This window comes from Girardinichthys multiradiatus, chromosome 2, assembly GCF_021462225.1.
Source record: "Girardinichthys multiradiatus isolate DD_20200921_A chromosome 2, DD_fGirMul_XY1, whole genome shotgun sequence".
Taxonomy (NCBI): domain Eukaryota; kingdom Metazoa; phylum Chordata; class Actinopteri; order Cyprinodontiformes; family Goodeidae; genus Girardinichthys; species Girardinichthys multiradiatus.
In genome coordinates, this window is record NC_061795.1 from 23,613,163 (window position 1) to 23,901,520 (window position 288,358).

Sequence of the window (288,358 nt, forward strand, 5' to 3'; positions counted from 1 at the left end):
TAGGGAAACTTTATTTAATTTTTACTTAAAAACGATAACCACTTCTTTAAATTCTTTGAATTTTGAATATGTTCTTCATTATAGAATAAAAATGACAAATACAAAGAAAGGTATAACAAATAATAGTAAGATTTCACATTTGGTCAAGCCATCGTTGTATTTTATGTAACATTTTTGGTCACGTTACAACGAGACAACACAACAATGCGTGTGACATCATCAGCGCTCATTAACGTACCGTTATTGAACGTAAGCGACGTCACATATTGGATTTATCAGTAGAGCTGCACAAACAAGCGACCATAGAGCCGTGTTGGACTCTGGGTATCTGACTGTCGGGCGCTTTGGTCTCCAAATGCCGCGCCGATTTAACAACAGGTGTGGACGGAGACGGCTTGTTATGTGACTGGGTGAAGCAGCTTGGCTTGTAGCGGTAGCTTCAACTAGGCGTTAGCTAGAATGCTCACGTCCCCGCGGGGCTAATAGCAGGAGCTGCTGTTAGCTAACGGAAACGGTATGTCCGCTGACCCAACGGCTGCCAGCTGGAGTAGAAGCTGCTGCTTCTTTTGCCATACTTACCACCCATACATTTAGTGACTGGCCAAATATCTTGTTAGGTTATTGGTTTAGTTAATTTGAGACACTGAAAACTCACTTTCTACGCCGTTTTTGTTGTTACTGCGTGGAATAATACAATTATTCCAGAATGGGAATGTGCCTGCCGTGCCTTGGTGGAGCAGCGGATGACGTTGTTGTCACGCCGGATCCTGTAAGTTAATGTAACTTGTTACATTTCTGTTTCGACATGTCGCTAAATAAGCCAGAATGACGTATAGAACAACCAAAACACCACCGGTTTAATTTAATTGCCCTCTGGACAACAGTGACATGTTATCAGGGCTTCGTATGGGTGTCACTTCAGAGACAGCCAACTCACAGTTTTCTGTGTCCTAAACAGGAGACAAGGAGACGACAACTGGCCGAAGCCGCCGAGAAGAGACAAAAAGAGGTCGGTAATGAGTGGATGTCCCGTCCTAAAAATCACATTATGAGTCACATCATAAATAACATACTCACATGTTGTATTTTGCTAAGGTAATATACATTTCATCAGCCTAGTGGCCTAATATCCATCACGTAAATATCAACAAGCAGTTCTAGAACAACACAAAGTAGTGCATAAGTCTAAGGGTGGCTTGCATTTTTTTTTTTTTTTTTATAACTAAAGATCTGAAAAGTGTGGCTTTGTAGAACAACATTTAAGGTGGCCAGTGTTTTGGGGTATTCAAACTTTGATTTAAGTTTGGGCTATTGTAAAATGATTCATCTATTGTAGCCCTGGCTGCAGGTTTAGGGTTGTTGTCCTGCTGGAAGGTGAACCTCTACCCCATTTTCAATAAGTCTAAAAAAAACTAGTTTTCTTCAGCCCCATCGGGCTTCCTATCAACTCTAACCAAGTGCCTCAGCCCTGCTGATTAAAAGAACCTCCCCTCCACACAGCATGATGCTGCCACCACCGTGTTTTAGTCACCACCCCCACATAGTGCTTTGCTTGTAGGGAAAAAATGTACATTCTGGCCTCATATTAATGGATTAAAAAGTGCTCAATGAGATGTTCAATGCTCTGTGTATTTTTTTCCATAACTTATAACCTATGCCCGACTTTATTCATAACCAGCCTGTGGTGTTCCATGGTGCTGTGTGGCCTTCACATAACTGTATAATACTAAGATTATATTACACAAAAACAGACTCTATGAAATAGGTGACTTCTGAAGAAAACTAGTTGGGGTGTATTTTGTTGATGGGCAATGAATTAAGGAAGGCTGTAAGGAAATGCTTTTCAGATTTTTATTTCTAACACTAAAATGTTGAATACCATCTGTCCTTTTTTCTTCCACTTCAAACATGCATTCTACTTTGTGTTGATCCATCACATAAAATCCCAATCAAACATGTTGGAGTTTAACCTGTGAAAAGTTCAAGAAGCACGAGTCCTTCTGCAAGCCCCCATGCTTTCGTGTTGTCTTCATTTTGACATTACTAAAAGTGTCCATAAGTGTAAACTATACTGATGATGAACACATTCACCCTCATAGAAAATCTCACAATATGAAACAGCCCCACTAGTTCATCATGAAGAATAAAATGCCTCCTCTCACTAACTAGACATTTACGCACAAGCCACACTACGACTTTCACAGATGATCCTAAGTACAACAAATGTTCTCTCCAACATAACCCAAAATGTTTAATTTTCAGCCATGCTATACGTGTCCCTAATGAGCTTTTACTTGATTATAAACATTTGAGCATTTCATAACTTGTATTTAAGGGAGGATTACTGTGCACTTTGGTGAGCATCTTTTTATTGTGCAGAAAAGACACTTGCATACGAGTAAGAGCCATGCTAAAGTTAAGTCAAGGTAAGTACATTCAGATCACAATGGAAGCCAAAAGATTTTAACTGCTACAACTTTCTGCTCTTAGTCGCTGTTGATGTTTTCACCTTTAGAGACTGCTGCGAGAAGAAGCACAGAGCTCTAACCCACAGATAGTTTGCAGCACACCACGACTGAAAGGAGCTGCGATGCCTTATTTGGCAGTTGAATGCGTGCACACTAGTTTTGACTGGGTCGTGCCTTTTGTTCTAAAAGGTTGCCGTTAAAATAAGACATCTTTATGAAGACACAGATGCAAGCATGTTCACACAGTCTTTCTAACATTAAAGGAAATAACAAATTGACAATGCCGGGTCCAACTGAGGGTGTGATGCTTTCTCTCTTTTTTTCCCTTTCTGGTTTTCAGACGGCGTACAGGGGTGTCAAAAATCCAGAAGCAGTTGAAAGGAAAAGGAAGAAACAAGAAGAAATTGAGAAACAGGCAATAACCACCTCTGTGTCTGGAGGAGGTGGACTAAAGGTTAGCTTAGTGTTAGCTTTATTCTTCTTCCTGCTCTGTGTTATAAGCATTTAGCTTTCAGTAATACTGGAGGGTATTAGTACTTTACAATACATGTGCACACTCGAGTGTATGGTAAATTGTCTCATTTAAAATGGCTATAATTACAGTCAGTCAGTCAGTCATTTTCTACCGCTTATTCCATAGTGGGTCGCGGGGGAGCTGGTGCCTATCTCCAGCAGTCTATGGGCGAGTGGCGGGGTACACCCTGGACAGGTCACCAGTCCATCGCAGGGCAACACACAAACAACCATGCACACACTCATTCATACACCTAAGGGCAATTTAGAGAGACCAATTAACCTAACAGACATGTCTTTGGACTGTGGGAGGAAGCCGGAGTACCCGGTGAGAACCCACGCATGCACGGGGAGAACATGCAAACTCCATGCAGAAAGACCCCTGGTTGGGAATTGAACCCAGGACCTTCTTGCTGCAAGGCAACAGTGCTACCAACTGCGCCACTGTGCAGCCGCTATAATTACATGTATCTCAAAATGAACTGAAATCTCAGTACAGTTACAACAGTGTGACCACAGTAATGTAATTACATATGCAGAGGTCTTATAGATCTCTTTAGATGTGTTACCAGCTCTATTGGTTGATCTTTTTTTTCTTGTTGTGGTCTGCAGTGGCAGGTTGGATGAAAATCCTGATGGAGAAGTTGGACCTCCTATGTCCAAATCCACATGAAGTCTGCCTGCTGGGTTACTTGGAAAAAAAAGTTGGAACGACTTCCGGGTTAAACTCCTTTTGCTTGTTTTTGTTGTTATTAACAACACATGTGACTGTCATCACATTTCATGCAGAAGTTGTTTCAGAGAAACAAAGCTTCCCCTGCCAAGATATATAAGACAGTTTTGGACATTTGGGCTGGTCACGGATAACAGAATTAAACGTACGCTTTTATTAGTAACGTAACGATGTATGTGAGAAACAGGGATGTCCATGCGACAAATGTCTTTTGAAGAAAAATAATCGTCAGTTTCGTAGATAAAGACTCTGTTACTATTTGGTGATTTTCGTCAATGATCAAAGTTCCCTTCCTCAATACTCAAGAAGGTTTAGAGCTCAGCTTCTTGGTAACTTAAAAAGTTATGCAAATGTAACAGATTGTTGAACTTAACTGGCTTTGCTTGTCAACCTGGGCATGTTGCACTGAATAAGCCAATGACGAATATTGAGCTTCAACAATGAAATGTGGAAATATGTTGGTTTTCTTTTCTTTTTTTTTTATTTTCATTTCTGTACTGGATTGTGTGAGATGCAGGGTTTTCAAACCCGCTCTACTGATGACATAATTTAGTTTCCACTTAGTTTTTTCCACTAACCACTCTTTCAGCCTCTATTTGGTAATATATTTTGATGTTAAACAGCCCTGAATCTTTTTCAAACCAGGCTGGACATGCCCTCATTACTCTTCTGCTTGTGACCTACAGCACTTAATAGATTAGTCATAGTTCTGCTTTATTGCACTGGTTGAGTTTGTAAAACACTAATATGATTTAAAAAGATTTTTTTTCCATTTTATTGTATGATTTACCACAACTAATAATTTATTAGTAACTTATTTTCTCTACTGTTTGTCACAGCTTTTCGAAACTGCAGCTATGCTTTCTTACTCTCACATGGGGTGCTTGATGACAATCTAGTGAAGAAGATTCTTTGAAGTGCTTAACTGAGATCTTTTCTTACAGCTGTCTGATCCTTAAAAGCTTCTGGTGCTCTTGCCATTTTGTAGGACAAAGAATATAGCCAATGGTACTTGCTACAGTTAATAAAGCACATTTCTGTTGTGTGTTTGGACTTGTATGCTGAATTATAGTTTCACATCACAGCAAATAATGACAGCCGCAGGCTTTGTGTCTGTAGGTGATCACTTGAATATTGACAGATGTTCTACCATTAAATGTTTTTAGTTATAGGTCCAATTGAAGGATTTTGGTTTTGATTTGGAAATGAAACGAGGATACATGTCAAAATAAGCCTTTATTTAAATTTTACTTCTAAAAATCAGTTTCTCTTCTTAGAAACTTGGTAGTTTATATTCTCTCATCCTAGTACAAAACCAGTCTAATAATATTCTATAAAAAGTCAAACATATCAATAAGCTCAGCTTTGATACCGGGATTGTGTCTGTTGCATGACTCCAAACCAAAAGTCACAGATTGTTCTCTTGTTAACTCTCTGCCCTACCTCTAGAGGTCAGTAACAGTAAACAAAGAGAAATGTAGCTTCATCAGTCCGACATCACTGAGGTTCAGTTGTACATTGGATTGTGTTGACATAGAGAGGATGGCACAATTTAGACACGAAAGGCTTTCAAACTGCACTGCATGGAGTGTATGGTATTGATATATCTAAAGTGTTTGCTATTATCTTTGGGTAATAGAATGTTTTATTATTCTAATATATTTGTTAAAATTAGCTTGATTATCAAATTGTGGGATTCCAAAACAGTGACACTGGTGGAAAATCTGCTGCTGCCTTACCCGTAAAAAAAAAAAACCATTTCACACAGGTGCTGAAAAAGCCAGTTTTGCTCTATTTCGGTTGAAAAGTATGCATTCTTGCATGCTGAGTTTTGCAGAGGAAGTTCTTTTCCCACTGGAAGAATTCATTCTGTTGCTTCAAGTATAACTAATATTTAAAAATCAAATGTCAGGGACATCTACAACTTCCCTGCAAACAGTTAAACCCACTACACTGTAAATATCAACAGAATTATTAAAGAAGTTCACAAAAATAGTAAGAAAATATCCTAAACTAAATAAAATGACATAAAACACAAAATTAAAATGCAAATATAAGACCCATCATTTGTTTTTACCTCCCTAAATAAATCCTCACCATTTTACAAGTCAGTTTTCTCTGTGTTTTCTCCATATCTTTAATATTTATAAAAACAAATATATTGTATAGCTAAGCCCCATTATTTTTGTTGGGTTAAAAGGAAGCACGCATACACCGTGTCCATTCATGACCAGAACTATTTTGCCTTCACTTCTTGCTGCGATAGTGGGCCGCCACCACCAGGTAGCTGTCAGGGGCGAGGTCTTTGATGTTGGGGGACTTGGGGCTGATGGGGGATATCTTTCCCTCCACTCTGGAAATCTGGAGCATGCGGCAGGGGTCGTGCTTCAGTAGGTAGCTCTCAAAGGTCTCCCAGCCTCCACCCACCCGCACCATCACATGCTTGTTGTGCAGCATCTGCAACAGGAAATTGGATCTGTGTTAACAAATCACTTGATGCAGAAACATTTACTTAACAATTTGACAATTTTACCTGCATTCTTGATGTAACGTTTTTAATATAAACAACTGGTAAAATGCGAAAAGTTGATCCAAATCGATCTTATATAGTCTCTTCTTTTGCTCGCATCTTTTTTATATCACTTTACCCACCTACTTCTTTCTCTTCTGGCACAAATGTCTTCTGTGACAGATGTATGGACCGAAATTAAGCTCAATAACCCATGACAAGACTATAGTACAGAGGTTCTCAAAGTTTATCTTCAAAGGTCCAAATCTGATGAAAGGTACGTAGTAACTAGCGATGAGCTACTGAGTTCTTATTCAATTTGCTTACAACCAACAAGCATCATAAATTGCACTTATTGTCAGCAGTTGTTGGTGACTCTTTTTCGCTCTGATTTTTCAAAGTAAAGCATAATGCGTGCTCCAATTTTATGAGATTTTAACTTAAACTTGATCAACTTCATTACCTTTCATGCATTAACAAATAAAGTGTCATTTAAAACAAAATAAAAAAAAATAAGCTTACATACCCTAAACGAAGTGCAACAAGATGCTGTATCATAAAAAAGGTAAAACCAAGTTACCTCGAGGTGGTTATAAAAAGTTGCAATGTAGAGTGAAAAAAGCTATGGCCCTATGAAATGTGATTTCTTTCAAAATTTTGCACTTTCATTTATTAGATGCTCCACAATATCTGTCTCCCTGTGTTCTACCTATCTCACTTAGCAATAATGACATTTAGCATCACAAATCAATATGTTGCAAGACAGGCTCTCTTCTAATGTACTTGCACTGTGAATGTCAGAGGAAACGCTGAAACAGATTGTTGGACAACCCCAGTTTTCTAAGATCAAATGCACACATTTTCATATTCTATGTTATTCCACATATTTAAATGCCCGATTGAGGGTTTCCCTGTATTTCCCACCCTGTGGGCTGTCAGGATTGATTTGCTGTTTGTTTTGGGTCTGGACCGGAGGCTGGGCTTTGGGAAAGGCTTTTGTGGTACGTAGCCTCATGATTCACAGCAGCACAATAGAAAGTGTTCTAACACCAAGACAGTTCACTTCTCAAATACATGTTTTCCTGCTAGCACATTTTGTTAAGATTTGATTCAGTAGCGTCATTAAGGAAGAGTTTACACTGAAGTGAATGCTTGTTTGCAGGTTTAACAATAAAAAAAACTGTACATACTTTAATGCTTAAATCCACATAATATCCCTCATACAGGTCATTTCTCTAAATTTTTTGCTCATAAACTTGAATTCCTCCTCTCAATAGATGTATGCCCAAAACACTGCTCAATCCACAGGACAACAGAGCCATCAAAACCACATTTTTGTTTTACTTAACCTAAGGTATGCTCCTCTATCTAATGTCATTATGCACTAAGGAGCAAGAGGAAATGACACCAATACAGTGAAGTCAAGAGATGAAGTATGGTACTTCATGTTTCATTTTATGCATTATATCACATTGAAAGTGATGTAATCACCCTGTTTGAACTTCTGTTTTTAAGCAATTTTTTCTTGTTACATTTTCATTTGTGTTAACTTACTTACTAGTCTCTGGCTTGCAAAGACAGACCTGCTGTCTTTCCTTCAGTTTATCTTTTTTAAACAGATCATTTGACTCATGCTGGAAATGACAGATCACAAAAACTAAGCAATGAACGACTAGTTAAAACCAACACCAGATGCTGTGATGCCAGTTTTTCATGAAATGTCTGCATTTTAAAATCAAATATTTGTGGTTAGAAAACAGCTTCTTCTTTGGTTAGTACAGCTTCCTTTCACAGTTAAATGTTGCCCTTCGTCGCAGATGACTTGGGAAAGTGTTAATACCCCTAGAACGTTTTACGTTTTGTCTCATTGCAACCACAGATTTCAATGTATTTTATTGGGACGTTATTTGATAGACCAAAGTGAAGTAGCACACAATTATGAAGTGGGAAAAAAAGGACAAATTGATTTAAACATTCTTGACAGATACAAATGAGAAAATATAGCATGCGTTTGTTTTCTGTCCCTGTTATTTTGATTCCCCTAAATGAAATCCAGAGCAACAAACTTTAAGAAGCCAACTAATTAGTGAAGTCTAAAGACAAATTGTGTTGGTCCCATTGAAGATGTAATGTGACAAATCATATAATGACAAACTAATATGCTATATTTCTTCTAATATATTTTTTTAAGTCTGAGAAAATCACTTTTTATCTAAATTGGTCATCAATATCTGTAGAAATACATTTAGCAGCTGCTTCTAATGCTTCAATAGGCCATTTTCCAATAGGGCAAGATTAAAAATGGTTTTTAATGCAACTGCAACCCACATTTTTAAATATAGGAGGCTACAAGAAACGTTGATCTCTTTGTGATGATTGAAAATCACTGTGATCTGTAAGAGTTTAACACCATTAAACACATTAAACACCATGTTTTAGCAAACTACGGTGCATTTTGGACCTTAGTGAAACTATCAGCACAGTTAGACTGTTAGTATGGCTGTAAATATCCAGGCTGTTTCTTAACCCAAACAGTCTTAAAAGTGTGTTTGCCTCATAAGTCTAGAAAGTGATTTTTTTCCTGCAATATTTGCTTCATTTGATGACACCTGTCACATCAGGGCACATTTCCAAGGTCTGCTTCCATGGCAACATCACACAATATAGTAAAAATAAGAAATAAAAATAAAGCTGCTGTATTGGATGATCAAACACTTGCATTCCCGAGGGTCCGTGCTCATAAAACATGTCTGCTTCAGAGTGAAGGCTCACTGTCACTTTTTCCTCATCAGCACACCATTACACCTCAGCAGGAACAAGCTTGTTTTCTAAGGGCGGTTTTTCCAGAGCACAGTAAATAAACCTGTTTCATTAAAAAAAATCAAAGTGCCTTATTAGTCTTGAAAGATTCTGACACGGACCAAAATAAATAGTTTGTTAAAATGGATAAACTACCCAAGGACCTCTTCACCTTAGTGTGGTCAGATATGAGGCTTCTTGCCCTCCAGCAGCATAATATACAACATTTATAAGCCTCTCATAAGAATCAAATCATGAGGGCAGCAGTGGGGCAGTACTTCCAATCACCAACACTGAGCCTGAGGCTTTGTTACAGTGTGTTGAATGGAGCTGTGTGTAGTAGAGAGGTTTCAATCATGCTTCTCTGGGACATGATGCCTGCCTCAGACGAGTACCTCATCAGGAATCCATAGGAGAGTGGTGACCTGGAGCCAAGCCGGGACAGCACCTATTAGAAACACTCTGATGTTTCTCCACCATCTCGTACTGAAACAACAAGCAGCTCATTTATTCCATGAACGGGGAAGGTTATCCTCTTAGGATACAGAAATAAAAGGACTTCTGATTCTACTGGTTGGACAAAAGCGACAGTTGGCATAATGTTGGCATACAACTAGTATAGGCAAATCTCTAATGAGTGCAGTGTAGTTGGGAACTAATAGACACAAATGATGGCTGCTGTCAAGGATTAATTATACACAAACAGCTTGCTATACCCCAACTACTTACAGACGCTGACTGGCCTTACTGTAGTCACGTCCTTTCCAGAAGAAGCAGCTGCTTTGCAGGGAGACCATGTAAGGAATTTTAATCAAAGCATCTTCACCATAAAGAGAGCTGGCTAAGTGACAGAGCATCAGTCGTTTAATGCTTGTTTCGCTTGACATTATAAAAATGCCTGTTCTTTATGTATTGGGATCTTCTGTTTTTGTTAGAGATTTCGCTTGGACAAACAGATGATCTCAACCCTTTTCAGTTCATTTATGGTGTCAGTGATAGAGATAAAACAAGACCTGACTTCGCAGAGTACATGTTGTGTACTAGATTGATCTGGACCAACACTTTCAGCCTCTCGCTATTTGTCCTTGGTTGCTCAGCAACACATTGGAGACTACGCCATTAGGTCTGCTTGGAGTCAGTCATTATGTACATTCACACCATGTTATTTTGGCTGCAATGTTTTCATGTTAGCAATTACACTAATTGTCTCCACTAATAATTTTATCACCAAAACCTTGCAGGAAATTAGATTTGATTGGGTTGCAGTTTAATGGGCTGACAGCAGAGGGTATCCAAGAGTAAACTCTAATTTTGCGCCTGCAGATCTCTAACATACCACAGGCATGAATCACATTGTTGGATGTGTGAATCTTGGATGTGGGTTGCCAAGTAACCAGAATCCCAGGAGGACAGATTCTCTTTCTCAGATCGGTTAGCCTTGCTTTATCTTTCTCAAATACCAGTCATCCCTCTGCTCAAGGACAGCAGACAGCATTTACTGCGCTGAAAGCTTATTGTGTTTCTCAGATCGAATCAAGGTTTTTGGTTAATAACAAATAAATGAACAGTCTGGCAGTTAAAGTATGTGGTGATATGGAGTGTTTATTTTTCCACGCACCTAGAGTGGTTGGCTCAGACAAAAGGGATGACTTTCATCCATTCCTTCTGTCTGTTGTCCAGAAAACAGCTTGCTGCTGTTTTCTGAAAAGCACTGTACTGTGTTGATTATTTTTTAACCATTTGTAATGCAAACAAGTAAATAACTGCATGACATAAAATAAGGTGATTTTAAAAACCTAAAAGAAAACATTTACAGTGTGTAATATTGAGAAAGGATTTAAGAATTCCTGGGAAATTCTACCATATACCAGAAACCACTGTTGGATCCGACTGATCTTCAAGCCTCAGGCTGCACTACGTGAAGGACCATTGTGCTATTGTAATCAGTACAACCACATGGAGCACCTTAGACAACCATTTTTTCTTAATACATCCAGAAATGCTGCTGAGCTGGTTTTACACAAAGTTAGAGCTATTTATCAGCTGTGCAGAAAGACCACCAAATATTCTGTTTCTGCAGAGAAAGGCAGAAGATTTGTATTCTGTGGGCTGATTAGTTTCAACTTGCTTGGGATCAACACTCCAAAGTGCAAAAGTCAAGAAGAAACACGCAAACTTTGAGCAGTGAAAGACATATAAGCATGTGTAATCATCATCAATATCTATGGTACAGGTCTGGGGTCTGTAACCTGACGCTCCAGAGCCACAGGTGGCTCTTTGGACCTTCCACAATGGCTCTTAATAACTTTGACTAAAAATGATAAAGAACTAACTAATGTTTTTAAATACTAATATAACTAATGCAGGTTTTAGCAGGTTCAGTTTTTTCTATGAATAATTGCATTGAATTTCTCTAACAGAATGACTCTATAAGTACCAGTAATATTTTAGATCTGTTTTTCTTGTCATTATGTTGGATACTGTGTGCTTTTTTTATTTTCATAATTTTCCACAAATATCAACAACCCATTGTAGAACATGTATCCATCCACTTTTAAAAAAAGTTTTATGGTTTTCTTAATAAAATGGTGGTTCTTTAAAAATGACAACTAATTTCTTATATAAGATATTTATCAAAAGTTATATGTTTTTTTTTCAAAAGGTGATGTAGCTCTAAACGAGTTTAAACTACCTGGACTGAGGGCAAAAATGGCTCTCTGGATTGTAGACCCCTGGTATAGGTGCATGACTTGCATAAACAGTGCCAGTCACACTCACTTATCATAGGAATTAGTTTCTCATTGATTTTCCACTTCCTGAGTGGAAGTTAACTTAAATTCATTTTAAAATTAGAATAAGGTTAATTTAAAGTGGTTGATTTCTTGGCACAGATCCGTTTTTTAAGCATAATCCACGTGTTCTTATGTGTGTCTCATCCTTGCCATGTTGAAACACCCAACTGCATCTGACCTTCAACCATCTGAAACACCAGTGTCACTGTCAGCAGAGGGGACAAGGCAAGAATATTTATAGAACACCATTCATTCACAAGGCAATTCAAAATCAATAAAAATAAGAAAACTCTGTAAGTTTTATAAAGCATTATTCATTAAAATGCAAATTTAGTCTAAAGTCTAACGCTTCAATCACCCATCAGTAATTGGGTAAACAGTTCATTAGTGAGACTCTGATCAAAAGCGGCAGTAAACAAAACGTTTTCGGTCCTGAGTGAAAGAAACCAGTAGTTTCTGCATATCTGAGGTTTTCAGTGAGTTTGTTCCACAACTGAGGAGCACAGAAACTAAAGGCTACCTCTCCTTGTTTCATTCTGGTCCCAGGAACACTGAATAAGCAGCTTTCTGATGACCTGAGGGGTCTACATAGTTCATACTTAATAGGCTAATCCTAATTCTCAATTTATTTTAGCCCAAACCCATTTAGTGCTTTATAGACCAATAGCAAAATGGGCACATGAACTTAGTGACTGTGGTAGGCTGTATTTGTAGGGTGACAAAGATATATGAAGTTGTGTCATCCGCATATATTTACATATAGACATAAATACATGCTAAGAGGTGGAATAATCTGAGTTTGGGATCATATACTGTAGGTGCTAAGAAGAGGTCCCTGTAACTAACTTAAAAGGTGAAACCCTGCTCCAAAATCAACAACTGGAGAAATTGAGCAAATGTAGGAACTGCTTTACTATTTTTTAAAAGTGGGGAGCAAACCTGTGTCTCTGCTCCCTAATTATTTGATCCAAAGCAATCTGATCACTCACTGCTGTTAATTTCTCATTATAGTTTATCCAACTACTATGTTCAAACTTTGCTACACTTAAGTCCCTCCACAGTCAGTCAATCATTTTCTACCGCTTATTCCATAGTGGGTTGCGGGGAAGCTGGTGCCTATCTCCAGCAGTCTATGGGTAAGAGGCAAGGTACACCCTGGACAGGTCGCCAGTCCATCGCAGGGCAACACACAAACAACCATGCACACACTCATTCATACATCTAATGGTAATTTAGAGTGACCAATTAACCTAACAGGCATGTCTTTGGACTGTGGGAGGAAGCCGGAGTACCTGGTGAGAACCCACGCATGGACAGGGAGAACATGCAAACTCCATGCAGAAAGACCCCCGACCGGGAATCAAACCCAGGACCTTCTTGCTGCAAGGCAACAGTGCTATCAACCGCACCACCGTGCAACCCCCCCTCCACAGTCTGATATTAAAAAAGTCACTTGATCTCAAAATAATCTCTTTAGTCAGACAGTTTTTCAGACAAGAACAAGAAAGGTAAAATAAAACTTTTTTAGTGCTATAACAGTGCTGCATCACTTAATCCCAGCAAATCAGACAAATATTGTCAAAAACTGCTCAACATTGCACTATCTGAGGGGAGGCAGGAGGCGGTTCCAACCTGTGACTGGTCTGCAACTGGAGTCATGCAATCTGTTGCTCCTCAACTCCTGAACACTCGTAGAAACAGTATTCCATTGACTTAAAAAACATCTAACTGTAAACTCTAAATATGCTTTAAAATTAGCATTTAGCTGCAGCACAAACTGTCAAAGAAAATAAAGGTTTGAACTCGAGAGCCGGCGGATTAAAGGAAAGTGTCCTTGCCCTTTAAGCCACAGAGGTACTATATTAAGTAATTTGTGCAGTTATTAGGGTTAGACACACTGATACCGGTGCTGTGTCCTGGCTGTTCGACAAGAGTGTCACATGCATCATCATCGTGTGTGCACACCAAACAGAGAAAATGAATATTTATTTTACCTGATGAGATTTTTATTTTTGAGCTGGGTGAATTGCATGGTGATGAAGGGCAGTGGGAACGGTCGCAGGGGTAAAAATTTGATTCCCTATTATATAGCATAACCTGACACTTATGGTGACCCTGGTACATTGCAGAAAGTCGATGGACCAATGAAGATGGAGGACTACCTCCAACTTCATCTCACATCAACAGCTTCATGATTGAATTTTGGACACACTTGGGTGACCCAGTAGGACAAAAAACATACATCAAAGCGGTTTTCTGAACTATTTATAGCAGGCTAACATTAAAATCCAACTTCTTTACATTTTCATTGTAATATTAATGCATTGTTTTTTTCTGATACCTTTCGAGTTTGTTTCATATTATTCAGGCATTTGTTTAGCTCACCCGTATAAAGAGCATCTTCTCTCCAACACGATATCGACCCTGCGAATGTCTCTCCACACAGAACTTATTTGCACACCTGCAAGGTGGATCATCAGCGATATGTCTCACCTGTAACACATATAACAACGCCTTTACGTGTTATTACCTTCTGATATGAAGTGCAGAACTGACCCCTGTGTGACTTACAGCATCATCCAAGAGCTTGCCTGCGCTCTTCTTGGAGGAAGTCGCTTTGGTCGGAGTTGGATTCAGAGTTGGTGTTGGGGAAGGAGACGGGGAGGGGGATAAAGAAGGGGATGGGGGGTGGGGCGGAGTTGGAGATACAGGTGATGGGGGAGGTAGAGGTGCCCTTTCTTCTTGTTCAATTTCTTTCTCCAGTTTTATAAGGCCTGGAGGCTCCACGTTGTAACTGTAGATGAAAAGGGGAATTGTATGAAACAATACAGTAAAATAATTATTGAAGGCCTAAAATAAAAATAAAAACTAATATGTGGAAATATGAAAAAAGCTGGAACAGACCGTGATGCTATCCGGCCCAACTCTAATAGACAGAGGCACACCTCTCGTGGCTGCTTATGAAGAACTACAGGAAGAGATGAAGGCTTATCACTGAGTTTTACAGTAAGATGCTATAATGCATCAGAAAACAAGGTAATGAGTGAACATAAGTTGCTTTGTGATGGTGAAGTGAATTACACACAAAAAACAAGCTGATGAACTCCATGCATTCAAAGGCCCCTCCACTGCTTCAATCTCGTCCCTACAAATTACATGGAAATGGGTGACTCTGCCTGTATGTTTGAGCTGTTCCTTTTAACCTCATCAAATGACAAACCAAGCAGGAGGTGCGCAGACAGAAAGGCATGATAGATGTGACTCATCCAACCATGCAATGCAGACAGAAGATTCACTGTACGAGAGCAAACCTGGGTGTTGATACCTCTACTGCTGAACTCATACGTTTATCCAAAGAAAGAAGGACAAAGAGAGAAAGAATTTCATCAGCTCTTAGTGTTTTTGGAAATATTTCCACAACTTTTAATCACAGTTGCTACAGTAGAAGGGGATTGTAACTCAGTGTGAATCTCTTATACTATGGAAGCAAATCGTTACCATATTTCAAATGAAAAAGCATTTTCAGAAATGCTTTTTCATTTTAAGAATGTGGCTGCATTGTTTGACTCATAAATGAAATTAGAAATCAATAATCCTATTTGCATTTTAATTTTCTTCTTCAAGACTGCTCATTCATTCACTTAATTAAAATGAAAAATACATTTGAGATTTATTTTTCAAAATATGCCCCAGCAAATAGATACCAGAATTCAATTTGAAATGTAAAATTTGAAAATGAAAAAGCATTTCCAGAAATGCTTTTTCATTTTAAGAATGTGGCTGCGTTATTTGACCCATAAATAAAATTAGTAATCAATCATCCTATTTGCATTTTCTTCTTCATGACTGCACATTTTATGCCATAATCAAAAAGAAAACAAAGCAGACATTGCTTTTTCGTTTTCGTGGTCTGTCCGCAAAGTACTGCCCAGAACTCGAAAACGAAAAAGCATTCCGACCTGCGGGCGCAGAAGAGTGACGTCAGCAGCCGTTCTTCCTCAGCTCCCTGCTGACCGAGCTACCCAGCTTGTTCGGTAGGGGGCGCTGTGCACGTCTGCATCGACGCTGCCACCGGAACTGCCACAGCCTGCGAGGATGCCAGACCGGCCGTAACACTTGCTGTTGCGGTTGCCGCTGTTTTTGTGGAAGCTAATGCTGATTATCGGCAAATTGGTTGTCAGTATTGGTAATAGTGTCTGTGGAGCTAGTGATGCTAATGCTGATTATCCTGTTACCTTTAAATAATGATTTCATTATTGATTATTATTTAATAAACAGTTTTAGACCCATAACATAAGGTGATTGTATTTACTTGACATGGAAAATAAATAGCACTATGTGTATGTGTGACGTGTTGAAAGGATGACGAAGATTTATTGCACAAACAGCCGATTTATTATAAAGCATGAGCGGCTATTCTGAATTGTCACTCACAGAAAATTATAAATAAATGCTTAAAAACACGCTGGATGTCCCAAGCCATAAGGCTGCCATAAGGATGCCACAGCCTGCCACCGGAACTACCAGTTCTGCCTGGCACTGCCACAAATTGAGCTCGGCCCTGATGCAATTCAATCAATTTCTCGGCACGTTTGCAATGTAATGCAATGCAGACGTGCACAGCGCCCCCTACTGAACAAGATGGGTAGCTCGGTCAGCAGGGAGCTGAGGAAGAGCGGCTGCTGACGTCACTCTGCTGCGCCCGCCGCTCGGAATGCTTTTTCGTTTTCGAGTTCTGGGCAGTACTTTGCGGGCAGACCACGAAAACGAAAAAGCAATGTCTGCTTTGTTTTCTTTTTGATTATGGCATAAAATGTGCAGTCATGAAGAAGAAAATGCAAATGCAAATAGGATGATTGATTACTAATTTTATTTATGGGTCAAACAATGCAGCCACATTCTTAAAATGAAAAAGCATTTCTGAAAATGCTTTTCCATTTGAAATATGGTAACGATTTGCTTCCATATTATACTGTAAGCTGCTTCTAGAAATTACATTTTCTGCACAATCAACATTGATAAATCAGCCTCCAGCTATAAAATGCAAAAATGTAGTGAATGACCCTGTAACATTCTTTGTACTTTATTGTAAGGACATTTCAGCTCCGACATGTCTTTGAAGCAAAGCATATTTTAGTAAAATAACATGCAAGGAATTTTTGAAAAAGAGACAAGTAAAACAGCATGAGTGACAAAATATTCTAAGCTAGAGAAAAGACTTGATTTGTTGTACTTTAAAGTTTTAAACTCAGATATTCTCCAATCATTCTGCGCACTATTGTACCTGCACAGTTATGCACTGAAAAGAGCCAGAAACCTGAGTCCATGATCCTGGCAGTGCTAGAGCTGGCTCTTTTGTAAGGGCAGAAAGATTGTCCTACATTCAGATTTGGTAGCAGTCTGATACGACTGGGAAAAAAAACAGTCAAACTCACCTAAACCCTCAGACTCAAAGAGACAAGTTTCACCCACTCCGACTTCACGGCACCAGGCCAGGAAGTTGGCTGTGTTGTCCCGTGCAAAGAAGGAACCGGAGGGAGCACTCTGTCGACATGGTATCCTTCGATGAGGGATTTTCTTCTGAGGGCACATAGATAAAACACAAAAATAACTTCTGAGTAATTTCCTGACATGGTACTGGGGCACTCATTAGAGCACTACAGGTCCTTCTCAAAATATTAGCAGATTGTGATAAAGTTCATTATTTTCCATAATGTAATGATGAAAATTTAACATTCATATATTTTAGATTAATTGCACACTAACTGAAATATTCCCAGAGTGCTGTATCAAGGCACCTCAGTGGGAAGTCTGTGGGAAGGAAAAAGTGTGGCAGAAAATGCTGCACAACGAGAAGAGGTGACCGGACCCTAAGAAAGATTGTGGAGAAGGGCCGATTCCAGACCTTGGGGGACCTGCGGAAGCAGTGGACTGAGTCTGGGGTAGAAACATCCAGAGCCACCGTGCACAGGCGTGTGCAGGAAATGGGCTACAGGTGCCGCATTCCCCAAGTCAAGCCACTTTTGAACCAGAAACAGCGGAAGAAGCGCGTGACCTGGGCTACAGAGAAGCAGCACAGGACTGTTGCTCAGTGGTCCAAAGTACTTTTTTCGGATGAAAGCAAATTCTGCATGTCATTCGGAAATCAAGGTGCCAGAGTCTGGAGGAAGACTGGGGAGAAGGAAATGCCAAAATGCCAGAAGTCCAGTGTCAAGTACCCACAGTCAGTGATGGTCAGCTGCTGGTGTTGGTCCACTGTGTTTTATCAAGGGCAGGGTCAATGCAGCTAGCTATCAGGAGATTTTGGAGCACTTCATGCTTCCATCTGCTGAAAAGCTTTATGGAGATGAAGATTTCATTTTTCAGCATGACCTGGCACCTGCTCACAGTACCAAAACCACTGGTAAATGGTTTACTGACCATGGTATCACTGTGCTCAATTGGCCTGCCAACTCTCCTGACCTGAACCCCATAGAGAATCTGTGGGATATTGTGAAGAAAACGTTGAGAGACTCAAGACCCAACACTCTGGATGAGCTAAAGGCTGCTATCGAAGCAACCTGGGCCTCCATAAGACCTCAACAGTGCCACAGGCTGATTGCCTCCATGCCACGCCGCATTGAAGCAGTCATTTCTGCCAAAGGATTCCCAACCAAGTATTGAGTGCATAACTGTACATGATTATTTGAAGGTTGACGTTTTTTGTATTAAAAACACTTTTCTTTTTTTGGTTGGATGAAATATGCTAATTTTGTGAGATAGGAATTGTGGGTTTTCATGAGCTGTATGCCACAATCATCCGTATTAAGACAATAAAAGACCTGAAATATTTCAGTTAGTGTGCAATGAATCTAAAATATATGAATGTTAAATTTTCATCATGACATTATGGAAAATAACGAACTTTATCACAATATGCTAATATTTTGAGAAGGACCTGTAGTTTGTAACTTTGTGTTTAACAGTTACTGAGTTTCCACCCAACCAAGAATCTCAGAGAATTTAAATGGTTTGTTCACCAGAGGGCAACTTTGTTTAATAAAAACATACACTCAATGGCCACTTTATTAGGTGCCCTTTTCCAGTACCAGGTTGGACCCTCTTTTTCTATAAGAACTGCTGTAATTGTTCTTAGCATAGATTCAATAAAGTGTCCATACTGACATAATAGCATCACACAGTTGCTGCAGATGTCAACTGCTCATCCATGACGTAAATCTCCTGTTCCACCACATCCCAGTGGTGTTCTATTGGAAAGAGATCAGGTGACTGTGGAGGCATCAGATCTCCGTTAACTCATTGTGATGTTCAAGAAACCAGTTTGAGCTGTGCAACAAGGTGCATTATCCTGCTAGATGTAGCAGTCAGATCAAGGGTACACTGTATACATAAAGGGGTGGATAAGGTCAGCAAGAATACTCAGGTAGGCTGTGGAATTTAAAAAAGGCTGAACTGGTCCGAAAGAGTCCAAAATGTACCAGGAAGATATCTCTTTCACCATCAGCAGCCTGAACCATTGATACAAGGCATCGTGGATCTATGATTTTATGTTGTTTAGACCAAATTCTGACTCTACCATCTGTGTGTTGCAGCTAAAATCGAGACCCTTCAGACCAGGTAATGTTGCAATGCGTTAGTGTCCAACTTTGGTGAGCCTGTACAAACTCTAGCCCCCAGTTTTTTGTTTTAGCTACCAGGACTGGTCTTTTGCTGCTGTAGCTCATTTTCTTCAAGGTTCAACATATTTTACATCAGAGCTGGTATTCCACATTCCTTGGTTGTAATGAGTGGGTATTTTAGCTAAACTGTTACCTTTCTATAATCTCCAACCAGTCTGACCATTCTTCGGTGATCTCTAACACAGCTGCTGCTTGCTGGATATTTCCTCTTTTTCACATAATTCCCAGTAAAACTCTTTGTAAATCCAAGAGATGATTATACATGACTATCCCAGTAGATCAGCAATCTCTGAAATACTAACACCAATTGATCTAGCGCCAACAACCATACCTCTTTAAAAGTCACCTAAATGCCCTTTGTCCCAATTCTGATTTTCGATTTAAACTTCAGAAAGTTGTCTTCACCACTTCTAGATGCCTAACTGCATTGAGTTAAATTAATGGCACTGATACACAGCTACTGTATCCCATCTAATAGGGAAGTCCCAATCTAATTGCAAGTACTGGAAAAACCTTATCCGTAAATCTTGTCCACACACTATTAACTACAATCACAATGAAATACGTTACAAGTAGGAAGAGAACCAAGTCATATCAAAACAGAGAGGAGATGTGTGACCATTAGCTCAGCATTTCAACAAACTGCCCTGCATTACAAAACATGTCAGCAGGACCAGGACTGGAGTTTGAAGAAGACGGAAGCTGTATATGTCGAGTCGGACACATCTCTAGCAACATAAGGCTGCAAATCCTGTTCGGGGAAAATGTGTTGCTGACAAAGCAACGCCTGGAACAGCATTGGTGAGTTAGTTGGGAGGGACTCACTAATAGCACTAATGCAAATCATGTACTGCTATCAACATTTTTAAACAATGATAGCATTCATTTTATTGATGCATGGAACTGGAAGTCTGTTTTGCCAAATGTCTGTGCTTGCATGTCTCAGTTTTGTATCATGGAGAAAGAAATCCCTGACTGGGTCATTCCTGCTAGGTTTATCACACGTAACGTCAGATCACCTCTTACAATCTCAAATGTCGAGAAAGGCTTGCTTTGTTTATTTTGTATGACAGTTGCTGATGGTAGCCTGAAAAATATTCTTACTGGCAGCTGTGTTTAAACAAACATTCAAGGATCTGTCGTTGTTTTATGTCTGCAACATGGTTAGCATCCTTGGATGAAATAATGGTATTCTTTTCCTTGAAAATACTCTCTTGGCCTATCAAACATGCAAAACCGCATTCAAAATATTCTGATGAAAAATTCAGACCATAGTGAAAAGATTCAGCTTTTAAAGAATTTCTCCCATCTGAGCAGAACGACCAACTTGTTTTGTATTATCCAACAGACCAAATGTACAAGCCCAAGATCTTTAATTTAGACTTTATTTTCCCAGATTTATCTGCAAATAATTTGTGTTTTAAGCAAGCTGAGAACCAAGCATTTGTTTTGCCAACATGTGGCCTAGTTCAGTGTTTTGATTGAGATGAAATAGACAGCAAAGTCTACTCCATCTGCAGAAGCTCTGGTTTAAGAGCCTTTTCCTTACAGATCAATATGGAAGATGACTGCTCAGAAAACTGGAGCTACTTTACCAGACCTTCTATGATTTAGGATCAAATGACATACTTATGGGCTTCAGCCCCCACACGGTCTGTTCAGGGAGATTTATGCGCTTTCCTGTGGTTTTATAAAGGATATGTGTGTCTGTGCTTTGAGAAAGGTGCAGTGAGCTCATGCAGGAAATATGCTAGCTTTTGTGGGTATTTTTCATTTCATTCTAGGCTCTCTTTCAGACCTTTTTTTTCTAAGATCATTTGTGTTGTATTGCTTCACATAGCTGTGAAAAAAAAGGTTAGCCAATGGCAATTAATATGCCGATCAAAATTAAATGTATATTCTTATTGGCACCTTTGTGTGTTTGATTGCACATAGGGTAATAAGCCAATTGAAAACATTATCTCTATACAGATGGGAACATAAAGGATAGAAAACTACATCAAAAGAGCACAGAAACTTTAATGCATATTTTTATAGGAATTTGTTCACATTTTAAGACTCATGTTGACTTTGTTGCTCATACTGGAGTTAACTGAGATTATATTACTCCTGTCTTATCTGTCTGTTGAACATGCAGATGCAGAGTGATTAGAACACTGCATTTCTCCAACATTTGCCAAAATATACGAAGTTGTGATTTCTACACCTTGAGATCTGTTCCCCCAAACGGGTAAACGATGCACTATAGACATATCACCCTCTGCACCTTCACAATGTGTTTCCTATTTAACCCATACAATGCCTTCTGTAACAGATTTAGACACTATGTACAGCAATTTTTTATTTCTCTCTACTACAATGATAAGCACATCAATGCTAATGGGGCAACAAGTCTATTTTATTACCAGCATCATGTATCAAAAATGTTGGGAGACACGTACAGTTGTGGTAAGAAGAACATTATTTTATGCCTTTCAGGACGCACCCAAACAGGGAAATAAATGCAGCTTCTGGCATAATTCTGGCTGGCATTTTAATCACATTTCTTGACAGAACTGCTTGGTTTCCTGAACTCTGCTTTCCGAACAAACTCCACCCATTTTCAAAAACTGAAGCTTGGTTTTAGCCGGGTTTATTCATTCCAAAGGCAGTTTTGATTTCTATTTCGAATCATTGTCCTGCTGTAAAACCCAATTGTTTCTAAGTTTCACCCAGCCGATCCAAACTGTTGCCCTCAGATTAAAATGTGTTTTTTATGATGTTCAGGAATAACTCAGGTTGCAAGCTTGCTGGAAACTCCTAGAACACCAGTATCATTGTCCAAACTGTCCAAAGTGAAGCAGGTTTTGCATTGCCAAAGAGTGAGAGGGTGCCTACCAAGAAAGAAGTACATGCTCCAAAATCAACATCTTTAATACTGACAGAAATTTGAAGCTGGTCACATGGATAAGCCAAATGCCCTTGAAATAAAGCTTTATGGACACAAGACAAAGACTGAGCCATACAAGCAGTCTGTTGAATTCCAAATGATGCTTTCAAACTAAGCAAAACTCTACTAGCTGTGAAACATGGTGGTGGTAGCAACATGCTGTGGGTCTGTTTCACTGCTAGTGGTACTGGGTGCATCGCACAAAGTAGGTGGATAACGAGGAAAGAAAGTACCTCCGGCTCATCAAATATTACCTCACATCAACAGCTAGATGTTTGAAAGTTGGACACAATTGGGTTGTTCCAATAGGACAATGATATCACACATTCAGTGCATGGTTTTTATTGTTGGTGTTTTGTTTTTGTGGGGTTTTTTTTATTCAGTGACCTTGAGAGCTATGAAAGGCATTTTATTATTAATTAAACATTAGGCTTTTGGAATGGCCTCAACCATGACCCTGAAAATGAATGAAATATGTTCAAAAGCCTTGGTGAGTGCCCTTCACAGAAGAGGAATTCTCAAATACCCATAATTGTTTTTTTATATTTTAATAGCTATGAAACGTGTGTGGTTTCTCTGGGACTCCCTAAAGGACTTTTGTCCAAAAAGTAGTGGATATGTATGCAAAATATAAAAAAAAACATTAATGAGAACTAGTTCATGCTATGAGTTAGAATTTTGTTTAAAAGGTTAAGTGAACTTTGAGTATGAGTGAATTCAGTTTTAGTTGTGTGAAATGAAGTTGAACTAGTTTGTGTTAAGTGTGAACTAGGACACCACTGTTACATTAAGCTTATATTTAGGGAAAAAGAGGCAAGAAAGATCAATCCTAAACTGGTAAGATATTTATGTCTCATATTTTTATTTGTGGAAGCCCCAGCCTCTCGAGGCTGTTGGTTTTCTCTAGCCAATCATGTTACTAATCTGTTGGCAATTAGGTTGATGAGTGGTGAGAGATTCCACCAGCTGTTACACATCTTTACCAGTCTTCATTGGCCTCTTTCTGAACTTTCTGAAAAGTGCGGCAGCAAATTTGAAGGAGCTTTACCATTTTTTTCCCCAACATTTCATGTTGCATTTGCCCTTTTTTCAATAGCAAATAGCGTCATTCAGGTTAGATTCAGGTTAACATATAGAAGAATAGAATCCATAACATCTAATTTTTTGCTTCCTAGCTGCAGGCTGTCACAGCGGCTCCATCACTTCACATGAGCTAATAATGCATAAACTCTACGGGAGTTTAGCCCTTTTGGTCATTTGGAAAGCTTCAAGTGACATAAAACAAAAATATTCAGGAGCAACAAATGCAGAAAGCATGCTGTTCTGTTGTTAGACTGTGACATTTACTTTGAGCTATCTTTTAATGTGGGCAAAGAGCAACATATCCTCGTTGCATGAGCTGAAAATCTGAGACATCCCTGCTGTTTCTTTTTTCCTCTCAACAATCAATGTGCTCCTTTATTTTCAGTAGCGTCCCTGCCGTCCCTCAGTCATTGACCTCAAGTATTTCCTCACATCTGTGCTGCTGCTGTCCTCACACTGAGATCAGGATGCCCCAGCGCAAACATCAACAATCTCACTGAAGAAGCAACAAAAGATCCTTTGCTTTCTTTTCCCTTCATGACAAAACATGAGAGAATCAGTGTTTTGCTCAGTTGTCATTATATTAGTCCGCATATCATATCTATATATTACATCTTTTTGAGTACAAGACATTCAATTTACCTAATAAAACATATTCTGTCCTAAGTGAAGCAAAGGAAAAATATAACTACAAAATTAGTCTTATGAAATTGACATTTGGAAGGAAAAGGCGGGGTAATTTACGGATACCTACTTGCAAGGTTTATGAAACCCTCTCTCTAGACTCAAAAACATTCAGCAGAGTTCCCTTAATTTTCCCAGGGTCTGTGGGGCCCCACTAGTTAACATGTCCCTGCTTGGCTTATTTTTTTTTGCCCCCATTCCACCCAATCTGAAACTGTAACACCCATCCCCCACTTTCACTCTTTGTATATTTTTTTAAATTGTGGAGCTCATGGCAAAGTTGGAATACATATGCTATGCCGGTCTCACTGAATCACAGTGCCTTGCAAAAGTATTTACGTTCTTGAACTTTTTCACATTTTCATACCATACAACCACACATTTTAATGTATTTTATTGGGGATTTTATGCAATAGACCACCACAAAATAGTGCCTAATGGAGACATGATTTTCCTTCTTTTTTTTAAGTCTGAAAAAGTGTGGCGGGCATTTGTATTCAACACCCAAGTCAAACCAGCTTTTGCTTCAAATTACATGACCAAGTCATATGGGGTATGTCTCCATCAGCTTTGCACATCTAGAAACAGACATTTGGCCCATTCTTTTCAGCAAAATAGCTCAAGCTCAGTCAGACTGGATGGAGATAATATGAACTTTCAAATCTTGACACAGATCAGATTTTCATCTACATTTAGGTCTGGGTTTTGACAGGGCCGTTTCAACACATGAATTTGCATTGATCTAAATGATTCCCTTACAGATCTGGCTGCATGGTTACGGTTGTTGTCATGCTTGAAGGTGAAACTCTGATCCAGGATGCCATCGCCACACCATGATGCTGCTGGCTTGTGGCAAACTATAAACAGAACTTCTTAAAAACATTTGTTGATGCTATTTTTTTTACAAAGGCTAAATTTGTTTAATGCACGACTGATAGCTGTCCTGTTGACAAATTTTCGCATCTGAGATGTGGTTCCCTGCAGCTCTCCCAGAGTAACCAGGGGCCTCTTGGCTGCTTTTCTAATTAATGCACTCCTTGCCAGCACTGTCAGTTTATACAGAGATTTAATTACCCTCAAGTGAACAATTTCATAATTAGGTGACTTTCGAGGGCAATTGGTTGAATTTGCATTTTTAGGGGGACTACTAGAGTAAAGGGATCTGAATACACATGCACACCACACCTGTCAGATGTTTATTTTTAAAACAAAATTGAAAACCATGCAACATTTTCCTTCCACTTCATAATTATGCTCTATTTTGTGGTGGTTTGCGGTAGTAACAGGACCAAATGTAAAAAAGTTCAGGGAGTATGAACAGTTCTGCAAGATAATGTAGTCTTTGATTATTGTTGTAGGTGTTTCTTCTTGCTGCTCTATACTATTCATTCATGTGGTAATTTTTGTGTCTTCCCTCAGTTTCCACTGTCTGAACAAGAGGTCCATGATGCTGACCGTAATGAATCTGATTGTTTTTCAAAAAGGAGAAAGTAGCATTACCTTTACAAAACAATATTAATCATAGGTTTAAGGGGAGCTGCTAAAAGACTCAAGAGCAAAGAGACCTTTGCTCAATCAGATCAAATCAGTGAACCCTTTTATGGTTTTCTTTCACTCAGGAACAATTCTCTGCAAAATCATTCACAATAAAAGTATGCCTGGGAACACTTTCAGCCACAATTTAACTTCCAAATGAGTGTTTTCACTGTAATCTGTCTCACGCCATCTAACTGTGATCCTCCAATTTCTCTGTACCTTGCTGTTGCCAGGCTCATGCAGGTCTCCATTACTCTGCCTGAACTTCTCCTGCAGCGTCTCAGCCAGCTGGCACAACAGGAAACCATTGTCTAACCGACCCATGAAGCTCTCAGCGGTGATTTCCAGACCTGAGCGGGGGGACACATAAAGACAAGCAGACAGTCCAACACCATAAATCCATCAAAATTGTGCTCATTTAAAATATGCGCTGCATAAAAGAAATAAAATTCAATCTCCTGTTCATTCCTGAACCTGATGTAATGCTTTCAACTCTCCAAAACTGCTTTAATGATCAAGCCTCGCTGTTGCTGCTGGGTTTTGTAAAACCTCTCGGGAGGTCAGAGTTTAGAATTTAGGGGATTTCCTGGTCGATCAACAATGGATGTCGCAGAGGAAGACTTGTGAAAGGGGGCCATCCGCTTGGCCATAACTAAGCTTTATTATCCTGCACAGTTGCACGTACATTTTGGTGATCAACATGTGGGGTAAACTTGACTGACTTCCAGAGGACCATACTTTTGTGGTTAGGTCATCGTGAAATAGGAGGTGGTGGCAGGGGTTGATGTGGGGGGGTTGATGGGTTTGTCTGTGGAAAGAAACTGGAGAGATTTCTTTTTTAATCCCATTTCTGTTTCTTATAAGAGGAGGAGTTTGGGGTTCCATGTTTAATGAGTTCCAAATGTTGCAACTGAGCCCAGAAAAAGAGACATTGAAATCTTGAGACATTTTCTGCAAGTTGCTGTCCAATGCTCAAACCTGCTCCTCAGCCCCTTGCTGTGTGAGCAACATTGCATCCACAGAGCCCAGATAAAAGTGTTTACACTCCAATACATCATCATATTTATCCCAAACTTGTTTAACCCAAAACTAAATACAATTACCAATGTAGTTAAACAATGAAAATATATTGTTGCTTTGCTTCTGATACCAACATATCTGCTGGGTTTGCCACCTCCAGGTCTCTGGTTCAGCTGGTTCTAGAGTAAACACAGAGATACCAGGCTAAATTCCTAAATTGCTTCCCACAAGCCAGAATCTGTTAAAGGAATCCATCCTGCTTGCAGTAAACGTTTGAAATGACTGTTTAAACTTCAGGAGGAAGTCCCCTGGAGAAACACCCAGTTATTAAACATAGTTACACATAGTTCAAACATAAACATTGCTTCAGTAGCTCTGAATATTATCTATACAGTTCTGGTTAAACAAACAAACAGGAATTAATGTCATATTCATTTTGGAGTTGAGATCAGATCCATTTGGACCCAGTTCTGATGTGTTTTTGTAATCAGTGTCCATGTTTCAACCAGCCTGCTGTTGACTTGAGGTGAAGTTGACAAATTTTGTAGGTAGTCCAGGATCTACATTAATCCATTGGCTTTTTCCATGTACCAGTACTTGCAGTGAACTGGCCCCTTAGCAACATGCTACCACCACCATGGTTGGTGTCTGACAGTCTTTTTAGGTTTGAAAGTCTCACCTTGATTCTTTTAAACATACCTCTTGTCATAGTGGCCAAATGCATTAATCTGTGTTTTGTCTGACTGTAGAACTTTTTTCCAGATTGTCATCAGCAGGTTTCGGTTATACTTGAAGGTGTTGATTTTGGAACAGGCAGTACTTTCTTGGTTGGTACCCTCTAAGTCCATGGTAATGTAAACTGGCCTCATTGTGGATAGTGACACTGGTGTTTCAGCATGTTTGAGCCCTGGTGGTCCCTGGGTTGTGCCTTACCAGCGAGATAGATTTCCCATCCCATGCTCAAACTTGAACATAATTGGCTGTTCTAACAGAAAAAGGATCCCAAATACATTTGAAAATGTGCTGAAATTGATCAGCCAGATTAACATTAAGCTTCTTGAATAACCCCAACATCAACCCTATTGAAAATATCTGGACTATGCTTTCTAGATGCAAGTTGAATCCTGTGGGATTTTTTTCCACTGTTGTGGTGGTGACTACTAGTAGCAATACAAATAGTACAGGAAAATGTTAAGAAATACAGGTACTACAGGTACTACTGGTTTAATTGAATACAAACTGCCAAAACTGCTTATAAATATTTTGTTCCTACAATGTTTAAAATGCTTCACATGTTCCAAGTCCATACTAAATGTTTACCTCCAGCTTTCCAAGTGTGAATTTCACCTTCAACAATTATTTTAGTTGTATTTCTGAGTGGGAACCTCTGAGTATAAAAAGAAAGCTGCATTAATTAAAATGTAAGCCCTTAGTTCTTCTTTTAATGCAAAGACAGATTCAAATGCATACATTCATGCAGATGAGGAGTGTAGACTGGGACCATATGTACTCTATTCAGTGTCCATTGTCACCATATGCCTGCTTGGGATGAGGGATTGCTACGAAGTCAAGATTTCTTCCAATCTGCTAGTTCAGGGGATGGAAACCCCAGCCCTCAATGCCTAAACTCCTTCATACTTTAGATGTTTTCCTGCTTTAACATCTTGACTAAAATAACCACATCATTGATAGACCTCTGCAGAACATGGTGACAGACAAAAGGGGTAATTAAATGATCTGAATTAGGCGTTGGAGCGGGGACACATCCAAAACCTGGAAGATAAGCCAGCTCTGCATTTGATAAACAATTTCTCAGAAATTGTTATTTTACAATCAGCTTAATCTGGTTGTATTGTATTTTAGTCAGTCAGTCAGTCATTTTCTCTGCTTATTCCAAAGTGGGTCACGGGGGAGCTGGTGCCTATCTCCAGCAGTCTATGGGTGAAAGGCAGGGTACACCCTGGACAGGTCGCCAGTCCATCACAGGGCAACACACATACAACCAAGCACACACTCATTCATACACCTAAGGGCAATTTAGAGTGACCAATTAACCTAACAGGCATGTTTTTGGACTGTGGGAGGAAGCCGGAGTACCCGGTGAGAACCCACGTATTGTATTTTAATTCTATTGAAATGGACTCTGGTTCAATCCCTTAGGTTTACAAGTTTTGTGTATTCTGTTTATTTTTATGTTTTGTATTCTGTTTTCTTTCATGTTCTGTCATTATCCTAGTTTTTCCCTCGTGTTTGGTTTACAGTCTGGTTTATAGTCTTTGTTTTGAGTTTTACAATTAGTAGATTATTTTGTGTTTGATTGTATTATGGCTTTCTTGTTGCCTGTGTTGTCCCTTGAAGTTATTTTGTTATTTCTAGTCATTCTCTCTCATTACCTCAGTCCATGCTCCCCTTCAACTGCTCCACATTTATTTAAATAGTCTCACCTGTTCCTCGTACCAGCTATCTCCTGCTGTTTTGTAAGTCCAGTGTTCTTTAATAAATACATCATTAAACTATGATTGTGCCTGCGTCCTGCCTGTGTCTAGGTCGCCACACAAAAATGTGACTGTTAGTTTGAAAAGATAATCTGACTGGATTGGACAGTAAATAACTGGATGTAATGTAGAGTTGCTTGTTATATGAAGTACTTCTAGGCTGTGTGTTCTGGCCTAGAGTTATACATATATGAACTGAACTGATACAATTTTTAAACTAAGCTATCATTTCAATGTCTCCCACAAAAAACTGGTGATCTCTATTATTAAAACAATTAGAAAAATGTACATTTCAAAAAGACAGAGCGATAAAATATAAAAATGTGACATCTTAAAATATACTAGTACACATTCTATTGGGTTATGTTGCTCTAATCCCATTCAGATCAAATTAGGGCACTTTATGTATTCAACTTCATCTGCAATGTTTAAAAACCTAAACAACACAGAACCCCTGTAATGCCTTTTCATTACCAGTGGCTCTGCATTATTTAAGAAAGCCTAATGATGTCCATTATTCTTTTAAGGTAATATATTGAATACTGAATCAGGGAAAATGTGTTTGTAATGAGGCTTAGATTGATTCCAGCTCCCTGCAGAAGTGTTTACATCAGCACTACCATTTACATTATGTTAAAGACAAGACGAGGAGCGTTGCAGGATTTTTTTGCAGCACAATTGCATTCAGAGGTCAGTGTTTTAAATGAATTAGCAAAACAGCAATATATGTTCAGAGTGAATTAACGTTTGCGTCTAAATAAAATTCATAACTATGCATGACATTAAATGCAAAAAATATGTAGATATTATCAAGCTAATAATTCTGACTGGATTCACAACACGCTGATGCTAAATTTAAAACCATTTTCATTTATTGAAATTTCCTATGCATCTTGCAGTATCCATATGGTTTTCAGTAGTACACTCTATATTAAAATGAGTATTAATGATGTTTGAGGCTTACCAAGAATATTACTGAGCCACAGGGCGAGGTCTTCCTTCATGGGCAGCAGGCAGGCTTCATGTCGACTGGAGAGCCACTGGTGGTACTGCTGCATGTCAGTCAGCCCAGGACCGCAGGGATGCTTTGGGCTCAGCGAGCTGCACATCGTTCCTTACTGATGGCCTGAAGTAAACGATAAGGACCAAAAATGTTTAACTGAAAAGTTACATCAAGTCAAAAAGTCAAAACAGAAAAAAACTATATCTTTAGGAGACGTTTATTTTGAAATGTCAGTTGAATGCAGTTTGAGGTTAATTTGGCAAACCTTTCTGTAATTGTACTGTATTTGCACAGCACCCTCCAACCTTATTGGCACCCTGTTAAGATGTGTAAACAAATGCACCATCTATTGTAGTAATATCATATAAAAAAAAGAAAAGTACAACCTTCCCAACATAACCATTCCTAGAAAATTACCCTATGATGAATGAAGCATTTTTATTTATATACTTTACATTTTTTAAGTGATCAAAGTTTGTAGGAACTTTGATTAGTCAACAATGACTTAGGGTATAAACATACCATCACACAGAGGCCTATTTCTCTAAGCCATGTTTTAAAATGGGAAAGACATAAGAACATGTCATTAAAGAAAGCTGGAGGTGTGTTTTCTAAATCAGGAATAGGCTGCAAGAAAACAGCTTTCATATGCTTGTGCACATTTTTAATCAATAATTAAAAAACTATTGATTGAAAATAAATAGTATGGAACGGTGACAAACAGGTCTTGAAAACATCCCAAGTTTTTCTGAGAGCCACGCAAAGTGTGGAGGATGGGTAAAAAAATCTCTCAAACTCTCTCAATAGAGAACTGTAGTAAAGATTTTAGCGTACTGGGAGATTGTAATAAAATATGAATATATTTGAAGGCTTTTTCCACATTTTCATCAAGTGTGCCAGTATTTGAGGAGGGCGCAGTATGCCCGAAATTTTAAAAGCATTATTTTCAGCTTAGAATTTTAGGTGCAATATACTCTTTTACAGAAACCCTTCTGTATGTGAAATGTTGACAAAAGAAATGAATGCCTTGTGGCTAAATGCTTACCAGACAAGACATTGATATCTATTAAGACCTACATTGTTAAAGGACTAAAAACGTTGTTGGGTCTTAAGATCACAATATCCCACTAAATGCTAAACATATTCACAATTTCACTTTTTACCTTTTTTGAGTTGAACAACAACCAGAAATATGCTTTTGCTGAACTTCACAGTAAAGTTTAAAACTTTAATTTTTTTAAAAAGAATGTCATTCCTTAATTGTGTTTGTCATTTTTTGGCCCTTGTAACATGGTTAGTGTACGACTTTTCAGTTAAAACCAGACACTGTAACTTCCATAACCTGATCAGTCCAAAGATGGTGCCACATCTGTAGAAATCCACCATGTGTTGCAGCGATATCCTGTCCCAGACAATATCAGTATGTGGGCCCCATTTTGCTAAAACTTAATGGGTACCGAGTGGGCCTGGGCTAGAAATGGGGTTCTTTTATTGAACCTACCTGGGTTGACTAAGCAAAGCTACACTGGCAGTTTTCCACCCTATGCAGGTCTTAGTTAGGTCTTGAAAGGGTATTAAGAAAAATAATTAAAATTCAACAACAAATCTTGGACCCATATAGGTCCCACTTCTTACCCCAGAATTGTCTTACATCAAACATATATAAGCAATGAACTAACTGTCATTAATTTCCCCTGGAAAATCCAATCTGGAGCCAGTTTTTAAGCCAATTTTCTACCCATCTGGGCCCCATCAGTAAATGGTGGCAGGGTTTCTGTATGAAAGGATAATTTTGAAAACACTACTAATGTGGCCAAATTATGACTGCCCAAACATTCACTTTGGTTCAGCTTTCAGATGCCTCTGGATACAGTGTACTCCACAATTATTGACCACACTAATAAAGAGGTGTGCAAAAAGCCTCAAAAAAAATGCTTGTTATGAAGACTAACATGGATTTTTCCTAAACAGATTTTCTAATGCATTTGCACCTCTCGTCCACATGGAAACAGCAAAACCCAGTTTGTGGTGTATACGTGTAAACAAGATTTTCTGATAATATTAAAAATCATGAAATACAGGTCAACTTTCAACATGCCCATTCTAACTTTGTGTGCTAGGAAGCAGAGCAGCAGTGGAGTCACTGTTATAAGTTATTTCACGTCTGTCTCGCTTTCCGCTGACTCTGTTTCCTTTGAACTTTAAAAGTCCACTGAAAAAGTAAACAACCAAGTGGACAAAGTAAACCATGTCAACAAAAACATGAGCTAGAATTATTTCGGGCTAATCTTTCATCTAGCAATCCTCCAGACATGCTCAGGACCTTCTTCTTTTGAAATTTTATGTCATTATGTCTAGGTTATGGCCATCTGCTGTGCAGGGTACGTATTACAGTGTATTTGATTGGAATCCCACAGATCACATCAATAAACATGGGGTCTTGAGATCCCCTTCAGAAAGTAGGATTTTGCGATAAATCTGAAAAACGATATAAATCGATACTTACAAACAGATAAAAGCAATGGTTTCACTGTAGAGGATTTAATTTGGCCTATGCTGTTATTATATCTGTTCTTTTGACTTGATAGTATACTCCACTCATGGCAAGTCTTTTCCACTGTTATTTTGTGGGTCTGAAGCTGAAAAGGTTCCACACCATTACTACAGACCATTTAGACACAGATTGTGTTTTTCAGAAACAGAAAGCTGTCACTCTTTTCTCCAGTTCTCTAACATTTAGCTTTTGAGATGCTTCTTCTTCTCCTCCTTCCTCCTTACTGTACTCAGTGCAAAATAAACTTTGCAAAAGTTCCAGTTATTTTTTAAATTTTTACTATGACTAGATATGGGCAGATTTCTGCGAGTTATTGTTCTCTTGTAGCAGTTTCGAGTCTTAAGTAGATCAACATACATCCGCCTTACTTGAATACCATGTTCTTTTGTCTTTCCCATTTTTAGAAGTGGCTAAGAAAAATAAGCTGCGGTTTCAAGTTTATATTCCAGGCAAACAAGTTGTGGAACCTAATTAAAGGTTCCACAATACTCTGAAACAATTAAAAAAAGGACAGATGAAATGTATAAAAACGCTTTATTAAAATGTATTTCAAAATAAAATTTAGGAATGCCAATAACTGCGGCACCTGTGATTTTGCTAACAATAATTATTCCTTAACCTAAAATTTATCTTCTGCATTTTGTTTTTGTATTAAGTGCCAAATAATCGAGGTGTGCACAGTATTTTATTTCCATTCAGCCCTTCCCATATGGTTCGATTACACCAGTGTTTTGTTGTTTTATTAATACGCACAGTTATTACTTTATTCTATTCTTTACAAAAAATACATAATGGTGTTCCATCTATAGTAAATGATTTGAGGTGTGGTTGAAACAATTAACATTCTGACTTTTAAGAAGTCTCACAGTGTCAAATTACAGCTGCTAATCAGGCAAATATTTCTAAAAGGAAGAAAGGAAGTTATGACAAACCCATACTGACTACTTTTATTCTCAAGGTTGAATCCCGGTGTGGATTACACTGACCTGAATGCATTAGACAGTAACATTCCTGTCGCCTTCTTCATCAGACAACAGATACTTTATACCAGCTGGGCTCACACAAAAGCAGTTTTAGTAACCAAACAAAGAGCTCTTTCAGTATTCCCTGACATCAATAATGGAGTCTATTACATCGTCTGTCTCAATCCAATACAGTCAACACGGCAGCAAAGTTTCCATGGATTGATAGCATTCAGCATTGGTAATAAGGTCGATATTTAAAAAGCACTTTCTTCCATTTAAAGTTGATGTCAATGATAAATAAGACATTTCTCACATCTGTTTCTAGTAGCTAATTCACTGTGTGGACTATAATGGCAAAATCATTCAGTTTTCAGTCAGCTGTCTCCTTAAATGGAGCTGCCTCCAAAGAGTGGGCAACTGTCAAAGCAAATAACTCCCAGATGTAAGCAGAGAAAGAAACCACAAAGTTTAGGCAATGATTGTCTGTCTGAAGTAAACTGAACAATATTGTGATTCAGACAGATGGGAGACAACCTCCCACTCCACTCCACATCCAACATTAGATATATTTAGTTCCAGTTTTCAGTTGTTATTTTTTTCGGACTCTGCTGATTAAGTTAAAGGAAGCTTCAATAAAGGTTTTATTTTTATAATGAAATCCAGCGGGTCTATTTCAAAGGTTTTCCCTCAGGTTTCTATCCAAACTGGAACATCTCACATGCCTGCATGGCAAGCAAAAAGCAACCGCATATCTGATGCAAATTACAAAAAGAATTAATTTAAACAAGGAAGCATAAATGCCATAAACAAATAGTTCATAATGTGTAATGGCAGAAATTTTCAGCCGACTGCAGAGGGAGGATAACACAAGATGGAAGTGTGAAACATTTTAAGGTTATTCTGCAGCTTGCTGTAACAAAATCACACTGCGATAAAAAATGTAGACATCAAAATATTGGAGTCTGAGGAAGGCCATATTATCTCAACAAGAACGACACCTTCTAACGGGGTGCACACACCAAACTCTGGGTCTCAGCACTCACACAGGTGCGACATTCCCAAGTGGGGTGTGTGGTCGGCTGATGCAACAAGTGAACAAGAGTAACTTCATGCCAGTTTATTCACATGTGCTGGATGTAAATGTGCATTATTTTACTTTTCTTTTTAATTACAGTTTGCTGTAGCATGAGAAATACTGATATAAAAAACATTTTCTTAGTTTTTTCTGATGAACTGTGAAATTATCTAATGACTTTCCTCTGGTCACTAACTCTGGCTCTGTGTTTAGGGTCAGTCTCCAGCAGGGAATCGAACCTCTGTCCCAGTCTAAAGTCTTTTGAGGCCTCTAACAGGTCCATCTTCCCATCAGCTCTTAACAAATTCCCTGTCCCTGCTGACGAAGAGCTACCTCACAGCATGATGTTGCCACCACCATGTTGCCACCAGCTTTGCACCCCAGCAACAAAGTTACAGTTTGGGCTCATCTACAAGACATGTAGGAAACGCTGGAATTCTGAAAAAAAAAAACTTTGTTCTTGTCAATCTTCCAAAAAAACAACAGATTTGTGAAGTGCACAACAATAGCTAGCTATCGACAAACTCTCCCACATAAGCTGTAGATCTCTGCAGCTCCTCCAAAGTTACCATGATTAATGCTCTCCTTGCAGTCAGTAAGGAAGACAGCCATGTCTTGGTTGGATTGCAATGTGCTAAACTCTTACCATTTTCAGATGACGGATTGAATAGTTCTCTGATTTCAAAGCTCTTAATATAACCAACCCTTTGCTGAAGGTTCTCCACAACTTCATTCCTGACCAGTCTGCTCTCTTCCTCGCTCCTAATGATGTTGTTTGTTCACCAATGTTCTGAAACAGGCCTTTTTTAGGTTTTTATTTTTTGAAAAGATTTTGAAAACTATGCATCATTTTCCTTTCACTTGACAGTTACACTTTACTTTGTGTTGGTCGCTCACATAAAATCCCAATAGAGTACATTGAAGTTTGTGGTTGAAGTGTGAAAAAAGTGCAATGGGTATGTATACTTTTGCAAGGCACTATAAAGGCACTATACATTTGTAATTAGTTTGAGCTAAGACTCAATGTTTTGTAAAGTACTGCGATATTTATAAGAAGAAGATAAGTAAACATGATTCTCAAGTGAACATTGTTAGACATACTCCATGCCTCTCACCACACTTTAACTTGGCCTGTTTGACCTCAGGCCCAAAAAACACCACTCTGCTACAAGACATGTTTCATCTGCTGAACTTGCAAATGTCATTTTCAAAATTCAGGTTAGTCTTATGCTTGACGTGCCAGAAGACGTTCAAATGAACACATAAAAATTTGCATTTTTTCATTCTGGGAGGCCCCCCGAACTAAGTCATCAAAACACATCGCTGTTGTTGCAGATTGCTCCAGGAAAACCGTGTGGACAGGAATTCTGACTGCGTATTACATTAATTAGGAAACACAAAAGTGTCTCTGTGCTGTTAGCTCACACTGGCTTCCACTTCTTCATCCTCTACAACAGTAAACATATTCAAATGCGGAATTATTCACTTAAATAAGGAAATTCTGCAAAGTTTGCATGGGAAATAAGTTATATGCTTACAAAGTCCAGATTATTACAGCTGTTGCAGCTACTCATACAAGGCAAACTCTCCTGCAGAAAATGTGAACAAAAACAGTGACTTATATGAACATAAACAAAACACACGCTGCTCTTATTTAAAATCGACTTTCTGTTAGGTTGCAATGCTTTCTTGCAGATTAAACAATTTTCATGCCTCAATAGTATCTTCATTATAAGTTTTCAAAATTCACCTGTAAGCAAAATGCATTAAAAATACAGCCTTACATTCAGTTAAATTACAAGTGAAAACGTTGACGTTGCTTCTGGTCTTTTTGGCATCCTGCATTAATTATTTTACAAATTCAATTGCTACATAGCTTTTTAAAGTTGTCTCCGTCTTTACAACCGTCACAAATAAAAAGAGCCACAAGAGTCAATTAGCCAGTCTGGAAATAAGATCAAGGGTGAACGCCTAATGACTTATGTCTGAAATTCAGCTGAACGCTCAGCAATTAAAAGGCTGCCGCCGAAAATAGAAAATGTCATATTCTGAGCAACCCAACATGCTTCTCATTGCATGAGAAGTAAAATAAAAGAAAACAATCTCCCAGTTAATCATCAGAAAATATTTAACCAAGATTTAACGTTTTAACTATAAAGTATTATTATTCATAACAAGTTTAGCAATGATTAAAAACTAATTCAAAGGAAGAATCGATCTGACATAAGACCTGAAAAGTCAAAGGCTCACCCTTCAGCTCACTCGCCCTGTGAGCTGCTGAAGCCCAGTTTTCATGCTTGTCTCCAAAACACAGGCAATGTGACCCGGGGAGGTCTGTCTTGCAGCGCATTGCATGAAGATCTGACAGACAAACACAAATACTCACAGCACGCTGCTCTTGCTGCTGCTCCTGCTGCTGTTGATGATGATGATGAAGATGATGGGAGGGAGGTCTGATCCAGCTGGCCGCGCTTCCCCCTGCTGTTGCCTCCATGTCAAAGTCTGACTACAATTTTTTTCTCCAATGCTATTTGGTACAAACGTGTTGGAATGAACGTCTAGGGTTTGTTCTCATGTGTGAATAGTACAACATTTCAGTGTGAATTATTATTATTATCATTTTATTATTATTACTACTAAATAGGCTGATGTTGTTAAGGCAACTGAATTTTTCAGGATTGCATAACCAGTTTTTAGAGTGATTTATGCAGCTATAAACGCCAGTATAAAACGACGGGAGATCCGTATTTGTGGAACCTTATGGTGCGTTCGTGTTGCCACGGAAATCTTGAGTGACGTCACACCCGGGTTCAGCGCGGTCTATTTGCAAGTCGGAAAACCAGGAGGATCTGTCAGTTGTTCTGTTGCACATTACTAGCAAATATAAGACGATAACAATGTATTTCCTCGTTTTATTTGTTAAAATAGTGAACGAAGATGTTCATAAATAGGCTACACTTGTTCTCAGCATGGATTTTCTAATAAATAGTGCAGACCTAATACTTTCATAACATTTTATGCACGGCAGCCATTTTGGATTTTGAACTCTGGGCTGCTCAGCCACCTCAAACATTCCCAGTCACAATAACGATCCTCTACCGCGTTGCTCAGAAAATCCAAGTTCCAACTACAAATTGAACACACCACAGTTACAAGTTAGACAACCAGCCGGATTTGCAACCTGTTGTAATACTAACTATTGGACAAAAACATTATTTCTCCCTGTTTTAAGTGTTCAAACACAAACGAATATGTTCACAAATCCCGGTTAAACAATTCTATGAGTGCTGCTGCTTTAATAAGAACTGTCGGAAATAGTAGTCGATAGTTTATACCTGCAAAGTAGCCTATGTTTTATGGTGCGTTCTCGGATTTTCGGAATTCCTGTGATTGTTTATATATCATTAAACCAGAGGCATCCGGCACAACGTTACATACGCAGGAACATTCATCACGTTTTATGTGTGCTGCAGCATATTAAATACTGAACTAGGAGGAGATTGGCAACCCGACTTTCCTGGCAGGAGTTTCCACTTATGAGAATGTTTTTTTTTTTTTTTAAATCAAACTTCCAAATAAAAATAGAAGACACCATAGATACAAGTGGGAAACCAGACGGATTTGCTAACTGTTGTGGAGTTTGCTTCTAAAATTTAAGACAAAAATAATGTAGCTAAGTCTCTCGATTTCAACTGTTCAACACTAAAGGAAAATGTTCATTAAAAGATTAGCTACATTTCATTTTCATTGTATTACAGAATACCTTCTGTCTTGTCTTCATGTGTCTTGTAATGTATATGTTGTTTCTTTCTAAAATTATGTAATTCTTATGAATTGGTCAGATGTTTTTTATGTCTGCACCCAGGTGGCACTGAGAGCTCAAGGGGAACACACCATCACTCTTCATACGAATCGTATTTTGGCGTCCACCCGTGTCTTTTATTTTGAAAGGCTAAACGTCAGCAGTCCACTACGCATGCGCACTTGGAAAGGCGACACAAATACAAACGGAAGACCGGGTGTCTGAAAGAAAGTGAAGATACGCGAGGTGACAACAGCAAAAACCTGATGTTAATTGTCTTATTCTCGTTTTATGGTTGCACTGTAGCTGTTGGAGAGACCTGTGTTTGTTAAAATGTGGTTTCTTTTTGTTCACGCTAAGTCTGTTTAACATGATAAACCGTTTACTTTATGTTGGTTCTGGGTAACTTTTAGCTAACTCACTTACTTTCTTCGATTGAACCAAGTCTCTGGGAGTTAAGGAACAGTTTGGGTTGAATACCTAAGTTGTGTTTTGTCCCCATCAGTGTCGATGACCCGGTCTGTGAATGAGGACAGCGCCACATGGAGGCCGTGCTGAGAAACGTGGCCTGTACCGTGGAGCTGCTGGCCGTGGCTGCCCACAGCAGTGTGGTGAGTCAGTGGGATGAACAGACTGTGTCCAGGGCTTTTCGCTGGGCCACGTACTGCGAGCACATCTACATAAGGTTCCATAGTAACCCGGTCATAAGAGGGGTCCTGGAGAAGCAGCTGCAGCTCACCAATCACAGTTTGAAGGAAGCTCTTCCTGAATACAATGAAGTGTCGTTCTGGGATCTGGGTCGCTGCCAGAACCTGCTGCTCCTCTGGATGCTGAACAACTCTGCTCTGCCCATCTCCATCATGAAGATGCTCTTTGAAACAAGGGTTTCTGTTAACAATATTAACAGCGACTACGAAGATGTCAGAGGCCTCTGCAGCCAGCTCATTCAGTGCAGATCTGCCTGTAAAGTCCTGCATCATCTCCTGGGTCTCCCTACTGTTGGTGCTGAGGCTCAGGTTCAGGGAGAGATGCTGATGGAGAGGTTGGAGTTCGTGTTGAGCCAAAACGATGATTCCCGTTGGGCGGAAGATTTTCTGAGCTCTGTCCTTCAGGAATTTGAGGGTGCAGCACAGCATTTGTGTCCAGTCATCGCTGCAGCTCTGCAGACAACGACAGACTCAGCTGCACAAACTGCTTCTCAGAATTTTCTCCTAGACTGGTTGCAGAGTCAACACGGCGTGCTGCAGCACATGTGCTCTGCGCTGCCCTCTAAGCTTCTTGCAGACTTGGCAAAAAAACACCAGAAATTTAGAGGTGCTTTCTGCAAGTTGCTAAAAAAGTGGGCCTCGGAGATGGAGTACAGGATAAACGAAGGTGAATGGATTCATACTGCAACAAACTCTATAGTGTCCTTCCAGAAAATGACTGAGCACTTTTTGACCCTGTTTGAGGCCTGTCCCTCTATTAGGACGGAAACAGAGGATGAGCTGCAGGCCCTGAAGATTTCTGATGGAGACTTTGATGTTAGAGGTCTGAGTGTGTGGGGGGACCTCTTGTTGGCTTTGAGCAACGAGGCTCATTCTTCTGGTTTCTTTATCTAGACAATCTCACCAAAATCTTGGCGAGTTATTGTTTACACAATAATGTGTGTACCAGATCTCGTTTAGTACTAAATAAAATAAACTGTAACACTGATGGAATGTTGTTAATAACTAAAAACAGAAAAAACACGTTTTTGATCATATGGATGGTCCAATCATAACGTTTGCACTTGTTCATTACTATTATATTCATATACATTCAATATGTTATGTTACTGAGTATAGTTTTAAACAAAGAACATTTTATAAAGTGAAATTCAACAATCATAGTTTTTATCAGCTATGCATTTAGTCCAGGAATCTTATCAGGATTAGTGTAGAAATATTTCAAAAACTGTTCCTTTCAAAAGTCTAAACATTGCTGTTAAAAAGCCAGGTTTTTGTGACACAAATAAACAAGACCATGATGAATCATTTTCAGACTTTTTCCTTAATTTGACATCATGCACAGTAGCAACAGAAAAGGCAGAAATTCTGTTTGGAGGCAAATGTAAAAAATAAGCCTTAAACTAATACACTTACAAGCACATTTTCTTACTCTGTGATTAAGAGCAACACTGGAAGATGTGAAGGACTTTCTAGCAAGCACTGGTTGTGATCTACGTGCGACAGTCTGCTGGATTCTCCATGTCTGGACTGTGGAGTAGGGTGGAAGTAAAAAAAAAAATGGACGGGAACTGTTTAAAACCTCCCAAAACCTTATGGTAGAACATATTAATGAAACCAAGCTTTCTTGAACATCGATGTCGTGATTTGAGAAGGTGTGTTAGTCACAAAAACAACATCAAGCATCACCAGAAAAATACCATACCGGTAGCGCCTGTATTGTAATAAAATACAATCAACAAACTTGGAGAACATTCGAAGGGTAAAATTCAGTTTAGAATTTTAGTTTATAATTAATTTAATATAGTTACATGTTTTTTTTTGTCACAAGATCCTGTGGTTTTAACAGGTGTGTATACTTTTGAAAGCTCAAGTACCTCAGTTCGACCGGTAGGGGGAGTTTCAAGACAAAATTACTGTACCTCTTATGGATGACCGCAGTAGGACTAATAGGTCACATTTGAGGTACAGAAAATCTAAAGGGTTTCCCTTATGAGGTTCTGAAAAGATTTTCACTATTTTACATTTGGGTAAATATTTTTTCAGGTGCTGTGCAAAAGTTTTCAACCACACTACATGTATTTATCTTTCAACCAAAGAGCCTGATCCTTCTTTTCAAAGTGGTCCTGATCAGCCTGAGCTGGTTTTGTAAGCCTCCTTGTTCACACACACTTTCTCAGCTCTTCCCACAATCTTTCTATGGATGTGACATCCCTGCTTTATGAAGGTCAACCCAAAACATTGACTTCTTAAGCCACTTTGTAACCACTTGGTGGTATGCTTAGGGTCATTGTCCAGTTCGGAAGACCTGTTGGGGTTCAAGTTTTAAATTTCTGGCTGATGTAATCAGATGTTGCTTCAATATCTCCACACAAAGTTCTTTGCTCATGATGCCATTTATTTTGTGAAGCGCACCAGTCCCTCCAGCAGCAAAACACAAACTACATTGATGCTGACACCCCCATACATCTCGGTCTGTGTTCTCAAGTGTGTAAGCTTTCCCCTTTTTCTGTTTTTGTTTTTCTCTACTGTATAGTCTACTCTTATGTTTTGATCTTTATAGTTTTTACATTTGTGAGTACCTGCAGGCTCACATCCACTTTGCTGCTGATACACCTGAGTTTCCCCACTGTGGAACAATAAAGGGTCAGTCAGTCAGCCATTTTCTACCGCTTATTCCATAGTGGGTCGCGGGGTAGCTGGTGCCTATCTCCAGCAGTCTATGGGCGAGAGGCGGGGTACAACCTGGACAGGTCGCCAGTCCATCACAGGGCAACACACAAACAACCACGCACACACTCATTCATTCATACACCTAAGGGCAATTTAGAGTGACCAATTAACCTAACAGGCATGTCTTTGGACTGTGGGAGGAAGCCGGAGTACCCGGTGAGAACCCACGCATGCACGGGGAGAACATGCAAACTCCATGCAGAAAGACCCCCGGCTGGGAATCGAACCCAGGACCTTCTTGCTACAAGGCAACAGTGCTACCAACTGTGCCACCGTGCAGCCACAATAAAGACAATAAAGGGTATTTTCTTCTATTCTAAAACTAGTAATCCCAATAAAAAAAACTATTTTTAGGGTTTTCAAAAGTCATCACATAGACTTTATCTTTAACATGGCAGGATGACAAATTGTTGTCACTGCAGTATCCTTTTCTGAAGTAAACACTACACCATGCAATATTGCTTATTCCTATTTGGTTAAAGAAATGTGAATAAACACTTTCCAACTTGGTAGTAACAAAATGCGTAAAGACCTACTGTTTTGTTTTTGTTTTTTGGTTTGATGTAGATGTGACACTAATTCATCCCTTGAGTTGTAGGTAAAATTAAAGTTTAGAGTTTAGGTCAAATCATATTTATGTTAGAACAGCCTGGACCTAAATCTTATAGAGAATCTGGAACATGATTAAAAATCAGTTGTTTATTGTGCCCTCCTTTCAAACTGAATGAGCTCATGTTTTGCAAGAAGAATGGACAGAAAAAGATTAGTCTTTTACCCTGAAAGACTTACAGCAAAAAGTCATTGTACACAATAATGACCCGGAGAGGCAGAATTTTTAGATTTTATAATAGATTATTTTTAATATTTGATATGGAGATGTAGATTTGTTTAATAATGTATAGTTTTAAAGAGCAGAAAGTAATAAAATACAATCAGCAAAGCATTCTAACACTGAATTTATTTAACTCCTTCCTAACTTCTCTCCTGAAATTATTTTTTCTTTCTCTCACACCATCTGTCAACAATCCCTCCAGCTCCTGCACCATTGCATTTTGATCAGCTTTATGCCAGTCATGTGACTGGACTAGTAATTTGAAACAAGGGTAAATCTCAGACCTCACCTGCATGTCAAAGCAGCTCTGTGGACGAGGGATCAATTAGTGAGATTCTGGCCTCTCCCTCAGTCAGACGGTCCACAGTAGGAGGTATGTGACAGGTCTCTGTCAGACGGCGGATTAGAGCTGAGGAGGAAACACCAACACGCCACGGCTCGTTTAACACGCCGCAAAGGCAATTCACGTTGAGACAGACAAGGGTCAGTGGGTAAGGGCGGCTCGTACACAACCAATTTATTCTAGGCAATGAAAACATACGCGTCAGGCTGGAGGAAATCCAACAATGACTGAGGAATCTGATTGATCTATATAGAGCAAATACAAAGAATTAGAATCTAATTTGGAAACAACTTTCCAATTTATTTTTGCATTTAATGAGAATGTAGCTTGTAAAATCCTCCTTAAGTGTTTTTTTTTTAGATTTTGTAATTCTCACTTTTATTCACAGCCTTACACATAACTGACAGAAGGTGTGAGCAGCCATGGTGATGACTCACATGTGTTACTGACTGACTTCACGAAGCCTGCAAGATGATAAGGTTTGAAAATGTTCTGCCAATGACAGTCAATCTGTGCTGAAAGCTGGAACCCTATTTTCATTTTGTTTCCATGAACCAAAATGCCCACTTGTCTGAAGACAAGTAAGAACAAATGTGCTCCCAGCTGCAGTGTTCAGTATTACAGGAAAGCTGGGTACTTTTACTGCATCGTCCTGCATTTCCCCCAGTATCCCTCCTTTAGTTTGCATTCTGTGATATTGTTCTCTGTCAGCGTGGGGTGGCAAACTGCAGTAAGACGTGCTGAGAGGGGGCACTGCTGTTCTGCTGCGTCTACAGGGTCACGGAGGATAACATTCATTATAACTCAGATCCAGCCACCATCTGGTGGTGTGAATAGGGGGTGGGTTGCTGAAAGGGTAGAGCCCTCTCTCGGCACGTGCCTAAGCCTCTCCAGCTTGGGCCCTTGTGTAATTGTGAGGGTGGGCAGAGTGGATCCCTGGTCACACCTGTGTCCCACTCAGAGCATGCACCAGACAGAGATGAATGCTCCACAGTGGTTTGTGGGGAAAATATATCTCTTGTAGAAAAGGTTTTGCATTTTAAGTTCAGTTTTGTTGCCAGTAATTTGCCAAGAATATGATGGAATAAAAGTGAAAAAGATAACCAAGCAGCCTTCAATATCTAAGTTGAAAAACGTCAAATGAAAATGCATCGCTTCATTACTTATATCCCATATTTTGTTTAAGTGTTTTAAACTGTGTAAAAAATTGTCCTTTGCCTTTGATTTTTGTTCCTGAGAATTTACAACATAACTGTACAGTTTCTGCTAACTGAGGTGTAAGGTAAATCATAGCATGAGAAATCCAATCTTGAATTAAAATCAACAGTTTTTGTTTTTCATAAAATGAAAAAATATTCAGACTGAATAAAAAAAACACCAGATTCTAAACATAACTATGAATATAATTATCTGCAGTTTCCATCATCATTATAAAAAAAACAAACAACTGGATGTAGTTACATTTCTCCTCTGGTTCAGATACACTTGAAACTTTTGCACATTTTTGCAAGCTACAACCACAGACTTTATTGTATTTTATTGGATCAATACAGAGTAGTGTATAACTGTGAAGTGGAAAAAAAGGCATGTGTGGTTTTCAAATTTTTCTTACAAACAAAAAGTGCAAACGGAGTCCACCTGTGTGTAATTCACCTCAGTGTCAATCCAGCTGTTCTGTTAGGGCCTCCAAGGTTTGTTGCAGAACACTAGCGAGCAATGAGCATCATGAAGACCAAGGAACGCAGCAGGCAGGTCAGGGATAAAGTTGTGGAGAAGTTTAAAGCATGGTTAGGTTAGAAAACAATATGCACAGCTTTGAATATCTCTCAGTGGACTGTTCAATACTTCATCTAAAAATGGAAAGAGTATGGTTCACCTGCAATCCTAGCAAGACATGATTGTCCACCTAAACAGACCAGCTGGGCAATAACAGCTTTAATTACAGAAACAGCCAAGGGGGCCATGGTAACTGGAGGAGCTGAAGAGATCCAGAGCTCAGTTTGGAAAATCTGTTGACAAAACTGTTAGTGGTGCCTTCAATAAATTCAGCATTTATGGATAAGTACCAAGAAGAAAGCTAATGTGAAAGCCATAAGATGGGACAGGGTAGCTGGTCAGAGCCAATGGGAAGATATACTTGGCAGAGGCTGCAAAAAACTTGAAAAAGGGACAGAAGTTCAACTTCCAGCTGGTCAACAACCCTAAACGTAGAGCCAGAACTACAGTGGAACAGCTTGGATGAAAGTACATTAATTTATTAAAATGGCCCAGTCAAATCCCAGACTAAAATACAATGGAGAATTTGTGGCAAGCTTGAAAATCTTTACAAACTTTTTTAAAAAGAAGAATGGACAGATAAAATCACATAAAACCCCAATAAAATACATTAATTTGGTGGTTGTAATGTGACTAGCTAGAGTTGATGAATGTTTAAGAGGGATTGAAATCATTGCAGATAAATGTGTTTAGCCCTTGCTTGTATTGGGAGCAGAACAGGAAGGAAATGTTCTGCAGTGAGCAACATTTGCATATAACAGAAGGAGGATTTTTTTGTTTGTGTCCATGCTGGCTGAATATCTTTAAGAAAATCTCATGCTGGAAACAAAATGTACACAATACCCAGGAACATAAATATACACACTTGTGTTATATGGGTGGAATGTAAAACCGATCTTGCCTTGCCTTTTGACCAGTAAAGCAATTAACAAGAGAGGAGAATAGTGTGTGTGTGTGAATTTATTTGCCCCTAGGTGGAGGATTGTGTTGCAGGGGGTTGTCATAAAATAGTAATTACTTCAACGCTGCGTTGAAACGTGAGGTTGTAATTACTTGTTCTTTCAGTGTATGATGGAGCAGAATTTTCCATTGGAAATTAAGAGCTATTGAAGCAGCAAGGAGCGAATGTTGAAGACATTTGCAGGAGGGATCAGGAGGATAATTGCATGCAGACAGACTCTCAGGGGAAGGGTGCAAGCCTGTCATCAAACACTCATTCTGGCCAAGGCCTCATCCCATTACAGTCCCCAAGGAGCAAGACTGCACCTGCCCCACCGACTGATAACTCCTCAGCCCTCCTTTACGCACCCACATATTACACAACCAGGCAGGGATGAGAGTGACTAAGCTTGGGATACGGCAAAAATAAAGCATCTGTGTTGCAGGCAGGAGAAGTGATGAGAGAGTTTTACCTTCAAATGCTGACAGGTTTCTTTGCAGCCTACAACTGGCATGTCACAGGTTTAACAGCCATGACCACGCCGGCTGGTTAGGCATGAGAAAACATGTTCCACACGAGCGGCGACACAATTGTGTTTTCTGTCAAATTAACGTACACTGAAAGGCATGCAGTGCAACGGCGAGCGTTACTGGCTTCCCTTCTCGCCCCGGCAGATAATCAGAAGAGAAACTGGGATTTGTTGTAATTGCTGCCAAGCTTCAACTGGGGGGTGATTCAGACGTGGAGCTGCTTCCTGTAATGGAGCCATCAGTCAACACAGCAGAAGGTTTCCACGTTCAGACTGTCCATGTGCAGAAAATCAGTCTGAACCTCCCATCCACATACAGCTCAGTTTAACAGAGGAGTTTATGTCATGCTGAATATTTATATTTATGCACTGCAAACAGACAATGAAAAGCCAGCATGTTTAATGGGTAAGTTGAATGATAACACCTTTCATAAAGACCTGGTGAGAGTGGATTCAAAAACTGTTTTTATATCTAGTGTCAGATTCACATAACTCATCCCCACCCACAAAATGCATAAGAAGAGCCAAACATTTTAATACATCTACATTTTAAGGCCATGATGTTCTTAAGATAAAGGTAAAAGAGACATTTGTGAATGAATCTTAATATTTAACATGATTTAGTCCCTCATCAAGTCAATCACCAGATAAATTTGCTGGGCATGCATTAGAAGATGTGCATTTATATGCCTTTATTTTTCCTTGTTGACTTCCCATGCGTGAGAGTGGTTGATGTTGACAGAGTTGCATCAGAAAAACTGTTTACCCCCTTACAGATTTATGCTGTTTGTCATTCTTGTCAAATGTTTCAAATCATCAAACCAATTTTAATATCAAATCTAAAAACTGCACTTTGTGAAATATGTAGAGGGCAAATATTTCATTACATTGCTGTGCAAAGACTCTCATTTCAGAGTGAAGTGGAGATGGCAGCTCATAGATTGGTTTCATCCTTAATTTTATTGTTTTTATCTTAAAGGACACATCATCTGTAAGAAGGAATAGGAACGGCTTCCAAATCCTTTGGAGTTACTAGTGTAATGCTTAACGTGTTGCTATTAATAAGTGATTTAAAACATTCAAACAGGTCTGTGAATTAGTCACATTCTTTGTCTCCCATGCCATCACAGACTATTTACTGCAGATTGTAAAACAAGGAAAGTGTGTAAAGAATTAAGGAACCTGGTTACTTTGAAAAACGACTGTAGTTTTATTGGCTTTATTTTTATGTCCTAGCCTTATATTTTTTTGGGATTTTTCAAATAGAATTGACAGCTGTCCCACCATGACAGCAATTTAATATTCCCGTCTTTTAATTTTGACAACAAATTGTTCCTCCTTGGTATTTGTACAGTGGTAATATAATCCTCTGTTTACAATTTGTGTTTTGGTTTAGAAAAAAGTTACATTTATTTGACTACCCTGATGTGTACAAAATACTTTGTATCTTTTACAGCTGAAGCCAAAGATTTAGGTTTAAAAAGCCTCTTAACCTTTTTTCTAACTGTCTGAAATAAATCAGATTAAACTTCTCAAGTTAGCATTACAGGAATTATTTTATATTTGCTAATTCCCTGAATAAAGAGCGGCTTTTTAGAGATTAGTTTAACTTTTGGCAAGTTCGGAGGTTTACATATCTTTCCTTAGTATTTGGTAGAATTGCCTGCTGGATCAAATATCTTAGGTATCCTTCCAAAAGCTTCTCACAATAGTTTGCCTGTATTCTGGCCCATTCCCCCAGACAGAACTGGTGTAACTGAGTCAGGTCAGTCACCTTTTTTAGCTCTGTCCCAAAACCTTTCCATGGGACTGAGATCAGGGCTTTTTGATGGCCTCTCCAGTATGTTATTGTGCTTAGGGTCATTGTCCAAATAGAAAACCTATTTAGAACTAAGCTTCTGGCTGATGTCTTGAGATGCTTCAACTTTTTCACATCAGGTTTCTTCCTCATGATGCCATTAAAATTGTGAAGTGCCACAGTCCCCCCTGCGTCAAAGAAAGTCTCATTATAATGCTGCCACTGCCGTACTTTAGAGTTGGAATGATCTTCCTAGGCTTCTTCTGGCTTTGCTAAAAAACATAGTAATCTTAGATCTCGTCAAATGTGTGCAAACGTCGAAATTTGAACAAAGTACTAATATATTTGCTAAAAAAAGGTTCATAATCCTGTCATTTTGCAAATTGTAATATTTTAATATTCATCACTGACATAAAACAGGAAAAGTTATGTCAGATTTAAAGCCAGTGACACAAAAAGGTTAAGTGTGTTTTTTTGCAGCCCATGTAGATACTGTATATGGCCTTAGCCATCTGTAAATTCAAATTTGTAGTAGAGGCATTAACTTTGTATATAATGCTAACAGATTCTGCTGTAGAGAGTATTGGTTGTCCGTTATTCGTGCTTAATATAGAAGCCAATCAATAGGCAAATGTGATCCATGTTGTTCAATAGCTCACGTTGAGCTTATGTGCAGGTAGGAGACCCAGGGCAAGATTTTATTCTATTTCTAACAATAATTCTTATCACTGTCTGGTGTTTTTTTTCCAGAAGGACTTGAGCTGTGGCTGAGGATCACACCAACATGACACCTTGGGAGCTGCTGTTTCACTGCACACCAAAGCCAGAATTTGGTGCAGAGATAATACTCTTTATTCTAGAGATGTTAAGCCCACTTGCTTTAAAAAATTACTGCTCCTGCAAGGCTACTGAGTCCAGTAATATGTCCTGGCCTCCAGAGACATCTGATATTGATTTACTAATGAGAAACATAGAAAAGGCAGGAGACACTTACACAAGGTTAATTAGTGAAACAGATTGTCTTCAAACTGTGCAGAATACAGTAAATCACCAAAACACATCACTAAATATCACTTTTATGTTATTTGTTTTATAAAATATGAGTATTTTTATAACACTTTTTTAGATTCCAACATACATCTTCATTAAACACAACAATAGAGGCCAATAAAATCACATTTTTTTGTTTACATAAACTCCAGGCACAAAGCCATAGTAGCATCTTTTGGTCATCTTAAACATTCTTAAATATTCATATATTTTTAACATCTCTTGCAGGTTTCGTTAAGCAAAAAAAAATAAAGAAGTGTCTTAACAGCAAATTAAGTTAAGTGGAAGAGCCATCTAATAGTTCATGTGGTCCACCCAATTGTCACAACATCAATGTGTCACTAAAAGTACATGTGGTGGCCACAACAACAACCAAGGAACATCAAGAGATCACAAACAAGTCAGCTGTTTGCATGTAGCACTGCATTTCTCATGTGTCAAAATGCGACATCATCATCTGCATAAAGAGCAATAAAGCTGGCTTCTCCAGACAATGAACACTTGCTAAAACGCACACCTTTTTGTTGATCATCACGTGACTCCAAAGGAAGTACAGTTACATACGGCAAGCTTGTGTTACTTTACAGAACACAATGTGATGGTTGGTACACAGAATTTATTGCATTGCACACCAAACATCAAGAAACATCTTTTTCTGAGCAGTTGCCTTTTTATTTGTCTCTCATCACAGCCTGATTATGAGAACACATCTCATTATTCATAATGGCATCAGACACCCACCTAAAGCAAAGCAGTTGGCTAAACGAGGACTATTTGTGACTGAAGCATCTGAAACATTGATCTGAGCAAATTCATGCAACAAACACACACTAAAACTGTACGATTCAGCTTCACTCACACTTATTTTTGTCTTATAATATATTGTAGGCCTCACTGGAGAAGATGAAGACCTTTTTTGCAAGCAGACATCTCCCTGAGGAGGTACTGTCCATGAAAAATATGGCCTTTTTATATATTTAATGTTAACACAGATCAATGACCCAAAATCCACAATAGTCTCACAGAAACAGTATACAGATATATATGTATATATATATATATATATATATATTTTTTTTTTTATATATATATATATATATATATATATATACAGTACATAAAACACATTTGAACATATATAGAACTTTAGAACACATAGTTTCAGTGCAATCAGAGTAGTATTTAAGAGAAAGATCCTATGTGATGGTCGTCTGGCTCATGTTGTTCAAGTAGATCAATGAGGTTTGGGTGCCTAGCAAACACCTGCAGCTTGCTTCGCAACTGCTTTCCATATGTTCAGTGAAGCCCTACGATATGCACGTATGAAAAAACAATAATCTAATGAAGATTTTTCTCATTTGCATTAAACTATTTCTTTACTTTTCATCTCAAACTACTTGAACACACAAAATGGGTTTAGATATCTGATACAATGCTTGTTTGTGCAATCAGTGATGGCGTGCCTGTTTTTTAGGCAGGCCCACAATAGCTGTATGGTTTAAGAGTAGCCACGCTGAGAGTACATCTTTCCTGCTGGCTCCTGAACATATTCCTCCGTCTTGTCCCAGTCCTGCACCCAGCCTCCGTTGAGCTGTGCTGTTGCCCCATAGCTCTTAGCCGGGCCGCCCATCGCGCCGTAGGTCTGCGTAATGTCGCCCGTCTCCTCGGCCAGCTCGTCCTCGTCCACGAAGCCGCACTTCTCCTCACTGGTTTCCTCAGGGTCGGCCCATGGCTGCTTTTCCCCAGATGCAAAGATCCCATAAAACACCACACCTCCGTAATGCACAAGGGAGGCGATGAGGAAGACGTACTGCCACTCTTCACGGGTCTGGAGCCATAAAGAGATGGATATACACCGAATTTTTGTAAGGGTCATGACAGCATCCCATATCTTGAGTTGGTAATATTTGCTCAGTCTGCCTTGCAAAAGTTCTCCAAATCTGTCAGAATGATTCATTTGGTTCTGGTCAGCCATTTCAGAACTTTAATTTTACTCTCATTAACTGGTACTATTGTAAAGTAAGATCGAGTCATTCTTCTGTTGATTTGGATTTATACTTGGGCTCTCTGTGATGCTGAAAAATAAAATCTATCTATATTTATCTCAAGCTTTATAGCAGACAGCTAATGGTCGTTGGTCAAAACTGATAGATATTTGGAAGTGTTTATAGTATTTATAATTTTATCCACCTTTAAAATGTCATATCTATTTAAGTAAAACTAAGCCCAAAGCATGATGCTGCCACTACCATCTTTCAATATGGATATGGTGTTCTTTTGTTGATGCTCAGAGTTGTTTTTGTGCCAAATAAGGTCAATGCAACTGTAGCACAAAGGTTCAAGTTTGTTACAACCCTACCCCTTATTCTAGATCTATGGAGAATGCAGGAGATTGCCGTCACATGTAGAACAGAACCAGTAAAAAAAATTCTTCCATCTCCTTTATTGTTGCTGTTATCCTCTTTGCAGCCTCCCTGCACAGTTTCTGCCTCTTCTTTTATTTCAGTTTTGAAGAACTGTCCAATTTTTTAAATTGTCTCTGTTGTGCCATATTGCTGATTGGTTTTACCGTGCAGTGGTATCAATATAATGCTCTTCTAACTTTTGCTATTGTACAGTAAGTTATTTTGTAACATCTTAGCACACTATGGCTTTAGCTAAAGGATGTAAATGAGCAAAGTTCAGGAAGTCCTACTGGGGATGGCTGAGCTTTATATCAATTTGATTAGATTCACTGTATTTTATGTTCGGTGTAAAGAAGACTGAATACTGAAACTGAATCAAATACTACTTTAACAAAGTTTTAGTTTAAGAGTGTTCACACTGATGCAGCAAGGGTATAGCGGCTTTTCATTTAGGATATTTGTTTTCCTATAACACATTTGTTTGAATTATACAGGTTATATGTCACAGTATATGTTGAAAAGGTTTTGAGATAATTTAGAAATCTCTCATTCATTTAATCACAAAAATCTTGCATTTAATAGAGGTGTGAACGCTTTTGAGAGCAAAATATATCTAGATAGTTATATGTCTTGCTAGCCAAGAAATAATATTAACATTAAACATTATATCACCAGATTATACTTCTTTAAATACTAATGGTAACATGTTAGTAGAGTGGCGCCCTTTACTCATAGTAAATGTTGACTTTAATATTTCTATTTTCCTATTTGGATGAAGATCAGGATACTTTATTGCTTCTTTGTTTGAGGGGTACAGGTACAATTTAAACAATTTCTGCAACTTGTTCTAAATCTATCCAAACTCTTCATAATGGTTTTATAACCAGTTCCAGGTTGATCAGCGTCACAGTTTTTTCTGAGGCCGTACATTCTCCCTTTTCTTCATAGTTTTGTGATAAACACTTCAATAAATATATCATCTCAACTACAAAAACATTGTCTTCAATTATGCCATTAAAAGAACAGTTGATTCCAATTTTTTTTTTTGCTTCCTTTGTAACTATTTATAAATATAAGATTATTCTTGTTCATTAATAGATTCTGGAGTATGATCAAGGTCAGAAGATTATTCTAGCCTGAGAAAAAGGTCATGCTTGAGAATGAAATAAATTAGGGGCTTTTTTTATGCAGAGAATCTTTGTGATATTTTTATTAAGATTATCAATAAAATTGTGATTATTACTGTTTTCGAAACAGCCACATTTAAAGGGGACATATAATGCTTTTAAATCCTTCCTTTTCACATTTAAATCATTCAGTTGTGGTCTATATAAAGTGGAACTGCAATGCTTTGGTCTGAACTCCTTGTTATTGTAGCTCCACAGGCTCCTCTTTTACCTCTTCTAAGGTGCGTCTGAGAGCAACTCACTTTGGTGCGGTCTCTTTAAATGCTATTGAGACACAATTCACACCCTGCCTCCTCAAGGTCAAAGAGCAACGCCAGTTTGGCCATTTTTGTAATTTGATAACAATTATCTAGCTCGCTGGGGGGGAAGGAGCCTGAGCTTGTGCGGGAGGTTGAGAGATATCGACTAGAAATAGTCGGGCTCGCCTCCACGCACAGCGTGGGCTGTGGAACCCATCTCCTTGAGAGGGGTTGGACTCTGTTCTACTCTGGAGTGGCCCACGGGGAGAGGCAGCGGGCTGGTGTGGGTTTGCTTGTTGCCCCCCAGCACAGCCGTCTCGTGTTGGGGTTTACCCCAGTGGATGAGAGGGTCGTATCCCTGCGCCTTCGGGTTGGGGAGAGGTCTCTGACTATCATTTCAGCCTACGGGCCGAGTGGCAGTGCAGAGTACCCGGCCTTCTTGGCGTCCCTGTCGGAGGTGCTGGATAGTGCCCCTCCCGGGGACTACATTATTCTGCTGGGGGACTTCAACGCCCATGTGGGGAACGACAGTGACACCTGGAGAGGCGTGATTGGGAGGAATGGCCTCCCCGATCTCAATCCGAGTGGTGTTTTGTTATTGGACTTCTGTGCTAGTCACGGATTGTCCATAACGAACACCCTGTTCAAACATAAGGGTGTCCATCAGTGCACTTGGCACCAGGACACCCTAGGCAGGAGGTCGATGATCGACTTTGTTGTCGTATCATCAGACCTTCGGCCGCATGTTTTGGACACTCGGGTGAAGAGAGGGGCTGAGCTGTCCACTGATCATCACCTGGTGGTGAGTTGGATCCGCTGGAGGAGGAGAAAGCCAGACAGACTTGGCAGGCCCAAGCGCATAGTGAGGGTCTGCTGGGAATGCCTGGTGGAGCCCTCGGCCAGGGATGTATTCAACTCCCACCTCCGGGAGAGCTTCGACCGGATCCCGGGGGATGTTGGAGACATAGACTCAGAGTGGACCATGTTCTCCGCATCTATTGTCGATGCTGCTGCCCGTAGCTGTGGCCGTAAGGTCTGCGGTGCCTGTCGCGGCGGCAATCCCAGAACCCGGTGGTGGACACCGGCAGTAAGGGATGCTGTTAAGCTGAAGAAGGAGTCCTATCGGCTGTGGTTGGCTTGTGGGACTCCTGAGGCGGCTGACGGGTACCGTGAGGCCAAGCGTGCTGCGGCCTGGGCTGTGGCAGAGGCAAAAACTCGGGCCTGGGAAGAGTTCGGTGAGGCCATGGAGAAGGACTACCGGTTGGCCTCGAAGCGATTCTGGCAAACCGTCCGTCGCCTCAGGAGGGGGAAGCAGTGCTTCGCCAACACTGTTTATAGAGGGGGTGGGAGACTGCTGACCTCGACTGAGGAAATTATCGGGTGGTGGAAGGAGTACTTCGAGGATCTCCTCAATCCTGCCATCACGCATTCCGTGGTGGAAACAGAGGCTGGGGACTCGGGGTTGGACTCTTTCATCACCCAGGCTGAAGTCACTGAGGTGGTTAACAAGCTCCGCGGTGGCAAGGCTTCGGGGGTGGATGAGATCCGCCCTGAGTACCTCAAGTCTCTGGATGTTGTAGGGCTGTCATGGTTGACACGTCTCTTCAACATTGCGTGGCGGTCGGGGACAGTGCCTCTGGACTGGCAGACTGGGGTGGTGGTCCCTCTTCATAAGAAGGGGGACCGGAGGGTGTGTTCCAACTACAGGGGAATCACACTCCTCAGCCTCCCTGGTAAGGCCTACGCCAGGGTATTGGAGAGGAGAGTCCGACCGATAGTCGAACCTCGGCTTCAGGAGGAGCAGTGTGGTTTTCGTCCCGGCCGTGGAACACTGGACCAGCTCTATACCCTCTACAGGGTGCTCGAGGGTTCATGGGAGTTTGCCCAACCGGTTCACATGTGTTTTGTGGACCTGGAGAAGGCATTCGACTGTGTCCCTCGTGATGCCCTGTGGGGGGTGCTCCAGGAGTATGGAATCGGGGGCCCTTTACTAGGGGCCATCCGGTCCCTGTACGAGCGGAGCAGGAGTTTGGTCCGCATTGCCGGCACTAAGTCGGACCTGTTCCCAGTGCATGTTGGACTCCGGCAGGGCTGCCCTTTGTCACCGGTCCTGTTCATAACTTTTATGGACAGGATTTCTAGACGCAGCCAAGGGTCGGAGGGGGTCGGGTTTGGGGACCAGTGGATTTCGTCTCTTCTTTTTGCAGATGACGTGGTCCTGCTGGCCCCCTCTAGCCAAGACCTACAGCATGCGCCGTGGTGGTTCGCAGCCGAGTGTGAAGCGGCTGGGATGAGGATCAGCCCCTCCAAGTCTGAAGCCATGGTACTCGACCGGAAAAGGGTGGCTTGTCCTCTTCAGGTTGGAGGGGAGTTCCTGACTCAAGTGGAGGAGTTTAAGTATCTCGGGGTCTTGTTCACGAGTGAGGGAAGAATGGAGCGGGAGATCGACAGACGGATCGGTGCGGCTGCCACAGTAATGGGGGCGCTGTGCCGGTCCGTTGTGGTGAAGAGAGAGCTGAGCCGAAAAGCAAAGCTCTCAATTTACTGGTCGGTCTACGTTCCTACCCTCACCTATGGCCATGAACTTTGGGTGATGACCGAAAGAACAAGATACCGGATACAAGCGGCTGAAATGAGCTTCCTCCGTAGGGTGGCCGGGCACTCCCTTAGAGATAGGGTGAGGAGCTCGGCCATCTGGGAGGGGCTCGGAGTAGAGCCGCTGCTCCTCCACATCGAGAGGAGCCAGTTGAGGTGGCTCGGGCATCTATACCGGATGCCTCCTGGACGCCTTCCTCGGGAGGTGTTCCAGGCACGTCCCACCGGGAGGAGGCCCAGGGGACGGCCCAGGACACGCTGGAGGGACTATGTCTCTCGGCTGGCCTGGGAACGCCTTGGGCTCCCCCTGGAGGAACTGGAGGAGGTGTCTGGAGAGAGGGACGTCTGGGCGTCTCTGTTGAGTCTGCTGCCCCCGCGACCCGGTCCCGGATAAGCGGAAGACGACGAGTACGAGTACGAGTACGAGTATCTAGCTCCACAGAAACAAGACAAAAATGGCAAAACAATGCAAAACTGTTTATATAACAATACTGTTCAAAACACGCAGTACGGTTCTGTCCTCGAGCTAAAAGCAGCAGACAGTACTAACATGAGCAGAAGGCACGATGCTACTGCTATTAAAACAACGGGCAGGACGTCATATCAACACACAATAAATTTATGTCTAAAATAAGGTTTGTTGTCATTTTAGCGTTATTTCCACCTCACTGCTTTGCTACGTCTGTTGTTTCCATAGACAGAAGGAACTGACCCCTTAATCAGTTGAAATCTTTCTACAAATCCTTATTGATACTGGTAGAGGTTGCTGAAGAACTCATCCTTGAAGTAGGCAAAAGGAATTTCACCACTGATGTGGGAAGATTTCCATGAAAAATAACATTTAACCTGGCACTTTGAAGAGGTTTTATGCTGGAGGATGGTGTAATGAATTGTGTAGGTTAATACACTCAACAACTGAATCGAACTTATCTTCTTGTAGCGTAGGCATGCTTGAGCTTGGACTACAAAATCGCAGCGAGAAATTAATATGGCGGATATGCGAAACTGATCAGCCGGAACACCCCAGCCCATGACCTCGTTTAGCTGTTAGGCAGCAAATACTGTGACGTAACAGTTGGAAAAAACGTAACAGATGATAGAGGAAACTGAACGGAGTAAAAATTACAACCCAAACAGAATATAAAGAAATCTCCACAACACCTGGAGAGACTAAATTAAGCCTTTCTGTACTCCTACAGACTCCAAGTGCACAAAAAATGTATTTAAAGACTAAAATAGTGAATTTTGCATGACATGTCGCCTTTAATACATTATCATAAAGAACATGGTATTTTAAATGTAAGATGTCAAAACTTTGTCTCAGAAGTGTTATTTGTGATTGCTTTAAAATATCCCATTAACCCTTCTTTTCCTGTTTGTACATCTCATTGTCCTTAAAAATAATACGTAATCAATCTTTGGAGCTAAAAAATAAATCCCACTGTTTGTTTTCGGAGGCTTAAAAGATCATTTTATATTATATAAGCATTCCTATGAGAAAGACTCACCTTGTGCTTTGTCATTGCTCCTACAATGAGTGGGCAGACCATGCCTGACAGGGTTCCCACACCATTAGAAATGCCCATGAGGATGCTGGCATAGCGAGGAGCGATGTCTAGATGGTTCACATTAAACCCTGCAAAGACAGTAACAAGTTTGACCTTTGTGGGCTTAAATACATTTCAGAAATAATCTGAAAAAAAAACAAAACAGTTATTTAATGTTTTACCTGATATTGCAAATCCACTAAAGCCCACTGCCAGCACCAGGAAGGAGATGGCCACCCCTTTACTGTGAGAGTATCCAACCACTAATAGGAGAGTTGCCTCCATACCAAACCCTGAAAGAAACAGGACAACAGTTCACTGAGTAGAAAGACTCTAATAACATTAAAATGGAAAGACAGGAGTCGGAGTAAAGTCTCACCTCCACAGTTCATTATTTTACGAACAGTAGTGGTGGACATGATGTTGTGGGTTCGCAGATAGTCCGCTAACTGGCCTCCTAAAGGCACAATGATGGTCATGACCAGGTGAGGGAGAGCCGACAGCGCTCCAACCTGAAAACCAATCAAGTAATTTTATGAGGCAGATGTGACAGCCAGAAAAAAAACATCATAACTGTGTCAGAACAAATACGCTTCTGCATTTCAATCTCTGACTCGCAGATGCAACAATTCACCCGAGTAATGGTGGATTCTCACTCTGATCCTAAATTACACTTGACAGGGTAACATGAGTCCTGATTTACCCTCTCAATGAAGGGCAAAGATCAGGGTGCCTTGAGATTACCTGGACTCGATTGTCTGGATTGTGTTTTTTCATCTAGGAATGAAACAAAGTACAAAACTGCAACCATATTTTAGAGCAAGTAGTCGCAAAACAGCCTATTTAAATGATTTATTTTGTTTACTTTCAAGATGAGTCACATGTTCTAAAACTAATAATAAAATTTGCTGTCCCTTGAAAATAACTCAATGCACAGATCATTAATGTCTTAACAGTTGACAACAAAAGTGAGTACACCCCTAAGTAAAAAAAGGCAAAATGTGCCCAATTAGCCATTTCCGCTCCCTGTTGTCATTAGTGTTACAAGGTCTCAGGTGTGAATGGGGAGCATTTGTGTTAAATCTGGTGTTATCGCTCTCACACTCATACTGGAGGTTCAACATGGTTCCTCATGGCAAATAACTCTCTGAAGATCTGAAAACAAATGTTGCTCTACATATAGATGGCCAAGGCTATAAGAAAGTTGCCAACAACCTAAAACTGAGCTGCAGCACAGTAGCCAAGACCATACAGCGGTTCGACAGGACAGGTTCCTCTCCGAACAGGCAGCAGCATGGTTGACCAAAGAAGTAGAGTGCATGTGCTCAGCACCATATCCAGAGGTAGTCTTTTGAAAACAGACGTATGGGTGCTCCCAGCATTGCTGCAGAGGTCAAAGGGATGGGGGGTCAGCCTTTCAGTGCTCAGACCATACACCGCACCCTGCATCAAACTGGCCTGCAAGGCTGTTGTCCCAGAAGGAGAAATCTTCTTAGGATGATGCACGAGAAAGCTCACAAACAGTTTTCTGAAAACAGGCAGACTAAGGACTTGGATTACTGGAGCCATGTCTAGTGGTTTGATAAGACCAAGATATTCTTATTAGGATCAGTGGTGTCAAGTGTGTGTGACCAACTAGTAAAGTGAGGCATTTTAAGTGGGAAGAAAATCAGATGAGAAAGAATTGTGGGGAATGTAGTATAGATTACATGCAATGTCTCCATTTTGGCCCTATCCTTGTTTAATAAATAATGTGGAATCTGCTATGTTTGTGCACACTTCGGCCTAAATTTAGACAGTCACAGAACCTAGTACAGACCAGATCATATTTCCTTAAATGTGAAACCCCAACATGTAGCTTTTTCCATTATACTGTCTCATGCACTTTCTTCAACTGTTCACAACCAAAGACTAAGGAGATAGAAGGTCTTCCTGAGAAAGGAAACACAAAGACAAGTCCCTATAAATACTCAATAACAATAACAAAAAGAGGAATTAAACTAAATTAGGAATAATTATGTTTTATGGCTTATACTGAACACACGTGCTCCCAATGAGGCCTGGGGGCTAGGCCGACCACCTGCATGCACCAATCACTTCCTCAAAACCCTTATTACTTTTAGAAGAGCTTTCATCGATGTCAAACACATCGGCTAACTTCAGTCCATGCTGGGATCTAATGAGCCTCGGGGTCATTTAGCAAGCCAAACCTTAGACTGCAGTTCAGTATGAAAATATGTAAAGGATGTAGTCAGTGTACAGTTATTGAGTCTTCATCAAAACCCTGCATTCATTTGCACTTCAATTGTTACACATTCTGTCATGAGATGGAGGCTTTTTCTGTCCTCTGACGGTCCAGCCGGTCAAGGCAGATGGCCTAAGCTTCCCGGGTCTGGTTCTGCTGGTGGTCTCTTTTTATTCTGTTGCCATTTAATTCATAATTTTCATATAAATGTTTGTGAGATATTTTTAAAATTACAATATTTTTGCCCTGGCAATAAATATCAACAGTAGCTTATAGAGATATGAGGGCAGTCATTTAGGTAAGTTCCTAATTTCTCAGAATAAAGGCAAGCTTCTGTTTGTAAGAACCACACTTGTTTTATCAGGCCTAACTATATAAAAGGGAGTTCTTGTTTACCTTGCTGATCTCAAAACCAAAAACTTCTTCAAAATATGCAGGCTGGCTGATGAGGAGCAGGTAAAAAGTCCAGCTTCTGCAGAAATTGGCCACAATGATTGCATAGACAGGCATAGAGGTGAAGAACTTCCTCCAGGGGGTCTTAAATTTCTGCAGAATCAGAACAAACATACATTCAGTTGGAAATGGCCCACACAGAGATGGTGGTTCCAAATGAAGCATTATGAACCGGGTCAGAACTCACTTCTGTTGCACCCATAAACTGGGCACTTTCACCAATGCTCTCCTCAATGTATCGACGCTCCTCTTCGGTGATGGTCGGGTGCTCTGCCGGGCTTTCATATGACACCAGAATCCAGAACATGTACCAAAATATTCCAAAGCAACCTGAACAGGACACAAGACGTTTATATAATTTGCAAACAAAGAAGAGTTGAAAGGGATTTTGCAAAACACAATTTAATGACATCTGATTTTGTCAGGCATTTTAAGTCAAGACATTTTAAACCCATTTAAACATTATTTCAGGAGATTTTTGTCTTTTTTTTTTTTCCCCAGATGTTGCAAAGCCTTAGTAAAACGTTGCAGTAACAGTGATGCTCACCGTACACGTAGAAGACTGAGGACCATCCTGTGTACTGCACCAGGATCCCAGCCAAAGGCATGGCCACCACTGCACCAGCATACGATCCTGAACAAGGCACACTGTCATGAATAAGTAGACTTTGATCCTGCCTGTACAATGTTGTCCATCTGTGTAGGTTGTACACACAACCTAAACATCTTGTGTAATTCTGAACTTGCATTTCAGTCTCTGAGATGATGTCCTGATACAACCTGTTCAACACCAAGGATCCAGATTTGGTTTCAAACAGAAGACAAACAATAAGTGCTTATGTTTTGTACCGCAAAAGGAGAGAGTTGCCAGTCGACTCCTTTCCAGCGGTGGGGCCCATTTACTCCATATCCCATGGCAGGCTGGATAAGTCACTCCCTGCAAAGGGATGAAACAGAAGTCGGATCAGTTTTTTTATGCATCAGTTACAGTGCATTTCAAAGGTTTTCATACCTCTATAACCTTTACACATTTTGTCAAGTTTCAACTGTAACTTCGAATTTTGTAAATTAGGATTATTTGTGACAGACCAACACACTGTAGTGCATGACTGTGAAGTGAAAGGAAGTTATAGAATCTTTTAAAAATACTTAACAAATTGAAATCTTAATTAAAAGTGTGGTGTGCATATGTGTTTGGATCCCTCTTGAGTCAATACTTTGTAGAACCACCTTTTGTTGAAATTACAGCTGCAGCTCTTTTGAGGTACTTTGTGCATCTGAAGACTGACATTTTTGCTCAGGCTCAGTCATATTGGATAGATCACTTTCTCAAATGATTCAGGTTTTGACTTTGACTAGGCCATTCTAACACTTTAATTAGCTTTCATGTAAACCTTTTAATTTTAGCTCTGACTGTATGTTTAGGGTTGTTGTCCTGCTGGAAGGTGTCCAAATCTTTCTGCAGCTTCTAACAGGCTTTCTTTAAAGGATTACTCAGTATTTAGCTCCATCCCTCATCCCATCAACTCTAACCTGCTTCCCTGTCCCTGGTGAAGAAAATCATCCCTACAGCATGATATCGCCACCCCCGTGTTTTATAGAGGGTATGGCGTGTTTATGATGATTTTGCAGTGTTAGTTTTCCTCTATACATTGCTTTTTGCGCATAACCCGATAAGTTCTAAATTTTGGTCTCATCCACATTATTCCACCTAACTGCTGTTGCACCTACATGGCTTGTGGTAAACTACAAACATCTACTTCAACATTATGTGCTCTTTGGTGTTGTACTATCACATACTAAAATGCTGACTAAAAACATTAAAGTTTGTTGTTGTAACGTGACAAAAGGTGAAAAAGTTCAAATTGTATCAATATTTTAGCAAGGCACCGCAGCTAGACTTTTTTGGGCATGTTTTTACACCTTCACTCAATTACTCCCTGAGTGATGCTGTCTCTTCCTATTTTGTGAAAGCCTTACAGAGCAAACTGAAATTAATAACAAACACACTGACATGCATTGGTGCCGACCTTTTTAATAAGGACTAATAGCCCGGTGCAAATTCAAGCCGACTACGCATTTCATGAAAAAAAAAAAATAAACTGAATTGCTCCCATTAAATCTTCATTAAACACTAAGTGGCATACAATCAACTATTGATAGATACAAATTGCTGTGGCTTGCAGTGGGAGACACCCTGAAATGCTAATACCTAATTTGTCGTAATAAGTTGTGGTGTTGAACACAGGCAGTTCGCTATCCCTCAGTGGTCATGAGCAGCAATTGAAATGACAGCATGCAGCTCAACATAATGACAAAAGAGGCTGACCTTCATTGATAGCAGCATATCTCTCTCCCCTGAAATGAAGCCCCTTCTTGAGCTGAGTGAGTCGCCTGCATCAAGTGGTTTTTATCTCTTTTGTTCAGTGTGTTTCCAGCTGTTTCAGTATGGAACACATGAGCCCTGCTATTAAGGGTTTTAATGCTGTTTGTTGATCAATCTATGTACAGTACAATGAATGGAGCTCCATCATAATAGAATCCATTTTAAAGACAAATCCAAACAGAAGGCAATAGGTTTCCAGGTGCATGGAGTGTTTGTGTATAATGTGGCTAAACGCAGAATGTCAGGACAGTTTTATCATGGGGTCACGTAAAGCTTTCATCCTGATAATGAGGCAACAGTTCGTGGAGCTTTAAAGGTCAAAAGGAGATGTGCAAACTGTGTATCAATACCTCCACCAAGCCTTGCAGTATCCTTAAACAAATCACACATCCGTAGTGTGTACGGGCGGCAGAGGGAAGGAACATATTCAGGATGGATGTCAGCACAATGGCAGCACCGAAAACCCTGGACAAAAACAACATAACTAGTTAAAAAACAAAATAAAACCATCATACAGTCTGAACATGTATCAGTTCAACAGCAGTGCATTAGGAACAATGAAATATTCAATTCTGTTGCCACCACACTAAAGAAATAGTGACAGCAAACAGTCCTAACTGCATAATACACACATGTTCACACACATTAGAGGGTTATTCAGTTTCCAAGGAAGATGTGTTTGCAACAGAAGGCATCAGTGTGCTCAGATGAATTGGTATGATCCCTAAACATTTGCATTTTGTTTAGATTTTGCTCATGAAGTCACACAGTGTTGTTCCAATATTTAAATCTAATAGATTCAGTTAATTGCACTTAATTATTAACCTATCAGCATTTTGAGCTCCTGATACATTTTTTAAAAACTATTTTCTTATCTTTTTAGTCACTGATCTCTGTTGCAGATTTGTTCAATTCTTTCAGCTAATAGCTGACTAACCGGTCGTCAGTGAAATAATAATGTGGGCTCCACACCCACTGAAATCATACTACAATCATTGCCTAGAAGCAGATTTCACACAAGGCTTTGGCTGGTGCGGTTGCCATGCATCACAACATAAAGGATTAGACACGGTCATCCCATGGGAGCTCATTAACATGAGGAGGCACGCCTGCTGGGCATGGGGCAAATCCCCAGTTCATCTGCTGGTTTTCTCCAAGTCCAACATTCAAATCAGCGAGGACCATCACATCTTTGTTTTTGGTATATTTTTTAAGTATTAGCCATTAAAATCTGAACTGAAGTTCATGACTGAAGTTGTTGGTCCAGCCATCAGTAGGCTAATTCTCATTTGTTGTGTGATGTTTAGCAGAGAACAGCAAGGCTAAAATGATTTGTTTTATAACTGAATACATCAACTCAGCAAAAATTAGGAACTGCTATAATACATGTGGCTGGAAAGTTTCTCAGTTGGAGCAAGAATTTAAGTTTGTATCCAGCTTCAACCAGTAGCGACAGCGCTAATGCTACAGTCAAATAAGCTAGCAAGCTCAACTTCTTAATGCTTAAATGGCTGTTATCGATTAACAGCACATCCAAACTGTGGTTGTCATTGAAAAGGTTTACATGCTTCCTTGTTAGACTGGATAAAAATATCTGGCTTTAATTTGTTTAGAGACAGCGCTTATTCTAAGGACAACCTGCCAACAAACTAAGTTTATTAATCCAGAGGCAGCTGCTACCAATCAGCAGCATATATTAGCTGTGATTTTTAGAGAAAAGGTTTATTACATCTTGTTAGAGAACATTTGAAAGCTTGTATTGAGCTCTGACTAGTTTAGCAACTATGCTAATGCTAATGCCAATATCAAACAAACTTGCTAACAAGCCAAACTTCTTTTTTTTTAAAGATTTTTTTTGCAGCACTAGTGGCCTTTATTTTTTTCATATTTTTTGACAGTAAGTAGACAGGAAACGGGGGCAAAGAGAGGGAAAGAAATGTACTGAGGTCTGAAGCTTCAGTAAATGTGCCGCGCGCTAATATAACGAGAATACAATCATAATATTACGGGAATAAAGTCGTAATATTACGAGAATAAAGTCATAGGCGAATGTAACGAGAATAAAATGGTAATATTACAAAAACAAGGTCATAATATTATGAGAATAAAGTCGTGAGCTAATATAGCGAGAATAAAATTGTAATGTTACGAGAATAAGGTCATTCATTACGAGAAATAAAGTACCGACAGCTCCTCTTCTGCAAAACAAGCAATTTCTTCCAAGTCTTACAAGAAACACTTGTGGTTCTTTCTTTGAAACAGACACAATCATTTACACAATTGTTTCAAAGTTCTGATACTGATAAATGTTTGATGCTAATGTGCTAAATGATTAAGAATGCCCGTATTTCTGAAACCGATGCCAAAGTATAACTTTACAAGATGGTCAACATTCCTCATTTTAAAGCATGGGAGACTGCACTTTTTTATAAGCGTTCTCATAATAATTATGACTTTATTCTTGTGATTTCAAAAAACAAAAATTATCTGGCAAGCCTGGCTCTAATACCCCATTGTATTTAACAATTACGCTAATACTAAAGTCAAACTTGCTAGCAAGCTAAACTTTTAAACCCTGAGGAAGACATTTTCAATGAATGATAAATGTTAGGAAAAAGGTTTTAATTCCTTCTTCTAAGAACAACAGTAGAACATTTGTAATCCACTTCAGCTTTAGTGCTAATGCTGAAGTCAAATTTGCAAGCTAGCTGTAGGCCTACTTCCTCTCCAATAAGCGACACATTTTAGCAGTGACAATCAGGAACAAGGTTAAGATGCCACTTCATTAGATTCTATTTTAAAAGATTATTGCTATTTCAGGAATGTTTCATGCCTTTATCACAAATGTTGCCAATATTTTTCTTAAAGTTTAGAACAAAACTTCATAATTAGCTGTATTGTAAATAATTTAGTTGAGTAACACATTTTATAGTTTGCTTGGAATTTAATTTATTTAGGTACCATTTATTTATTAAATTTACATATATTCTGCGCAGAAATATTTATTGAAATCTCCCCCCCCAAATACTTGTGCAACTTGTTAATTTGTTAGGTTAAATGCATACATTTCCTTTTTTAGTGCACATTTAAAATGAAAGCTGCCACTTGTAAGAAACTGTTGCCTGATTGTGAAAATCATGCGTGCTTTCTCTACCTGTTTGCAGCCAGTCTGGAACAAATATAGCCTCCTGGAATCTGAGTTACTATGTAGCCCCAAAAGAAAGAGCCATGGATCATTCCCACTGTCTCTGGGTCCCAGTTGAATTGTGCTTTCTTGAAAAATAAAGACAAAAATATAGAAAATTTTCAGAATTCGTTTTGTATATTTTAAAACTTTTATTTTAGAAGATTGAAAAAGACAAAAAATAGACCAAACGGGATGAAAACAAAAAACGTCAAAACAAACATTTCTCTAATTCGTCTTTTTCTGCATATATACCTGTAACCACACAAAAAAAAAAAAAAGGCATAACTAAAATAAAATAATCGGTCTACAGGCTGTGACCCCCATAACCTATCAGACAAGAAGCTGGGTGGAGGGGGTCCTTGGTGTGGAGGAGGGCGGGGTTTGCACCTCTTTGATGATGATCTTGCCGTTCTGATGAATCGTGCTGTTGTTCACCATGCTCACGATGGCCACACCCAAGTTACAGCGGATACCGAAGGAGATGCAGAAGCCGAGCCCGCTCAGCATGGCGATGATGTATCTGCGCGGAAGCCCGAAGCAGGTGCAGTCACACAGGGGAGCCTTGCGCTCCTGGTCCCCCCTGGGTCTCCCATCCTCCGTCAGCTCGATGGCCTCACCTGTTTGCTGCTTCTTCTCGAGCCTCCTGCACCACAATGAGATTATATCACAGCATGAACTTGTTTCAGGTTTCACATGCTGTATGCATGCAGGCGTTTAATCATACACAAGATAAAGGCAATTTATTTTATTACTAGATGATCGGTATTTGGTATTTAAAACCAGTTGTGTTCTCTTATGGAGAAAACGGAAATTAAAACCTACAACTATCTTTAATGCTTTTTAATTCTCGGCTTTCCGTCGAAGAAAGCAAGCTTCCCCTTAAATTGTTTACGTTAAATCAAAATGTTCTTTTCATGCTGTAAGGAAAAAAAAACATACCTTCATACCGCAATGCAGCAGCATTATCATCACCTTGGTTTGGAGATCATATGAACCTTTTTTTATTTTTAATTACTACCTAGTACTTGTTGTAATTCTGCTTTTACTCACATTGAATTCCTTAACAGAAAATCTGAGATGTAATTTCGGACCCGATTAAATGTCAAGGCCTCATTCGGTAAACTGGGCCTTTTCCCCAGGAATGAGTCACGTTTCTGCGCTGCAGCTTTACATTCAACAACTGGATCTTGTTTAGACATGAAAAACGAAGAGATGAGATCTGCGCAGGGAACAAAATGTTTTATTCAAATTTTAAAAGAAAGAAAAACAAAGTAGCCCCGCAAAAACTGCTTTTTTTGTTTTTATTCGAAGGCACAAAATATTTCGATCAGTTTTTAAAAAGAAAAAATGTATGCTACATAAATATGTAAGCATCTAAAACAATCTGTTCTCCCGGCTTTCCTGAGGAACATGGAGATATCTTAATGTTTGTAATGATGTTCATCGATCTGAAACTATTACAGGCGGGTCCGTGGGTACTACAGAAATCTCCAGGACCTGGTGTCACGACTCGTTCTGTTTCATTAATTATTAAAAACACCCCCAGCTGCTGGTGGAGGGCGACCATCCTCCTGGGAAATAATCTGATCCTTAAATATTCGGGCCACACGACTCTTCTGTCACTGTTCCACGGTGATCCACCCAATTACGAAGATTTAGGAACGATTTGGACTTATGTGGGGATCATTTTGGGGAGTTTTTTTTTTTTTTTAAAGACCATCAGAAATGATGTGAAATAAAATCAAATCACTTATTTCTCTTACCTGTACAGTTTCCCCAGGGCCTTTCCTGCAATCTGTTTAACCCCCTCTTTGATGGGGAATGCCTTCTCCTTCCCTGGTTCCATTTCCAAGTTGTCTTTTCAAAATTAAATCCTAAAACACTATAATAAAATGGAGTGCAGCATAAAAGAGCATATTGTTAAGATGTTATTCCAAATATTGCGCTTCTTTCTTCGTGTGTAGAAAACGCCTCGATGTCCTGAAAAAAGGAGCTGTGAAAAAAATGGAGAAACAGGAGGAACAACGTACGCTCAGCCAGAAAGAGAGGGATTCACAATCATCAAACAGCAGTCAGATAAATCCTCTTGCGCCTTGCGCGATTTTAATCCGTGAGGTGCCATTTTAAAAGATACTGTCAGCGATTAAAAACAAGAACAAGATTATTGTCTCAGATGTGATGAGGGGATGATTTCCGGTCCTATCTGAGGTGAAGATCTCCAGCGTGGCAGCAGCCGGAGGAGCTCTCGGCATCACTGAGGAGCACGAAGCGCGTCTACCTGTCAGCAGCTCCTCCCTCCTCCGCTCCCAGGCTCCGCTCCTCTAATTCAATTATACAAATTCAAACCCTGTCAGCGGGAACAAGCGGCGGCTGATCGACCGCTGTCCTTTATTCATATCTAACTGAAGTGGAAGTGATTTTAGGAGGATGAGCACTAAATGAGTCCACTTTCACCTGCATGGTGCCAGTTAGCTCAATCTGTGAATTTACAAATATTTAAAATAGAAATGAAATACATTTCTGTGTGGTCAATTAGTCCTTTGTTGTTAGATAAATTCCTGACAATGCATCTTATTTGCCTTTCTGTCAATGCCAGACATCTTTTGGTGGAAGCAGTGTGATGGTATGGGGCGATCTGAATGCAGATGGATATCTAGATGGGATTCTGGAACCAGCTGCAATCCCAAACTGAACCCTGTCCTCCAGGATGACTCAGCTTCAGAGATCAAGGTTTATTACACAGGTGTTTGTGAAAGAGTCAACACCACCACACTCTCTGACTTGTGACAAATGCTGGTTGAGGAATGGCACCAACCCACAGCAGTGTGTGACCTATCGGATGAACAGCATAACAAGGAGTCTGGCTGCTGACATAAGTGTTCTTAATTTTTATGCGAAGTATAAATGAATGTATTTGTAGATTTGTACATCGACTGGCTAATGGTGTTAAGCCTGGTATCGCATTTGAAGCCCCCTACTCAGAGCTAAACTACAGGCCACTTTCAAAATTTTTAAAGAAAAGTGAACAGTATTCGACTATCTCGGTTTCAATATCCACAACAACTGGACTGGTAGAACGTGAACGGGATTATTCTACAATAAACAGATTCTTAACACAATTGAAGATGTATGACCTTTATTCTATTTGTGAAAACAAAAGTATATATATATATATGTTGCAAATGCACCTTTTTATTATATAGGTGTATATTGTACATTGTAAATTTTAAATTGTAAATTTGTATATTCTGTAATGCAAAAACAGAACAAAAGAGCAAAGTGTACCAAATTCCTTGTTTGTATGTACGAACTTGGCAATAAAGCTGATTCTGATAAAAAAAAAAAAGTCCAAACTTCAAAGTTGCGTCTATTCCTCCGTTTTAGCAAGCAGCAACCAAAGATCAATCCCCCATTTCTTTCTGCTGCTTCTCCTGTAAAAACCATAAGCCTGCCCCAGTGCATGCTTGTCCTATCCCTGTTCCTACAAATTATTAATAAAAGTAGTAGTAGATAAACCCAAAAGATAACCTAACCCTAAAACAAAATATAAAAAATCTATAGTAGTAAAATATGAATGCTGCAACAAGTGAACAACTGAATTTATTAAGCAGTAGTGGCATTACATTATGACTCTAACAACATCAATTCTACCTTGCATGTTTTACACAGTACACTTGTCAGTTTGTTTGCCTCTTAAATACATTTACATGTTATGTTGACAGATTGTATTTTATCATTTAAATGTGCTATTTTGGAAATGACAGAGTGAGTTTAAGAGCTAACTTGTTCTCAATAAACCAAAACAAGGTGTGATCTATACTGTACGAGTGGCTCTTGGGGGCCCTCTGTTGCCCTAAGGGCTCTATGCAGTGGCTTAGTTTAATTGTGCCTCAGGCTGGCTCTGCCCATGAAACACCCTCAGAGAAATGAGAGTATATCCAAAAGCTGGACCACATACAGACATTATGTGTAATTTTTGGGAGAAGGGGTTGGATAATAATTATTATAAATAAATATAATTATAAATAATTTACAGCTAATTTTCTACAATTAATGATTTATGAAATTTAACTAATTTTACAAATGGCTTACCATACATATCAAGCAACGAATAATTGACTATTACCTTATTGTCTATAAATCCACATAATTTGGTAATCCCTCACAGCCCTCAGAGTTGGACAAGAGTTCTCCCCTTGTCTTTGTTACATTGACCTCTGTACACCAATCCAAACAGCCCTGCCAGCATTAGGTGGTGTAAAAACACACCCAATAGTGTGAACCAACACTGAATATGTATCGTTTTTTTTTCGCTAACCATCTGTTCTGAAGGTCTGTAGAGGTGGTTCCCAAAACCGGAGTGGGTTCCCCACTGCTGAGGGTCCTAAGTTCTCCGTGAATCACTTAAAAATATGTTCAGCTGCTGAAAGCCTTTTGTTATGACTGCAATAGGAGATAAAACCATATTAAACAGTTAATATAAAAGATCTGTTTGTATTGTCATTATGTCAAGTCCAAAAAGTCAAGAATTTGAAGAAGGTTGAACTGTTTATTTGGAAGGTTTATTTGTGTTGTCTCATATAAATGGATATACGAGACAGGAAAAAACAAAAACATGAACATTTAACATTAAAAATACAGTAAACAAGTTTATTTTATGCCTGAAGCATAATCAAAAACATATTCTGACTATAATATAAACAGCAGAAATCACATATGAGAAAAATCAGGTAGAAAAGTGAAGTCATAGGAAAAACGGGATGAAATGTTTTAAGGCATAGGGGACGCTAGTCAGCAGAGCACAGGGCATAGATAAGGCAATCTGGAACAGTGAGGTGAACTTGCACCTCCGACAGACCTAGATATCTAATAAGTCAGCTACTTTCTATATGATTCAAGTCCTTCAATAACAGAAATGTTCTGTATTATTTTATTTAGGCAACAACAAATGATTTGAAATGTCCATATAGTTTCTAAACCAAAGCTACATCCTTAAATAAAAGATCTAAACATCAAAGTCAAATCAAACAAATATCTCATGTTACTGCTTCCAAAAACACTGATCATAAAGGCATAGTGTCATAATAATGATTAGTTGGACATGTTCATGTCTTGGTAGTTGCGTTACTTTAAGTGCAAAACGTGTCTTTTATTTTGAGGAAAGTTGAAGCACAGAGACGGCTGCAGGCGTCAGCTGATGGGCTTTGTGTAACGAAGCAAACACAGGCTTTCATTTGCAATGATGTGGTAAACACGAAAAACATTAAAACAATTAAAAAGAGAGAGAGCATTCTTCACCTCTCATCCCTGTTTACAGAGTCAGTGTGCAACAGCTGCTGCGAACACGGCTCAACAACTGACCACTGCAGGATTAAATCCGTCCTTAGTCACAGTCGAAACAGCAGCACTGATTTCGCTTCAGGTAAAAAGCTACTTCACATCTCAGGTTTTGGCCTGGGGAAAATAACGAGGTGAAATTAAGAGATATAAGCCTGATAAATTTAACATAATTTGCTGAAAGGTTGTCCCATAAGTGCAGTGACATTAAAGCAGAGGACTGATCAAAGCTTAGGTATATTTGTGCTACTGTAAAAGGTTAAACATAAGCTGATATAACACAAAGTACTACAAAAATCCTCACGTGGTAAAAACAAAAAACAAATCCAAAGATAAGCGTGCGATATTAAGGTGAATCTTGGTGGCACTTTAAATATATAGCCTTACATGAAAACAATAGTGAGCTGTCTCATAAAGACAAAGTGCGGCTTCTTGTCTGAATACAGTAAAGCTTGGATATCTTCAGTTCTACATTAATGAAGACAAATATGAGATAGATGTTTAAATGTAAGGGTCTCAAAGTGTCGGCATGCACAGATTTGATCTTTAAAACAGGTGAATCCACAGTCAGCAGGTGAGTAGAAGAGGGATGGTTGAGAAGTGTGTAAAGTTCCCTGTGGGTTTGCTATTAAATAACACTAAATTCAGCAAAGTGACGTTTTGGTTTTAGAATACACAAGCATGGAAATCTGTTTTGGCGACTTCGACAGACTGACGAGCCTCTACCAACGCTAGAGGACCTCTGACAGCAACTCGTGTTTGGGTAAGGTCGGATAGATCATCGGCGTACAGGTGCACTCCTTGTTGCCTTGTTGGCTGAGCTGCATTTTCAGCTTCTCGACTTCATAGTTGTGAAGATACTCCTGGACCAGGAAGCGCTCCCTCTTTACTCGAGCCTTCACATCAGTGGGAACGTCCGGAATCAGCCAGGCCACAAAGTACTTGACCAGGAAAACAACGTGCTGTGAAGGAAGAAAATGCAACCTTTAAACTATGGTTCTTTTTGCACATGCACACAAGCCTTTACATTATCTGGACCCCGCATTCATGAAGGCACATGTCTGAGGAAAAAAACAGACAGTATATTTTGTGGACTTTGATCTGGCATCCAGGTGAAAAGAAATCCTTTTAATGTTAACCTATATATAATGCTATATTTTCTTAATGTGGAAATTCCAGACTTTTCCAGAGTTCTCAGTCCTTTATGACCATTTCAAAATATAAAATGAAAACAAAAATTTTTGGGATTGCACATTTTTGACAAGTAAAGATTTATATGGCACCTTTCCAAATAATGAAAAAAAATAAATAATACAAATCACAAAATGCTTCACATTAAAAACCAATAGACCGAAGCAATGGCATTTTTAGGAAAAAAATCAAAGGATGTGGTTTTATTGCAAAAAGCTGGTTCTGATGTGTTAATGTTTTCACTGCGACCACAGCTATAAAAAACCGTTTATCAGGTACATTTAAAATGTCTAGCACGGAACGGTGGAGAAAGTGGGGCCTGCTTTCTTTACCTCCATAATAATGATGAAAGCTAGCTTGGCAGCCAAAATGTGCCAAAACTGCATAGTGTGGGAGTACTCCTTGTCGTGCCCCGGGGGGTAGCGATAATCACGGTACCTGCAAAGAAATGAATATGAATCAGACGTTAGATCTTTATTCTGATAACCATTAATGCTTTGCTTGAAATTCAAAAACAGAGAATGAAACCATGTTGTTAACTAGCAACGTTACCACACAGTTTAACACTGACTGCTCCCGGAAAATTTCAATATTATTGCTCAATCAGTTACAAACACAGTGAACATATGAACTTTAAACAAAACATGCTGCATTAGGATGAATTAAGAACTTTAAAAAGCCCTGTTTAGACAAATTCACTTTGGTCCTCAGTACTAAAAATATTCTGAATCTGATAAAGTTGCCTTCCCACAGCATGATGCTTCCTTCCCCATGTTTCATAGTAGGGATAGTTATTTTGATTCTTCATCTCCTTCACACATAGCGTTTTGTATACAGACGCAATCAATAAATTAAAATATTATTGAAAACTTAACTATTTCAATAGCTCAACTCACAAAGTGAAACACAAATAGATTAACTACACACAGAATTATGTTTTCAAGCTGTTATTTCTGTTAATCATGATGATTTTCCATTTACAGCTTATTCTTTCCGTCCTTCTGTTTTAGGATGATGGACGGATCAGCGCTCTATGACATTGTTTTATAACTTCACTCTGCTTTAAACTTCTCTACAACTTTATCTGTGAGCTGTCTGGTGTGTTTCTTGGTCTTGATGATGCCGTTTACTCACTAATGTTTGCTAACAAACCTTGTAGTGCGTCACATAACCGCTGTATTCACACTAATATTAAATCACACATAGGGGGGGATTTATTTAGGGGTACCAGAGTAAAGGGGACTAAACACAAACTCATGCCGTGGTTTTCAAAATTGTATTTGTTAAACATAATGAAAGCTATGTGTCATTCTCCTTTCACTTGTATCACATAAAATAGCAGAAAAATGCAAAATAATCTATTATTCTAAATATTGTAGAAAGGATCTTGCTACTTAGTGATTACTCTGGGACTGTGTTGGTGACCCACCTGAACTTTAACTTCTAATTAAACCAAAAAATTATTGGCACATAATGTCAATGTCACAACCTTTGATCCTGCCAACATGCTCTATCTAGAGTCTGCTTGCTTCTTACCTGCAGGTTGTGATGGAGCTGTTGAACCACACAGGGTTTTCTCCCTCCTCAGGCATGCTGTTATTCGGGAACTGAGAGATGTTAAACACAGACAGGCTGTTGTTTATGTAGCCTTTCATGTTCATCTCTCCCTCCGGCTGGTAAGCATACATGTACACCAGCCGAGGCATCATGTCAGAGGTGAAGGCCACAATGAATGCCTACAAACAAGAAAATCATTTGTATTAATTGGTTTAGTAAAAAAAAAAAAAATCAACCCAACGGGCCGGACCACAAGTTCTGCTAAGTGCTCACATTTGTGACAACAGAGAGTACGGCCATCCCATTGAGAATTTCCTCCCAGGCCCCAATGCTGTGGGCCTTGGCTGCCACAGGACGTCTGAACTGTGTGGTGAGCTTCCAGGCATCCACTCGGATTTCAATTATGTTGTTGAAAAGAGCCAAGAGCGGCGCCAAGGGGAAGGAAGCCACGAAGAGTGTGATGAAACCAAATTGGATCACTGTGAGACGGAGAAGGAGAGATGCTGGTGAGAAACAGAACAATGGAACAGCACCATCTAGAGGATTTATGTCTTTAAACACTTCTACGGTAACTTGTCTCATTAAAATTGATACCTTTTGAAAACTAAGGTTAAAATTAGAGATTATCATCACCGGAAAAATATTAAACAGTTTAATCAATTTTATAGCCATTTCGTCTACAACAACACTGTCCTCTTGATACCCCAGCTGTCCATCAGTGCATGCTGAGTTGATTCCTACCCATTTCCAGGTACTCGTAGAAGAGGCCTAGCTGACCAAAGCTCTGCAGGTCATGGTCCTGCTCCCAGCGACTGTATAGGCTCTCTGGATGACTCCGTGCCTTCCTGCTGCCCCACCAGTTCATCACCCATCTAAAAAAGGACACAAGAGGGCGACAGGGAGCTTTCAGGAAACCTCTGGCAGGAGTAACTGAAGCTGACTTTAACAGAGAAACAATCATACATGGAAACACATAGATGCTCCCTCTAGTTTTGAGTGTGGCACTTCCATAACTACCATTTTACATCATGGGATTCAGCTCATCTCTGATGGAGTATTACACTCCTGAGTTGGATGTCCTCTATGTGTTTCTCTAAGACTGGAATCAATATCAAATAATCACGGCAGCCATTAGCTAACATTCAATAATGAATATTTTTATTTAATTTGTCCAATATGCTTATTTTCCATCTGTTAATTATTTTCAACCTGACAGAGTTTTGACTGTTGGTATGAGCATGACACCTCTGTGCACTACAGCTGAAATGATCAGACAAAAAGCAGCTTCTATCTTCTCTGTGCATTTAGGGGCTTTGCTCCATCAAAGCATCCACAAACCATGACACCAGCTAATCCTCATAGAATCCAACTACTTGTTGATCAAGCATTATAACTTGTGGAATAACTGATTCCATATAGGCTGAAAGTGTATGGTAAACGTGAAAATAAACTGAACCTAACTGAAAATCTTTGAACTTACCAAGTCTGATTTCAGTGTCTTCAAATTATTTAAAGATATTAAGTTTATTGTTATTATAGTGGTTTAGCATCAAAGAGGAAATGTTGGTATTTCAAGATACTGATCTGTGTTCAGTTTATAATCTATGGTTAGCTTAGCAGATAGTATTAGCTACCATTAACATACCATTAGTGTCATTGCAGCCAATGCTGGCATATTGGCAAATGTTAACATATAACCTAAATTTAATACAAATTTGTTTTGTCTTAGCTGACAAGCTATTGTTGCATTTTTGCTAAGGATAGTAGCGTAGTAGCTGTTAGCATTGCAGATAGTCAATTTCCAGGCTGTTAGCAAATGTTAGTATATTTGGTAATGTAAGGATAATTCCTAACTTCAATAAAGGACATAATGTACAGGGGTTGGACAATGAAACTGAAACACCTGTCATTTTAGTGTGGGAGGTTTCATGGCTAAATTGGACCAGCTTGGTAGCCAGTCTTCATTGATTGCACATTGCACCAGTAAGAGCAGAGTGTGAAGGTTCAATTAGCAGGGTAAGAGCACAGTTTTGCTCAAAATATTGAAATGCGCACAACATTATGGGTGACATACCAGAGTTCAAAAGAGGACAGATTGTTGGTGCACGTCTTGCTGGCGCATCTGTGACCAAGACAGCAAGTCTTTGTGATGTATCAAGAGCTACGGTATCCAGGGTAATGTCAGCATACCACCAAGAAGGACGAACCACATCCAACAGGATTAACTGTGGACGCAAGAGGAAGCTGTCTGAAAGGGATGTTCGGGTGCTAACCGGGATTGTATCCAAAAAACATAAAACCACAGCTGCCCAAATCACGGCAGAATTAAATGTGCACCTCAACTCTCCTGTTTCCACCAGAACTGTCCGTCGGGAGCTCCACAGGGTCAATATACACGGCCGGGCTGCTATAGCCAAACCTTTGGTCACTCATGCCAATGCCAAACGTCGTTTTCAGTGTTGCAAGGAGCGCAAATCTTGGGCTGTGGACAATGTGAAACATGTATTGTTCTCTGATGAGTCCACCTTTACTGTTTTCCCCACATCCAGGAGAGTTACGGTGTGGAGAAGCCCCAAAGAAGCGTACCACCCAGACTGTTGCATGCCCAGAGTGAAGCATGGGGGTGGATCAGTGATGGTTTGGGCTGCCATATCATGGCATTCCCTTGGCCCAATACTTGTGCTAGATGGGCGTGTCACTGCCAAGGACTACTGAACCATTCTTGAGGACCATGTGCATCCAGTGGTTCAAACATTGTATCCTGAAAGCGGTGCCGTGTATCAGGATGACAATGCACCAATACACACAGCAAGACTGGTGAAAGATTGGTTTGATGAACATGAAAGTGAAGTTGAACATCTCCCATGGCCTGCACAGTCACCAGATCTAAATATTATTGAGCCACTTTGGGGTGTTTTGGAGGAGCGAGTCAGGAAACGTTTTCCTCCACCAGTATCACGTAGTGACCTGGCCACTATCCTGCAAGAAGAATGGCTTAAAATCCCTCTGACCACTGTGCAGGACTTGTATATGTGATTCTCAAGACGAATTGACGCTGTATTGGCCGCAAAAGGAGGCCCTACACCATACTAATAAATTATTGTGGTCTAAAACCAGGTGTTTCAGTTTCATTGTCCAACCTCTGTATGTTCTCTATAGCAACATGCTAATGCTAGTTATGCAAGAATTTACCAAATTAAATTAATTGTTCATGGTTTGTTGACAGCTAAAATAAGTTCCAGATTACCGATGCGATTTAAAACTGAAAGTAGATGCATTTTGGGACCAACTTACCAACAAACATGCTACGCACCAAGTGGCAGGCGCCATCAAAATTTCTTTAGGAATATTTGTAGTTAGAAAACGTCGTTGTAGTGTACAGATGGAAATATGTTTTAACATAACACAAGTTAAACTGAATCTGAGGTCCCTTTAAAACAGACATACTCACCATTACTTTTCAGCTTGCTTGTAATAAAACAGTCACCTTTAATCAACCATAGAGGAGGTTCATAATTTTTTTTCTCCACAAAAATGATCTTCGGCCCCAATTTTGTCATGAAGGCTATAGCCTATTTATTAGTTGGGTAAGGCTCCTATTCTTCTTTTAAAGACTGTTCTCAATATGTAGAGCTACAGCATAAAGTTTCTGTACTCACGGCAGTAGAGCTTCCTGAATGTTGCCCCACACCTGTTTCCCAGTCATCACTATTACCAGCTGTGTTGTTAACTCAATCAGACAGCCGCCGGGGTCACACTGCAAACACACAGAAGAAAGGCATGATGGGAGATTAACATACTTGAACAAAGATACAGACCAAAGATAAATCGGCAGAGCAAATCAAGTGCAGCGTATTGTAAAAATTACCTCTTCGTTTCTAAGGCTGCTCCCAAACATGTAAGCATATTTTCCAGGATAGCCCACAAACTTCCCCTTAAAGAAAGCCACGTAGAAGCATGAGGAATAGTAGTTGACAAACTGAAAGAGGAACATCTTCATTGTCAACCTGTTCTCATACTCCAGGTGGGTCTTTGGGATTTCTGTAAATAACAAAATATAAAGTTTTAAATAGATTTTTTTACAATGAACTTTGAATAAGTGATGAAGCTCTGGCCCTCACCCATGTCAGTAATCCAAACAGCCACTTTCTCATACATGAGATTGAGGATCATGATGATGACAAAGTTGATGCAAGAGGCTGTGACGGAGGTGGCCAGCTGGGGTGTGATGTAGGGGCCGACCACCTCCAGGTGATTGGTGGGGCTGTCCTTCATGATGCTAGCGAAGGCCGCATACACCGCCAAGCGGTACGCTATGACCCCAATGATGCAGGCAATGATCAATGAGATCTTCAGGACAGAAAACACAGCGACAATATGACAGACAACACTGAACAGAAACACAGTGAAAACATCAAAATGCATCAGAAAAGTGCAAGGACAAATCTATTCGAGGAGGGAGGTTAGTTTTAATCAAAACCCTGGATGTTAGGAAGGACAGTCATGCAATATAGTGTGCATACACGCCCCATAACTAGAGATGCACTGATTAAACTTTTGTGGCCAGATTCCAATCTCCTGCAAAGCTCTGACATGCTGGTTCATGTTTAAGCCAATTCTGATTTCCTCAAATATAAAAAGACATAATACCAGCATTGTTTATATTAGGAGCAGAGATAACATCACAATTTTAACATCAATTATGATGTTAAAATTGTCTGTATCATGATATATTAGCAACCAGCATGGCTAGCTTTACCAAATACAATCTTTGAGTGTATATTCCCCATAGCTAGTAGATCTTTATTTTACTCATGAGATTTCCAAAAGCCTACCAACTGCTCCAAATCCAGCACGTTTACAGACAGAGGTTCAAAACGTAAAAGGATTAAACACAGCAAACTTTGTTCTCCATTCAGCTTTCCAGTTATATGCTGGAAGTCTTGCTCTCTCTAGCAGCCTGATTGATCCACAGACATGTGTCAACATGTCAGTTTCCTTTCTAGAAACGTCCTGCATCTGTGTTTCCACTGATTTCATTTTAAACATCTCATAGATACTGAAAAGGGTGAAATTTTAGTCTTATTCCCTCATTGTCCAGACCAAAGAGTGTTGCTGTTCTAATGCAACTCAGTGGCCTTTTTCATGAGCTCACTGATCAGAATAAATAACTGATTTGTATAGTTCCTACCTGGCCAGTCAGGACTGATCAAGCTGAAAATCAGCTGATCTCAGTCACCACTCCAATTCCTTGTGCATCTCTAGGCTTTTATTTTTCTCCACATTTCCGGTCCTTACATTTCAAGCATACTGTGTAAAGAATCTGGTCACCTTCTTTTTGCAGTAAAATTGACCTGACAAAAGGAGATTCTGGGATACTCCCCTTGTTGCCCAATTAGCTTATTTAATAAAAAAGATCATGTCTGGCATCAAAGTAGATAGGCATGAAAAGTAGAGTGCATCCCCAGGCTTAACTGATCCAACTCAGTCTATTTGTTTTTGTCACACCAGTTTAGAAACATGAGGAAATAAGGGTAAAACAAATTCGGATGAGTATGCTTGAAACTATTCAGTTTAATCTGTCAGAACTGACAAAATGGCATAATATTGTTCCGTTTCATTTAGACTGGTTACCAAGCATTACCGCCGGTTGGAACAAGTATATTTTAAAGCCTTCTTTTTGTTAAACGTCCTGGAGAAAAGGTATGAAGGGGAAGACAGCCGAGATAGATAAGAGAAGGAGGATGGCAGATGGAGGAATTGTAAATCTGGTAAGAAGATAATATGCTCACCCACAACAGGACGGTAGCTCCAGACAGACATGAGCGTGCACACTTGCTTGTTACGGGTAAGTAAGGCTCCATTTCCTAAATCAGAAGCAAGCAAAGCATTGGCGTCAGTCATTTCTGTTATATTCTGAAACGAAATCTCTGAAAGGCCAATGTCTCCGAGTTCACATGTGAGGCAGAACCTTGTTACTCAATCAGAACTCTTATCGTTGTCTGTTTATCTTTGCCTTGTGGTGTCTATATGACCATAAAAACTCATCAGGCAATAGATAGTGACTAAACATGGTAGAGGGAAACTCAAGCCTTGGAGCCTTTCAAGGAATAGTTGTCATTTACCCGCACAACTTATACAACAACACCTCATCCTCACCAAACAGGTAGTCTGACGCAGTGCATCACCCTTACCCAGAAGATCACAGAGGCCCAGCACAGAAAAAACCTCCCTGCTAGATATGTAGCAGTTCTTTCAGGGACCCCCTCTTGTTCCTGAAGGTGCAGTAATGAAAGTTCACAGCAGTCTTTTTTTTTAACCTTTTTACCATTATGTGTTTGCGACAGTTTATGCATTACTGTTCATACACAGTTTTATGTGAACATTCTATCCTCTCCAGACTTAAACTTTCACATGCATTTTTAACCTCCTTTTTACAGCATGAATTATGATTTGATGGATGGATGGATGGATGGATGGATAAAGAGAAGGAATGATGAAGGAGAATAGTAGAAGGAGGTGAATAGTAGATGGAAGTATGAACAGATTAATGGGGCATATACAACAAAGTAACAGGGAATTGAGATCAAGTCTAGATGTACGAGTGTTTTTCAACATTCCTTTTCTCTTTTTCCACACTTAACCAGACTTGGAGATATTGAAATCAAATTCCAGACATTTCCAGGATGTGTAAATAGTCTCTCCACAAAGCACCCTAGAAGTCGACGTGAATTCGTGCAAACACCAATAAGTACAGCAGGTAATTTAATCAGGTCAAATCTGTCAGTAAATCTTGTGTATGTTTGTCACCAGTAACATTAGTATTTCATTAGTGCAAAAACACCTTGGTGATGGGGTTCTCCTTGCTCTTTGTACACTTGGATTCATACTCTGGCCGAAGCTGCAGCTGCTGCTGCTCTTCCTCAAAGTCAACCAGATCCCAATCGTACTCGAGACGGGCCTGGCGCCTCTTCCAGAACTCCAGAAACAGCGTCACTGCAGGGGCACATGATCCATCACACCACATACCTTATATCAGAATCATTCCTCTGATCACAGAATTAAAAGCTTCTGTTCTGAAGAACTTGTTACAGAATGTTCTTATTCTCCAGAACTATGGCATGATTTCTGACTTTTAGCCTTTAACCATCGACAAAGAGACTGAAAGCAAAACTACAAGAAGCTGGGGAACTATTTATTTAACTGGTAAATAGCAAGTAACTAGACAATCCACTAGGTGGTGCACTGTGCTTAGAATTAGAAAATGTTGAGCACAGATTTGTTTACATACCCCAAATTCCCATGAAAATGGCAAAAAACACTGTCGCCACATTGTCAAATAGGTGTGATTGCTGCAAGAAAAACAAATTTATGATGTAATCAACAATCGACAAACCGCTTTATTGACTGATTAGCCATGGCTATTCTTTAAATGCCATTTTGTGGGTAGAAGATGAGTCACTATGGGCCAACATTACTCACCCACGAGGAGTTGCATGTTATACTGAGTTTCCAGAAACCACATTTCTTGTCACAAAGGGGACACATGACAATTTTGCCTCCAATTTCTTCACTGCAGATTTCTTTACTATTTAAGAAAGCATCTTGATTAGCATAGTAGGAATTGAAGCACCAGGAACCTGGGCTGTAGTCTCTGTGGAACGTACCTCCACTCGTTGTCGTCATAGGTGAGGAACCCGTAAGTGAAACAAATTGTTCCAACAACTGCAGCGAACAACAGCATCTCGGTATAGAAACCAAGCCAAGCAAAATAAATGCCAATCTTCTCTCCATAATAATTCCTTTTAGAAAAAATAAAAAGAGCAACAGTTATGCTTTTAATACTGACACCTGTTTGGTATTGACTGACGGGCAGCAGCACCGACTTTGAGGGATTTACCTAATACGGTTAATGGGTTGCTCCTTGAAAAAGCAGAAGAATTTTGCCCAGTGTTTGTAGAGGTCGTATCTTTCACTTTCACAGTTGCCATCTTTGGATCTTATCCAGTATCTGGACTGCAGCCATAAAGAAGACATTTTATTTTTTGTTTTTCCTCACCACTGAAGAATATGTTGCAGCTTCCAGGACGATGTTATTGTGTCAAGGCAGCAAGTTTGTATTCCAAAGATGACTACTTGTTTTATGTTACTATAACAAAGTATTTAAGTTACACTAAAAGAAGCTCACATCATGAAGAGGGAAGGCAGAAGTGTAGGAGCCATTGTTCAATAACCTCTTAATCCCCTTCTTGTCTCCACATTCCTCACTGACATACAAGCAACGAGACAGGATATAGTAGACCTGGAGGGATGGGAGAAATAGGACCACTGTGTTAAAGAAAAATAAAACTATTAGTTTCTCCACAAACATAATTTGTTACAAAGAAAACCTAAAATGTTGCTGCACTGTAGCTGAAACAGTTTTAAATATTCAAAGATTTCGGACTCAAGTTCACAAACGAGATAAGGCTGGCCATGCTTACTATCCTGTTGCGAGTGGAGGGAGAGAAGAACGTGTCTTGGTTGCCGATAAGGAAAAAGTCAGATTTGCTCTTGCTAAACGGAGCGGTGAAATAATCTGGCTCAGGATGCATGATCTCCTTAGGCAGACGAAAAGGCGTGGAGAGCCAGTTCATGGGCAATTCCCGGTCGTCCGGCATGTCATTGACTTTGAATGGAACCTTGATCTTCAGCACGTCTGCATAGGTGGCCAGTACCTCCCACGGAGCGTGGATCTTCACAAAGTATGTCTTTCCATCATCAGACTCCTGATAATGAACACAATAAGTGTAGGTTTTAATAAATACACAGTTATTGGCTGCCCTGGTAAACATTTAAAAATACTTATCAATTAATCTGTGATTACATTTTATTTTATTAAATGCAACCTTTAGTTTGTACTTTTATGCCATGGGGAAAGACAAATCAACCAAAAAACACACACACACACAAAAAATCTAAATCACACTAAAAAAAACAAAATTCTTTATAATTAATTTAGAATCAATAATTAGTGTTAACTGACATCCTTTGTGAACAAATGAGATGTGGTATAGGTTGGTTTAATCTGTCCAACGAACCTTCTTTCAAAACTTTGTTGGCTTTTTTTAGATGTTTTGTTTCAGAAAAGTCCAATCCAGCTTTTCTATTAAGGCTTTTGAGTGGCTTGCATATTGCAGTGAACCCAGGTGCTTTGATGCAATCTTCTCTTTATGATAGACTTTTGATACAGGTGGGTTTTTTCTGTTTTTGCACCTTAAGGATGGCTTATTTCACCTCCACTGAGAGCTCTTTTGACCGCATGTTGTCTGTTCAAAATCTTCCAAAATGCAAGCAGAAAACCTCAAATCAAATCCAGGCCCTTTATGTGCCTAATTAATAATCACATAATGAAGGAGTTGCCCACACCTCCCAATGAAATAGCTTTTGAGTCAATTGTCCAACATATTTGGTCATTTTTTAAAGAGGGTGGTCCATGTTAAGCAGCTGAAACGTCTAAACTCTTCATCCTGTTTGAATATGAATACCCTCAAATGAAAGCTGAGAGTCAGCATATTATGTCTTTGTCCATTATATAACTATAATTGGAATGTTTCAGTAAACAGTAAAAAAACTAAACTTGTGTCATTGTGCAAATATACACTGCTCAAAAAAATAAAGGGAACACTCAAATAACACATCCTAGATCTGAATGAATGAAATATTCTCATTGAATACTTTGTTCTGTACAAAGTTGAATGTGCTGACAACAAAATCACACAAAAATCATCAATGGAAATCAAATTTATTAACCAATGGAGGCCTGGATTTGGAGTCACACACAAAATTAAAGTGGAAAAACCCACTACAGGCTGATCCAACTTTGATGTAATGTCCTTAAAACAAGTCAAAATGAGGCTCAGTATTGTGTGTGACCTCCACGTGTCTGTATGACCTCCCTACAACGCCTGGGCATGCTCCTGATGAAACAGCGGATGGTCTCCTGAGGGATCTCCTCCCAGACCTGGACTAAAGCATCCGCCAACTCCTGGACAGTCTGTGGTACAACATGACGTTGGTGGATGGAGCGAGACATGATGTCCCAGATGTGCTCAATTGGATTCAGGTCTGGTTAACAGGCGGGCCAGTCCATAGCTTCAATGTCTTCATCTTGCAGGAACTGCTGACACACTCCAGCCACATGAGGTCTAGCATTGTCCTGCATTAGGAGGAACCCAGGGCCAACCACACCAGCATATGGTCTCACAAGGGGTCTGAGGATCTCATCTTATTACCTAATGACAGTCAGGCTACCTCTGGTGAGCACATGGAGGGCCGCAATGACACCCCACACCATTACTGACCCACTGCCAAACCGGTCATACTGAAGGATGTTGCAGGCAGCAGATCACTCTCCACGGTGTCTCCAGACTCTTTCACGTCTGTCACATGTGCTCAGTGTGAACTTGCTTTCATCTGTGAAGAGCACAGGGCGCCAGTGGTGAATTTGCCAATCCTTGTGTTCTCTGGCAAATGCCAAGCGTCCTGCACGGTGTTGGGCTGTGAGCACAACCTCCATTTGTGGACGTTGGGCCCTCATACCATCCTCATGGAGTCGGTTTCTAACCGTTTGTGCAGACACATGCACATTTGTGGCCTGCTGGAGGTCATTTTGCAGGGCTCTGGCAGTGCTCCTCCTGTTCCTCCTTGCACAAAGGCAGAGGTAGCGGTCCTGCTGCTGGGTTGTTGGCCTCCTCCACGTCTCTTGGTGTACTGGCCTGTCTCCTGGTAGCGCCTCCAGGCTCTGGACACTACGCTGACAGACACAGCAAACCTTCTTGCCACAGCCCGCATTGATGTGCCATCCTGGATGAGCTGCACTACCTGAGCCACTTGTGTGGGTTGTAGAGTCCGACTCATGCTACCACGAGTGTGAAAGCACCACCAACATTCAAAAGTATCTAAAACATCAGCCAGAAAGCATAGGTACTGAGAAGTGGTCTGTGGTCCCCACCTCCAGAACCACTCCTTTATTGAGTGTGTCTTGCTAATCACCAAAGATTTCTACCTGTTGTCTATTTCATTTGAACAACAGCTGTGAAATTGATTGTCAATCAGTGTTGCTTCCTAAGTGGACAGTTTGATTTCACAGAAGTTTGATTTACTTGGAGTTATATTGTGTTGTTTAAGTGTTCCCTTTATTTTTTTGAGCAGTGAATATGGGCCTAACTGTATGTATTGCAGAATGTATAAAAAATAAAAGATATCTGGAAATTACTACGAAAAAAATTGTTATTCATCTAAACCAAATAAAAGAGAGCTTTTCTGCAACAACCTACTTGCCATACCTCCAATGGTAGGTATGTCAAGAATCAAACAATGGATATCTGATAAAGAATGGTCAATCCCACTGTGAAGGATCTGTGAGGCTGTGGGCCTCCTAGAACGTTTGGGAGAAAAACACGCTAGCATCCGAAACCTTACAAAATTCCAGGACATTGTAGATTAAATCTGCTAAATGTTTAAATCTGTCCTAGATTGTCCGCACCAAGGTCCTCTTACCGACTTATCTTCTGTTTCCAGCTCCAGGCCTGCTTTTTTGAGGTTGGCTTCATAAATTCTCCTTCTCTCCTTCAGCAGAAGAAAGGTAAAACACAAAGAATCTGAATGTTATGAAAAGCACAGACAAAAATAAGTACCACACGGAAATTAAATTGTGAGAGGTCATCATGAAAACGCAAGGTGAGTCAGACTGAAAATATTTACTTTCAGTTTAAATTCTGCTCTACGGCACAACAAATGTAAGATTATATGAATGTGAAATATGTTCATCCGAGGATACTGTAAAAAGTAGAAAAATAAGTGTTTTGATAACAAGTGTGGATTGACAAAAACTGCTTGTTCTGTAGAGTTAAAAGTATCAGTCATGGCAGCAAGAACAGACATAAGTTCAGTTATTAAAAATACTATATGGCCTTTTGTTTTTTAGAATACAGTGGCCTAATACGGAAAAAAACCTTCTTGTTAGGCAGGAGATTTAGTGCCATACTATACAACATTTGTGGCTAGTCAACAGGAAGTGTCCTCCTGTTGGACTTTCCTCACCCTGTGGAAAAAAATTATCCAGTTCCTGTTAGGGCCAGCAGTTACACGGCTGACTCACCAACTGAGAGTGTGGGCATAGTGTGTGATGGTGACACATTGCTGTGAAGGCTAACAACTCCCTATGAGAAAGACAGACTCTCTCAGCACTCAGGGGTGATAAAACTACAACACATTTTGGAGGCCATGCAGCCAAAATGATCTTGCAACAACAACAAGATGACAGATAAAAGCAGAGAACCAAAGCTTTTCTATCTTTATCAGTTCTGTGGTATGTAGGGTATGATACTGGCGCACAACCCTGAGGATATCATGTGTAAAGGGATTCTTTCTAAGACCAGAAAATAACATCAACTTTTGATCTTTGAGTTTAGCCTTCAAAAGATCTAGTTCTGTTAAGGATGTGTCATGTAAAGTTAAACCAAGCGAAAAACAACAATGAACAAATGCAGATAACATGCAGTGCAGTAAATTTAAGTTCTTACCTGTTTTTTTTCACAATCTTTATCGTCAACGTAGGAGAGGACGAAATCTATTCTCCGCACTCCGTCTCGGAAGAACACAGAGTCTTTGCTGAGCTTCTGTTTGCCAATCTACCACGAGATAACACAGAAATGCTGACACTTAAAACACAGAAACAGAGCTACAGTTACAGTCTCAAGAAGCATTTGGGCAATTTCACAACAGAAGACAGTCAAACCGTGCGTCCAGCTAGAAAATGAATATAATTTCACTCCAAACACAAACGGCATGCTGACAAGAGGGCAGGGGGTGCTTCCTGCTCGCTTTAATTGTTTTTGCAGAAACTGATAAGAAAGTGCTTTTAAGGAAATCTGAGGGCAAAAGCCAGGGGGAAAATAATTGAAAGCTTTTATTAAAGTTAACATCTGATGAATCACAAAACTCCATCAGTTAATGCTTTTCTTTATAAATCCTAGATTTAATATTGAGTAATATTAGTAGTTTTCAACAGTGTGTGTGCATAAGCCGGTGCTAGCCCTGGAGAGGCTAATAGGCCGAAAAAAAACATTGACTACACGGGAATGCAGTAAGAGAGGACACGTTTTGATGTCTTTGCTGTTTCAGCTGTCCAGAAAGCTAAAAATAGTTGCACACATCATTTCTTCCTCAACTCCACTGCTGCAGCTACCTACACGAGTGCATACAGTACACAGAACCCATCTGGCTCAGCCGCAGCTACCATCCCACACAGTCCTGGCTCTCTGTACTGTGATCCTGATGGGAGTTTGTTCAATCTATCGGCCTGATGCTGAAGGAAAGAAGAGAGGAAAAGGAAATGCACTTTACCTCCATGGCCTTCTCGCTTTTTGCTTGTAAAGCATCAGCGAAAAAAACCTGCCTCACAGAGAGAAACTGCCTCTCCCCAAGGGAAAGAGCTAGGCCCTGAAAGCACCGTCCTTCCCTGTCTTACTGCACTGATCTTCGTCCTGATGACTTCCAACCAGCCCAACAGCCTTCCTCCTGCTCCTCACTTGCACGGTCATCCAGTAAAGGATGAGCGAAGAGAGCAGGAGGTGGGGTAGGAAAGATGTCGAAGTGCAGCTGCCAGCTAGCTAATTTAATAAGATCTCTGCATCAAGAAAGAGATGGGGGGGGGGGGGGGGGGGGGTTCACAGTACCAAAGTGTCTTTCAGTGTTTAACCCTTTCTCTCTCCTAGACATGGCGATTGACTGAGCTTTTACTGTGACTAATTATATGTGCTCTCTTTCAGACTCTAACCTTGAAAACTGGTTCAGAGTTGATCTGTTCTTTCTTTCTAGATGAAACAACTAAAGGAGCTACATCCATTAACATGAACTTTTCCTTCCCATAGAAAGTACTCCTGGATCGGTGCTTCTTTGTTCTCTTTGTGTCTCTGCTCTGTTCTCTCAAACCCCCAGTCGGTCGTGGCAGATGGCCGCTCACACTGAGCCTGGTTCTGCTGGAGGTTTCTTCCTGTTAAAAGGGAGTTTTTCCTCTCCACTGTCGCTACATGCATGCTCAGTATGAGGGATTGCTGCAAAGTCAACGCCAGTGACTGTCCACTGTCTCTACATGCTCACCCAGGAGGAGGGAATGCTGCAAGTCACTGACTGGATGCAATCTGCTGGGTTTCCTTAGATAGAAAAACTTTTTATCCAGTTTGAATAAATAACTGAATCTAACTGCACTGTTCAATGGTTAGGAATAATTGGAATGTATGTACCTGACTTTTGTGAAGTGCCTTGAGACGACATGTGTTGTGAATTGGCGCTATATAAATAAACGGAACTGAATTGAATTAAAGTATATCCTTATCATTGTTATTGAGATTTTCTGTTTCTGGATTAATTATTGAAATAGTTTTGACAGGGCATGCCTTTTAAAAACCTAATGCCGTTATCCCTGAGCATATTTGCAGATTGAAAACTAGCTTTTTAAGTTGTTCTTGAAGTAATGGCTTCTTCCTAGCCGAGTGGCCCTTCATACCATATTGCTACAGGACTTGATTCAGTGAAGATAATGACACTCTATTACCGGCCTGAGCCAGCATCTTCACAAGGTCTTTTCCTTTGGTTCTGGGGTTGATACAAACATTTTGCACCAAAACATATTCAAGGATGTCTCCTTCCTTTATGATGGCTGGCCATTCCCATACTGTTTAGATTAGCACATACATTTATGGAACAGATAACAGTGACTCTTTCAGACACTGGGAAACTGTGCCCTAACATGAATCAGATATGTGAAGGTCCAGAATTTTCTATCTAATATCTTGGCTGATTTCTTTCGACAGTCCCATAACGTCACGCAAGGAAGCAGTGTCTTTGAGGTATGCCTTATAATACATCCACACGTGTCTTTATTTAACTCAAATAATGTGAATTAACCCATCAGAAGCTTATGCAGCCATGATATATTCGCCTGTTCTTTGGCAGATTGTTTATATCTAAGTTTATGAAAAGAAAGGACTTAAGAAGTTATCTCTGTTTTTTTTTTCTGTAATACAGCACATAGACATTATTTTGGTACTCCTAATTGACCTGAAAACAGGAATTATTTGTCTGATACACTGTCAGACAGTGAGAAAAAATGGTTGCATGTCATTTTATACAAGGTATGAAAATATCTGGTTTCAGTTAGGGCTGGAGTTTTGCATGTGTTGTTCTGGGGCACACAAATATTGTTGCAACAGACTTGACATCCTTCTGAGGTGTTGTTCTTGCTATAATAAAAATGTCCTGTCTTGTTTTGTCATGTGACTAAATTTTTTAATTGTCCATCTTGAGCAATGTAAACTGCACGGTTTGATGAGGAATTACAAATACCTAGTAGGTGGTGTATATTTTTTTTCTCTCACTGACATCAACCCACATATCAACTAAAATAAAGAGTACACATAGAAAAAAAGAAAATGCTGCAAACAGAATAACAGGATTGGTGCTTTAAGTGCCTCCCCTCATCATCCTTAACAACACAGTGTCTGCTGTCGATCACTTCCGACCTGAGATGGTCCTCGCACAGATAATGTTCAGAAGAAGGCCCAGCAAAGACTGTACTTCCTGCTGCAACTCAAGAAGTACAACCTTCCACAGGAGCACAGGTTCATCATGGCTGACCTTCCTTCCATCCAGGACTTGTACAAGTCTAGGGTCAGAAAAGGGGCAGCTAACATCTCTGCAGACCCCACACATCCTGGACACAAACTGTTTAGACGTTTACCTTCAGGTTGGTGCTACAAAGCGTGCAAAAACCAACCGACACAGACACGATTTCTTTCCCTAGTCTTTCTGACCAACACTTAAAAACCGGTGTCCAGATTGATACCATGCATATTTGCACTGATTCAATCATGTGTTATTCTTTTGTAAAAACACTGTATATCTACACAGGGCATTAAAAAAGCATTTATTTTTATTTCCCTTCTTATATTTTTTGAATTAAAATGTCTTCATTAAGAACAAAGTGGAACCAAAGTCAGATTCCTTGTTTGCACAAACATGGCGAATAAAGGTGATTCTGATTTGGATTCAAAAGACAACTTTCTTTCAGTTCTAAGGCAGCAGTAAATGTACATTCTTTGCTCCTGCTGTTTCCATTGCAGCAGACAGAGCCTGGTACAAGATTCTCTGGTAGGCTTGAGTAAACATACCATCATTTCACTGCACACCAATTCAAAATTTGAAATAAAGATGTATATCATAATCTAATCGCTTTTATTTATAACAGAAAAGCAACAAAAGTCATATGCCCAAACGGATAAAACAGATGAACCTTGAGGTATTCCATTCAGCCTTTCTGTTAGCTCCTGAAATCCTTGCTCTCTCTCTCCCACCTTTCGCAGCCTAATTGAACTAAAAACATGTCGCCACATTTAGTAAAATATTGTTTCCTGTAACATAACTTCTTAGATCTCGGTGCTTTCTCTGACTTTGCTTTAATGACCTCGGTGATACTGAAAATTGCTAACTTTAGGTCTTCTTCATACAGTTACAACCAGAACCGCCAGTGCAACGTGTACTCGTCTGGAATGGTGCGTTAGAAAAAGATTGGATTTTATTTTATTTCTGATCAGCTGATTATGAATCAGGGCTGATAAAGCTGAAAATTGTCAGATTCCAGTAACCAGGTAATTTCTTGGTGGACCTATGATCAGTTTATCTACAACATATATTTATTATTACTATTAAGATTTTGATGCATAGATTTAGGTGTGCATATTGAACAAATACCTACACAGTTTAATAGTTATTTTCCAGTAAACCTGCTCATATTAAATCTATATTCATACATTTAAATAAAGCTCTTTGTGATTCTGAGTTTTGTTTAAAGAGCAAGACTGGAAGTATAACAACCAGAAATTAGCTGGTTTCTATGCCATGTTTGTGTTATCTTCATGATCAGGAATATTTCCCAACAGCTGAATTTGTCTTTCTTGTAAACAAGCCATCTTACCAGCAGTGTGCAGGAACCTGTAGGGAAGGGGTATTGCTGCAAGACTCTAGGCTTTATTCAGCCAGCACTCTTTCTGGCATATCATTAAAAACAAGAACTAGCATAGCAGAACGTGTTTGCAGTCTTGAGACCAAGGTATACCTTGATTTCAAAAACCAGGCCACGTCTACAGCACATCCAAGGTCTCGACCGTTGCAGAGCTTTGCAATTGCAAGTTACATATACATTGTAACCACATGTCATTACCTCCTGACCCATGTTGGACCATGCTGACCATGGCAGCAGGGTGGGGGCTTTTTTTAACTGGAAAGCTGCTTGAGAAACTCTCTAATTTACTGTAATTACACATCAGCCATATGGAATCAGAACATCTGCTGGTGGTCCACTACTGCTTAGTGGTCTGCACCAGATTTCTATACATTTACTAACTACTACATAGCCTTTATACTCTAAAACATATTAGTGTAAAAAATACCAATTTGTAATTAATTATAACAAGGAACTGTCTTCAGCAACGATCTAAATGTAAATAAAGTTTCTGATGCGTAAGTAAATGTGGCTATGCAAGGTTTTGTACTGTATGCATTCCTAAAATGCAGTCTAAACATAAAGATGATGTTAAGCATCCCATAAAACATTACCTTTTCCTACAGACTAGATAAAAAATTAGAAGAGAAAAGATGACAAGGTGCAGAAGCCCATTAAAAAACATTGCAGAGATTATAAGCTTGGTTAAACAGTAGCCTTTAGCTGTAGGGAGCAAATCTAGAACAGCCTTTAAGTTAAAAAAAGACACTGTTCATTAAGATGCGCATGTACTTTTTAAACAAAACCACATTTGAGCTTTTAAAAATAAGCCAGGGGAGCAGTATATGTTTAGCTACATTTAACTCCTATCATGAGCACAAGGCAGAGCCTAGATTATACCTTGTACAGTATACTCACACACAAACACAAACACAGATGTAACAATCTGCATGTTTATCTACACTGTGCCTTTTAATTATGCTTTAACACATCTTGGCTGTTGCTTTCTCTGCAGTGAAGCAAAAAACTATCACAGGTGAGAAAAAAAACAGGTCAAAAGCCATTTTCCATTCTCACTGAGGTGACGGTCCAATCAGTGCATGTTTCCATTGCTCTCAGAAACAAACATGCTTGCTTACAAGCCAGGCTCTTCTCTCTACCAAGAAAAATGTACCAACTACCACTGATATCTAAGTGAGATAATTTCCCTCTCTGCATCAATAAAATCCATTTCTATCTAACTGTACTTCTTGAATATCTAATGCCTGTGGCGAAACCCAACACCGAGCAGACACTCCGGCAGGCACACAGGCAGAAATATGCACAGAGCTTCATAGCATCACAAGCCTGTTTTACCATGCCATACCCTGGAACGATACTTCAGGAAAAGCGCCCGTTTTCTCCAAAGCTGTGGGGGAACCGAGCAGACAATGAGAGAGGGTCTCACAACATGGAAAAGAAATAAATAGTCAACCTCAAACCACTACAGCAATAGCAAAAACATTTACAGAGGGGATCAATGGTGCAATGAATCAAACATGGCACAGCTATCCCACTGATTAGGCAAAGCACACTTCATAACACACGGGCCGGTCCTGGTCAGTTTGGCTCCGATTTGACATAAGAAGATGCACAAAAACACACCAACACAACAGCTTGCATTTGCACGGCTGACTCGAGTCTTACCCCAGTCAAAGCATTGATTTGCTCTAAGGTTTGAGACCTGGCCAGTGGACAGTCACTGCAGTCGGACGGGGCCAGGGAGGCCAGGCTGTTGTTGAGAGACTCACAGGACTCTACACGCACATCAGGCATTAGAGGAGACTTTCATACCGTGTGAAAGAGGAAGAACACAGGAGCATTAGAGTTTCGTCCAATCAGGTTTGGGTGATGGGAATAAACTAGGAAAAAACTGATACTATCTGATGTTTTCTTCCCAAACAAAAACATTTTGTCGTAGGAGGTGGGCACAAAAAAGTGTAAATAAGGAAGTCGGGCCTGGCGGTGGGACAGGGGTAAAACATGGCGGTCACAGGTTCGACTCCCAGCCCTTTGCTGCTCTTTGATGCTCTTCCCCCTCTCTCCAACCCTTTCTTAGCAGCTTACTGTCAAAAAATTTAAAAAATAAAGCCCACTAGTGCCGCCAAAAAAAAGGAAGGAAGGAAGTCTAAAACAAAGTTCACAATTAATTCTCACGCCCATCTCACAAGAGGAAAGCTGAGGGTGAAGATACCATACTAGAAAAGAGAAATTTAACATGCACCAACTTTAATGCTGGCATGGAACAGAATTTTTTACCTTTTGAACTTGAACCTTACAACCACAAACTTTGGTATTTTATTGGGATTTTATGTGACAGACCAACAGAAACTACAGTATAGATCTAAAATAGAAGGAACATGATAATGATTTAAGGTTGGTCTCATCTGGTCAGAGCACATTCTTCCATGTATTTGCTGTGCTGCATACATGGATTGTGGCCAACTGTAAATAAGGCTTCATACAGATTTCTTTCAACAATAGTTTTCTTTTTACCACTTTTTCATAAACGCCATTTATGTGTAGTGCAGTACTATTAGTTGTTCTCTGAACAGATTCTCCCACTGAAGCTGTGGATCTCTGCAGCTCCTCCAGAGTTACCATTGACTGCTTGGCTGGTTCTGATTAATGCTCTCCTTGCCTAAACCGGTCAGTTTAGGTCAACGGCCACGTCTGGGTAGGTCAGAGGTTGTGCCATTCTTTTAGATGATGGATAGAGTGCAGCTTTGTGAGATGTTAAAAGCTTGAGATCCAGTTTATAACCAAACCCTGCTTTAAACTTCTCTACAGCTTTCTCCCTGACTGTGTTCATTGGTCTTCATGATGATGTTTGTTCACTAATGTTCTCTGAGGCCTTCAAAGAACAGTTGGATTTATAATGGGATTAACTTACACTCTGGTTGACTGATTACTAATGAGGAGACTTTTTTTAAGGCAATTAGTTGCATTGGACTTTAATCAGGGAGGGGGTCTGAATACATGTGCAAACCACACCTTTAGGATTTTTGTGAAACATTTTGAAAACCATGCATCTTTTTCCTTCCACTTCACATTTATGAACTATTTTGTGTTGGTCCCGAAGAACATATTAAAGGTTTGTGGCTGTAATGTGACAAAATGCTCTTTCGCAAAAGTTTTATATTTTAAACAGATTGTAAAAAAAAAAGCAACAAAAAAAAATCAAAAAGTAATTTGTAGAAATGACAACATAAAGCAGATGAACGAGCTATTCAGCTTATCAAAAAGCTGGTGTTTACCTCTGATTGTCCCTGCTGGAGGGATCCTGTGCTGGATGAGGCATGGTGGTGATAGCCATTCACATCATCTGCAAGACAAAAAGCAAACAAACACAATATGAGATGAAGTAACCACAGTCAGCTGGAGACGGCAGGATTACAACCATGTGAACAGCTGCCTGAGGTAAAGAGGAGAGCACTGACAAGCAGTCAGCGTTGCGGTCTATATTTGTACAGCATGTTGTGGCAGCGGTCTCTCTGGGTGCATGGGGTGGCTTAATTAGATCACCCTGTAAGAATAAGCACAGGCATGGTGTCGTGATTCAGCGGCTACAGGAGTGACTTCAGGAAACAAGAATGGGAAGTCTGGGAAGCAAAACCTCCTTTAGCAGACGCTCATGTGATGAAACTGGGTAATGTTTCCAACTGTGTTCGCCTTTTAGCTTCCTCTTATTGCCCGTCGAATGAAAGTCAAACTGTGCAGATCAGATTCTGAGAAAGGATATACATAAACAAATGGTGGGGCAGACAGAATGGCAGTAAAGCAGCAGGAGCTGTACATTGCCTGAAAAAGACAAAGCAAAAGCTTTCAACATTCCTAATTATTGGCCTCTGATGTTATATTTAGTCTTCACTCAAGATTAAAAAAAAGCATTACGAGTTTTTGTCTGTATCATATACAAAGAAATAGTGCCCTTGTTGCTAACACCATAACAACACAATCCGCTTTTGTTATAAAGCACAGAATTACTGATGTTTAATCTTAACTCTGTGTTTTACTGCAGATATTAAGACGTATGTAAATCAAGCTATTGAACGCTTGGAGTACTTTTGTAGGTATTGACTCTAGACAGTACAACATTTTCTACTTACTCTAAATAGAATACAGGTTTAAACTGGATTGTAAAGTAATATTCTGTACAAAACCATAGGACAAAAAATCCCCAGTGCAACAATTATTGGCTTAACCCATACTCAAGTTATCTTTGATGAACCTGAACCTGTGGTTGAACCTGTGGCAAGTGTGATGATACAGAAAAAAATAAATCTGCAGGGGGCAAACACTTTTTCACAGCTCTGTACACTATTCTGCTTTATTACCACTTTAAAGCACTGATAAATTATTTTATCTATATTTTAGCATAGATTTATGAACCAAAACAACAATAAATAAAAGTTATGGATGTAACTGTAATGTTATATTATTTAAAAAGGCAGCACAAACATTAATTTTCCGTTCATTTCAATTCAGTTTGATTTATATAGCACCAATTCACAACACAAGTGATCTTGAGGCACTTTACAAAGTCAATTTGATAAAATCATCCAGATTTCAAGTCGGGTACATACATTTCAATGAATCCTAACGATCAAGCAGTGCAGGCAGATTCAGATTGTTGAAACTAGATCTTTTTTTTTGCTTTAAATCTGTGTGTATATACACACACACACACACACACACACAACTGCTATAGTGTGAAGCAGGGGAGTCTGTCATACAACCCCTTGACTACAGTCAGGGTGAAGCAACTTGGAGAAATTTTATAAACCTAGATAAATTGGAAAAAGCCAAAATGGCAGCAGAAGGAAAGTAAATAAAAACATACCACACATTTTCTTTGTAGCGTTTAAGCTCAATGCTTATCCTAATATATCCTAATTATAAGCAAAAAAAACCCAACAAAACAAAACAGAAACACACACAAAACTGGATTTAAATCCATCAAGGAAGTAAAGACTGTCCAAAGAGAAGGTGTGGTGTTGGTGGAGTCCACATAGCTGTTCATACGCTTACCAGCAAGTCCCACTGAGGCCTAATCTATCTACCGTCAAACCTTAAGCAGTCTCTCACAGTGCTAAGACATATACCATGGAGCAATCATGATAATGATGTTTAATTAATAGCTTCCTGTTTTCACCTTAAAACAGACTTAATCGTGTCTTTGACTAGAGTGCATTTCATTCACAGCACAGGAGAACAGCTCTCAAACAGTTGAGCATATGTTGTGACAGTGTGGTGCTTTATTGGACCCAATATGAGGCAGTCAGCTATGCCAGCAGTCCTCCCCACCAGGAAGCGTCTACAGTTAAGGCTTTGTTCAGAAATGAGCAGCTGATCACAGTGGAAACGCTTCAATACTGCTGCTGTGCTGTCTCTTTATTTTTTAGCCAGAGAAAATCAGGAGAGTCACAGTGGACTGAATATAACTAATTACTACAGTCACTTTATCAGCTCAGCGATAATAAGAACAAAGCCTACTGCTTTCAGAAAACAGCACAGAGAAAAGCTACAAGCTTTTCAAGTTACCAACGGTGATCCAAAAAAATTCTGTTTTTTGACTTCCTTTAATTTGGATGTAAGCTGTTTTTGGGTTGATTTTGGAACCTTACAAAATTTGCATGAAGGGTGTGGTTACCTGTCGTGATGTTCTAATACATCTCCTCTATGAGGGCATCAGAGACATTTCACCTTGCTGATGTAAAGACAAGAAATATTGCATACTACTCTGAATTAAGCAGACTAAATCCAGACAGGTGATCTGTGTCAAAAGTATGTTCCAACTTTTCATGTTTTGTAATGCTACAACCGTGTTTTATTGAGATTTTATGTGTCAGGCCAACACAAAGTGGTGCATAACTATGAAGTAGGTGAAAATAAAATCCACTAAAGGCCTGCATTTGTATTCACTCCCCCTACGTCAGTACAGTTGTAGCTGCAAGCTTTTGGGGTTGTCTCTTTACCAGCTTTGCACACCTTGACTTTAAAATACAGTATTTATCCGTTCTTCCTCAAACAGGTTTTCTTCCCTGTATTTAGCTCAGCAGAACAGAACAAAATTTGTCATTTTACATAGGGAAATAAAACTGCTATTGCACATATCAGTGTGTAACAGTATTAATATATTGCAGTTTATTTGTTTTTCCTTTATCTTCCCATCAACTCTGACCTACTTCCATGTCCCTGCTGAAGAAAAGCCTCCCCACAGCATGATGCTGCCACCACAGGTGATGTGCACTGTTAGTTTCCCACTACACATATTGGTGGAGTGCGCTACTAACGGATTGCTAAATGCATCGTTGCTTCTCCACTATTATGCACTACTTTGTGTTGGTCTTTAACAAAAACTTCAATGGGATCTGCATGCTTTTGCCAGTCATTGTGCACACCAGATTCCTTGTGATGTTGGTTGCTTGAGAGCTCAGAGTGATTTATCTTTCATTCAGCACATTTGTTTAAGCCATAAATTGTGAAAGCAGAAAACCCCACTGTGTGACCAGTTAGTTTAAAATCCACATTCAGCTGGGTACAGAGCGGGATTTGGGGTTTTGCTGTGCCTGTCTGGTTGGTTACTGAGTGTTTCCACCAGACAGGCGAGTTGCTAAAGCCTGGCTTCTTGTAAATCACTCACTGCTGCCTCCATGGGAAGAAAGCAAAACCATGAACAGGGCAGGGCGTTAAAGTGGGTGAAAGTGGGTGAAAGTGGGTGGGAAAAGTTTTTCATTTTACCACTAAAATCAGCAATAAATTCTAAAATGATTTTTAAAAAAAAACTTAATTAATGCTTCTTTGAAAATAGGTTGACAACATAAAAATAGTAAATTATGTGTAGAAGACAAAAAATAGTAAATAATAACACTACCAAAAATGAGGTTATGGTTTAGGTTTGTTAATACTTTTCATTTATTATAATATAAAGGTTGTTCATAATGTGTCTCTTTAGTTTAACATATCTAAATCTAAAGAACTGACGCAGTCCGAGACGTTCATTAGATCCATTTTACAAGTATTTCTGGCTCTTACCGCTGAAAGATTCAGTCGGGCTCATCTCAATTAAACTGTCCCCTCCTCCTTTCCCCGTTATTCGATGCATTTTCGGATTTTTCCGGGGTTAAAGTATCCCACTCCGGTTAGTTTCTGTCCTTCAGTCCGGGCCGCTGTGTCCGGGGCGCGTCCCTTCCCCAGCTAGCCAAGTAGCTGACTCGACAGACTCCGGTTCTGGCCGCCCTCTCTCATCCACTGACCGCTTACTGCCGAATCTACCCGGCCCACAGGGAGCTCCGCCAGGCGAGGGGAGGGTCTCCACCCCACAGGCCAATAGACATCACCTCACAGGCCCACAAACACGTTGGCAGCACGTGGAAGCAAACCCACTAAACTAAACCTCAATTAGACTTAATTAGATTTTAAAAAGAAGCGAATATTAGAGGATTTTCCTCTATAAACCTTGAAATGAATGAAATATAACCGAGTTTAATTGATGTTTGGCGTTAAACCTCTGTATGACGCTACCAGGAAGCTGTTCACTTCAGTGTTTGTGCAATGACTGAATTAAAAAAGGCTTAGATGTCAGTTACAGAAAATCAAGCAAGCAGAGCCGGTCCAAGGCAAATGCAGACTACAGTGCTTTGCAGAAGCTTTGATGCCACTAGACTTATTTGCACACATTTTGTCCTTTTAGAATCACAAACTTACATTTTTATAGTTGGGATTTTAGGTTATTAGATCAGAAGTGTCCAAAGTGTGGCCCATGGGCCATATTTTGTGTGGCCAGCATCCACAATGGTACATATTTAGCCCACTAGTACAGGATAGACACTTGAATATTCTAGAATTCCTTTGCCACTCATGCTGGGCCCTTAAACCAATATATCTTCTTAAACTGGTAAATGTGAGGTACAGCACAACATGTTTATGCTTTACTGAAAATCTTTTGCTTTAATTAATTAATTATGACCCAAACAAATGACAGGGTTTTACGTATAAGCTGACTTGTGTTTGGGACACACTGTATGATTCGATTTTTTACCCAATTTTCCCAGATTCCCAGTGTGGTAAAGTCTGTGTCAGTCTGGAGTAGTTGTGGTCAGTTGGCAGGGTGAATTGGCACAAAAACCTATTAGTGTGAGAAGGCATGGATATAGGAGTCTGCAAGAGTATGAGAGGAACCGACCTCAGTCTCAGTCAAACAAGCATGTTTGAATTTTTTAAAAGGCGGATCTGGACATGGTCAGTTAGTGAGGGCCAATCGTCCCCCTAACTGTATAAGTGTTTTACTGACAGCCAACAAAATAGAGAGGCTGGGACACAACATCAAGTCAACCTTTTTTTTTTTTTACTTTATTCGTAACTCTACAGCCTTATGAACATAAACGCAAAACAGCACAGTGCATAATACAAACTATTACCTAAATTATTACAATCATGTAGTGATAAAAATCAAACAACAGACAGTTAAATACAGGTAAATAAAAATACAGCAAATAACAAGGAGCCTTATTAATATAAAGTAAATAATTAATAATATAAGTAAATAATTAAGTTTCACAATACATTATTTTTTTTGTGCATTTTTCATAAATTTTGTAGAATCTGTGTGGCCCATTGGTGCTTTTAATGTGGGAAATAAATGAAACATAGTTTTCAAAGATGTTCCACATAATCTAAAATAAGCGTTGTGCGAAACTATGTTCAGTCAGTGTAATTATTTTTCTGTTTCCAAACACAAATGTAAAGATCATGGTTATTTGGGTTACTTTGTTTTTTGTTTACCCCGTTTGCTCTGTGAGAACTAAGATAATTCATTTGTTTAATTTGTTTAACAAAAATGTCCACTGATCTTCCTGGAAATAAAACAGGAACAAAGTTACCTTGTGCCACTTTAAACATTTTCATATCAACGATCTTACAAATGTTATCTAGCAATGGGAGCAACAACATTGCTCATTGTGTGGAAAAGTCATGTACAAGAATAGTTGCATATGTGTAAACTGAAACAATGTATAATAAGGAAGCCTTTATTTAGACATGGTACCTCCTCTAGCAGGCAGGATCCTTAGTTTAGTGGTTTGTTTAGAGCAGGATAATGCATGGTGCCTCTTTTTAAACAACTGCACTGCTAAAGCTTTGTTCCTCACATCAAGATCAGGAAACGTTCTCTTACAGCTCATCATTGCCCCTCCCTGCCTCTTCTCCACTCTGGTCAAATTTAGCAGCCCTGTCAGCCTTCAAGTGGTTTGCAGAGTCCTGTGCGGGGGTGTAATTATGTCTGTTGGGTGTGGCTGGCTGCAGAAATACAGCAGCTTATTTATTCAACCACACCGCTTTTTTCCTCCAGCCTCTGTCGGTTCTCCTCCTTGGGATGCGGGTCTGCTTGGGTGAGCACTGCCCTCCAAGGGCAAGAGGCCAATGTTAAAATCATCTTTAATAACAAGGCACACAGGACCACCCGTTCATGTAGCCTTACTTTTTATTAACACCCAAATGAGATGGTTGGGAATGGACACAGACAGTGTGTGAAAATGGAGAAACTGGGTGAAAATGTTCCAAATTCTAGAATGTTTTTAGCTAAATTTAATGTTTCTCTAAAACTAAGAATCAGACTTTAACAGAGACTGGCAGGCAATGCAAAATCCAAGCAGAACCAAAGCAGATTCAAATCAGAAATGAGCAAAGAATAACACAAGTGTAGAATAAAAGCATGTGACAAACGTGATTACAGCAATAACTAAACCAAGACAATAATCCAGATACAGAAAAACGTGAATCAAGGATCATATACGGACACTACTGACAAACACTACCCCAAGCTGAACTAAGTTCAAACTGAAAGAAAAAAGCTGAAACATAAAAAGGAAATGGTTTTACAAAATAAAACAGGAAGTTGACCTGGAACTGGAAAACTAAACCTGAACACTAAACTCACAGCCTGACCTGTGAAATATTTTTGGTGGAGTCAAGATGAGTAGATTTACTTTCTTTTGGCCCACACTTGTTTCCAGGATGACAGTATTTAATTAAAGCTATATCAAAATAAGCAAATGTTACAAAGCAGTGTTTACAGACACTGCCCGTCTAATCTGAGCTTGAGCTGTTTTGCAGAGTAGAATGGACACAATCTTAGTATGAAGATGATAGCATCCTTCTACTTCTACTTCAGTTACTAATGTGACAAATTTGAAACATTTCAGAATTCTTCAAGGCAGAAATGCTTCTTGAAATGGTTAACCCTTATATATCTGTTTTAATTTCTGAATCTATGTTATACTACTTAATTCATTATTTTTGGGCATTTCCCATATATGTGGACATTGGTCTGAGGCACACAGTTTAAGGCTTTTAATTTTTGGTAAATGAAGCAGTCACTAAGGAACGTTAGATATGGTGATTGACTTTTCTAGATGAAATCACAGATGTCCTGATATTTTAAGTGCTTCTAATTATAAGTGAGATCATATTTGCATATTGACATATCTAACATACATGTTTGCTCACCCTCTCTTCTTCTGACTGTAATGTTAAACACATAGACCCCCCTCAATCTTTAAACTGTAGGACTCAGGAAGCGTTTGGCTTGTCATTTCCACGAGTAAAAGTGTGTATAACAGTCAAAACATTAAACATTTAGCTGGAATGACAGACCACACTTTTATGTTGACTGTCTGGAAAGACATTTTTTTTTTCGACATTTTTTTTTTCTCACAGTGTGACATTAAATAAGACTAAGACTAAAACTAAACTTTTCATGTTTTAGGTCAGTGAGGATTAACCCAAATAATTTTTATTTGCTAAATGCCATAATAATGTGAGGGATTGTTTTTTAGAAAATCTTAAAGTACTTTCCTTCATGTCAGATTTACATACACTAAGACTGCTAAACATTTAAACAATTTGGCTGCGCAAGCTTCTGATAGGTTAATTCACAACATTTGAGTCAAGTCGGGACCCACAGAAAGAAATTACATTTGATCAAGGCCTACAAAACTCAGTTTCACCAGTCCAGTCAGAAAGAATACATCACAATTCCAGCAAACATATATATATATATATATATATATATATATATAAACACACACACACACAAACATTGGAGCCCAGTTATACAGTGTCAAAGGCAAGTCTACTAAATGCCAAAGAAACATACATAAACTTTTAAATTGAAGAGAGTGTGAAAAAAATCTAAAATACATTTTGTTCTCATTATTCTGGCATTTAGCAAAATTAAATTAAATTTTGTAACCCTGACTGACCTAAAACGGGTAAGGTTTAGTCACAGGGAGCATAAAAGTGGTTAGGTGCCTTTTTTTTAAATCAAGTTTATGCAAATGTTTGGTTTCAACTTTATATATTTACATCCACTAAGTCACCATGATTCAGGCTCGATGAGGAGTTCAGAAATGATGCAGCTAAGAAATTCAAGGATTTTTATCCGCTTTTCAACATTTTTAATAAATTGTTGTCTCTTGAAAAATGTCAGGGTGACTGAGGAGTGTAGGATGATTCAATTAGAGCTCCGTCAGAGGCCTGGCAGACGGCTGGACGTCATCGTGTTTGCTGCCATCTAGCGGCGGATAAGCGACACAGAGGATGGGTGGCAACGAAGAAATGAATGTCATTCCTTTCTGTCTCACCTGACAAATCACATCCAGAGTCTCGTTTTGGCTTTGCCAACAGTACAAAACAGTGGACGGTGGTTTCCTTGTCGATTTGACTCGCTTTGTTCGTATGCACCGAGCTGACACTGCTACAAAAGGTGGCGGCAGTTAGGAGAAAAATGCTCTGACACCAGCAACAGGTAGAGTCGCTTCTAACATACCGTTGCTACTCAAACGAATGCGCATTTCTTTCAGTTGCAATCTAGGAATTTGCGACTGTTTGTTGGAGATTGTTTTTTTTTTTTTTTTATCATTCAGTTGGAGATAAAAGAGAGCTGACCGGGACTGGAGGAGTCAGGGGGGAAGAAAACGGTTGTTATCCAGGAGGTCTCCGCTGATTTCCCTAATCATGCCGGGCCACAAGAGGCAGGTGGGTGATCACATTAATAATCATGCCGATACATGATGAAGCTGTTCAGGAGCCAGATCTTTGTTTTGTTGCCGAATGTTTGCTCCTTAAAGACAATTCCTATTCTGCTCATTAACATAGCACTCAGACAGACTCATGTGCTGTCAAACCACATCCACATGACATAAACCCGGTAAAAAAGACGTGATTGCATGTGACAGTGTTCCTCTGACGCCTGTTTGAATGTTTTTGCACTGTCAACTGGTAACAGTGAGCTCAGATTGTGCCGCTGCCCTTCTGATTTGAACGAGATACAGGTTTAAATGTATGGGAATAACATGGATTGCCACACTGACAAGAATGTATCACAAATACCTGCTGTCTAGTCAGACTGGAGTTAGGCTGTGCAGTGGAAGTGCCCCGTGGTGAGTCAGGTTCATGGTTTCTCCCTGAATTGTGGCATTCCTTTGACACACCTCCAGGTTATAGTTAGACTGGATTCTTTAACAGGTGATGACCTCACCACTGTTTATAAAGATTTGAATCAAGCGCAATCAGACTCATGAAAGTTATTGTCTGGTAATATGAAACTATCCTTTCTAACCCCGCTGTGAAGGCTATATACAGTAAATGCAGTTAGTATGTTGTTTATACCTGTGCAACTAAATCTCTGCTTCTTCTATTATTTTGTTATAAAGCCCAGTATCGAGTTACTGGAATTTATGGGAGTGGTAAAGGAAAATGGCAATGAACAAGCATCACTTCCTCCTATGGTGAGATGAACTGATGTACCAATTCTAAGAACCCCCGAAACATATTCCAGATTATTCACAGATAGGATTGACCTGCATCTTTTTTTGCACACACAGTTCACTCCGCTCTCATACGACTACGTCCTGGTCGCCAAAACAATTGATGACCAGGAGAGGCAGGCCTTCAAGAAACAAACTGAATACATAGAAGAGCTGAAAAAGAAGAACTTCAAAGTGACAGTGGGTCTTACATAATGACCAAAAGCACGTGCATGTCTTCCTCTGTGGCAAAGGTGACCCAGATTAATTTCACTCAATCTCCTCCTGTTAGAAAATCATCGATGATCATCTCGTCTTCTATGGGATCCAAGGACCTAAAGACATATTTCAGAAGTACAGGTATCTGCTTAAGGTATCTGATGCCTGCAACTGGAGCTCATATCAAAACTCTGTCCCTCTTAGCACAAGGTAAGGACAACAACCCTAGCTATGTTTGGCATTCAAAACAACCTTTGATGATATTTTAAACATTGTTCATTTTTACTCCCCATTATACATGTTGCAGTTCAAGTCAGATGTTTACATACCTTCACCATGTGCATGGATTTTATTAATTTGGGGCTTTTAATGATCTGTTATTTTTCGATGGTGGACTAATTATACTACATGGAAGTTCAGAGCATTTTACTAGCAAGAACTGGGTGCAGAAGTTTGAATTTTAAAATGAAAACATACAAACAGGCTCAAATATATGCACACACTCCAACTCCTGTTTGATTAAACGTTAGCAATTTGTTGAGAAACTAACCACTTTGTGTAGCCACCAACAAGCGTCTGGTTGAATCATTGACCATTCTTCTTGTCAGAAATAATTAAGTTAATTTTGTTTGTTTTTACCAGACACAGACTCCAGTTTTAAGCATTGCCAATGAATTTTCTGTAGGGTTTAAATCAGGCAATTCTTGGAGCTTAATGTTATCCTAAGCTATCCATTCTAAAACAAATTCTGATGTGTTTTTTGTGATCTATGTACTGTTTGAGCCCTGAAATTTGCCTCATCTTCAACAACGTTTTTGCCAGTATACCTGCATCTTTATTATTTGATTCACGTTATGCAATGCAACTGAACCACTAGCAGCCCTCAGCATTATGCTGCCACCACCATGCTTGACAGCTGGTAACATTTTCTTTGATTTGAATTATATTTTGACTCCTCCAAATGTACCTCATGGCTTTATTTTGGTCTCATCTCACCAACTTTTCCTCATAAGGCCTTTAGCTTGTCTGTGTGCAGCTGAAAATTATGGTCATCCTAGAAAGGGTCAATGTTGGAGCAGGGGCTTCTGTCTCACCATTCATACTGTGGTTAAACTTGGTGGTTCTTTGACTGTTTCTGAACATCCTGAACAACCAGTTCCCTTTTATCTGATGGAGACAGTTTAAATCAGATGATGGAAAATTTGACACAGTTTAGTGTTCCAACATGAAATTAATTCCAAACCACTTCCAATTTTTCAAATGTTATTCTCATAGCCCCAGATCCAACTTCAACATTACTGAATATTTAAGGACTATTCTTTAAAGCTGTGCCAGTAAACCAGTCAATTGATCATTTAAAAGTCACATTTTTTAAGGATCTGTTGAATGAATGACATTCTCACCCTCATTTGATTCAACACTGACTGTACAAGTGATACGTATCCTATTATTGCAGGATAAGGGTCGTCCACTTCATACTAAATCACACACCTATCCACTCAGGAGGTGAGTAAGAGCTATTGACAATCCAGACTTTTAAAAAGTCCTTGTAATCAGCTCCTTATTTTTCATATTTTTCTGCTTTGCTGGTAACTTTACAGAGAATTTGCGGGATCTCATGAAGGCAAAGGTTTTTGAGGCGAAGTTCTGTTTACATGAGGTAAAGTTCCAACTTCACATCATTGTTGACCAGCAAGAGCTTAGATTTAAGGTCTACAAAATATAATTACAAGACAGTTGCCAGGCTTGGTTGTAGAGAAAACAATTGTGTCCTTAAGATGACGTCCATTGTGCTTGCTTAAATGTTTTTCCTTTCTTAAATGTCTCTAAGATCATGAGGTGAAACTTGGCTGTGGCTTTCTTAACAAAACATTGTTGCTAAAAGATATTTGCACAGGTATGCCATGCAATTCCTGTTAATGCAATGAGTCATCCAGCGCTGGTAGTACGCAGGCATGTGTTTGAGCATACAGTGTTATTATGTGACTGGGAAAACATTAGCATGTTTGCCCTTCTGTTTTCTGGACAAACACATGCAGGGCAAATTAAATACCTATATGTTCAAGATTTGCAGCAGCAATCCTTTTGGACGCTCGTTGGATACTTTTAACTGAAATGGCAAAATCTGTTAAAATATTTTGAAAAGTCGCACCATATCAGATTCTTACACTGCAAGCCTCATTTTCTAGTGCAACAGCATGCAGTGTGGAAGCAGTTTGTTCAAAGCTTTTTTTCATATTGATGATTTCCTTTGATTTTGTGCCTCCGCTTTCAGAAAAAGAGACAGAAAGAGCTGAAGGAGAGCTGGGCACGATGGACAGCCTGTCTCCAAGGGCAACCCATAACTGCTGTCAGGTTTGGACTGCAACACAACAGCCTCTTTATTATTCTGCTTTTTATGCGGTTGATTAAATGGCTGCAGGGTTGTTTTAGAAATAAGAAAGCAGCCAAGATGCCACCAACACCGTGTAGCTTGTGGAACTCTGCCTGCTTAAATTCAAATGCATACAGAAAACAAAATGTCACGATAAATCATTCTACAAGAAGAAAAAGGAATGAGCAGCAATGATTTCTTTATGACACAAGTATAGACGTTTTGTAAAACAGATAATGCAACACATTATTCATCCCTGGTAAGTCTGACTCGCAAAACAGAACATTTCTAATTGGTTGTCTAGTTTTGCTATTTTATGTTTTAGTTTAGCTGATATTTTCCAGATTACCTATCTTGTCTTTAAACAACAAAAGATCCTTTCATATTATATTTTAGTTTATGCATCTTTAAGTTTTGAAGCTTCTCCAAGGTATTGGTAGTGAAAAGAATAGTACAGACTTTCTGATATGGGGTTCTGTTGAGATGTTATAAACAGGAGAAGAAAAGGGTAACGTCACCAGTCGGTCTAACATTAAATCACCCTGATATAAGGGTCTCTTCTCATTAAAGGTAGTGAGGTTACCCACTAGTCTGCCCAAGGTACTGCCTCTACTAGAGAGTGGGATCAAAACATTTTGCAACAATAACTTCCTCTAACAACTGAGACAAAGTAATTTTTGGATTTTCCTGCAAGATCAGGCATTGTGTCAAAAAGATCAGGCATTGTGTCAAACAGCAAAAGTGATAATGCATTTTAAGAAGAACACAGGTTAACAATGTTGGGTTTGTTGGCAGAAACAAGCACATTTTAACCCCACTGAGAGTCTCAGTTCTCAAAAACCAGGGAAACAACAGGAAGTTTGTTCAACTCCAAGCACTAAAAAGACACAAACAAGCCAATTATCAGTCAAGATTTACCCAGAAAAAGAACAATAAACCCAACATTTGTGTTACTGCCAAAACCTATAACCTGAACTGTACCATAAACTCCCCTCAAACAACAGAACTCTCTAATCTTTCCACCATTGAGTTGAGCCACCATGTGAAAGAAGCTCATTTAAATCGGTTGTAACCAAGATCTCATTCTTTTTGTCAAGATCAATATCTCATAACCATAGATGAAGATTGACCAAGCCCTAATCCATCTATTGATCCCTCTTTCTGCCCAGCCATCAATCACGAACATCAAACCAAGATACTTAAACTCGTTCATTTGAGGCAGAGATTCAGTCACAATCCACAGCAGTGGACAGCAGCATGGAATGTTAATGTCGTGTTGAGAACAAACATTAGAATACATTAAACTAGATATTTCAATGTTTTTTGAGTTTTCTGGGTTTTCACAAAACTTACACTCCCTAGATAAGAATGGGATTGAGTGATCAACATACAATGTTATTTTTTATGGAAGAAGATCACTGAAACACATCAAACCAGCCATTTCAGTACTTTTTGATTGTTATGAGCACTCCTAGACTTCAACCTCCCCAGATACCAAGCTGAGTGTTTTCAAGACATGTTCTAACAACTTACAAGCCTTAAAGAGCAAATCATACTCAATACAGTGTAATACAATACAGAAGCTCTTGAGGATAATCAAGTTGTTTTTTGGAAAATATGATATGGGCCTTTGTGTTCATTTTGGTCAAGGATGCTTTTTGACTTGGAACTCCTCCATGGATGCCATTTTTACCCAGTCTATTTCTTGTTGTCAAATCACTGACTGTATCATAGGCAAGTGAGGCTCGCAGTGCTTTAGATGTTGTTTTGGTTCTTCTGTGACCTCCTCAATGAGTTGCTCTTGGTTAGCTGCCTACTCCTGGGAAGGCTCACTGCCATTCCATGTTTTCTCTGTTTGTGAATTGTGGCTCTCACTGTGTTTGCTGTAGTCACAGTGTTAGAAATTACTTTGTAATCCTTTCCAGACTGATCAATGAGTTTCTTTATCTGTGTTTACATTTCTTTAGATCGAGGCATGATATTTAGCTTTTTGAGTTGCTTTAGCCCACCTCTTGTGGTTAGAGAAGTTCTGTTTAAATTATTTCTTGAATCTACAGTGAGGCTAGTGAAATTTGACTCAACTTTCCAATGAAATGTAATTAATTGCATTACATTTGGTTAAAGGAGGGTTAGTTTTTAAGTTCTATAGCTCAGGGTTTGATGTGTTACTTTTTGAGTTTTTCATATTAACTTCAAACATCATTATCTGATATTAAAATTTCTTTGATAACTTAAAACATTTAAGTGTTACAAAAACAAGGTAAGGAGGCAAATACTTTTCCACAGCGCTATATAAGTTATAACAGCATACAAAATCATTTTAAAATATACGTTTACATGCAGTGTTAGTTTATTTCTATTTTTCAGTGTACATAAATATAGCATTAGCCTTTCTCTGACTCTCGTGTTTTTTTCTCTTGGTTTGTGTGTTTTTTCAGGAACTACTTTGGGGAGAAGGTGGCTTTGTACTTCCTGTGGTTGGGATGGTACACATTTCTACTCATCCCACCAGCTCTCATAGGGATCTTAGTCTTTCTCTATGGCCTCAGCTACTTCAACAGTTCGCCCCTCATGTAAGCTTTCCAGCATTTTCTTTCTGTAAGTGTTGTGACAGACTATGTCCTCTGTCATTACCCCCCATTAATGACTGACCTTTCTGTCTTGTAGACAAGAGGTTTGTGAGTCTAACAGAGTCATGTGTCCACTTTGTGACACGGGTTGCAAAGTGTGGAAGCTTTCAGAAACCTGCTCATATGCCAAGGTTTGTAAGGGTGTTCAATACTAAATAGCTCAGTGGTTAATAACTGCTGGAGGGTCTCACCTCTGATCTTCTCTGTTCACAGCTGAGCCTGCTGTTCGACAATAATGGCACGGTGCTCTTCGCTATGTTCATGGCAATATGGAGTGAGTTTGTCAACAGATAAAACACACATATTTAAGACAAATGATTACCTTTAAGCCACATAGTGATTAAAATCGTGCACATTTGTTTGCTGAAAAACAGCAGAAGATTTCTGTTACAATACTATTGTCTATTTACATAAAGATTTTGGCTGTACAGGACACCTTGCACAATTGCACGTTCTTCTGCCTTGGATCTATTTTGTTTAGCTGGCAGTTTTTATGATAACGAGAAGTTCGCTGCCAAAAAAATATCAAACCTACTCCTCTTGGCTACTTACCTCTGAAACAGGCGCCATCTGTCTGTGGGAGTGGTTAAGCAGGCAGTAATGTATAAAAACATAGAACATATAATACTCTTCTTAAAAAAGCTGGCTGGGAAACTTTGTAAAACCTAAAACTGAGTGTCTGATATAAATTCAAAGGTATGAATTAGATTTTCCAAACTAAATCATAACTTTTTTTTTAACATGTCCTGTTCTGCTGATTAGCACTCAGAAATGTTGTGTGAGTGCTAAAAAGAAGGCCAACAGATTTATTTTAACAAGTGGAGCAATACGGCTAACGCTATAATGCTCCGCTTGTGAAAGTACAGTAAATCTATATATATTTAACTTTATTAGAAACTGCTTTGGGATTATTTTAATTGCAATGGAGATGGAAATGAAAAGGAAAAAAAAAGAAACAAGAAAGAGACAGGTGGGGCAAAAAGGTAAAAGGGAGAGAAGGAGAAAAGAATACAAGATAGAAAGAAGAATGAAGAGATTACAAGATAACACCCTAGAAGTCTGATTCTACACCTACAGAAACATATATAACAACAGCAATGTTACCAAAAGGTGCACGGTACTAATGAATGCAAAATGTATTTAGTGGTAACTGCGGCTCAATATAGAACATCTGTGTATGCGTTAACACCTTAATTCAAAGACCTGTGGGTTTATGTGTGAGAACGCTTGTGTATACAAGGTTTCTCCATAAAAATATGCAATAGCGAGTGCAAGGAGCCGCAGACTTGCCTCCCTGGACCCGAGACAGACACGGAGGAGATCTGAGCCACAGATATCCAAAGGCTGACCACCGCCAGGACTACTGCAACTCCCTGCGACCCCAACCCCCCGCCCGGACCCAAGCCCCCAACGACCCCGTCACCATTAGGAGTGGGGGACATGAACAAAAAAAGGTCCTACCTAGTCCAAATGATCTCGCCAACCAGAGCCTCCCCAGAACAAAGCAGTCCCAACCCCCCAATGAATTCCGATCTCAACCCCATGAGCCCCCAATGAATTTCCCCACAGGGCCACCCCCAACCCGAGCACAGATATAGAACACATGCCCCCAAACCCAAACACCATAAGTCCCCTCCCCACAGGGGTACAACCCCACAGACAACCTCCCAATGAAGACACATTTACACAGCGCAAGCTGCACACCAAGCCCTGCTCCAAGTACCCCTGCTGCCCCCTGCCCCCCACCACACAGTGAACCGCAACAGCAAGGCAAGGGCCCCGCTCAACGCCACCCCAGCCTCCGCCCACAAGTGCAACAGAGCCAACAACACCCAGCACCGTACTCACAATGAACTCCCCGACCCCGCACCAAGACGGGACAGACTCATTCGGCAAGAGGTCCCGGGCTGATGGCACACACCCGAGGCCGATGGCCCTCACCTTGCCCCCACAAACACACCACATTGCCGCAACTGTGGCCCAGGGAGAAACACCTATGAGGTCAGCTCCACCGTCATCGCTCAGCCAATCCGAATGCCAGTGACCACACATCCCAGAAGAGGACTCGACCCCCTCACCCCACACTAAATCATAACGTTAGTGCGGGTCAAACGTTTGCATTCACGATCTTGGGCATGCATGTATTGCTGATTTTGGGCTCCTAACAATTTATTTGAACACTGGTGTTCTATTGCAGAATTATCATACATTATACAAGATTCAATACATTTTAAAAATAACAATTCAATGTACAATTGAATTTACTTTGACTTTTCTCATATACACACAGTGTCAAAATTATACATACAGACTCAAATATAGTGGTTCTCAAAAGTGTACACAGTCCTATAAAAGTGCCAAGTTATTGTGATGTAAAAATGGAAATCATTTCAAAACTTTTTCCACATGAAGTATGACATGCATTTCGTACAACTGCATTGAAAAAAAATTGTCAGAGAAAGATATCAGAAATAAAACATAGAATAACTTATTATAGATGTGCGCACCCTTAAACTAGGACTTTGTCAAACCTTTTTTTGATTCAGTTTCGGCATTCAGTATTTCTCAGGTCACACCTGACATCAATTGTACAGAATCTGCTGAACTAGAATTGAAGTTCAGCTGTCCTAGTAGCAGTTTTTCTTTTATTTGCTCATTTGCATTCTTTAGCTAAAGCTACAGTGTGCATATATGTTATAAGTATCAAAATGGTCAGATTTTATAAAGGTATCAATCAGGAGAAATGTACAAATAAATTTCACAGCACACATTTTCACAATTAACGCCGTCACAGATGACCTGATAAAATATGGGGCAACAGGGACATTACAAAAACTGGACAGTTCTCCATAATTGATTAGAAATAAGACCAAAAATGGTCACAGAAACTGCTTTCAGAAACACTCAAGGAGCTGCAGGAGTTTCCTAAAAGTACTGGTTGTGTTCTGCACATGACAAGAATCCCTTGTACTCGTACTCGTCGTCTTCCGCTTATCCGGCATCGGGTCGCGGGGGCAGCAGACTCAGCAGAGACACCCAGATGTCCCTCTCCCAGGGCGCTCCCAGGCAGGCCGAGAGACATAGTCCCTCTAGCGTCTCCTGGGCCTCCTCCCGGTGGGACGTGCCTGGAACACCTCCCGAGGAAGGCGTCCAGGAGGCATCCGGTATAGATGCCCGAGCCACCTCAACTGGCTCCTCTTGATGTGGAGGAGCAGTGGCTCTACTCCGAGGCTCCTCACCCTATCTCTAAGGGAGTGCCCGGCCACCCTACGGAGGAAGCTCATTTCAGCCGCTTGTATCCGGGATCTCGTTCTTTCGGTCATGACCCAAAGTTCATAGCCATAGGTGAGGGTTGGAACGTAGACCGACCGGTAAATCGAGAGCTTCGATTTTCGGCTCAGCTCTCTCTTCACCACAACGGACCGGCACAGTGCCCCCATTACTGCGGCAGCCGCACCGATCCGTCTGTCGGTCACCCGCTCCATTCTTCCCTCACTCGTGAACAAGACCCCGAGATACTTGAACTCCTCCACCTGAGGCAGGGACTCCCCTCCAACCTGAAGAGGACAAGCCACCCTTTTCCGGTCGTGTACCATGGTATCTGACTTGGTGGAGCTGATCTTCATCCCAGCCGCTTCACACTCGGCTGCGAACCGCCACAGCGCATGCTGTAGGTCTTGGCTAGAGGGGGCCAGCAGGACCACGTCATCTGCAAAAAGAAGAGACAAAATCCACTGGTCCCCAAACCAGACCCCCTCCGGCCCTTGGCTGCGTCTAGAAATCCTGTCCATAAAAGTTATGAACATGGCCGGTGACAAAGGGCAGCCCTGCTGGAGTCCAACATGCACCGGGAACAGGTCCGACTTAGTGCTGGCAATGCAGACCCAACTCCTGCTCTGCTCGTACAGGGACCGGATGGCCTCTAATAAAGGGCCCCCGATTCCATACTCCTGGAGCACCCCCCACAGGGCATCACGAAGGACACAGTTGAATGCCTTCTCCAAGTCCACAAAACACATGTGAACCAGTTGGACAAAGCCCCATGAACCCTCGAGTACCCTGTAGAGGGTATAGACCTGGTCCATGGTTCCATGGCTGGGACCAAAACCACAGTGCTCCACCTGAAGCCGAGGTTCGACTATCGGCCGGACTCTCCTCTCCAATACCCTAGCGTAGGCCTTACCAGGGAGGCTGAGGAGTGTGATCCCCCTGTAGTTGGAACACACCACCCCAGTCTGCCAGTCCAGAGGCACTGTCCCCGACCACCACGCAATGTTGGAGAGGTGTGTCAACCATGACAGCCCCACAACATTCAGAGATTTGAGGTACTCAGGGCAGATCTCATCCACCCCCGAAGCCTTGCCACCGCGGAGCTTTTTAACCACCTCGGTGACTTCGGCCTGGGTGATGAAAGAGTCCAACCCCGAGTCCCGAGCATCTGTTTTGTAGAATACAAACTATCTATGTGTGTAACTGGAATGTGCAAGGTCCTTAGGGAGTGAAGCATAGAAAGTGCAAGGTCATAAATTGGTGAATGACAAGGGAGGAAAGGATAGAGAGAGGGCAAGGTCGTAAATGGATGGAGGACAGGGAAAGCCGGAGACAAGACAAGACAAGCTTGCTAGGAGAAAATAACCAGAAGCACTCTTTATTTGGACCTAAGGAACTGTTATGTTATACATCAGTGACATGATATATGTATATGTTGAACACACCCTTGAAGACTGAATAAAAGGAGCTGGAAGCAGAGAGAGGGCAGAGTTGTTGCTTGTAAGTTTTGGCTGGAGCATCTTTCTCTCACTGTGCGCAGAGGCAAACATAAGCTGATTGTACTTTGTGTTTATTTCACTCTTTTGAAACCTGTGCCCAAATCAACGGACCCGGGGAAGCAGAGACGGCTTCGACAGTTTCCACCAGGGAATGCATGATGGCAGGATTGAGGAGATCCTCGAAGTACTCCTTCCACCGACTGATAATGTCCTCAGTCGAGGTCAGCAGCCTCCCACCCCCACTATAAACAGTGTTGGCGAAGCACTGCTTCCCCCTCCTGAGGCGCCGGATGGTTTGCCAGAATCGCTTCGAGGCCAACCGGTAGTCCTTCTCCATGGCCTCACTGAACTCCTCCCAGGCCCGAGTTTTTGCCTCTGCCACAGCCTGGGGCGCAGCACGCTTGGCCTCACGGTACTCGTCAGCCGCCTCAGGAGTCCCACAAGCCAACCACAGCCGATAGGACTCCTTCTTCAGCTTGACAGCATCCCTTACTGCCGGTATCCACCACCGGGTTCTGGGATTGCCACTGCGACAGGCACCGCAGACCTTACAGCCGCAGCTAGGGCCAGCATCATCGACAATAGATGCGGAGAACATGGTCCACTCGGACTCTATGTCTCCAACATCCCCCAGAAACTGGTCAAAGCTCTCCCGGAAGTGGGAGTTGAGTACATCCCTGGTCGAGGGCTCCGCCAGGCATTCCCAGCAGACCCTCACTATGCGTTGGGCCTGCCAAGTCTGTCTGGCTTTCTCCTCCTCCAGCGGATCCAACTCACCACCAGGTGGTGATCAGTGGACAGCTCAGCCCCTCTCTTCACCCGAGTGTCCAAAACATGCAGCCGAAGGTCTGACGATACGACAATAAAGTCGATCATTGACCTCCTGCCTAGGGTGTCCTGGTGCTTGTGCACTGATGGAAACCCTTATGTTTGAAAATGGTGTTCATTATGGACAATCCATGACTAGCACAGAAGTCCAATAACAAAACGCCACTCGGATTCAGATTGGGGAGGCCATTCCTCCCGATCACGCCTCTCCAGGTGTCACTGTCGTTTCCCACGTGGGCGTTGAAGTCCCCCAGCAGAATAATGGAGTCCCCGGGAGGGGCACTATCCAGCATCCCAGACAGGGACACCAAGAAGGCCGGGTACTCCGCACTACCGCTTGGCCCGTAGGCCGAGACGACAGTCAGAGACCTATCCCCAACCCGAAGGCGCAGGGATGTGACCCTCTCATAAACCCCAACACGAGACGGCTGAGCTGGGGGGCAACAAGCAAACCCACACCAGCCCGCCGCCTCTCCCCGTGAGCCACTACAGAGTAGAAGAGAGTCCAACCCCTCTCAAGGAGATGGGTTCCAGGTTCCAGAGCCCACGCTGTGCGTGGAGGTGAGCCGGACTATTTCTAGTCGATATCTCTCAACCTCCCACACAAGCTCAAGCTCCTTCCCCCCCAGCGAGGTGACATTCCATGTCCCTAGAGCCAGCCTAAGCATCTGGGGATTGGGCCGCCGAGGTCTCCACCTTCGTCCGCCACCCAATCGTCTTTGCACCAGTCCCTCAGGGTTCCGCCTGCAGGTGGTGGGCCCACTAGGGGATGGCCTCACGTCTCTCGTTCGGGCTTGGCCCGGCCAGGTCCCGCGAGGAGCAACCCGACCCCAGGCCTGGCTCCAGGGTGGGACCCCGGCTCCGCCGTACCAGGTGACGTCATGTGCCTCGATATATTAGTCCTCATGAAGGATTCTTGAACCGCTCTTTGTCTGACCCGTCACCTAGACCCTGTTTGCCATGGGAGACCCTACCAGGGGCATTTAAGCCCCAGACAACATAGCCTCTAGGATCATTTGAGCACTCAAACCCCTCCACCACGGTAAGGTGGCGGTTCAAGGAGGGGACAATCCCTTGTATTCTCCATATTTGTGAACCAAGAAGTAGGGTTGAAAGACAGACACCTATCCCTCCAAAAAATTAGATGGCTAAAATCTGACAAATTAACCCTAGTGGGATAATGTGTTATGGTCTGGCGAAACCAAACTGGAAGTTTTGGTACAAAAACAACATTACAAACACACCATACCTACAGTAAAACATGGGTTGGCAGCATCGTGCTTTGGGATTACTTTTTGTCAATGGAAGGTGGATGAAGAATAACATTTTATTATGGGTGTGTATACTTTTGAGAGTCACTGAATATTAAGAAATCCCCAGTAATACTTTGATAATTGATTGTTAGCATGTTGCACCTCAACTGCATGTTTGCATTTTTCTTCTGGCTGGATATTTTACTACTGTTTGGCAGAATAGGTAGAATTAATTTAAATTAGTTTGACTTTTACCACAGACCCGGTCTTTAAGCATAGTGCTGTCAAAAAAATAATTTTCAGTGTGGTTGAGGACAGCTCAATGTCAATAAATTTGTTTTGTCCGGCATGGCGCTGGTGGTGTAAGGATTAAGCGTGCGACCATGTGCAGAGGCTATGGTCCTCGATGCAGCTGTCCCGGGTTCAAGTCCTGGACCCGGCAACCTATGCCGAATGTCTCCCCCTCTCTAGGCCCTCTTTCCAGTCTACCCACTGTCGGAAAAATGAAAAAATAAAGGCTTCTATTGCCGCAAAATAAAAATAAATTAAAAAAAATGCATTAAACTTGTTTTGTCCACATCAAAACCAGTTTTGATCTGTGTTTGGGGTCATTGACGTGTTGGAGCACTCAATTGTGTCTGTTTCTCAACCATCTGAGCCAAATTGTCTCCCACAGATGAAAGAAAATGTGCTGCAATTATAAGAAACAGTCCAGAAAACACCAAAGCTTAAGCCTGCCATGAACCAAAACTGTTAGAATTCCAGTGTCACCTTCCTCCATAAAGTTTCAAGTCAGCAATAGGCTGGGAGGATGCTGACCAAACAAGGATCACCTGCTCCAAAATCAACAAGCTTTTCTGAAATTTACAGCTGCCGACATTGACCAGCTAAGCGCCTTCTGGGGTAAACCGTTATGGTCAATACAATAATAAACAGATAAATCTATATGGCTGCAAAGATAAGATGTATGTTTGGTAGAGTCAGTGTGAAGCTTTCAAATCAAAGAACAATGTATCAGCTGTCAAGTATGGCGGTGGCAGCATCATGCTGTGTTGCTGTTTTGCCACTGTCAGCGGTACTGGTGCGTTGCACGAAGTGGATTTTGAGTTTCACTTGCTGAGATTCTCACTTTTGACCTCTTATTTTGCTAATTTGCACTCTGTGTTCTGTTTACTTGCTGTTTTTTGTCACTCCTGTTACTGAATTTCTTTACTTTTTGTCCTTGTGTTTGAGTCTTTCCCATGTTGAGTTGTTTTCTGTTACGGAGTTTGGTTTTCTGGTTTCTATCCTTCTGTTAGTTTCTTCTCAGCTGTTCTCTCTCCTTATATTCCCTCAGCTGTCTCTGTTCTTACTGATCTGTGAATTTATTTCAGTTTTAGATTATGCTGCTGTTTTTAAAATATTTTTAGCATCCACCCTGTTATGTGCGTGATTGCCTGTTTTTTTGTAAACAAATCAAAAATGACAACATGGTTGAAACCTTTAAACACAGTTGAGTGCTCCAACAGGTCAGTAATCCCAAAAACATCCCAAATGGTTTCGAAATGGATAAGGCAACATTAAGATTTCAGAAAGTTCTGTCTTGATCTGTAGACTATATTCTGTACCAGATTGACAACGGGTTTAAATGGACCTTTACCAATTCTGTGTGGGTAGACTTTAGTGCCGATGTATGTGCCTGTATGTTTTGACTGTGTGTAGATTGGAGAAAATCCTCAATAAACTTGATACCAATTTTTTTTTTTACAATTTATTGAAAATGTGTGTAATATCATCATTCACCGTGAAAAAAGAACAACACCAATTTTACATTTGTATATTGTTTTACACATTTTTTTTCAACATGGGTATGAGGTTTGTATAAGTGTAAAAGCATATCACAAAGATTTAAATATCTTTCCAAATTTAGTCTGCAAACTCCCACAAATTCCTATAAACATCTACAAATTTACAAACATGTTTCCAAAACATTCGTGCTTGATTTAAATAAAATTATTTTACTAGCCCAATTTGAATTTGGTAGCAATTTCCTGTAATTTTATTACATAATAAACTGCAAAAAACAAGCAAATATCTATAACTTAAATTCACTCTTCAGTGTTGAAAACACAAAAAAATCTATTTTTATAATAATCAGGTGTTTACGGAGAAGACTTTTTTTCCACAGCAACACTGTTTTTGGAGTTCTGGAAGAGACATCGGGCAACGTTTGTGTACGAATGGAAAGTGTACGATTGGTCTGAATCAGAGGTACGGTCAGTTCTGATTACTGTATTTCTCTCAGGCAGTGCTAGAGATTATTGGATGTCTTGTCTGTCTAATTTATGACTTTAATTATATTGTAGGAGGAACTAATCCTGGAAATCGTGAACAATGCTGACTGTGAACCGAAGGAGTACAAGCATTCTTACCTTCACAACACTCTGGTTTTGATCTGTGTCACAGTTATGGTAAGAAACCTCCGCAAAATGCATTATTTGCAGATGATTGACTAAAAAATAAGAGGGCTAAATATATTTTACTTGTCAGAAATTAACCCAGAGATATTAAGATTAACAATAAATGGTGCAGAAGTATATACTGGTCCTTCTCAAAATATTAGCATATTGTGATAAAGTTCATTATTTTCCATAATGTCATGATGAAAATTTAACATTCATATATTTTAGATTCATTGCACACTAACTGAAATATTTCAGGTCTTTTATTGTCTTAATACGGATGATTTTGGCATACAGCTCATGAAAACCCAAAATTCCTATCTCACAAAATTAGCATATCATTAAAAGGGTCTCTAAACAAGCTATGAACCTAATCATCTGAATCAACGAGTTAACTCTAAACACCTGCAAAAGATTCCTGAGGCCTTTAAAACTCCCAGCCTGGTTCATCACTCAAAACCCCAATCATGGGTAAGACTGCCGACCTGACTGCTGTCCAGAAGGCCACTATTGACACCCTCAAGCAAGAGGGTAAGACACAGAAAGAAATTTCTGAACGAATAGGCTGTTCCCAGAGTGCTGTATCAAGGCACCTCAGTGGGAAGTCTGTGGGAAGGAAAAAGTGTGGCAGAAAACGCTGCACAACGAGAAGAGGTGACCGGACCCTGAGGAAGATTGTGGAGAAGGGCCGATTCCAGACCTTGGGGGACCTGCGGAAGCAGTGGACTGAGTGTGGAGTAGAAACATCCAGAGCCACCGTGCACAGGCGTGTGCAGGAAATGGGCTACAGGTGCCGCATTCCCCAGGTCAAGCCACTTTTGAACCAGAAACAGCGGCAGAAGCGCCTGACCTGGGCTACAGAGAAGCAGCACTGGACTGTTGCTCAGTGGTCCAAAGTACTTTTTTCGGATGAAAGCAAATTCTGCATGTCATTCGGAAATCAAGGTGCCAGAGTCTGGAGGAAGACTGGGGAGAAGGAAATGCCAAAATGCCAGAAGTCCAGTGTCAAGTACCCACAGTCAGTGATGGTCTGGGGTGCTGTGTCAGCTGCTGGTGTTGGTCCACTGTGTTTTATCAAGGGCAGGGTCAATGCAGCTAGCTATCAGGAGATTTTGGAGCACTTCATGCTTCCATCTGCTGAAAAGCTTTATGGAGATGAAGATTTCATTTTTCAGCACAACCTGGCACCTGCTCACAGTGCCAAAACCACTGGTAAATGGTTTACTGACCATGGTATCACTGTGCTCAATTGGCCTGCCAACTCTCCTGACCTGAACCCCATAGAGAATCTGTGGGATATTGTGAAGAGAACGTTGAGAGACTCAAGACCCAACACTCTGGATGAGCTAAAGGCCGCTATCGAAGCATCCTGGGCCTCCATAAGACCTCAGCAGTGCCACAGGCTGATTGCCTCCATGCCACGCCGCATTGAAGCAGTCATTTCTGCCAAAGGATTCCCGACCAAGTATTGAGTGCATAACTGTACATGATTATTTGAAGGTTGACGTTTTTTGTATTAAAAACACTTTTCTTTTATTGGTCGGATGAAATATGCTAATTTTGTGAGATAGGAATTTTGGGTTTTCATGAGCTGTATGCCAAAATAATCCGTATTAAGACAATAAAAGACCTGAAATATTTCAGTTAGTGTGCAATGAATCTAAAATATATGAATGTTAAATTTTCATCATGACATTATGGAAAATAATGAACTTTATCACAATATGCTAATATTTTGAGAAGTACCTGTATTTATTGGCAGCAGTAACACATTTCTTTTTCTTTTTTCACAGATATTTGTGATTATTGGCTTGACGCATGTCTTGGTGGTGTTTAGAGTTATAATAGCAGGGTTTCTGGCTAAAAAGCATTTCCAAAGCAACAGCTCCCACATCGGAGCAATGTTAGCAGGCGGTCTGCTCCATTTCCTCATCATCACCATCATGACACGGGTACTAGGACCTCTAAATGTAGATTTCAGGTTTATTTTAGCAATATTCTCTGTGATCCTGATGACTTGTTTCTCTTTGCAGGTCAACAGGATTGTAGCTATGAAGCTTTGTGAAATAGGTATTTTTGCTCCACATGTTCCTGTTGTCACTAATATCTCGTACCAGCTGAAGCAGGAAGATACACATGAAAGAGAATAGACTCTGTTCTGATCAATGTTGTATAAAAAAATGTAGGCAACATTGTCGGCTTAAAAAATTTAGGCCGGGCCTTAGAACTGTCTTACTGCAAAACTAAAACCTGCTTAACATGCAAGTTTCCTCAATGCCTACAAATACTTTGATTGCTACACAGACAGAAATAATCAAAAATGAGATTAAAAAAAGTTTACAAGGTACTTCAACATTTTTACACGTGTTCTGTACTCATTTGTAAAAAACGTTTTGTCCTTAGACTTTGGATTGGTAGTGCTATACTGAGTGGAGGGAAACAAATTGAAAACAATTTTATTATTATATCATCCATGGCTGCAACTAATTATTTTGCCAATTGATTAATCTGTTGAGTATTTTTTCAGTTAAGCGATTCATATTCGGATAGCAAAAGGTGCTTAATAGGAGATTTTTTTATAAAATCTGAACCAGGTGTAGCTAAAACTATGCTACTTGAGGAGTTCTGGACTCCATTTGATGATTATTTGATTACTCAATTAGTTAATGATTATTTCAATAATTGATTAATCCAATTAATTGTTTCAGCCCTAATTGCATTTAAATTATTCCCAGAAGGTAAAGGAGTGGATAGAAACAGAAAAAGAAGGAAACCGTGTAAGAAGAATCATGAAAATGCTGGACACTGCACTACTTGAAATGCTGTTTCTCAAATCCTCTGAATAAAATTTAAAGTTTGGACCTATGTAAACCTAGCAGAGCTTTAAAACTTAAACTTTCTTCTGTTTAACAGAGAAAACAAGGTCATTTGCTGCCAGAGAGAGGAGTTTCACTTTGAAGATGTTCACCTTCCAGTTCTTTACCTACTTCTGCTCCCTCTTCTATGTGGCATTTATTCTTGGCAGGTAAAACCTTGAGAATTTACTCTTGACATATGAAACCTACTTGTTTTCCCTGATTGGCTCAGGCTTACAGAACAAGCAACTGAATGTTTTTCTTGCACCGATGACAGGATAAATGGCCATCCGGGTAAATATGTACGAATTGCAGGGGAATGGAGACTGGAAGAAGTAAGCAATTACAGATCCATATCTTTTTTTATCATGGTATAGCTAAAGGACAATTGTCATCCTTTTTACTTGAATAACATGACTGTATGTTCCTAAAAGCTTCAATGTGTTTGTTTTAGTGTCACCCGAGTGGATGTCTTACAGACTTGTTCATTCAAATGACTATTATAATGGTTGCGAAGCAAACCATCAGCAATGTGTTTGAGTACATTGGCCCGTAAGTAATATTTACTTTAATTACTTGGCATCATTTTGTTTTGTGTCATATTATGTTTTCTCATTTTATGTGTCATCCTACTGTTTCTTTTTTATGAAGTCCATGCTGTCAGCTTTTTTCAATCACTTTGTACCTCTGACTCTGCCATACCTCCTGTAGCCTCAGTTTCTTAGATCATTTTGAACCTATGTCCATCTGTCAGGTTTCAGAGAAAGTCAGAAAGCTGAGGGCTTTCCTCTCAGATTGTTGAAGGAGGTGTTTTGTGCTCTAGGTCTCTGGATTTAAAATGTTGCTACCTCTGTCTCTTTAAGTGGTGCTCTAGCTGGTTTTTAAACATGCCTTGATCCAGCCACTTGGTAAGATGAGCAATTTGGATCCTACTTTGGGCCGATTGCTAAATTCCCCTTCTTTTCTAAACTTTTAGAAAAGGTGGCTTTTAATCACCTACTTACCTGCAGCTTTGTAATATTCATGAGAAGTTTCAGTACGGCTTTAAGGCTTGTCACAGCACTGAAATGGCACTTCGCATGGTGTGCAATGATTTACTTTTAACTGCTGATTCTCGTTTTCAGCTGTTTCAATTCTTCTCGATCTTACTGCTGCCTCTGACACAGTAGATCGTTACATTTTTATATTAAGGCTGGAGCAGTCTGTTGGTATTAAAGTCACAGCCACAGAATGATTTAAGTCATATATACCTAATAGAAGTTTCTTTGTCCAGTTGTTCCTCTTAAATATGGGGTACCTCAAGGCTCTAAATTAGGTCCTATTTTATTCTGTCTGTACCTGCTCACTCTGAGGTCCGCTTTCCAGAAATACAATATGTCATTCCATTTTTATGCGGATGACGTTCACTTCTATGTCCCATTAAAATCCAGCTGATTCCAGTGAGCGGAGAGGTTGCTCACATGTGTGGCAGATTTGAGGGCATGGATGGAGCTGAACTTTCTTTATTTACATGACAAAAAGACAGAGGTAATTTTATTTGATAAATCTGACCTGCAGACAGGAGGCAGCAGTGCTGTTGGGTCACTGGACTCTTCTAGCTGTGTGTCTGATAGGAATCTTGGGGTGATTCTTAACTCAGATTTTAAATTCAATAAACAGGTCAGTGCAGCGGTCTAGTCTAACCTTTCATCATCTGAGGCTTATTAGTTAAGTCAAAGATTATCTTCCTCATTATACCATTGAGAGGGTTATTTATATTGCTATTACTTCTAGACTGGACTACTGCAACTCCCTTTATAGTGGAATTGACCAGTCTCTTCTTTGACGTCTTCAGCTGGTTCAAAATTCAGCTGCCCATCTGCTAATAGGGGCGAGACCACATGATAAGGCTTGTTTCGTTTAGACTTATTTTTAAGATTTGACTTTTAGTTTTCAAATGTCTAAATGGTCTGCTACCTCCTGTCTTGAAGGGCTTATGAATCCACACATCCCCAGTAGATCTCTAAGATATCAAGACCAAAAGCCCTTAGTTGTGTCCAGGACTCGACTGGTGACCAGTTGAGACAAAGCTTTTTCAGCCACAGCTCACAGGCTCTGGAACAGTCTCCCTCTTTCTGTCAGGTCTGCTGGAACTTTAAAAGATTTTAAGTTTCTTTTTAAAGCAGTTTTTTAACCTAGCTTTTAATCCCAAGGAGCACAATCCTTAGGCCCATCCTTGTTTCTTCGTATATTCACGTGTACAGCTCATTGGTTACCTTTTGGTTTGTAAAGTGCCTAATAAATAAATAGTGATAATAATAACAGTTTATCTTATTATACTGTATCATATTGTATGATATCATATCATAGCACATGATATTCTGTGTTGTGTCATTTGGCATCATATTATATCATATATCGTATCAACTCAAACCATATAACACTGTTTAGTATTATCTTCCTCTTTTAACTCATAGAGTGGGTCGTGTCCCTATTCCTATCATTCTTCTCTGTCAAACATGGAGCCTGCTTATCCTCCTGCCATGGTCCTTCTTAGTGTGCTACATAGTGTATTATAATTTTTACATTGTATTGTATTGCTCCTTGTTTTATCGTGTTTTATCACATTCTTTCTACATGTATCAGCTTGTGTGGTAATGTATCACATTGTATCAAATTGTACTGATCATATCAAATGTGTAAAATGCTGGTTTAGGCTAATTAAAGCTGTCTTTTTATTTTCATTAGCTGGTTCTACAGGTTCATGGGAAAGAGGAAAAGATCTCCTAAACTACAGAGGAAATGCGCCAACTGCTACCTGAAAGATGAATCTGAGGTCAAAGATGGAGATGAGCTGTGCGAGAACTGCAAACTTAGAGACTGGCACAAAAACTTTCAACTCAGTGATGTGGATTCTTTCAGCCTGTTCAATGAGTTTTTGGAGATGGGTATGAACTTTGTGCTCGGTAGACACAGAAAGCACAAATATTGGACTTGTTTTGGTTAAAATTATTTTTCTGTGCTCTCTCTTTAGTGATCCAGTTTAGCTTTACCACCATATTTGTGGCAGCATTTCCACTTGCTCCCCTGTTTGCACTCATCAATAATGTGATTGAGATCCGCTTGGATGCAATTAAGATGGTCACTCTGCAGCGCAGAATGGTTCCCAAAAAAACCAATAATATCGGTAATGATGATCTGTGGATCATTTTATTTTATTGTGGATTCATGCGTGTTGACAGTTCTTTCCTTTCTCCTCAGGTGTCTGGATAGACATACTGGAGGCTATTGGTGTTTTAGCTGTCATTGCAAATGGGCTTGTAATTGGGGTTTCATCGGATTTTATCCCTCGACTTGTGTATCGTTACGTCTACAGCCCATGTGTCAACGACACTGCAACAAATATAGAGTGAGACTTTATCCTCTTTTTTTAAAATGGTTATATTTCGCAATGGACCATAAAACATTCACTTTAGCTAACTTTTTGTGCTTTAGCTGCATGGTTGGTTACATAAACAACACCTTGTCCAATGCATCAATGAGTGATAGCAGGGTAATGTTTGAGCCAGACCAAATGATCACTCCTGATGGCTTCAATGCGACTTCATGCAGGTTTGTTCTCCTTTAATTTTGTATGTTTTTAATAAACAGAGAAATTCACATAATATCAAGAAAGACATTTTATGTTATGTATCTCTTCACAGCTACAAAGACTACAGAAACAGTGACTTTAATGTTACCCCACAGTTTTGGCTGATTTTAGCTGTGCGCTTTGCTTTTGTTATCCTCTTTGAGGTAAGTCTTAACAAAAAAACATTGTTTACATGCTGGCTGAGCTCAAAGGTTTTTCTTTCTTTCATTCAACACAATAACAAAATCTGAATATCAAGCTGGAAAAAAAGCGCATTCTGTGTGGCTACAGATGGAAAAAGATATGGCATTCCTAACTTTATTTACTTTTCTTGCAGCATGTTCTTGTCATATGTAAATTCATTGCAGCCTGGTTTGTACCAGCGGCTCCAATGCAAGTGAAGAATGAAAGACTCTTTGACAAACTTAAAAGACTTAAAGAGGAACTTAGGTGAGTCTCAAAGAAATGTTTCTATTTTTCTCTCTGAATTTCTATCTCCCGGAAGACATCATCTTTCCATTTCTTGTGTTTGGTGCTTATTCAAATTACGCTCCTTGTACATATAGAATAGAATAGAATAGAATAGAATAGAATAGAATAGAAATGTTTTATTGTCATAGAACTCAACAGCCATGCTGCAACTACAACAAATTATGAGGGCTACATCAAGGTGCTGTTAGGTTCTTATATAAATAGAAACACAAAACAACAATAAAACAATATTAAACAATACAAATAAAAATAGTAAGTAGGTGTATGTGTGCATTCAGGGCGGTGATGGCGTGTGGGCGTATTCTGTTTGTCCTGGTTCTAATGGATCTATAGCGCCTCTCGGGGCACAGTGGGTACTGATGCTCTCTATGGAGGATCGGTAGATGGTTATCAGCAGCTTCTGGTTGAGATTATTCTTCCTGAGCAGTCTCGGGAAATGTAAATGCCGCTGTGCCTTTTTGACAACAACCATGGTGTTAGCAAACCAGGACAGGTCAACAGAGATTGTGGTGCCCAGGAATGTGAAGGTGCGGGCTGATGTTGTCATCCTGTTTAGCTTTCAGTGTTGGGTAACTGAAAAAGAGGAAGAAAGGCTGCTAGCACAAAAATAAAGCGAGTTTTTTAACAAAACAAAACAAAAACGACAATTTTAGACCAAACTTTTTTAAAGTCATTCAAAATCTGCATTAAGGTGTGATGACATAGACTTCTGTCTTCAGTCATACGTGGCAGAAGAGAACTGAAAGGGACTTCCAACCAAGTGTTCAATAGCTACAATCGTTTCCCTCAGAGTTTTTTCAAAGCAGGTACTCTCTGTGAGAAAATCTAAATCTTGTCAAACTCTAAAATAAAGTGCCAGGCATGTCCCAAAAAAAGCAGTACACACACAGATTGTTTTTATATGTGCCTCGGAAGAGAAATACCGTAAAACCTTTTAACAAAAATCCGAAAATATTACGGTACTTTGTCTGAAGGATTTACAATCTCTGTCTTCTCAGATAGCGATGCTAGAGGTCAGATTTTTTAAATTACAGTTAAAGATAACAGAAAGGGATGAACTGTAGAGGAGCTTTAACTGGGATGACTGAAGTATTCAAACAATCAGAAATGACTAGCGTCCTACCACCGCATAACTCCACCTAATTAATTCAAGGTAATATCAGCAAAAACAAAACATACCTGAAGACATAACTGGTGTGTGCAAGCAAAATTGAACATGCTTTTAAAATTATTTTACAAAAAGAGTGTGGTGCAGAGCAGCTGTTTCACATGTATTCTGTTTGTGTCAAACTGCAAAATGAAATTCTTCTGTCTTTCTTTAAATAACTAACTAATTATTACCCAAAATTTGTGGAGTGAATAACGAATAGTCAGCCTGTCATCAGATTCTCCCACCTGAGTGTTGGATCTCTGAAGCTCCTCCAGAGTTACCATCAGCCTCTTGGATACTTCTCTGATTAATGCTCTTCTGTACTGTATGCCAGGCGCATCTTGATACTGTCAATTCAATCTATGGAAATTTGATTTTAAAACATGACATTTGTCACTTCCTTAATGGTGGCATAGCAGTCAAACTCTGTGTTTTTGATATGAGGGATTGGGGTTCAAATCCCGGTTGTGTCAGGAAGGGCATCCAGTGTAAAAACTTTGCCAAGTCTTTGTGCATGTTAATGGCAACCCCTGAATAAGTGAGCAGCCAAAAGGCACTTACTTTTACATTTGTTACTGAGTTTTGATAACTGAAAGTTCTGACTGTTTCCTACATTTCATCCAGTTAACATTCAAAATTTACCTCATTAAATATTATCTGTTATCACTTATATTATCATTCAGCAGCAGAGGAAGAGCATTTAACTTTAGCAATTTTTCTGTTATGTATTTTTCATTATTCTGTGTAATAAAGCTAGATGAAGGTAACTAAGATGTTTAAACACCGCTTAAAACATGAAACATTTACAGTCAAATGTAATAATATTCTGATTCAAAGTGTACCGTTGAAAGTTTTCCATTCTCTTTAAATGTTATCTTATAACTTCAAAAATCATTTTCTGTAGGTCTTTTAGGCCTGAAAGCGTTTGGATTCCTTGATGGGACATTATTGTGAAAACTGTGAAAACATAACCCCAGTATGGCCTTGTGCATCTACATCTAAAACATGGAAGGTTTGATGCATGTCTCATCTTAACTCATCGTCCTGAGGAGATGAAACAGAGTCGCCCCACTCTGCTGATGATTGACACATCCTGTTTATGCATGTACTGAAAAACTCTACAGAAAGACAGTTTTCTTTTTTTTGGGCCCACATAGATAAGGTCAGAGACTTACGCTCATTTTTTGCATGATTCTCATACTGATTCTGGAGTTGTAATGATTTATTCTAACCGGTTTTTACCAGGGTGGAATGGTGATAACATTCAACTTCAGAAACTGTTAAAAACAAGGATTTTCTCCTGTCGACACTGGTTTAAAATTATAGTTAAAGGCACAAACATATTCATATATTCACCAGCTATTGTTTTTTCCTTCCCAGTTTTATATTGTATAATCATTTCATATTTGACTTCATTAAGTAAAAAGAATGGTTTATATAAATCATTAAAAGTCCCTAAATTGCTAACATTTATGCCCATGGTGAATGCATGTAAGCCTCTGAGCGGAACAGTGTGTGTACTGTAACTGATGTTACTGACCTTGCCTTTTATAACTTTATATTATTGGCTAAGAGCTTAGTGTTGGGTCTGTGATTGTGAGCCATGTGTGTGTTCTACAGAAAGCCTAAAGATTGTTTATAGTACTACACTGCACATAGACTGCTGATTGTGTTATCATGATGCCTTACACTGTAAAACAAACTAATGCTTGTTGCTTTTTTCAGATAAAATTTTGTTTATGTAAATGAGAATGTTTTGCATTATTATATTTTATATTATTGAATAAAATAAGAAACTTGCATGTGTATGAGACATCTTTTAAATATATATTTTGAAATATTTTTTTGTTTTTAACAAGAATAATAATAATTAATAATTTTATTATGCTTCTCAATTAATAGCGTTTTTGCTAAGTATGTTGTCATAAACTGATGATTAGAATAGTAAATAACTGAATAAATAGGTAAGGTTACTTATGTGAGGCACTAAAACCATGACTGTAAACATTTGCTTTAGTTAAGGTGTTTAGTGATCGAAGATGTATTCAGATCCAATGTAAAAATACTCTTCTTCTGACATATATTTGTTAAATGTTTTTTTAAATAGTATGATTAAAGCTTGTCATAATACAAGAATTTAGTGAAAGTATCAGTGTAAAATAGAAGGAAATAAATTCTATAAGTCCTGATAAATGGCGGATTCGGGACATTGGTTTGCCGGAAGTCCATGACCTTGTTTAGCTGTTCTGCAGCAATACTGTGACATAAGAGTTCAAAAAATGGAATAGAAAATAGAGAAAACTGAACGGATTGAAAAATATGACTCAAAGTTTATATAAAGATATCTACACAGCACCTGGAGAGACTAAATTAAACTTTTCTGCGCTCCTACAAACTCCCAAGTACACAACAAAAAGTATTTGGGGCTAAAAAAGTGGATTTTGCATGATATGTCCTCTTTAAACAATAAAAACACAAGACTTTTTTTTGAAAAGATGTCGGAATCATTTTATGCCTAGTTTAGGTCTATTACTAACATGGAACCTAGTTTTGCAAAGTTAAACCCATAAAACATAAATACTTTTATTTTGATCCCCCAGTGGGCCCACCACCTGCAGGGGGAACCGTGAGGGACCGGTGCAAAGAGGATTGGGTGGCGGACGAAGGTGGAGACCTCAGCGGCCCGATCCCCGGATGCTTAGGCTGGCTCTAGGGACGTGGAATGTCACCTCGCTGGGGGGGAAGGAGCCTGAGCTTGTGCGGGAGGTCGAGAGATATCGACTAGAAATGGTCGGGCTCGCCTCCACGCACAGCGTGGGCTCTGGAACCCATCTCCTTGAGAGGCGTTGGACTCTCTTCTACTCTAGAGTGGCCCACGGGGAGAGGCGGCGGGCTGGTGTGGGTTTGCTTGTTGCCCCCCAGCTCAGCCGTCTCGTGTTGGGGTTTACCCCAGTGGATGAGAGGGTCGTATCCCTGCACCTTCGGGTTGGGGAGAGATCTCTGACTATCATTTCAGCCTACGGGCCGAGTGGTAGTGCAGAGTACCCGGCCTTCTTGGTGTCCCTGTCGGGGGTGCTGGATAGTGCCCCTCCCGGGGACTCCATTATTCTGCTGGGGGACTTCAACGCCCACGTGGGGAACGACAGTGACACCTGGAGAGGCGTGATCGGGAGGAATGGCCTCTCCGATCTGAATCCGAGTGGTGTTTTGTTATTGGACTTCTGTGCTAGTCACAGATTGTCCATAACGAACACCATGTTCAAACATAAGGGTGTCGATCAGTGCATTTGGCACCAGGACACCCTAGGCAGGAGGTTGATGATCAACTTTTTTGTCGTATCATCAGACCTTTGGCCGCATGTTTTGGACACTCGGGTGAAGAGAGGAGCTGAGCTATCCATTGATCCCCACCTGGCGGTGAGTTGGATCCGCTGGAGGAGGAGAAAGCCGGACAGACTTGGCTGGCCCAAGCGCATAGTGAGGGTCTGCTGGGAATGCCTGGCGGAGCCCTCGGCCAGGGATGTATTCAACTCCCACCTCCGGGAGAGCTTCGACCAGATCCCGGGGGATGTTGGAGACTTAGAGTCCGAGTGGACCATGTTCTCTGCATCTATTGTCGATGCTGCTGCCCGTAGATGCGGCCGTAAGGTCTGCGGTGCCTGTCGTGGCGGCAATCCCAGAACCCGGTGGTGGACACCAGCAGTAAGGGTGCAGTCAAGCTGAAGAAGGAGTCCTATCGGCTGTGGTTGGCTTGTGGGACTCCTGAGGCAGCTGACGGGTACCGTGAGGCCAAGCGTGCTGCGGCACGGGCGGTTGCAGAGGCAAAAACTCGGACCTGGGAGGAGTTCGGTGAGGCCATGGAGAAGGACTACCGGTTGGCCTCAAAGCGATTCTGGCAAACCGTCCGACGCCTCAGGAGGGGGAAGCAGTGCTTCGCCAACACTGTTTATAGTGGGGGTGGGAGACTGCTGACCTCGACTGAGGACATTATCGGGCGGTGGAAGGAGTACTTCGAGGATCTCCTCAATACTGCTATCACACATTCCCTGGTGGAAACAGAGGCTGGGGACTCAGGGTTGGACTCTTTCATCACCCAGGCTGAAGTCACCGAGGTGGTTAAAAAGCTCCGCGGTGGCAAGGCTTCGGGGGTGGATGAGATCCGCCCTGAGTACCTCAAGTCTCTGGATGTTGTAGGGCTGTCATGGTTGACACGCCTCTTCAACATTGCTTGGTGGTCGGGGACAGTGCCTCTGGACTGGCAGACTGGGGTGGTGGTCCCCCTTCATAAGAAGGGGGACCGGAGGGTGTGTTCCAACTACAGGGGGATCACACTCCTCAGCTTACCTGGTAAGGCCTACGCCAGGGTATTGGAGAGGAGAGTCCGACCGATAGTCGAACCTCGGCTTCAGGAGGAGCAGTGTGGTTTTTGTCCCGGCCGTGGAACACTGGACCAGCTCTATACCCTCTACATGGTGCTTGAGGGTTCATGGGAGTTTGCCCAACCGGTTCACATGTGTTTTGTGGACCTGGAGAAAGCATTCGACTGTGTCCCTCGTGATGCCCTGTGGGGGGTGCTCCAGGAGTATGGAATCGGGGGCCCTTTATTAGGGGCCATCCGGTCCCTGTACGAGCGGAGCAGGAGTTTGGTCCGCATTTCCGGCACTAAGTCGGACCTGTTCCCAGTACATGTTGGACTCTGGCAGGGCTGCCCTCGGGGTCTTGTTCACGAGTGAGGGAAGAATGGAGCGGGAGACCGACAGACGGATCGGTGCGGCTGCCACATTAATGGGGACACTGTGCCGGTCCGTTGTGGTGAAGAGAGAGCTGAGCCGAAAAGCAAAGCTCTCAATTTACCGGTCGGTCTACGTTCCTACCCTCACCTATGGCCATGAACTTTGGGTCATGACCGAAAGAACAAGATCCCGGATACAAGCGGCTGAAATGAGCTTCCTCCGTAGGGTGACCGGGCACTCCCTTAGAGATAGGGTGAGGAGCTCGGCCATCCGGTAGGGGCTCGGAGTAGAGCCGCTGCTCCTCCACATCGAGAGGAGCCAGTTGAGGTGGCTCGGGCATCTATACCGGATGCCTCCTGGACGCCTTCCTCGGGAGGTGTTCCAGGCACGTCCCACTGGGAGGAGGCCCAGGGGACGGCCCAGGACACGCTGGAGGGACTATGTCTCTCGGCTGGCCTGGGAACGCCTTGGGCTCCCCCTGGAGGAACTGGAGGAGGTGTCTGGAGAGAGGGACGTCTGGGCGTCTCTGCTGAGTCTGCTGCCCCCGCGACCCGGTCCCGGATAAGCGGACGACGAGTACGAGTACTTTTATTTTGAAGAGCATGTCTACGCTTTAATTTTAAAATCACTTTTAAATCAATTGGTTTACTTCTTTTAGTACTGTGGTATGGAATATCCTTTTGACAATCCAACATAAGTCTTATTTTCTGGGCAGGTGATTCCTGTTTGAAAGGATCTGATCTTTTTAAACTGATCTGATCTGACCGAGACTCAGATCTTACTTGGTCATTTTGTATGAATGTAATAATTCAAATTACGTCTTAAAAGCTTGGTGTTCCGGAGTCAGTTGCATCACTTTCTTACCCTCATTTGCTTCTACGCTGATTGTACAAGTAATACTTGTCCCTTACGGCAGGATAATGAGGGACCATTTCATTTTAAATCGTACGCCTATCCACTCAGGAGGTGAATGAAAGTGGCTGATAATCCAGCCCGTTACAATCATCTTAAGTAGCTCTTGTTTTAATGTTGTTCAGGTTTTACAGAGGGCTTATTTGACAGAGAAAACAGTTGCTTCCTTATGCTAACATTTATTCACATTGAGGACTTCCTTTGATTTCATACCATCACTTTCAGAAAAATACACTCATCCCACCAGCTCTTATAGGGATTGTAGTCTTTCTCTAGTCTTTCTCAGCTACTTCAACAATTTGCCCCTCATGAAAGCTTTCCAATTTTCTTTCCCAAAGTGTTGTGACAGACCATTTTCCTCTGTAATTACCCCTCCATAATGATTCACCTTACCGTCTTATAGACGAGAGGCTTGTGAGTCTAAGTGTCCACTTTGTGACAAGGGTTGCAAAGTATGGAAGCTTTTAGAAACCTGCTCATATGCCAAGGTTTATCAGGGTGTTCACTACTAAATAGCTCAGTTGTTAATAACTGCTGGAGGGTCTCAGTGCTGATCTCTGTTCACAGCTGAGCCTGCTGTTCGACTATAATGGCACGATGCTCTTTGCTATCTTCATGGCAATATGGAGTGAGTTAGTCAACAGATAAAACACCCACATTCAAGACAAATTATTACCTTTAAGCCACACTGATTAAAATCATGCACATTTGTTTGCTGAAAATCAGACTGCAAAGACTGCTGTGTTTGCTGAAACATTGTTGGGCTGCACAGGACAAATTCTACAGTTTGGGGTTTTAGCTGCCTCTAAAAGAGGAACATAGGTGAATTTCAAAGACGTGGAGCTTTCAACATGAACTACAAAGCAGGGTTCCACTTGACATGTAAAAAAATCTATTTGTTCTTCTTTAATTGATTTTCTGTTCTAAAACTATTGTTTTCTGCAGGTCTTTTGAAGTGTGACACCATTTGGACTCCTTGATGGGACGCATATAGCCCTGGTCAGAAGTTGAAAAACACTGATAATGGGCATGAATGTCACATTATTTTGGGGGGGTTTAATGATTTATCTGAACATTTCTTTGTCTTTAGGCTGAACTGTTCTTATGGTACAAGTTCAATGAATTTTAAAACCAAGTATTGGGTTTAAGAACACTAAAAACAGTCCCGCAACAGTCCTTATTAAAATAATTTGCTAAGGATCAGATAGATCTTTTTTTTTGTTGTCATTTATTTCAACCATTTATAATGTTGACATTTCTTCTCACACATTTAGGCTGAACTATAAACGCACCTGCCCCTGCCCCTTTATATGACTCAAATTATAAATGAATGATTGGCCTCATATTTGATGGATTTTATCTTTGTATGAAACTTTGTAGCCCTCTTTGAAGGGTAGATTAGGTAATATCCTGTAACTTAAGCAAAATCAACCAGAACCCAAAACGCAGCCAAACAAGAGGGTGGTTGACCAAAAGTTTTATTACAAAAATAATAGGGTAGAAAGGGCTCCACAGGGTGTGGTCAAACTGGTAGGTCAGGAATGGAGGGTCCACAGGGGGCCGGAAACCACCCGGGGAGGGTGGGGGGAATGGACAACGGGAGGTCTTGGGGCTCCGGGGACAAACAGACGACAGCGACAAAATCCACCAACCAGATGCTGAGTCGTGAAACGATCCGGGGTAAGGCACGGGAGAGTCTCAGGCAATGAAAGTCCAGTAATCAGAAGACTGAGTCAGAGAAAGGCAGGTTTCAGCAATGGGAGGTCAGAACTCTTCCAAACAGCAAAAGGACTTGGCAAAAATCTGTGGTCAATAAACAGGCAGGATCAGAAAACTCCTTTGGAACATGAAACAAAGCTTGAAAGCTGTGACTGGGGCAACAGATGATCTCGCACTGAGCTGGTGACGAGCAACTGTTTAAATAGGGAGCAGCCCAGTGCAGGTGAAAGTAATGAGTAATCAGCACAGTCAAGGTAGAACTGAAGGGCTGGAATCATGACAATATCCCATGTTGCTGAGAACTGTTTCCATTTCTCCAAATCGCTCTATTTACTGTATCTCCTCACTGTCTTTTCTCCACTTGTTCTACATAACACCTGTTTTTATCACTGTTCTTGCACTTTTTCCCTTGCCTTGCTTCCTCTACCCGGGATTCCATTCAATTTAGATCCAGTTAAAATGTATCAAAAGAATAGTTTAAAATTATAAAGGTACAAGAGCAGAGGGTTGCACCTGCATGGATCAATATCACCCTTAAATTGTAGCTGGGGGTCTTTCTGAATGGGGTTTACAAGTCCTCCTGTTGCATGTGTGGGTTCTCTCTGGGTTCTCAGTAGTGATGTTCGATACCACGGATTTCCTATCCCATTTGATACCGAGTAAAATTCAGGCTGGTATCGCCGTTACCAATCTAATACCGATACTTTGTGCAAATACACCTAATGTGCCTGGTAAATCTAAGAAAGGTATAGCTGTTTCATAATATTGGGTGACCTTAAATTGATTAAATAATCAAAAGCCGCAATTATTGCACAAGTTTGTCAGTACCTACATTTTAAAACACTGATTTAACAGTTAAAGCAAACTGATTGTAAATCACAATACATACATTTTATAGATCAAATGTTATTTTTATCCATTTTTTCTTATATATATTTTTTAAAGTTCACCACAACAGTTTTTTTTTTTTTGCATTTGCTCTGTATAATTTAATGACACCTCGTTTATGTAATCCACTTTAAAGAATCAATTTTTTAGGAAACCTTAAAAATCAAAACTTTTTTGCCTTTGAGAGGATCTCAGTGATACACATATTATTACTCCACGCATGAAGCATGAACTTATTTTTTTCTTTATTTCATAAACATAATAATTTATTGGAACAACAACAGTTCCACATTTTCTCTCTCTGTACCTGGATAGTGTCTGCTTGCCTGCAGCACCAAAGGTCTCCACCAGAGACGTCTGTCTTGCCTCCTCTGTCCATCTCATCATAAAAGTTGTCTTTCACATGGTTTGTTGTGTTGCCACAACTCCTCACCGGGTTTCCACAAACATCACAAACTGCGGCTGTTTGTGAAGCTGAAATAGCTCCACACATGACTCCATTTACACTCTGCATTTGTGTCTGAGTGACTGACTGACTGAACAGCAGTGGTAGCCTACAATGCTTCACATTACACACCCAGGCAGAAGGAAAGAAATAGTTCCCACTGACCGGATAATTTCGACAAGATCTCAATAGTTTAGTTTTTTCCACTGTGTTCCTGTAATTTTACACATTACCTAAAATGGCAGAAGTATCAAAAGGATCGATATTTTGATATGAATACTGATTTTAGAGCACAAAGATCTGGTATCGGAGGTATCGATATTTCAGCATCACATTGCTAGTTCTCAGGGTTCCTCAGATTGTACAAAAACAAGTTAGGTTAATTGGCAACTCTAAAGGCTATTCTAAATTTCTCTGATGCTGGTAATTGTTTGTCTTCTTTGTTTTTGTGTTGCCCTGTTGTACACCTCAGACAGGTTGCCATAGGAAATTGCCAGGTTGCCTGCCTCTCGCCCAGTGAGGGCTGGAGATACATCACCCCCAACCCCCAAGACTCTGATGATGTCTCGTTGGTTATATCATGTGACTTTGCTGATACCCTCCAAGACAATGCATTGACTGTCTTGTTCTATTTTTTATTGTATATCTATTTCTGTGAATAAAAAAATAACATAAAAAGATAAAAATACTATATTGGCACCATTAACTTCGCCATTTATTTTCAAAGCCCTAGTGAAGTGCTATCATCCTGTCCCAAATTACCTGTTGCCTCACTAGACCCGAATTCACCCAGAAGTTTAACATTTAATCTAAGACTATATAATTTATCAGTTCAGCCTTTTCACGTCATCTAGTGTCATTTTGTTTTTGGAGGACTTCATTTGGATAAGTTTAAATCTAAAAAAGGATGAAATATTGTTGACAACGGTAACAATTGAGCTGACGTAAAGACAGTGCAGTGTGAACCAGTACAACAGGTACAAAGCTAAACCGGAAATGCACCTGTGCGCCGTCAAAATGTCTGTCTGGCTTTGCTGTTATATTATGGTTGTACTCGCTGGAAGCGGCAGGGGCAGCTCTGTGACTTTAGCTGCTCAGCATTCTCTGGCTGTTTGCACATCTACCGCAGGTGGAAACCGGTGTGACCGTCACGTGACCGGAGGGAGCCAATCACGAGTGGAGCTTCAGGTTCTTCCAGGTGCAGTTGATGAACCAGAAGCCGGACGTCTGCGCAGCCACTTCTGTGACGGAAAAACTACATAGTAATACACTGATCATTTCTCCTATTATTGGGAGCGACGTTGGAGGCTTATTTTCCAACCTGAGGAAGGAGGAGGGGGAAAGTTTGGCTCATGGCTCTGCTTTTAGCTGCTTTATTAATATTGTCTAGCGAGATATGGAACAAGGCCACCGTCATCGGTAAGGATGTTCAAAACTGTTTACCTTATTGAACCTTTTATCTGCTTCTTTGAATTGAATCTCTTAAAACGAACCTGCGCGTGGATATTTACGTGATGCTGGTAGTACAGGGTCAGTGTACATGTGGTCATAGTGTTCAGGGTCATATTTGTCCCGGAGTCACATGCTGTTGCCTGGGAGCAGGGCTAGATCCGGACTCTGGACCCGGATGGTCAGAAACCATTAAAACATGCTAAATGAACCAGGAAGGGGGATGTTTTATGTTGGAAGATTATTTATTTTAATTAGAGTCAAAATAAGCCCATAATGTGACTAAACGTTACCTCTGACACAGGACATATCTTTTCCCCACTGTTGGTTTTGGTCAATCCTAAAAGTGTTTTATTTTGCCAAGAGTGTTTGCAAACCGTTTGCACAGACAACCGATATTATTAATCTCATCGTGGGCCTGAATGCCATATTCATGTTAGGTTTTTAATTAATTTTTATCGTTCCAGTAATATCCAACAAATAGCCTTCCCTTTGTAAAGCATTTTAAAAACAAGAATTGGGTTTAGAACTATTATTTTAATAGTAGATTTACTCTAGTTCTCAACAAAGTTAACAAATTATACATTAAAGCTCAAATTAAGCGTTATTCACACATTTTCAAAGGGTTAAAGTCTTTGGGAATGCCATCCCAGAGGTTTAATGCTCACCTTGTTTGGGATTATCGTCCTGTATCCTGTAATCCACAGAGTTACAACAGGAGAGCAGCTCATTTAAGGTAAAGTTGAAGAATTTGAAGTTAATCCTCCACCTTCATTTTGTTCAATGCACTGATTCTACTGACAGCACAATATACCCTCAGCATGAGGCTGCCACCACTATGCCTGACAGTTGGTACACTGTTTTTAGGTTTGAAAGTTTCATGTTGGCTCCTCCTAACCTGCTTCTTGTCATGGTCATCCCAAGAGATTAACCTTTTGTCTTCTCTGACCACGAGACATCTCTCAAGAAGGAGAAAATGTCCAATAAATAGCATAGTTAGCAAAGATTGGGAAAATACATTCTTCACCACATCAGCATCTAATCATCGTCACACACATTCTACTGAGTCACAACCATTCTTGTTCAAAGTTTTTTCTCAACAGGCCCTCAGAGGCTTCATGTATTCCAGCTCATCTCTCTCTCTGTACCCTCTACTGTCTTCCTGATTTCAATAAAATGTATTCAGGGTTCAAAAGGTGTGGTATCCAACATCATGTTATATGCTTGTCTGATTTTGTTTACTGAGAGAAAGGTTCTTGAGGAGACCAGAGGGCCTGCATGCCAATGATTTTACCTGCAGGCTTAACCAGAGAGTTGATCTGAGATTTAGATTTAGTTGTTAAATTTCCAAACCAGCTGGCTGTACTGAATGGAATGATGGATTCTGTTGTTGCCGTTTTAAAGACTAGCAGGATGTCTTTATAGATATCAAACAGTTTGAGTCTCCTGATGGCGCTGAAACCTTTAAAATGTGTATTTTCCAACTAACGTTACTGTCTATGTGAACACATAAATGATCCAGCCTGTCTGATGTTTTAACCATGTATGACCCCAGGGGTCAAAACTGCAAATTGTGGTTGACTTCAAGGTTGTGTATTTTAGACCTTAGCCTTCTGTCTAGGTTGGCACCTTCTCAGTTCTCAGAAATTTAAAATTCACTCGACTTTAGACGGTAACTCTTGTGTTTCAGGATCTTCCAGTAAATTCAATTCAATTTAAGTCAAAAATACTTTATTGATCCCCGAGGGGAAATTAGAATTCCAGTACAACCCATCCAAACATTCATCATGACACAAGACAAGGGGGAGACGGGTCACCGAGGCTTTGCTGCCCACTCACAGGCGCTGCCCTTGCTAGATAGGAAAGAAGCCACATTAGGAAAGTAGAGGGAAAAAATCATATTTCACACTTTATCCTTAGCAGGATACAGTTTGAGATTGCAAAAAACCTCAGCACAAAGAAGCAACAAATTTACAAAACAACATCATGCCGGGAACGGTGAAGGCGGTGTGAGGGGGTGCATATGTTTATCTTGAGCATGTGTGTGTGTGCGAGTGAGTGTGTGCAAGTAAGTCCACAAAGGCCATTGGTACGTTGGAATGTTCATCAACCGGCCACAAAGTTCTGAGCAGGTCCACAGATGTCCTCAGGGAAGGGAGGGGGCAGAGGGAGCAGAGCGTCATGTTGGACATAACTTCCAGGAGAAGTTGAAGATAGCCGGCCATCAAGGCCGTGCAGGGGAGCCAGATTCAGAAAAACAATAATTATTTGGGTTAGGCTGACTCTTAATTTTCCGTCAGCCTTGAGAGTCTCGCTGGTGCTTCTCAAAGGCGAATCCAAACAGCCAAGTTCCTGGTCTTTCGCCAGATCCGAGCAAACAACTTTCTCCAAGATTCATCCCATTTCACCCCTGAGTCCAGGAACCGCAACCTGCCTGCGATCCTGTGTAAGGATCACATCCAGTCTGCGATTCAGCTCACGTAACATCTCAGTCTGAGTGTTGATCGCTCTGAAGATCCCATCATACATGCCAGGCAGCCTTAAAATGGCCAGAACAGCTGCTGACACTCTCCGAATTTCTCGATATGCCAGGTAACCGCTGACTCCAAAAAGCAGAAATCCTGATATCAAACATCCAATTATATACACATCTTCCACATCCTCGACTGACATTATTGACAGACACACTTCTGCCAGGAGTCCATTGTGTATCCAGAGAAAAACGTCCAGTTGGGCTCTCCTTCACCCTGTCTTCTCCTCGAGAAAATTTGATCAATTGCATTGAGAGACCAGCTGACCAAATCCATAACTCAGAATTTTGGAAGATATGCAAGAAGAGGCTCCAAAAAGAAGACAAGACACAGAGCTGAAGCAGGGTAGATATGGGAGGGGGTGGGAGACAGAGAAAAAGCGTCCTGCTCCACCGAGAGCAGAAACAAAAAGAGCACTGGCTTTAGCCTTGGTGAATCCTGGGTTGCTCCTAATCAATTTATCTCCTGATGTCAAGAACATAAATCGCGCAGTGGACAAAGAAGCTAATATTAAACCCCTGACCCAACCTATTTAAACGAACTCTACACATTTTGGAGTGAGGAGGAGAGCGATGCTAGAAGCCTTGTGATTGCCATAAAAAGTGTGCGACCGAGAACCAATTTCATGGGTAGCATCGGTATTAAAAATCATTTTAGTCACATTAAACACATTAAATACAATCTTATTTTTATCAAGTCTGTATCAATCTGTCTTTCTGAGGGGTAAATTCTCTTTTTCAGGAAGTCTAAATCGTACACATTATGAAAAGAATGAGAAGAATATATTATAAATGTATTTGCTCTCTGAATCACAATATTAACATTACAATGTTAAACTGAATGATTATATTTTATCTAGTCACTACAAATAAATAATTAAACTATTACCGATCACACTAATGTAATGATTGATTTTAAAAACACATGAAACAGTCTCACTTTTTGAGTAAAATCATCCAGTAGTTGGAGTATAAATGGTCAGGTTTTCTTTAGCCGATAAAGATCTTATTAAAATCGGATGATCTCTTTGTGAAAACGTAAGATTTGGAAATACCTGACTTAACTTTAGGGAAAGTTTGCGAACGAGAGCTGGAGAATGAACTCCACCATTGACTGTTGTTAAGAAGCGAGTTGTGTGGTCCGACTGTTGTGTCACATCTCTTTTGGGAGTTTTGACCTCAGTTCCCATGGTCCCCTCCCTCTGATGCTGCCAACATTGAATACTTCGATACTCAGCTGTTTGGCCCGAAAGGTCACCCTCAGTTTGGCTGGAGGTCTCTCTCTCCAGGCTCTGCCTCAGAATATCGTGTTGATCACCTACTCCCACTTCTGAAACAAATTTTACTCATTTTGAAAGACTTTGGGGAACGATTAAAGAATATTTCATTTAATAAAAACAACACATCTGATGTGTCCCGACTGGTCAGTCAGTTGTCGTGCCTTTCCATCTCCTTTCTACCTCATCACTTTTCATCACTGGCTCAGCTCTCTGATTGGGGGAAAAAAGGTACACAAAGTAAAATGGTTCATTGTTGCATCTACTAGCAACTGAGGTTTGAAAATCAAAGCTAGAAGTGAAAGTTCTACAATATTTCAACTTTAAGTGTGTAACTCTCTGTTTCCTTTTGCAGGTTGTGTGGATGAGAGCAAGTTTAAGGAGCAGGTGGTTTATTTAGGGCAGCAGGGCCCTTCATATGTGCTGCAGTGTCCTCTGCAGACACTTGAGCCTCAGAGTTTCCCCCAAACCCTGTTTACGTGGCAGAAGGACTGTCAGCAGCTCCAGAGTCAGGAAGGGAAGGCCTTCCTGGAGTTCTCCAGCATCAGCTTGCAAGACCAAGGCAATTATACTTGTATGCAACAAGGAAACAGTACAGCATCTTTCACTGTGCGCCTCACAGTAAAAGGTGAATATTCTATTCACGTTTTCTTATATTTTACAGTTATCTCAAACCTGATAGTTTAATGGTATGGATTTACCTTCCTGGAGCCGCTTTTGCATTAAGGGCTGTATTGTGTGTAGCTTTCACAGTGAACACTGATACCTGTGGTATGTCTTAACAGAGCCTCAGTGTGCCAAAGCTCCAGAGTTTAAACCAAACGGTAACCCTAGCAAACTCTGGAGGAATGTGGGAGCCACTGTGAAACTGAACTGCTCTGCTCTGCTCTTCTGGGACCCATCAGAGAAGCAGTGTGAAACCACACTGCAGTGGAGCAAAGATGGCCAGCCACTCACCAACCACACTCTGAACCTGCAAAACACAACGTCATGGTTTTTGAAGCTTTTAAGATATTTGTTTTCCTTCAGTGCACCTTGCACCAGAGTTGGTGTTTGTAGAGGAATGTAAGACTATCTCTTCTCTCTTATTTATCAGGTCCCCTGATGCAGGCCAGCTGATTGTAAGTAGCCTGCTCGAGTTCACCCTTAGAGAACCAGAGGATTTTGGACTTTACAGCTGCACAGTGAGGAACATTTCCTCTGACTTCAGTGTGCAAAATTCAAGTAAGACAATTTGGGTATTGTGGGTTGGGTTTTTCTACTGTAAAGATTTTTCAGAGAATTAAACCTGGCTTGTTTTTGGCATACCTGCCCTTCATCATAACGTCTGGATGGATTACATACTTTCTTATATTTGAAAATACCTTGGAAATTACAGCCCACACAGTCATCGGAAAGACTGCTGACTACAGTTGTCCAGCAGAAACTCACTGACCCCCTCAACAAGGGGGTTAGCCACTAAAGAACATTGCAAAGGACGCTGGCTGGTCAAGCATCATCTTAGTGGAAAATTGAGTGGAAAGAAAAAGTGTGACAGAAAAAACACCCGATATATAATCACTACAACAGTTGTTTTATAATAATAATATTAATAATAACAACGTCCATAAAGACATTTTTGGGCAGTTTTCATGGCATTGATTGCAGTCGGAGTTCATACTTCAAGAGGCACCACACACCGACATGTTCAGGACATGGGCTTCAACCGGCGCATTCCTTGTTAAGCTACTCCTGGGCTATAGAGAAAATGGGCTGGACTGTTGCTAAGTGGTCCAAAATCAGATCTAATTAAATTGTGTATTTCATTTGGAAATTAGTCCTGAGGAATAGTGAAGATAAACAGAATCCAAGTTGCCTGAGGTCCAGTGTGACTTTTCTATTATCAGTGATGGCTTGGGGACCTGTGTCATCCACTGGTGTTGATCCAATTACTTTTATCAAGTCCAAAGTGAGCCCAGCTGTGTGGCTGGAAATTTTAGAGCACTTCATGCTTCCCTCTGTTGCCGAGCTTTATGGAGATCCCGATTTCATTTTCCAGCAGGACTTGGCCCCTACCCAAACTTCCAAAAGTATGAATCCCTGAGATGTTACTGCTGTACTTGATTAAAATTTTCTCACCAACTGAATTTAGTGTCATCATTAGCCGTAAGCCATAATCATTAAAAATAACAAAAATAATCTAATATACCACTCTATAAAATGTATCTACATTTCATATCTCATTATCTCATCTTAGGCATTTACCAGTCTTGGTAGTTTAATCAGCCAGATGGGGAAACTTCACAGGATATTTGTAACAAATGTATTCTCATAAGTTGTTCTCTAAAAAGAGCTGTTAACCTGCAGGCGGTTTTAAATGTCCAGTTTTTAATTGGCTGTAAGTTAAGTAATTATCTTGTCTTTATTATTATTATTATTATATGTGCTCAGTGAGTCCCAGCCACACAGCTGCAGTGATTGCAGCCATCGTCCTCCTCCTCCTCTTGGGCATAGCGGCTGTAGTGTACTCCAGGTGCCACATGAACATCAAGCTCTGGTACAAGAACTCCTATGGAGACTATGAACTCAATGGTGAGACTTGTTGAAGTGACTTGAGGTTTTTCTCCTCTATAAATGTAGTCTCCACATCTGGTTTTGTTTGTGTGTCTGCATCCTCAGATGGAAAATTATATGACGCCTACATCTCATATGTCAACAACGACTATGACCGGAAGTTTGTCAATTTTATCCTCAGACCTCACCTGGAGAATAAAAATGGGTACAAGTTGCACCTCAATGACAACGATATCCTGCCTGACACTGGTAACATCATGCAAGCAAAAAATATCAATGAATACAATTTACAAGCTATCACTGCTTGTTGTTTTTATGCAAACATGCTGCTTTTGCTAAACACATAATGTTGTTTTTTTCATTAATGTGCATTGTAAAGTCAGTGTAATCTACATTTGTTCTGTTAAACTCACCACATATGATTTTAGAATATTTAATCTACCTTCTTTATGATGCAGAGCCTTCAGCTGAGCTCCTAATGAACATTAGCCGCTCCCGCCGCCTCATAGTGCTTCTCTCTCACGCTTATCTTGAGCAGGACTGGTGCACCAATAATTTCAGGTGAGTCTCAAACTAAGTAAATTTACTTTGTCATAAAAGCCAGTGTAATTAAGCCATTAAGTAAATGAACCACTTGAGGTCAGTGTTGAGTCTGTGATGAGGCTGTGTGTGATTTCAGGCAGGGCCTCCGGCACTTACTGGACTTAAGTCAGCAGCCTATCCTGATCATGTTAGAGGGTCAGATCAAACGTATGAGTCCAGAGATAAAGGAGCAGCTCAGTGAAAACCAGCACCGCCTCACCGTACTCACCTGGAGGCACAACTCTGTGGTAAGATTTAAGAGGACACCTCTGGATTCAGGACCTATGAGACCTGCAACGTCCATAGAGACATGAACATGCAAATTCTGTTACCACATCTTTTATATATATTTGTTTCTGATGTCAATAGCTTAGCCATGAAGAGTACCTTGTTTTTAAGTTAAAATGGTTCTGACAAGTGTTGTTTAGAAAAAAAAAGGCTAAAAATGTTTTTGGGAAACATTTGATCAGTTTTTTGAGTTTGACCAAATTTGTTATTGTAAGTTATGCCTCTCAGGTAACACTCCCAGTTTTAGAGATTAACATAAGTCTTTCCCTTATAATGAGTTTATTTTTAAAGGCGTTACTGCTTAGCCAGACTGCATTAAAGAGGGTGTGGTTTTCTCAGACTTGACTGTGTGAAATTTTAGATTCAGATGTTGCCTGATTGTGATTGGTTTCTTTAAGCATGTAACGCCCAACCAAAACCAATGACAAGGCCTCAGGCAAAACAATGCAGATGGGAGTCTGTCGGAGAAATCACCAAACTGGTTCTCAAAGCTTCTCTTTCTGTAGCTCGTTTAGGAACTAAATCTTTCATTTTAATCAAAGCCCAGATGCAATAGTAGAAATGAACCTAAAGTGGAAACATGTTTTAAATGAAAGGAGTCAGTTTTTGATGCTGGATAAAGTAAAAAAAACAAAAAACAATTGTCTTAACTTTTTTTTCTGGGTTATTGAGCCCTGAAACCAGCAGCTTCCTTCATCTAAAACCAGCAAACCAAAGTCAGCAGAAATCAATATCTCAAAAAATAATTATATTATATTTCAAATAATAATCTTTGGAATTTTATGGAATAGAATAGAAATATCCTTTATTGTCCCAGAGTGGGGAAATTCATGTGTGTCAGTGGAAAAGTAAAAGACACATGGAAGCATGCAGATACTCACAAAGGTAAAAAACCAGAAAGTAGAGCAGACTGCACAGTAAGGGAAAAGCTTGCAACATAAACAAAAGTCATATTAATATACAGGTCCTTCTCAAAATATTAGCATATTGTGATAAAGTTCATTATTTTCTATGATGTAATGATGAAAATTTAACATTCATATATTTTAGATTCATTGCACACTAACTGAAATATTTCAGGTCTTTTATTGTCTTAATACAGATGATTTTGGCATACAGCTCATGAAAACCCAAAATTCTTATCTCACAAAATTAGCATATTTCATCCAACCAAAAAAAGAAAAGTGTTTTTAATACAAAAAACGTCAACCTTCAAATAATCATGTACAGTTATGCACTCAATACTTGGTCGGGAATCCTTTTGCAGAAATGACTGCTTCAATGCGGTGTGGCATGGAGGCAATCAGCCTGTGGCACTGCTGAGGTCTTATGGAGGCCCAGGATGCTTCGATAGCGGCCTTTAGCTCATCCAGAGTGTTGGGTCTTGAGTCTCTCAACGTTCTCTTCACAATATCCCACAGATTCTCTATGGGGTTCAGGTCAGGAGAGTTGGCAGGCCAATGGAGCACAATGATACCATGGTCAGTAAACCATTTACCAGTGGTTTTGGCACTGTGAGCAGGTGCCAGGTCGTGCTGAAAAATGAAATCTTCATCTCCATAAAGCTTTTCAGCAGATGGAAGCATGAAGTGCTCCAAAATCTCCTGATAGCTAGCTGCATTGACCCTGCCCTTGATAAAACACAGTGGACCAACACCAGCACTCAGTCCACTGCTTCCGCAGGTCCCCCAAGGTCTGGAATCGGCCCTTCTCCACAATCTTCCTCAGGGTCCGGTCACCTCTTCTCGTTGTGCAGCGTTTTCTGCCACACTTTTTCCTTCCCACAGACTTCCCACTGAGGTGCCTTGATACAGCACTCTGGGAACAGCCTATTCGTTCAGAAATGTCTTTCTGTGTCTTACCCTCTTGCTTGAGGGTGTCAATAGTGGCCTTCTGGACAGCAGTCAGGTCGGCAGTCTTACCCATGATTGGGGTTTTGAGTGATGAACCAGGCTGGGAGTTTTAAAGGCCTCAGGAATCTTTTGCAGGTGTTTAGAGTTAACTCGTTGATTCAGATGATTAGGTTCATAGCTCGTTTAGAGACCCTTTTAATGATATGCTAATTTTGTGAGATAGGAATTTTGGGTTTTCATGAGCTGTATGCCAAAATCATCCGTATTAAGACAATAAAAGACCTGAAATATTTCAGTTAGTGTGCAATGAATCTAAAATATATGAATGTTAAATGTTCATCATTACATTATGGAAAATAATGAACTTTATCACAATATGCTAATATTTTGAGAAGGACCTGTATAATGGTTATTCAAATTGGCATACTCAGATTAAATGATGTGGGCCATTGAGTAGGGCGATTTTGAAAAAGCACAAAATGCACATGTATAATGGTGCATGAAAAACAGTTCTTACAACAGCTTCATGCGTGGGATGGGAGTCATTGTCTAACAATGATTTTATATTTGCTAGAGTCTTTCTGTCTCTGTCTCTGTGTGCCCTCTGCACACAGTGCTAGAGTCTTTCTGCACTGTGTGCAGAGGGCATCCTATCAACTGTAGTTAAGCTGCTGCTCCAATATAATAAACGATATATGATGCCACCACAGAGTCAAAAATGGTCTTAAGGAGCGCCCCCTGCACTCTAAATTGATCTCACCCTCCTTAACGGGTACAGTCTGCTCTGCCCTTATAGACAGACAGATAATTTTGAAGCAGAGGAAAAATATGGTATGGTTTTCAATTTGTTTTTAAAATAAGTGTGATGTGCATTGACTGAATGCTTTGTAGAAGAACTCTGCTGCAATTACAGCTGCAAGTCGTTTGGGGTATGTCTTCACCATCAGTGCACATCTAGAGATTTAAATTTTCAAATGGCTCTAGCTCAGACTGGATGTAGACTGAATCTGTGAACTACACATTTCAAGTCTTGCAACAGAGTTTCCATTGGATTTAGAGCTGGAAATTGACTTGGCCATTCTAACATATGACTGTTTTAAACCATTCCAGTCTGGCTGTATGTTTAGGGTTGGTCAACCTCCAACACCAGACTCAAAACAGGCTTTCTTTCAGTATTGTCCTTTATTTGATTACATCTATCTTCCCATCAGTTCTGAACAGCTTTTCTGTCCCTGGTAAAGAGAAGTCTCCCCATATGATTATGTCTACTAGTAACGTGTCGCTGTCGGGTAACACTACACACAACAGCTCTATTCACAGGGTTTGAATGTCACACAGGCGGACCTTTCTGAAGGCATTTGGTTGATCTGATTTTTCTTAAGGGTTCCTTATTTCAGAAAGCGTAGTAACTTTGATGTTACAAGCATAATATGATGTTGCATTTGTTTTTTGTTTTTTTTGTGGGTTTGATTGGTAGACCCCTTCATCAGCCTTCTGGAAGGAACTAGCTTTAGCGATGCCTCGCAGAGTCATTTTCCACAAGGGGTCTGCAGGCGACCCGCAGACTGTACTGCAGGATGATAAGGACCCCATGCTGACCCTTGACCCTGACTACCTGGACTGTCGCTTAGACACCGGCCCGGCTGGAGATCTGGGTAAGAACAGTAGTCTTTGTAAGAGTGGTGCTTGTATATTTGATTAATGCACACACTTTTCCATGCAAATCACATTTTACTGTCACCAATAGAAGTCAGGGATATAAAAAAAAATCCCTTCTAATTTTGTGTTTAAATTATTGAAGCATTCTCAGGTTTTAGGTCATTTTGACTGTTAAAAACTTTCCATGGCCATTTTACTAAAACAGATGTGTGCCTCTCAGCTTGGTATACAGCTTTAACGATCCTCTAAAACCATAAAATCTTATTTAACAACACTTTATTAAATTAATGCAGTTATTGATGCAAGAAAAAAAGCAGAACGTTAGAAAATAAATATCCTTGAGACCCCTGAAACCTGCAGGATCTGCATATGAACTGTGTGGTGCCGATCCTTGTCCTCTGTTTAAAATCTGCTGGATGTTTAGTTTTTCTTTCACCCCAAAAGTACAAGAGACACACATTTCAACATGCACACCAGTCTTAAACTGAATTTAACAACATAATAGCATTTACTAGTTTAACTTGATTTAACAAACACTAGTTTTTCCTCCTTGATGACAAAAGATCACAATGAGCTGGCCTTAATATAGACAATAAAGATAAAAGTTACCAATGTTGGAGGTGCAGTTATAATGAATATCTATAGCGTTCAACCCCTTTTACTTTGATGCTAAAAAATAAATCAAAGAAACTACACAACACTCTTTTAATAGATGGCCTATCTGGCTTTGTAAAACATACCTCAAAAAGAATTTATGAAATTGTAAGTAAAGGCAATATTTTTTCTGTTCATAGAGGGGGAAAAATATGGAAACCTAGTGATTTAATTTCTAAAACAGATACCTGCAAATATTTAGTTTTGCAAATGACTAAAGTAGTGCTGTGACTTTAAGTTGTTGTTGCAGCTGATTGACAGTAAATATGGCCCCAACAAGAGAGCTGTCAGTGGAAAGGATGACATTATGAAGGGAAAACACTATTGGAAGCTTGTACAAGGGAAACAATGAAGTAGAATTAGACATCAAATTGTTCCAACAGAAAATATAAAGAAATATGCCTGGAAAATAGAAAAATGCACAACTAAAGAAAGAAATGAAACTCAACTTAAAATGCATTGTTGATGCTATATATTGAACAGATTATCCAGCCTGCTTAAGAAACTTCAGTGATCAGAGACACAGTCAGTCAGTCATTTTCTACCGCTTATTCCATAGTGGGTCACGGGGGAGCTGGTGCCTATCTCCAGCAGTCTATGGGCGAGAGGCGGGGTACACCCTGGACAGGTCACCAGTCCATCGCAGGGCAACACACAAACAACCACGCACACACTCATTCATACACCTAAGGGCAATTTAGAGGGACCAATTAACCTAACAGGCATGTCTTTGGACTGTGGGAGGATGCCGGAGTACCTGGTGAGAACCCACGCACATTGAACTATAAAAATTGGTAGTGCTAAAAGAGCAAACATATTTAAAGAAATGTTTGCAGGTGTTTTCACTGGGAAAGAAGAAAAATGACAGGAATAGTAATTGGGTTGTCAGATGCCAATTCTTATAAATAAGAATATATAAATATACAGTGAAGAAAATAAGTATTCCAAGTTGTCCCCCTTGGAAATCATGGAGGGGTCTGAAATTTTCATCTTAGGTGCATGTCCACTGTGAGAGACATAATCTAAGAAAAAAAACAAATCCGGAAATCACAATGTATGATTTAAAAAAAAAAAAAGATTTGTGTGTCACTGCTGCAAATAAGTATTTGAACACCTTTAAAAATCAATGTTAATATTTGGTACAGTAGCCTTTGTTTGCAATTACAGAGGTCAAAGGTTTTCCTGTCACCAGGATTGCACAAACAGCAGCAGGAATTTTGGCCCATTCCTCCACACAGATCTTCTCCAGATCAGCCAGGTTTCTGGGCTGTCGCTGAGAAACATGGAGTTTGAGCTCCCTCCAAAGATCTTCTATAGGGTTTAGGTCTGGAGACTGGGTAGGCCACTCTAGAACCTTGATATGCTTCTTACGGAGCCACTCCTTGGTTATCCTGGCTGTGTGCTTCGGGTCATTGTCATGTTGGAAGACCCAGCCACGACCCATCTTCAATGCTCTAACTGAGGGAAAGAGGTTGTTCCCCAAAATCTGGCAATACATGGCCCCGGTCATCCTCTCCTTAATACAGTGCAGTCGTCCTGTGTCATGTGCAGAAAAACACCCCCAAAGCATGATGGTTCCACCCCCATGCTTCACAGTAGGGATGGTGTTTTTGGGATGGTACTCATCATTCTTTGTCCTCCAAACATGGCGAGTGGAATTAAGACCAAAAAGTTCTATTTTGGTCTCATCTGACCACAGAACCTTCTCTCATGACTCATCTGGATCATCCAAATGGTCATGGGCAAACTGAAGACGGGCCTGGATGTGTGCTGATTTAAGCAGGGGAAACTTTAAACTATGACGTCTTAGTGTATTACCCACAGTAACCTTGGAAACAGTGGTGCCAGCTCTCTTCAGGTCATTGACCAGCTCCTCCCGTGTAGTTCTGGGCTGATTCCTCACCTTTCTTAGGATCATTGATACGCCACGAGGTGAGATCTTGCATGGAGCCCCAGTCCGAGGGAGATTGACAGTCATGTTTAGCTTCTTCCATTTTCTAATAATTGCTCCAATAGTTGATCTTTTTTCACCAAGCTGCTTGGCAATTGCTCCATAGCCCTTTAGGAGCACAGATATGTAGATTTCATTGTCCTAGTGAGAGAAATTTGGATACAGCGGGAAGTTAAAAGATTAACTTATTTTTGATTACTGCCTTACTCTTATTTTTTGAATTATTAGAGAAAAGGATCTTATTTTCGTGGTTTTAAGCATCTAGTTTAAATACTTTAAGGCACTATTATTTAAATGTCCCAACATGTGGATTAGGACAAATTTGAATGTGTTTTGATATCTGATTTTTCTGTGTATTGATAAAGGCATGGCGACAGGAATAATTTGTTTGCTAACCTCTTGCACTGTAGAAGGTCAGCTGGACTGTAGAGTGGGCGATCTTATTAGCTTTAGGCTGGTAAAGTAAATATAAACAAATAAAATAAAAAACTGTGACTATAAAAACTCGAAGATATTAAAATGCTGAAGTATTAAGTAACATGGCTGTCTCAATGTCTTGTCACCCGTTTTTAAAGTTTGAATAACTTCTAGCTGCAAGTATGGAGAAGCAGTGGCCCTTCAAAGAGCACAGTACATTCTACTGGATAGAAACAGGATAGAAACATGACTGGATTTTTAAAGAAATTTGAGAAAGTATATAAGTTATTAAAAGAATTCGTGATTAGTTTTTCCTAAAAAAAAAGCTGAATTCTTTGATACTTAAATGGTTGAAATAACAAGACAAACTGCAGAAGTAGTTGTATATCTAGACGCAGGGAGAAATAGTTAAAGGAGTGAGTCTATCACAGTAGTGTAAATACTTTATAGCAGGGACACTAACAGCAGTTCTCAGGAGCCACTATCCTGGAATTTCTTTAGGCCTCCCTGGTCCAACACAGCCGAATCAAATGAAAGGCTCATCACCAGGCCTCTGTATGACATCTTGAGGAGGTAATTATTCCATCTGTGTCTGGTGTGCTGGTGCAGGATGCTTCTAAAAGTTGCACAGTGGCTCTTTACGGCTGGCTTTGGAAACGCCTGCTTTATACCGTCCAAGCAATAAAAACCTAACCAGATGAAAACAAGAATACAGTGGACCAAAGAAGCAGCAGTCATAGACTGGATGATTGCATAAAATTGGGGATAAACTAATTCTGAATCTGCATCGACTAAGGAGATGATGCTGGAACATTTTCTGCTATTCTAATGAAACCTATAAACTACAGCTTGAAGAAAACACTTTTCAAGATTCTTTATTGTCATTATGTCACCGCAATGAAATGTTGCTGAGACAACATCTCAAAAAATACACATGTAATGCACAGAAAAAAATTTAAACACTTACAAAATTAAAAAATAAAGTGCAGTTTGGCTGAAACAGTCTGAGATGGGCTGGTGGTTTTGTTCTATTGTCAGCAGGGATGTTTAGTGTCTGCCTGCAGGGGGATAATTGCCTTCACAGCTTTAGGAAAGAAACTGTTTCTGAGTCTATTTGTTTTTGATGTATTGTTCCTGAATTGTTTTCCTGATGGAAGTGGTCTGTAGCAATGTGTCTGGCCCTTTTCTGGATTCTGCAGGACAAGTCAGAGGAAATATGAATGCCCAGGAGCTTTATGCTGTCCACATGCTCCACAACCTCCCCCTGCATGCAGAGAGGAGCGTATTTAGTCTTCCTTGACGTCCTGTAGTCCACTATGACCTCCTTGGTCTTGCTGGTGACCATTAATGATTTTCGTGGTGGACACTGAAATCTGAGTCTTTTCTCATTCCTTCAGTTCAAAGTAGGTTCTGTGGTGATTGTGTAGCTTTGTCATTGAAGAAAACGCTTAATAAGATTTCTTCAGGATAGGCAGATCAACATAATGACATGGCCAGTAAATAGTCTTGATCTCAATCCAACTGAGAATCTATGGTAGACATTTCTTTAAAAATGGAGCATGAGAAGACAGAGCTGATCTGTCAGCTGCTATAAAGAAATGTTGGTCCATGATTGGGAAACATTCTTCATTATTGAATTCCATGCCTCAAAGTATTCAAGAGTTCAGAAAAGCGAAAGGAGGTCCCATACCTGTATTTTCTTTATTAAATCTGGTTTACTTAACCTCCAGAACATAAATAGTCCAGAACTTTGACTTATCACTATAACTTGTTGTTTTTTATCTGTAGAGTTACTGAACTTTACAGCTGCTTTTAGCCCCATCATCACTGGATTATTTTGTATTTCTGTCAGACTGTAGCATCATACTTAAAAAATGGGAGTGAGAATAATTCTGGAACTTTAATCTAACTTCGCAAGAAACCAAAATAAATGTAAAAAAATAACTTTTTTTTTGTATACATTTGCTGCTTGGTGGTATTGTGGTGTTGCATTATGAATACATTAACTACTTGCTGAAGAGATCCAGATTAATTCGGAAATTCACAGCAGATGAGGCATTTATATAGTTTTACCATGGTATTTTTGATGTGTTGCAGGTCTTCGTCTCCCCATGCACGGCGCTCTGGCCTGCAAAGCTCCCGTCCTTCCAGCTGCTCCTATGGAAGCAGCTCAACAACAAGCCTCAGACATCGACATCTCTGATCTGGGATCCCGCAACTACGGAGCGCGCTCAGACTTCTACTGCCTGGTCACCGAGGACATTTGATTCCTTCTAATATTAAATACTTAGCTCTTCTAAATATTTATGCACCATGCAGCTGAATGTGTTTTTCTTTTGCAGTTATGAAAATGTGCCATTTTCTGTTTTTAATTATCATGATCGATTGTTTTATTATATGTTCCTCAGTTTTGTAATGTTGTGAAGAAAATTGAGATTCCAATGGACAAATAGAAACTTGTTTTGTAAATACTCGTCATTTTCGTTTTGTGCCTAAAGGAGAAAGTAAAAAAAAAAGAAATCTTTACAGTATCGTCTTCATTTCCGAGTCAAAAAATAAATGAAGGTTGTGTCATTATAAACACAAAACTCCTGTTCAACAAAACTGCTAAACTTTCTGTCCTCATGGAAAAAAAAGATCTGTAGTGAAAAAGCCTAAATATGGGTGCAACAGGGAACGTCTGGTTTTGTTCCTGTCTGAACAGGAGCAAATATGTAAACAGGGTGTGACCATCAGTGCAATCATTGTCGGCACATCAGTGCCTGTTACAGAAAATGCTTATACCCATAAGAAATTCTCACAACGTGATTTATTTCCAAGTCTTTATTAGCTATTAAATCGGATGAAATATCTGTGTATGAAACATACAAAACAAGTCGAGGTTTCTGGCAAAATCCACATATCTGTCACCACTTACACCACGAGCAGTAATTTCTAAAAACCTAATCTCATTATTTTTTTTTAAAAAAAAGTCTCTATATACACAATATTTGTCTAATAAAAAAAACAAGTCTGAAAGCTGCTCAGATATGGAACATTCTCAAACTTCAACTGTATATTTAATGGGTAAACAAATGTGAAGAAATTATACTTTTAACTGCACAACATTCCTTACACCACCAGCTGAATACATATTTTTAAAATTTTGTTTTAGCGTTAAAAAGCATGTATATCCATAAAGATTATCCCCTAAAGTAAAGGTATTTACATCCGATGTCTCATAAATCTCTGGTTTTCATGCAAATATAACGAAGTTAGACGCTGGGTCGTATAAACATATATCAGGTAAGCACAACAAAGTGTTAAATCTAATTTCTTTTTAAAATTAAAAGCACTATTTACAAAGCTACATTGGTTGTAGGGAGAGTGCACAAGGGTCTACTACAATCAGTGTTTTTTTCTTAAGCCATTTAAATTGATGCTGCTCTAACGGATAAAATCCCTGACTATACAAACTGTGTTGAGCCGAAGTAGTTTGGGTGCAGACATCAGTATTAGAGTTCAATCATAGTCCTGGATCCGTGGTTCTTGTGCTGCTCCAATGTCCGTCGTTGTCTGTTGTGTTGTAAAAATACTAAGTTCTTCCCACGGGCCAGATCCTGCATTGCTCAGGTATGGATTGTTTCGAAGTCAATTTTAGTAAACTTTTTCTGTAATACAACAAAGAAACAACATTAAGGACATTGTCGAAATGTGGATAACAGAACAGTAATTTATTCCAAAAACACCAATAGATCACTTGATCTTGAATTTTGTCCAGAACAGTACAAGGTCTTACGGAGTGAAGAGATCAAAAATTAGCCACTGAGTAAACAGTTAAATAGTTTGCTTTTGCTCATGTGTGTTTTAGACACACAGCACAACAGGGCTGAAAATAAAAGTCTGAACAGTATGGACACATTTTTTGTTGTGTTTGGACCTGTTCATTAGGCAAGAGGCTGAACGCCACACCTTTGGGAGTGTCAATCTGCAGCAGGCAGTAAATTCACAGGGTCCAGCCCAGCACAACGACCTGCTCGACTGGGTGCTTACATAAGCGCGTGTGTGTGAGATGCCTGAAGATATATTGCTTTTGAGCACGTGCCATTTAACTGACGAAAAACACAGCACAGATGAAGGATCTGTCCCTAACACACAGATGGAAGAATGAGGGTGAGGCACCTTGACTTTATTTCCACCCTTGCTCAAGGACAGGAGGTGTTTGGTAAAGAAGTTGTTAAAGTATGTGCACCAAACTGAAATGCTGAAGTAATTTATAGAAGTTTGAGAGATTATTGCAGAAACACTTGTTTGGACTTGCTCAGAACAGAGTCGAATGATCATAAGTAAATTCAGAGTGGCTATCAGTCAAAAGGAAAAGTGTACCTGATTCTTAATAAAAACAGAGCACAAAAAATGCTCTGGAGCCATTCACAGATGATGCACATTCATTTTTGGTTGGTGATGCTATAGAATGTATCGCAACCATTGCTTTCATAAACGTGATAAGTTCTATGCAAAACACCTTGTTTTTAACAGTTGAAATGGTGCATTGTAAAGCTTAGAGTTGCTTCAAAACATTACAAGGTCATGGCAGACAAATAAATAATAAATAAATGATCACAAATGAATCCTCATCCATCATGCAGCGCTTGAAGCTTCTTTGTTATTTTTGCAGTTTTTTACCTTCTTGAACAACTTGTGCAGTTTCTTGTAATGATACATGTTGGCAAGGACTGTGGCTGCAGCTGAGGATGTCTTAAGCCTTTCTGGGCTGAAAAACATTTCATCTTATGTTAACACTTTTTATGAATGAAACACCAGATGCAATATTCTGTGTAAACTTCTTATTCAGATATCATGCTTCATATGTAGGATTAGATGCCGCGTTACAGACCTGGAAGATGCTGTCTTCTTGATGCCCATCAATTTCTCCAAGCCTGAATTGTGACAGATATCCTTGGCATGGTCAAAACTTTGTATCACCATATTATTGAGAACACCACAAATGGTCAACACTACTTCGTCAGAAGGTTCCTTCCAATTTCCATCTTCTGGCAACTTCTTTACCAGGGGGTCCAATATATAAGTGACTGTTAAAATAATAATAAAAATAAAAAAACATTAGAAATGTGAATAAAAGGTTAGAAAAAGTTTGATTTCGCAACCATTGCTTTTTTTTATAGGCAATAATTTTCAAAATGTAAACTCAGTATCTCACATGAAAACATTTTAGTAAATTTATACAAAATATTGTGTTTGTTGCTTTCAGTGTCAAGAGGAATAAAGTGGGCAATTTCTTTTATTACTTACAATATCCAGCATAAAAGCTAATTTAGATTTTTAATTTGACAGTCTTGAATTTGACTGAGTGGCCAATCTGAGCTGACAAATTATTTTAATAAACTAAACAAAGTTCCTGCGAGTTTACACATTGAACTAATCTTTGCCCAGAACAATGTCCTTTGTAACAAAAATATGAATTCAATAAGGAAAGCATTGATAGAATAGTTCAACCTGTAGTTCTTGTCATTTAAATTATTTTAAATAACAGAAATGAGAAAAAACTAAATCAGACTGACCAGTGGTGTGTCGAGATAAGTTCCTTAACAGGCCAGTGAGAGAAAGTAGCTCCTTCTTCCTGTCTGTTTGCAGCAGATTCATCAAGGTTGGCAGGATTTTTACATGTTCCACAGCAAAGGAGCACATGGATGCAGCCCACTGCAGGTTACAGACACAAAGTTTTATTATTACACAAGTCAAATGGTTTCACTTTGCAATAAGTTCTGCTCCATATGTCGCCTACTGGCTCATCTCCAGCGGTGATGTTCTGCAGAGCTCCGATGGCTGCTTCACGTGTGGTGGCATTAATTTCACAAGAGGTCAGCACGCGATGGTAGTGATTCACTATACTAGGGTGCCACAGATACGCCATCCCTTTTGGTTGCTTTACTAAATCACGAAACACCAAGCGTTTCTGGTCTTCCAATTTCTGCCAGTCAAAGGAGGACACAAGAAGTCAGGTGTATAATAAAATCTCTTGTCTATGCACACCCAGTCATCAATGCTGATGAAAGTACCTTTTTGGCTTTTTTGCTGTTCGGGGAAAAGCAGCCGATGGTTTCAGTCACACTATCTGGATCTTTGTTGTTGTCCTGGATGATCTGATAAGATGGAGGAAGCTCTTTGTAGATTTGGTACGAGAGGTTCCTTAAGATACATACTGTGTTCTCCACACCCTTGAGCACAAACACATACATGTGAATATGGACACAAAGCTGGGCAGCGCTTGTACAGGAAAATCTGCTTCCGCCGTCACCTTTTCTTCTGCCTTGCCCTTATCAATGGCACCAGTAAGGCAGTTCACCAAAGACTCCATCAGCCCTTGCGCTTCTCGCAAGCATTGACGGGTCTTGTCCGATCCAGAGCTCAGATTCCTTATCCCACAAAGCAATAAAAGTCAGAGATCTGACAGTTTAAAATCACATATGGTATTACTTTGGTAAAAGACTGGCCAAAAGTATGCATTTGAAAAATGTCAAATTCAAACAGACTAAAGTAACTAAGGATTGGAGTGATGACAGCTTTGGTAAAAAACTGGAACAGCTGAGCCACAAACATTTTTAAAGATCAACAAGCTCTGTTGCTGCAAGCCTTTTCACAGCCTGTTATGGTTCTCCTAGGGTGCAAGTATAGTTACAGCCAAATGGTGGTGATAACTGCTCATGTTCATATTTTTCCTTTAATTTTTTTCTTTTTTGTAACAAGGACTATATACAGTGCTCACAGTGAGGGTACAGGAGTATCCGTCGCCAGGCTATGGAACCTTGTGAGGAAAAATGTATTTTCTTCACAACGATGTTGATTTAGACTTACTGTTCTTAACTTCTAATTGAGCAACGTGTGCTGCTGTGGGCCCCTTCCCCTCACTAGCACCCCAGTCCTCACACAGCAGTAGTCCCTTCAGCTGCAGTCAGAGCCTCTTTGCATCCAGACTGCTAATGATTCTGATCCACTTACAGTCAGGGTGGGTTGTTAATTAAAAAATGTTTTCTTAATATTTTCTTTTGTGGCACTAGTGACCTTTATGCACAATTATCAGACAAGAAACAGGCAGATAGAGAAGAGGGGAAGGTCAGGATCGAATCACGGATCGCTGGGTTAAGTACCACTAGCCTCCGTTTATGGGGTGCTTGCTCTACTGCAATAGTATACCTTGTAAATGTAATATTGTTTTTACTCATTTGTCTCTTCCACTGCATTGTTTCCCCCCCTCCCTTCTACAGCTTCCATTATAATAACATGCAAATGTCAAATTCTGCAAATTAGGTGATGACATCATTTTGCGACTTTCAGGACAGCCAAGAGCTACTTTTCTTACTGAAGAGTTGGCAACAGTGTTCGCTGACCCTTTCTTCACAATAGTTTACCATTCCAGCACATAGCTTTTTAGGTTTCAGGGTCAGGGAAAATCTTAACAGATTAAAAAATTTGGTTAAAATGGCAACATTTTCACAGTTGCAGTATATGGTATAAAAGCAACCACAAGCAATGGTGGAGACATGCAATCTAGGTTGTGGCACTATTGCTAACCTCTTTCAAAAGGCCTCTGTGTCTAAATCTCGCTTGTGCTTATGGAAAATATTCAGACGTCATCCCAGAAGCGAGCCAAATCACTGACAAAATAGCTGTCAATAAACTTAAGTTAATTAATCTAACATTTTTTATGTGATAACATTAACTGTAGGAGCAAAACTCTAAGTTCCTGTTAAAAACCTACACATGCAGGGAGAAAACGGGAACCAAGCCTTAGCCAAGATATACATGGTCAACCTTTCTGCTGCTGTGAGGCACTAACTACAAGATTCACTTCTTAATTAATTATGTATTTACTTTGTATTTCACATACTAGCTCACAACTTAATGTGAAGACTCCATTTCCCGAATTTGACAAACATTTCTCACCTGAGGCATCCTGTCGTGTTGCAAAATATTTCTGCCTGAGAGGGAGTCTCTGTGAGTTTGTCTATGGCTTCGTCACTCGCCTCTTTGTCCTCCTTCATTCTTTTCATCGCAGGAATGAGGATCTTGTCAATGAGCTGAGGAAATGTCTCTTTGGCCAACTTCTCCTTCAAATCCTCTTTGGATGAGAGATTCCACAGGATACCTGCAGGAAAAAAATATCAATACCTTTTATAACATATTAGTTGTATGCAGATGATAAGCTTCATTTAACATGACCTTTGTCTTGCCGATAACCTTATGTTAGTTCATCTTTGTCCTTATCTGCTAACATTTAGACGTGTGAAAGTTTTTCTCTCAATGACAGATATTCTGAACTACTCATATTAGGAAAATATTATACTTTCTGAATACAAAATGTTAAAAAGCTTGCCTTTCTGGCAAACTAGTCAAATGAAGGTGAACATATACAGTTGCTTTATCACTTTCCCAAAGCTTCATGGTGAACTCTGGACTCGGCATAACTGATAATTGGAAAAAGTGACAAGGCCTTCTTTCATGAAAAGGGAGCAGTTATACTCCTGGTCAACAGTCCTAGATGCCACACACACTCCCTTGTTCTCATATACATAAAGCCTATAGACATGACAGCACCTCCATCTTCTCTTCCCCATGCACTCAGACATACCACAAGCCTCACATCTTTAGTTTCCTCTTTTTCCTCTATGTAATATCAATGTCAAAGTCTACTATTAGAGCAAAGGATTTCAAGGATGCAGAAAATGATGTTGCATCCTAAAAACCAACCAAATCTGTTTTGTGGAAGACCTCCAAATCAAGCTTTATTTACAATGTCTCCATTCAAAGCCACGGCCCTCAAAGTCATTTGCAGTAGTTGTCAGCATGAGACTTTGTCTGGTGAAGTAAGTGTAAGCTATAATTATGAACCCCAGATATGAAGGTGTATGCTTTAGGATTGACCTCTTGTATCGGATTTTGAGATTCTTATTATGAAGAATAAAAGGAAGTAGCTCTTGAGTGGACCTGTTTTGTTGAGGAAATGGCTAGTAAAGATGTCATTATACTGATTGACAATAGCATTTAAGAAGTGTTGGCCATTTTAAACAGTTCATCTGGCAGCATAATTACTCTGTTTACTTGTTCCAATTTGTAACCGGAAAATGAAAATGTTTCATCTAATTTCTTCATCTCATTGATTGTCACAGTTTGCTTCAGCTCTAATAAATGTGTTATTGCATAAAAAAAAAAAAACCTCTTTGTGGCGTTGTTCCAGTAGCAGCTTCTTTTAAACCCTCTGTTCAATGTGTCCTCCTCAGCGGCGGACAGGGAATTAGCTGACATTCCTTTGCAACTAGCCTGTATTTGGACTAGTCAAACCTGGACTGGGATGTTGTACCTTGATTACATATACTTTAAAACACTGTTTGTGATTTGTGAAGCTACTTTATTTGTGAAAACTAAAAAAAAGCTTTTCTAAAATACTGCTAAACTCTCATTCTCACGAACCCAACATTATCCATCGTCTTGCCTCGTGAGCATAATAGATTGTAACATGCTGGGTTTTATGTCCTTAATTTTATAAGAGGTGGGTTTCAGGTTCGATTTTTTTTTTGTCCTTGCAGTTTTAATGATCATAGTCTGGCGCATTTTACCTGTGATGTTTTTGTGAAGCTCATCATCATTCTCTTCGAGCGCCAGCATCAGCTGCAAGATGCCGTCGTGGTCGATGAGCATCATCTTGTTTTTGTAGTTCTCATAGATGAGATTGCGTGCCGCACCGGTGGCGTAACGGCGCACTTCACTGTTGCTGCTGTTGAACAGCTTAATCAAATCCCCAATGCCATTCCTTTCCCGCACCTTGAACAAAGGAAAACAGGAAAATGGAGCAGCAATTCAAATGACTCTGTTGATCATTAAGTCTTTCCTTTTACAGGCGATTTTAAATTAATACAGTAGAGAATGTTTTTACTTGAAGTTGTCCCAAGTTTTATTTATGAATCTATTAAGGTCAAAATAAACTTCTAACTCTACTAACCAAATGCACCCACAGAAAGTGTTCAACTGGGTCGCCAGATGGGGGCATTTATAATCTTGGCCCTGGTGAACCAAAACCATTACAACTTTAATCTTACTGCGCTGTTGTCATATTTCTGCAGGGCAGTTAACAGTGAAAAAAATTACTTTTTTTGTTTTAAACAATTTGTAGTGAAAAGATCTTATGAAAACAAAAACTTGGACTTTTCTCCAAAGCAACAGCAATCTTAGGGTTTATGTTTCAATTTAAAGAAAACATTTAATGCTTAAAATTCTTCTGTAATATTTTTTTATCCATACCACTGGCCACTTTCTGTCTGAAGTTAGTTAATGTTTTGGCTCCCCTTTGCAAAAAGTTAAATCAACTTTGACTGCCTTGCAGATAGTATGATATGATAATGAGGGAAGTATTGCCCTGCCTAATAATGAGGCATTTGAGGCAGTTCAGAAAGTTCAAAAGCAGCCTCCATAGGATAACTTGTTTGTTTTAAATTTCGTTAGGGTTTGGGGTTTTCACATGCTCATCAACTATGCAGCACAACGAATAGGCGGGAAACCGTAAATCTTTGCTTTAGGGTTTCGTTACAGCAACCTCAAATGGAGGAACTATCAATCAAATGTTGTCATTGCTGGAGAAAACAAACTTTTCTTCACTGATCTTCTGAGTCAGAGGAATGCAGAAAGGAAAGTGCCATCAGTGCGAAATACCTCATTTTTTGCCGCGCTTTCATTGTAACACTGGTGCTGAATGTATGCTGCACCCAGGACCTGCAACCCGTGGTCTTTTTCCCTCAGATACATAATTGCAGTTTCCATGTCCAAGTCAAGAAGCCTGCCAAAGGGCAAAAAAAAAAAAAAAAAAATTTGAAACAGAATATTTTACCATGTTTTCTAACGCATGTTAGAACAAAACAGATTTTGGAAAGATGATTTGTGCAAAAGTTCAATTAAAATTAATTCCTTCTAAATCACACAATGCTCAGCAAATCCACTTGCCCAACCACTCATTATGGGATGTGTGAAATGTGAGGCCTGAAACTGAACTGAGCAGTCACACCCTAAACCCAAACCCGTCTTGCCACTATCTCTTAGGAAACACACACTCCTGCTAATGTGCTGCATGTTGCAACAACATCATGTTTGTTTGTCACTTTCAGAAATAAAGAAGTAATCATCAAACAACCAGAGTCATCCAGCTGACTAGGATACCCTGTCTTGGTTTTTTTGCTCCAATGTCTTGGACTCTAAAAACTAACCTTACTACAAAAACTGATCCTGAAGCTCCTGGGAAGATTTTCATCCATGAGAGTCCCTGCATTGAACTGTATACATCTGTGGCTAATATACATTTAGTCCGCTGCTAAAGATTTATAGCATCAATCCCAAAACTATACAGGTCCTTCTCAAAATATTAGCATATTGTGATAAAGTTCATTATTTTCCATAATGTCATGATGAAAATTTAACATTCATATATTTTAGATTCATTGCACACTAACTGAAATATTTCAGGTCTTTTATTGTCTTAATACGGATGATTTTGGCATACAGCTCATGAAAACCCAAAATTCCTATCTCACAAAATTAGCATATCATTAAAAGGGTCTCTAAACGAGCTATGAACCTAATCATCTGAATCAACGAGTTAACTCTAAACACCTGCACAACGAGAAGAGGTGACCGGACCCTGAGGAAGATTGTGGAGAAGGGCCGATTCCAGACCTTGGGGGACCTGCGGAAGCAGTGGACTGAGTCTGGAGTAGAAACATCCAGAGCCACCGTGCACAGGCGTGTGCAGGAAATGGGCTACAGGTGCCGCATTCCCCAGGTCAAGCCACTTTTGAACCAGAAACAGCGGCAGAAGCGCCTGACCTGGGCTACAGAGAAGCAGCACTGGACTGTTGCTCAGTGGTCCAAAGTACTTTTTTCGGATGAAAGCAAATTCTGCATGTCATTCGGAAATCAAGGTGCCAGAGTCTGGAGGAAGACTGGGGAGAAGGAAATGCCAAAATGCCAGAAGTCCAGTGTCAAGTACCCACAGTCAGTGATGGTCTGGGGTGCCGTGTCAGCTGCTGGTGTTGGTCCACTGTGTTTTATCAAGGGCAGGGTCAATGCAGCTAGCTATCAGGAGATTTTGGAGATGAAGATTTCATTTTTCAGCACGACCTGGCACCTGCTCACAGTGCCAAAACCACTGGTAAATGGTTTACTGACCATGGTATCACTGTGGTCAATTGGCCTGCCAACTCTCCTGACCTGAACCCCATAGAGAATCTGTGGGATATTGTGAAGAGAACGTTGAGAGACTCAAGACCCAACACTCTGGATGAGCTAAAGGCCGCTATCGAAGCATCCTGGGCCTCCATAAGACCTCAGCAGTGCCACAGGCTGATTGCCTCCATGCCACGCCGCATTGAAGCAGTCGTTTCTGCAAAAGGATTCCCGACCAAGTATTGAGTGTATAACTGTACATGATTATTTGAAGGTTGACGTTTTTTGTATTAAAAACACTTTTCTTTTATTGGTCGGATGAAATATGCTAATTTTGTGAGATAGGAATTTTGGGTTTTCATGAGCTGTACGCCAAAATCATCCATATTAAGACAATAAAAGACCTGAAATATTTCAGTTAGTGTGCAAAGAATCTAAAATATATGAATGTTAAATTTTCATCATTACATTATGGAAAATAATGAACTTTATCACAATATGCTAATATTTTGAGAAGGACCTGTATTTTGTTTGTTTTTATTTGTTTTGCCCGATGAATATAAGGAGATTAAGCCACTTCTTGTATTTGTAGACAAGAATATCATTCGTTTCTTTATTTCTCTGATTTGTTTGCTGTACAATTGTGATCAGAAACATTTTGTCACTGCGGTTAATGGAATCTTTGCAGTGAGAAGTTTTGCAGTTATGAGTTGGTATATAGTGTACAATCTGAAGGACTTCAGAGCAGGATAGCAACATTTGAAATGCACAGAAGTTTTGATAATGCAGTAATGGATAATTTCCAAGGTCTCTCACCCATGCAGGTGGCCCATGTCTTCCATATCTGTCTGGCCATAGATGTCCATGCCCCTGCCCACACTGTGCATGCTTTTGATCGACATGGATCGTGACAGAGTGCCTTGCCGGTGCATCGATAGATTACCCTGTGAACCAGATCCGAGTTGGGACATGACAAACCCTCTGTCTACTTGGTCTCCTCCTCCATACAAGTTGCCAGCGCTTGAGGTCATCTGGGTCCCATACATTGAACCCACGCTCGCCCGGTTACGGTTCGCAATCCTGTTGATAGTGCGGTGAGCCGGACCTTTGAAGGAAGATTGCTGTTGGATAATCTCGGTCCCTCCTCCTCTCAGAGTGGCACCACGTACCATAGGGCCACTTACACTTCGACACATGGTGCTAGGTGCTGATGACGGTGCCTGGGTCTGAACCTGGGTCTGATAGGTCATGGTGCCTCCTCCTTGTCTCATCTGGGTGCTGTAGCCATTTATTGCACTTTGGGCATACCGACGGCCGAAGGTGGCATCCTGTTCAGAGACAATGCTTCCAGCATCGCTGTTGTCAATCACCCATGAATTCACTGCAGGCGTGTTTCGCATTGAATGCACAGACATGGCATCTTGGTCCACTCGGTTCTGTCTGATGGACCCCTGGAAGCCACCAGTGCGTATATCTTCCCGGTAAAAACCTCCACCGCCACCACCCCCCACACTCATCCGCTGAAACTGAATCATGTCCGGGGCTGCGGAGCAACTGCTGTATTGTGTCTTCTGAGACATACGAGAACCCTGAGCATAAAGACAAGAGGAAGTGTTATTACAGTTTGATGTGTTTACAGTTCCTCAGTAGGTTCTGGTGGAGTGTGTGCATGGGTAAGTTGGTTCTGAGTAATTTCATTTCATTGAAATGATTTCTTAATTTGACTGCGAGAATGTGTGTCGTGGAAACAACAATCCTCCCATGTGAGTTTCACTTCCATAACTCATTCAGCATTCAGACATTCAAAATATCACATCGGCTCTCTCACGCTCACAGCTCAAACATCAGTGACACCTCGTCACTGTCTCACTATTGGAGCACTGAAACAGAGGAATGTAGAGGGCAGACTTAAAAACTCAGAGGTGATCTTATCATGGCTTTCTGTGAAATATCACACATGCTCTACCCTTCTTGACCAAAGTTACCAAAACAAGTTTATTTCTCTCTTGCATCCAGTCCACTGGTACATTAGATGATAGGCTAAACATTTCAACACAACACATGCTGATAGTTTTGGGAAATGCTGTCGTACTCACCAATGTTTTAGAGCCTGAGTGCATGTAGGAAGATTTAGAGCTAAAACTTGGGCTGTAGGTGCTGTATTTCATGTTTGATGAACCGCCGTAATCTAAAGGAAACATAAATAAACAATCAACTTTAATGAATTATGCCAACAAATACCCTATGATTGCATAATGTTAAAATTAAAGTTATAGACAGTTTTTAAAACTTATTTCAAACCTCCTGGGTTCTTCAGAGCTTTTTTTTTTCTTTCTTTATTTTGGCAGTTTGTCTATGTTCATGGAAATGGCAGAATTTGGTTGTTTATGTCGGGTAAACTTCTTTCATCGGATCTTGAACATTTTAAACCAAATTTAGCAATATGTGACCCTTTGGCATATTTTTGTGCCATTAAAGTTAATTCAAAATGCATTTTCTGAACACGCTATCACTGTAATTTGATTTCTGAAATATTTTAAATGGCACATAATGAGATAAATAGTGAGTTTGCTGTTGCAAACTGTAAATCTCTAAAATCATAGTACAAAACCATTTAATGGCAACGATTTGCATGAAAGAAACTGCAGTTTGAATAGCATGTATCAGCTTTCATGGATGTCTGAATGCACACAGACTCTGCAGGACCTGAGCATGCTCAACGTCTCTAGTTACCCGTCACTTCGGGAACAATCCTCCATCCGACACACAGAGACTCTGGCGTGTTTCAGTGCAGGATTGTGTGTGAATGTTTAGCTCCCATTCCAGATTGAACTGAAGAAACTAGTAGGTATGTAGCTAAATGTTCCCAACAGAAGGAGGCAAAAGCAACAGTTTGTGCAGCTAAAAAAACCCATGATGACTGAAAAAACCATGTCATTTTCAGAACCCTGTTATTTATCATTTATCTACTATGGATGAAAATGAGTTGATGTCATTTATGCTCATACGCCGTTGAAATTGTCAGTTTTGCTCCCTTTCACTTACTTTAGAGTGAATAATGCTACAACAAGAGTAAAAGGAGTACAGCCCAGGACACAAATGTGTAATTTGTCCCAGAAGGGATATTAAATGTCTGTATCACCTTCACTCTTTCACACACCTACTAAAGCCTGTCAAAAAGACAGAACAAAATTTAAAGGCTAATAAAGAGGAAAAGCAATCAGGGTCTATTAGGTTCAGGGGAGCATGAATGTCAACGCAGACTTTTGTGTTATGATGATTTGTAGTTTCTAGACATATTTCAGTCTAGACTTGAGTGCCCAATAAGAAAATCTCTGTTTAGTTAAACTGCAAAACAAAACCAGCTAAAAATGCTTAAAGTGCCTTAAATGAATAGCTTGTAATGTATCATTACACATTTGCCTCACTAAGAGCTCAGATAATGAGAATACATTCTTGTCTCCATAACCAATTCCTTGCATACCAAGCATGCCTGCAAGTTTGCAACAATACTGTAAATTAGCCCACCACAGTGCAGTACTATTCTGTGAAAGTGTTCATTGTCACTATGTTTAGAATAGCTAATATTGTGTTACAAATATAAGATATAGGCTACTTTGTTATTGAGCATCAGCTCGAATCGGTCCCAGTGTGAAAGCTGGCCGGAAACTCAAATATCTAATCTTTTTCCGATCAGTGAATGCACCATATGCAAGTGCTGCCAGGTTGCGATGACAATAAGAGTTTGAAAGTAAACAACTTTAGCATCAGGGACGTGTTTAAAATGAATTCAGAGGTAGCACAGAGATCTAAGAACCTCTCTAAAAAAGAAATAATTTTCTACGACAGGCTGTGAGAGAGCGAGACTTAAAACTAATAACAGGAAGGCTGAACAGAGTGCATTAAGTTTACTCTGTTTTATCCCCCTCTTGCTTTCATTCTCTGTCATAGAACACTCAAGTCAGTCAGTAATTTTCTACACCGCGTCTTCCATAGTGGGTCGCGGGGAAGCTGGTGCCTATATCCAGCAGTCTGCGGGCGGGAGGCGGGGTTCACCCTGGGACAGGTCGCCAGTCCATCGCAGTGTCGTAGAACATGCATTTGAAAATGTTTGCAGCATTTTGGAAACTTCAAAGTTAAGCTAAAAAGCTACATTCTCTAGGAAAATGAAGACCACTGTTTTATGAAGCTAGCCCTAATCACTGTGCTATCTGCTAATGTAAGAAACTAATAGTCAGTTTTAGGAAATATAATAGTAAATTAGGATTATTAAATCGTGCCCATTCTGGTCCTGGTTTAAGAGTAACCCCCCCCCCCACTTCTCATGTATGCAGTGAGAGTCCCCAACAAGGCTCCAGGCACACAGGTTGAAGAAACCTGTTGTCGCAGAGAGGGAATGAGTGACATGTCCTCTAACGCGACCCATGCCCAACCCTGACAACGCCCCACACACTTGATAGCGTCAGCATTTTACAGGCCAAATGAAACACACCCTGATACACCTTGAACACCTACTCTTTTTCTTTTCAACACCAACTAGAATATTCTCTCATTTTCTGCTGAGGCACGTCCTCTGATATACATACACAGCTGCAACAGCTTTGAGACACAGAAGGGGAGGTATTCCTTCCAGATTCCTCTTTGTGTTTTTGTTTATCCCATCTGCAAATGCTTATGCATTCATTATCAAGTCCTCTAAAGCCACAAACCACTGAAATGGCAGCATTCTGCTCTGTGAGGTGTTTGGTTCGCACAAGTTTCAGCTGACAGCTGATACAAAGTCACGTTGTTTGACTCTAGGGAACAGCTTCATTAAGAAGTATATTTTAGCTAAAACAACAATATTTGCATGTCTGTTTGAGTTCAGTTTCTAAGAAACAGCTAGAGTAGCATGTTAGCCTGTTGAGGCAGGTCCAGTCGGCTCTCGGAAAAGATAAAACCAGAAGAGTAAAAGTCTCCCTTCTGCATCCATGCAACCCTGAGTCTAGAGGACACATCGGCATGGACCTAATGTCAAGATGTTCTGCTTGTTCTCCGTTTGTTGATCGAGCACAATGACGCACATGGCATGAAGGAATTTCTCGATGAAACAGGCAGCAACAAGCAGGTACACAAGGTTCAGACGGCAGTCAATCTCTGTCTCTGACACATTCTGTTCAATAAATGCATAAAATTATCAAATGGGCTGTAACTACCATCTAGAGCAGAGGTTTTCAATCCAGGGACCCACTCCACACACCTGACTTAAACAAATGGGCGATCAACGGGTTTCTGCAGTATTTCATGATGTGCTGAGCATGTCATGAAATCATTTAATTCTGATATGCCGGACCAGAAAAAAAACCCAATCTAAAACATGAAAGACTATGAGTCCTGAGGACCAGGGTTGAAAACCACTGAACTAGAATAATTCCCAGCATTCAGGAAACCTTTGGAGGTTCTCACCACCGCTTGAAAACCAATCCCACCACGGGTGCAGTATTTGTAGTAATGATGCTTAGATGGGCAAATTTAAACCATCCAATATATTTTGACAACAACGATCTTCATCTCTGGAAGTCAACTGAAAGCTAAGATCCTTTCTCACATTCCCACTGCTATCAGAAACTTCATGAAAGCAACACTTGTTGAGGCCTGTTACACATTAACCACTTGTCATGCACAGGAACAAGACACACTGTAAAACTGCTGCTGCTTGAGGACAAATTAAAAAAATCCCCCAAAGAGCTGATGCAAGACAAACATGAATCAAACGGGAGTAGCTATTATGCAGAAAATAAAAACAATCAAAAACTCCACCCATAGCAACCATATAGTTTCAAGTTGACAGTATTTACTTAAGTCACTGAAAGTGCTTTCATGGATCAAAAGAGAAAGGAATAAGATTTAAATTCCTGATAACAATAAACTTAAGTTTAAGTACTGAAACTGTCAAAAATCTGGAAAAAATCATTTATTAAGCCAAAGTAATTTTTTTAATTTAAAACAAAATAACAGGGAATCGGGTGGTAACGCCCATGCAGAAAACCAACAAAACCCTCGTTGACGAAGCAAGGATACGTGTTTTACACTCGCTTTCCCAATATTTACTGATCTGAGTCATTCAAAATGTATTTATGAATCCAAAGAAAGCTTTCATATTTAAATCCATGACAGCAAAAAACTATACCTGTTTCAACAAATCTGGGCTGCGACCTCAAACACACAAAACAAACAACAAACACTACCGCCTCTTGAAGCTCTTAATTTCCATAGCAACCATTGAAGAAAATGTTGGTTTTGCAGTTAAACACAAAATTACTCACGAGTGACTGAAATGGTCAAAATGTTAAAAAGAAATGTATATATGAAAGCATAAAGCATTCTTGTACTTGTAGTGACTTCTTTCTCAATTTTATGATTTACTTTCATTTAAAATTGAATAACAGCATGTTTTTTAAAGCAACTTTAAATGAACGAAAAATCTGCATATCAACTTTTTCTCATACTCGTCGTCTTCTGCTTTATCCGGGACTGGGTCGCGGGGGCAGCAGACTCAGCAGAGACGCCCAGAGACGTCCCTCTCCCCAGACACCTCCTCCAGCTCATCCGGGTGGAGCCCAAGGCGTTCCCAGGCCAGCCGAGAGACATAGTCCCTCCAGCGTGTCATGGGTCGTGCCCTCGGCCTCCTCCCGGTGGGACGTGCCTGGAACACCTCCCGAGGAAGGCGTCCAGGAGGCATCCGGTATAGATGCCCGAGCCACCTCAACTGGATCCTCTCAATGTGGAGGAGCAGCGGCTCTACTCCGAGCTCCTCACCCTATCTCTAAGGGAGTGCCCGGCCACCCTACGGAGGAAGCTCATTTCAGCTGCTTGTATCCGGGATCTCGTTCTTTCGGTCATGACCCAAAGTTCATGGCCATAGGTGAGGGTAGGAACGTAGACCGACCGGTAAATTGAGAGCTTTGCTTTTCGGCTCAGCTCTCTCTTCACTACAACGGACCGGCACAGTGCCCCCATTACTGTGGCAGCCGCACCAATCCGTCTGTCGATCTCCCGCTCCATTTTTCCATCACTCGTGAACAAGACCCAGAGATACTTAAACTCCTCCACTTGAGGCAGGAACTCCCCTCCAACCTGAAGAGGACAAACCACCCTTTTCCGGTCAAGAACCATGGCCTCGGACTTGGAGGAGCTGATCCTCATCCCAGCCGCTTCACACTCGGCTGCGAACCGCCACGGCGCATGCTGTAGGTCTTGGCTAGAGGGGGCCAGCAGGACCACGTCATCCGCAAAAAGAAGAGACGAAATCCACTGGTCCCCAAACCAGACCCCTTCCGGCCCTTGGCTGCGTCTAGAAATCCTGTCCATAAAAGTTATGAACAGGACCGGTGACAAAGGGCAGCCCTGCCGGAGTCCAACATGCACCGTGAACAGGTCCGACTTAGTGCCGGCAATGCGGACCAAACTCCTGCTCCGCTCGTACAGGGACCGGATGGCCCCTAATAAAGGGTGCTCGACGGTTCATGAGAGTTTGCCCAACAGGTTCACATGTGTTTTGTGGACCTGGAGAAGGCATTCGACTGTGTCCCTCGTGATGCCCTGTGGGGGGTGCTCCAGGAGTATGGAATCAACTTTTTCTTTAAACATTTATTTTTGCTTTAATTTAAAATCCCTGTCAATGGTTCTCACATTCGTACATACATTCCTGATTCTTTTATCAGGCAAATGAGGAGAGCAGCCTTTTAGAAAGAGTCACTGTTTATTTGGACTAGGAATTATGATCACCAAGATTCTAAAGCTCACAGAAAATGGTAAGGACATTGTAATGACAAAAAATAAAGAAAAGATTCATAAAAACTTGGATTATTCATTATTGATTTTTGATATTTAGTAGCAGTAGTATCTATGTTTTCCTGATACTGTAGAGCTTTATTTGATTCTATTTACTGGCACATTATGGTTCTGTTTATACTCCAAGCAACCCTGACTTTAAAAACCAAAATGTCTGACACAAATAAAACTTAGTGTAACCTGCAGGTATTTAATATTTAAATATTTCTTTAAACATTTTACACACTCATTAAAACCAGCTGAACTAATAATAATGTCCAATCTCTATTTGTGTTTGTTTCTTAGTCTTTGATTGCATGAGAAGGCAAAAAATACATTGGTGGCTCATCTTACTAACACTGGTGACTACAACAATTAGCAAATCCTACTGGTTTTCTGACTTGCAACAAGAACGCTCAACTCAGGTCTGACATCATTCCCAAAGCCCAGCTCTGACTTTCAGGACTAATCCAACAGCTGCTTTTATCTAGGGTTCACTGTGGAGCAGTGGGTAGAGTAATTATCTTCTAATCAGAAAGTTGTGGGCTCAATTCCAGCTTTCTTCTGCCACACGCTGATGTACCCCTGGGCATATAACCAAAATTGCCTACCAATCTGCATGTCAATGCATGAATGTGCATGCATGACTGGGAGAATGTGGCTCCAGTGTTAAGTTGCTCTCAGTGGTGGTTATGACAAAAAAATAATATTCAAACATTTAATCAATTTATGTGCTGAATCAACTTTTTATTTACGTTTGGCAGTATTGATCTTCCAAAGTCTGATCTGAGGCAATGAACATGCTCACTCCCTCTGGGGTAAACTTGTTCGTTGCTGCAAGGAAAACGTCTATGGATAGGTTTTAATGTCTTACCTATACAAAGTTGATCATTAACCCATTTTTACCAAACTGCGTCATATATAATGGCTTATTATGGTACTCAAGGGTCAGCCTAAAACCTGGACAACATTTTATATGGTCTCATAAAACCCCCATGAAGCAGACAGATAACAACACTATTGCCCATAAATTCAAACTCTGTGGTCAGATGATTTCAACACCTGTACTTATGTCTAGCTTGTTTTACTTCTAATTCCAACATCTACCAGCTCTAAAACCGAGTTAGCTCGTCCAACTCGGTGTTTTTTTTAAACTAAAACTAAAACAGCCTGCGACGGTTCCTGTTAAACTCTTAAAACTCGCAGATGTTTTACCTGACATGGCGGAGCTCGACGCCGCTCCATTCTGACGCGGAAGAGTGGACTTCTCGGCCAGTTTCATCTTTACCTGCTCCTGGACCCGCCGCGATTTCGCCCTCTCGTTCGACACGGCGGGCCCTTTCCAGAGCTGTTTGTCCGACGGGAGGGCATAGCTGGAGGATGCGGTGTGGGGCTGTAAAGTAGACAGAAACACGTTATCTGAGGTCATCGTACACTTGAACGGCAGAGGCAGGAGACCAAGGACCGAGAAAATGGTGCGCTCTGATCCACAGCAGTCCCAGCTATGCTTCTGGAGGCTGATGGACGCATAGAACCGCTTAGCTGCGGGAGGTGGAGCCACGCAGAAACCAGACACCTAACTCACAGGTGAGCTATGAACAGCGTGTAGATAAGCAGCTGACTCAGATCCACAGCCAAGCCCTTGTTAGAAAAAAATAAATAAATAGGAATACAATATAGCCTTTTATCTTTTTAAACAGGATTTGTGAGGTTTTACCTTATTCTACAAGAAAACACCTGAAAATATTACAAACAAGTCTGAAAAACAAAAACAACCAATCACTTCTAGCTCGTAAGTCCTGACTTGAATCTTATAGAACATCTGTGCAAGGGCATTGAGGTCATGGTAAGGAGGCCTTCCACACGCAAAAATCTGGAGCTCATCATCACCAAAGACAAGTACATAAAATACGAGTTAAAACATGAAGGGTTTGACTGCTGTCAGGCCAATAAAGATTTTCCCACTAACTATTGACAAGGGTAAATATTATTTTTGTCACAGCAATGTTTTATTAAAATGCAAATAAAAAAATATAATTTTTTTCCAAATTGATCTTTACCTTTTACCTTGCTTTATAATCGTTTAATAGATGTCTGACTAATGTCAGAAACAAACTTCTTGGTTAAATGAAAATGAAAACTAAATCAGCCAGGGTTGTGAATAATTTTGGACTTAAGTGTAATTGTAAGTCATTATTTGATCACCTGCTGGCAGGAGCGATCAGAAAGTTGAAAAAAGCTTGATGCTGAACGGGTGATGCGGCTTTTATGAACTTCTTGCATTTGACAGCATGGTATTAAAACTGGGATTGATATATATAACTAAATTTGAACCTCTCTGTATGCTTTCATTGTGTTGGTCTGATCTGATCATATTTTTCTGGATATAAATCTGACCTGTTTTGCAAAGGGCCTTGAGACGACTAGACATATTTATACAATTGATTTGAAAACTGAATTGAAAATAGATCCGTATTTGCCGATTGTTTTTAAAAACTGGTTACTTGTGCACAGTATTTCTTTCAGCAATATCAAAATGAGTGTTCTCTCGTATCCCAAAAGCAACTAATTTATTTTAATAAGTCCAAGCAGTCATGTACTTAGTTGAACCATTCATTTTAGACACATTCAGTTTATTTACATTGTGTCAGATCACTACAATAATCATCTCAAGATGCTTTACAAGACAAACAGGTCTGATTCATATCCACATACATCAAGATTCATCTTACTAGTTATATGAGGACAACTCTCAATGCAAGAATTAAATCAAAACTATTGCATGTTGCATGATGTCACTTTGTGAATGCAACAAAAGGACGTCCTTCTGTGTCATAATACTTACACCAACCATGTGTGCATATTCTGAGAGCCTCATTTCACAATATATCCTAATAGAGAACATTTTTAAGGGCAACATGCAAGGATAATAAAAATGAATGAGGAGGAAACAAAATAAAAAAGTGTCTGTGGAGCTAAGACGCTACATTAACAGCGTCAGGTAATCTTTATTCTACAAGTCTGTGGGGATATGATGAAAGGACTTGTTCTGACTGGTGAATAGACAGTTACATTCAAAATTGGGTAAAGTGATCTGCTCTAGGTTTTTTTTTCCCTTTTCTTACATTTAAAAGTTGCAGCATATTGACATATTTTTTGTTTTATAGGTGCATAATGTTCCACTAACATATTACAGGTTTGTTTTGTGCTACATGAATAAGATTTTAACTGAAGCTTGAGTTTAGCAAAACATTTCTTTTTCTTTATTTTAGTTTGCAAACTGTCAATCCTGAGTTTCTGCTGAAAGGCTGTTAAAAGGTGTGGCACTGTAGCACTCTGTTATTAACCCAAAGCCGTGCCTTTATTTGTTTTTTTAATGTAAGCGTAGCAACGGGAGTTATTCTCTCTAGTGAATGTTGTACTACTCAACATCTTGAGTAGTACTACATTATGAATAGTACAACATGCACTACTCAGATGTTCTGGGATTCTGCATTTCTATGCTGTCTGAATGACTATCTGACCTAAAAGGAATACAAATGTAGCATAGAATAAAACAAAAAAAGCTTTGATTAAGACTTCTTATAGACTCCAGTCACTTTGTTTTCATGGTAACTGGAGGTACTCCATTATTATGAGCTAACTGATTCCCCCACAGAGGATATATCAGGGTTTCACTTTCTAAAAGCAGATTAAAGACGACAGGTTTGCACTAACGAGGATGGAGCTGGGGGTCTTACCTCACGGTCCTTACCAATCAACCTCATATCAATGCCCTGCTTTTTAGGTGAAATTTATATACAGTCATATTCAAATCATTACAATTAAGAGTGCTTTTTGAAAATAAAGACCTCTTAAGCAGATATTAAACATATTTTTCTCTGTATTAAAAATGTTTTTTTTTATTGTTCTGATGTAATATACTAATCTTAAATGTTGTGTTTTTTCGTTAGCTGCAAGTGGAAAATCCTCCTAATTAACATAAATAAAGGCTTGAAAACATTAGTCTGTGTGTAATTAATTAGTATAATGGGGTTCACATAGTGAATTGAGTTACTGAAATAAACAAACGTTTTAATAATATTAATTATATAGATAATAGTATTTCAATAATTTATTGAAAATGACTATATAAGCATAAAACAGTTTACACAAAGTAGATTAAGGCATGGCAATAAAAAGAGAATGAACACAAGTGAATTATAAGCCCAGGATACAAAACAGCATTGGGAGGTAATTTAAAAATCTGTTCTGAAAGTTTGGACTTACCATAACCACTGAACAAGATGTTCTCCTCTGAACTGATTCGATCTAGTGGGTGTCACAACGTATTTAATGTAGCAGTTACCACCCTCACTTTCCTATTATGAATGTGCAACAAGTGCATGACAAAGAGATGATTCAGATTCATGTATGATGCCATGGGGTGTGTTGAGACGAAGAGGAGCTTGCTACGCTATGTGAACTGCAACATGGATGAGAAGAGCGAAATGAAGAGAGGTCTTTTTCTTTCACTTGTGCTGCTTCGCTTGGTCTCATAAGATTGATTTCTACAAAAACCGGACTATTAAACCTTCTCATGATAAAATGTATCCGTTGTTTTGTTTTTCTGAGGGAGGAATATTTCGCATGATTACTTCCTTTTACTATTTTGGTGACTCAGTCAGGGCGGTTAATAATTAGAGCAGAGGTTCTACTGAATTTCAAAGTGTGAAAAAACCTTAAAACAGAAGAAATGTGACTCAGACTAGGTGTGTGTTTCTCTGTGCGTGTGTACATGCAGGAAGGTATCGACATGAGAACCTCTGCTTGCTGTATCAAATATCGGCAGCTTTCCTTCCACCTGAAACGAAGCTGCATGGCCAGAAGTTATTAAAGAGATGCAAAACCGTGGAGATACAGAAAGAAACAACTACCTTGAAGGCATCATTCGTCTGAGGGTATCTGTTTCAAAAGCTTACAGTGAATGAACCGGACCTTGATATAAGAGTTTAGTTGGCGCCAATACAAAATGTTTAATTGCAAAATGTCATGTTTAGTTGTAGGCCACAAATACTTAGGCAGTTTCATATTTTTGCTTTCTTTCAGCTTAATGCACAATCAGTTCTTTGACTTTTCATGTACAGTTTGCATGCAGGTACTTGTGCATTTACTACCTGGTCCAAGATCAGTTTCCATGGCTGCAGCCAGGAGTTCTTACTCAGAGCACCTGGTCTGATCAGACGTTCTGTAATCCAAGAATGGGCATGAATGGTTTGTCAGCAAACTGCAAGATTACGAACATAATACAATAATTGCAGAGCAGAGAGGAAAGAGTAAGCTGTCTATTGTGATCTTATTCACTGCTTTTTGAATGATATAAGCTCAATCAGATTTTTCCTTCTTTCCTCACGTTTTCTTTTAAAATCAGATATTTCAAGAAGCGTGACAGAGGTGGCCCTTAGGACTGACAAAAGTATTCATATTGCTTAATATTTTCATATTTTGTCATGTTTCAACCACAGACTTCCATGTATTTTACTGAGACTTTATGTGACAGACCAACACTAAGTGGATAATTGTGAAGTGAAAGAAAATGGTTTTTAACATTTCTTACAAAACACAATCTGGAATGTGTGGCATGTATACATACAGTATGAATTCCCCCTGAGTCAGTACTTTGTACAATCACTTTTAGATGCACTTACAGAGTGGAGCCTTTCGGGGTATGTATCTTATGGTTTTTTACATCTAGAGACTCAAATCTTTGTCCATTCTTCTTTCCAAAATAGCTCAAGCTCAGACAGACTGAATGAAGAGGACTAGAGGTCTGGACTTTGGCTACAGCCTTTACATGCTTTGTTCTAAACCATTCCAGCATAGCTCTGGCTGGATATTAGGAATCTTTTTTCTGCTGGAAGGTGAATCTCCACCCCAGCTTTAAGACTTTTATAGCCTCTAACAGGTTTTCCTCTGTTATTGCCATGTATTTAGCTTCATCCCAGTAAGTCTGACAAACTTCTCTGCCCTGTTTGAAGAAAAGCATTCAACAGAATGATGCAACCGCCACAATGTTTTACTGTGGGAATGGGTTGGTGTGTTCAGGGTGATGTGCCGTGTCCATTTCCTGCCACCCATAGCATTTTGCAGCTAAGCAAAAACGTTAAATTTGCTCTCATCTGACCAGAACACCTTCATTGTCCCCTATATTGCAAATGGCAATTCTTATGGCTTTCTTTCAACAATGGGATTTTTCTTGCCACTGTTCTATAAAAGCCACATTTGTGGACTAATAGTTATCCCATCAACAGATTCTCCCAGGTGAGCTATGGATCTATGCAATATCACCAAGGTTACCATTTGCCTTGCGGCTGCTTCTCTGAATAATACTTTCTTTGCCTGGCCTTTGTTTTGGTAGATTTGCAATTGTGCTACACTCTTTTTTGTTTTCAGCGGCCTTCACAGAACAGCTGTATTTATGGTGAGATTAAACTACACACAGGTGTGTGTGGTTTCCTTATCATGTAACTTCTTAAGGCAATTTCTACTGGATTTTATTAAGGGGTATCAAAGTAAATGGGTGTGTTTACAAATGCACACCATATTCTTCGAAAAACAAGTGGAATTTTTTCCTACAACTTCAAAATTATGCTTTTATTTTTTGTTGGTCCAGGGTAAAATAAAAATATATATATATAAATATAAAAAATTACATTGGAAATGTAAGTCAGAGGTATCTAAACCTCTAAATGTCTAGAGGTCCAATTAAAAAGGAAACAGTCTACGCAGATCTAATAAATTTATTTAAGTGTAGTTTTCAAATTTTAGATATCCGTCACATATCACAACTGAATAGTGTCACGATACCAGCCCATGTGACTAATGATCAGTTTTGATTACACCCATACATAATCATTTGGGTGTATTCGATTCTCCCAAAAAAGAAGATTTCACAACTTTGAACACAAAAAAATTGGAACCTGGTTGCAGGTTGCTGCTCCTATTCAGACAGTAGAAAGTTCGTTTTATGAATCACCAGTGCTGACTGACGAGGCTTGCTTTAAAATCACACAAGAGCATTGTCCTCCTCAAACAGAATGAGTAGCTTCTGTAAACACTTGCACTTATGCTGCTGATCATTACACGGTGTTGTCTAAATATAATTGTCTACCTTAGCTTTAAGACTCCTTTAATCTTACATAGATAAAGATAACAATAACAGAGCAAAAACAGACATGGTGGCAGATGTGAGCAAATAATTAAACTAGAAACAGAACATATTCAGTGAAAGATATTGATGAACTGAAGCAGCGTTCAAGAGATACGTTCAGAGAGCAAAAAAGTCGCACAGAGCTTGGGGCCTTTCTGAAATATAACCTTTGTAACAGCAGAGATCAAAGCTTCCTTTGGTGAGAAAGTGAACCTGTTGGTAGAACAAACATGTACTCTGGGTGTGGCTGCTGTAACTTTGCCAGAAATACAGGTCTGTTTAGTTTTTATGTAGATAAGGTGAGCAAGGAGAGACAATGCAGAGCGAGGAAGCGCTCATTTGAGTGCGCCCCCTCGTGGCGGAATGTGGCAAATACAGCATTGTTGAGGGTTAGAAATAAGAGGGTTCCCAGAGAGGCATTAGGATCCTGAAACATGGGGCCCTGAGCCCAGGCAACAAATACACTTTCATAGGGCAAAAATATAATTTAAAAGTATTTTAAATATTAAAATAACATAGGATAAGCTGCACCATGCAGTAGGGCTGTTTTCTCTTATGTGGGTTAAACAAAAAAAGGAAAACTACTTTAGTTGTTTTTTTTTTAGTTTTATTATTGGTATCAGTTGGTCTAAAAATACTATACTATACTAAGAATGTAGAATTGTGAGAGTGCTGCAAAGGCATTCTATAAAATAGATTTGATAAATGTTTTAGGTTTAAAATGTATTAACTAAATCTCAGTAATCAAACTCTAATACCATTTTCTAAAGTCTTGCTGATATTGTAGCCACCTAAAAACACATTTTATTCATTTTGTTTATTTTCCTACGGGAAGAAACTTGTGCCATCACAAACTGAATTTGAATTTCTCAGACTGAATTTGCATTTGTGTAATTTGAAATTAAATGCATTGCTTTGAAAATGAATTTCACTTAATTGAAACTGAATTTATTGGTTTGAAACTGAATTTATTTGCTCTGAAAATGTATTTTGTTGAACTGAATATTCAGTTTCACTACTTTTACTTTCAGTTCTAAAATTCAATTCTTTGTGTCACACATCCGGGTCCTTGAAGCCACAGATTAATCAAACACAGATTCACGGATGTCCAAATTGAGGGACTGCATTCTTTGAAGGACGCATTTGTTGGCCGATTACGTCATTCGCAGGCTCCTCCAAATAGGGCCGACAAATGCGTCCTTCTTTTCCCCGGATATGAAGGATGGGTCTGGTGTATCCTTGGTGGGCCACCCTATCCCATGATTCATTGCGGGTCAAAGTAGATTGCTCGGTTTATCAAGATTTCGTTTAATTCCTCACGTGCTCCGACGTGTTCGCTGCCCTGACAACGGGCTCACAGCCGGCTCGCCTCGCCAGCGCACAGCTGACCCGGGGAGTTGAGGTGCGATGAACCCAGAGAGAACAGCTGACTCCCGGAACGTTGTTGTCAAGCTCCTGCTGGGTTTCCCCCAATGGATGGAAGTTAAACACAAATATAATTCAGTCAGATGATATCTAATGTTGATGTTTGATTCTTTTGTTTTAATGCTCTACAAATAAACTGATTTAAACGTTGTTCCTAAAGTTAATATGTTAGTGTTTAAATTGTTACATTTTTACAAATAGATTTTTATATATTTTTTATCTATGAACACAAAACTTTAACAATTTAAATGGCTGAATAATGAACAAGCTCATAAAACAAGAAAATAAGCCATTAGGGCTCCATTTGTTCGGCTTCACAGATCTGTGCTTCACGCTATCACCGTTGCTAGGCAACATAAGTTACGCTGAGGTTGCAGACCGACGCAACACCGGCCGCACCATGCTGATCTGGCATGTTTAGCTAATAGCTACAGGTAGCATAAGTGTTGCTGTTTGACCATCATTTGTTTACCTGATTTCTTATAGACGCTCATTTGACTTGGTGATTGACATCCGCTAAGCTCATGTATGCTGCACTGCTCCAGCTCAACATGCCGTAAAGGAAGTTTAACCTGATGTGAAACGTAAATTGATGAATCTGTGTTTGATTTATCAAAGGCTATCCTCAAGGACCCGGATGTGTGACACAAAAAACTGAATTTTAGAACTGAAATTGAATTAGGCAAACTGAATTTTCAAAACAACAAAATACATTTTCAATGCAAATTAATTCAGTTTCAAACCATTAAATTCAGTTTCAAATCAATGCATTTAATTTCAAATTACACAAATACAGATTCAGTCTGAGAAATTCAGTTTCTGATGGCACAAGTTTCTTCCCATAATTTTTGTACATGATGAAATATTTGAACCGAACTGCACCAAAAAGTCTGGTTTATAACTGATTATTTCAGCTCTATTAACTCAACCTCTCTGTGTTCATTCAGACAACATAGTACAGTTAAAAAGTCATGTTTTATTTGAATTAAATGTCTGAAATTAGCTCAGTCTTTTTAAAAAAATGTTTGTGCTTGCTAAGTATGACCTTCCAGTTATTAAGGCATAGTGTAGTAATACAGGGGTTGGACAATGAAACTGAAACACCTGGTTTTAGACCACAATAATTTATTAGTATGATGTAGGGCCTCCTTTTGCGGCCAATACAGCGTCAATTTGTCTTAGGAATGACATATACAAGTCCTGCACAGTGGTCTGAGGGATTTTAAGCCATTCTTCTTGCAGGATAGTGGCCAGGTCACTACGTGATACTGGTGGAGGAATGCCATGAAATGGCAGCCCAAACCATCACTGATCCACCCCCATGCTTCACTCTGGGCATGCAACAGTCTGGGTGGTACGCTTCTTTGGGACTTTTCCACACCGTAACTCTCCTGGATGTGGGGAAAACAGTAAAGGTGGACTCATCAGAGAACAATACATGTTTCACATTGTCCACAGCCCAAGATTTGCGCTCCTTGCACCATTGAAACCGACGTTTGGCATTGGCATGAGTGACCAAAGGTTTGGCTATAGCAGCCCGGCCGTGTATATTGACCCTGTGGAGCTCCCGACGGACAGTTCTGGTGGAAACAGGAGAGTTGAGGTGCACATTTAATTCTGCCATGATTTGGGCAGCCGTGGTTTTATGTTTTTTGGATACAATCCGGGTTAGCACCCGAACATCCCTTTCAGACAGCTTCCTCTTGCGTCCACAGTTAATCCTGTTGGATGTGGTTCGTCCTTCTTGGTGGTATGTTGATATTACCCTGGATACCGTGGCTCTTGATACATCACAAAGACTTGCTGTCTTGGTCACAGATGCGCCAGCAAGACGTGCACCAACAATTTGTCCTCTTTTGAACTCTGGTATGTCACCCATAATGTTGTGCGCATTTCAATATTTTGAGCAAAACTGTGCTCTTACCCTGCTAATTGAACCTTCACACTCTGCTCTTACTGGTGCAATGTGCAATCAATGAAGACTGGCTACCAGGCTGGTCCAATTTAGCCATGAAACCTCCCACACTAAAATGACAGGTGTTTCAGTTTCATTGTCCAACCCCTGTAGTAGATAATCAGCTAAAGGATAATTCTTCTCTGAGATCCTGAAAGCTTTTGCTCTAATTCTTTCATGTATTTTTAGTCTTTTAGGCATGAAACCTTCTTTTCATCATCAACGTGTCTACTTTGCTTTTTTATGACAGAATATTGTGCAGCACAAATTGCACAATATACTGTCGTGGTCAGGCACGTGGCTTGGGCAAACTTTTTTAAAACAAAGCAGCCAAAGTGTGAAGAAAACTTTAAAAAGACTAAAATCAAATATGACTTCTTGAAAAAAAGGGGAAACATTATTAGCGTTTAAAAGCTATTATCCTTTTTTCTTTGGTAGCATTCTGATTTTTAGATATTTCATCATGTTAGGCTTTTTTTCCTTTTTATTTTTCACCCACGTGCTTTGACAGAAGTTTTTACTGTCTGTTTTCATGAATGAAGACAAAAACATTTCACATCATCTTATAGGAGCTCAACTGGTTTAAATATTCTGTCTCTGGACTCATTCAATACAAAACTATAACATCAAAATATTATAACAGTCAGTCAGTCATATTCTACCGCTTATTCCATAGTGGGTCACGGGGGAGCTGGTGCCTATCTCCAGCAGTCTATGGGCGAGAGGCGGGGTACACCCTGGACAGATCGCCAGTCCATTGCAGGGCAACACACAAACAACCAAGCACACACTCATTCATACACCTAAGGGCAATGTAGAGAGACCAATTAACCTAACAGGCATGTCTTTGCACTGTGGGAGGAAGCCGGAGTACCCGGTGAGAACCCACGCATGCACGGGGAGAACATGCAAATTCCCCAAGCCGGGAATCGAACCCAGGACCTTCTTGCTGCAAGGCAACAGTGCTACCAACTGTGCAGCCCAATATTATAACAATTAAAAAATTCAAAATAATTTCCAGTTATCACTGGTTTCATTCAAGGTGCTGTCCTCGGCCTCTTATTGTTCATTATGTATAGCTTCGTCCACATTGTCCATGATTTCAATATCAATTTTCATTGTTATGCAGATGAAACCCAGCTCTACCTTTCCTGTACTTCTACCTCCTCCCTCTCTGACTGTTTGCATGAGATGAAATGTTAGTTAACTTTAAAGTTTCACAAAATAAACGATTCTCCTCAACCCCCACCGGGTTAAAAATCTGGGTGTGATCCTGGATAGTGTTCTGTCTTGCAGATTGATTGCCTAAATAAGGTCATCTGTACCCCGTAATGTTATTTTTAGCCTTGTACATGCTCTGTCAGGGTACATCGGGATCACTTGAAAGGCCCTTATAAATAAAGCAAACTATAATAAATAATCATTAAAATTTTAATTAGATGAGCTTGATAAAACTCTCTGGTCTTTAACATCTAGATTCTGTAGAGGAAGTAGCTTGGTACTGCTTATACTGCAGCAAGAGGAGGAAAATATTTTCAATCCATCAGTGTGAAGCAGTCTGACATGCATCTTTGGCGCATGCAAACAAGCCACAATGCTAGGTTTTGGGAAGCGGACACTATTTTTATGAAACCGATAATAAATCCAAACCAATCTGCCAGTATTTGAGAAAACTTAGGAAATTGGTGTTTTAAAGGCTGTATTCAGGACTTCATGTCTTCAAATTTCTTCCATCAGATTCAAGGCTTCAGCTCTGAACGTTGAGGCTCCGCAAGCTTTGTTTTAAATCATTGAATGTAAATACAGAGCCAACATCTTCAGGCAGAACCCAGCCCCACCTGCCCCCATCACCCTCTGTGACTCCACAATTGACACTGTGGAATCTTTCCGCTTCCTGGGAACCATCATCTCCCAGGATCTCAAGTGGGAGCCAAACATCAGCTCCCTCATCAAGAAAGCCCAGCAGAGGATGTTCTTCCTGCGGCAGCTGAAGAAATTCAACCTGCCAAAGACTATGATGGTGCACTTCTACACAGCCATCATTGAGTCCATCCTCACCTCCTCCATCACCATCTGGTACGCCGCTGCTACAGCCAAGGATAAGGGCAGGCTGCAGCGTGTCATTCGGTCTGCTGAGAAGGTGATTGGCTGCAGTCTACTGTCGCTCCAGGAACTGTACACCTCCAGGACCCTGAAGCGGGCAGGGAAGATTCTGGCTGATCCCTCCCACCCCGGTCACAGACTCTTTGAGACTCTCCCCTCTGGCAGGAGGCTGCGGTCCATCCGGACCAAAACCTCACGCCACAAGAACAGTTTTTTCCCATCTGCCACCAGCCTGGTTAACAAAGCCCGGAAACCACCCTGACACTCTCCCTTTCCCCCACACCCCCCCTTTTTTTGCTGACAGGACACTTGTAACTTGTAACTCTATGTGTTACATTAACGCTCAGCTTGGACTCCTGCTTTACTTGCACAATGATCACCTGCACTGTTGTATTGCTCTTGCATCTTATACTGCTCTATATTTACTCTCACTCACTTAAAACTGTGCACTTATATTTATATTATATTGTAGATATGTTTGTACTGTTTAATTTGTATTGTATTGCACCGACTACGCCAAAACAAATTCCTTGTATGTCCAAAAACGTACTTGGCAATAAAGCTTTTCTGATTCTGATTCTGATTCTGATTCTGAGATGTTTACACACCCCAGACACATTTCAAGGTTTTGGTGATGTAAAAAAAGTTAGGTAATGATAACTTCTGAACCTTTTCCATCTATAATATGACATTTTCACTTAAGCTATTAAGCTATTAAACTATTAATACCCTGGCAAAAATTTGATTTTGTAGGGAAATTATTTTTCTTCCACTCAGTAGATTGGCTTTTTTCAGAAGATATTGCAAGAGAAATATCAATTTTATTAACTTTGTTTTTATTTATTTATTTTATTTATCTGACCAGCTTTTTGTATGTTTCCTCTGGTACCTTGAGTACAAACAATATAACTAACAAAAATATTTGGACTGCAGTTCCGAAGAATATGTTTGGCATGAAAAACAACACTGCACATTATGAGAAGAACAGCATATCCACAGTTAAACATGGTGGTGGCCCCATCATGCTTTGGCATTGCTTTTTTTCACATCAAACTGGTGTTTTGTCAGGTTGATTGGAACAGTCCCAAATACCAGTCAGTCTGACACAAAACGGTTTCAGCATCACCCCAGCATTACCTGAAGAATATTAACACTCTGAAATGACATAGACAAGTCCAAAACTAGATCTGACAGAAAACTCTTTGCAGTCACCTTGAAGAGGGCTGCAGACAAGAAATGTCCCCACAGTCTGATAAACTGTGAGAGGTTTTGCCAGGAAAAGTGGGCAAATATACAGTAATGGTGGACTTCAACCAAAAAGACTAAATGCTGAAATTTGTTCATAATTTCCCTGAATATTTTTTTTGTTTTGACATTGAATTGTAAAGCTTATATGTTGCATTAAAGGGTGGATAACATTTGAAATGTTTTTTTTTTATGGTTCAATGTTTCTACATCAGAAAGACTCTCTCAGACTCTTTCAGACTCTAACCTTGAAAACTGGCTCAGAGTTTATCTGACTAAAGGAGCTACATTCATTAACATTTACTTTTCCTTCCCATAGAAAGTACTCCTGGATCAGTGCTTCTGTGTTCTTTTTGTGTCTCTGTTCTGTTCTCTCAAACCCCCAGTCGGTCGTGGCAGATGGCCGCTCACACTGAGCCTGGTTCTGCTGGAGGTTTCTTCCTGTTAAAAGGGAGTTTTTCCTCTCCACTGTCGCTACATGCATGCTCAGTATGAGGGATTGCTGCAAAGTCAACGCCAGTGACGGTCCACTGTCTCTACATGCTCATCCAGGAGGAGTGAATGCCGCAAGTCACTGACTGGATGCAATCTGCTGGGTTTCCATAGACAGAAAAACCTTTTATCCATTTTGAATAAATAAATAACTGACTGCACTGTTCAATGGTTAGGAATAATTGGAATGTATGTACCTGACTGTTGTGAAGTGCCTTGAGACAACGTGTTGTGAATTGGCGCTATATAAATAAACTGAATTGAATTGAATTGAAAGACCTACCATTTGCACAGAGATGTGTAAATGTTTGAGAGCCTCTATAGGTGGGCCTCAAAAGGATTTTGCTTTGGCTGGATGGGTTCTTAAAGATAATGTTTGACCCATATGGGTCCCATGAGTAAATTTTGACTGCATAATAAGGGATAAGAAAACTCATGAAGAAAGTTCAACTGCTTCAGAACAAAGGAATAAATCAAAAACAGAAAAATTATGATAACGCTCATAAAGGGCAGTTTGTATAATTTATTAGTATTCTTAGAACAAATTGCAGCTGCAGCAAAACATATAAAAATGTGTCTTTATCTAATGTGGGGAGATTCACAAGCTATTAAATGTGAGAGCATCATTTTGTTCATTAGGTTAGAAGAAGAAACACATAAAGACACACAGTCGACTAAAACCCTCCTCGCAGATCCTAGAAACACTGCAGATTAAAAAACACCGACACCTGCAGCAAGATAAACAAACCATTAACACACCAGTTAACACACACACACACACACACACACACACACACACACACACGCACACAAATACTGCAAATAAGTTTTTATACAATTTACACACCCAGGAACATGCTCACTGACTGCTAGAGAAACATTTTCTAACAAACTAAAAGTATAAAAGAAAATGATGAAAGGTCAGTTGTCTAAAGGAACGTTATGATGAAGGAGTAATATAAAAAACAGAATCTAATCTAAAGTAAATACTCAAATATACATTTTGTGCTTTGAGCAGCACAGAAACAGATCTTTCTGGTATCAGCTGGTGTGATTTGCTCCTGGTCTTTAAACACCTAGTAAACTCCCGGGCTGTTACGAATCCCACAGCAGAGCACCATGGTGAAGATCATCTCAAATATCTGAATGCAGAAAACGATATTATTTAATTCCATCTGTCTGTCTCACAAAGTCTACAATGTTATCAGAGCTGAGAAATTTATGAATAATTAGTCAGTCGCTCACCATGATGACGGCAACCACCAAGGCAGCCAGGCCAATGAGGTAGAGCTTCTCGGAGAACAGAGAGACGAGTTCACTGTGGCAGCTCTGACAAGAGAAAAATGGCTGGATAAGAAGCCTGCAATCAATGGAAAATGTGCTCCTCTCTCATGTCATTGATTTACATGTAACTGATCCGGGTCAGCTGTCAAAACAAGGCGCTGGATTGCTGCTGGTTATAGAGAACTGTTTACATAAAATATTATGTGATTACAATGGAAACACACAGACTATAGGCAGGCATGCCTATATGTTGTCATTTATTAAAGAGGTTTGGTTAATGTTGAAGTGCCTGATTTACTTTATATACTTCAACCTTAATAACTCTATAATATGCATCACCAAACAAGCATAAGCTAATTAAACACACCAGGAACGTTTTCAGGGAACCCAACATCTGTTTTTTAACAATGTTCTACCTAGTTGCACAGTTGTATGTTAGATCCAAGTTGCAGCTCAGGTTACATGCAATCTTCTATTGTCAGAGATGTAAATAATATTATTCTCTATTCTGGTGTAAGTAGCAGTTAGCGGTACTAAAAATGCTGCATATATTAACCAAATATGTTTAAATGGCAAATTTCATCATATGTCAGATCCAAAAAGACTTGAAAGTATGAAACAAAGAAATCACAATCAGTCTTGTTTTGTGTTGTTTTAAAGTGCTCTTTTCTGACCCTGTAAAGATGATGATTTGGCAGGTGTAATAGCAGAGTTTGGCAGACTATTGTTGTAAACAGAAAGTGTTTTTTTAACAAAAATCTATGTTTTCAGTAGTAATATATGCTGAATTGATGTGGCAATATATAGAACAGCATTACAGATGCTCCAAATGAAAGCACCAGTGTACTCCTTAGTGCCTGATTACATCACTATGGGGTGTCTTATTTGTTCTGTTTGTTGCTGAGGCCGTCAACAGAAGAAAAAAGTCAGATGAGAGCATCTGGGGAGAATGACCGACAGAGAGAAGCAGAAACATGATCAAAGAAGCTATGTCCAATCAAATCAACTGACAAGGATGATCCTCTGTATCATTGTTTAAAAGTTTGGCTTCAAGGAAAGCAGCAACTAAAGGTTAAGGGACCCAAACACAACAACGACCGAAAGCTCTAGTGGAGAAAGCAAGACCATGAAGGTGAACACAGATGTTACTGCTAAGTGTAAAGTTTCCCTGTGGTTTTATCTATTCATGTGTCCTTTGTCAGTGCAAAACATCTGTTGATATCCACGAATCGAATTAGTAAATAAAACAATTTCTTCTTCTTGTTTGCCCATAATTCTAATAACTCATAATTCTGTAGTGCAGTTAAACCTGTAAGGCTCTCACATAGTCAGGTGTACTGTAAGCAGTGCCGACTCCACGCACACGAATGTTTGAGGTTTCATAGTCGAGCGTAACATTTCCTACATTTCTGGTAGCAAATTCTTACATTTCCTACCATATCTGCCATGGTTTCGTCAGACGAACGGAAATAACTAATTTGCCTTATAGCTTTGAAAAAACAAAAAGAAAAGAAGGTGGTATATAAGGCCATTAAACCACACTAGGGATGAAGAAGGGGAATATACCAGCGCGGTGCAGAGAATGGCAGTGACACTGAGCGTCCTCGGGAACAGTTGCTTTGAGCAATGTGTCAAATGTAAAACAGTTTGATGTGGAGACTTTTCCCATCGAGCAGTTTATTGTGTGACACCACATTTTTGGCTGTAAAAACTAAGTCTTGCACAGACACGTCTGCCTTGAGTAAGCACAACATCCGCAGAATCAAGTATGCCCGACTATGTGGCAGCCTTTACCAGTTAAACACAGACCCATTATGTGAATTCAGTCTGTGGAAAAAGAGATTTTTAGCTGCTTCCATTTACTGCCCACAGTATATCTCTAATAGCTAATTTAATTATTCTGACAGCACAGTTGTTGGGAGAAATGGGAGTACTCATGCACAATCATTCACATCTAACAATGTTGGTCAGTACTAAAGCACAAATTACAATATCTACATGAAAGCTGACAGAGTTTTACTTTTTAACTACAGTTATTGTCATGAGTGGTCATTTACAGTGATACTGTGGTTTATTACAAGTAGACAGGGTTTGCCATAGAGAGCTTTTAAATCCCAGGGTAAGGGGCCTCCAAACTACTGCGCTCATTAAATAAATTCCCATATAAATCTTTGCCTTATGAATGCACATTTGATAAGGAGATTTTTCTAATGCCTCTTAATTTTTCTGTGTTCCAAATGTAATGTTAGCATTCATCTGCCAATTTGTTTCATGTTTTTTTTTTTTTTTACTCGTGACCTCAAAGTCCTTTAAGAAGGAATTGGTGGTAAAGGCTGTGTGTACCTTGGGTTTTGGGGAAGAAAGTATTCTTGGAGGACACAAGGTGGTAACGACTTGCATGAACAGAGGTGTGTCGTCACCTTTCCCACAGCAGTTGAGCTAAAGATGAAATCCAGAGCACAAACACTTGTAATTGATAGACAGATTGTTTTATGAAAATAAAACTCCACATATAAAAACATACCGTAGTGTGGAAAGCGCCCAGCACACTGATGGCAGCATCTTTACTCGGGGACCCGGAGACATCCACAGCCTTGATGTATGCAGCGTCATAGAAATTGATTAGTTCTTTGGACATCTGGGGATAATCAAAAAATAAGAAGGAGGATAATAATTAAAGATGATTCCACGTTGTTAGATTTGAAGACAATCAACATTTCTATTTTAATGTACATACAGTGTCTCTGTTCATGAAGCCCCAGATTGCTGCGGCCACCTCGCAGGCAAACAGGATCACCAAGAAGAAGAAAAACTACAGAGTAGATATTAGGACATGTATTTTATTTTATTTGACTTATCTTTTATCTTATTTTTTACATAAAAAATTGTCTGAATGGAAAATATGACCCCATAGAGCTGGGATACTCACTGTCCCTAGCAGACATTGAGATTCCTGAATGGCACCATAACATCCAAGAAATCCCACAAGCATCATGACAGCTCCGACAGCAATCAGTATGTAGACACCTATAAACGGAATGAGTCAATCAGATATAAAGCGGTTGATCTTGGTGTCACAGTGTCTGTATCACCACCAGGAGGCAGAAATGTCAATGCTAAGAGGGAGAGAAATCCTGTGGCAGATTTATGTGATCCAAATGCTGTTTTTGGACTTCCTGAATATTTTTCCTGTTTTCTATGTAAGATGACATGATATGATTTGCAAAGCAAATTTTGCATCTTAAAGACAAACATCCCCCTACTTCCTGAGTCAGAGGGGTGGAAGTGACAAAAGGCTGCAACCCTGACAAGGAAATGCCTCCATGACACCCTGGACTTCTCCACAACACACCTGTCTGCATTGACCCCTGACCATTTCGTGGGTAACATGAGGGACACTTAAACAAATACCCCCCCCCCCCCCCAACACACACACACACACACACACAAACACACACACACACAAACACACACACACACACACACACACACACACACACACACACACACACACACACACACACACACACTCCCACACGATCAACAGAACTAAAGGTCACAGAGGAGGCGTGGATCCTGATCTCCACCAAGCATGAGAAATCTCCATCTGCAAAGTTAGTGATAACTAATTTAACTGTATATTCTCAGATCATAAGCACTGCATTGTAGACAACTAATACAATCACATATTATTGATAGATGCATTATTTTAAGGATTAAATGCCAGAGACTACTAACACTGTAAAGTCAGCTTTAGTCTCTTCCAAGTTGTTGGAAGCTTCCAAGCTGGGACCAGCCAAACTAAATTTACAGAGCTGTGAAAAAGTATTTGCCCCCTTACAGATTTATTTTGTTTTTGTTTATTGTAAAACTTAAAAGTTTCAGATCATCAAACTAAGTTTTAATATCAGACAAAGAAAACCCAAATATAAACAAAATATAGTTTTTAATATTGTTTCGCATAGTTAAAACAGGTCGCTGTTGAACATAAATCTCAATGAGATTTACTGGTATAAATGAAGATGAAACAAAAAATAAGTAAAAATTCATTTGATGATTTAATTTATTAAGAAAAAAATGATCCACACTGACCTGGCACTATGTTAAAATATATTTTGCCGGTATGTTGCGTATACACATATACGCAGGCTCAGCCCTCGACGCAGCTGTTCTGGATTCGAGTCCCGACCCTGGAGACCTATACTGCACGTCTTCCCCCTTTCTCCACCCCACTTCTAGTCTGTCTACTTTGGAAAAATAACAAAAATAAAGACCACTAGTGCCTCAAAAAAATATATAATTTATAATTGGCCCCCAAGGTTACTTTAAGAGCACAACAACCACGCATCCAGGAGGTCAAAAAAAATCCATAACAACAAAATAAAATGTGATATAGTTTGGGGATATGCTGCTTAAGGACCAAGGCAACTTGATGGCAGCTGTTGCAGCCAAGAGTGACACAACAATTTATTAGGTTTAAAGGGTCGATTACTTTCTACATAGGGCCATGTTGGTTTTATTAACATTTTTCTTTAACGATTGAAATTCTTATTTAAAAACTGCATTTGTATTTGCTCACGTTGTCTTTGTCTGATGTTAAAATTTGCGTGATGATTTGAAACGTTTAAGTGTCACAAAAAAGCAAATATCAATTTAAAAATGTATACTTGTCCCTTCAAAGCAGTAGGCTAAATCTGCCACTATCACACCTGGAGTCACTTTTGTTTCCATTAGCAGATTCATTAGAGGCTGACTGGCTGTTTAAACAGAAAATAATGAGCATAATGTATCCAAACGAATGAATAAAATACTTTAAAAAAAAAAGGTTTGACATAATCTGTTGTTTGGGTTCTTTGTAACTAGATGATTCACTTCCACTTTTTAGGTTTTTTTTGTAACGACTCAAGCGAGACGTCAGAACTTGCTTTGACACAATAGAACAGCAGATGGTTGTAACACATGAAACATATCTTGAAAGATTTGATTTGAAGTAGTTCAGCTTTCGTTACAAATACTCACAGTCTGTCTACGTTCATTCACAAGGAAACCAACTGAGCCTGAACCTCTAACAAAGCCTGACTGAAGCTCACCGAAATGAACCAACGATGAGACCGGCCACCTAACACTGCACCTCATTTTTCGCACACAACCAGTTCCCATCCTTACATCCACAACAACCCCCACCCTCCCGTCTCTTTGCTTTCAGGACTTTTTTTTTGTGGTACCAGGGGAAGGTTACCAGGGCCAGTAAATCTGCAATGCAGCAAAAGAGCCATTATTTCCACTGCCCTCCATTACTATGACAACACCCTTTGAGGTTGTCATAGAGTCTTTAAAGGAGACATGCGCTTTTAGACCCCCGGAGAAGTCCATTTATTTCTTGTCTCAGTAAAAATCTTCAGAAGCTTCACTTGTCCATCTCATTCAGTAATTTAAAAGAAAGAAAATGGCAGAGGTCATTTTCGCACCATCAGAGAAGGACACCAATAAACTTAAATAAACTCAGGATAGAAAAACAGGGTTATGAATCTTGCTTATGATAATAAAAAAAAAGTCCCTTTTTTATCACTTATCAGTACAAGGTTTTGGATCTAATGTCGACAGAGAAATAATGCACTGTATCTTTGACTGCCTCATCATGTAATCCAGGGCAAAAACGATCTAATATCCTAGAAGAAATGCCAGCAGTTTACAGGGGATGCTCTACTTATTTTGTTTTTGGCTGAGAATCACAGAACATCATAACCCTTAAACTATTTTACATTTTGTCACATTACATCCATAAACTGTAATGTATTATTTAGTCAGTCCATCTTCCCATCAACTCTGACCTGCTTCTCAGTTCATGGTGAGCAAAACTATCCCTGAAACATTATGCTGTCACCACCATGTTCACTGTGGGGGATGGTCGGCCCTAGACGATTTGCACTGTTAGTTTTCTGCCACACGTAGTTTATTAAACCTTTCAACAACTTTACCCCTGATTTGTCTGCTGTGGTCCTTGGTCTTCATCATGCTGTTTGTTCACCAATGTTCTCCAACAAACCTTGGAGATCTTCACAGAACATCTGTATACAGTATATCCTGAGATTTAGCTACACGCTGGTGGGCTTTGTTTGGTCTCTTCTGTAGGGATATGGGTGCTCTGGATGTTATTTAGGGGAATCACTACCAACAACCCTGAGCATCTGCTTCATGGGTCTGTCATACACCAACAGAGTCAGTTATTTTCATTCAGACCGCTAAAGGAGATCCTTTCTGCAAACAGAAAGTTTGCTGTTTTTCTTATTTAAGTCACATAGTGTAAACCTGGGTGTTTGGAAAAATTGCTCAATAAACATAAAATTGTTGATTGACTGAATAAACCCAAAAAACTTTTGTTTTTATTTAAAAAATAACTTTCAAAGGAAGTCTGTCAAATTCATCTGTTCTTATTTCTTATAAGCGTATCTCTTACAGTCATGCAATTAAATATGTAAAGTGTATATTAATAATAATTGTTACATACAACTAGTAAACTGACTGCATTTTTAGTAAATGTTGACCTAATTAGCAAGCTGTTTGCAGAATCTTCTCTCATGGTAAATATAAAGCTGTTAGCTCCCTGTTGGATGCCATCCATTTTAACACTTTAAAGGTACAGTTAGGCTGGTTTTGTTACTTAGGCTGATCCAGCTAGGCCAGCTGATTTCTCCTCTGGTTTTTAGTGTCTGTGAGAAACTCCTCCTCCCCTGGCTCTGAGTTTCTGTTTATATTACAGACATAAGTGCTATGTTGATTTTATAATTTTCCTCACAGCAAGGTAAGCTTACAAGTTCAACACTAAACTACGAAAGTATCTGTGGAGCAAACCAGACCAGACCAGACAACTGCCACCAGTAAGGTTTTCAAGTGCTGCAGCAGAGGTGGGATCGTGTGTATATCCAGCCTTATATAAATACCACCTTGGTCTGCCAGTTAGCTAAAAAAAAAACTCCCACTTCAAACTCTAATTTGAGGGATAATGCTCACATGTATGGCATTACTTGAATTATGTAAGGGCGTATGCCAAAGGGAGGGTTAAAAAAAACTAAATATTGCCTTGATCTTGCCAGGGTGGGCCTTCCTTGCCACTTCGCCTTTAAAATCATGAGAGTCCCTCCTCTCCGCTAAAAAAAGCTTGGGTTTGACTTTACTCAGTATACTTACTGAGGGGGTAAGTATGGCAGAACAGCAGGAGCACAGATGTAAATTAATGGTCTTACTGGAGTCCACCGCCACAGCAAAACCAAGATCATGGGCCTTTAAAATGTTTACATCATATTATGAACTGAAGCTCTTCAGAGAACTGAGTGCAGAGAACGATGGCAACATGAGAGACACTCTGTGGTCCAACAAAAACTAAAGAACTTCTGCCTTTTTAAAGCACCTGCCAAAAAAGTAAATATAAGATTAGAAGAAAACATGAGCATGTTTTTATTGCTGCACCATTCTCAAAGGCAGCGCTTTTAGACTCCACATCTGTCTCAACATCTGTCTGAGGCATCTGACTGCTTTCAAAGGAGCACCCAGAGAGACTGAAGGAGACTCAGGACTCAAACATGAATCTACACAGTTTTTGATAAGGACATTATCACCCACAGTGAGCTCATGAATGATGGAGTGAAAGCTGGTTGAGACCACTCTTAAGTTAAGACGCGGAACTACGCAGGTCCTGTTTCCTATTGTTAGAGGTCAGGTCAACCCAAACATTTCTAATTATATCTTTTAGCTAACTGGACTCAGAGAGCTTTTTCTCTGTGCTAACAGTTAAAAAAAAAGACAAAAATAAGATGGGTAGGGGGAATCTGCAGAAAGATGTAAACTTTTATTTAGAGCAGATAATCACTAAAGGGTAGTTAAGCCTCCTGCAGAACATGGACGAATTAACAAAAAATAAAAGGGTTTTTATGTAACAAGTGCATAAATCATTTTGCAGTAATGAGGCTAAGGCTTAATTTTTATTTCAGCTTAATCCATAGCCCTCCTCTTCCCGTTATCCCAATAGAATACCAATTCAATAAGCTCCTATATCATCACTCCTTGCTGAATTGTACACAAACAAGCATAATTTAATTTACCTGTAGATGTTACTTAAATAGGTCTAAATACTTTCTGCTTGTTAAGAAGAAATAAAATGATATCAAACAAAACTCCTCAAAGCTCCTCCTCAGTTGGTAGCACTGTTGCCTTGCAGCAAGAAGGTCCTGGGTTCGATTCCCGGCCGGGGGTCTTTCTGCATGGAGTTTGCATGTTCTCCCCGTGCATGCGTGGGTTCTCACTGGGTACTCTGGCTTCCTCCCGCAGTCCAAAGACATGCCTGTTAGGTTAATTGGTCACTCTAAATTACCATTAGATGTATGAATGAGTGTGTGCATGGTTGTTTGTGTGTTGCCCTGCAATGGACTGGCGACCTGTCCAGGATGTACCCTGCCTCTCGCCCATAGACTGCTGGAGATAGGCACCAGCTCCCCTACGACCCACTATGGAATAAGCGGTAGAAAATGACTGACTGACATTTGTTTGACATTTTAAAAATAATTAAGTCACATTTAGCATAATATATTGGAACAGGCAACGGCCAGTTACCAGCATCACACTATACTTAGGTTTAAAAAAACAAAAACATTTCAAAACCTTAACAGTTTTCTTATCTAACCACATCTACAACTTAGAGTCCTATCATGTGGTGCCAGAGACATGAACGGAGCATCGAGAAACACAGTGCTGCACACTATTGGTCAGCTGGATGAAAAAAGGCACTTGTACTTTCCCTTTGCTTACAACTAAGACAAATTCGGAAATTTTGGAAAGGTTTCCAGTCACAAGAAACCAGGGCTGTCATGGTGTTGAAACTAAAGGAGCACCACCCATAATTTTAAAACAAGTAACACTGTTTTAACTACAGTTAAAAGGCTGCAAGCAGTGTCCATGTCAAGCTGCAGACAGCTGGCTAGCTACCTGAGCAGATAGCCTGACTAACTATCCAGGAAATATAAGCTTGATGTACTTGTGTTACACAATCAAGATTTAAATGGTGAAGAAATGTAATATTTTGCAAAATAAGCATCAGGGAACTAGTAGCAAATAGATCATGTTATATATTTTTTATTTCAGATTTTAGTTTAAAAATCATGAAACTGGTCTTTTTACTCATGGTCATCTCATACTGGCTCATTCCTACACCGAAAAACATCCAGGTTGACATTAACTTAGTGATTGTGCCATTACCAATGTGTTCAATGAGAACATACTTTCCATTCGTGAGTAGATTTATGTTTAGATGTGGGCACCTGAAAATCATGCCCCCTTGCTGTCCCCCATATAGAAAGAAACAGTTGAGATGCTCTATCAGAAAACTATTAGAAAAAAAGGGTTAAGGATCAGAGGAAAGATGTCAAACATCATCATCTTTCTGTCACTTAAATATACTGACCTAACGCTCTTAATCACACAGCGACATTTAACAGAGTGTGTTAGTTTGATGCTTCTTTACAGGTTAAAAAAAATCAAGTAATGTAATTTGGGCTTATAAAAAGCATGATGTTGCCTTTAATTTTCCAATTTATTATATTACATCTTTTACTTTTACTTTTAAAAGATTACATGCAATAAAAAGATATCCATGAACGGTAAAATAGGTCTGCACTGACTAGTAGGAGCCCTTTGAGTACCTTTTAGATTTTTATTTAAAAACAACACATGTATCACTTCCATTCACAATTGCCAGTCTAGGACTTAAAATCACTATAAATTACTTTGAAGTTTGTGGTTATATTCTGACAAAATGTGAAAAACATTGCAATGGAGCAAATATTTTTTTAAGACGCAATATAAACCTATTTAGTTTTACTCTGACGGATACTCACTGATGTAAAAGGTGCTCGGCGCCTGCTGGCCTTCAAACTGAAGTATGAGGAGGTTGCTGGTTTGATTGTCATGGCGTAACCACAGGGCCACTCCTAAGATCACACCTCCGGCCAGCTGTTGCAAAGGGACACAGGCTTTAATTATTCATTCTCACATTTTCCACTTTAATGACACCCTGAGAGAGGATAGGAGCCACGTATGAGTGTGTAAAGAAACGATGTCTAACCAAGGTTAATGTTTTGCTTAAATTAAACAAATGTACAAACTTTTCTTCTAATTTCTTTCTTACTATGTGCTCAACTCCACTGTGGAGCTGAGGTTGGCTTGCTGTTGTCTGAAAGGAAAAAAGGGACATCCTGACACCTCAATGACCTGTGGCACAGAATGTGCCCTCAAAGCATTGTTTGAAGCCAAATCAGCTTCACAGTTTATCAACTTACTTTCTCATCTGTTCCATAAGGGAAAAAAAACTTTCAATAAATGATCTTTAAAGGCGAGTGGACCACTGAGGCTGTTCACATGCTTACACAAGTATTCAAGCCATTCTTCCCCCTGTTGTTTTTCTCTCTTTTCATTCGCCTGGTTGGTCACTATTGTTAACAAAGAAACAGGAAACTGAAATCCCGATGTGAAAAATAGCCGAATAAGGAAGACGGGGCTCAAGAGCTTTCACAAAGACGGGCACAGCAGCAAAACCAACAGAGGAAACAGTCGATCAAGTGCGGCGTGTCCAGGATGTGGTGACTCTTTGCTCATCTAAACAATGCACTAATGTCCTATGTTCCAAATGAAAACTTAAATATTGGTCCTAGGTGAATATTAGTGTAAGATGATGTCGTATGATACAGCAGGCTAATTATATAGCAGTATTTTCCTTTGAAACCCCTGTGTAATATTATTTCTAGAGTAATTCCCAAAGAAAAATGACTTCAAATGAGCAGAAAAAGTTAAATCTTTGAAATTCATTAAGTTCAAAGCAGAGCCCTCTCCAAAAACCTGGTAAATCTATCAGTGTTAAGTGTTTTAATTGTTCTTAAAACATACTAAGGATGATTTTTTGTGTCTTTTTTTTCCAAATTCAGCTGTAAAAATAAATCATGATCTTCCTAATCGTTGTGACTAATGTATGAGTTAAAACAACAAAATGATGGATCTGAAGAAGAGTTTATAAGACAAGGAGATGATATGAAGCGAAGACCTGAAGCCTCCCCCTCAGCCTTAGGTGGTTCTGTCTTTGATTCATTCAAACGATCTTCCACTTCTGCTCATCCATGTAGAAAGTAACTAATGACGAAGGGTAAGAGCATTTCCAGCTAATGTCTGACCAAGGTTTGTTCTACTGTGTCTGTATGAATAAATGCTGCTTTTCCCTCCAGACACAGGAGCCCCAAACATCATAAGATGTGGTCCTCGAAGTTTATAGATCTGATCCCTTTATGTGGAAATATTAAGCAATGGACATTATTTGAAACAAATCTTTTTGTTTTGTTCTTAAAAAAGAAAGTGGAAAAAACTAAATAACTCAAACATTAGAAATGTAAAAAAGTAAAGTAAGACTGACTCACCCAAAAAATAAAATTAAAGAAGAATAACATATATTTTATGCATTTCGTACAGCCCGCTACAGCCATTGTTGCCACTTCTTTTCAGCTTGTCCCTCTGTTCAGCCCAAAGTCGACTTCCAGGGATTACTCAGATTTTATTTGGGCTGGCTTAAACAGAAACTCCTCCTTCATAACGATGAGTGAAAACCGAGACGGGGGACCTGCCCACCAAGTGGAGCAGTGTGGAGGGAGGGAGCCCCCATTTCCCCTCAGCAAGGTTAGGATTGCACATGCACGATAAGAGATTTAAGCCATGATTTATCCAGTCTTGAGCTTTTTCACCTTTTGCCTCGATGCAATCACAAACTACAATGTATTTTATTGGGATTTTATGCAATATACCAACAGAAAGCACAACATAATTATGAATGGAAGTAGAGGAGTACTGAAACAAATTAAATATGAAACGTTTATACATTAAAGAAGCACCTTTTGTTACAAGTTCAGCTACAAGTATTTTTTGTTTTTTTTCTACCAACTTTGCTAATCTAGACTGAATTGTTTGCTCATTCCTCTTTGTAAAATAGCTCAAGTTGCGCCAGATTGGATGGACATCATTTTTCAATTTGTGTCACAAATTCTCAGTTGCATTTAGGTTTTAACTTTGACTAGGCCATTCTAACATTTGATACTTTGATTTAAACCATTCCATTGCAGCTCTGGCTCTATGCTTAGCTTTATTGTCCTAATTTATGGTGAACTCTGCCACGCTCTCAGGTATTTTCATCCTCATAACATGGCTACATGGCTTATCACAAACAGTAAGCAAGAGTACTTATGCCATACTTCCAGGTACTCTAGTAATGCCTGAAAGAAAGAAAGAAAGAAAGAAAGAAAGAAGATACTTTTGCTTTCCTTTACTGGGGTTGAAGATACTTTACAAATGACAAGTTTTTTACAGTGATACATAGCGCCCTCTGCTGTCAAATAATTCTCGAGCAAAAGCCAGAAATGCAACACATAACTGTATTTAAATATTACATTTTCTTTGTTAGGATTGATTGTCTTTTAGTAATATTTCATGATCTTGATGTAAATAAATCTGCAGTCTGAAGCCTAATAGACATTTTTACATGTACATGTTACATTTTAATCCGACCTAAAGTAGGAGAGTTGTGGTGTCAGAGGCGCACCTGCGCGTTCGTGGCTCCAGTCACACCTTTCAGCAGACAGCTGCGCAGGAGGACGGTGCTTCCCTGTGGTAGCTGGTCGCCGACCACAAGGTTAAGTGAGACAGATTAGGAAAAGTGAGCAGCCATATGACAATTTAAATATCTTTAATTGAGAGGAGAGGGTGTGCTTTAACAGGCTGTAAACGCAGGCTACTCCACTGGGCATGCTCAATCTGGTTTGAAACAGGAGCAGAGAGTGAATAACAGGCAGTTTGGGCGGTTTTTTGAGGAGGCTGATCGGCCTCTTCATCTTCGATTCTCCTTATTTGGTCTGGTAGCAGATCCCAGAAGAGGATCACTTTCCCTTTAATCTGATTTGGCATATTTTTCATCCTGATCACGCATTAATGACAGCGGAGAAGTCTATGGTCTGATCTTATCTGCTGAGACAAAGAGCTTCTGTGTGTAGCGGTGGCGTCGTCCAAAGAGCGCGGAGAGGGAGAGGGCTGAGCTGAGCGTGAAGGAGGTGAGTCTGTAGGCAGCCAGTGAGTCTCCATCAGGCGCTGTCCGCTCAGCACCACCGCAGTCACCTTGCTGTGTCACGAACAACAGGCGACCTGCTGGACCCAAAGAACTGGGCTGGAAACTGCCTTTTGTGTTCTTATATGTGAACATCTCGGATCTACCATTTTCTAATGTGATCCCATTGGCTGAACTCATTTTGGATGTCGATTCTATACCGTCAGCAGATCGTGGCATTGGTGACAGTTTAAAATTCAGCAGGTGAATGTTAGGCGCTGGTGAAGAATACCAGATAGACGGAATGCATGTCAAACATCCCTGATTTCTTCCTAATTGGCGACTGGTTGCCTTTGTGCGTAATTGTGCGCTGTTATAAAGATACGCCTAGACTGACCTTTGCGATGAGGGGAACTTATTGGAGAAATGCCTAAGGGACGCAATGGGCCTGAGCGACGACAAGGATCGCATTGTGATAAACGTGGGAGGGATCAGACATCAGACATACCGCAGCACCTTGCGCACCCTACCTGGCACGCGTTTGTCCTGGCTTGCCGAGCCTGATGCGCCGAACCACTTCGACTATGACGCAAAGATTGAGGAGTTCTTCTTCGACCGCCACCCGGGTGTTTTTGCGCACATCCTTAATTACTACAGGACAGGTAAACTGCACTGCCCGGCAGACGTCTGCGGGCCGCTTTATGAGGAGGAGCTGGCCTTTTGGGGCATCGATGAAACAGACGTGGAGCCATGCTGCTGGATGACCTATCGACAGCACCGGGAGGCAGAGGAGGCCCTTGATAGTTTCGGAGGAGGGGGTCTGTTAGACCTGGGGAGCGAGGATCCGGAGCCAGAGCCTGATCATGAGGATGATGATGAGATGACAAGAAGGCTGGCGCAGGGATACTCACCTGATGTGAGGAGTGGCAGCCTGTGGAGCCGCTGGCAGAAACGGGTCTGGGCTCTGTTTGAGGATCCATACTCTTCAAAATATGCAAGGGTGAGTGTTTTTCTTCTTTTTCTTTTTTAGCATTATATTTTTGTTCTAGTGCAATCTGAAGTGGATTGTAATAAGCTAGACAGTCTTGACATGCATAATTATTTTTGACTTTCCGATAGGAGAATAAGAGTTAATGAGCTTCATTATTTAAGCTTGTATTATTATTACAACTTCCAAAGCCACTTTTAAATACCTATTACTTATTCCTGGAACATCTTTCCACCCTCCCACATTTGATGTTAGCATAACAAAACTCCTGAAATTCTGTTCTGGCTTTTGGCTTTGTTGTGCCATCCCAAGATTATCATTGATTCAAAAAAAGAAGAGAAAAATCAATCAATCAATCAATCAATCAATCAATCAATCAATCAATCAGTCAATCGCATTTAGCCATTAATTTATTAATTTTATGCTGATTTTATTTTTACCTTCATAACATTCCACTTGTTTTTACAGCATGCCACTTTTAAATCCATCACTCCTGGCCCCTACTTGCATATGAAAACAGGATAATAAAACTTATTAAGCCCAAATTAAAAATCTGTTATAGTTCCTCTTGCTACTTCTTTGAAAACTCTGTGAAGGTGTCCCTGTTCTTGACAGAACCAGTCAGAACTGTATAAACAACACTTGTTAATTTGCCTTTGCTCGTGTGATGGTACAACAGAGACTGATGAGTTCAGGAGGCTTTTTATGACCTTGCTTTGTGCTCCCTGGGGTTTCCATAGCAGGTCGATGAGAGCACAAAGACAGGGCAGAGAAAAAAACAAAAACAAACAATATACAAACTTGTACAGAAAAACGATTTTGATGTAAATAGCTTCCATTCTCCTCCAGCAGAAAGATACAGAAGCTCACTAGGGCTCCAACAGGTCTTTAGCTTGTTATTTCCAGGGCAGAAGGATCTCCAGTTAAATAGGTCAGCTGCACCTGAGGACACCAGCTCTTTGGCACCAGCAGCGTGTTTGTGGCAGATCTCCAAACAAAAATGAGGTGGCTGTTTCAGGTATCATTATGAGTCTTTGTCATGGGCACTTTTCCATTTGGGCATAATGCCCCACCTTGGTGAAAGTGAATTGACAACCCACATTCTGATTCATTTTTAGTTGCTTTAGAAGGGCCACAGAGCCCCTACAAAGGGCCGCTGTGCTGTATGCTGTTTGAACAGCTGTACCAACCTGATTGGTGTAAACAGTCAAGCTGCTTTAAACCATGTGTATATTGATAGGTTCTGATCCTTAAGCATTGGACACAGCAGTGTAACCTAACTATGTACTATTTACAGCCTATTTAATCTTTTTCATGGAGGAGACAAAAATCCCTGGATGCAAAAATCCCACTAAATTTACACATGTCCTACATTGAACAATAGGCATGACAAAAGCAGACCAAAGATTGACAGAGCGGCACCAAAACTGGCAAGAAGATTAATTAGATGTGAGCTTCAGAGTTAATTACGGACTCTATTCTCAGTGGATCAAAGCCCTTGTCACTGCATAGTAGACCTGTTTTTTTTTTTCAGCAATAGCGAGAATTAGCAACAAGGAAAAAAATCTTTTGTTTTTCCACTGACTGCACTCTTCCTTACTGTCACAGACGCATAATTCAGAGGGAGGCCAGATAAGATGCAGCATTTGTTTCATTGTTTGGATGGTGGGATGTTCAGCAGGCTGTGTGTTTGGAGGCATTTGCAGACAAACTGAAAGCAGCTTATCAGAAAAAGCAAGCTTTATGATACTGAAACTTATAGACTGATGCAGTCTTTAGGTAATTTGAGCTGTAAAATAATGTCACTGTTATGGTAAATTTCAGCATCTGAAGAGATTCAGCTAAAACACAAGCTAGTTTAAAGACTGAGCAAGAGTTGTTACATCTGACTTATTATGGAATACTGTGTAGAGGGGGTGGACAAAACAGCATTATGCAATCAGAGAAAACACTAACACTTTTTATTGCTTCGGAGCTTGAACACAAAAAATCACCTTTGATCACATCAAGAAAAGCTGCAAAAGCTACAAAGTCCATGATTTAATTCAGTTACCTGAGCTTGTCTTAGATACTAGCATCATAAACTGAATTTGACTTAATTATGTTGTACTGTATGTGACTGAATTTGAATCTCTTTATGACTTTAGGACTGTACTAGATTGACCTGATCATGTACTTATTTTCAAATGGATGAATTGGACCAGTTTTTCTAGTAAAGTTTCTTGAGATGACATTTGTTTTGAACTGACACTATAAAGACTGAATTGAATTAAACTGAACAAATTGCCATGACATACTTGTGTCATTTTGCATTTTATTCTTCCAATCGTTTAACTATTACAATATTCCACAATCATTTTCAAAGTTGGCTTTATAAACTCTTATATGTGCACAGGCCTGTTGTTGACATGACTCAGTCATCTGGTGTCAAAACATAGTGTCCCCTTGAGCCATTTTTCTAGCATTTGGAAGGGAAACAGGCATTCATGAGCAGTAGTGATTTCCTCAGCACAGTGCAATGAATTGTTGGTGATGAGAATGTTATAATGAGGGCCTGTTTTCCATCTTGTGCTGTGGGTCTGCCTAACTGTGAATGGATGCTACTGCCAGGGAAGGCATTGTTTGCTTCGCTCAGTAGAGTAAACAGCAGAATGCTTGCCCAGACCTGCCCATTTTTTATTCAACATCCACCTTCCCTAAAGTCATTCATTATTTCTTCACGTTACTTAACAACATCATGCATTAGTTTAAGAGGTACTACAAAGCTTCACTTTATGCATTTTAACATACGAACAATCTGCCATTGATCCCACTTTTGCAAATGATGGGATACTAATCATTCTCTTCCTGTTTTTCCTGTCCACTCATTTAAGACAAAGATGCTTATTCCTGCTTTAATAGTATAGTAAACACCAAAACAAAACACCCATTTTATACCTTGTATTTGCCACTTAGTCCCTTCCTACTTCAGTATCCCACCCATGTACTCAAACCATTAATTGTCACCTTATTTCTCTCTGCATTTAAGTATTTTCGACAAATTACATGGAGATAAATAGTAATAAAACAGCTCCAATCCTACATATAACTTAATTTATTTATGTTATGTTCTGCAAACTTTGTTTAGTACCCTAAGGTTGCACCTAATAATATTCAATCTCCACTGTAGTTTTGGGTTATTGGCAAACTGTACGAACTAGCAACTGTTTGCAATAAACAAATCAAGCAAGAACAATGTAAATGTAAGTGGCTTCACTAAATTCAACACAAAATGTAATTTTTATTAAATACTGCAGTTTTTAAATGATTCAACCTCTTCATGAAAAGCGTCTTTGGCACCTAGTAGAGCAGCCTTTTGCTATTATGACCTGCTGTAAACATGATTCAAAGTTTGACTCCATATTCTGGCAACATTCCGAAATCTTAGCTCACTCTTCATAGACAAAGGCCCCCTCTTCATTAATGTTCCTGGGTTTCTGTGCTGCAACTGCCTTTTTCAAAACCCAACAGAGATTTTCAGTAAGTCAAGCAACTATGATGGTCACTGCTCCAGTATCCTAGAAGATACTGGAGGATCCAAGCCTTGGTGGACTCTGAGGCATGCTTAGGATCAGTGTCCTTTTGAAGTTCCACTGACACCAAAGCTTCCACTTTTTTACAGATAGGATGAGATTTTCTCCCAGGATTTCCTGATACTTGACTGAATCCATCTTGATTCCTCTACACACTGCTTGTAATTGTTTACTGCTGTTGGTGTTGAATAATTTTGGGTGCAACTGTATGTCCAAATTAGTTTGGTTCTGATCCCGGTTTGGATAAGTTGACTCTTTAAAAATATTTGTGATATATTATGATTCTTGATGAAACCAATATAAATCTAAGTGAACTCCTGCAGGTAGATATTATTTATGGAAATCACCTAACCCCATTTCCTTACAGTAGACTATTAGGAGAATACGGAAAATTATCTGAAATCAAAACAGGTATGAAATGTCCCCAAAGGAGGTTAAAACCGATGCATGGATAGTACAAAATGTCTTGCAGCAGACAGCTCTATTTCTTCAGCAAAAAAGTTGGGTATAAAACAATGAAAACTGCAAATATATGAAATTATGAAGTAAAGAATTTACCAACACCTGCTGTAAACCAGCACAGCATGATGGGAGGGAGAAAACACGAGGAAGACACCATGACGAAAGCCCTGCACTCAATACCCTAGAGAGATCCTCTGTTACTCTCATGTTGCATGTAACAGAACTTTAACAACCTAAATGTGATGAAATCTGAAAATCTAATCAATGCATAATGAAGGCTGATGTACTCTTTACCCATTAGGTGAATTATGGGTTTCTCCCAGCTCCCATGGATTCCCAGGAGCTGACCCTCAGGACAGTGTGAGCTTGTGTACAGAAGACCTACTTTGAAGGGAAGAGTCCGTACTAAATTTAGCAAAGAGGTTTAACAAAAAAGTCCCACTTGTTACTGCTGCTCTGGCCGTTGCAGGCTGTTTTTAAGTCTGTATATAGGACACTCATGAAAATGTCATGGCCTTGTCAGATTCAGCAAAAACCAGAGGAGGAAGAGCAAGTTCGTATCGATCATCCCCTTTATTAGGAAAGACAGTGTTAACACTGGGCCAGTGTCATAGTCAAGCCAGATGTTATTTTTAATATGATAGATTGAGCTGCATTGTGTCCTGCTGAAAATGGTTGCTAAGGCAATAAAGCTTGATTACCCTGCATGTGTTACTGTACTAATTCTCCTCTCTGTCCTCCTCTCCACCCTCCTCTCCCTTCTTTCTTTTCTCCCTTCTCAGTGGATCGCTCTGGCCTCTCTCTTCTTCATTCTGGTGTCCATCACCACCTTCTGTCTGGAGACCCACGAAGCCTTCAATCCAATTGTGAACCGTACCGAGACAGAGGTCATGGACAATGAAACGGTGGTGAGCATGTACCAGGAGACAGAGACGGCGGCCTACCTCACCTACATCGAGGGCGTTTGCGTTGTGTGGTTCACTTTTGAATTTCTGATGCGAATAACTTTCTGCCCGAACAAATGTGACTTCATTCGGAACGCGCTCAACATAATCGACTTTGTGGCCATCCTGCCCTTCTACCTGGAGGTGAGCCTCAGCGGGCTCTCCTCCAAGGCAGCAAAAGACGTGCTGGGATTCCTGAGAGTGGTCCGCTTTGTGCGGATCCTGCGTATCTTCAAGCTAACCCGTCACTTCGTTGGGTTGCGTGTGCTGGGTCACACTCTGAGGGCCAGCACCAACGAGTTCCTCCTCCTCATTATCTTCCTCGCTCTGGGTGTCCTCATCTTTGCCACCATGATCTACTACGCAGAGCGCATTGGAGCTGACCCCAACGACCCAAGAAGCAGTGAGCATACTCATTTCAAAAATATCCCAATAGGATTCTGGTGGGCGGTGGTGACGATGACGACCCTCGGATATGGAGACATGTACCCTCAGACGACCTTTGGTATGCTAGTTGGAGCCCTGTGCGCCCTGGCAGGTGTGCTGACCATCGCCATGCCCGTACCAGTAATTGTCAACAACTTTGGAATGTACTACTCCCTGGCAATGGCTAAACAGAAACTACCAAAGAAAAAAAACAGGCATATCCCCAGAGCACCCCAACCAGGCTCTCCTAACTACTGTAAGTCAAGCATAAGCTCCCAGCATCCAAGCCCTATAGCCCATGACGATGTGTTTGAGATCAAATTTCAAGGTAAGCAAGAAGCACAAAACACAAATTCTGATGTACTGTTGTTGAAGTTTTTTTGTCCAACTGAGATAGCCATATCACTATTCAGCAGATTTGCTGTCTGATCCCATACTTCAATCTGCTGCTGACTCAGACACGAGATGAAAAAAGAAAAACAGTTCTGAAAACAATCAATGAAATGCAGCATGAAATAAAAAGCACATTTGACTTTTAATAGAAGAAAAGAGACCCTGAGTATTCTTGCTATTGATTTTGCACTTCCTAATGCAGTGACTCATTCCTTGTGTCTCTTAAGACTGAGAAGATGTAGTTGCAATGTAAAGTACAGCCATTAGTAGAAGCCGGAACAACATATATTGCTCTTTGCCAGAGGAGTATTACAATAGGAGCTAAAGGTAAACATCATATATCAGCTGCTGTGCTTTACAAATGTTTTAGAAGTCTTGGACTTTTTCACATTTTGTCATGTTACAACCACAAACTTTTGTGTATTTTATTTGGTTAGATAGAAAAACACAAAGTCATTGAAAAGTGGAGAAAAGGTTATGGTTTTCAATTAGATTTTCCAATAAAAATTGGAAAGTTTGTCAAAAGCTGGTCAAAGTTAATGAGTACACAGTGATGTTGCACTTTTTTAATTTTAAATCTTAAAGGAAATTGAGAAAAACAGTTGCTAATCATGTGCCAGTTTGTGTTGGTCTATCACCAAAAATACCACTAAAGGTGGCTGAAGGTTTTAATCTAACTTATGTTGCAATCCATTTCCTTCGGAACATGGAACTGGGAGGTCAAAGTGAAGCAATCTCTGAAGGGAAATCCCTGAGTTTCCAGTTTCCTGCTTGTCCGAAAGTCAGAAAAAACATGGACCCTTGTATTCTTCATTGCTCTTACATAACTCTGTTACAACAACAACAACGACAATAACATTGTTCTACGCTGTATTTTGATATAATAATAAAAATAACAAGAAACTGCTAAAAACAGACAAAATAAGAAAATTTTACTGCTGTTGATGCGAGTAGCAGCCATCTTGAATTGGGAAGTTGGGTATGGTCGTGTTGCCCTGACTTTCCGACTCATAATTCCAACATTCGGGGGTGTTCCAGTTGAAATTTCCAACTCGGAGGCTGAAAATTCCAACTTCCGAGTACAAATGGAATGCACCGTTAATGTGGAAAAGCTCAAGCAGTATGAACATGTTTGCAACGTATTGGATACTGACACCATTATTTTACAGGGTAATTCCTATGTGGACTTTAAGTAAGTCATATCAAAAACAATGTTGTTCTTAACAATAAAACAAAAGACTGAATGAAAAACTTAATTTTCTTTCCGTTTTTAAAATTTTGTTCAATATTTCAAGATTCCAAGCTGAATGGTGAAGCGGCTAACGCAGCACTGGCCAACGAAGACTGCCCGCACATAGACCAGGCCATATCTCCGGAGGAGATCTTCAGCCCCAGTGAGAGAGAGCGGCCCTGCTTCTTGGTCACCACGGCTGAACAACCCAACCACACGGGGGGCAGAGTGAGGAGGGGTACGTACAGTAACAGCCAATCACAGGCCCCCCCGAGACACTGACACTCTGTAGGCCATACACATGACACGCTCCTTTTTTGCATCAGCTTTTACCACAAACATACACATACCTCCAAATATACACACACAAAAAACCTCATCCCATAAAAAAAAATAAAAAAATCACTCACTTTTCCTCAATAGTCCTGCTGGATATTGCACACAATTCCAACCCACCAAAACACAAAAGCACAATCACCACAAACGTCAAGGATAATTCACATCTACATAAGATATATTTTTTATACCATGCATAATACCCCTATTTATTTTCTAGTAAGAAAGCTATTTTTGAGATTTATATGATCTAGAATGTGTTGTCTTATAAGCCTAGGAAAGTATTTTCCGTGCTACATGTGTATTGTGTATGTTTGTGTGTTTTAATGATAAGTAAAATGTGGGATTCTGACTTACAAGAACATTCCTCTTGACCATAACGGTGCATGAAGTGTCTTGCTGATGGGTGCTATCAGTATGGTGAAGGAGCACAACACGAAAAGAATTATTATTACACCTTAAAACCAGTTTAAATCCTATTTTAAATGATAAAAAGTTCAAAACATTCCTTTTGAAGGTGATGTAAGGTAGTGGTGTGCAGTAACTGGCACACAGAGTGAAAGTCTGCCTGTAGCCGAGTATAGAGTTCCTGTCCGCAGTGCCTACTGTTCTAAGTTGTCTTGTTACAGTGTTCTACTCCAAACCATTCCAGTACCACCCGGTGCATGCTGTTGTACTCCTGATGCACTCAATGCATGGAGAATAAGGATTTGTCTTAAGTCTGTGTTGACCTGTTTCTTCGGAGACAAAAACAAAAAAGCAACAGGTGCAGTGTAAGCAGTGACGAATACCAAAAAACAGTAAAAAAAGAAAACCTTCTGTCATGGATCCAGTGCTGCAGTGTACTCAGAACGTTCTCTGTTTTCCAACTGAAGGTTATGAAAAGCCTTGGAGCCTTAACAGCATGTCTGGCATGAGCGGGGATGCCTCTGGAGTGTCCTCAGTGTCCGCCCTGCCCTGCAGCCCACCCTGTCTAATGCAGCACTCACATTCTCCCATCCCATCCATTATGTAGCATGGTTGAGTAGCAGACACAATGCCATTGGAAGGCCAGTCCACAATCCTCCTTCTTATCTCTCCTGTCAGACTTTGCTTTGACACTTGCCTTCGTTTATGCTTTTGTTTTCTTCTAATTTCTGTTTGTTTTTGTTTTTTCTTTTCCCTGGAACAATGTATCTTAATTGTGCTTAAACGTAAGCTTCCCAAGTGATCTACTTGGGTGTGTCATCATATCCTAGAGTAGACAACATTGGCACATGCCACTCTGCATGGGTCACCTCAGCTGCAGACGAAGCACTGTTCTACTGCAGGCTAACTCCTCTTTTTTTCCTGTGTTGACATCATTGCCTGTTGCTCTGTTGCTTTTGATCTCTCATACTCTTCTGCTAATAAGTTTGATCTCATTTACTTTTTTTTGTAGAATTTTGTAAAAACATTTTTTTCATGAGATATAACCCCTGCTGATAGTATGCTGGAAATTAACTCATTGCTTTGAAACATATCCAAAAGCTGTTAAGGCAACTGTCAAGTGCTTTGTGTGTTGCAAAGTAGAGACGTTTTCATGCTGAAGTGCAATCCAGACAAGATTCCATGTTAACTGAGTGGCCAATAAAAAAACATATATATATATATTTGAACACAGAGTTCACAATGCCCAATGCAATATGGAGATTATGACAATTATTTTGATGCCAGTGGTGAATACATTTAATGTCAACAGAACTGTTAATTTGCATGAACTGCATGATAAATCATGTTCAACCAGAAGCTAATTGTAATGCAGTACCTGTAAGAAAAAAAAAAGAATTTAAAAGCTTCCTAAGCTTTGTCATTCTTATGCATTTCAAGACAGCTTTACATGAGACTCAGTCATAGCAGAGATTTCTATGTAGCCGCCATTCTTTGCCTTTCCCCAACTTTCTACATTTATTTTCCTTGTTATCATTTGAACGGGGTCTCCGACTAACACAAAATGATCTAACTTAAACATATTTGTCACAAAGACAACAAATCCTGTTGAGAGCATAAATCCTTTTTATATGACAGTATTTACTGGTAGTTTAGGGTTTTTAAACTCTGTAAATACTCTTCTGCAACTTCTGTTACTGCTGTGCTGCTTGAACTTATGCAGGACTCATGAGATATACAGGTGCACCTCAATAAATTAAAGAGGTATTTATTTTAGTAACTGCAACCAAAAAGTGAAACTAATATTATTTTGAAGAATTACATCCAGAGCGATATATTTCAAGCATTTATTTCTATAAATAAGACCAATAAAAAAAAAGAAAAATTGAGACATGAGCCATGTTGTGTTCTCCACAATTATGGGAAAGAGTGCTGACAGAAGACAGACATGTTAGACTAGGTAAGCCATCATAGGTCTACTAAACAAGCTGGTTGTTCAAAGAAGGAAGTACATTACAGACAGGTTGAGTGAAAGGAAAACATGTAGGTTACATGCAAAAATGATATTTACAGGCTTGAGAGGATTGTGATTCAATGTCCATACTGATGTTTTTGCAAGGTGTAGTCTGTAGCTAAAGTCAGAGCTTCAAGAGCCACCACATAAATGTATCCAAGGCATAGGCTACAACTGCTGCAATGCTCCTGTTAAGCCAGCTCTGAAATAGAGATGAGGTGACAACCTTTATGGAGATGTGGATTAAATTTTTCTAGCAGGACTTGGCTCCTGCTGTGCTAGATCTGCCAGCAAATTCATCTGATCTAAACCCCACAGAGCAAACTTGTTGCAATGCAGGCCAAAATTAACAAGTTGAAAGTACTTGTGGGCCACAAAAATTCATATTTTTTTTTTATTAAAAATGCATTAATAAGGTTTATTGTAATTTCTGGGTTATTTTACCTGCTCAGCAATGAATTAAACAGTTCAGACCCAAAACATAAAAATGATCCTACACATTTGACTAAAAAGAAGTGTTTAGTCTATTCCCAGCAATAAAAATGGAATATGGGTCACTGTTTGCTGTATTTGGCTAAGTTTAGTTAATGGGTAGGGCCGGGTCTGTTTTTGTGGTCCTATTTATTTGAATACGAAAAAGAAAAATCAAAAAAGCATTGTTAATAGAAAAAAATCATCTTAAGAAGGATTTTTTTAGTCTGCACCTTTTTTTAAATAAAGAATTTAGGTCAGTCAAAACATTTCCCTAAATTTTAAACAGTGTCCATCTACATCAAGTGCCTGTGTTGGCGAGCCCCAATTTTACTCTCATTGGTCGCTGGCCACACAAAATCGTTTTGTCAACCACAACTGGCCCACAGGCCAAACAGAATCTATAGCATATTTCAAGAGGAAGATGAGAGGCACCCAGCCCAACATTGCCGATGTAACATGGGCTTCTTTATTACCTCAGCAGAATCACCTCCATGCCACATTGCATTGATGCTGGAGTGGGTTTACTGTTCAGTACATGAAATACACACTTCAGCAGGTTGTTATAAAAATTATTTTTATTGGTTTTATTTGAGATAGAAACTTCATTTTATGGTTTCATTGGCTGTAAGCCATATTTGATCAAAATTAACCGAAATAAAAGCTTGAAGGATATAATTTTGTGTCATTAATATGTACACGTGTTTCACGTTTGAACTTAATTACTGAGAAGTATTTATTAAGATGTGCCTGTAAAGCAATGGTGCCTTCATTCCAAGTAAGGCAGAGCGAAAGTATGAAATTGTCACCTTATTAAACAAGTGTTCCCAGTGTAGCATCATTACACCACTTTTTTTCCATAAATGGACATTTTTGGCCCCTCCCTCATTCTCTTAATCCCATCAGTGTCCTCTTTGGTTGTTGTTGTTACACGTCAATGATATTGGAATTTAACCTTTAGCTCCAAGCAGAAAGACAAGCTGAAAAACAGATAAAGAAAATGATAAAATGATTGTGTGCTCATCTCTGGTTGTTTATTAAAGCACAAAAATAAAAGGAGGCCAAGCAACTCTACAGAGCCAGAATGTCTCAAGTTATGATCAGATATCACAATGAATCCTGCTGTGTGTATGTCTACCGAAACGTCAAATACAGTCCCGACATTTATGCACAAGTCTTTTCAGGGCACTTTATTAAATTCTATGTAGACCAATCAGTAATGTTTATTTCTGTAAGTAGTAGAAGATATGGTTATTATTAGAATTCATCCAAGTTTTGTTTTTTATTCTGAATTGAGCAGTGTTTCACATTTCAAGTCATGTCTCTTGTGGTAATTAATGAACGTTCTATGCTTAAAAAAAATATTGTGTAGATTTGATGTGAAGAGATGCAGGTGAATTTTATGGTCATGCAATTCAAATGCAGGGAGGGTTGTATGATGTGGGTCTACTTGGGGAAAGGTAAATGCATGTATTTTACATTTATGCAAAAGAAAAGCATTCAAATAAAATATGTCAATACAATTCCTTGCATGAAATAAATTTTATACACAACAAGCATTAAGACTTTGTTTTTTATTCAGCAGCACATGCATACATACATCTTTCCTTTCCCACTTGCTTTACTGCTAAGGTTTTCATCTGCGGTTTGACGCTCTGACCCTCTGTGTAAAGAGAGCTTGAAATTAATAAATAAAAAGGACAAAAAAAACGGGGTGACTGTGAGAGCATGATGAAAAGTACCTGAACGCATGACAATGACTGAACTACTCTACATCAAGCTGCAAAACGCCGCATGATTGGGCATGTTCATTATTAACCGACTCCAGAGTCCAACCTCTGCACTCAGACGGTCCTTTTTGGTGTCTGACGTCTTGGCTGAAGCATGGGAGCACATGGTAAACCAATCGTTTACCATAAGGGACTAACAGAGCACATTCTCTTTACCCTCCATCATCGCCATCATTTCCACCATTTTACATAAATTTGTGTAATAATTTATTTTTATTACTGTTTTTTTATATGTTTATAGAGAACCAACGACAGCACCGGAGCAGACAACCAACAGAGTCAGTTTGTGTTATGAACCATGGTGTACCAACCACTATGTGTATGACCCATAATGACCCACCACCCACTTGATAGTGCTGTAGCGTTTTTTTATGTGTGTATAACTTTGTATTTTTAAATGGGTGTGACAGTGACAACCTGTACATCACAAACTCAGCCTAGATGTAGCACTGAGGAAGTTTTGTTGTCAAGCCTTATGTAGCTCAGTATCTGTGACTGGTTACTGTGTTGTAATTTGTGTGCCTATTTTTCGCTGTGTGCCAGTGCTGTAAATACGCTTTCTTTGTGTGTGCTGAATTTGTGTGTTCCGATGTTTTTTGAGTGACCATCAAATATCTGTGTGCTGCTTCTGTTGAAAGAGAAAAAAAAAAACATGATTTAAGTCGTACCCACATCAGGAGAAAAAACAAACTAATCAGTTGTTATGTCAGCCAGACTTAACAGTTGAAAACAAATCGTGAACCTTGCACTGTCATGGTCACATCTTTGTAGGGTTTTTGCACTGTTTTGCACCAGTAAACTTTTAACATTCCTTCGATATATTTTCAGGCATCAAAGAGATAGTATATACAAGAAACCACCATTCTAACCTTGATAAAATAAGGCATTAAGATTGCAAGCTTTGAGGCAAAGAGTCGAAAATACTTCAGACCGTAAATATTTTAGTTGTACTTTGAAAGACAAAGACAAACCCATATGCAGTGCCTTGAAAAAGTACTCATACCCTTTGAACTCGTTAGTGTACCTCATTGGAATTCTGTGTGACAGACCGACACAAAGTATGTCCAGACTTTGACTGGACCATTCTAACACATGGCGCATGTGATTCTGGTCTCACCTGATCACACAACTTTTTTTTTTTTTCCAGTGTTTGCTGTGTATGAGATTATCACTGTATTATAATTTTGAGGAAAAATACTGCACTTTTACAGTAATCAAAAATGTACATGATGGAAATGACTTTATTTAAAACAAAAAAATAATTATTTCTATTGTTGCATTAGTGATTTAACAATTAGTACTGCTTTAAGAATACCCTCTTTTATTTATTTATATCTGTTTTGATTTTCATACAGAATAAATACTAACTAAATCTCAGTACATTTAGTCAGTATGTACAAATTTAGCAGCTGTTTTCAAGTACTCATTGTTTGAAATGTTTACCTTTTTGTCATCCTGCTCCTTACTGAAAAGCACTAGTATAACAGACTGATATTAGCTGGACTGCAGGCATGGACAGCCAGCCTAGCTAGCCAGCTACTTAACAGACATGCTGCTCACAACTTATTAACAGTAGTCTTAAAAGAGTTTTACCTTAATGGGAGTAAAGGCTGTATTTGTCTTTCTTGTAAGGGACGGAAAAGTGTAGGGACAGTGCGCAGCAACAGGTGCGGGAGGGGCAGCACAGCTTTATGCCTCACACAGCCAGAGAAAACACTGGTGACTCTGATACTTTGACATATAATTAAAAACTCTCCAAACTGTAAGACAATGTAAGTAGTTTTAAAGCCGTACCTTTTTTAGTTCATGGTGTAGCTTGATACAAGTCTAGTCTAGTCCACCACATAGCTTCAACAATGGATTTTTTCTTGCCACTCATCAATAAAGGCCAGATTTTTGGACAGCACTTAATTGCTGTTATGCCAAGACATTCTTCCGCTTGAGCTTTAGATGTCTACAGCTCACCTAGAGTTACCATGGGCTTTATGGCTGCTTCTCTGATTTATGCTCTCCTCCTTGGCCTGTCAGCAGAGCAGCCAGTTTGCAGTTGTGCCATACTTTTGCCGGTTTCAGATAATAGCCTGGACTTTGCTCGCCGTGTTTTATAACATAACTCTGCTTTAAACTTCTCTATTACTTTATCCCTGAACTTTCTGGCGTGTTCTTTAGCCTTCATATTGATGTTTGTTCACTAATGTTATCTAATAAATCTCTGTATACTTTAAAGGACAGCTCTATTTATACTGCAATTAAATCACAAGTTAACTCTTGTTTCTAATTTATCTGCTGTAGAAGACTATTTGATGCACTGAATTTTATTTAGGGGTATCAGATTAAAGATAATACAAATTCACATCACACTTAAAGTTTTTATTTGTAAAGTACATTACAACACATGATCGAATTTCTTTTATTCCGTAATTAATTGATAACTTTCTTTCAAAAGAATCTCAGAAAGAAAACCAAGTTTGTGGTGGTAACATGGCATCATATGAATACGTTTAAGGAGTGTGAACACTTTTACAAGGCACTGTATAAAATGTATAACTATACCATTACATAGTCCAGACATTATGTTAAGGTCAAGTAGCGGTAGCTGTGATTTAATTGACAATCATGTAGAATTATTATTGTTTCCTGTACACATATGTGCATACAGATATGCAATACCAACAAAGGACAAACTGTTATCAGACTGGACAAGTGCCTCTCATATGCAAATTCTTCTCCTCATTTAGGGGAATTACAGTACAAGATTACCTAATGCACATTTTAATTTAACAGCCATCAACCATTGAAAACAAGCATAGGTTTAGCGCTCAAAATAATAGACACAACATGGACCCCTCTATGGATCAGCCTCTAAAGTCGAACAACAAGCATGCCTCTTAAAAAAAACAACCAAAAAACAGCTCAAAAGGACCATCATTTGAGCACCAAGGACAGATTTATTGTTTGTGTGTAAACGTTTGTGAAAAGGGACCAACTTTTTACCAAACAACTGCAAATACACTGCCAACAACCTCTTAAGATCTGCGTGCAGTCAACTGAATCTGCCACAAATAAGCAGGGGCAACAGTATGCTGGTCAATGTTCAACAACCTCAAGAAAAATAAAATAAAGAGAGCAGTGGTTATTGTGAACAGAATAAACATGACAATAAGGCAACTGTGTGCTATTTAGTGAGACTTTAGAGTGTTTGTTTTGAGCACCGTGAATTTTGTGGCTACTTATCTCAGTGAGGTGTTCAGTGGTCATTTTTATTGGTTTCTTGTTAAGGGATTTTTGTTTTGTGTGTTTTTTTTTTTGACGAACACAGTTCAGACTTGTACAAAAAAATTAGTGATAAATAAAAAACACAGAAATTATCAGTTTTCAGTGAGTGTTTATTTATTTATTGTTTTAAACCAGGTGAGGGAAAAAAATAGCAACTAATGCAAATCAATAAACAGATGATGAAAGATTCAGATAAAAAACAACATAATTCAAAAGCCTAGGGTAAAGAAAAAATAAACTGTATGACAAATTTGAAATCAAACACTTAGATTTTTGGGGGGACAAATTGCAAAGACTGATTTCTTCAACGGGTTGCACCAATCAATTCACCACAGACTGGAATCGGCCAATATTTCCTTGACTAGCAGACAAAGTACTAAAAAGATATTTTTCCCCTAATCATACAATCCATTAATGGTAAAAAAAAACAACAACAAAAATCCCACCATTTCTAATCTATAAATGCAATATATAGTGGTGATCAGGTAATTCTTTTATTTTCTGGTGGATTTGAAACTACTATCAAATTACATGTTGTTGGCTTATACATTTAATAACTAATGCGTAACTCATTTAATAACTTAGGTTGAAAATTTTTAATTTCACGAACATATTTCTGAGTGCACCCAGTTTAGTTACAGTTATTGACAGTGGATTTCAGGCCTTGTGGTTTTGTCAAAGGGTGGTAACACCCAAATTTCTCAGCCAAACCTACAACAATGTATGATGTTTAGGATGCAACTAAAAGCAGGTTAAAACCTAGTATGGAAAATCTAGATGTTTTTTTTTTTTAGACTTTTTAAGGCTTAAGATTGAGATTGTTAAACTAATGATTGTTTTAAGAAAAACTAAAACCTGAATGAGACAGCCATCTGTAAAACACTGTAACAAGATCACAGAGATAGATGCCCTTACATGGTAGGATTATGCTTTAGCACCACAACAGTCAACTCCCTTCACCATTTACCGTAACTTCAACGTGACAGACTTTTACCAGCCACTGCCAATTCCCCTATAAGACCCATGAATGTCACAAGCTGGCCTGAGAAATAATGGCCTCTTCCTCACAGCATACAGCTGTGTTTAATTACACCAGTTTGAAATGTGACCTTTTCAAGTAGCTGAGGTGGGCTTTTAAAAGGTAAAATCTTGTGTTCAGTGAAAAACAACTTTGCTTGTGCTCCGGTGCTTCTCAAGTAGAGTCAGAGTTCTGCATTAAACCCGTTGTCACACCACACACTGCCATTGAATGTCCAGCACCACAGCCAATGAGAACAGGTCTAAGATCAGAAACGAGCTGAGGATGAAAGACATCGGCCTGTGAACCGTCCCCACACATCCCGTGCTCATTCCAGCCCCACGACAGGAGGCACCCCCCTGGAAAAAAGGAGAGAGGTCTTTGGTCAGTGATAGGGGGACCTAGAGGGAAAAGGCTCAAATTAGACACCTACAGGGAATAATGGAAAAAAAAAAAAAAAAAGGCTGGGTACACAAAGAGAAACACACATCACACAATCATACACACAGAGCTTCTCTGATCTCCAAACACTGACTCTCGACTAGTAATTAAAGCCTCCCTTGCTCTTCACAGCTGGAGAGCATGTCAGTGGGTGTGGTCAGGTCTGCATCACCGAGGAGACACGTGCCATGGCAACACAGTTACCTAATAGGCTCCGTTGTCGTGGCAACAGAAGCGAGCTTGCTTTCTCAAGGGCAGAACGTCTTGCAGCGCTTGCCGTTCGCTACAGTTTTTGTGTGCTTTTCATGCTGTGTTTTCCATTTGTTCCGTCGAGTGGCATCTTTGTCTTTCTGTGTTTGCAGAATCTGATTTGAATTTTTCCTAACAGACGCATATTCCTCGACCAGTTAACAGACCAGGATATCACACCAGCAGATAATGTCAGCGTAATGCTCTGCCAATAATGGCTACAAAAGCACTTGTAGAAGTGTCTTTAAGACATCTGCATGGACAGATAAGTAGAGTGTATTTAGCATGTTTTATTGTTACCGTGTTCATTGAAAATAATGTGTTAGTGGACTTCATGTGTTGAAGTGTCACACGAAGGAAGAGAAAGCTTCATTTTGGTGCTTAATTCATGGACTCACTGACGAGAGGACAGTCAGTGTTTCCATGGCAACAAAGTGCCTGAACAGTATTCTGTGTAACATAAGAAGGGAAAAAAAATGTATAAGCAAATCAAACCATGAGCCAATTCCAAGTGAACGTATCTGGCCACTGGTTTTCATTTTTGACTGTTTAAAAGTTTAACAGTGACACAGCACCACAGCTGCACTTTTTTTTAGCCAAACTTGCATGAGTCTAAAAAGGGTCAAATTAAATAATATCTAGTCTAAGATGTTTGTCCTTAAGTAGTCTTGTTAAGTTTAGGTAATCACATTGACATTTTTCCTCAGATTGGAAGAGCTGTGCCCACAGAGTCTTTGGCCTATCGCCAACCTCTGACCAACGATGACGAATTTCATACTTGACGACCTCTCGCTCAGGTGCAAATGGGCATGGGCTTGAGCAGGCAACAGATCTAAACAGCGTGCAATGCTCTCTATTCTCTTCCGCCTGACCTACTTCGGCACCAGAAATAGCAGCACTGAGGTCTGTGCTTCCAATCCTGTTTTGCTATTTCATTGCTCCTGCCACCACGCTCAAGACAGTAGGAGGAAAAAAAAAAAAAAAAAAAGGAAGGAAGAGATCACGAAGAATCGGAGCTACACACGAGCCCTTCTTCTACATGCCATGCTTTCACATCCCTCTAAAAGAACTTCAGAAAGTACAGAGCAGACCTTTCTCACATTGGTTAATAATTGTGGAACGTCCATACTTGTTATTTTTTACACCTGATCAGAAAACTGACGGCTGGTTGCGTAGATGCTTGCAGCAACACCAGCAATGTTCAAGTCTCCTCTCTAATGGAACCTTGTAGTTGGATTTCTGTGTTCCTCTGTGGTATTTTTATTCATGCTGATGTAAAAAACTGGGTCAGTGTTCAAAATTTTATGTGAAAGATTTTACAGCCAAAATGTTTCTTAGGGAGTAAAGTAAAGTAGGAGAGATCTGTGATGGATGTACAATACATTTGCATCTAAATAAATTAGAATATCATTGAAAAGTTAATTTATACAAACAAGTCAATTCAAAATGTGAAATTTAATAAATTCATATTTTATGTGTTTATTTCTGCTAATGTAGAGGATTACAGCTTAATATACAAGATTCAGTTTCTGAGAAAGTAAAACATTATATATAGCCAGAAAAACCGGAATTTATGACACATATGAAACATATATTATGACCATATTACCGCTTACACAATTAGCTTTGTCAGTTTTCCAGGAGACAGTCCTTGATTTTCCAGGAGACAGTTCTTGACACCCTACACAAGTAGGGTAAGCCACAAAACGTCATGGCTAAAGAAGCTGGCTGAGCTGTATTCATGTATAAAAATCGTTTGTCTGAAGGAAAGATAGCGGTAGAGAAAGGAGCACCAGCAACAGAGATGACCATAGCCTTAAGAGGAATGTGAAGCAAAGCCCGTTCAAGAGTTTGGGGGAGATTCACAAGTTATGGACTGCAGCTGGAGTCAGAGCTTCACACACAGATGTATCCAGGACACAGGTTATAACTGTCTTATTCCTTGTGTTAAGTCACTCCTGAACCAAAGATAGCATCAGAAACGTCTTTCCTGGGCTATGGAGAAATAGGACTGGACTGTTGATCGGTGGTCCACAGTCCTCTTTTTAAATGAAAGAAAATTTTACATATCATTTGGACATCGAGGTCTCTTTTTTTTAAGAGGTTGTTTGTGATTGTACTGTTCAACTTTACTTATGTGGGATTAAGGAAATTGCTCTCATAACATTTGCCTGTAAATGTTTGTGTGGTTAATATAGCTCCAGTTAAGCTTGTCTGGGTAATTCCCTCGATGATATCCATCTATCCGTGCTGTAATTAGTTCTTGTTGAAAGGCCACGAAGGAAAGAGCTGACCCCAAAACATCTCTGCTGCTTCACCAGGATTACTTTTTCACACCGCTGTTTAACTCTAATGTATAAGATAGACCTCTTACTAATTCTTTAATACCGTAGGACGGACGGGATGAAAAAAAGGTTCTGCTCACCGTTGTGTCTACATTATCCTTTATGTAGTCATGTCAGCTCAGCAGAGACGTCTCGTGTTTCAGCCACAGAAACCAATAAAGCTCTCTTCTGACATGAGATACCTAACATTAATGGCTTCGTAAATCTGTTAAAGTGCTGGCTTTTAGTCATTCAGACACAAAATAATATTTGCAGTAGGGCTACACATCTTAATTCAGATCTTTTACAGAATGAAGGATGGTGTCTGGAAGAACCTCTCCACAACACTGGTTCTACAGCGTCGAAAATAAACGTGACAATATTTTTCTTTTTAACTACCAGATGTTGCCAACATCTCAAAGAATCCACATATTCAGAGACATCAAAACAAAAAAAGGCTATAACTTAATCCAGGTGAAATACTGAGGAATGACACAGGGTATTAGTATTGAACACACCTACTGAAATGTATTAAGTACTAAGCAGAAAAGCCTTTGCTGGTAACGGATTTGAACATGATGCTGCATTGTTCATGTTTGGTTTTGTCCCATTCTTCCACACCAACTGTTTTCAGTTGTGGTTCGTTTTGATTTTCTCTTGTATTCCAGTCAGTTAATTAGCTGGAACATTCTAGCAGCATTATCAGCCATCAGTATGCTTGGACTGAACCAAATAAATTCGCTGGTTCAGTTAGAACTGAGGGGGAGCAGGTTGGCTTTCCAACTGATAGATTTTAGTGACTTCTTCTGCTTTCTATCGCTTTTTGCTGCTTCTTTTCATGTGTTCCTTGTGTGATTCCACTTTATTACACAGAACTTGATTTATGGACTTAATGCTTCGATTTTCTTTTTGCATGTGTGCATTTCTTGAGTTGTTGCCAATATTTGGTGTACATTTCATGTCAGTATCCAAATAAGAAAGTTAATTACTGAGAAAAACAATTTGACATGTTGAATTCTTATTTTTCCTGCTTTGGCAGAGCCAAAGTTTCCTGGAAACTGATATGTCACTGAGATGTATAAGATACAGCTGGGGTTACCAGAAGCAGCTAAAAATTCTCTGCATTTTTAAGTTTAATAAGTAGCAATTGTTTTAAAATACTTATAGTTGTATATCTCGGGTGCTCCCTTTGGCAGTACTAGCTGTAGTTCAGCAGAATACTGAAATTCCTTTTGATATCACGTATTAACCAATTTAACACCAAGCCATTTAACTATGGTAATCTGAACGGAGACAACTAGAAAAGATGAGTGGGTCAATAAAATCATGGTCCTGACTCCAAATGGAAACTACTTCAAAGAGAAGCGCAGTGAGGAATAATTTGGAAGCCACTGTAGAAACTGAAGTAGATCATAAACAAGGAACAAGTGCCAGTGGACCCATGTGCAGCACCAGTAAGGTACCTATAGGACCTGCTAGTAACCAAAAGGTGCAAAATTATGGACAAAAAACCCAGAGTTATTTTACAGTTTTGTTTTTAAGTGCTGCAGGACAGAGAAAGATTCATGACTGTTTGCTTGGTATTCGGTGATCCTTTAAGCAAGAAGTGTTCAAGACTTATGCAACCTTCAACTAGGTCTTCATGATAGCTGGAAGGCATTTACCTATGATGCAGTTTCTGAAAATTGCAATTACAATATGGATTACCATTAACTGACATTTTCCTGACACTTTTTCTTTCTTTACCATCACACAATGGTCCCTAACCCTCTTCATGACTTTTAGCATCTCATCCAATAGAGATCTACACCATGTATGGGTATTAAGCACAGATGGAGTTCATCGAAGTGACACAATTCATCATGGATTCGCCGAGCGTGATTGCCAAACGCTTGAAATATAATATCCTACCAAACAGTGTCCAGGCAGTGCTTGGCGATTGTGAGATTGCAAACACTGGTAATGCGATGTTGATTGCAAATCAATACATCAATAAGTAGGAAAAATGGGAAAGGTCTTACTTTTGTTGCTCTGGTGTGTTAGACATAACATCATTGCGGTGGTATTTGGAGAGCTTAGCGGTTTTTGAGGCTGTAATCATGTTCAAAGGTTTGCCCTGCTTTACCTGACTTCTTCTCAATGAGGGTTTAATACCACTGTCTAAGAACAGCATCTATTTAGTCACTGCATGTGAGAAGGCCCTGACAGTTTTCCCACTTTTCTAACACACACCAGTTAAGCCAAAGGGTGGTGGATGGAAACAGCAATGTTTAAAGAAACATTTTACTGCATAGATGTCCTCCCACTATGCTATAATAAATCTTCTCCTTAAATCATTCTAGAATAGTTGTGAAAAATATTTTACAAAGCAAGCATATCAGAAAAAGGCAGGAGAACACACTCACCTACAATGGCAAGGTTGTGTTCAGATCCACATACAATCTGTAGAGAAAAAAAGAGAAACACATTCAAAATATACAGACTGGGCAAAATATTAAAACCACTGACAGGAGCAGATAACACCAATAAACTCTTCATCATGCCAGCTGCTACAGAGTGGGAAATATTAGGCAGCTAGTGAACATTTTGTCCTTAAAATGGATGTTGGAATCTGGAAAAAAATGGCTAACGTAAGAATTTGAGTTGATTTGACGTACCTAAAGGCCGAACTTCAAAATTCCTCATTTTTCACACCCAAATTTCTGGATTTTTTTCTTAATGTTCTGTACATTTAAGAACAAAAAATTCATAGTGACCTGCTTGAATTGTAATGTTCTCTGTGGGTTCCACAGATCATGATCACAATGCTGACACTGGCTTCCTGTTTTTATTTCACTGCATTTTTGGCATCTGGATTAAGTCAGACCAATTTTATTTTGAAATCTGCAGCTCTTATTTAGATTATACTATAATAAATAATTTAAAACATAGGTTGTTAGCTTTGGCACCTTTATTTAGTTTGTGAAGTTTACAAAAGTCAACAAGTTTCATCCAGCTTTTTGTATTTTAACACGGTCTTGTTGAAAGACCACAGATCCAGTTCAGCGTTAGCTGAAGTTTTCAATTGTCCAAAAAGTAGTGAAATAGTATTTTTTCTTTTGTTTTTAAATGCGTGTGCATTTAGCCGGGAAGTCCAAAACCAAAGTACTGATGGGTAAAATCAAACAGTTCAAATCAAACAATGATTTTGGAAAACCAGTGATAAAGAATGCCATTTAAGTATAAACCAATGTAAAAATTCCTGCATCTATTAGGCAATATTAGGCAACCAATGATGACAGAAAAGTCTGGAAATACAAACTCCATTTCCCTTTTTCTGTACTAATAAAAATAAATAATATTTTTTGGGTTTTTGTGGCACTAGTAGCATTTACTCATTAGTAGCTGGACAAGAAGAAATATCAGAGAGAGAAGCGCCAGACGTGTAGTAAATGGCCAGAGGCCAGGAATTGAACCTGTGACAGCTACATTAAGGACAGCAGCCTCCGCATACGGTGCTGCTGCTCTACAACTGAGCCAGTGGGACCCTCTACTTTTCCAGATTATAGGACTGTAAGAACCCAGCACAGTGGAGTCTGTGCCTAAATGGGCCAGGTCTGTTTTGGCAGCACCAAGGAGGCCGATACATGAATATGCAAGTGGTCATAATGTCATCCCTGAATGGTGTATGCTAAAACCACAAAAAGATCCAGAGGCCATTGTGCCAAGTTGGACACATGGAAATGTCTGCCACAAAACCTGATGATAAAATATCTTAAAATATCTTGAACAGGTTCACATTTTATATTTTAAAGCAGAAAACTGGAACAGAAAAATCCAACTAAAACCTCTCAGAACACAACAGGGAATGCTAGAGGAGTTCATGCTTCCATTTCAGGATAGATATGCTGCAGGATCCAAACATTTGCAGATGTAACACTTTTCTTTTTCTCTCCACGTCATTCACAACAGTGGCTGTTGCTGAAGAAACGTGTTAAAGATATTTATATTTAACTGGTAATTAACTAACACTGCACTGCTGATACTGCCCCCTGTTTTTATCAGAGGCTCAACTGCATTGAAAGGGCGCTGTTTAGGATGAAACTTCCACCCGAGCCAACCCATAATAACAAATATACCTATTGATTCCTGAGCCACTGATCATTTGTAATTTATTCCTCCTCATACGATTTAATGTCTCATAAATCGCAGCAGCTTACCTATTATTATGTTTGCAGTATTTCAGTATTTAAAGGCCTAAAATGGGGAGGTGTTGCTAAAAAATGGCCACTTCTCTAGTTCATGTTGCTTTTCATTATGCACATAAACACACACAAGGTGATTCCTATTTGACACGGGTCAGTGCAGCTGCAATAATCTGTACTCAGTGTGGGAATGATCCAGCACTTACCCTTGTCCGTCCCTGACATCAACTTCATTGACAAAGCCTTGCTTCCATACAGCCGCCATCAGACCACAGGTTAACTGCTGCAACTCTGATCTTCACAACTAATTACTCTTATGAGAGAGAGATGTTAGCCCTCACTGAGCAGTTGTCCCCCTTCTGATTCATAAATAATCGCATGCATTTTCAGAATGCACAAAATCAAAATGAAGTATCTCGTGATATTAAACGAACATCTGCCACTGTTTTATCTGTGGTCGTCTGGTGCCCCCTGCTGAACCACTGAGGATATTTCAAAGCTTACCTACCGGAACGCTATACAAAAAGAAAACCCTCAACAATGAAAAGGCGGAAACATTGCCAAAAAATGAATGCTGACATACTGTAGCTTACCTGTGTTGCTCCATTAAGGGATGCAACTTCTACAGGGAGGAAATCCTTCCTGATTCCCTCCACTACAGAACCGGGAGAAAGCTTCTCAGCATTCCCACTGACTGAGGCTGGTCGACCAAGCTGTCCATAATCTCCTCTGCCCCATGTGAATACTCTGCCACTCTCTGGAACGGGTTTAGAACCATTACAGTTATTTTTGGACATGGACATCTAATATAAGTTTCCACAATATTAAAGAATTAAAGTAATGTAAATAAATATTCTGAATTTATTTTATGTCTGAAATTAAATGAAAATGCAATTTCTAGTGAGGAATAAATTAGGACAATTGGGAAGAATGTTTTTGGGACAGATTAGTCTAAAATTGAATTATTTGGGCACCAGAACAGAGGACATGTTTGGCACATAACAGATACAGCTTTCCAAGAAAAGAACCTCTTAAAAAATGAGAACCATGCAGGTGTAAATGTCATGGTTTAGGGATGCTTTAGTATCAGCTCTAAATTCTACCATGTAAAATAGGTTGAGAATAAATTTAAAACATATATTAAAAAAATTAAATAATACTGAAGCACTACTAGACCCTCAACATGACAATGACTCAAAACATCCTAGTAAATCCACCCAAGACTGGCTCAGAGTTAAGAAATAGAAAGTACTAGGCCGAGTCAAAGCTCAGATCTTGATCTTTTTGAGTTGCTGTTGGGTGATTTAATACAGGCTGGAAGTACAAGAAGCCCCTCAAACATCTCATAGCTGAAAGTGAGGAGTAGAACAACCTTACAACGCTAGCTATTAGAAAGTAAACACATTTTTGTTGATATCTGCTGTTTAATAATTAAGAAAGGGCTTATTTTTGCAGTTTAGCTGTATTAAATCCCTTCCATCCACTGAGAAGAGAAATGAGATAAGACTTTAATTTGTGAAGTGAATATTTACAAGAGTATCCTATTTTTTATTTTTTTTTCAAATGACTGGTTGAAACATAGCAGGTTGGTAAGCTATTCTGTTCCTGGTAAGTATCTCAGCCACGCCCTGAGCATCTATGCCTTCGTACCTGTTTGAGCCACAACGTGCGTCCAGCCGCTGCACACCTTTATAACTTTCTCTCCCTTTAGCAGAGATGGATTGAGCAGACCGGGAGAGGGCAGAAAGGGCTCAGCTGTAGCCAGCTGGCCAAATTTATTGCTTCCCCACAGGAATAATCGACCTTCTTCTGCAAAGACAAAGGCCGAGCAATAACGGAGTCATTTGTCAACTAACTCCAGGACAGATGTGAGGTCAGACTAGGCATATGAGCATGAAGTGCAACACATCTTACTATAAATGACTGACAAATCAGGCGAGGAAACACAGAGAGAAACCTTGTGCCAAATTAAGTGCTCTGGCACTACACCCACCAAGGGTGGTGAAGAACCATGGTGTTATTTATGATTTAAACACATCAGTTTTATAACTAAAACAGCATTTTGTTACATAAAGGACATTGATAGAATATGTCTTTTGTCTCTCCCAAGCCAATGCAGAGACTTAATATTTTTATGACCTGCAGAAAACAATATTGTAATGCTCTTCCTTCTGGTCTTTGAAAAAAGAAATAAAAGGAAACAGGGTTCATAACTACAATTAATACAAAGCTCACAGCACATCTTTTAGAAAAAGACTAGAAAGAGAGCTCCCATTATTATATTTTTAAGGCTTTTCTTTCTGTGTTATTAAAGGGCTGATTATAATAGTCGTTTAATATGTTTAAAAGCCATAAATGGCTTTAGCTTCAAGTATTTGTCTGAGTTTTTATTGTTGTGCCTTCCAGATCCCACAGATCACCAGATGCAGGTATTTCATCGGCCTTTAAAGCTAAAACTTTTACTTTTTATGACCCCTGACAGCCTTCCTGGGAACCTAAGAGCAGCTGAGACTAACAAGACATGGTTTCAGGTTACAGTCTGATTAATAACAAAATAAACGTGACAGTATTTGACAAGCCAAAACATGAAGCTTGTTTAAGCTAGTCAGCACAAATTTCTTACCTGTTAAGAACGCACAGTGTGCCGAACCTGCTGTTACAAGGTGTGATTTCCTCAGGCTGAGACCTGCAGCGTTGGCAAAAAACACGTGTCACATTTTTAAATTACCACTAGAATAAAGAGCGGTCATTTATTCTGCCACTGTTGGTATTTCAGCTCAGTGCATGTTACCTGGTACCAGACAGGGAACCTTGGAGTTCAGATGTGATGGAACAGGGTGGGGACTGAGCGCTCTCTTAGCATGACTGAAAAGACCGGTTCCCCACTGATACACAGACCCTGAGGCTTGAACAGAAAAACAGGATTCATGGCTTCACTCTTACATGAAAACAAAAAAACAGTCAGTCTATGGGGCTACCTTACCACTAACTGCAAGTGAGTGTCTTAGTCCGGCTGCTACACTCACCACTGGCTCCTTCAGAGCCTGAGAACGAACAGCACAATTATTCATCGGATCTGAAGAAGTGAGGTTTGTAAAACTCTGAAGCAGAGAGAATATACAGGTGCATCTCAGTAAATTAGAATATATAAACGATATACATTACATAGATTTATTACACACAGTGATAGATTTCAAGCGTTTATTCAGTTTTGATTATTGCTTACAGCTACTGAAAACCATAAAATTCTGTCACACAGGAAATAAGGTATTTTTTTTAGACACTAGCGGTTTTTATTTTTCCAATTTTTCTAAAGTAAGTTGACAGGAAATAGGGTGGAGAGAGCGGGGGAAGGAGCCATTCGATGCCACGACAGCCTGCATCAAGGACCAAGGCCTCCGTACAGGGTCGAGCACTTAAACACCTGCGCCGCCAGTTTCTATACATTTTAATACATTAATGTCATGTTATGGTCATGTTAGAGCCTGTACAATAATGGGGAAGACTGCTGACTTGACAGATATGCAGCAGACAGTTATTGACACCCTAAATAAGGAGGGTAAGCTAAAGAAGCTGGTTATTCACATTCCTGTAGCCAAGCATATTTAGAAAAAGTTGAATAGAAAGAAGACGTTTGGCAGAAAAGGGTACAAAAGCAACAGGGATAAACAGGGATAACTTTGTGAGAGTTTCACAGGGTGGGTGTGGCCACTACACACAGACATGTTGAGGACATGGGGTGAAACTGTTGCACTGCCTATGTCAGACTACTCTTGAACCAAAGACAACATCAGAAGCGTCTTACCTGGGCTAAGCAGAAATAGGACTGGACTGTTGCTCAGAAATCAGAGTCCCTAGTGTCCGGGGAAAGAGTGGAAAGACATAATCCAGGCTGTTTCAGATACAGTGTGAAGTTTCCACAGGCAGTGATGATCGGGGCAGCGAGGTCATCTGCTGATGTTGGTCCACTTTTTTTTTTTTTGATCAAGTCCAAAATCACCCCAGCTGTCTACCAGGAAACATTGGAGCACATCATGCTTCCCTCTCCTAACAAGCTATAAGGAAATGCTGATTTCATTTTCCTGCTAGACTTGGCACTGGCCCACGCTGAAAACGTACCAATACCTGCTTTCAAGGTGGTGATTTCACTGTGCTTGATTGACAGACAAACCTAACTGAACCTGACAGAGACTCTATGGAGTATTGTCAATAAGAAGATCAGTGTGTAATGAATCTATGAGTTTCACTTTTTGAGTGAAATCCTGACATACATTCTCTTTTTAATAATCTTCTATTTCATTGAGGTGCACTTGTATAATTAAAGACATGGCTGACATGCACTCACCTCAACAGCTAGAAGCTCAGCAGTGTGTGTGACTGTCTGTCCAACACCCAACTGTCCGAATGCATTAGAACCACATACCAGCAGTTGGCCAGAATCTGTCAGGGTTACAAGAAAAAAAACATCTGCATAAAAACAAGAAAGCAAGCAAGTACAACGTATTTATATTTTGACAGACAGCCAGAAATCACTACAGAGGTTTTAATTGCTTTCTAAAACAGAATCAACGAAACCCAATCAGAACGGATGATTTTCCTGGACCCAGAGCATCAAAGAGGTTTCTGTCTTGTATGAGACACAAATCCTGAGCCAGCAATTGAAGCCTATGAGCCGCTCTCTATTTATGAAGATGGAAGAGATCATCTGGAGCCTGGTTAATCAGAGCTCTAGAGGATTTTAAACATCTCCTGGGAGTCAAAGTAAACTGTTTAAAAAAGAAAAATTATGAGCTAGTTTACTAAATTATGTTAGTGGTCTGGCTGCAGCATTTTTGCATAGCTTGGAGGAATGAAAGATGAGATTAATATAATCCAGTTACCAGTGTAATGAAAAAAATTCATAAAGAGAAAACAATTTGTTATAAAGAGGAGTCAGTTACTAAACCAAAATTATAAATGCTGGTTTTAGGCGTTGAGGAAAAGGAAGCAAGTGGTCAACCTTTTCTCCTGGTGTCAGTCTTGTTGGCATTTAAAACAACATTACTTCCAAAGAACTAGTAGCTAATCCAGGTTAGATAACACTGACATATGGAAATGGAGATTTGACCATGTTTAACACCCATGATTTAGGCTCTGCTTCAGTTTCAACAGGCAGGGTGTAGCAAAGTCTTATGAGATCTTCTTATTTTAAGAGATGTGAAGTCAGGATGAAATATGTTATCATCTTGTGTTTATTTTTATACTGACTGATTCATTCTCTAAACAGAGGCTAATTTGACCATAGATCCATTTTCAGTTTATTACAGCAGAGGAAGCAAACACTGATGCACTGTGGTTAAAATAAGCTTTATTTTGTAACGATAGGTCTGCATAATAATACTGAAATGTATCCACTGTGAATTTGACATGATGATCCATGCAGTTATTTGAGTCAACTAATCTATCAACAAACATTAAAATACCCATTTGTTACTAAGATGTGGTTTCTAAGCAGCGTTCTCTACTCACCAGTGAGGAGAAGAGTGAAATCCCAGCCGCAGGCTACATTTGCGACTTTGTGATTTAAAACGGGGCAGAGTTGAAGAGTTAAGACATCAGTATTGTGACCAAGTCCCAGCTGGCCTTTGTGATTCTGTCCGCACACAAAGACCTCTCCACTTCCTGTTCAACACAGAAGAAAAAGAAAAACCTTAGAAAAACAAGCACTGTGTTGTTTAGTGAAAGTAAACGCAGCATGTGCTTCAAAATGTAGATGCTTGATTGAGGTTATGACAGAGATGGGACCAGGTTAGTTAAGTCTTTCCACTCATGCCAAATCCAAAGTAAAGACAGGCTTAGATCAAAGTCTGATGTCCTAAACTTTGAATTTGACTGAAGACAGAGCAACAATAAACAACCAGCGAGCACCACTGAGCAGAAAGTGCTGATGTTTCCTTTCACAGTTAGCCCTATCCCAGAACTGTCCTTTTTTATAGCAACTTATCAGTTTGTTATTGAAACACCTTAAAAAAAATGACATTTTATTTTATATTATTGTTATTGTAAATTGGCATTGTATTTAGGAGCATATTTATTATGTAAAATAAATAAAGACAAACATGGCCTCCTTGCACTGGCCCCCTGTTCACTACAGGGTTAATTTCAAATTTCTGGTTTTAACCTTCACGGCAATCCGTGGTCAGACCCTTAAATACATTCTGGACCCATTGGATCCTCTATTTCCATCTAGGACTCTGAGGTCTTCAAGTCAAATGTTGTTGGTGGTACCACGAACCCATTTTAAAACCCATGGAGACCGCCCTTTTTAGGCAGAGGCTGCAAGGCTCTGGAACGCTCTCCCACTGTGCCTATGCTGCACAGACTCCACAGACCTTCAAGAAACAACTAAAGGCATTTTTATTCAGAAATACCTTGCTTGATGTGTTTTGTGTTTTAATTACTCTGTGAAAGGTGCTATAGACATAAAATTTTACTTTTTACTTACTTATGTAAAGACTTGATGATTATAGAAATAAAATCCCACGTGGCAGCGTTGTAATTTTTTACCTTAATAAAGTTTCAATTACAATAAATCTTTAGTGTTGCAGAGAATTATTATGCAAATGCATTGAGGTAACTTATTATTTTATAGTATTTTACAGACAAAGCTTCAGTTCTGAAACTTGACTGCATGTTTTGTTTGAGCCGGAGATTCTGGGTAATTTGCATAAACTGGCAGCAAATGACTAAAAGTAATGTTCGTTGATTTAAAATGTGCATAAAAGACACACGTTCTGTTTGGTACAAGATGTCGAAGCGTTTTGAAGTCAAGAGCCGCAAAGTCCTAGTGAAATTGCGAGTTACTGGTTTAAAGTCCCATACAAGTTCCAGGTCTTTTGTGGTTTGATCAGGTCCACAGAGAAACAAAGTGAAACATTAAGTCAAAGAATAAACAGAAAGAGTGAGATGTATTATGTCATATCTGAACTGCTGAATAAGAGTACAGCAGCTTTGCGGGGCGTCATCTGTATGATAAATGGCATCATGCAACTTCTATCAATAAAGCTCTAGATGTTTAGGAACTTCTTTTAAAATCGCAATTCAATCATTCGTCCAGCAGGGGGCTCTATATAACCGCCTAAAGAGTTCTTCTCACAGAGCTCGGTACTGTCAGTTGTCTACATAAAGTTCCGTAAAAACAACCATTCACCGGTGAGAACCACAGAGTGTCCCCCTCCTCCGCCCACAGCCCGGGCCGTCCTGTCCTGCAGAGCCGAGCCGTCAGAGAGCCACGGTACACACCGGTCCTCCACATGGCTCTGACCCAGCTGACCGTAGCTGTTGGCTCCCTAAAACAAAACAACGCATATATAAAATACATTAAACGGAACAGACAAACAACGCTTATAGCCAAGTTACTTCAAATAATTCATACACAGCCTCTGTTTGGGGTGTTGCTGCTAGTAAACTGTGAGCTAGTTAGGCTAACCTTAGCAACAGTTTTAAACAATTATAATCTTTAGATTATCACGGCACTTTACTTCACATAAGCACAGGACCTGACAAACACAAGTCAGACCGGCTATTTCTAAGCAGAACAAACTTACCCAGGCGTATAAACAAAACGTCAGGCGTGAGCGTGTTTCCATGGATCACCCAGCAGGAAACCGGACATGATTTACGACACTGTCGCCACTTCCAGTTATTCACCGAATACACGCCTTAAGACATCAAATGTTCAGTTTAACTATCATAATGAGTTTATTTATGCTACTGCATTCGTTTTAGATGTATTTATTGTTCGAACATGAACGGTTACTTGTGTAAGCTGTTGAAGTTATATACAGTAATTTGAAAACACACTGAATCATGTGGACCTTGTTCCAGTATGCAAACACTTATTCCAATAATCTATAACCACCCCAGATGATTGTCCGGTGGGAACTGGGAAGGTGTTTTATAGTCAGTGTTGTGTATGTAGTACACCAGGGATAGCAATGGACATCTTATTAGAGGGAAACAATAAAACATAATTGTCTCATAATTATTTGTCTCTTATGGCTGTCTTGACAACTGATCTTGAGGAAGGCCTGGGGTAATAATAATAGGTCTTGTTTTGTTGAACTATTTTCAGATTTTTAAAATGTATGAAGATACTGTGGGAATGTTGAAAAGATAATTATGTCTACAGCATTTGATTTTAATTAAAAAAAAAAAATTGTGAAGACACAATCCAACTTTTTATTGTGTTTTTTTTTTTCCAGTTTTATACACAGCCTACTCCTAGTCCCTATTATTCTTTACAGTAGAAAAATAATGTTTGAATTTCCAGACTACGACAACTGTATTCACTTTAGGAAGAAGTATTCAAAATTATCACTGTAAAACAAACTGTGTACACAGGCCAGTCTGTCATAATCAATTATGAAAGCATTCTTATAACACTGGTGAGTTAATTTTTATCTTTCATAATGTCCTTTAAACAGCACACAGAAGAGACCAGAATACAAACAACAAAAGAATAAAAACAAGATAAAGATTATCACTGAAGAGCAGAACAAATACATTACAAAAAAATAACAGTTACACAACACCAGAGCTTATTTTAAGTGTTAGTAACAACAGGGAATGTTTTTTTTTTAAAGTCAAAGCACATTGAATGTTTGCGATACAGAATTCAGCACAATGGAAGCAGAATTATTGTGTCAGATCAAGCAGCTCTTTGGGTTTGTGGAACGTACTGACATTAAAGTTAAACACAGCTATCTATTTTACTTGTAAATAGTTTAAACTATATACCACACAGTGAGGACAACAGAGAAATTTCCCATAAAGAGATGCACATTCATTTCAGTGACAAAAACACAAGCAGACATCTTTACAGCAGCACTGGAGATCACATAGTGAGCGTGGATGGTCCAGAGACAGCAAACTTTAGCTGTGCCTCGTTCATTCAGACGCCCAGTTGCTTATTGAGCCTACTGAGAGCGTCGCCCACGATGTCAAGCTCATGTCGGAGCTCCTCGACCACGCTATTGATGCTGGGGGTGTCTTTCAGTACATCTACACTCTGGGTGTAGGGGTTGTATCGAACTGTGAAGGGACGTTTGATGGTCTTGGCAAACTCCCTATAAGGATTTCACATGTATAAATTTATAAATAGAAATTTCCAAGCTATAGAAGATCATTTGTATCCCTATGATGGTGTTGCATTATAAAACAATTTCAAATAAACAAACCTCATCTTGACTTTGGCCTCCTCAAAACTGTCTGACACAAAGTACACATCCTGAAATGTGGTGATAATGCATTCCTGCTTGCATGTAACTTTGGGGTCAAAAGGCATTATCCTTGCAGTTCCAGAGAGTGCATGCTATTAGAAAAAGCAGAAAGCAATGAAAATGTTAGAAACTTTGTTACTGGATACGTTCAGACCATTCAATTCGATAAGAATGTCTTTTATGTTTTTACCAAGCTTTGAATGTCAAATGGAAAATACCATATGCTGTGATAATGTCAAATTTTACACCTTTTCCGACCAAAATGATGTCAGAAATGACATTGTGCATTAATATGTGTTTTCTATGATCCTGACTTAATGTTTCCTACCTTAAGCTCACTGATAGATGACAACAGTCCAGCTCCATATGCTCGCAGCTGCCCTTCTTGTTTGCATAGGCCAAACTCCACTGTGAAGAAGTAGCACTGAAACATAAAGAAAGAAAAAAGCAATTACAATAGGGTTGGCAAAATGTAAAAATAAACGTTTAATTATATTAGGCTGAAACTGAGACACTCACTGTGGCCAGTTTCTGAACAGAATCATCCGAGGCCCCGAGCGAAGCAAGACCGATCTCCTGAGAAAACTGGGCGAAGCTGGGCTCTGCTAGCAGTGGGACGTGTCCCAGCAGTTCATGGCATGTGTCCCTGCATGATGAACGATAACAGAATATTTGGCACAGTCATGCTGCAGTAACAATTTATGTTCAAACAAAACAGATAAGTCTACTCACGGCTCTGGGGTGTATAGGGGGTCAGAGCTGTGCCGCACATATTGAGTACAGTGGAAAACCCGGAAGGCCAAACCAGCGAGGAAGTCCCTTGGGGACAGATAACCTGCTACAGGTCTGATGGTGAATCCAGATCGTTCTAAAAAAGAGGGTTCAGGTAAATGCTTGTGACTGTATCTGCTAATAATGAAGCAATATGTTTGATTAAACATGGCTTGATGAAATTCACCTTTGAGAAAGCGTGAAACATCCTCCAGCTGAGGGATGTTGTCCTCCCGACATTCACAGTATTTGGAGAGCAGTGGCAGGTTCTTCAAATATTCTCGACAAGCGTGGGTGGGGTACAACTTGTTCAGCTCCCTGTACACAACACCCCAAGTCTTCACTTCTTCCTCTGTGAACTCAATATGAGGGATGGGATCCCCACTGGTGAGAAACATAAACTTTTGTAAGGTATTTTCAGGGAACTTACTTGTTACTTTCCCGAAATATAGTAATGCTTTACACAACCTACAAAATACTTTTCCAAAGGTTTTGAAAAGAAACCTCTAAGTTTCAACAAAGTACCTACTAAGATCTAGGAAAGTACTTGAGATGTAGCAACCATTAAGCTCCATAAAAGTTTAAAGAAGTTCTCTTAAAGTTCCTGGAAAACTTTGTGAAGTAATCTCTAAATTCTTTAAAAGCACCCGTTAAGTTCCAGGAAAGTACTTGGTTTGTAAGGTAACCTCAACGAGTACCTTGTAAGTTTTTAAAAGTAAAGTCAAGTCAAGTCAAGTTTATTTATATAGCACTTTTCTGCAACAAGGCACTCAAGGCGCTGTACATAAGGAAAAACATTACAATGTTACAGAAAATCAAACAACAGAGGTAATTAAAAAAAAAATAGAGAATAGAATGATGGATAAGAAAATGAAAGGAAAATTGGACTGAAAACTTAACTAATAATGTTTGGATAACACGGTCAAAAGCCACTCTAAATAAACACGTTTTTAATCTTGATTTAAAGCAATTTAGGGTTTCAGCGCTTTTACAGTTTTCTGGGAGTTTATTCCAGATTAGTGGAACATAAGAACTAAAAGCTGCTTCTCCATGTTTGGTTCTGATTCTGGGTATGCAGAGTAGATTTGAGCCGGAAGACCTGAGAGGTCTGGGTGGTTGATACACAAAAGTAACCTCTAAGTTCTGTGAAAGAACCTTGTAAGCTCCATTAAAGTTCCATGAAGGTACCTATTTGGTAAACCTGCTAAGTAATTACCCTCAAAGTTCTGGGAAAGCATTGGCTCTATTACTTAGTGCTATTAAAATGACAGATATTTTAAAGATACTTGTTTAAATACACAGAAACTTACTGTCTGTAGGCCATAGCAAGATCAGCAAAATACTTTCTTCTTTTGCGGTAGACGTTGTCCTTAAAACCCTGGAAATGGGAAGCATACAGTTATAAGATTGTGTCTAAGTTTTGGAGTTTACCTTCTTGAAGCTGCTCGGTAGTCTGATATTTTACCGGGTGGTCAGCATCCAGCTCAGAGCCATACATCAAGACACGGTTAGCACATTTGTCCAAGTCGGAAATTTTCTTTGGGAACCAAGGTACGTCATACATGTCTGAAAAGAATTGGGAAAATTGTTACGGAACCCTAATGTATTTAAAACAGATTTCTAAAAGCATTTTTCAATTTTATGACTTTTGTCATTGTCCACACCTTCTTCAAGCAGACAGGAGTTATCTGGAGGGTCCATGTCTACCACATTCACATGCTTCCGAAGTAGATGGATGATTTTGTTTAGTTGTTCGTGGTTGCTGTCACAGTCCACGAAGATTTCAAACTCAGAGTTGCGTCTTTTGGATTTTCTGGACTCAATGTGTACGAGGTTGACATGGTTTTCCTGCAATAAACCATACAAAAGCAAAATTCAAACTGATTAATCTTGCATCAACATCACAAAATCAATTAATGTGTAGAGCACAGCACACTATTCAAAAAGTAATGTATAAATAAATAAAATTAGAAAAACGTTTACGAAAGGGCTCATACTTGGAAGAGTTTGAGAGCCTTCACAAGTCCTCCCACTTCATTTTTGAGAGAGAAGATGATCGTTGCCCTCCCTTTCTCTGATGAATTCTTCTTTTCTGTGTCTTCTTCGATTTTTGTGAAGGTTGACTTGTTTATCTGTTGATGGAAATCAAAGATTAGTTAGCTCTTGAATCTATGCTGTGGTCCCATAATAAACGCATGTTACGCCTGAACCAAAGCTGAGCGCGCGTCATGACGCGAATGCACAACTTCTAATCACTTAAGAGCATCGAGCGATCCGAAAAATCCTGTGAACATCTTGTCTCATGTGCGTGCATCACTCGCACCAGTGGAGGTGAGAGTCAAATACGGTCAAAGTTGAAGACGTTCGTGGGCAAATACCACGAAGTAAGAATTTGTTCGTTTCAGACATTTGGGCAGAAATGAACTGCAGATGGCGACAGGATTTAGCTTGGGTTGAGCGTTTCAGCACCTCCGACAGCGCTCTCACGTTGACTCATGGCTGCACACGACAGGGGAAAATTTACATAATCCTGTGCGACCCTTCCGATACTGCAACGCAAAACTAATCTGTTTTCATTGACTGCAGCGTTTCTAATGAACTTTAGTGAAAAAAAACAAAAAACAGTTAAGACGCGATGCAGAATTGAATAACTTAACAAAGAAAATGTCTTTTTTTTACATACAAATCTTAACATTAAGGACTACAGGTGGAGGGCAGCTGCAAGAAAGAGTAAAAACCAGCTCACTCAGTCACTTCCTACCATATTTCTCCTCTCGTACATGGTGTAAACGGCGTGGCGGAGCAGTTTTCCGTGCACCCTGGTCCGTATCGTCCCACAAAGCATTAGTGCATGGGAGACTGGATCAGGACGATGGACAGGGGTCAACTCCTTGCGTCTCGGTTTAACCAAGATGAACTTGTCTCTGTCTCAAAGAATCGCCTTACAGCAATCTCATTTAGTGAGCGGGGAAGCCTATTATTAGCTCCTTGCATCTTGAAAGCTTATCAAACGCTTCTCTAACCACCGTTTGGAAACTGGGAGGTGGAATGAAACTCTTCAGAAAAAAAATCACTTGTACAGTCTAAATATAAACGTTTTGTTAATAATATTGCTTATCCAGACTTTGCGTTAAATTACGGAATCACTATTATTATTTAATTTTTTGCGCTTTAAAATGTGTTTTCATCCAATAGATTTTGACGTGATTGAGCGGGAAAAATAAGAGTATTGATATGGTTTTCTGAGAAGAACTTTTTGCATGCTTGGATTTATAAAGCACAACTACACATTGAATGTGAAACGTGTCTTTCTCACGTGCGAACATCAGAAACTTCAGGCAAATCGTTGCATATTTCCCTGCGTTTTCATCAGCCAAATCATTAGGCTACATGGATTTAACCCTCCTAAATCTTGACGAAATTTTAAATAGGGCAAAACTTAATCTGCGCTGAGGGCAAGGTGAAATCTTGAAACGATCCGAACAAATCCATTACTGTCCAAAAGTATTTCCCGTAAAGTAAAAATGATTAAAAAGAAAAACAACATGCGAGTTTCGGTTCGTGCATTCAAGACTTTTCAAGAAAAGAACAAGTCAAAGAAGCAGCAATACATTTTTGTTCTAAAATAATAATAAGTTCAAACACTTTCCTTCTTCTTTATTACCTCATTGTTGAGCAGTTTTTCCTCAAAGCCTATGTTCATGGAGTCAAAGGATCTTCCTCTGCGTGGTCCTTCCACCTTATTCGAGTACATGTTAAGGTGCTCCAGTTTATTAAGGTGTTTTTATCTAGTTTTTACGCAGCTAAATTACTCAAATTAGCCTACGCCTTCTTTTAAGGGGGGGGGGTTCTTCAACTCCGAGGAGCTGCGGACATATTTAACCACTCAGAGACACGGGTGGGGCAATAATCTGCCCCACGGCAGCAAATGGAAAAAGAGCAGCGCCTCCCACGTCATTGGAGGGAAAAATGAGTCTTTTTTCCATCTAAGGGCCTGAAACGACTTCAGTCATGAATGCAGATTTTTCCTAAAGGACAAAATATTTAGAGTTGGTGTTTTCTAATAGTCTTACAGTGTTTATGAGAAGGAACCGGTATTAGTTTTATCTGAATTAATTTAACTACACTAATATAAAAAAGAAAACGTGAAAAATTGGATCGAAAAGTTATATTTATGCTCGATCTGCTTTACTTTCACAGAAGGATTTAAAAGACTTGTTTGTTGACCGCTGAGAAAAGGTTAGTTTATAAGAGGATTTTAGTGTAGCCCACCTGACTTTATTCAAGTGATGCAAACAACCCCCCATTTAAAAATCTCCTCTCCCACTATGTAAGCTCTTCTGGCCTCTTGTGCACGTAAACATAATCTGTTTGTTTTCTTCTATTTAACACCCTTTCTTAATGAGATCAACACAATTAGTGAAAAGGGTTTAAGTGGCTTCAGCCGGTTAGAATCGAGATGAGAGCAATGAACCTGAAAGATCTAATTACTTTAAACAGATAACAATTCATGTTCTATAAGCTTTGGTCACCTTACACACAGGACAAAGGCACTTTTAGCTTCTCACTGGGTCACAGGTCTCATGCACTGCTACATGTGGCTGATTTACATACTGTTTTGTCTCAGGTGGGCCTGCTCTGTGTCACTCGTGACATGAGCTGAGCTTTACACAACTCAGGAGGCAGTTAAGGGTACTTCCCCCTTTCTCTAGAACTGAACCTACATCCACTTTCATGGGTTAGACAGTGGCATAAACCCGTGCATGGAGCAGAATGGACCATAATTAGAGATTATATTATGTAAAGTTCAACATCAAGTATCCTAACATTACCTGTTATTGGTGTTCAGTTTAGTCCACAAATACACAAATGGGTCTTTTCACTGAGATAGAATTTAAATCTGTGCACCTCATAGGCATGTCAACTCTAATAACATGTTTAATTGTGATGTCAACATCATGTTTTGAAAAAAAAAATGTTGAGATTATATGGAAGTATGAGTAAATGCCTTCACTTGACTAGATGTAGGTATAGGCTTTGACTGGGACATTACAACACAATGATGTGCTTGGATCTAAACCAGTCTACTGAAGCTCTGGCTGTTTGTTGTCCCGCTGGAACCTCCTCCCAGGTCTAAAGTCTTCCGACTTCATCAAGCTTTCATCCAGGATTTGCCTGTTTACATCTCCATCCATCTCTGATCAGCTTCCCTATCCCTGCCATCGAAAAACATTATGCAGCCGACACCCTGTTTCCTCGTGTTTAGGGTGATGTGTTATTGTTTATCCATACTCAAGTTTTACATGTAGGACATAAGGTTGGTTTCACCTGACCAGAGCATCTTCCTCCAGATGTTTGCTGTATCTGGATGGACTGAACAATATGTTCAAACTTAATTATCCCTTTAATGGCTGTCCATTTTAAACAGGGTTTATCAAGAGATGTTTAACCAGGATCAAACTAACACATTATAAAACCTTGAAAATATTATACAGTTAACAAGAAATGTTATAAATGAAACTAATTCATTGACCATATCTTTCTAACAGCAGCTGTTAGAAACCTTGTAGGTACAAAGCCCAATGAGAGCAGTTGGTATTGTTCAGGATTCAGTAATGAGCAGTGACTTTCATCAACCTCAGTCACTGTGGAGCAGGATAAAGCTCTCTCAAATTCACTTATTGCTACATTTTCACAGATATGACTTCTGTGATGCAGACACTCTGGTCCTGTCTTTGATCTTCTCTGGTCACGCAAGCATCTGGATCAGATCTCAGTCAGAGACCTCTTATATGTCATGTTTCATTCAGTTTAAAAATACACAGTACAGAAGTATCGCTACAGGAAGTAGGATAATTGTTTTTCTGTGTATCTGAACAGCATACTCCAAGTCAAAAGTGTAAGCTATCTGTTTAACCACTTAGAGGGTATTTTTATGCTTCTAGACAACAAAGAATATACAGGCCATTAGTGGTCATTTTTCAGCAAAAACCTTATTATAATTCTTAACATTTTTCCATCCTTATTGTAGTGCAGTGGTATTAATATTATTTGTGTTATTATTATTATTTTTATGTAATATTGGGTTGATGGTCTGCTGCAGTCTGCTGTGGTGAAGATAGAGCTGGGCCAAAAAGCAAAGCTCTTGATTTACTAGTTTGTCTACATTCTAACCCTTACCTTTTCTCATGATATATGGATCATGACTGAAAGTATGAGATCCCAGATACAAGCGGCAAAAATTAGCTTCCCCAATAGGGAGGCCAGACTAAGCGTTGGAGATAGGATGAGCTTCATCATCTGCAAAGTAAAGCTACTGCTTCTCCACATTAACAGGAATCAGTTGAAGTTGTTGGGGGATCTTATCAGGATGCCTCCTGGGCGGCTCCTTTTGGAGGATTTCCAAGCACATCCCATTAGGAGAACACCCTGGGGAAGACCCAGCATTTGCTGGAGATACCATATCCCAACTGGCCTCGAATGCCTTGGGATCCCCCAGAATGAGCTGGAGGATATCGCCGGGGAGAGGGATGTCTGAGCTTCCCTCCTAGACTTGTTAGCCCTGTGACCTGATGTCAGATAAGTGGGAGACAATGAATGAATGAATGAATGAATGAACGAACGGACGGATGGACGGACGGAGTACTGTAATGCCTAAATCAACTGTGAGCGAAGAAACCTATGGTAACTCTGGAAGGGCTGCAGAGATCCAAAACTCAGGTGGGAGAACCCAAATTTAACTTTTTGGCCTGCATTAAAAATGCTATGTGTAACAGAAAACTAACACTGCACATCAACCCTGAAAGCACTATCCCCACCATGAAACATGGTGGTGGCAGCATCATGGTGTAGGGATGCTTTTTTTCAACACCACTCAGAGGGTAATTTAGAAGAAGTCAAGGGTGAACTATAAAGAAGCAGACTGAATGTTGTTCATTTGAGATCAAGATTTAGCCATTACTGATTATTTTTAATTGTTCAATTTAAAATGATTTTACAAAACATCCCTTCACACCACGGTACAAAATATTGTTTAAATATTATTTATTAAAGAATTATCTATAGAAAGCATTTAAAAATGACAAGTTAAATGTACAATAACTAGTTTTAGAAATTGTAATTTGATCACGTGCATACATATAGAAAACGTATACTGGCTAAAGATGTTATTGGCAAGGAGAATTTCAGTGCACAGCTTACGGAATAAAGTAGCTTACCAAATATTGCATCCGAGCAGTCGATTGCAATAGCAATTTTGCAGAAACTGATATTGCAATAAGGATTGAACAGGGATTATAACTTAACAAATAATAAAAACAAATGATACACATTATATAAAGCAGCTGCTGAGGCCAGATATGTCAGTCAGACCATCAGTAATCTGTCTTTTATGCCACTGCTGCATCACAATGTGAGCTTCAAGCTCAACATTGATCTTAAAAGCTCTGCAGAAGAAATTAAATACATTTCAAAATGAAACATCATTAAAACTAAACCTTATGTATGAGGTTTGGCACAGACTGATGTCTGTGTGTTAAAGCTTCAGTCTGGCCAATCTGTCCTAGTTCTGTTCACTCCAATCAGACGGATTTACTCACAGGGTCTGAGCATCAGGCCGCTGGAGATCTCCTTGGCTAATCTGTCAGGGTAGTAAGCACTAGATTTAATAAAACCAAAAAGTGAACTGCTTCTCACTGAGCATTTGGAAGATAAGTAACGGTGAAGGTGACGAATACAATATAACAGTTTCTCCTTTTGTATACACCACAAAGAGTCAGAAATTAGAGCACAAGTCTGCAGTTTGTTTGAAGATGTGTGACTGAAATATGTTGATGACAAAAAAATTAACAACACAACTGGAGTTAAAAAGGTGACAAGGCATAAGGTTTCAGCCTTATTTTATTGCCTTGTTAAAATAGCGCACAATAAATGTTTAGTTATAGGTTAATAATTATTTGTGCATTTTGTTTTTAAAAAGAGCTCAGCATTTTTTTTTTTTACTGGTTTTTTGTTGCAAAAACAATAAGCTAAAGTTCATCTTCTTCAGGACATCTGGTCTTGTTTTCCATCACTGATTATACCACAAGTACTGAAATTTCCAAATATTCAAGGACCTTTCCTCATCAATAGTTTTCCAGTCATTCACCTGATCCCAGGGTTTGTTTACACAACTAACTAATCAGAACAGTGAATAGTCAGCTTATGCACACTTCCTGTGGCAGGAATGCTTCTCTGTAATTAGCCCCTAGTCTTTCAATGCAGAGCAAACAACAGCATCTGCTTCTGGCTATTGGTGAAAGGCATCAGTGTACACAAGGACAGGGGTGAGCTCCACCTTTCAAACACCTTCCACATACAAAACAATGCATTAAACAAATTTAATAATATATAAAAAATATATCTACATTTGAGAACATATGGGGATTTAAAAACTTCACTCTAAGTAGCGTCTAATGCTCGCAGAAACATTTTCCATAACTCAGCTGATTACTTTAGATGTTTTTGTGCAATGTTTTTCTCAGTAAATATTGTTTTTTTATTCCATTATTCCATTTTTATTCCATTATCCAGCCAAGAAAAGCACATTAAAAATAGTTTAAAGTTTGTTGCAGAACACTAGGACAAGCCTGTGAAATACTGGGAGAATAGTCTGGCCAGTTGAGACCAAAGCTGAACTCTTTGAATGTCATTGTAGACACGGTGTTTGGAGGAAAAATGGCTCTGCACATCACCCAAAAAAACCCGTGTCAAAACTGAAGCTTATTGGTGCAAACATCATGTTGTGCACTGTTCAGTAGCATATGGCACTGGTAACCTTTATACTGTATAACTAAAGGAAGGATGAATTGAGAAATGGACCGGGGCATTCTTGATTAGAATTTGAAGATAAAATAAGTGTGGATTCCAAGCAATACTATTGTCCTGAAAACACAGCAAAGGAAACTCTTAATTTGTTTCAGATAAAGAAAGTAAAATAGCTGGAATGGAAAAGTCCATCACCTGTATTCATATGAGAATCTATGGAAAAACAGAAGATCAAAATGCATAGACATGACCCCCAGATCCTTCAAGACCTGAAGACAATTTGTGTGAAAGAATTGTTTAAATTCACAATAAATTGGCAAATTTACCCTTACAGGGGACGCCTTGAAGTTGCCATTACCACAAAGTATTTAATACATTTCTGCAAATGTGTTCAATACTTATTTCCTGTCTGATTTCAAATTCTTACCCATAATATCCTGCTTGATTTCATTTACTGTGATTTCTTGGAAATGTGAATGACTCGTGTTGTTGCCATCATCTGGTGTAAACTTTATCTCAATAGAAAAATTAGAAATAAATCGACTGAGAAAAATTCTGGTGTGTTCTATATCTTTTTTTAACCGCTGTATATCTAATGATGAAAATATAGCATTACTGTTACTGAACTACAGCTTAAAAAACAATAAGGTAATTATTCTTTTGATGGATATACAGCTAATGTATCTTGATCCTTTACTAAGCAACAAAGCAATAAATTGCGAACTAAAGTCTTTGTCAAATAAATTTGATAATTAGGTTTCTTGAAACGATGCTGGTTCTATGTGAAAGTCAACCGTGTTTAGCTAACGTGCTGATAACTGTAAAAAGTGAATTAGCAGAGTCATAGGTCATAATTTGCAAGGATTAATTAGTGTGCACTTTATTATTACAATATTTCAAGAGATAAGCTATTGGAAAAAAAACCAGACCATGCTGGCAAGAAAAATTGAAATATCAGTGCTGCAGCATCACTTGTCTTTACAAGCGATAAAGGTCAGACCGTGTGATGTTTGGGAAATTACATAAAAGGAACGTTTCATTGTGAGTCTGTTGACAAGAGATGGAGAGGCGGGGAACTCAGGAAATGAGCTGAACTGGGCTTTGATTGCATCCACTAGCATCATGTGTCTTTGTTAACACGCCTTCTCCATGCAGGTGCTGGTGAATGAGCGAGTCCTTCGAATCAAAGGAGAGGCTACGTGAAAGTGCACACGTATTCCCTGTTCATCCATGATCCTCCCTGCATGCCCAGTGACATCTGATACCACAGCATCAGTGAGGGAAGTGCAAAACATGAGACCTTTATGAAGTCTCTTCTCTATTCAGGAGGAGGTAGACCACTCATTTGTTATGAGGAATCTATTTAAAACATACTTGCATATTTCTTTATTTTTTCTTCAATAAGTCATTACATTCAATGTATTTAAAATCAACAAATGTTAGAAAGCATTAAGTAATCTATATATGCACCAAGAATGTAATGCAAAGTTCGATGTTTCGATGAATCTGAAATCCACCACTAAAATCTTGGCGTTTAAAGAAACTGTGAATCCTGTAGGGTCTGAGGGAAATGGAAACTTCACATGTGACATTTCGCATCAGCGTCAAATACACCTGAATTGTCTCTGTCTCAGTGATGTGTAAGCTTTATGCACTGAACAAATGACTACCAGCCAGCTGTGTTTTGTTCATAAAGTCAGGTTACATCATGCTGCTGAGAAGACTGGCAGGCAGACAATGAAGTTTGGCAGGGCAGCGGGAAACATCTGGGCTTCAACTCTAATTTTCTGTGACATGACTAGCCTGGCAGCGAGGCCTGCAGACAGAGGAGAGTGCCCATCACTGGCCATGAGCAGTCGTGAAAGGCCAAGCATGATTAGCTACAGGGGGGTCATTTAAAATACAAGCTTGGCATTGCTTCCTCATGACGACAATGGTAACCTGCCTGTATCACAGGTCCGAGCAGGGGTGTCCAAAGAGACCTTGCTTAAAAAAAGAAGACAGGGCTTTTTCCTAATCACAGGAAGATCCTCCTTTCTTACATCCAACATTGACACCCAGCGATTTCCATTAGAAAGAGTGTTCTACATATCAATCCAAGCTTTAATTAAAGAGCTGTTATATTCAAGGGGCCTTCATAAGCTCGCTGGAGGCTGCTGGGCTCTTCTCAGTGAGTGGGTGAAACGCTTCATTTGGAAACCAAATTAGTTTATTGTTTCCAGGCTCGAGCCTTTCATCTGTTGTTTTTGTCCTTGCCAAGTGACTGTCACCCTTTGGTAAACACTTGATCTCATCATCAGCATCATTACTCATATGCTTAAAAAAGGTGACTCAGTGCTATTTTGTCCTATGTGGAAATGCAAACTTATAAAATGCACCTGGTAAGGATTTATTGTTGGTCAAGCTACACCAAGCTACAAAATAACATTTGAACGTTTAGTGACACACACAACTTATTAAGTTTTGATTGTTGCTTGGGCACATGCAGTACCAAAGATGCTTTTGGCGCTCCTTATAAAAGACGTGTGATGAGAAAGCAGCCTTGAAATATACCAAGATAGTTCTTGGTTTTCTATAACAATTACCATAGTTGGTGCATACAGAGAGAGGGACCTATGGCCATTCCTCCTTACATGATCTCTCTAGATTGTCCAAAGTCTTAATATGCTCACTTGTCTTCAGCTCATTCCACAGGTTATGTGAATAATTGAGGTCTGGGACTGAGATGGCCGCAAAATGTGGATTTTAGTGTCTGGTGATATGTTGGTATAGATTCTCAATCATCCAGGACACATCCTAAGGTAGAAAGAAAACTGGGCTTTTCTTGCTTCTTGAAGATATGTCATCTCATTGAAAATGCTTAAGTTCTGAACATGCACATATCAGGCTTAAAAGTAGCAGTAAGAAGAGCCTTCAAGGTAAGTCACTAGCCCTACCTTTGACTCAGTGTTTGTGTCGTTGCCACTTGACTCGACGATCCAAAGATGTCATCTAATAATGTCAACATGCAAGAGTGTGAAGGAGCAATAGAAGCCATCTACAGTGCCTTGCAAAAGTATTCGGCCCCCTTGAACTTTTCAACCTCTTGCCACATTTCAGGCTTCAAACATAAAGATATAAAATTTTTTGTGAAGAATCAACAACAAGTGGGACACAATCTGCAAGTCGCAAATCTACAGCTGCAAGTTGCTTGGGGTATGTCTCTATCAGTTTTCCACATCGAGAGACTGAAATTCTTGTCCATTCTTCCTTGTAAAACAGCTCAAGCTCAGTGAGGTTGGATGGAGAGCATTCGTGAACAGCAGTCTTCAGCTCTTTCCACAGATTCTTGATTGGATTCAGGTCTGGACTTTGACTTGGCCATTCCAACACCTGGATACGTTTATTTGTGAATTATTCCATTGTAGATTTGGCTTTATGTTTTGGATCATTGTCTTGTTGGAAGATAAATCTCCGTCCCAGTCTCAGGTCTCTTGCAGGTTTTCTTCCAGAATGGTCCTGTATTTGGACCCATCCATCTTCCCATCAATTTTGACCATCTTCCCTGTCCCTGCTGACGAAAAGCAGGCCAAACCATGATGCTGCCACCACCATGTTTGACAGTGGGGATGGTGTGTTCAGGGTGATGAGCTGTGTTGCTTTTACACCAAACATATCGTTTTACATTGTGGCCAAACAGTTTGATTTTGGTTTCCTCTGACCAGAGCACCTTCTTCCACGTGTTTGGTGCGTCTCCCAGGTGGCTTGTGGCAAACTTTAAACGAGACTTTTTATGGATATCTTTGAGAAACGGCTTTCTTCTTGCCACTCTTCCATAAAGGCCAGATTTGTGCAGTGTACGACTGATTGTTGTCCTATGGACAGACTCTCCCACCTCAGCTGTAGATCTCTGCAGTTTATCCAGAGTGATCATGGGCCTCTTGGCTGCATCTCTGATCAGTCTTCTCCTTGTTCGAGATGAAAGTTTAGAGGGACGGCCGGGTCTTGGTAGATTTGCAGTGGTCTGATACTCCTTCCATTTCAATATGATTGCTTGCACAGTGCTCCTTGGGATGTTTATAGCTTGGGAAATCTTTTTGTATCCAAATCCGTCTTTAAACTTCTCCACAACAGTATCTCGGACCTTCCTTGGTCTTCATGATGCTCTCTGCGCTTTGAACAGAACCCTGAAACTATCACAGAGCAGGTGCATTTATACGGAGACTTGATTACACACAGGTGGATTCTATTTATCATCATCAGTCATTTGGGACAACATTGGATCATTCAGAGATCCTCACTGAACTTCTGGAGTGAGTTTGCTGCACTGAAAGTAAAGGGGCCAAATAATATTGTACGCCCCACTTTTCAGTTTTTTATTTGTTAAAAAAGTTTGACACATCCAATAAATTTCATTCCACTTCACGATTGTGTCCCACTTGTTGATTCTTCACAAAAAATTTGAATTTTATATCTTTATGTTTGAAGCCCGAAAGGTGGCAAGAGGTTGAAAAGTTCAAGGGGGCCGAATACTTTCGCAAGGCACTGTACATTAAGCTTGAAAATCCAACACTAACCAGAGCAGATTGCCTCAGGATTTTTATCTTTCTACAAACTACAGAGCATCCTTGACTCATCTCCCCAGGTGTTTTTTTTAGGCATTGACACCTAAAAATGTGACAAAAACACAGTCATGAATTACTAATCAGATGTTCCTCAAAACCCTGGGTGCAGCGCTGGTGGTGTAGGGGGTTAAACGCGCAACCCATACATGGAGGCCTTAGTCCTTGATGCAGCTGTCCCGGGTTTGAGTCACGGTCCCAGCGTCATTTGCCGCATGTCTTCGCCTCTCTCTCCGTCCCCATTTCTTGTCTATCTACTGTCACAAAAATACTGGGAAAAATAAAAGGCCACTAGTGCTACAAAAAAACCTTTAAAACTCTGATTAGTAAACTTTAAAAAAATATAAATTGAAAAAGATTTTCAGGTATATTTAATTTTTAAGAACCGTTAGAAATAAAAACAAATGTGAGAGCTGATTGTGTTTAAAGACGAATCATTAAATGTTGGATTTATCTTTCCCCTTAATAAATTTACTTATATTAAAGGTAGGATTTTTCAAAAAAAGTTTCAGTATAAGCATATACCCCTACCAAAAAAACCCCAAAACATTTAAATATTTTACACTCTTTACCAAGGGTGTGAATAAATGTGGCTGCCACTATCATAAGTCTTCAGTTAAACAGAGAGCAGGGATGTGTTTTAGGTGTCCTCGACTTTTCATGAGAATCATATTGACCAACTGTTTGTTTTAGATCTCTTTGTCGTTACATAATATTAATGATTCACTAAAAGCCTTTGAGCACATATAATTTTAATAAAAAACAGTCAATCATAAACAGCTTTCTGTCATTAATTAAAAACTGTAGACATGAACGCAGCTTAAATCTCGCCAAGATAAGCAAATAATATGTAAAATTATCAAAAGAAATGATAAAGTTTAACATTAATGACCATTTCTTTGCCATGGAAATGCAAATATTTGGAGAGGAAATACTGGCTGTTATAATAAGCTGGTCAGCAGGGAGCCTCAGGTAGGAAACTGTGTCCTCATCACATCTGCCAGTAGGGGATCAGTCTCTGACAATGCAGCCTGCAGGTGCTGGAACTGTACAAGAAGAGAAAGGAGAGGGTGGAAATAATGTGTTTATTTTCCACAGGAGGTGGTGTTGTGGGACAGTTTACCCTACAGACTAATTGGACACCAGCTCTAAAATAAAACCTCTAGATATAAATAGCAAAAACAGAGAAGGTTTACTAAGCTCACAATAAGTTTATTTAAACAGGGGAATTTAAAGCCTATTTCAGACATGCACAATTAACCATCAATGTAAAGGCAACATGAACACGCCGATGTCTCGTTTTAATTACTCCGTAATTCTTTACTGCAATGATTGACACCAAACTAGCACAACTTTTAATATAGCGGCATTACTTCAAATATGGTGTAAGTGTTGTTTACCTGCAGAGAGTTTTGAGGAGACATTTTATTTGCTTGATAAGGCCTCCGTTTCTATAGTCATGTTTTTAGTCACTCATTTCAGAAACTGAAACTCACATCTAGATTCGTTAAACAGATTTAAATATATCAAGCCTTTATTACTGGTAAATTTGATGATAATGGCTTACAGATTAAACAAAATCAAAAGTTCAGTGTCTATGAAAATTATAATACAGGTCCTTCTCAAAATATTAGCATATTGTGATAAAGTTCATTATTTTCGATAATGTAATGATGAAAATTTAACATTCATATATTTTAGATTCATTGCACACTAACTGAAATATTTCAGGTCTTTTATTGTCTTAATATGGATGATTTTGGCATACAGCTCATGAAAACCCAAAATTCCTATCTCACAAAATTAGCATATCATTAAAAGGGTCTCTAAACGAGCTATGAACCTAATCATCTGAATCAACGAGTTAACTCTAAACACCTGCAAAAGATTCCTGAGGCCTTTAAAACTCCCAGCCTGGATCATCACTCAAAACCCCAATCATGGGTAAGACTGCCGACCTGACTGCTGTCCAGAAGGCCACTATTGACACCCTCAAGCAAGAGGGTAAGACACAGAAAGAAATTTCTGTACGAATAGGCTGTTCCCAGAGTGCTGTATCAAGGCACCTCAGTGGGAAGTCTGTGGGAAGGAAAAAGTGTGGCAGAAAACGCTGCACAACGAGAAGAGGTGACCGGACCCTGAGGAAGATTGTGGAGAAGGGCCGATTCCAGACCTTGGGGGACCTGCGGAAGCAGTGGACTGAGTCCGGAGTAGAAACATCCAGAGCCACCGTGCACAGGCGTGTGCAGGAAATGGGCTACAGGTGCCGCATTCCCCAGTCCTGGACTACAGAGAAGCAGCACTGGTGGTCCAAAGTACTTTTTTCGGATGAAAGCAAATTCTGCATGTCATTCGGAAATCAAGGTGCCAGAGTCTGGAGGAAGACTGGGGAGAAGGAAATGCCAAAATGCTAGAAGTCCAGTGTCAAGTACCCACAGTCAGTGATGGTCTGGGTGCCGTGTCAGCTGCTGGTGTTGGTCCACTGTGTTTTATCAAGGGCAGGGTCAATGCAGCTAGCTATCAGGAGATTTTGGAGCACTTCATGCTTCCATCTGCTGAAAAGCTTTATGGAGATGAAGATTTCATTTTTCAGCACGACCTGGCACCTGCTCACAGTGCCAAAACCACTGGTAAATGGTTTACTGACCATGGTATCACTGTGCTCAATTGGCCTGCCAACTCTCCTGACCTGAACCCCATAGAGAATCTGTGGGATATTGTGAAGAGAACGTTGAGAGACTCAAGACCCAACACTCTGGATGAGCTAAAGGCTGCTATCGAAACATCCTGGGCCTCCATAAGACCTCAGCAGTGCCACAGGTTGATTGCCTCCATGCCACGCCGCATTGAAGCAGTCATTTCTGCAAAAGGATTCCCGACCAAGTATTGAGTGCATAACTGTACATTATTATTTGAAGGTTGACGTTTTTTGTATTAAAAACACTTTTCTTTTATTGGTCGGATGAAATATGCTAATTTTGTGAGATAGGAATTTTGGGTTTTCATGAGCTGTATGCCAAAATCATCCGTATTAAGACAATAAAAGATCTGAAATATTTCAGTTAGTGTGCAATGAATCTAAAATATATGAATGTTAAATTTTCATCATGACATTATGGAAAATAATGAACTTTATCACAATATGCTAATATTTTGAGAAGGACCTGTATCACATAAGATCAATAAAGAAGGATCTTAAACAGAAATATCTGGTTTCCGAAAAGTATGTTCATTTCTATGCTCTTAATATTTGGTTGGGGCTCCTTTTGCTTAAATTACTGCATCAATTCTGCATGGAGGTGATTAGCCTGTGGTTCTGCTGAGGTCTGGTTCCTCTCAGGTGAGGCAAGTTTGCTGGCCAATCAAGCACAGTAACACCATGGCCATTAAACCAGCTTGTGGTACCTTTGCCAGTGTGGGCAGATACCAGGTCAGGCTGAAAAATGAAATCAGCATCTCCACAAAGCTCGTCAGCAAAAGGAAGCATGAAGTCCTCTAGAATTCCCTGGTAGATGGCAGCATTGACTGTGGACTTCAGAAAACACAGTGGACAAAATCCAGCAGATGACATGGCACCCCAAATCATCACTCACCATGGAAACTTCACACTAGACTTCAAGCAGCGTGGATTCTGTGCCTCTCTGCTCTTTGTCCAGACTCTGGGACCTTGATTTCTAAATGAAATGCGAACTTTACTATCATCTGAAAAGATGACTTTGGATCACTGAGCAACAGTCCAGATTCTGGTTCAAGAGTGGCTTAACATGAGGAATGTGACATCCGTAGTCAATGTTTAGGAGTCGTCTATGTGTTCTAGCTCTTGATGTGCTGAACTCTGGATTTCTATCACCTGAAAATCATAATCATCAAAACTACAAGAAATACAAGCTTAAAATATTTCACTCTATGTGTTATGAACCTATATACTAATTTCACTTTCTGAAATAAGAGACAAAAATATTGCACTTTCCGAGCTGTACTTGTCATTCATGATCTTTCTAACTACAAAATGTCCTTGATGGTTCCATCTATCACCACAATGTTTTTACCCAACCCGGAAATACTTTACATGGTGGTGCAAAATATCAAAACAGGCTGACAGGACTCAATATTAGCAGAAAATTAGCAGTACATCTCAGCTGATATACTGGTATACTATGCACATAGAATAGCTCTCTCCATCACTTTGACAACCATGCCTAAAAAAGAGAAGGACCCATAATGCATCAGTGCCTGAATGAGTTGGACATTGGAAAAATTAACAGTGCATACAGATCAGGTGACATCATATGCATGAATCTCATACTAATTTAACTTAATTAACTTTAACTTAATTATTTGAACACAAAGTTGACTGCTTTAAATTTTAAAAACAAGAGCTGGGTGCAAAGGTTTGAGTTTATTTTGAATTTGTATCTCGGGTGAAAAACATTTTAGCAAGACTAAAATTATGTTAAACTCTTACGTAACAAACAATTGGTATTCCCTGAAAAAAAAAAAAAAAAAGGGGTGCAGAGGCTCTAAAGAAAGGAATCTGTAACCAAATTTAGGTTTTTTTGTACGCAGTAAAGACGTTTAATTAAACTGTAGTTATATTGTAGGCTGTAAACACATTTCTCTCAAAACTAGTACACATAAAATTGTACAATCATTTGAAATCAGCCTAAACCGAAGTCTGATTTGACTTTTACAGTGATGATCTACAACAAGGACTTCAAATGGTCTTTTATCATATTGTACCAGTGCTGTTTTGACTCAAATACACTAAAGTGACTGCCTGCCTTACAACCATCTGATACCTGTTTAGATCACTACTGGCTTCTATAAAAATTACACTTTAAATACTGTCTCACACTGAAAGTAATGTCAGTATGTTTGTAACAGTAGCTGATTACAGACAATACAGCAAAGGAATAAAATTAGACTATTTTATTATTATTTAGTGTTCAAATATACATCATTCGAGAGAAAACACTTACAGAAGTCTTAAAACTGGGAAGCAAACAGGCTGCAGCTGCTTGACAGGTTGTCTGTGTCAGGTAATCGTTCTTTATCAAATCTGCAACCGTGTCCTACAATGAACAGAACACAGAGCAATGACATAATTTACAACCTCCCAGTTTTATATCTATCTCAATACATAAAAATTAAGTTGTTTCACTGAACTGTGAGAGGAAAAACTCTTAGTAAACATTACCTTCTGAATATTATTGCAGAGGTCGGCTAGAAACTCAGAGGTGATCTCTGCAAGAGTCTGCAGCTGTTCATCATTGGCCTTTTCTTTTTCGTGAGCTTTATGTTTGAACTCACTAATATGTTGGCACACCCGAAAGACTGACCCAATAAGAAATAGACCTAGATGCAAAAAACAAAAAGAGAAATTATAGTTAGAGATTTTAAAAACCTCTAACTGCCTGAAAAATCCAAAACAACATGAAATGAGTTTATCTGCTGATTTACTTTTTAAGTCTCATGCACTAAACAAGGTGAAGAACATGAAGTAAGGGGTGATCTGGTAAATCAGTCCCAAAGTCTTCTGAAGCAGGTGGAAAAGTGGATCTCTTTGAAAACTTACTTGTGTCGTTTCTGCTGCACCACCGATCCTGGCATCTATAAAGAGCCTGCAGCACAGACAACGCCTGAATTAAGAGGTTTTTGTGCTCATGCAGGACGACCGGAAGATCATCTGGTTGGCAGAGGTCCTTGCTCAGAACGTCACTGACAAAGTCCCACACAGTTCTGCCTGGTCCATCGGGAGCCGCTGGGGAAACAATGACATAATGCCTTCTTTGATGCTGCATTACCAGAAACCTTTAACATCTACAACTAAAAATCAAAGAAAACTAAAAAATTCACCTTACCAAAAACCTGAATACCTTCCTCTACGGTGGTGAGAAGTTGGAGGATGTGAAGATAAACCTCTAGACCATCTACACTCTCAGATCTGTAAAAATATAGATATCATTATTATTGAATTTCATTCGAATGTGGCTTTATGAAACTATTAATACAAAACAAATGTGTTACTGTGCAGTGTTGCCATTAAAAGGTCAAAATGATACAGTGCTGTGAAAAAGTATTTTCCCCTTAAGAGATTTCTTCCTCCATGTTTTTTTTTTTTTGTCACACTTAAATGTTTCAGATAAAATGGATTTTAATATCAGACAAAGATAACTTGGGTAAATACAAAACAGTTTTTAAATGATGATTTAATTCATTCTGGGAAAAAAAGCTATCTAAACAAACTTAGCTCTAAAAGAAACACTCCATACATCACGATGCCCTGGCAAAGCATTTGTTCTCCCGCAACGTCAATTTTTATATATAGTAAAAATGAGCGTTTTCACTGTTGGGCTCAAAATATGACTATTTTAGATATGTCTTTATTTTATCTGTTCCTGTTGATTTATATGTATGTAGTAGTGAAAAATGTAGCAGAGTGAAAATGTTTAAATGCCCTACTCTACCTATGTTGATAAGAAGAGTGGCGAAATATCCAGCCAAAATTATGCATGAACCACAATAAGCATGTTTTTACTCTACAACCAGCTAAAGGACATTTATCCTAATAATAGTGTTGTTTACGTATATATTAGAGCTTCTACATCTAATTTTGACTCTTTACAATTCATTCATGTTATCAATTGTCTACTCATTCTAACATTTCAATATGTCTTTAAAACACCTAAATTATCCATTCATGCCTTTAGTGAGTGTATGCAAACATCTGACCAGCACTGTAAGTAGCGATCACCATTAGCCGATAACTGCAAAGTGTAAACTAAGTCAGTTAGTGGCCTGATCCTGGTTGTCATTTTTACAGCTCTTTCAAACAGCCGGTACTTCAGCCAGAAGTTGAGAAATAAGCTTCTGTCTTTCTTCTTCTTGCTATACAAATAAAGGTTATAGTAGTATTTTGATTATTGTCAAATCTGGAGCTTGAGAAGTTAGCTACTCGATGAAGATCATTGGGTCTGTCGACAAGGGGTGCAAAACTTGGATACAACTCCTTTCCTACCTGAGCTGCTTTGCTGCCTCAATGAGACTCAAGCTCAAATCCAGATGGATTTCACCATCTCTCTCCTTCTCATTCGGTTGAGAGGTGAGCCAGTTCTTCATTAATTCTTCATCAAGGTCAAACAGTTTGTCAACCAGCTCTCCCACCTTCTCCAGCAGATCCGCTGGAAAACGCATGAAATATTCGGACACATTTAGAGTTTTACAAACCAGAAAGCTAATAAATGTAAAGTATAGGGTAAAAGTGGAGTACTGTTAGTAGAACTGCTCATGATGAAAGAAACGCTGGAGCACACAGATGTGTGCTGTCGTATTCGCTCAAGCCATGGGAAACAGATGTCTTTATGAGACAAACAGGTCAGCAGCAGTCTGTAAACATCAGGAGAAGAAATAAATGTCTATGCTTTTCAATAATTTAGGTATGATTAAAAATATACCTGGTGGTTTCTAGAAGGGTTGGAGGGTCTGAATCTCCCAGAAGAAGCAACAGCACAGCACTGTGGACAAACCAGGAAGTATAGCAATCAGAAACATAGCAAGAGCAATGGATTTAACAACTGGAAATGGTAGTTGTAACTCACCCCAAGTCCTCGTTTTGGCTGAGAGTCGCACATGTGTCAGGAAAACAGGCAATATTTCCAAGGATTCCTACACAGATTTCCTAGTGAAAGACAAAAGCTTTACTGTAATTAAGCAAGAAAGATCAAATGCATACATTATTCATAGTATTATTGTTATTACAATACTATATACACTCACCGGCCACTTTATTAGGTACACTTTGCTAGTACTGGGTTGGACCCCTTTTACCTTCAGAACTGCCTTATTCCTTCGTGGCATAGATTCAACAAGGTACTGGAAACATTCCTCAGAGAGTTTGGTCCATATTGACATGATAGCATCACACAGATGCTGCAGATTTGTTGGCTGCATCCATGATGTGAATCTCCCGTTCCACCACATCCCAAAGGTGCTCTATTGGATTGAGATCTGGTGACTGTGGAGACCATTTGAGTCCAGTGAACTCATTGTCATGTTCAAGAAACCAGTCTGAGATGATTTGTGCTTTATGACATGACGTTATCCTGCTGGAAGTAACCATAAGAAGATGGGTACATTGTGGTCATAAAGGGATGGACATGGTCAGCAACAATACTCAGATAGGCTGTGGCGTTGACACTATGCTCAATTGGTACTAAGGAACCCAAAGTGTGCCAAGAAAATATCCCCCACATCATTACACCACCACCACCAGCCTGAACCGTTGATACAAGACAGGATGGATCCATGCTTTCTTGTTGTTGACACCAAATTCTGACCCTATCATCCGAATGTCGCAGCAGAAATCGAGACTCATCAGACCAGAAAACGTTTTTCCAATCTTCTATTGTCCAGTTTAGTGACCCTGTGCGAATTGTAGCCTCAGTTTCCTGTTCTTAGCCGATAGGAGTGGCACCCGGTGTGGTCTTCTGCTGCTGTAGCCCATCCGCCTCAAGGTTCGACGTGTTGTGCGTTCAGAGATGCTCTCCTGCATGCCTTGGTTGTAACGAGTGGTTATTTGAGTTACTGTTGCCTTTCTATCAACTTGAACCAGTCTGGCCATTCTCCTCTGACCTCTGGCATCAACAAGGCATTTGCGTCCACAGAACTGCCGCTCACTGGATATTTTATTTTTTTCCGCACCATTCTCTGTAAACCCTAGAGATGGTAGTGCATGAAAATCCCAGTAGATCAACAGTTTCTGAAATACTCAGACCAGCCCGTCTGGCACCAACAACCAAGCCACATTCAAAGTTACTTAAATCACCTTTCTTCTCCATTCTGATGCTCGGTTTGAACTGCAGCAGATTGTCTTGACCATGTCTACATGCCTAAATGCATTGAGTTGCTGCCCTATTATTGGCTGATTAGAAATTTGGGTTAACGAGCCGTTGGACAAGTGTACCTAATAAAGTGACCGTTGAGTGTATTATATCATATAGGACTAAAAGCTGGTATGAAAGAAAAGCATTCCACTCACTGTAAGACGTGGGCACCGAGATTTGGCTATGACCCCAAGAAGGATATCAGCAGCTTTGAATTCTTGCAGAAAACCTGCGACGTCCTGCAAGCATTTGATTCATAAGGACAAAATATGAAAGCTGTGAACAATTTAGTGTTACAAGTCATGCCAATAAATGGAAAAGCTAAACGCACAGGGAGAGCAGATCAGCAAAATCCCATTAGGTTTCACATTTCCTGATGAAACTCTTTTTTAACAAGACATTATTAATCTATGGAACAAATTCTATTATCTTTACTTTAGGCCAAAACAATGATTTGTGTTATTTACCATTTACTTCACAAATAATCAAATGTGCAGCAGAATATGCCTATTCAAGCGAGGTAGAGATTGTACCTCATCCATGGCCATGTCCCAGACCCTGCACAGATCTTCCTCATCATCATCAGAGAGCTGCATCTGAACTTCTGAGTTCTCTTCTGAATACTCTGTAACCATCTGCAAAACAGTGTAAGTTTACAGAAATTTAGATGCCATGGCTGGTGTGCACAAAAGCGAGAAAGCTCCAAACAAACAATGGCCAGCTGGATGCAAAAAAAAGGAAGAACAAGAGACCTATGGCTTGATGAAGTTGTGCAGCTTAAAATATCAATTTTGGTACATCCAGAAAATAACTTTAGGCAAGATTGTGTTAGCCCTCCATGTCTGAGCCAGCTTTAGCAGGACTAATATGAAAGTCTCACCCAACATCTAAGACGCCTAAAGTCTGCGATTAAGCCCTCAGAATTGGCCAAGTTTTAGTAAGGCAGCCCAACTACCTGAATGAGTCGAGTCAGCGTGCTGAAAACCCAGTTCTTGCTGTAAAGAGTGTCTCCGATGGCATCCAGATCTTCTCCCTCCTGTCCATCAGCTTGGTCTGGGGGTGGTGACGGGTTACGATCCAAATTAGGAGACTGCAGTCCAGCTGGAGGTGTGGATCTCTCCTTTTCTTCCTCCTCTGCACCATCAATACTGCTGTCTTGAGGAATAAACAGAGGCAAAGAGATGACAGAGCGTTTCAGCATAAATGGATCTTGATAAATATGGACCTTTAAGATCACTGTTGTACTAGACAACAGTGACGACAATGACAACAAAGTGATTAATTAACTTAATTCTGAAGGAAATGCTAGTCTTTTAACATTAAAGTAGAAAACGTTTTCTTGTATGAGTTTTAGGGCTCTAATTTCCGTTTAGTCTTCTGGAAAAGAGTATAATGTTAAACACATGACTACAATGTTGTCCTCTTCGATAATTTTATACCGATGAGTATAATCCAATGTTAGACTCTTACTCAACCCTCAGAACCTCCGTACACTTGGTACATGACAAACATATTTAAGCTAGTTGCTATAGGTCGCTCATGTAGGCAATAGTTTAACATTAGATGTCAAATATAAAAATGATATATTTAAACTCACCCATGGCGACCGCTCTGAGCAAAACGAACTGGTTTTTTATTGTTACATGAAGGTTTCAGAAGATTTTAAATTGCAGCACAGCTCAAATTTCAAACAGCCTCAACTTATGGCGTCTACCTGGCTGCGCATGCGCGACTGGCCTTGTTGTGGTTCCCAACCTGAGTGTAAATTGGATATCGCCCCCTGCAGGAAGCAAGCGAAAGTGTCAGATCCACTTAAAACTTTTACTTTATCAATGCTGTCCATCCACAGATGTTCTTCAAATATTTATGAAAGATTGCTCTATTGGTGTGAATATTCTTCTTCTGATTGTTGTTGTTGTTATTATTAATCATTAGAAGTTCTTATATTTTTTAGTGTTACCTCATGCTACTAATAAATAATACTTTTTGTTTATTTACTTGGCTTTTATTGAATTTCTATATGAAAAGAAAACTACCATTAAAACTACAAATAAAGTTGTACTTTCTTAATTTTAACTTACATTTGTTATTGGTGTAACTGACCACTTGAAACAATAATTAAAAATTTTAATAAAAAATGAAAAGATTAGACAGTTTTGTTTGTGCTTCAAGGTGGCACAGTTGGTACCACTGTTGCCTTGCAGCAAGAAGGTCCTGGGTTTGACTCCCGACCGGGGGTCTTTCTGCATGGAGTTTGCATGTGTGGGTTCTCTGCGGGGACTCCGGCTTCCTCCCACAGTCCAAAAACATGACTGTTAGGTTAATTGGTCTCTCTACATTGCCCTTAGGTGTGAATGAGTGTGTGCATGGTTGTCCTGTGTGCCTCTGTGTTGCCCTGTGATGGACTGGCAACCTGTCCAGGGTGTACCCCGCCTCCAGCCCATAGACTGCTGCAGATAGGCACCAGCTTCCCCACGACCCACTATGGAAGGAGTGGTATAAAATGACTGACTGACTACCATTAGAAAACACAAAAAAATTGGTACTTTCTTAATTTTAACTGACCACTTGAAACAATAATTAAAAATTTAAATAAAAATTTAAAAGATTAGACAGTTTTGTTTATGTGTTTTTTAGGAAACACAGTGGTTGTTTTGTATTTTTTTCTGTAGGTTTCCAGTACTGAGTCACAGCAAATACAACTTGGACCTATGGCCAGAATATACTTCGGTTTACAAAAAGCTGCATTTTAGCTGTAATAATTATAAAAAGCTTTTGGTGCTGTCTATAAAATCTCCAAATCCAAACATTCTGGTTTTATTGAGGGGAGAGTAAAAACTCTAAATTTTTACAGCAAGCGGCAATCTTAACCACATACTTATGTGAAACGTGTAACGCCTCACTTGGCTCTGTTTTTTCTTGATGTCTACCTGTGTTATGTTTCCAGGCAGATTTCTTGGTGAACAATACCAACTGAATGTAGTACTTTACTCGCTCAACCTTATCTGCCAGAATAGTAAGATGTCTAAAATTAAATGATTATAAATCTTTGAACAAAGCAGGCCAACAGTTTCTGTACTCAGCCTCGTGTCCAACACAGAACATTGCCCACAACTTCAGAGTTTCAGAGATTTACTGGACATATAGTAAATGCAAGGTGAATAGAAAAAGCAAGCTTCATAATAATCTTCAAACAAGTTTTCAGTTTAAAACGTTTCCATTTTTTCTTAAAGCTGCATTTTAATGCATTTTTTCCCCCCACAAATTCTGCTTACAAGGTTTAAGCTTACCATGGAACAACATTGAGTTTCTGTTGTTTGATACTTTAGACTGGGACTTGAAACAAACTCTGGTTCACAGTAACTAGCAGTTCAGACGTATTATGTGTTTTCAACCTGTTGATCCTCTTTCACTAATGTAGTCTATTTTATTGACAGTGTTGAGAGAGCATAGAGTATTACACTAGAAAGTTTATAAAACATCAAGAACAAATGCAAAGTACTGTTCATCTCACCCTCTGTGCTACATTTTTCATTTTGTTTTACATTTTTAGCTGACATAATGCAGAGTTGATCTTTGGATTAAATGTTTTGGGCTGCAGCCAGTTTTTGGCATCTGGTCACACAGTTGGAGTTCAAATGTTGATTTCGGGTTAAGCAATCCGTTAAGCTTTGCAGTAGCAAAAGTTGTAGTTTGGCTCTTAGCTGTTTTGTTTCAGGGATTACTCAGGTGCAACATTTTGGTTATGCTTGGGTAATGTAACCTTATCTTCAGCGTGCCAGTCTTCTTTTGCAGTACACTGCAACAAAATCTGTCCCCTTTTGACCTGCTTTGTGCAATTAATTAACAAAATAAACCACACTGTGCTGAGAACCGTTGACCGATTTGTAAAAGTACCTGTATTTACTTTAAAGTTGATTTAGGTGACACAATCAGCACCTTTAGAAAACTGCTGTCCTTTCAGAAGTCCACAATTTAGATTCTGTTCTTTAACATAAAATAACTTTCAATGCTCATCTTGCTAGCGAACAATAAGATGAAACATGTTCCACAAGCTGAAACTTAACCACTGCAGCAGATGTCAGCTGTGTTAAGATTTCCAAGAATCTCAGGACAGCCTGTATTGCATGCTTTTTTATGGGAAACGATGACAAGTCCTGGAGGTTACACAGCACTGTCAACAATCATTACACAAATGTCCTGCCTGTAATCCACGCTGTCTTGAGATAATTTTGAGTGGGCACCATCCTCCTTCAATCAACAGCACAGTAATAACTGCAGAACTTTCTCATATCGCAGCTGTCCTGCAATGGGAGTGGTTCAAAGACCTGTTTGCACTTGGAGGAGCCAAAACTTGGTAATATTTGAGAACATGCCCGTCAGCTTTATATTTGTTTTCAACATATAACCTGTCATTAAGAAAATAAATTAATAAAGTTTAGGCTGAAAATATGGGAAAAGTTTGAAAGGCTAGTTTAGGCTATTTACAGCCTACTTCTGTAACAGGGCAAGGCTTTCACTCCATAAGCATGGTGCCAATACAACACACACTGGGTCAGGCTGGTTTAGAATGAATTCAAAGAGACATAAACATGCAGTAGGGTGAAAGATCAATGCAGAAAGTAAAAGATGGTTAACAGACCAAAAAGAAAGATGAAATTAATAAAGTGTCATGATTGCATTAGAGCATGAAAAATGCTTAATTTCATTTATGTTAATGTGACTGTAGGAACAGAATGATGACAGTCAAGGATGTAGTTCTGTCATTTCAGATGTGTATCCAGTGCCATTCTTTTTCCAAATGCAATTTAGATATTGGAATGGGTACAATAACCATAAGAGAGCAAATATTAACAATTGGTGGCATAGTTCTATGTTATTCAACCATTCATTCTGTGGTGATTTTTCTTTCAATTAGTTGTGCTGAGCCAGTGGGCTTTCATTGCAAAACATAAAACAAGGTACTGAGGATTTACAAATAAAGAAATTAAATGGGAAGCATAAGCCAGCATAAGCCTTTTTTAAGAGCACAAAATCAGTTTTACATTATTTGACTTCAGGGTTATTCTGACAATCGAGAGCCAATTAAGATATATTATTGCCCTGATCAAACCAATTTACCACAAACAACCTCCTGTTTGTAAATTTTACTTATTGGAGTCATAGGTTCTATCCCCTTTGTTTATAGTGGAGTATAAGTAGATAAAAAATGTCAGTGACAAAGTGGATTTAAAGTGTTCCCTGGTGGGTACAAACTGATGCAGGGTTGGCATGTAATACCATGAGGCAGACAGCTTCATGTAATACCTGAAAAAGTCAGAAACTAAACTGTAAAGGTACAAAATGGTTGGGGGGCAAAATGAACAACACCCAGAGGGGTTCTCAACCAAGACCAAACTGAAAAACAAAGAAATGAGAGTTTAAACACTGCTAGATAATTATTAAGTAGTGAGCTCAAACGTAACAAAGAAGAGGAAATACTTTAGAGATGAGCATAACTGAAGAAATGAGGAGATCATTGGAAAAACCCCAAATACAAAGCTCTGAATTACTAGCATCAGATTGAAATAGATCCCTCAACCCGACTATGACAAACTATGACATTAAACCTCATTATACTTAAAATATATTTAAACATGATGCCTGGTGCTTTGTAATGATTTCCATGGATATCACATGTAAAGATGGTTGCCCGTGCTCATTTAAGTCTGCCTAAGGAAACAATATGCTTGTGTTTCTTGTAGCCAAAACAAAACAATGTCCGCTGGTTCACTAACAAATGATTTGTATGATATATCATAAACAGAAAAACTATGTTCTGGCTAATATTTGACATAGAAGAACATTCGATTGGAATTCAATACATTTATGATTTGGGATTTCTGAAATAATGTAACAAACATTTACAGTAACCTCCACACTTAAGTGTAACCCTGGTAAAGATGTGTGAAAAGCCTTTGAAATGAATTAGGTGGTTATTGCAGTAGCATAGTATTACAGAGGAAAATAGTAGAAAAAAACAACATGAAATGATCGCACAGAATTCAATGTATTTATGAGCAAAATTTGAAAACAACAGTTGTTGGCTAAAGAGCTGTACATATGGATAAAAGAGCAAGTATATAACTGTGAAAATAAAGTAATAAAAAACACAAATAACACAATAATCTAAACCTTCAAAGGAAGAATTAGGAAGAAAAGTCTCCCCTCAGTCTTATTTAAAGAACAAGAGATAAAAATGTGCTTTTCAATGTGACTAAAAAGTTGAACAATGGAGAGGCCCTGATGTGAAGGGGCAGGCTTTTCCAGAATTCAATTAATCAATGTGGAGTATAAATACTACATAATGCAAAGGTCTGTTTCATTAAGCCACTTTTCAAAATGGAACAGGAAAACACGACACGTAAGTATCGCAGATGTTTAATGATTTTTACAAGACACCAAAAACGTCCAAAAAATAGCTGTGACTCTAAGCTTTGTGGCTCAGTGAGAAGAGTGGTTGTCTTGAAATCTGAGGCTTGTGGGTTCAATTCCAGCTTCCTCCTGCCACATGTCGATGTGCCCCTAGGCAAGGCACTTAACCTCAAATTGCTTGCCGAGCTGCGTATCAAGGTATGAATGTGTGAATGTTTCTCTAGCGTAAAGCCCTTTTAATCATCCGGTATGACTGAAAAGGCACAATATAAGTTCAGTCCATTTACCATTTGTAACAAATGTACAAATGTAAACATTGCCGCACTGTGACCCTAAGTTGATCTTTTCTCCAAACACAGTAAGCAGGATGGTAAGAGAAAGCAGAAAAAAATCTCTAAAGAGACTGTTACTGTTAGAGAACTATAATAACATTTTTAAAGCTTTTGTATGTATCTTGCAGGAGTGCTAATAATTGCGGAGAATATAAAAATATTGAAAAAAGACATTTAAGCTTAAAAAAATATGATTTTAAATAGAACTTGAATAGAAGCCATTAAAAAATATATTATTTTGATAGAGCCCTGTTTAAATTAATATTTTCTTCATAACCTATATTCAGATATTGCTCATGAAATCTTTGTAACAATATGACTGCCCTCAAAGTTTTTATTCATGACTTTAGTAATAAATATTTTGAAATATACCCAATTCATGATTTTTTATATGACTCTATAAGCTGTTTTGTTGTATTTCTGTTGGTATTTCCATTGAAAGTATATTCTTTTCATTAACCTTGCATTTTTCATTTAGAACAGAGACAGAAACTGAGAGCTTTATTTGACTCCATGCCTGCTCAAATAAAGATTCATAGCTGAGGTGCAATTATATTTGTTCAAGAAAGAAATAAGGATGTAAGAATAATTTATATTGGAGTTTTGAATGGCGTCAGATAGTCATACAGCATATATTTACTATGTCTTGGCTGTAAAAGTTCATGTACCATTTGGACAGAGGGTGTGTGTAAAACATTGTGCAGTCTCCATATAAATGTCAGCCAGGTATGGTTTGACCATATCTATTCCTCGGACAGCGGGCCTACAGTGGCAACCATGAGGTTGAGATCTGTGCTGTGGAGTTTCCTCGCTCTGTCGGTCGCCAGCCTCCCTGAGGTCCAAGTCAGACTGGGTAAGACTCAGATTTTAAATACAAATGAATTATTTTCTACATGGTGAGGAATTTGCTGCCTTATTAATTTATTTGGTTTCCACTGTTAACTGAGTAGAGACTTTCATGAGATAACTATAGAAATCCTTTTCAGTTCGCAACCATGTCAGCAGCATCTGCAGCACATGGGGCAGAGAGCACTTCAAGACCTTTGATGGTGACGTGTACCAGTTTCCCGGAATGTGCGAGTACAACCTGGTCTCTGACTGCCACGAGTCCTATCAGGGGTTCTCAGTACACATAAAGAGGACAGAAAAGGATGGAATCCCTACCATCACTTACTTGGCGGTCACCATCAATGAACTCTTGTTTCACCTTAGCAAGAGCTGGGTCACTGTCAACTATGAGCAGTAAGTAAAATGAAAACCTAAAGCTGAGAAAGCAACAATGTCATTTAAGCGTCACAGTAAAGAAAAAAAATGTCTACTAATTTCTTTTTTTTTTTTTTTACCAGAGTCCGTCTACCTTATTACAAGGGAGGGGTGCAAGTGGAAAATAATGCAGTTTACATTAAGCTTCAGACCAAACTGGGGTTCACTGTCATGTGGAATGGAGATGATGCAGTGATGGTAAAAGCCTATCTTCCCTTTGAGACATCAACTTGAGCATTTATGATTTATGATAACATTTTCTATTTTCTAATAAGTTTCAGAAACTTTGGTGTAGAACGAGTATTACTTTTAACTAGGCAATCTGTGACCGAAGTCACATTCACTTGGTTTCCTTAGAAAGACAAAATTTTATTATGGTTACCTCATTATTTTAATTTCTATTGGTCACTTTTAACACATTGATATACCGTGTGTTTTCTTTTTGATCTTATAACTGTTGTACAGTTTGAGAATTAAGATCATTTGTTATATTTTTTTAGGTGGAAATTGATAATGACTTTGCAAACCAAACTTGTGGCCTTTGTGGAGACTTCAATGGTGTTCCAGTCTACAATGAGTTCATTCATAATGGTATGTATAAACTATTTCAGTCTGAGTTGATTCTTTTGGATTCTGGGATGTGACGCTCTGATATGATCTCACACAGGCCGCAAAATCAGCCCCATCGAGTTTGGCAACAAACACAAAACCCTTCGCCCAAATGATGACTGCGAGGACCCCTATGAAGAGGAAGAGGAATTACTGGAGGCTGTTACTGACTCAGATTCCTGCAAGGAATCAGTGGGTTTATTATCCAGTGAAAATGTGCTGTCAAGACATTTAAACAAGTAGCCAACTCCGCTAACTCCGTGCCTGTTTTTCTTTTTGTTCTGTACAGCTAACCATCTGTAAACAAATGTTTCTGTCAGAGTCCTGGAGCTCATGCACTGAACTGATTGATCCTGAAGCTTACATCCAGGCATGTGTGAAGGACATGTGTGGCTGTAGTAACAACACCAATGACTTCTGTGTCTGTAGCACACTGTCTGAGTATTCCCGACAGTGTTCCCATGCAGGAGGACAACCTCCCAACTGGAGGACACCTCAGTTCTGTGGTAAGAGCTTTGCTCTTTTTGTATTTTTTGAATAACTCTTACCAAACTATGCTGTGGCTAAATTCTGACATTAAATGGAATTATCTGAGTGACAAACAAGTTAGATGCTAATACTATCAGGATGTAAAGCTTCAGCACAAAACAGTGTTAAGTACAAATGTGTTGTCTCCAAAAAGTCGTACAGCAGACATACCAGTGACAAAGATGTTGAGACGCTTACATCAGGGTTAATTTATAAAACAATATCCCAAGCTTAGAACATCTTATAGAGGTCGGACAAGGTGAGCATTAATCAGAGAAAGAACTCTGAGAGAGCTGCAAAGATCAACAGCTCAGGTCATAGCTTTTGTTGATAAAAAAAAGCTATTTGTTGTGCATTCAAAAATATGGCCTTTAAAAAAGGCTGGCAAGGAAAAACACATTGAAAGTATGATTGGCAATTTGCAACAAGCTGTATAGGGGACACACCAAACATGTGGATGAAGATGCTCTAGTCAAAGGAAACCAAGTTTGAACTCACAAAATTCTATGTGTGGTGCAAACTTTCACTGCACATCACCCTGAACTCACCATCCTCTAAATAAAATATAGTGATGGTAGCATAATGCTGTGGTGATGCAGACTGCAGTAAATGTTAGTTCTAAAAAGCAATGGTGATCAATTCTGGTCCTGAGGGTCCACCTGCATGTTGTAGGGTTTTCTCTGCTGCCACACACCAAAATTAAATGAACGGGCGACTAATAAGCTCCTGCAGCACTTAATGGCATGCTGAGGAGGTAATGTAATCCTTTGAATCAGGTGTGCTGGAGCTGAAACACGCCTAAAACATGAAAGACGCTAGGCCCTGAGGATAAGGATTGAGACCCATCGCTATTAAGTATTGACTCAGCAGGCTAATTACAAATGCATGCCACACTTTTCATTTTGTTATCATTACAGACTCTATGTGTTGATCTATTACATTAAATCCCTATTACTTACGTATATTTATTGCTGTAATGTGACAAAGGTATGAAAAGGCGTATGCGATAAGAATACTTTTGCTATGCACTCTAGCTCTACAAGTTGGATGTTCAAGTGGTGTCATGTCATGCAACATGATACGTTTGTTGCATGATATTCAAGAAAAGCTTTACATGTATTTGTTTATGTACAGTAATATAGATAAAACACATACATTACAACCCTCCTTCATCCATTTTAATTCACAAAATCCATCTTTACAGCTAAACAGTGCCCCTACAACATGGTGTATGAAGAAAGTGGATCCCCTTGTATGGATACTTGCACAAATCAGGACACAAGTTCACTCTGTGAAGACCACAAAATGGACGGTTGCTTCTGTCCTTCTGGTTAGTTCACATCACAATAAAAATATATATATATTAACTGTAGATTATTTAGAAAATTCCCCTCAAATAAAACTGTCTTTCCTCAGGAACTGTGTTGGATGATATTTCTGAGAGAGGTTGTATTCCTCAGTCTGAATGTCAGTGCAAGCATGTCAAAATCTACAACTCTGGAGAGGTTTACCTACGAGATCGGGAGGAATGGTATGTCAGATAACTAATCATATATACAGAATGTGTTAAAGTATTTTATTTGATATATATATATATATATATATATTTTTTTTTCAGTACATGCTTTGAGGGCAGATGGGACTGTATCAGTCTTGAAACGCTTGCTACCTGTGCAGTTGAAGAAGGTTCACATTTCACTACTTTTGATGGGAAAACCTACACCTTCCATGGAGACTGTTACTACACTCTGGCAAAGGTGGAAAGCAAGGTAAATAATCTATCTGCAGTTTAGTGGTGGGTATAATAATGTAGTGTATAGTGTAGTGAGATAAGCAATTTCTTCTTTTTAAAATTTAATTGTGGTTTCAATATACTTTTTAGGATGAAGCAAGCCCAACGTTTACCCTCCTGGCCCAGCTGGTGCCCTGTGCTCACCAACAGTTTGACACATGCATGAAGGCCCTAAAAATCCTGCTAAACAATGACAAAAACAATGTGAGTGAAATAATGTAGCCATTTAAAAAAGATCAGACTGGTGTCTGTGAAACTTATTTGACATATTCTTTGTTTTCTCAGGTACTAACATTCACCTCTGATGGTGCAATTAAGCAGAACATGCAGACTGTCACTTTACCATACAACTCAGGTGGGTCAGATGACCAAAAGGTCTGACAGAATCATTATTCTGACAGCTTCTATTTAAATGTCTGTCTGACTTTATAATCATCTGTTTATTTTAGGAGACATCAGCATTTTCCACGCCTCATCCTTTCACATTTTGATGCAGACCAGATTTGGGTTGCAGATTCAGATCCAGCATGTCCCTCTTATGCAAGTCTACATACGCCTGGAGCAAAGCTACAAATCAAAGACACGTGGTGAGTTTGCATTTTGCATGTAAAACATTGTTTGCGCTGGAGGTGGAGGTGGAAGGAGGTTCCCAGGTTGGAGGAAAAAGGGATAAAGAAATAAGACGTTTTTCGGTTTTCCATTTGTGAATAATGTAGGACGCTCTTGAGGAGCTTGAAAATGCTCCTGAAGCTTGTCTGGGCTAACCTGCCTAGCTGTGATAAAACACTGGATAAACAACATAAAGTGAATGAACTTCTTACCAAATATACATTTGTTAAACATGGATTGGTGTCCAATAGAAGATATTGAGATTTTTGGTTGTGTTACTATTTTCTCACCTGAAAAAAGAGCTCTGTTAATTTTTTTTTCGGCCCAACATCTTTGTTTCAGTTTTTGTTTTTCAAAACTTTGAAATAATTGATGTCTTCAGGTTTATGTGGGAACTTCAACATGATCTTGAGTGACGAAATGAAGACTCCTCAGGGGATCGTGGAGGGAACTGCAGCAACCTTCAGTAACTCTTGGAAGGCTAACCTCATGTGCTCAGACAGACAGGAAAGACTTGATGACCCATGTTCCCTCAGTTTGGAAAGTGGTAAATCATTTTTTTTCCCAGGTCAAATAGGATGCTCTTAGTTGCTATCCTGGAAGTATAATATTTTAGGTAACAGTTCCGTTTTAGATACTGAAATTGAAAGGCTTGCATTTTTTTCCCTCAGAGCTCTATGCCAAACACTGGTGTGCCTTACTTCTGAGCCCAAACAGTACATTTGCCCAGTGTCGATCGGTTGTTGATCCTGAGATGTTTTACAAGGTAAAAAAAATCCTATTTTTGTCTTTCGTTATGTTCAGTTGCTGCTTTTGCTTCAAAGTCACTCTCATTGAGCACCATCTTCTGCACCCCAACAACAAGCTAAGATTGTTGTAAAGCCAAAATAAACAGTGAAAATGATATTTTGTTTTTATGAAATAATATAAAGGTTTGTAAGTCTCTGACTCTGTTTGAAGGTATAGAACTATCTAGTCCAGACCTGATATCTCTGAACGTTTTAGATTTTGATCAAAAGAGAATCAAATGCAGTCCTGATTCCCAACTTGATTGAGGTTCCCTCGAAGGCTGTGCCACCCTGGGCAAAGGGCCATATTGTCCATTTCAATAACCGCCACTGATTACATTTGTGTGTACCGTCTCCTTCAGCGATGCACCTACTCAGCCTGTAGTTGTGAGAAGAGCGAGGCCTGTTTGTGTGCTGTCTTCTCCTCTTATGCTCGAGCTTGTGCAGAAAAGGGAGTCTTCCTGACAAACTTAAGAGAGAGTGTGTGTGGTAAGAGCATCATTCTTTATGTTGTGAACCTGAATAATCACTATCCCATTCATTTGTAAGTTGTGAAACTACTAAGCGATCGTCTTCTTATAATCCACATAACAGATACATACACAAAGAGCTGCCCAGCATCCCAGACCTTCTCTTACGCACATCAGAGATGCCAGTTGACATGCAGATCTTTGGGCTCGGAGGAACAAAGCTGCACTTCCGACTTCTTGCCTGTGGACGGTTGCTCCTGTGCTGAGGGTCTCTATTTGAATGAAAATGGTCTTTGCGTCCCATTAGAAAAATGTTCCTGTTACCATAACGGGATTTACATTAATCCAGGAAAGTCCATCAACATCAGAGATGAGCACTGGTGAGCAAAAAAAACCAAAAGACTAAAAATGTAATATCTTTCACTTCTTTCATCAATACATTTTTTATGTACCTAACAGAATTTTTTATTTCTTTTCCTAGTCTATGCAACAGTGGAGTGCTTCATTGTCATTCCTGGAGAAGCCGTTCATCATGTTAGTTAGTTTCTATTCTCTGCTTCCTTCTGTAGCTCCCTCAGTTGGTTGATCTAGTGTGCAGTAACACAGTTCTTCTTTTGTTATAGTATGTCCTTTCCCAAAAGCCTTCTTCAACTGCTCCTCTGCAACCACAGGAGAACTTGGACTACAGTGTGCTAAAACCTGTTTAAATCTGGATAGTAATGAATGCGTGAGTAGATGTTGCTAAAACCACTGAGCCTCAAAGAGCATTTGTCCAATATTTATTTCTGATAGATAGGGTTTATTACCCTGCAAATTTCAGGTGTTTTTAACAGTATGAAAATAAATTTGACAAAAGTACATTTTAAAAGTTTTTTACAATCTTTCTCCCCTCCCAGGACTCTACAGAGTGTGAATCTGGTTGTCGGTGTCAGGATGGCCTCCTTGAAGACGGCAAAGGTTCCTGTGTAAAAGAAATTGACTGTCCATGTCAGCACAACGGACATTTTTTTGCTCCCGGAGTGGTGATTCCTAACCAGTGCAACAAGTGGTAAACCCATATTTGAAATACAATTAGAATTTTTGTAATATATAGGCTACTTTAAATCAGTTGTAATCATTTTAGCTTGTATTTTCTACTAAAGTATTCAAAAATTCTAACAGTTTTTACAATTTACTTGAAATCTAGTACCTGCAAAAGTGGAAAATGGGAGTGCACTGAGAAGAAATGTCCAGGAACCTGCGTTATTTATGGAAGTGGGCACTACAACACATTTGATCAGAGGACATACGGATTTCAGGGAGACTGTGCTTATGTCGCTGTCAAGGTACATAAAATTCAAACCAAGATTATCAAAAAACAGACTGACATTATTCCTCTGTTCTCTCATCTGCTACTGATTTAAGAATAAAAATAGTAGTAGTAGTAGTAGTAAATTGACATCTTACTTGACTTGCTTGACAATATGACAAAACTGTCAATAATTATGAATTAACAAAAACATGTAGTTTTCATAAAAATAATATTCCACTCCAGATTCAGTTACTTTAGAGAACGGAGTTTCTTTAGCAAGGCTAGTGTTGTAAAATGCTCCAGGGTAGACACTCTGTTTACCCAGATAATACATACATACATACATCAAATCACCTGATTGGGGTGGCCAAAAAATGGCTTATGCCACCCCTGGCCACCCTCTGGCTCTGCCCCTGCTTTCTAATTAATTCTGATAATAATTATTTAGCCACTTGGGGGCAGTCATTGACCGTGTAAAGAGCACTGAACTTCTATCCCTGGATGCTAAGGTGATCGTCAAGTATGAGGAAAGAAATTAAACATAATGTTGACGCTGTGCTTGTTCTGATGTTTTATCACATGGCACACGAACAAGGAGGCAACACACATACTTTATCAATATGACATGACTTGTCCAATAAAATGCAATTGATTTCATATTTAGGCTCATCATCAAGATCAGAAACAATGTGAGAGCATCTGAAAGAAGGATATCAATAGAAAGAAGTACAAAGAATGTTAAAAATCTGTTACACTGGAAGTAAAATACAGTATGTAAATTAGTTTGAGGCATAAAAACTTTTGCGCGGTATGACAAATAATCACAAATTCTAAATACTGAAAAAAAACTAAATCATTTTACAGGAGATATATTTATCATATTTAGTATGTGCTTTTCTCTGCAGAAAGTCTTGCAGCCAGTAAACAAAAGTCATGCTATAGTGGCTCTTAATTTGCTCTGTAATACACACACAGAATGCTTACAAAATGTTTTTTTCAGAATAAATGTGGCAACAAAACAGTCGAGAACAACTTTGGAGTTATCACAGAAAATGTACCATGTGGCTCTACAGGCACCACCTGCTCCAAGACTGTCAGAATTCAACTCGGAGTAAGTCCAGACAACAGTATAAAATAGATTTTTTGAGCCTAAAACATCTGAATAGTATATTTCAGAACTATTTATGAGAAAGATGTTATCTGACCATAGATAATGAAAAAATAAATCTCTTTTGTGTTATAGCGAACAGAAATTAAACTAACAAAGGGTAAATATGAAGAGGACGATCTGAGACAGGGCCCGCTGATTAAGTACAGAATAAGGAGGGTTGGTCTGTACTTGGTGGTAGAATCTACCATCGGTCTGGCAGTGATATGGGATCGCAAAACAAGTGTTCGCATCCTCCTGGAGCCCCAGCACAGTGTAAGTCACAGTAATTGTTTATTGATGATGACAGGAATCTCTTGCAAATGGATATCAAATGTTCTTTCAAAAAAAGTATTTTGTGACTAGCGTTGTGTTACTGCTTGCACAGGGTGAAGTTTGTGGCCTTTGTGGAAATTTTGATGGAGATGGACGGAACGACTTCACCACCCAGGGTCAGCTGGTGGTGAGCAACATGCTAGAGTTTGCAAACAGCTGGAAAGTGTCTAGCACTTGCCCGGATGTGGAAGAGAATGTGGATTCTTGTGCAGTTGCACCCATGAGACATCACTGGGCAAAAATGATGTGCAGCATCATAACAGGACATACATTCAAAGACTGCCAGCACAAGGTCTGAATAAGTGGTTCTGTTTCTTCACAGTAGAATATTGAATATGCGCCCAAAACGTTTTTCTTGATTTTATTTTTATTTTGTGAACAAACAGGTTGATCCTCGCCCATTTTATGAAAACTGTGTGAAAGACTCGTGTGCCTGCGACACTGGAGGAGACTGTGAGTGTTTCTGCTCGGCTGTAGCAGCCTACGCTCAGGCTTGTAACGAGGCTGGTGTTTGTGTTGCATGGAGAACACCAGACATCTGTCGTGAGTAAACTGTAACATTCTTTGATTAAAATTATGTGTTTTCCACAAGCCACTGACACAAAATATTAGGACTTGATGTAAAGGCAGTTGTTGGAATGCAATGCCCCTTTTAAAAGGAACTAAGTAGGAGAGCTTTACAAAATATGGTTGGCTCAGTGTGTATTTAGGTCCTTCATTTTACTTGGTTTTTGATCAAATCTCTGGTTTTTCATAATAACAAACTTATGAAAAACAGTTTACACTTCAGACATAGATTTCCTAACTATTAAGACTTTGAAGTTAGGACATCAGCTCACATCCTCATCAAAGCTTACCCCATTGTGGCTTAGAAATGCTTCTGTGTATCTCAGTGCTTTTATTCATTACTTGAGTTGTTTGTGCTTGGGGTTCAAGAGATTTGGAATTGGCCAGATCAAGTTTTTAATAGATAGAAGAAACTTTGCTCATACTTCCCACGAGAAGGTTAGAAAATATCACCACAGCCTGCCCCCATGAGAATGTATTAATTTTCCCAAGGTTTCTAGAAATCCTGTCATAGTGTAAAAAATGCCTCAATATGTCTTCTTTAAGTGCTGTCTAGCAAATGTAGAGCAGGTTATTTTGTGCCTCAGAGAAGCACACCTCAGAGATAGCTGTTTTTGTGGCAGCCTGTCCATGTCTGCAGAGACTTAGTTGAAGTGGCTTTTAGACTGCTGGTCATCACCATAAACCAAACCCTTCTTCCCTGGTTACTCACTTTTGCCTGAAAGGCTAACATCTTGGATTCTCAAACTTCTTTTAAAGCACGTGTGTGTGTGTATTTGGAGTTCTGTTCAAAAAGTTCAACTTTAAATTATGCCGTTTTTTCAAGGCATGTATAGTTCAATATTCATTCCATATATAGCGGAACGTCTAAATACAAATAAAATTTGTTTCAACAGGAACCTTGAAAATCTTGAATATTTGCATTTGAAAACCCATTTACCCACTGAAAGTAAAAGCCATTTAAATAATAAGTTCCAATCCTGCACCTGCACTCTGCCAAAACATGCCAAAACAGTTCCCAAAATTATAATTATTTTCAATTGATCATATACTATGATGTTAATAGAAGCATTGCATAATGAAATAATAAGGAACCAATAAATAATAAGTACCATAAACATAGTTTCTAAGGGAGAACATGGTGGAGATGATTAAAATGTGTTTCTTTAATCAGAATTTTTCTCAATCAGTCATTTTCTATCACTTATTCCATAGTGGGTCAACAGGGGAGCTGGTGCCTATCTCCAGCAGTCTATGGGCGAGAGGTGGGGTACACCCTGGACAGGTTGCCAGTCCATTGCAGGGCAACACACAAACACTCATTCATACACCTAAGGGCAATTTAGAGTGATCAATTAACCTAACAGGCATGTCTTTGGACTGTGGGAGGAAGCCAGAGTACCCAGTGAGAACCCACACATGCATGGGGAGAACATGCAAACTCCATGTAGAAAGACCCCCAGCTGGGAATTGAACCCAGGACCTTCTTGCTGCAAGGCAACAGTGCTACCAACTGCGCCACCATATAGCCCTATAATTTTTCTATCTATTTAAAAAAAATAAGAACAAAGAAGTACCATTTTGACACAAGGAAGGACATCAGGTATGTTCTCCATCCTAGAGAATTTTGCACTGGACCCAAAACCCAACGCAACAATGACAAATTTTAGCATCAGTGGATTTCAATAACTGCCTAGTTGTGCTGACAGAAGTTACTTCACTATCTCCAGGTTTACAATTAAAAAGGGTCCTCAGTGTTGTGAAAGAATTGGCTTGGTTTAGCTATGAATACATATTACTTAGTGCCAAAGGCAATTATTAAATTATTATTTTGATCAAAAGTGCCAAGTCGGGGCACCACCTGAATATCAGGAATTGATAGTCAAATAACTGACAGCTCTCAGTCTCTGTCAGTTACTGTTTTTCTAAATTCCTGCCTGGTGAGGTGTGGTTTTTTGAACAATAGATTAAGGAGTGAATTTACAAACTAGGGTTCTCAAACCGTAAGCTTGAATACAATCAAACAGGTTCTGTCCAAAATATAAGAATTTAATACCAAATTTATTTCAAGATCAAATTATTCTGAACAAACTCTTTAATTAGACTGGTAACTTTCAACTAAACCACTAAGTGAAGTGAAAAGAATAATAAAAACTAATAAACTATGTGGGAAAAGGAAACTGTAGAATAAAACTTAAACCAATGACAAACAAAATGATGCAATTATGTCACAATTCAGTGTCGATGTCGTTTCAGAACCAAGGTTTGTTTTGAGAAATTTGGCAATATGGTCAATTTAGCTTTAAAACCTATTAAGAAAAACAGTTGCTATGTCTTCAAACAGCCAGTCGACAACCAAGGCAAAAAGTAATTAAATTATTATTTATAAAATAATATTTTTAAAATAATTTCCCAAATTAGAAATCAATAACCTATTAGACAATTGATTTTTAATGTTCTGCTAATTAGCTCTCAAAGTAAATTATTTTGGCATGTTATAACCTACCAAACTGGCGGAGAGAAACGTTTATGGACTGACAAGATCGCCATCCAGGCACATCCAGATTAGCAGGTCAGCTATCACAAAGAAAATATCTTATTAAGAAATCCTTTCAGTTTCACATGTACTTTTAAATATTATAAATGCAAATATTAAGTAGGTAATAGGAGTTTGTTCTTATGGGATGCTGGTTCGGTTCCATCTGTCTCAGTCGTTGTGTTTTTGGGCAAGACATTTCACCCGCCTTGCCGGACCTTCTGGAGGTCAGAGGGCCTGGTGGTGTCAATTTTATGGCAGCCTCACTTCTGTCGCTCTGCCTCAGGGCAGTTGTGGCTACAATGTAGCTTACCACTTGTAAGCATTATGATTATTGATTAATGAATATTTATCAAAAATTATAATTAAAAATCATAATTCAGAAAAATTACTTTCTTAACCAAAAATCATTGCTTAGGAATAGAAATTAGAGATGTCCTCTGGTGTTGTGATTATGGGTTTAAAGCACTTAATAATTAAAATTTGTTAATTATCATTAGTAATTAACTAAAACCACGCTAAATGTCACTGTTTAATCAGCCGCTTTACCGAACGGTGGGGGAACTTTGTCCTATTTTGACAGATAAATCACTGTTGCACGAAATAAACACAAATGCTTCTCTTTGAAACCATATAGACCTGATATACTGTATCTACTATTCTGGTCCACAAACCTTCACCTAAATAATAGGCACCATTCTACAAAAAGAGTAAAATGATTACTTAACTAATAATAAAATTAAACATATGCGCATTGAGTGTCTGTGAAAATCAAATTAGCAGTTTTATGGACAAAATGTGCAACTTGGTTAATTCCAGATATGCACCTCTGTTGCGTCATCCCGTGAAACACCCTGGAAAGGGCAGCGAAAACTTTGTCTCCTCAGCTTTTTATAGCTCCGATGACGTCAGCTTCGATTTCCTTCGATTTCCTGCGATGAATGCTGAGCTTTGCATGTTTAACTGTGCAGCACTGTCGGTCTATTCAACCAAAATGGATGACCCCAACACATTGCCAGTGTGTAAATGTGTGTATGAATGGGTGGATGACTGATTGTAGTGTAAAGCGCCAAGGGCCGGTGAGTTGTGTGGAAGGCAGCGACTCTCGATTTGTCTGATCTTGTGGTTTCCGTGCCTTCTTCTTCAACTATTGTTGAAAACTCCTGGAAAGGTTCAAGAAACCTACCAATTAAAATGAAAACTACAGTTCTATTAACAAGAATAGTCATTCAACGCACCAAAATCATGCCTGGATAAAATGTCATACTACAAAAAATGTGCAAAGGAACATTTAATAAAATATTAGAGAGCTTGGAAGTATGTTTGAGCTTGTATCTGCAAGTTAGCGTAGACTGGTCAGAAACATGTTAAAAACTGTTTTTTAATTCAGTAGGTGTTCAACTGGAGTTTTTTTAATCTAAAAACACTATTAAAGTATGTCAAAATTGAACAAAAAAAGGAAATTGATTTTATATAAACGTTGCTCTATATTCTCTTGATTGAAGCTGTAGTTAGCTTTTCTTTAGGTGCTGAGTTGCCATGTCTTATTCTCAGGAATGTCAAATCATTACCCAATACCTGACTATAACATTATAAGGCCCTAAGACCTTATGCAAAACACAAATTCAGGTCTCAAATTTTCATAAAACTTTTAAAAATGTTTCTGAAAATATTAATTTTCAGTTTCGGTTACTCAGCATAGATTTAACTTAAAATATGTTTTTAACTTGATCATTTTATCTAAATCAGCCATGATTAATTTTAAAACATATCTAAGATTGTTTTACTATGTTTATTTGCCTAGTTTTTAATAATGTCCCTCAATGTGTTGTAAATGTTATCTTCCAAAAAAGACCACAATAAAATTATTGTTTGTCTTTAGCAAGGTAATTGTAAGGTAAGGATTTATCTTTTCTTAAAGTAGCTGACCTTTGCTATTATGCGTTTATTTTTAGCTGTTTTTTGTGAATACTATAACAGCCCAGATGATTGCACATGGCACTACAGTCCTTGCCACACACCTTGTTACAAGACTTGTTTGAACCCACAAGGAATTTGTAGCAACCCACTACCCAATCTGGAGGGTAAGAATACAATCTAATACCAATTTTTTTTATTAGCAGTGCATCTATAAAATGTATAATATTATGATCTTTTTTTTTAGGTTGTTATCCTGTATGCCCAGAAGATAAACCCATTTTTGATGAGAAGAATCAAACATGTGTGGAAGAATGTGCTTATTGCTTGTACAATGGGACCATATATGAAGAAAATGATGTGGTTTACAATGTCACAGACTACATGGGAATGTGCTACTACGGAATCTGCATTAATTCAACTGTGATACACATAAGTAAACCTTGTACAACAACCCCAGAACCATCCACAACCACAACAGCTCCCCCTACAACAACCACAGGGCCATCCACAACCACAAAATCTACCCCTCCACCTCCACCTCCCCCAACAACAACAACCCCAGAACCACCCACAACCACAATATCACCGCCATCTACACGAACCCCTACAACAACTTCAGAGTCATCCACAATCACAAATGGTACTTCTCCAACTACCACAACTTTGGTCACAACTACTTGCATTCCAACCTGTGAGTGGTCTGACTGGTACAATGTGCATGATCCGGCTACCGACAAAAATGACTGGGAAACATATGAAAACATCACAAACAGTGGTCAATTTATATGTGAGTATCATGAAGGCATTGAGTGTAGGTCAGTAGCTGTACCGGACAAGGATTTTGATGATTTCTTGGATGAAAGTGGTCAGGTTGCAACCTGTGATGAAAATATTGGATTAATCTGTAAAAAAGAGGACCAGGTAAAGCGTCCATTCAAGTGTTTTGACTACAAGATCAGAGTATGCTGTATAGTGTGTGAAACCACGACTACACCACTCATGACAACAACCACAGAACCATCCACAACCACAACAGCTCCCCCTACAACAACCCCAGAACCATCCACAACCACAACAGCTCCCCCTACAACAACCACAGGGCCATCCACAACCACAAAATCTACCCCTCCACCTACACCTCCCCCAACAACAACAACCCCAGAACCACCCACAACCACAAAAGCTACACCTCCCCCAACAACAACAACCCCAGAACCACCCACAACCACAACAGCTCCCCCTACAACAACCACAGGGCCATCCACAACCACAAAATCTACCCCTCCACCTACACCTCCCCCAACAACAACAACCCCAGAACCATCCACAACCACAACAGCTCCCCCTACAACAACCACAGGGCCATCCACAACCACAAAATCTACCCCTCCACCTCCACCTCCCCCAACAACAACAACCCCAGAACCACCCACAACCACAAAAGCTACACCTCCCCCAACAACAACAACCCCAGAACCATCCACAACCACAACAGCTCCCCCTCCCCCTACAACAACCCCAGGGCCATCCACAACCACAAAATCTACCCCTCCACCTCCACCTACCCCAACAACAACAACCCCAGAACCACCCACAACCACAAAAGCTACACCTCCCCCAACAACAACAACCCCACAACCACCCACAACCACAACAGCTCCCCCTACAACAACCACAGGGCCATCCACAACCACAAAATCTACCCCTCCACCTACACCTCCCCCAACAACAACAACCCCAGAACCATCCACAACCACAACAGCTCCCCCTACAACAACCACAGGGCCATCCACAACCACAAAATCTACCCCTCCACCTCCACCTCCCCCAACAACAACAACCCCAGAACCACCCACAACCACAATATCACCGCCATCTACACGACCCCCTACAACAACTTCAGAGTCATCCACAATCACAAAAGGTACTTCTCCAACTACCACAACTTTGGTCACAACTACTTGCATTCCAACCTGTGAGTGGTCTGACTGGTACAATGTGCATGATCCGGCCACCGACAAAAATGACTGGGAAACATATGAAAACATCACAAACAGTGGTCAATTTATATGTGAGTATCATGAAGGCATTGAGTGTAGGTCAGTAGCTGTACCGGACAAGGATTTCGATGATTTCTTGGATGAAAGTGGTCAGGTTGCAACCTGTGATGAAAATATTGGATTAATCTGTAAAAAAGAGGACCAGGTAAAGCGTCCATTCAAGTGTTTTGACTACAAGATCAGAGTATGCTGTATAGTGTGTGAAACCACGACTACACCACTCATGACAACAACCACAGAACCATCCACAACCACAACAGCTCCCCCTACAACAACCCCAGGGCCATCCACAACCACAAAATCTACCCCTCCACCTACACCTCCCCCTACAACAACAACCCCAGAACCATCCACAACCACAACAGCTCCCCCTACAACAACCACAGGGCCATCCACAACCACAAAATCTACCCCTCCACCTCCACCTCCCCCAACAACAACAACCCCAGAACCACCCACAACCACAAAAGCTACACCTCCCCCAACAACAACAACCCCACAACCACCCACAACCACAACAGCTCCCCCTACAACAACCACAGGGCCATCCACAACCACAAAATCTACCCCTCCACCTACACCTCCCCCAACAACAACAACCCCAGAACCATCCACAACCACAACAGCTCCCCCTACAACAACCACAGGGCCATCCACAACCACAAAATCTACCCCTCCACCTCCACCTCCCCCAACAACAACAACCCCAGAACCACCCACAACCACAAAAGCTACACCTCCCCCAACAACAACAACCCCAGAACCATCCACAACCACAACAGCTCCCCCTACAACAACCACAGGGCCATCCACAACCACAAAATCTACCCCTCCACCTCCACCTCCCCCAACAACAACAACCCCAGAACCACCTACAACCACAAAAGCTACACCTCCCCCAACAACAACAACCCCAGAACCATCCACAACCACAACAGCTCCCCCTACAACAACCACAGGGCCATCCACAACCACAAAATCTACCCCTCCACCTACACCTCCCCCAACAACAACAACCCCAGAACTACCCACAACCACAAAAGCTACACCTCCCCCAACAACAACAACCCCACAACCACCCACAACCACAACAGCTCCCCCTCCCACTACATCAACAACCCCAGAACCACCCACAACCACAAAAGCTACAACTCCACCTACACATCCCCCTACAACAACCCCAGAGCCATCCACAACCACAAAATCTACCCCTTCACCTACACCTCCCCCAACAACAACAACCCCAGAACCACCCACAACCACAAAAGCTACAACTCCACCTACACCTCCCCCAACAACAACCCCAGAGCCATCCACAACCACAAAAGCCACAACATCACCACCATCTACACATCCCACTACAACAACCCCAGAGCCATCCACAACCACAAAATCTACCCCTCCACCTCCACCTCCCCCAACAACAACAACCCCAGAACCACCCACAACCACAAAAGCTACAACTCCACCTACACATCCCCCTACAACAACCCCAGAGCCATCCACAACCACAAAATCTACCCCTCCACCTACACCTCCCCCAACAACAACAACCCCAGAACCATCCACAACCACAACAGCTCCCCCTCCCCCTACAACAACCCCAGGGACATCCACAACCACAAAATCTACCCCTCTACCTACACCTCCCCCAACAACAACAACCCCAGAACTATCCCCAACCACAAAAGCTACCACTCCATCTACACCTTCGCCTACAACAACCCCAAAACCAACTACTACAACAAAAGTTTCAACTCCATTTCCCATACCCACAACTGGCCCTACAAGATCAACAGTACCACCTCAAGAACAAGTCAGTCATACAGTCACAACGGAGTGCTTCTGTATTTTTAATGGCACAATTTATCATCCAGGTATGGAGCAAATTTAACTAGTTTCATCACTGTGGAGTTTGGTGTTCATAATCCTAACCACTCTGTTTTGCCACCATTTCAGGACAGCCAATATTTTCCATGCACCCCATCGGATCAGGCATTTGTCTCACAATGATTTGTTCTGATGTTTGTGAAATTCATAACAAGACTGAATTGTGTGCAAGCACCTCAGCATCAACACTCACACCTTCTCCCACACCTTATATACCTACTTGTCCTGAGTGGGATGTTGTAGTAAGACATTTGTTTCTTTCATGTTAAATTTAATAGTATATCAGTTTTTTATATCATATATATTCTGAAGCATATTTTTATTCTATCCATTTTTCAAACCTCTAAATCTTTGTCTTTAAGCAAAATGAGACATTTGTCATATGCAACTGCACCATGGCAAGATGCATTGAGAACAACACAATTGAAATAATTCCACTTGAGTGTCCACCACTCCAAAACATAACTTGTTCCAATGGAAAGAAACCAGTTCTTGCATATGATGAGTATTACTGCTGCCAAAAATATGTTTGTGACTGTAAGTTTTTCTGTGTACTAATGGCTTTATAGTAAAATTTAAGTTTCTCATTTAATCACATTTTATTTGATATTGCATTTATGTTGTCTTTCTGCTTCTAAGGTGTATGTGAAGGATGGGGAGATCCTCATTACATCACATTTGATGGGTTATACTACAGTTATCAAGGAAACTGTACTTATGTTTTGATGGAGGAGTACACACCAAAAAATCATCTAAAGATATATGTTGACAACGTATATTGTGATCCCACTGAAGATGTTTCTTGTCCAAGAGCACTAACCATAGCATATGGATTTCATGTTGTTACGCTCATCAATCATAACCTCATTGGAGCTCCACAATTAGAGGTAACGCTTTAAGTGATCAGTAAGCATTAACTAGCTTGAAGTGATCTTTTTAATCAGTCTTCACAGAATAGCACAAATATATAATTTTTTGCATAAGTACATTGCATTTTTATTGTCATTTCACATTGTTTACCTCCAGGCATTAAAAAATGAGGAAATACTTAAACTACCTTATTCACAACAAGGTGTTAAGATCATGAGTTCTGCGATAAACTTGGTTTATGAGATCCCTCGCCTAAATGTGGTCATTACATTTGGAATGACTGGTTTTAGCATCAACCTTCCATATCAGTACTTTGGCAACAACACACAGGGTCATTGTGGTAAGAGTTATCTCTCAAATCTGTACTCTAGACAGTATTTATGCTTTTGATAGACTGTAACTGTTTAAAACCTTTGTTAGGGACATGCAACAACAATATGGCGGATGACTGCAGGCTGCCAACAGGCGAACTAGTGAAAAATTGTGCAGTGATGGCAGACTATTGGCCAGCGGATGACGTTATTAAACCCAACTGCCCAACACCACCTGTAGTACCCACTAATGTACCTGAATCACAACTAGAACCAACTCCATGCAAGCCAGACTCCATTTGTGATCTGCTTAAGAGAAGGTAGACATTTCTTTATCAATGGATTAGTTTATTGCCCTCCATGAAAATTTTAAAGTAAAAATACAAAACTTAATTTTGTTTCTCTTTTATTTTTCAGTGTTTTTGCAGAATGTCATCCATTAGTTTCACCAGACAATTTCTACAAAGGTTGCGCTTTTGATAGTTGTCACGTTTCAAACCCTACAGTGGAGTGCACAAGTTTGCAAACTTATGCTGCTGCCTGTGCTCAGGCTGGGATTTGCATCCAATGGAGAAACCACACCAAAATATGTGGTAAGATATCCTTTATCATGTTATTTCTAATGAGAAAGCAGCTTTAATGATGAGAGTGGTTATTTTCACATTTGTGGTGTTAAGCGCTCCTGGATTTTTAAAACGTTTGCGGTCTTCTTGTGACCAACAGCTAGTGACTGCCCATCTGACAAAGTTTATATGCCTTGTGGTCCTGCAGAACAGCCATCTTGTGAAGACAAGTATGTTTTTACACAGATTTGACATTTGTTATGTAATGTATCCCAAACAAAAGCTACAAAAATAGCATTAAAATGTGTTTTTGTTATTTGGGGTTTGGGTTCTTTTGTGTCTGTTTTCACCTTCTCCCTATTGTTTGTTTTGTTTCCATTAGTGTCAGTATGGTTTTGCCTTATTGGTGAATTCCTTCTTGCTTTGTTTTATTTTTGTGTTCTGTCGTCTGTATTCTAGTTCATTTCTCTTAGATCTCTGTTAGTCTTTTCCCCTTTTAAGTAGTTTCTTTGTGTCTTAGGTCGGCTATTATTACAAACAATTTACCATGCTAAGCCCATGTTCCTGTCTGTTCTTTGGTCCCAATCCAAACACACACAACCTGATAGTTTTGCCAGTAATATAATAATCTTATCAATACATTGAAATTTTACTTTGCAGTCCAAATGAATCAACCACACAGTTTATTACTGAGGGCTGCTTCTGTCCTGATGGAATGAAGCTCTTTAACAAAGATTCAGGAATATGTGTTGAAAAATGTGGTAAGTACAATATACCTCCCTCAAAGTTGAAATTAAAATGAATTTATTTATTAAATCAAATACAAATTAATGCAGGACTGTTCTTTTTTTCCAACAGGATGTCTTGATCCTGAAGGCATTCCTCGGGAGGTGAGGCAAAATTGCTACTCATGCTCGCTGACTATGTAATCCTAACATCTACTGCTTATTCACAAGAAACCATCTACTGGTTTACTCTTTCAGTTTAATGAGAGGTTTGAGTACAAATGCCAGGACTGCATTTGTGATGAGTCTACCAAAACTGTGATTTGCAAACCTAAGACATGCCCAGAACCACCATCTGCTAATTGCACTGGACCAGGTTTTGTTGTTGTGAACCAAACAAACCCAGTGGATCCCTGCTGCTTTGTCTACGTTTGTCGTAAGATGCCTATCATCGATCCACAGTTGTAATTAAACATCTACAGAGCTACTATTTAATATGGAATTCTGCTAATTTATTCATCTTACACAGAATGCCAACTCAACAACTGCCCACAAAACAGCATGAGCTGTCCAATTGGATACAGGCCAATCATCAGTGTTCCTGAGGGAAAATGCTGTCCAGAACATACATGTGGTGAGGCTCTTTAGTTCAGTTAAACTTTTATTTTACCAAACCATTAGAAAAAAAGTCAAAACAATAGACTAGAAAACATAAAATAAATCAAATGAAAGGGTTTAAAAATATGGACAATGTAGAATGTTGAATTTAAGAAAATATAGGAAGGATATGTGCAGTGCACAAAATGTAACACCTTCCCATGATATAAGAGGAGAAACTATGAGAGCACTAAGATAGTTCAGCGTTCTAACAGCCTGCTTTGTGAAGCTGTTCTTCAGCCTGGTGAAGTTAGACCACAAGTTCTGCTGTCTTCTTCCAGAGGGCAAAAGGTTAAAACAGAGAGTGGAATGGATGGGTTGTTTAAGGGATTATTCTGGATGACTGAGTGAAAAGTACAGATTCAGAATAATTTATTAATACACAAAGGTATATTTGCTTTACAGTGAGATGACGTTCATTTTACACCCCCCACCCCATTACCACCACCACAACCCACACACTTTAAAAACAACGACACATAGCAGACCCAATAAATAAATACTTTTTTAAAAGTATGCTCGATCCAATCAGGAAATTCGAGAGGAAAGACATATCTAAACTGACAAAAAAATGTTTTATTTTGACAATATATGACAAATATTGTCATCCCAATTTAAAAAAAAAGGCAAGTTAAATTAACATAGGAATTTGTACATTAAAAATAACAAATAAATAAAAACACGCCTGTACCATATAGTCCATTAAGTGTCTCTACATGTTATTCAATTTAATAACAGCCACAAGAACAAAGCTGTGTTTATAACATTGCAGGTCTTTTCACCAGTGTTGGTTTGGTTTAATGGTTATGTTTAAGCCCTGACATAGCAACTTCATTCTCAACATTTCAGCTTTATTGGTGATATGCTTTTACAACTTTTTAAATATTCTTTGACTTTAATCTAAAAACCGTCAAAGCTGCAGTACGTAACTTTTGTAAAACATATCATTGATTGTTCCTACCAGTAAATGTGGCATAGCTGTTTATCCACCGTCATTGGTGGCCCTGCTTACTAGCCTGCATGTTCACAGCAGGCATCGTTGTGGAGTGAGGGCTGTAGCACAGTAGAGAGCAAGGGGGAGGGACCTGTAAGGTTTGCTTGTTCAAATTTTCAGGCTAAGTACACAAGTGCAGGCTAAGTTCAGCAGGGAGTTTTCTCAGACTCCCTGCTGCAGCTTTAAGCAAGAAAAAGAAAAAAAAAATCCTCAATTGTTTTTTTCCAAGTGACCCTAATACTCATCAAAGAGAGGGTATCAGTCAACTTGATGGCTGCATTCATTCATTCCTCCTGTTGCATGCAATGCATCTTTTATACTACTTGAGGGGTGTATGATGGGTGCAGGGATCCCTGGTCTTGTTAACCTTACCTTTGCTGATGTCTTGTACTCTTCTAGACCCTAAACGAGTTTGTGTCCACAAGAATGTTGAATACGAGGTAAATAGAAAACAGATAAGTATTTAAGTATATTTAAATTCATCATATATATATATATATATATATAATGGAATGATTAACATTGATTACCGTTTTCTTCATCAGCCCAGTTCCTCAGTTCCTGCAGTTGCATGCCAGGACTGTACCTGCGGCAATGAGATTGATCCACACAGCGGTCTGTTTAAACTAGACTGTGTGTATCAGCAGTGTCATGAGACCTGTGACTTGGTAAGATAAAATTTAAGTAATTCACACACATGCAGTCTGCACAATGCAACATGTTCAGTAGCTGAGCTAAATTTCCCCTTCGGTTTTAGGGTTATGAATATGTGGAAACTAACTCTAATGACTGCTGTGGAAAGTGTGTACAGAAACAATGCATCCTGAATTTAAATGGTACCAAGCAACTCTTGAATGTGAGTTAAATAATCTCTGGTTCAGTATTTCATTTTTTTTATTACTACAAAGCAACACAGAGTTTAAATATCTGTGTGTGCTGATCTGCAGGAAGGAGAAATGTGGTCACCGCCTGAAAACATGTGTGAGCACTACACCTGTATGAGGAATGGGGACACACTATCAGCCCTAAGTTCACAAATCATTTGCCCTCATTTCCAAGAGAGTAACTGCCACCCTGTAAGTATCAGCATCAACTCTTAAATCAAATATAACTGTTTTCACAAAAGATAAAAGTTACAGAGTTTTTGTTCATGTAAATCTTTGTCCTCAGAACACAATTCAAACTGCAGCAAATGGGTGCTGTAAAATCTGTGAGTATGACATTTTCTTTTTAATTGCATGAACACCACACAATTAAAAACAGCTAACAGGGAACGTTTTTTTTTAAAGGTATGGAGATAGACAAAGCCTGCAAGCTGATTAGCATGAAAACTCTAGTTTTGCGCCACGGCTGTCAGTCTGAACATGAGGTGGAAATGCCATACTGTGAAGGATCTTGCAACACATTCACTAAGTAAGGATGATACAAATGTATTGTTTATTCCTCTAAACAATTTAACAAGCAGGTGTAGAGCTTGAATGCTTACATTATGCACTGTCTCATTTCAGGTACTCTGCAGCAGCAGCCGCTATGGAACATTCCTGCTCCTGCTGTAAGGAAATACGCTCCAGCAATCGCACTATTGACTTGCTGTGCCTGAATGGAGGCAAGATCACCCACACCTACATGTATGTGGAGGAGTGCGGCTGTGGCCACACAGAATGTACCGCAACTGCAGGCCTACGTGCTCGCAAAAAGAGAAGCTCGATGCTGCTGTGATACATTCTTCTTTCATAACATTACTCAATGTTAGAAGTGTTTTATCTTGTACCACTCTAGCAATATTAGAAAGTAATTTGCCACTTAAGTGGAGTATTTATCATCTAATCAAATAAAAAGATTCAACTAAATTCCTGTCATTAGTATCTGTGATTGTCTTAAAAGCACAAGTCTAAACTCACTTTCAATCATATAAAATGTCAGTAGAAATTATTTGAGAATTAGAAACGAGCACCTCGCATCCAGGGAAGAATTTATCTTGGAGAAACCAAGACATGTATGTTACATTATATGTACTTGAAAACTGTGGATTGGCAGTGTTGACAAATATCAAAATCAGAAGATCATTTCATGGAAACAAAACTGGTATAATAGTGGAAGAAATAAACTGCCAGGCCACAGGTGTAGCTCAAATTATTTTACATCATAAAGTCAGAGGCAGATTATCTAGTCTGATCTTTCTGTCTAAATTCATAAATCTATGTTGGGAAACATAATTGTTGGAAGCCAAATTTAAATAGGCCTTTGAAGTCAGAATGAGCGATAAACATCAACGGTTTCTTTGAACAGTAGTGCTTATTTAAAACATCCCGGCCAAAAGAAAATTCAGAATTTGTCCCAGAAATGTGGGACTGTTCAGTTAACTGATGTGAGAATTCAGAAAAGAGTTATTTAAATGTGCAATACTGTAAACTTTGCTGATTATCGAGTGACCGACAAACCATATTTGGGGTAAATTGCATGACCTCTGGATTAGGTGTGCAGCTGTCTGACTTAAAGTGATGATTGCTTAATCATGAAAGCAGTCAGTCCAGTTGCACCAAATTGTTTTATTATGCATTTTCACATGATGAATTCAAAGTTCAAATAGCAAATTTGGGATGCAAATCTGAAACCAGACAATTAGATGGGCAACTGAAAAATGTAACATGTGACATTAACTTGCAAAAACAGCTCGTTTGTGGTTAGAGAACTACGTTATCATACACCACACCCATCGGCACTTGATGAGAAAAGTTCATCGGACTGCAGCTTGGACCTCAAAAAACATTAAACATGTTTCTTATTAAGTTAAAAAGAATGACAAGTCTCTTTTGTTGTGATTATGAATATGAATATATTATTTAATATTCAATATTAATACTTTAATATTTTATGAAATAATAATTTGGTCTGTTGAGGGTTGTCCTGTTAATACCAGCCCAATAAGGCAGTGGTATTAGGACAAAATTGAAAAGGATGTGCCAAACTCTCGCATTATTGAACAGCAAACTCTGTACACACACAGAATGAATTCACACAATTTCCTAAAAATTCAAGAATTTATTAACAAAAATAAGTCAACTCAAAGTCAAACATATTTCAACCAACAAACTCTTTACTATGCTAAAACAACCCAACTAAACTACCAAGCAGAATTAAGGAATAATGAAGACTAATAGGCTATGTACAGTATAAACAAGAGAATCAAGGATCGTTGAAAACCATGACCTGTCATTATGTTCGAAAATAGCTCGGACCCACATACAGAGAACACTCAGGAGGAGGAAGTAAAATAAAGGTTGTTTATTGAAGATATAGTCAGGAACGGAACGGACGAAATATCTCACTGTAAGGAGAGAAGTGAAGAGAATAGATGAGTATGGGCAACGGAGGGAAAAACGAAACTAAGAGTAAATAGTTATTTTGATACAGAGATCGGCTTACTGAGTTATGATGGTCAAGTCGCCAGGGGGAATGAACTGTGGCAAAACACTCTCGCATTGAAGTGCTGGCAGCCTCCTGCTTAAGTACTCCTCCTAGAAATCAGTGGAATAAGTCACACCTGTCACCCAGCACACCTGAGAGCTCCAGCACCACCTGAGAATGAGCACATGTAGCAACCACAAAAACACAAACACACACCCAGATCCTAACATGACCGAAAGAGTGATGCAACATTATCATGCAATATTTATGTTTGAGAACCAAGGATTATCTTGAAGAATCTGGAAATGAAGTTAAGTTAGTCTTAGAACTAGCTTAGGGTGTATTCACAACAGGAAAGTCCTTTGGTCCGCTTGTTTGGTCCGGACCAAAAGCTAACTTTATTTTTTTCATTTGGTGCGGTTTGTTTTCACATTGTACTTTTTGCAAGTGAACTATTACTTGTAAACAAACCATGCGGGTGACGATCATTGTTCCCATT

At 39.7% G+C, this 288,358-nt stretch overlaps 14 protein-coding genes across 31 annotated transcripts; 6 read left to right on the forward strand and 8 right to left on the reverse strand.

Moving 5' to 3' along the window:
• The first annotated feature begins 217 nt into the window (after nt 1–217).
• On the forward strand, nt 218–4,759 carry LOC124881776 (small VCP interacting protein). 4 transcript variants are annotated; one of them, XR_007041744.1, is made up of 7 exons: nt 218–514; nt 706–769; nt 959–1,009; nt 2,380–2,426; nt 2,518–2,657; nt 2,809–2,922; nt 3,594–3,676. XR_007041744.1 is itself a non-coding variant. In XM_047387572.1 (5 exons), exons 1-4 carry the CDS (start codon nt 707–709, stop codon nt 2,888–2,890), a joined length of 243 nt encoding a protein of 80 aa, XP_047243528.1. In that variant the 5' UTR covers nt 237–706; the 3' UTR covers nt 2,891–2,922; nt 3,594–3,676. The 4 variants fall into 4 exon arrangements, 3 of the variants coding, with proteins under 3 accessions (XP_047243528.1, XP_047243516.1, XP_047243507.1); XM_047387572.1 differs by lacking the exon at nt 2,518–2,657 and having other exon boundaries at nt 237–769; XM_047387560.1 differs by lacking the exons at nt 2,380–2,426; nt 2,518–2,657 and having other exon boundaries at nt 245–514; nt 3,594–4,759.
• A 176-nt stretch (nt 4,760–4,935) lies between these two features.
• LOC124881731 (growth arrest-specific protein 2) lies at nt 4,936–37,558 on the reverse strand. Of its 3 annotated transcripts, none has more exons than XM_047387498.1 (8): nt 37,224–37,558; nt 30,205–30,366; nt 25,945–26,075; nt 17,250–17,391; nt 14,719–14,782; nt 14,386–14,608; nt 14,200–14,307; nt 4,936–6,171 (listed from the first exon to the last, which is right to left on the reverse strand). In XM_047387498.1, the coding sequence occupies exons 2-8, from the start codon at nt 30,347–30,349 to the stop codon at nt 5,962–5,964; spliced, it is 1,023 nt and encodes a 340-aa protein (XP_047243454.1). In that variant the 5' UTR covers nt 30,350–30,366; nt 37,224–37,558; the 3' UTR covers nt 4,936–5,961. The 3 variants fall into 3 exon arrangements, with proteins under 3 accessions (XP_047243454.1, XP_047243442.1, XP_047243445.1); XM_047387486.1 differs by having other exon boundaries at nt 17,250–17,394; nt 37,224–37,547; XM_047387489.1 differs by lacking the exon at nt 37,224–37,558 and adding an exon at nt 37,088–37,223 and having other exon boundaries at nt 17,250–17,394.
• Nucleotides 37,559–38,729: 1,171 nt separating this feature from the next.
• fancf (FA complementation group F) lies at nt 38,730–40,654 on the forward strand. The gene is made up of 2 exons (XM_047387477.1): nt 38,730–38,885; nt 39,145–40,654. The coding sequence occupies exon 2, from the start codon at nt 39,182–39,184 to the stop codon at nt 40,238–40,240; it is 1,059 nt and encodes a 352-aa protein (XP_047243433.1). The 5' UTR covers nt 38,730–38,885; nt 39,145–39,181; the 3' UTR covers nt 40,241–40,654.
• Nucleotides 40,655–49,357: 8,703 nt separating this feature from the next.
• Nucleotides 49,358–67,930, reverse strand: slc17a6a (solute carrier family 17 member 6a). Its single transcript, XM_047387318.1, has 12 exons — nt 67,355–67,930; nt 65,979–66,234; nt 65,559–65,677; nt 62,755–62,869; nt 60,868–60,955; nt 60,566–60,652; nt 60,206–60,348; nt 59,962–60,111; nt 57,700–57,832; nt 57,503–57,613; nt 57,282–57,409; nt 49,358–51,175 (listed from the first exon to the last, which is right to left on the reverse strand). The coding sequence occupies exons 1-12, from the start codon at nt 67,435–67,437 to the stop codon at nt 50,846–50,848; spliced, it is 1,743 nt and encodes a 580-aa protein (XP_047243274.1). The 5' UTR covers nt 67,438–67,930; the 3' UTR covers nt 49,358–50,845.
• A 2,196-nt stretch (nt 67,931–70,126) lies between these two features.
• ano5a (anoctamin 5a) lies at nt 70,127–98,028 on the reverse strand. Of its 4 annotated transcripts, XM_047387157.1 has the most exons (22): nt 97,798–98,028; nt 94,017–94,084; nt 92,407–92,544; nt 92,087–92,128; nt 86,243–86,350; nt 85,218–85,286; nt 82,160–82,444; nt 81,865–81,978; nt 81,577–81,692; nt 81,344–81,478; nt 81,159–81,264; nt 80,968–81,028; nt 80,521–80,672; nt 79,469–79,543; nt 77,798–78,026; nt 77,545–77,717; nt 77,336–77,433; nt 74,418–74,548; nt 73,950–74,155; nt 73,656–73,855; nt 72,452–72,557; nt 70,127–71,890 (listed from the first exon to the last, which is right to left on the reverse strand). In XM_047387157.1, exons 1-22 carry the CDS (start codon nt 97,865–97,867, stop codon nt 71,660–71,662), a joined length of 2,913 nt encoding a protein of 970 aa, XP_047243113.1. In that variant the 5' UTR covers nt 97,868–98,028; the 3' UTR covers nt 70,127–71,659. The 4 variants fall into 4 exon arrangements, with proteins under 4 accessions (XP_047243113.1, XP_047243122.1, XP_047243129.1 ...); XM_047387166.1 differs by lacking the exon at nt 92,087–92,128; XM_047387173.1 differs by lacking the exons at nt 92,087–92,128; nt 92,407–92,544.
• A 4,201-nt stretch (nt 98,029–102,229) lies between these two features.
• Nucleotides 102,230–127,989, forward strand: LOC124881580 (anoctamin-9). The gene is made up of 25 exons (XM_047387204.1): nt 102,230–102,568; nt 102,687–102,798; nt 103,476–103,550; nt 103,647–103,769; nt 103,861–103,997; nt 105,244–105,293; nt 105,389–105,447; nt 106,063–106,142; nt 108,600–108,734; nt 108,829–108,922; nt 109,005–109,065; nt 117,809–117,891; nt 117,987–118,091; nt 119,876–120,034; nt 120,116–120,152; nt 120,996–121,107; nt 121,215–121,272; nt 121,392–121,489; nt 123,665–123,864; nt 123,951–124,103; nt 124,178–124,325; nt 124,412–124,528; nt 124,621–124,711; nt 124,885–124,997; nt 127,094–127,989. Exons 2-25 carry the CDS (start codon nt 102,778–102,780, stop codon nt 127,125–127,127), a joined length of 2,343 nt encoding a protein of 780 aa, XP_047243160.1. The 5' UTR covers nt 102,230–102,568; nt 102,687–102,777; the 3' UTR covers nt 127,128–127,989.
• Nucleotides 127,990–136,024: 8,035 nt separating this feature from the next.
• Nucleotides 136,025–152,625, forward strand: sigirr (single immunoglobulin and toll-interleukin 1 receptor (TIR) domain). Its single transcript, XM_047387363.1, has 10 exons — nt 136,025–136,305; nt 140,498–140,770; nt 140,928–141,135; nt 141,239–141,366; nt 142,573–142,713; nt 142,801–142,944; nt 143,154–143,256; nt 143,375–143,525; nt 146,896–147,073; nt 152,197–152,625. Exons 1-10 carry the CDS (start codon nt 136,239–136,241, stop codon nt 152,364–152,366), a joined length of 1,563 nt encoding a protein of 520 aa, XP_047243319.1. The 5' UTR covers nt 136,025–136,238; the 3' UTR covers nt 152,367–152,625.
• A 282-nt stretch (nt 152,626–152,907) lies between these two features.
• On the reverse strand, nt 152,908–171,639 carry pkp3a (plakophilin 3a). Its single transcript, XM_047387194.1, has 13 exons — nt 171,334–171,639; nt 164,403–164,494; nt 163,123–163,895; nt 160,804–160,927; nt 159,714–159,918; nt 158,044–158,245; nt 156,398–156,515; nt 156,159–156,317; nt 155,885–156,070; nt 155,661–155,799; nt 154,976–155,171; nt 154,765–154,852; nt 152,908–153,749 (listed from the first exon to the last, which is right to left on the reverse strand). The coding sequence occupies exons 1-13, from the start codon at nt 171,545–171,547 to the stop codon at nt 153,708–153,710; spliced, it is 2,538 nt and encodes an 845-aa protein (XP_047243150.1). The 5' UTR covers nt 171,548–171,639; the 3' UTR covers nt 152,908–153,707.
• A 13,390-nt stretch (nt 171,640–185,029) lies between these two features.
• LOC124881761 (CD81 antigen-like) lies at nt 185,030–197,394 on the reverse strand. The gene is made up of 8 exons (XM_047387526.1): nt 197,264–197,394; nt 195,698–195,812; nt 188,740–188,837; nt 188,548–188,622; nt 188,335–188,448; nt 188,154–188,249; nt 185,772–185,855; nt 185,030–185,668 (listed from the first exon to the last, which is right to left on the reverse strand). The coding sequence occupies exons 1-8, from the start codon at nt 197,327–197,329 to the stop codon at nt 185,603–185,605; spliced, it is 714 nt and encodes a 237-aa protein (XP_047243482.1). The 5' UTR covers nt 197,330–197,394; the 3' UTR covers nt 185,030–185,602.
• A 1,066-nt stretch (nt 197,395–198,460) lies between these two features.
• Nucleotides 198,461–221,181, forward strand: kcnc1b (potassium voltage-gated channel, Shaw-related subfamily, member 1b). 6 transcript variants are annotated; one of them, XM_047387270.1, is made up of 5 exons: nt 198,462–199,933; nt 204,738–205,653; nt 207,014–207,187; nt 212,210–212,246; nt 217,092–217,651. In XM_047387270.1, exons 1-5 carry the CDS (start codon nt 199,376–199,378, stop codon nt 217,165–217,167), a joined length of 1,761 nt encoding a protein of 586 aa, XP_047243226.1. In that variant the 5' UTR covers nt 198,462–199,375; the 3' UTR covers nt 217,168–217,651. The 6 variants fall into 6 exon arrangements, with proteins under 6 accessions (XP_047243260.1, XP_047243226.1, XP_047243244.1 ...); XM_047387288.1 differs by lacking the exon at nt 217,092–217,651 and adding an exon at nt 217,660–221,181 and having other exon boundaries at nt 198,463–199,933; XM_047387296.1 differs by lacking the exons at nt 212,210–212,246; nt 217,092–217,651 and adding an exon at nt 217,660–221,181 and having other exon boundaries at nt 198,463–199,933.
• Nucleotides 215,337–231,180, reverse strand: sergef (secretion regulating guanine nucleotide exchange factor). 2 transcript variants are annotated; one of them, XM_047387430.1, is made up of 11 exons: nt 231,047–231,180; nt 230,650–230,788; nt 228,969–229,121; nt 227,806–227,900; nt 226,444–226,504; nt 226,252–226,365; nt 226,084–226,146; nt 225,111–225,269; nt 224,054–224,217; nt 221,682–221,718; nt 215,337–216,621 (listed from the first exon to the last, which is right to left on the reverse strand). In XM_047387430.1, the coding sequence occupies exons 1-11, from the start codon at nt 231,086–231,088 to the stop codon at nt 216,437–216,439; spliced, it is 1,212 nt and encodes a 403-aa protein (XP_047243386.1). In that variant the 5' UTR covers nt 231,089–231,180; the 3' UTR covers nt 215,337–216,436. The 2 variants fall into 2 exon arrangements, with proteins under 2 accessions (XP_047243386.1, XP_047243377.1); XM_047387421.1 differs by having other exon boundaries at nt 226,444–226,561.
• A 486-nt stretch (nt 231,181–231,666) lies between these two features.
• tph1a (tryptophan hydroxylase 1 (tryptophan 5-monooxygenase) a) lies at nt 231,667–237,339 on the reverse strand. Of its 2 annotated transcripts, none has more exons than XM_047387372.1 (11): nt 237,156–237,339; nt 235,489–235,623; nt 235,156–235,339; nt 234,957–235,057; nt 234,802–234,869; nt 233,679–233,875; nt 233,453–233,588; nt 233,240–233,366; nt 233,049–233,144; nt 232,679–232,812; nt 231,667–232,567 (listed from the first exon to the last, which is right to left on the reverse strand). In XM_047387372.1, exons 1-11 carry the CDS (start codon nt 237,243–237,245, stop codon nt 232,393–232,395), a joined length of 1,443 nt encoding a protein of 480 aa, XP_047243328.1. In that variant the 5' UTR covers nt 237,246–237,339; the 3' UTR covers nt 231,667–232,392. The 2 variants fall into 2 exon arrangements, with proteins under 2 accessions (XP_047243328.1, XP_047243334.1); XM_047387378.1 differs by lacking the exon at nt 237,156–237,339 and adding an exon at nt 236,253–236,377.
• Nucleotides 237,340–247,632: 10,293 nt separating this feature from the next.
• On the reverse strand, nt 247,633–257,532 carry saal1 (serum amyloid A-like 1). Of its 3 annotated transcripts, none has more exons than XM_047387397.1 (13): nt 257,377–257,532; nt 256,735–256,934; nt 256,313–256,414; nt 255,935–256,018; nt 254,496–254,575; nt 254,352–254,411; nt 254,168–254,283; nt 253,916–254,078; nt 252,759–252,841; nt 252,473–252,655; nt 252,095–252,252; nt 251,877–251,969; nt 247,633–247,943 (listed from the first exon to the last, which is right to left on the reverse strand). In XM_047387397.1, exons 1-13 carry the CDS (start codon nt 257,378–257,380, stop codon nt 247,866–247,868), a joined length of 1,404 nt encoding a protein of 467 aa, XP_047243353.1. In that variant the 5' UTR covers nt 257,381–257,532; the 3' UTR covers nt 247,633–247,865. The 3 variants fall into 3 exon arrangements, with proteins under 3 accessions (XP_047243353.1, XP_047243344.1, XP_047243362.1); XM_047387388.1 differs by having other exon boundaries at nt 252,473–252,658; XM_047387406.1 differs by having other exon boundaries at nt 252,473–252,658; nt 256,735–256,930; nt 257,377–257,514.
• A 5,770-nt stretch (nt 257,533–263,302) lies between these two features.
• Nucleotides 263,303–286,301, forward strand: LOC124883388 (mucin-2-like). Its single transcript, XM_047390521.1, has 47 exons — nt 263,303–263,378; nt 263,512–263,767; nt 263,872–263,986; nt 264,289–264,379; nt 264,456–264,589; nt 264,687–264,903; nt 266,130–266,255; nt 266,342–266,456; nt 266,544–266,682; nt 266,808–266,921; nt 267,003–267,072; nt 267,167–267,304; nt 267,709–267,873; nt 267,998–268,092; nt 268,477–268,603; nt 268,709–268,964; nt 269,066–269,118; nt 269,208–269,311; nt 269,481–269,632; nt 269,771–269,909; nt 270,876–270,986; nt 271,119–271,298; nt 271,411–271,650; nt 271,745–271,901; nt 276,417–276,545; nt 276,626–277,001; nt 277,397–278,356; nt 278,681–279,768; nt 279,815–280,318; nt 280,401–280,573; nt 280,694–280,868; nt 280,971–281,218; nt 281,358–281,541; nt 281,622–281,832; nt 281,930–282,105; nt 282,236–282,305; nt 282,736–282,836; nt 282,934–282,965; nt 283,059–283,236; nt 283,330–283,434; nt 284,851–284,891; nt 284,997–285,119; nt 285,209–285,307; nt 285,399–285,527; nt 285,622–285,661; nt 285,741–285,864; nt 285,960–286,301. Exons 1-47 carry the CDS (start codon nt 263,303–263,305, stop codon nt 286,168–286,170), a joined length of 8,847 nt encoding a protein of 2,948 aa, XP_047246477.1. The 3' UTR covers nt 286,171–286,301.
• The last annotated feature ends 2,057 nt before the right edge of the window (nt 286,302–288,358 follow it).

Bases quoted from the DNA above. Each gene is read 5' to 3' on its own strand.
- LOC124881731 (XM_047387486.1), bottom strand. From the start codon at position 30,349: ATGTGCAGCTCGCTGAGCCCAAAGCATCCCTGCGGTCCTGGGCTGACT. The intron at 14,609-14,718 runs GTCTGTTCCAGC...TTTCATCTACAG, and splicing joins TTGGGCCGGATAGCATCACG to TTACAACGTGGAGCCTCCAG. The intron at 6,172-14,199 runs GTGAGCTAAACA...TTCCTGTTGCAG, and splicing joins AGAAGATGCTCTTTATACGG to ATGCTGCACAACAAGCATGT.
- saal1 (XM_047387388.1), bottom strand. The intron at 256,019-256,312 runs GTACAATCTCTA...AAATGCTTGCAG, and splicing joins GGGACATGGCCATGGATGAG to GACGTCGCAGGTTTTCTGCA. The intron at 251,970-252,094 runs GTAATGTTTACT...TGTTCATTGTAG, and splicing joins TCTGCAATAATATTCAGAAG to GACACGGTTGCAGATTTGAT.
- LOC124881580 (XM_047387204.1), top strand. From the start codon at position 102,778: ATGCCGGGCCACAAGAGGCAG. The intron at 103,998-105,243 runs GTAAGGACAACA...CTATTATTGCAG, and splicing joins TCTGTCCCTCTTAGCACAAG to GATAAGGGTCGTCCACTTCA. The intron at 121,490-123,664 runs GTAAGTAATATT...TATTTTCATTAG, and splicing joins GTGTTTGAGTACATTGGCCC to CTGGTTCTACAGGTTCATGG.
- slc17a6a (XM_047387318.1), bottom strand. From the start codon at position 67,437: ATGGAACCAGGGAAGGAGAAGGCATTCCCCATCAAAGAGGGGGTTAAA. The intron at 57,833-59,961 runs GTAAACAAGAAC...ATTGGTTTTCAG, and splicing joins TTGGTTTTGAGATCAGCAAG to GTTGGAGCGCTGTCGGCTCT. The intron at 57,410-57,502 runs GTAAAACATTAA...CTGTCTTTGCAG, and splicing joins TAGTGGATTTGCAATATCAG to GGTTTAATGTGAACCATCTA.
- LOC124883388 (XM_047390521.1), top strand. From the start codon at position 263,303: ATGAGGTTGAGATCTGTGCTGTGGAGTTTCCTCGCTCTGTCGGTCGCC. The intron at 268,093-268,476 runs GTAAAAAAAATC...CGTCTCCTTCAG, and splicing joins ATCCTGAGATGTTTTACAAG to CGATGCACCTACTCAGCCTG. The intron at 279,769-279,814 runs GCCACAACATCA...CAACAACCCCAG, and splicing joins AGCCATCCACAACCACAAAA to AGCCATCCACAACCACAAAA.
- fancf (XM_047387477.1), top strand. From the start codon at position 39,182: ATGGAGGCCGTGCTGAGAAACGTGGCCTGTACCGTGGAGCTGCTGGCC.
- LOC124881776 (XM_047387572.1), top strand. From the start codon at position 707: ATGGGAATGTGCCTGCCGTGCCTTGGTGGAGCAGCGGATGACGTTGTT. The intron at 770-958 runs GTAAGTTAATGT...TGTCCTAAACAG, and splicing joins TTGTTGTCACGCCGGATCCT to GAGACAAGGAGACGACAACT. The intron at 1,010-2,379 runs GTCGGTAATGAG...TTTATTGTGCAG, and splicing joins CCGAGAAGAGACAAAAAGAG to AAAAGACACTTGCATACGAG.
- tph1a (XM_047387372.1), bottom strand. From the start codon at position 237,245: ATGTACTCGAATAAGGTGGAAGGACCACGCAGAGGAAGATCCTTTGAC. The intron at 235,058-235,155 runs GTGTGGACAATG...AATTCTTTTCAG, and splicing joins CTCCTGTCTGCTTGAAGAAG to ACATGTATGACGTACCTTGG. The intron at 233,876-234,801 runs GTAAGTTTCTGT...GTTTCTCACCAG, and splicing joins CTTGCTATGGCCTACAGACA to TGGGGATCCCATCCCTCATA.
- LOC124881761 (XM_047387526.1), bottom strand. From the start codon at position 197,329: ATGGCTGTAGCGGGCTGTACGAAATGCATAAAATATATGTTATTCTTC. The intron at 188,449-188,547 runs GTATGTACATTA...GATTATCCCCAG, and splicing joins GCTTCATGAACAGAGACACT to ATGTCCAAAGAACTAATCAA. The intron at 185,856-188,153 runs GTACACACAGCC...TTCTCTTGTCAG, and splicing joins TTTCTTCCCCAAAACCCAAG to AGCTGCCACAGTGAACTCGT.
- pkp3a (XM_047387194.1), bottom strand. From the start codon at position 171,547: ATGACCTCAGATAACGTGTTTCTGTCTACTTTACAGCCCCACACCGCA. The intron at 156,318-156,397 runs GTGACGGCGGAA...TTTGTGCTCAAG, and splicing joins AGGGCAAGGCAGAAGAAAAG to GGTGTGGAGAACACAGTATG. The intron at 154,853-154,975 runs GTCTGTAACGCG...AATGTTTTTCAG, and splicing joins AAGAAGACAGCATCTTCCAG to CCCAGAAAGGCTTAAGACAT.
- kcnc1b (XM_047387262.1), top strand. From the start codon at position 199,376: ATGGGCCTGAGCGACGACAAGGATCGCATTGTGATAAACGTGGGAGGG. The intron at 199,934-204,737 runs GTGAGTGTTTTT...CTCCCTTCTCAG, and splicing joins ACTCTTCAAAATATGCAAGG to TGGATCGCTCTGGCCTCTCT. The intron at 205,654-207,013 runs GTAAGCAAGAAG...CAATATTTCAAG, and splicing joins GTTTGAGATCAAATTTCAAG to ATTCCAAGCTGAATGGTGAA.
- sigirr (XM_047387363.1), top strand. From the start codon at position 136,239: ATGGCTCTGCTTTTAGCTGCTTTATTAATATTGTCTAGCGAGATATGG. The intron at 140,771-140,927 runs GTGAATATTCTA...ATGTCTTAACAG, and splicing joins TGTGCGCCTCACAGTAAAAG to AGCCTCAGTGTGCCAAAGCT. The intron at 143,526-146,895 runs GTAAGATTTAAG...TTTGATTGGTAG, and splicing joins CCTGGAGGCACAACTCTGTG to ACCCCTTCATCAGCCTTCTG.
- sergef (XM_047387421.1), bottom strand. From the start codon at position 231,088: ATGGAAACACGCTCACGCCTGACGTTTTGTTTATACGCCTGG. The intron at 227,901-228,968 runs GTGAGTAGAGAA...TAACCCTGACAG, and splicing joins TTTCACTCTTCTCCTCACTG to ATTCTGGCCAACTGCTGGTA. The intron at 226,366-226,443 runs GTAAGGTAGCCC...TTTCTGTTCAAG, and splicing joins ACACTCACTTGCAGTTAGTG to CCTCAGGGTCTGTGTATCAG.
- ano5a (XM_047387157.1), bottom strand. From the start codon at position 97,867: ATGCATCGAATAACGGGGAAAGGAGGAGGGGACAGTTTAATTGAGATG. The intron at 92,129-92,406 runs GTAAGACTCGAG...GTTCCCCCACAG, and splicing joins AAATCAATGCTTTGACTGGG to CTTTGGAGAAAACGGGCGCT. The intron at 85,287-86,242 runs GTAAGAACTTAA...CTTCTGCTGAAG, and splicing joins AAGATTGTGAAAAAAAACAG to GAGAGAAGGAGAATTTATGA.